Source organism: Lissotriton vulgaris, chromosome 1_1 (genome assembly GCF_964263255.1).
Source record: "Lissotriton vulgaris chromosome 1_1, aLisVul1.2, whole genome shotgun sequence".
In the NCBI taxonomy this organism is placed as follows: domain Eukaryota; kingdom Metazoa; phylum Chordata; class Amphibia; order Caudata; family Salamandridae; genus Lissotriton; species Lissotriton vulgaris.
The window spans coordinates 1,559,700,122-1,559,943,914 of record NC_141685.1 but is presented as its reverse complement, the minus strand read 5'-3'; the positions used below and the strand labels follow the sequence as shown (position 1 = coordinate 1,559,943,914).

The 243,793-nt window shown below is 45.2% G+C and overlaps 1 protein-coding gene across 1 annotated transcript; it reads right to left on the bottom strand.

Annotated features, from left to right (window-relative positions):
- Positions 1-1,041: 1,041 nt before the first annotated feature.
- On the bottom strand, positions 1,042-235,668 carry GAS2L3 (growth arrest specific 2 like 3). The gene is made up of 10 exons (XM_086918027.1): positions 235,530-235,668; positions 193,868-194,070; positions 186,868-186,917; positions 155,024-155,189; positions 112,458-112,573; positions 97,367-97,508; positions 50,286-50,349; positions 49,564-49,702; positions 17,655-17,762; positions 1,042-5,275 (listed from the first exon to the last, which is right to left on the bottom strand). Exons 3-10 carry the CDS (start codon positions 186,898-186,900, stop codon positions 3,932-3,934), a joined length of 2,112 nt encoding a protein of 703 aa, XP_086774153.1. The 5' UTR covers positions 186,901-186,917; positions 193,868-194,070; positions 235,530-235,668; the 3' UTR covers positions 1,042-3,931.
- Between the last annotated feature and the right edge of the window lie 8,125 nt (positions 235,669-243,793).

Genomic DNA, 243,793 nt, shown 5'->3' with positions numbered 1-243,793 from the left:
AAAATATAATATACGTAGTACTAAGACAGCGATGCAGCTGATGTTTAATTTAGGGAGCCCAGATATATGCTTCCATGTGGCTACATACATTTTAAAATGCATTTCTGCACGGAAATCAATCATTGTATGAACTCAAAACATGGTTTTAACTTATACATATTTTACCATTGCCAGTTTGCACATGTGTTTTAAGATGAATGTATGCATTGTTTTTAATCCATATGCACTTTGTTATTGCCATTTTGTACATGCGTCGGATAATGAGTATTTTACATTGTGATCGCCAATCTTGCACATTTGATTAATCCAGCTATCGTATATTATGAGTGTTGTCCTTCATTGAATAGTTAATACATGTTATTTTATGATTGATGTATATATCATGAAATTAGGGTATGATGTAAACTACTGATGTACACGTAACTTTTATTTTGTGTCTGTTGCTATATGGTTATATTTACATATACAGAATAAAGCATTTTGAACTACAAGAACACTGGAGAACAGTAGATGCAGGTAAGGAACCTGTTCATATTTTGTGCTACACGTCAGCTTTCTAGTATTGGGCACAAACCAGGGGAGAAACGGATAAATGTTGTTTACCCCTGTTTACATGCATGAATAAACTCTGCTCAGATACTGCGAAAAGCTACTGTTCATAGACTATAGAGACTGCCCACTAGCAACCCTGAACATAAAACCATGAGGTAAAAAAGGGCAAGAAATTAAGTCTAAATAAGATGACCTTTGCTAAAAAAAAATGGTTTCCTTAAAATGAGACACATATTTGGATATTCGTAATTGCTGTAGGTGGGTAAATCCATCAGTTGTAGTTATAGAAAAGAGACTTGGTGAGTTCACATTTCTTGTTATAACTAGGCACATCTGACAATCTAGTATCACCATGCAAAAAAATTCATGTTGTAAAACAAAATAATACCGACACTTGTAAAGCATTAAACATTCTTGTCTAATGATGTACCAAACATAAGAGTCCTGAAACATCTCACTTCCACATCTCGGAAAACACATCGTTTCATACCTTATAAAATATATTTTTATTTAATACCATTTATATTACACAGCTGATAAGTGAGATACAGAAGCTGAGAGATGTACAACTGAGGATCAAAAGAATCCCACAACAGTCTAAGCAGGTGCAGAAAACACAGATTCCTGAAGACCTCATAAGAAAGGCAATACAATTCAAAATGTCATTCGATACAGTAAAAAATGACAAATGTTTCTTCCTAAACTTAATACTGACCATTTTTTTTATACATTTTATTTATCCTAAGAGCCATCAGTAGTTAATACAAACAATATAATCTCTTTACAATTACACTCTATTGGTATCAAAGCTTCCTGGTCGGCCAGCTGAATGTCTACTTTTCAACATTCTTTTATTATAAACCATCTACTAAATAGGACGCCCAAACCTTTTGAATCCACTACCCACTCATTCATAAAACATCGCTGATGAAACATGGCCACCTAATGCGGCACGTTCCTAAACTTAAAATACAACTAAAACGGCCTTTTCAGGTTGGCAGCATACAGTAGTAGCAAAGCAATCATCAAGTCAATGGGTCTAAAATAAAATTGCTCCCACAGCATACATGTAGTGAAAACAGTTAATTAACGTAACAATAAGAAATACATTGATAAGGCATAAACGAACGTTTTTGTGTTACCACTTTCAACTTTCTGCAGAATCTCTGCCTGTTGCCTTTGAATAAGCCCCACAGTTCAGCCCTCACTGCCCCCTTTCTTCCCAAGATATCAGTCACTATCCCTCCTAGTTACAAAACTTCCACAAAGATGAGCCTAAGATGACGTAAGTGAAGTGATGTTAACAGCCTCTCAAGAATATATTAATATATATTGGGCCTTCCTGTTGCCCTCACCAACAGTAGCTAAATCAAAATTAATGAGACAAATAACATATGCAAAGTTCACCTTCTCATAATTTGTTAAATAAACCAGCTAACATTCAGAACCCTTGTGTGAAAAAGTAGGTGCACCTTTATTGCCTCCATATCAGTCAGGAAGGTGGTGTTCTTAAACAAATGTGCAGGATTACTTGAAAATCTGGAAAAGCTACCACCTGTACGTTCATTAGAAGCATGGTCAGTTTGGTCTGAAGCATTCAGAACTGTGGTAGCACATCATGCCAGGTCAAAACAGAACTGCCAGAAAGAAAGCATTACTACACATCAGTCTGAAAAGGGCTATGAAGCCTTTCCCAAACAATGCAAAATGCACCAACCCACAGTGACAACAATTATTTACAAATGCAGAAATCTCAAGATATGTTATCCATGAGTGGCTGTCCCAGCAAATTCACCCCAAGATTAGACAATATGATCCTTGTAGAGATCCCAGGGGCTCCAAAGGTACATCCAGGGATCTACATACCTTCGGCAATGCGGTCACTGCTATATTTCCTGATTCTACAATTAGGAAAAAACAAACAAGAATAGTTTTCATGGAAGAATAGCCACGAGAAAGCCCTAATCTCCTAATAAAACTGCTGCATGGCTCAGGTTTACAAAACAGCACCTGAATGAACCACAAGAATTGTGGACCAATTTTGTTAGGCCGTAACGCATGAGGACATGTTTGGGGGGGAAACCAAAACATTTCTATCACCACAAGAACATCAGAGCAACAGCCAAGCTTAGTGTTGGACAGGTGATTTGGGATTATTTTGAAGCCATAAGACCTGGATCCCTCACAGTCATTTAGTCCACCATGATTTCCTCTGTTTACCGGGTGATTCTAAAGGAAAAATGTGAACTCAGCTACCAAAGAGCTAAGTCTTAGCCAAAAATGTGTGGTGGAACAAAACACTGATCCAAACCACACCAGTTAGTCTGCATGTGAAGGGCTGAAAAAGAAAAGATCAACCAAGGCAGTCTAGAACTCAACTCTTAGATGCTGTGGAGGAACTTAGAGAGCTGTGCACAAGCATATGTTCTGAAACACCATTGAGCCCAAGCAGTTTTGTAAAGAAAGGGCCAGAATTCTTACCTCGTAATGGAAGAGAGCTGCTAAAGAGAAGTATGTTACTTATTCACCAGACCATATTTTCACACAATGCTACCAAATGTTTTTTAATTTATTATATAATGATAAAGTAAACTCTGTGTGTTATTTGTCGCATGAGATTAGATTTGTCTACCCTTAGGACTAGATAAAGGTCAAGTATGACTTGGTATGTAAATCCAAAGACTTTTCAGGGGATATACTCTTTTTTTCACATTAATGTACATTATAGCACAACAAAGTTTTTTTGTCAGCAATACCCCTTAATCCCAACCTTCACTTATGATTGTGTAAGACATGTTAGAGAGTAGAGTGGCATTGACATATAGAGTTGGATGAGCTAATCTTACATCAGATGGATCAGTGCTGAGGAGCAACAATTGGAGGAGGTGACTATGTTCCACTTTCATGAATGGCACAGGAGAACCACAGTGGTACCGATATGTACTATACTGTAGGGTTTCGTCATTGTGGGGCGTTTGTTGAATTACAAGGATTCCTATCACACACTGGGTAACCAAAGACATCAGCGTTTGGAACCAGGTTCCTAGAGTTATTTCTCAGTTCTGGGCTATTTTCCCCAACTTTACATTTTGTCTTGTTTTTGACAGAAATGCTGGGTGGGGGCGGAAACTGAGAATGTGATTTTTCAGTGTTACACTCAATTACTACTAGGGCAAAATAGGTGTTAGTAATACATCAAAATAAAGGCTGGTGCATAGTGGGGCCACTTTATGAAGGCAAATGCCAGAAATGGAAAACAAAAAAGACTGCCACGCAATTGTTGTTTTTTTTTTGTTGCTGCCACTCAATACAAATGATCTTTTCTTCTCTTCAAAACTTGATCTTTCCGAAAAGCAAATATTCTGCTTATTGCTGGTTTCTAGGCAAATCCTTTTTCTTGTTTAGATGTTGGATATGTACCATTGTTTTCTCCCTTCCTTAATGAAGATTGACTTGTCTTAAACTGTGCGGTTTTAGCTGATGTTTGAGATTTGGTCACAGATTGTGGTAATCGTACCACAGCCAGCGGGGTGCGTACTGAAGCTGGTTTGTATTTTCCCGTCTCAGCAGCTCCCTTTCTACCAAAGGAATGCCTACTTTTATTGCTTTTCGGTTCCAGGTGATGTTTTTTAATCACTGGCTGTGTTTTTGTTGCTGAAGTCTGAACACCTAAAACACGTCCTTTAATTTTCCCAGGTGCATTTAAGGGTTCCATGCCAAATTGCTTGATGGCTTGAGTTGACTTTGGAATATGATCAGCTTTTAAGGCAGGTTTTGTAGACTGGAGGGTTTTCGCTGAAGGCTTAAGCTTCCTATTGCTACTCAAGGTCTCTGGTTTTGGAGGAATACGACGATCGGTTTTGATCTGTTTTTGAGTAGAGGAAAGATCTGATGGAGCTGAAGTTTGGTCTTTAGAAGTAGGTTCAGTCTTTTTAAGCACAGCAGGACACAGTGGGATTGGATTTGATGGAGCGTCTTGGTATACACAGTTAGATCGTATTGACTTTCCTCCGGTGATATGTTTGGAAGGTGCAAGTTTATGTTTCAAATCCGCTGTTGGAGTAGTAGTCTGTGAACCACTTGTCTTTGAACTGCTGTAATGAACCGTGTGCAGCAATGCAGGAGTAGAACTCTGAGAAGATTGTTTGATGTTATTTTGTTTAGGTGTATGAGGTGATGGCGCATGTTTTGTGGTCGGTTCTGAACGAGTGTGAACCTTATCAAGTGAGAAATGGTTTTTCCCAGCCTTCATTTGCAAAGGAGAGTTTTGTGCAGGAGTTCCTAGTTTTTTTGATACCTTCCAGTGTGGTTCAAAATTCACAGGGGACTTTGCAGAAGAGAACCCCTCCAATTTATTTGGTACAAATCCTGGAGGTGTTTGATTGGATTTCGCAAGATTATCTCTTGCTCCTCTTCTTGATGCAACCGCAGGGGACTGATTCATACCTCGGGTACCATTCTGAACTGAAACAGGATTGGCCAGTTTTGAACCTTGCTTTTCTGAGAAATTAACAGCTGATAGAGGATCCATTACAGGGGTTTTTGGTGTTTTAACTGATGGAAGCAGGGTGTTATAACCTGAACCTCCTTTCTGGTACTGCATAATTTTCTGTTCCAAAGCTGTGAACTGCATTACTCGACAAGGATCATATTTAAAGAGGAAGCCTTGGAGGGTGTCCCAACCTCCACCGACACGCACCATCACATGTTTGCCATGTAACATCTGTAAAAGAAATATATATTTATTTGTGTTGAAATGTATACTTATGGAAGCATTTTTTTAGATAGCACATAATGGCCTCGGCTTCAAACATTGATCATTTTAGTAATATCTCAAATTTGGAGTTAATGACAATGAAATCCTTCTCAGAGACAGAACAGGAGGAAGATCCTGCTCCTATATCGCGGCCAAAACCTGCAACAAAATCCCCCTCCGCATCAGACAATCCCCCACACTGGAAGCATCCAGGAAAGGCCTCAAGCCCAGACTCTTCGGCTGATCCACCCCTCCCCCAGCACCTTTGGACTCTCATGGGTGAGTAGTGCGATTTAAAAATCTCTGATTAACTGATTGATTGATGAAACACTTACATCTAATGAAAAAAAGAAATATGCTAGGTACATAATGATAAAACCGCTTTGCCACTGTGGCAATGAGAAGCAGTAGGAAACAGCGACTCGTGTTCGCTTATTTTCCTCCATTTAAAAATGTACTTGACTAGTGTTTCTTAGAATGGCAGTGTTTTTAAATATACAGTACATCTTGGCTGTCTTATTCATGCAATATTTTTGATAAAGACTTCTAACCACAGATTTCTCACCTACAAATATTCAGCAGGTGTCAGACTGGATCAAGAGAATCTCAATCAGTACCTCTGTGTGCTGGTAGGTGGCACCAAACAGCTCCACTTCTGGAGTGATGTTGTGGTTCACTTATAAGCGATTACATCAGTTCCTTTCTTTCTGCGCCAACAGTTTGGATCCGGAGAGTTACCTCAGTCATTTTCGTTTACCACTTTTTGTCAACTCTACTTATTTATTTATTTAATTGAGCTTTGCTCGTAGGGTGCTAGGTACATGTCCCCCAACAAAGCTATGGGGTTTAAACCGTGCGAAAGAGGTCACAGACACGCACTTGGTTTGTCTATGGTACCTGGGGTCGGGCCATGGCCCAAGGCCTGTCCTGGCTGCAAGTCTATGAATCCAAAAGAGATTTGTGAGTGGGTGTTGAAGCTCCTTGAGCCGTGGTAGAAGGTGGCTTTGCGCCAATCCCAGACCCGCAGGAGATCTCAATGCTATTCCTGGAGCCTTTACCACAGACGATATTCTTCATGGTCCAAGTCTTACTCCTTCAACTTGGGTAAGTACAAGAAGCACAAGTAGAAGTCGAGGCATTCTTCAGCTTCCCTGTCCAAACACCATGCTTCAAGGCCCAGCTTTTGCACATCACTGGCGGAGCCAACTTCCGGGCTCGCTCCATGCTACCTTGAGATTCCTGGAGCCGGAGCAACACTCACCCCAACCTAAAGAATTTCATGACATCATGCACACCATCTTTGGGCCACTGACTCCCTCTGGTGCATCTTTGGGCCCCATAGAGCAGAGGGGTGAACCTGCTGGGTACACCACCAGTAGGTCCGCCCACAACGCAAGCTAGGCTCTTTGGACCGGTTGCTGGATCCAGACCGACCCGTTCACAGGTGCCTCCTTCCATTCCAGTACCTTCCATTCTGTCGCCATCCCGGACGACGCGCCCATCATTATCCCCGACTTTGAACTGCAACTGTCCGATGTCGTAACCAACGCAGTCCAGACACTACCTACCCCTGGACTTACTGCCCCTAGATCAACCCTACCTTCTTGAAGGGGGTGATGAGGAGAAAAGGTTTGGTGTTCTAGAATAGAACCCTGAACCAGCAGAAAAATAGCATGAGGAGCAGGGTGATACCAGTTACTGGACACCTCACTGGACTCTGGCATGCTTTCCTCTTCAGGCCCTGTGTCGGAGAAAGGTGCATTCTTTGTCACTGATGTGCAGGACAGTACAGGTTCTTGGCCTGCAATATTGATCAAGACCAACATCTTGAGGGAGGTGCTTCACCCAGGAGCAAAGATAAAAACACACCAGATATATCCTCTGTTGTTTCTATTTCTATGTAATGCTATTGGCTGGCGTTTGATTTTTACCAATATGCTGTTTTATTTAACCGCATCGCTGCGGCGGTTATTTTTCCCCTACGCTGCTTTTTTCTAAAAGCCGCGTAAGATGACGAGCTCAGCTCGTCATCCGCACACGCCCCCGTGGCTGATGACGAGCTGAGCTCGTCATCAGCATCGAAGGGGTTATACATTGTCACTTACTTTACTGTGTTCGTTTATAGTCCTTCTGACTTGGGGTTCTGTTGATAAACTCTCTCTCCCTATTCACTTGACAGTGTGTGACGTGTTTGTTGTATATATTTCTAATTGACTTTTGAAAATAAACTCAATTCGGATGAATTGAATAATATACTGGTTGACTCTTAGTAATTTCCTGCCAAGGTTCAGTCATGGCAGAATATTTTTGTCAAGCTAAGTGCTCTCCAATTTTTATTAACTTATACTGGATTACCCAGTTGTATTATATTGTTCTTCTAAACAAGTTCCACGTGAACGTCTGTTACAAGTCTAAACTTGATACCCATGGACATTTGGGTCGCTCTCGTTTCTCCAAACCATCCCAAACATGACTACGGAGGACAATCTCGCCTTGCTCCGTAAGGAAGTACAAACTCTTCTGGCTGAAGGAGCCATTGAGAGGGTGCCTGCACCAGTAGTAGTGCATGGTTGTTATTCCCTCTACTTTCTGGTGCCCTAAGAGGACGGAGGCCTCTGTCCTATATTAGATTAACGCCCTCTCAACTACTTTCTGAAAAAAGACAAATTTAAGATGCTCACATTGGCTCAGGTTATGTCTGTGTTGGACCCTGGAGACTGGATGGTAGCGCTGGACCTGCAGGCATCACTTGTGGTTCGCGATAGGCCACGAGTATTTTCAGTTTACTGTGCTCCCTTTCGACCTTACAAGTGCTACTTGGGTGTTCACGAAAGTGATAGCGGTGGCTGAAGCCCATCTGCAAAGGTCGGTGTTCCAGACCTCTCCTACCTCCACAACTGGCTGTGGAAGGTGCTTCGACCCAGGCAGTTGACAACCACTTCCAGACTACGGCTCAACTCCTGCATTCACTGGTGTTCACTATCAATGTGCCGGAGTCACACCTAACCTCGTCTCAAATGCTCGCTTTTATCTGAGCAATTCTGGGAACAGTGCGATTCCTTGCCTATCCTCCGGAGCAGCGACTCCGGGATATTCAGGCAATCATTCAGACTTTTAAGCCTTTATCTTGGGGAGACAAACTCTGAGGCTGCTGGGTCTTATGGCCTACTACATGCTACTAGTTACGCCTGCCTAATGGCTCATGTGGGCTCTGCTGTGGGACCTGAAATCCCCATAAATCTCTCCACCCTGGACTGGATATTGGCAGGGACTGCACAAGATCTGCAGTGGTGGCTGACGCACCATGACTTGCTCAGCAGAAGACACCTCTCCCTTTCATACCCGTTGCTGACAGTGGTGACTAAAGCATCACTTTTGGGTTGGAGCAGCCAACTGGGAAATGGTGAGATCAGAGATCTACGGTGGAGTCCCAGCTCCACATTAACCTTCCGGAGCTAATGGCGATTTGTTTGGCATTGAAAGCCTTCCTTACACCCATCCATCAAAGCATCAAAGGAGGGCTGGTTCAGGTGTTCACAGACACCACCACCACAATGTGGTATTGAAACAAACAGTGCAGGGTGGAATGGGGTCATGGACCTAGGACTCATTGAACACCAGGGTGGAAGAACTCTGCTATCGGTGCTATGCGGACCATGAGATCTCAAATGAGACTACATTCGGAGGTGGCACAAGGAGGAAGATCCTGCTCCTATATCGCGGCCAAAACCTGCAACAAAATCCCCCTCCGCATCAGACAATCCCCCACACTGGAAGCATCCAGGAAAGGCCTCAAGCCCAGACTCTTCGGCTGATCCACCCCTCCCCCAGCACCTTTGGACTCTCATGGGTGAGTAGTGCGATTTAAAAATCTCTGATTAACTGATTGATTGATGAAACGCTTACATTTAATGAAAAAAAGAAATATGCTAGGTACATAATGATAAAACCGCTTTGCCACTGTGGCAATGAGAAGCAGTAGGAAACAGCGACTCGTGTTCGCTTATTTTCCTCCATTTAAAAATGTACTTGACTAGTGTTTCTTAGAATGGCAGTGTTTTTAAATATACAGTACATCTTGGCTGTCTTATTCATGCAATATTTTTGATAAAGACTTCTAACCACAGATTTCTCACCTACAAATATTCAGCAGGTGTCAGACTGGATCAAGAGAATCTCAATCAGTACCTCTGTGTGCTGGTAGGTGGCACCAAACAGCTCCACTTCTGGAGTGATGTTGTGGTTCACTTATAAGCGATTACATCAGTTCCTTTCTTTCTGCGCCAACAGTTTGGATCCGGAGAGTTACCTCAGTCATTTTCGTTTACCACTTTTTGTCAACTCTACTTATTTATTTATTTAATTGAGCTTTGCTCGTAGGGTGCTAGGTACATGTCCCCCAACAAAGCTATGGGGTTTAAACCGTGCGAAAGAGGTCACAGACACGCACTTGGTTTGTCTATGGTACCTGGGGTCGGGCCATGGCCCAAGGCCTGTCCTGGCTGCAAGTCTATGAATCCAAAAGAGATTTGTGAGTGGGTGTTGAAGCTCCTTGAGCCGTGGTAGAAGGTGGCTTTGCGCCAATCCCAGACCCGCAGGAGATCTCAATGCTATTCCTGGAGCCTTTACCACAGACGATATTCTTCATGGTCCAAGTCTTACTCCTTCAACTTGGGTAAGTACAAGAAGCACAAGTAGAAGTCGAGGCATTCTTCAGCTTCCCTGTCCAAACACCATGCTTCAAGGCCCAGCTTTTGCACATCACTGGCGGAGCCAACTTCCGGGCTCGCTCCATGCTACCTTGAGATTCCTGGAGCCGGAGCAACACTCACCCCAACCTAAAGAATTTCATGACATCATGCACACCATCTTTGGGCCACTGACTCCCTCTGGTGCATCTTTGGGCCCCATAGAGCAGAGGGGTGAACCTGCTGGGTACACCACCAGTAGGTCCGCCCACAACGCAAGCTAGGCTCTTTGGACCGGTTGCTGGATCCAGACCGACCCGTTCACAGGTGCCTCCTTCCATTCCAGTACCTTCCATTCTGTCGCCATCCCGGACGACGCGCCCATCATTATCCCCGACTTTGAACTGCAACTGTCCGATGTCGTAACCAACGCAGTCCAGACACTACCTACCCCTGGACTTACTGCCCCTAGATCAACCCTACCTTCTTGAAGGGGGTGATGAGGAGAAAAGGTTTGGTGTTCTAGAATAGAACCCTGAACCAGCAGAAAAATAGCATGAGGAGCAGGGTGATACCAGTTACTGGACACCTCACTGGACTCTGGCATGCTTTCCTCTTCAGGCCCTGTGTCGGAGAAAGGTGCATTCTTTGTCACTGATGTGCAGGACAGTACAGGTTCTTGGCCTGCAATATTGATCAAGACCAACATCTTGAGGGAGGTGCTTCACCCAGGAGCAAAGATAAAAACACACCAGATATATCCTCTGTTGTTTCTATTTCTATGTAATGCTATTGGCTGGCGTTTGATTTTTACCAATATGCTGTTTTATTTAACCGCATCGCTGCGGCGGTTATTTTTCCCCTACGCTGCTTTTTTCTAAAAGCCGCGTAAGATGACGAGCTCAGCTCGTCATCCGCACACGCCCCCGTGGCTGATGACGAGCTGAGCTCGTCATCAGCATCGAAGGGGTTATACATTGTCACTTACTTTACTGTGTTCGTTTATAGTCCTTCTGACTTGGGGTTCTGTTGATAAACTCTCTCTCCCTATTCACTTGACAGTGTGTGACGTGTTTGTTGTATATATTTCTAATTGACTTTTGAAAATAAACTCAATTCGGATGAATTGAATAATATACTGGTTGACTCTTAGTAATTTCCTGCCAAGGTTCAGTCATGGCAGAATATTTTTGTCAAGCTAAGTGCTCTCCAATTTTTATTAACTTATACTGGATTACCCAGTTGTATTATATTGTTCTTCTAAACAAGTTCCACGTGAACGTCTGTTACAAGTCTAAACTTGATACCCATGGACATTTGGGTCGCTCTCGTTTCTCCAAACCATCCCAAACATGACTACGGAGGACAATCTCGCCTTGCTCCGTAAGGAAGTACAAACTCTTCTGGCTGAAGGAGCCATTGAGAGGGTGCCTGCACCAGTAGTAGTGCATGGTTGTTATTCCCTCTACTTTCTGGTGCCCTAAGAGGACGGAGGCCTCTGTCCTATATTAGATTAACGCCCTCTCAACTACTTTCTGAAAAAAGACAAATTTAAGATGCTCACATTGGCTCAGGTTATGTCTGTGTTGGACCCTGGAGACTGGATGGTAGCGCTGGACCTGCAGGCATCACTTGTGGTTCGCGATAGGCCACGAGTATTTTCAGTTTACTGTGCTCCCTTTCGACCTTACAAGTGCTACTTGGGTGTTCACGAAAGTGATAGCGGTGGCTGAAGCCCATCGGCAAAGGTCGGTGTTCCAGACCTCTCCTACCTCCACAACTGGCTGTGGAAGGTGCTTCGACCCAGGCAGTTGACAACCACTTCCAGACTACGGCTCAACTCCTGCATTCACTGGTGTTCACTATCAATGTGCCGGAGTCACACCTAACCTCGTCTCAAATGCTCGCTTTTATCTGAGCAATTCTGGGAACAGTGCGATTCCTTGCCTATCCTCCGGAGCAGCGACTCCGGGATATTCAGGCAATCATTCAGACTTTTAAGCCTTTATCTTGGGGAGACAAACTCTGAGGCTGCTGGGTCTTATGGCCTACTACATGCTACTAGTTACGCCTGCCTAATGGCTCATGTGGGCTCTGCTGTGGGACCTGAAATCCCCATAAATCTCTCCACCCTGGACTGGATATTGGCAGGGACTGCACAAGATCTGCAGTGGTGGCTGACGCACCATGACTTGCTCAGCAGAAGACACCTCTCCCTTTCATACCCGTTGCTGACAGTGGTGACTAAAGCATCACTTTTGGGTTGGAGCAGCCAACTGGGAAATGGTGAGATCAGAGATCTACGGTGGAGTCCCAGCTCCACATTAACCTTCCGGAGCTAATGGCGATTTGTTTGGCATTGAAAGCCTTCCTTACACCCATCCATCAAAGCATCAAAGGAGGGCTGGTTCAGGTGTTCACAGACACCACCACCACAATGTGGTATTGAAACAAACAGTGCAGGGTGGAATGGGGTCATGGACCTAGGACTCATTGAACACCAGGGTGGAAGAACTCTGCTATCGGTGCTATGCGGACCATGAGATCTCAAATGAGACTACATTCGGAGGTGGCACAAACTCTCTTCTAAACCTGGGGAAAACCTTGAATCAGTCTGTTCACCCAAGAATGTGCAATGTCAGCATTACTTTGCATAGGAGTTTCCAAAGTGGTTCTCGCTCAGAGACACATTTTGTCTCTAGTGCAATTCAGGACTCCTTTACGCCTTTCCACCAATACCGCTCCTGCCCTGAGTTCTCAAGAAGGTCAGGATAGACTGGGCCCAAATCACTCTTGTGGCTCCAGATTGAGCAAGGCTCGTTTAATATCCTGATCTCCTTAGGATAGGCATTGGTTCTCTGGTCAGGTTGCTCCTTCAGGAGGCTCTGCTGTTGAAGCAGAAGCAAAAACAACAGTTGATGGACAGAATGCAGAAAAATGTCATACATTCACCCCAGTACAGAGATCTGGGCCTAAATCCATCGTTTCTTTGCACCCCACACCACCCCAGTTCAGACATGGCCATATGCAAATCAGCCTTGACCTTGTGCCTCATGGGAACAGTCCAGCCCGAACTGCCAAGTCAGGTCTTTCCTGGACCGGATTCAAGCATTGTTCTCTATTCTGTCCATCAACTGTTGTTTTTGCATTTGTCACCCCGAGTGGGATGGGTATGCTCAGACGTGAGTCCCATGCTCTCCACACCACTGGAGTCAAGCTATCCTGGCTGAAGACGGCTGATAGCCAGAAACTGGTCCTAGGATGCTTGATTCCGGTCCAGGAAAGACATGGCTTGGCAGTTCGGGCTGGACTGTTCCCATGAGGCACAGGGTCAAGGCTGATTTGCATATGGCCATGTCTGAACTGGGGTGGTGTGGAGTGCAAAAAAACGACGGATTTAGGCCCAGATCTCTGTACTGGGGTGAATGTATGGACATTGTTCTGCATTCTGTCCATCAACTGTTGTTTTTGCAGTTGCAGCAGAAGGGCAGGGTCTAACACCCAAACCTGCGCACTCTCCACCTTCATGCATGGTGATTGCAAGGCAGCAGCTGAATGTTTTCAATCTTCCTCCCAAGGTCTGACTTCATCTTGGCAGCCAGGCATCTCTCCACTAAGACTGTATAAGTATGCCATTGGGATGGTCGTGACTTGGTGTTCTCACACCAGGTGGACTCCCTTTCTACACCTTTGTCAGAGCTGTTGTTGTCTGTTTTGTTTCTAGCCCAGTAAGGCCTTGCCCTTGGCACTGTTAAGGGTTACTTGTCGACCATTTCAGCTCTCCTGCTGCTGCCAGATTAACCCCCCCTGTACAAGTCACCTGTTGTGACTCGTTCTCTAAAAGGTTTGCAACATTTTTTTCCTCCTACCTCTGTTGTGAGGCCCCCATGGGACCTAAATCTGGTCCTCATTTACTCCTCCTTTCAGCCTCTACGCAGGTGTTCTTTGCAGCTCTTGACTATCAAACTGGTCTTTTTGGTGGCCATTCCTTCGGCCAGAAGAATGAGCGAGTTCCAAATTCTCTCAGTTCACCCTCAGTACAACTAGCATTTCTCCTGACAAACTGGTTTTTGGAGGTGTGCCTCTTTTCTGACAAAAGTTGTAATCTATTTCATGTCGGCCAGTGCTTTACCTACCTTTTTTGCTCCTCCTCCACCCTCCAAGGAGAAGGTGAGACTCCATTGCCTGGACCCAAAGAGAGTTCTTTTGTTCAACATTAATCATACTAAGGACCTTCAGATGGATGATCAGGTTTACTGGAGTGAAAAAGGGCAAAGCGCTGCAGAAGCAGACCATCTCTCAATTGCTTGTACTCTGCATTAGGATCTGCTGCCCATTAGCGGATAAGCAGCCTCCTGAAGGCTTGAGGGCCCATTTCACCAGGGCCTAGGCTGCCACTACTGATTTGGCACACAGGGTACCTGTTCTGGAAATCTGCCATGCAGCTATGCAGGTGTCGCTCCACAAATTCATGCTCCACACATTCAAGAGGACTGCTGCTTGGACACTCCTGTCCGTTGAGACGGGCATTTTGCAAGTTTCGTACCTCAGCATCGAAGATGTTGTTTCACTACAGAAGCATGACTGACTGGGTACCACTTGACATTGCCTCTTACACCCGATTATGTAGATCAGACTCAAATTACAATTCTGAGCAAAATATTGGCCACAAGATAGCTCTCAGGCCTGCTGAACAAGCGCATACACGCCAAATTTGGCTTTATTTTGGGCCGTAGCACCTCTCATATCTTAAGGGGGTTGTTCTTTGATCCTCAAGGAGGCCCCCCACTCGCTGGCTAAACCTCACCCTTTAGACTTGTGATCTGGAGAAATCTTTTGGCATGCTGTTTAAGACCCTAGAAAGAGTTGGAAGAAAGATGGGGAATCGTATCTCACTCTTTTTATGAAAAGTACACAACAAGAGTTAGACTGGCCAACTATAATTGGACACTTATAGAGTGGGCAAGGTCAAGAGACAAGTTTTGGCCTCTCCCTTTTTGGTATTGGCAATTTGCAATTAAATGACGTAGACCGGAACAAACACAGGTGATACCATTGAAAGATGGAACACACAGATTTCAAAATATGTCCATAAACTTGCCCAAAAGTTTTTTCCGCACACATCGTATCAGGTTTATTTGGGGAGGGAAGAGAGCCAGAGTTAGTTGGGACTTTTTGACACTCCCTTACGACAGTGGTGGACTCTGAGTACCACATTTTCAGATTTATTACTTGGTTGCACAATGCAACTATGCACACTCTTGGTATCATCCAGATGCACAAATTCCATATTTAAAGTTAGAGGTAGATCTGGTGCTCTCGGCTTCATTAACGACAATCCTGCCCAAGGGACACATAACGCAGATTTTGTCCACATGACCTGGAACTGTGAGAAAATAAAGGGATTCTGGAGATCAGTATACATAATCCTCTCTAAGATGACACCTTTAGACCTTCTCCCAAAACCTGAAGAAGCCCTAATGGGCCATGTCCGGAAATATTCCGGCTCTACGCTGTTATACCTTAATTGCTCTGCTACTGGCTAAGCAAGAGATTGCACTGCATTGGGGAGATAAATTTACACCCACCACCACAGCATGGTTAAGTAGTCTTGTTTACTGTAAAACTAATGGGGAATTGTTTGTATCTACGTTTCCAGCAACGTCAAGGCCCAAAGACATCTGGAACCCCTTGAAGGGTTACCTACAGGAACTTGGGTCTGCTGTTTCAACCCAGCCACCCCCAGGGGTTGTCCCGACCGGGGTGAGCTGATTATGTCCTCCTATACAGTGTCTCCCCGGAAGGAAGTTAGGTAATTGAACATTAGATTACTTGGCTATTACGCTTGTATATCCTTTGTCTTGTAAAATTATATTGGACCATAATGTCTCTTATTGCACAGTATGTCCTATTGATTACTTGTTCTGTTCATTGTTTGATGCCAATGTTGACACAATTGGCAATGTGGTAAACTGTAGATGAAAAATGTTAAAGTAAAAAAAGAAAAGATGGAACACACTGCATATTGAGGTATACACGCAAGATGGGATCCTTCGACTTTGTTTTTTCAGGCTTATCAAGGCCATGCATTGGTCGTATGCAGTGATACTCCACGAGCTGACCGTTATTGTGATTACCCCTTTTCATTTGTTCCAGGACCATGATGCATTATTCTTATGCCGGGTGAAACGAGCATGCAGTACTCACTATCTTTATATACGGAGGGACCCTCTGTTGAGCGTGCACAGACATACTAGGGCTATTACTGCGACCGCACGTGTAGGTTACAATTTCGATCAACCTTTGCGGTCTCACATGATCTTAGAGCACACTGTGCTGAAGTGCTCTTATATTAGTTCTGTTACATAGATGCACCAGCAGGGTATACGGTGAAAAGTCCTGCTTCCAGTAGGGGGTATACAGATTTATTGTAAGCTTTTCCCATACAGAGAAAAGTATCCGTTTAAACAGCTGGCTGCTTATATCCAGACCTGCTGGTTTTTCTTCTACACCTTTTCGGCTTTGAAAAAGTCCATAGGACGAAACCCATGTTGGCTGCCAGTTTTTTTGCACTACATTGAGGAGCAGGAAATCAGAAAATTACAATAACAGAAAATTTGGAATTACTTCTTGTGATTACTAATATGGTCATTGCCCTATAAACAGTATGGACTGATCTTTGTGTACCTCGGCATCTGTGTACCTATTTGTATCTCTAGAGAGAAGCCTCTCTCTAGAGTGTGTCTCCTCCTAGGTGGCAGGAGGATTATTCCCTGGAGAGCACCATACTACACTATTCAACTTACTATACTATTATCTGGATGACCTTGTAGGTAGATGTGCATTCGCAAGTAGGCATTGCCATCGTGTGCGCTTTTACATTTGTGGACCCACACTGAGAATTTGCCAACATGATTAATTCTGAGTGTTTGTGGAAGCTACTGAGATTTTCTCTATCAGCCACAATTACGGGTTTTGAGGACCTCTCATTTCGGTGCATGGGCTGCAGATATGTGAATTGCATGGTGGGGTGGAAGGCACATCCTAGAGAGGTAGGCATTACCCTTAATTTACCCAAAAATATCCTCCAGAAATGTACATAGCCCATTGATTTAATAAACCAGCACGATGATAACGAATGAAAAGACGGATGCAATTATTAACTGCCCATGATCCATCAATTCCCTTTTTCATGGACCTGTCCTACTCGGTGGTATTAATCAGTTGTGTTCTACAAACAGCAAATCCCCCAAAAACCATAATGCACCCACAGTCAAACTCGGACATTAACACGAGATCAATTCGCATTAGACTGGAGGTTGGGGCAAAACCTTAACCGGTCAATGTTTATTCAATGCCATTCCATGGCTAATGAGATTCTGGTATCTGGCCTGTATCACAGCCGTTGCTTGCAAACCCTTTTTCCTGCCACACTACCTCCCTCAGCCCGAAGCAGGCTTCTAAGCCAATAAACGACAGGCCTAAATCTTATGAGGGAGTGTTTACTTTGCAGGGGTAGAGAGACTACTCATCCTAACCACCAGCCTCCTCGGGGATTTACAGATCTCTTCCCCGAGTAGCCTAGTGATGGAGTAGACCACTTAAAAAAAACACAAGAAATGTAAATCTTTATATTTGTGCAAGTTGTTTATGCTTACCCTTATGAAAATAATTTTATCCCCCAAACGGTAGCGTCCTTCAGATAAATACTCTATAGAAAACTGACTGGAGCAACTGCAAGGCAAATCATCTGCTATATGTTTAACCTTAAGAAAAAAGAAAAAATATGGCCAGAGTTATTTATTTGAACATTGTGTAGGTGGTCTGCACTCCATTTCTCCTATTATTTACCTTTTATTTAATCTGAACAACATTTTTAACCAGTTGCGTGCTTCCCTGGGTTGTGCAAGCCCAAATGCACCAATACTAAGTAAAGACATATGGGGAGCGCGTGGTAACACGCTCCACTCCCAGGTGCACTGCTTATGAGGATGCCATATCCAACTCAATTTTAAACCATTCGACCTCTTCGCAATTTTATGCAAATTCTTCATTAATGTTCGTCATTCTGTTATCATCATATTCATCAAATCCACATATTTATCGTTCTGCATTTCGGAAACTTCTCATACTTCCATGTGTCCATCCAGACTTCTTTTGGAAATAAGATCCTAATACACTGATTGATTCAGAGCAGCATTCTTTTATTTCTTTTCAAACCCAATGCATTTCGGGCTAAAATCCAGCCCTTCGTCAGGGGTAACTGTAAACGGACAATTACACATAATAAGCATGAAATTAGTATAAGATTCGGCATATATATTGTGATGCACTGTGGGGAACGTAGTGTAGTTGCACAAAATGGCATGAGTGAGGCTTGGGGAGGAAGTGGGTGGAGTAGGAAGTGGTTAAATCCCAGGTCTGCACACGTGTGAGACGTAATTACTTGCAGCGCGTAACGAGGGTTGAAAGAGGTGAAAGAATGAGCAGGTATGTTAAGCACGAGAACGGTGTTCTATTTCGTTGTATAACCGTGTAAAGATGACATGAAAGTTTTTGTAAAAGGAAGGTAAGCATAGCATAGTTCTGTTTAGAGGGTGAAATGCACAACAAGGGAAATAGCACCTTTTGAGTAAAACCGCATTGGTTAGACTTGTTTTTTGATGTAATGCTGGTTAAACTTTTTCTCAATGCCTGGTAAAGTGAATTCACTAGGGGTGACAAAGCAGATTGTTTAGGCGGGTGAAGGGTCGACTAAATTAACAGTTTTAATCGAAGTTATGGACTGGGGCAATCGCACGCTTTGTGTATTTATTTGATATTGCTGAGTACTGAATGTTAGACAGCTTGCATTTGAAATGTTTTTTAAAATAAGACTATAAATCAAATATTGATATTATGTGTAATTGTCCGTTTACAGTTACCCCTGACGAAGGGCTGGATTTTAGCCCGAAATGCATTGGGTTTGAAAAGAAATAAAAGAATGCTGCTCTGAATCAATCAGTGTATTAGGATCTTATTTCCAAAAGAAGTCTGGGTGGACACATGGAAGTATGAGAAGTTTCCGAAATGCAGAACGATAAATATGTGGATTTGATGAATATGATGATAACAGAATGACGAACATTAATGAAGAATTTGCATAAAATTGCGAAGAGGTCGAATGGTTTAAAATTGAGTTGGATATGGCATCCTCATAAGCAGTGCACCTGGGAGTGGAGCGTGTTACCACGCGCTCCCCATATGTCTTTACAGAGTTATTTATTCACATTTTGTCAAACATTCCACTGAGTAGGAATTGTATGCATTCGTTAAAGTTAGGTTACATGGTTTCAGTACAGTAACCTTGCATTCACCTTTATACTCTTACAGCAAAATAGCTAGTATTCCTCACAGTCCTTTCACCGCCCCATATCATCACCATGCAGGCCATAATTGAAGAAGGCTGGTTCCATTTGTGTAGAGAGCTTGGAAACATCCCACACACTTCTACAAGTACAGATACTTGTGTAATATCACAATTATGAAAGCGCTCTAGTGGCTTCATGTTGACACCGCACAGATAGAAATGTAAATCTGCAAAATCTCAAACAAAAAAATGGCAGTTTGCACAGCAAGGATTATTTATGCTGTGAATTGAAAGCACCATAATTTTAAATAAAAAAAGCTGTGATCTCGTACACCGACAATACAAGTACATAGGAATAAATAAGTAAAGGTCATTTTGCATTAACTTCCTCCTCACAAAACCTTGCCTCCACCATTTAACTAAGACCAGGTACAATCTAATCTCTTTTCTCCCATTCTTTACTAGAGTCTTGAAAAACCGCTCAAATTTCCAGTACTGAATCTTTCATAGATTCACATGCTTGTATCTTACCTGTCGTTGAGGTGGGAGTCCCATGGTAATTAGAACTAGTAGTGTAAAACTATTTCATCTAGGTCTTTTATAATTGCATTTTCCTATAGGATTGAGTAGCAATCCACATCATTTTGTAAATGACCAAAGTCTGACCAATCAGAGCAGAGCGCTCACACTCCCATCCTGTGCAGTGGCTTCACACCTCAGATTTCTAACTGCACATTGTGGAAAAGGAGTCCCCCTGAGTTCTGCTCAGTTTGTTCCTCACAGACACTATCTTTGGTTAGTGAACTTCAGGAGAACTCTTTTCATTTTATTTTACATTTCTTCCTCTCATCTGACATATTCTGGCAACATGTCAGAGGGGTTAAAGAAGGGGTTATTTCGATCATGTAAGAAATGTGGGAAGATGAGGCTGTTCTCTGTTGAACCTCATAAAGGGTGCTTATATAGCATGCACCCTACCACAAGCCCAAAGTCTTCAAATATTGCAGAACATTTTCAGCCAAGACCATAAATGATCAGGAGGCAAGGCTTTTAATATGGCTCCAAAAGAAAAATGTAAAAAGAACAGTTGATGGACAGAAAGCAGAACAATGTCATACAATCACCCCAGTACAGAGATCTGGGACCAAATCCATAGTTTTTTTGCTCACCATGCCATTCCAGTTTGGACCCAGCCATATGCAAATCAGTCTTGACCCTGCGCCCAATAGCAACAGTCCAGCCCGAACTGTCAGGGCAGGTCCTCCCTGGACTGCAAATAAGTATCCTAGGACCGGCTTAAAAAACTCCAGACTATCGAGATGACAAACCCTGCCCAAAGGATGTCATAAAAGAGATGAATCAAAAAACATACCAATGAACCACCAAGAAATATCCAAAAAAAGGTGGAAAAGAGAAGCCAGTCACAGAAAAGGTTATTTCTCTAACACCTCAGGAGAAAAAGGGTCAAAAGGTGTCCGCTTCCGAGTACTCAACACTTTTTGAAAAAGCTTTAGCCTCTGCAAATGTCAGAGAAACTGCCTCACTAAAATGGGGCAAATCGTCCAAGCAATCAACGACTCTGATAAAGGCAAAGAAGTCTATCCGATGAAACCCACTATAACAGTGTCTTCCACCTCATCTACGATTTCATCGGTGAGACGATCGTCGACTAAGAGTCTGCCTCTACCTCCATCTACACACTGATGTCAACTCCGCCAACGCCGCTTTATCTGACAGCGAAGACGACGCCTATTCACCCCAAGTCTGTCTCGTTGTCCATCACATCGTCGACGGCCGTTGCTGAACCAGTACCAAGGCCAGAATTGACGTCACCTAGCAAGGTGCCACCATAACCACCAGTGCACCTGCTTGAAATGGGGAATGCAGGTAATGAAGAGGATGATGGTTTGTTTGGGGACGCCCTTAGTCCATCTCAACTTCATGTGAAATGCCAAGAATCAGATGACCATGATGAGCAAGAATCACAATATATGTATGGTAGTTTCTCATTTAGAGACAGACTACAGCAAACCAAAAAGGTTGACGATTACGAGGATACCTTTAAGGTTCAACAGTCACAGGAGCCAACAATGAAAATACATGAGGCACTAGTAAAGGACATTAGCATGATGCTGCAAGACTATCATAAAAGGTTTTCCTCTAAGGTGGACACACCTTCTAAACCAGAGGGGCCAGAGGTGACAAAAAACCCCTATCTCACCAGCCCACTTCAAGGGTGCTAATGGCCAAGATACTCCACACACGACAATTAGAACAAATCGTTATCCACGATGACTATGTGGATCAAGGGAAAATGAGAGTGAACCCTAAGAAGAGGAAATACCGCAGGACCAAACAACTACTGGGGATGATGAATTGGACGACTATGTTACCCCCATATCTGCTCCACCAACACCTTCAGGTGTTAGTTTGCCACCTGACGACTTTGGAAGGTTCCATGCTCTATTAGAAAGAGCTGCAAAGCATTTTGACCTCCCAATGATAGTGCAACAAATAGTGTGCTTCTTATATGACTTTAAAGAGTCCAACAAAAAGACAATACGCTTGATTCCAATTGTGAACTACATTTAGAATGGGGGGGCTCAGGGCCATGAAAAGTGACACCACAGATGGACAAAAAAATAAAGACCCAGAAAACTTGCCAGCCTGCCTAGTAAGTCACCCTAAACTTGTCTCCGCAGTAATACAGGCGGCACAGAGAAGATCAATAAATCCGGCTGCACCATGTTCAGCCCCCCTTGGCAAGGAGGACAGACGGCTAGACAATATTGGGAAAAGATTTTCAGCCATGGCAGCAATTACAATAAGAGTCTCCAATGCCCTAGCCATCCTGAACAGGTGTCATCAGCAACTGTAGTCAGATCTGGCCAATTACTTAAGTCTCTGGCAGAGGACAAAAAGCAGGAGGCAATAACAATTTTGCAAGAAGGCGAATGGATTTCATCGGAAACTATCGATACGTCAATGGATGTGGCCCTCACAGGTTTCAGACAGATGACAGGGGCAGCAGCCTTGAGGAGACAAGGGTGGAAAAAGGCAACCTCCTTCCGAGCAGAGGTGCAATCTAAAATATTGGACATGCCTTACAGTGGTTAAGCTTTATTTGGTACAAATGTTGATGAAGTGCCACAATCCATAAAAGCCGACACAGACACTGCCCGTACACTGGGAATACCTCAACAAAAGAGATCATCATAGCGAGGTTGTAGAGGACGAGGTCAATACTCCTTTCGTGGTAGACTCCAATCCTATAGATACCAATCATACCATTAGCAAGCGCAGGGTTATCACCAAACTTACTCAAAGCAGTACAGACCTTCCCAGGCTTCAGCTGATGCCAGGCAAACAGGAAAAAAATGGGCTGCAGCCGCTACAAAAAGCCAAGATTCCAATAGAAAACAGTGACAACAAAGTACCGCCAGTCACCTCAATGCCTCCACCTTCCTCGCATTTCAGAAACATTCTTCTCAACCGCTTCACAAATTGGACAGGTGGGTTCTGGATATCATAAAGTATGGTCAGATCCTGGAGTTTATCCAGAACCCATGTACCATCCACCTGCCAAAAGATCCAATCAACATCTTTGAATATTAAGAGAGGAAATTCGGTCCCTACTTACCAAGGGAGCAATATAAGTCCCACAACCCTGTATACACACAGGTTTCTACCCCCAACTTTTTCCTCCTATGGAAAAGGAATAGAAAATGGAGATAGGTGTTACATCTCAGAATGCTCAACAAATATCTCAAGAATCCATCCTTTCAAATGATCATGATGCAGGACATAACTCACTTCTTGAACCAGGGAGATCACATGATATCATTAGATCTCCTGGACACATTTCCATATCCCTATTCATGTGAGGCATAGAAGATATTTGAGGTGGACTTTTTTCCAGAATCCATCAAGTGCTGCGGAAAAAAAAAAATCACTCCACACCTTTCAAATCAGACCAACTTCTGTTTGCTTTTGCACCCCCAACAAAAGATCAACCAGTTTCAAAAGCAACTAATAGCGTGATTAGTATCCACAGCTATCACTGTCACGAAAGAGCGGAAAGACCGCTAGCATCCAAAGTGCACGCACACTCTACCAGAACTGTGGCAACAGCAGTTGCTTTGTTCACAGGAGTGCCGCTGTTGCGGCATATGCAGAGTGGCTACATGGTCTAACACACATCTGGTTCTCAAACATTATTGTCTAGATGATGTTAACAACAATGATGCTGCTGCAGTGGGCCAAGCAGTGTGTTGAAACTTTTTTAAATAAGGTGAGCACATTGGCATTATCGCTAATTTTTCTTAACACCATGTATTCACAAACACCTACGTATATTACCCGCCTCTGTACCAGCTTAATTGAGCCGGTGATGTTCCTTTTTTACTGGTATACTGCTTGTTATTCTGATTCAAGCATGTGAATCTATGAAAGATTCAATACTGGAGGAAATACAAGTTACTTACCTGTACACTGTGGTTCTCCTGTATTGATATCTTTCTTAGATTCGGATGCGACTTATCTGCCTTCACTTCAGTTGTTCACCTCATTGGCATTTCTTACCTTGTAGCATGTGTGACTTTTCCACTCGTGCTTAGAAATCTAAAGTGTGAAGCTACTGCACAGGAGGGAAGGGTGAAATCTCTGTTCTGATTAGTCAGATTTTGGTCATGTACAAAACGATATGGATTACTACTCAATCCTATAGGAAAATGCAAGTATAATTGACCTAGATGAAAGACTTTTACACTACTAGTTATAGTTACTGTGAGACTACCAGCTCGATGATGGGGAAGATGCAGGTTTGTAATTCTATGAAAGATAAAAATACTGGAGAACCACACTATACAAGTAAGTAACTTGTTTTTTCTCATTCTACATGCTATTGCTATTCGCACTCTTTATTCTTCCAATTTTAATCTGGATACCGTTCCTATCATTCAATGGAGAGAATTTCTCAAATTGCTTGTAGGTTTTATATGAATGACAAGTCTTAATATCTACCTGTCACTCCCAACCACCGCAGAAGCACATGGACAAAGTAGTCATACCAAACAGTCTAGGATTGTCTTTAGCAAGATTCAAGTGGAAAATATTCCTGAACAATGAACTCAAAATTTTGTTCAGCCTCATAAGTCTATATATGCTAGAGTTACCTCAAGCCAATGGGCTTTGGAAATGAGCATTGGCAAAGCCAATAGGTTCTGCCTACGCAAGATCTATTGGCTTTGTCAATGTTTTATGGAAATGTTGCACAGAAACATGTGCTGCTGTGCAACATGGCTTAACGTAAGGAAAAAATGGTGTTATGACATAGCAAGTAATTTTTCTATTTACTACAAGCCATGTTGCACAGCAGCACGCCCTACTGTTCAACATGTCTAAAACATATTGATAAAGGCAATAGATACCCAACTCCACCACTCTGTTTATCTCTTACATAGAGATGGTTCTGAAAATGGAAAGCCTCCCAGTTGAATCAGTTGACTTCTCAACAACCACCACTGAAAGCATGTTCACTTGCTTCACTTGTTTAGTATAATCCTGAGATGATTAACACACTTTCTGCTTTCACCGGTATATACTGAATAAAGGTAAAGAGAGAAAGAAGTGGCAGAAGAACACATTATAAACAAACAGAAGGGCGGGTACAGGACGATGTTAACCAAGAAAGGAAAGAAGAGTGACAAAAGTATTGTTAAGTTGGAGAGATTGAGGAGCCCGGAGAAAGAGGTTAGTAGAAAGAATAAGGAAATGATAAGGCAGAAACTGTGAAGAAATCAATTTCAGGCATCTTGCAGACCACAGGTTCAGTACAAGGTCGTGTAGCATAGTGGTTTAAAGTAAGTACTGCAGAGACTGCTGGCAGCAGAATATAATTGTGGCAACATTGTTTTGAGCGTGCATGTAAGATGCAGGTCACTAGATTGAAGTATGTGCCTGCTGTAGAGATCACTGTAATTTGCATTTCAGAAACATACTTTGTTAACGGGGTTTGCATATAACAGAAGTCAAAGTGTCTAATCCCGGTTAGTGTTAGCCAGGTTAGTGTGTTCATTTACCTTATACAGAGATAATTGTGCAAACTCCTTGCCACATGCTGTTTTTTTTGTAACGAAAGGGACGTTGTTTAATGGCTTTCGTCCCAGGCACAGCACAGAATCAGCCCTTTTTGGCGGTCACTGAGCAGCTGTGGGCCACGCCATGGTAGACGAGGGCAATACCTCTGCACTATTCTTACTTGATCTTAGTGCAGCCTTTGACACGGTCTCCCACAAGATTCTTCTTCAACACCTTGAGGAGATCGGGGTCAGAGGCGGGGCGTTGGCCTGTTTTTCTATCAGAACGCTCTTTTAAGGTTCATGCCCCCCCTACCAGTCTAGTAAGTACCCTCTTAGCTGTAGTGTCCCGCAGGGCTCTGCCGTGAGCCCCACGTTGTTCAAAGTGTATGTTTGCCCTCTGGCCCTCCTGGCAAAAGAGCGCAACATCAAAATGGTATCTTACGCGGACAATACCCAGCTGGTATTCACCTTCTCCAGCAACCCTGCTCTGGACTAACTGAAATTCTGTGCCGATGTTCTGGTCATTGCAGACTGGATGGCAAACAACTATCTACAACTTAATTCGGCAGAGACGGAGATGCTTGTGGTTGGCCGGGTCACTCACAAGTGAGACTACCAATGGTGACCCACGAACCTGGGCACTCCTCCCACACCAAAAAACGCAGTTAAAGATCTAGGGGTTCTGATTGACACCGCCCTCTCATTCGGGCCTCATTAAAAAAAGGAGCCGGTACCTGCTTCGGTCTTCTGTGCGACTGAAACCCCATTTTAGGATTCTTTGACACTGCCACCCGTCAACTGATAGTCCAATCAGTTGTCCAGTCGCGCCTGGATTACTGTAATGGTCTTCTGCTTGGCGTAAATAAAACAGTTATTGCAAGACTCCAACGGGTAGAGAATGCAGCAGCACGTACGCTGTTTGCCCTCCCTAGGAAATGTCATACCTCCAACCTTCTTCACCGGCTACACTGGCTGTCAATCAAACAGAGTCCAGTTTAGAACCCACTGCATCACACATAAGATTGTACATGGCCAGGGCCCCCAAATCCTGCAGGGACTTTGCACCCCTTATGCTCCTCTGCGTACATTGTGTTACACTGATCATCTCCTGTGCATCCCACGGGTCCGCCGGTGTAGAGCCGGGGATCGCTCCTTTAAATCTCAGGCCCCTGTACTATGGAATTCCATAACACTGGCTGCCCGCAGCACCCATGATCACTGGGCTTTCAGGAAACAGATCAAAACTTGGATTTTCACTCCCAGCTAGCCACTTTTCCCCTGGTCACCTGTCCGCTAGCACTTGGGACGCCCTGTTGCTGGGGCAGCCATGCCCTCTATCAATTTCCCTAACATAACATAGCATAATAATCCTACAGCTGAAATTACTGTGTTACACTCTGAGACACAATAGCATTTCAACATCCAGCGGCTGGTAAAATAAATACCAGTGAGGACATATTAATTTTAAATAAATTGCATATGTTGAGTGGTGGGGCTTTAACAATGGTTGCAATTAAAACGGCAGGCGCAAAAACAAATGGCGAAAACTCAGAAAATAAAGATAGACACGGATTATAAGATACAGACGTGCTTTAAGTAAACAGATCTCCTTAGCCGAGACCTGCAGCTGCAGAGCTTGTACATCAGAGTCAAGAAGCAGCAAATTAAGCGGACTGATAAATACCTACACTCCAAAGTTGTGAATCACAACTGGGCAATTCCATAAACAGAGCTGTGGTAGTTGCAGTTTGGTATCTTCCTCGGTCTTCTCTTATCAATGCAATGATAAACAAGCAGTGGCATAGCCAATATGTGTCGCCTTTAGGAACTTTTAAGAATTTAGCTAGAGGTATTTATTGTCTTTCTTTTGCATTGTCACTTGGATGTGCACAACAAATGCTTTAGGCTTTCAAGGTCTATGTCAAGTACTACTCATGATTAATGTCCTATTACAACCAGGGACACGTGCAAGGCAGCAGTCTTTCCGTTGTTATCTATATTTTTGTGAAAGATTAAATGTGGTGTGCTGTGAAGAAAACTAGAGGGCGGTGTGGAGAAGAGCAGAAAGGAGAAAGGAGAGTGGTAAGGAACAAAAAGTATGTATAAAATAAAAAGATTGAGATTGAGATAAATCTATGGAAGCCAAGCGAGAGACAGGCTGGGTGAGGAAAGAGGGTGGAGGAATACAAGAGGAGACATGGCAAGAGTACAGATAGAGGAGGGGAAGTGACCTGTTCAGCGCTTCCTGGGGCCCATCCTGGACACAGCAAAGTGTCCAGGCTCCGCCTCTGCCCGCCCTCGCAGGCGACAGCTGTGTCCACCTCCTCCTTGTGGTTGGAGGGTAGTAGGAGTGGGCGAAAGGGCTTTGATCACGCTCACCAGCTGACCAGGGGGGAAGGGAGGGCCTGTGGTGTTAATGTTCTCACACTGAGGGCCATATCAGAGAAGCCAGCACCAGGGGGGCCTGACGTTATCCCCATTCCCCAGCTGAACTTCAAACCACCCGAGAACGAAGAGTAGACAAACAAGCATTTGCAATGCAATAGTTCTGATTGCATTGCAAATGCTTACGTTTAAAACTGAGTGTGGCGCCGCTTCATGGACACCACGCTTAGTTTCTTTATATATTTCTTAACTTTAACACTGAGCACGGTGTCCATGAAGAAGGCGCTGCGCTCAGTGTTGAAGTAAAACAAATATAAATAAACTGAGCGTGCTGTCCGTGAAGCAGGGCCATGCTCAGTTTCAAAGTTAAACAAGATTTACAGCCATATTAGTGAGCTAACCTCCGCTGCTAACCTGTGTGCAATCTAAAAAAACCTACGGTTTTAGGAGTGGATATAAAGTAAATTTTACCTGCAATGTAATTTGCATTTATAAAAGCGCTATCCACCTTGCCAGAGCATACCCCCTAACAGCACACTTTTTTGTAATACAGGGAACGCTTGTCCAATGCGCTCAGGGAAACCAAGGAAGGAAGGGGGTTAAGTATGGTTGCATGGTGGGAGGGTGACCAGCACAACCCCTTTGAAAAAAGCCCAAGCATCGTCAGGGGCTACTAAAAGAAACCCAAGCCCGACAATCTGGAAAAAGGTTTAAAAGAAGTATGTGCGATTTATAGCATAAAAAATAAAAAAATATATACACATTTAGTTAGGCAGCGCATCGTCCTCTACTCTGGGGAATCAGGCAGGTTCATACAGGCGTGGAGGAGGGGCCGTGATGTCCATGAGTAGCCTCGCACTCAGAAAGAGGTGCTGTGTGCGATTAAATCAAAACATTTTAAAAAGAAGCCGCTTGCATGCCGAGACGTTGTTAGTGCATCTCACTCATGTGCAGAGTAAGCAGCGATGAGGGAGGGGGCTGGGGGGTGACGGGTCAAGCTGCGATCCAGTAGGGGGTTGGGAGACAGCATGTAACACCATAAAGCACAGAAATTTTATTATCTAACAATATTAGACATGCTGACCGCGGGTCAGATGAAGCGCGGCGCTCGCTGGAAGAAAAAGAAGGCTCGCATTGGCAGAGTGCTAATGAAAAGAAACACGGCTGTCATTTAAGTATGTAAATTATGAGACCAGATTTTTTTTAATTAAGACAGCGCCCGCCTTCCAGGCGTTCGTGCAGCGTGGGAGGGAAGGGGGAATGGAGCATATTTAAAATTTAAAGCGCAATGCTCCGGTAAAAAAGCACGTTGGGCCCGCAGTGAGAGTAGCTCAGTAAGAGAAGAAAAAAGTGCTTAGCAGCTAATTAAATACACCGTCTCCCGCTGCAAGTAAAAGATCCGATCCCGGTGGGCGGGGCCAAAGGCGGACAGGGTGGCAACCAGGAGGGACTAAAAACTCTCCGGTGCAATCAAAGAAGTACGCTTAGCATAAGTTATGACGAGAAACGACGCACGCCAATGGAACTTGCAGGCGGAGCGGACACAGCACTTCTGGAACCATATTGATTCCAAGAAGCCCTCGCATGGCGAGAGCAGCGCATGCGCGCTGCTAATGCCAGGCGAGACCCAAAAATGTGAGTAAATGTAGCAGCAAAGAACAGAAGAGTAAGTTTCTTTTTAGATAACTTATCCTGAGAAGTGGAATCAGTTTTTTTTATGTGAATGGTGCCAGACATCAATTCATGCTACTTCAGACGTGCTTATTCAGTGATGTAATGTGTATGAAAAGTCCCACAGTCATCGAGGAGCTGCTTTTCCTATCAACAGTGTCTTAAATACACACAGTGAGGGCACTGAACATACACCAACTGATGATGCACTATTGGGCAGTTGCAATTCGCACTAAAATAGGCTCACAATGTGCTGTCCTTCTATAGTATTGGTATTTAGATAGTGCCTTATGAAAACAAGCTAACAGAATTTTCTCCAGTCTTATCCTTTGAAAGGGAACCATGACCGACACAATTCCTAAAATATTAATTGCTCGGATATTGCATTTAGCACTGCATATAGAAAGAAATGTGAGAAGAGATGGCCGTGTTTGTTCACAAAGTTAACTTCAAGTAAGAACTATAACAAACACGCCGCACACAATACCAGCAAATTAGTGAACTTTTAAAACCCTTCCCACAAACTAAGAGACGGGAAGAAAAAATTGCTTGTCTAGGATCACACAACGTCTCTCAGTGGTGAAAGTGAACTACACTGCCAGGCTATTCCTGGTGCCATTTATTTCAATAGGAAACTAAATTAAATAAAAGGAATGCTTTACATCATTAGACGTAAACAATGGAGCCTGAGAATGGCCCAGATTGCCGGAAAGTTTACAGTTAGGAAATCGCAGCTGTAGGGCAACGTAACCAGCCATAAGTCTCCCCTAATCGTGCAGCGGAGCTGCTGTTAGTTCAGCTCTGGAATGGAAGTTGCACTGCAGCACCCTCCCCTTCCGTGTGCAACTGTGACCTCTTGGGGTTTGCACTCGCTCTGAGCACCGGGTGATCACTTACAAATGACCAGCACAAGATCTCGATGTGGGCACTCAGCCACCATAATCTTCTCTGACACAAGAAAAGTCAGTTTTCCTGCTGCAGTGAGAAATGTTATTAGTGGGGTCTATCACGTAAGACAATATTAATCAGAGATCCTGTGTTGAAATATATACCTTCTGAAAAGTGTATACTCTGGTTTTTGTGTAGTTTTCACAGAATGCATGTTTCTGAATGAGGGCCGGGCGAATGAAACGAGAGCAAGTAACAAGGGAGAGAGGGAAGGGGAACAGTATAGACCTCTGCAAATCAAACGTGTACTCTTATGGAGGGCTAGAGTATCATTAAAAAAGTACCTCTGCAAGCCAGAGGCCAGTGGAAGGACACTGACCGTGGACTGGAAACCCTACTTCATCCCATCTCCAAAGAAGACAGGAAGGTACCAAGCAAAGGCAGAAGCAGGTGGTAGCAGGAGTGGCTGAACAATGAGAGGCATGGAAAGCTTTTTTTTTTTAATTTACAAGAGATTTTGCAAGCGCTGTGCAGGCAAAACCTAAGAAGGGCAACCCCTAATCAGTTACCCCCGGGGCTTAAAAGCTACACAAATAGGTGACATCATATGACCATATCACAGAAACCTGAAAGGTCAGACCTTGTGTATTCTCACTCTTATTCTTCAATGAAGGGATTTGGCTGCAGGTGGCAGATTGTACATGTGTTTCAGAAAAGCTGCATGAGGCTCCAGATTGTCAGCACATATCTGTGAATGGCATTCCACATTAATGAAGCGTTACAGCTTAAGTGCCTCAAAATCTTACCACTCTCTTTATCTCTTGTGTAGAGATGGCACTGAAAATGGAAACCCTCCCAGTAGAATCAGGTTACTTCTCAGGAAGCACCATCTGTATAGTGAAATGGTAGGAGGGCATTGTGTATTATGTAGGCTTCTTCTGATGAGTACTTTGAACCATAGATTCCTCACCCGAATCCTTCAAAATGGCAGGCTGGATTCAGAAATTCTCTACAGTGGCTCCTGGGTGTCAAAGGCAGCACCACTGGCTTCCGTTGGAACTCTGCCCCACCGTCAGACATGACAACATGGAGCCACATATAGGTGACTTCTCTGCAGGGATGTCATGCTTCAAAATAACAGGTTTTCAGCTCACAGATGTCAGTCATGGATCAGCACAACTACTTTTTCTGGTGCCTTGGCACCTGGCTTGATTTCAAGTCCCGAGACATATGCTCCCTGAAACACCCAAAGCCCATCAATGAGCAAGATGCTAAATTCTACATAGCTGAGCACAATAAACTGGATCAGTCCCACTTCAAGCATAGGCCAATTCACATTCCCATTATCCATCTTTGGGTAAGTTCAAATTAAAGTCTAAAGACATATCAAAGAGAAAACATAAGAAGTTAAAGTGAGGCTCCTTACCTTCCTGATGTTCCTGCTGCAGGAATAGATCTCTTAGTCAACACATTAAGGGCCCGACTTCGGTTCAAGACTTGACTCTGATCCATTTTTAGGTCGAGCCTGGAATAAGCATCCGAAGGATGCGTCCAGGCTGAGAATTATAGCTGCCTGACTCGGGGGAATGAGGGACAAGAAAGTGTTACAAGCTTTTGCTGCCAGATTTGGGTGCGCGAACGCGCACGCCCAGCCCGGCGCCGTGCACGTTCCCTGCCACAGATTCCCTGAACACACATGCACACGCAGGCAGGAAGGCACACACACACGCGGCACCCCCCCCTACTTCCCCCCACTCACCGGCACCCCCGCCGCACACACACAGGAGCGCACCTACTTTATTTATTTATTATTTATTACGCACACACACATACAGAGACCCCCCCCCCCCCGCCACCGCCGCATACATACAAGCGCCCCCCCCCCCCCGGCCGCCGCCGCCGCATACATACATACAAGCGCCCCCCAAGCCCCACTTACCGCCATTACTTGCAGCCTCCGCGGGGCTCTCGCGCGCGCGCTCAGTCAGAGAGATAACCGTGAACCCTGCCCGGGGATGGCTGCACGTGACTGTTGGCTGACGGATCCAGGCACTGACCAACCACAGCGCCAGCAGAGACGTCCGTCACACCCTCTGTAGAACCCTGGGCTGTGATTGGACAATCGTATGAGTGCTCTTTGTTTTCCCCTGGCTGCGGGTGCCTGGAGTGGTGATCTGTCGGCTACCTCCAGCGGTGGGTGCCCCGGTCCAGCCTAGTCTGTGTGCTGGAGTTGTGAGGAGCCTGCGCCCGGGAGTCTAAAGCTGCGGAAGTCCTGTTCAAACAGACGAGGAAGAGCACGACAGTGCTGCGTTAGCCGTGCAGAGTAAAACCTGATAGGAGGCTGTGAAGTTCTGAGCAAGGCACTCGTTGATCTGAATCCAGACCAGGTAGTGATGCCAGAACCGAAGCTGTGGAAGTTTGAACCGAGGCAGTGAAGCCCTCCGCCTGGGCAGCGATCGTCTGCACCGGGCGCCGAGCTGTGGCTGAAGCTGAGCATTGGAGTCCTCAAACTACAGTGTGATCGCGATAATCTCCGAATTTGGGATTTAACCTGGGCTGTCCATCTCCAGTTCAAATTCACTCCACCTCCAGTTATGGGTAGAAAAGCTCGAAAACCCGGCGTATACACCTACAGCTAGCGACACGTACCGCTAAGCGCAAAGACAGATTAATACAAAAAAATCACTTAATTGAATAACTCAGTGGGGGCAGAGGTAGATAGAAATAACAAACGCCCATGGACGTGGCCACTTAAGAAGTAACTAGCAAACACGGGAAGGGCGTGCACTTAAATACGGACCAACAACAAAAAACATGTGCCTGTAAGTAGAGGAACATCAAGCATAGATATAGGGGAGAACAAGCACCTGGACATAGAGCAGGCGAGGGAACAACAGGCATCTGCCCAGAGTAAGTACAGGAACAACAGGGGTCTGAGATGACCGCCAGCACAGAAGCAACAAGCATAGACAAACCAATCACCTGAGATGGTAGCCACACGAGAACCGACAAATAGACACAGGCAGAGCAATCACTGAACAGCTATCGGACATAGAAAGCACTGAAACAGCTAACGGGCATAGAAAGCACAGAACGACAAACACCCTCAGGCACGACAACCACAAATTAAGCAGGCGTGGACATAACAAGCACCCACAGGCACAGCAAACGGGGAAAGAGCCCGAGGAGACACGTACTGAAAGAGGACACGCTGGCCGCCGGCGGCCACGGAAACAACTAGCCCCAGAGTCCACAACAAACACACAAAAACGAAAGACCCCTGCAGATAAAGCATGAGCACACAAGGACCCGAATCCACCAGAGCAAGCAGTTTATAAGTGTGTAGCAGGTGCATAAGAACAGGAGAGACAACAAGCACACCTGAAGGGTTAGCCCCTGATGCACAGCAAGCAGGGGACGGCGCCCCCCGCAGGCTCACACGCCCCCCTTCGGCAGTAGCAGGGTTTCACCAGGCATTCACGCGTCAGCAGTCATCGGCAGGCACAGGCGGCACACGCCGAGCTCGCCCCAGGCAGCAGCCGGGGGGCCGCGCCGACCCGACCCGCCGGAGCATGGCGAAGAGAAGCTCCCTCACCATCCGGATCGTGGAGGGGAAGAACCTGCCCGCCAAGGACATGTGAGTACGAGGCCGAGGGGGCCCAGGTCATGACATGTACCTGCGATGGGTGTGTGAGTGCAAGGTGGCAAGAATACACCCAGCGGGCATGTGAGTAAATCCAGTGGTGCCTGTGAGTACAAGGGGCGTGTCAGTGCAGCTAGACGGGCATAGGAATTCAGCCAGAAGGGCATATGGGTACAACCAAAGGGGTGTGTGAGTATAAGGGGCATGTGAGTACAGCCGGAGAGGTGTGTGAGTATCCCAGGTGCGTGTGAGTACAAGGTGCGTGTCAGGGCAACTAGACGGGATATGAATACAGCCAGAAGGGCGTGTGGGTACCACAAAAGGGGGCGTGTGGGTACCACCAAAGGGGCGTGTGAGTACCACCAAATGGGCGTGTGAGTATAAGGGACTTGTGAGTACAGCCAGAGGGGCATGTGAGTACAATGGGGATATGGGCGTGTGAGTATAAGGGGCATGTGTGTACAGCCGGAGAGGTGTGTGAGTATCCCAGGGGTGCATGTGAGTACAACCGGCATAGGTGTGTGTGAGTACATGGGCTGAAATGACTACAGCCGGAGGGGCGTGTGAGTAAAAGGGGCATGCCATGCCACTACAGCTAGGAAGCTTGTGAGTACGCCCAGAGCTGCATGTGAGTACAGCCAGAGGTACATGTGAGTGTACATGCAGGGTGCCTGTGAGTACAAGGGGGCATATGAGTACAGCCAGAGGGGTGTGTGAGTACAAAGGGGCATTTCAATACAGCTAGAGGGAGGGGCGTGTGAGTACGTAAGGGGGGGGGGGTACCCCTATTTTTCTTATTAAAGGGAAACTTGCGTCACTCACTGCTGTCTGTGCTGTAGTACTGCGCCCCGCGTGTGAGGAGGCTTGCATAGCAGCTGTGCTGTAGATGTTGTGTATGGAGGACACATACACCCTTGTGTATGACTTGCATTGTGATTCCATTCACATAGCGCTACTTGCCCCTGACGAGGAGTTATATGGGGCAGTCGTTTTGCTGCTGTTCTCGGCTGTGCAACCTTACTGTGGTGCGCGTGCGGGCACACTGTTCCTTGTGTTTTTGTGTAAATGAAGCTTGTACTCCTGCTCCACCCGCCGCACATGTTTTGTATACGAGTTAAGCAAATCCGCCATCCTTCGATGTTCAGTGTCATGGGCGCTGGGCAGCAGCCTGGCAGTGGAGCCATCGAATGGCAACAAGGAAATGGCACCCCTTTGTCCAGGTTGGGTAGCAAATGACAGCATCAAGGGCTATGCAATGGGTTCCTCACTACCGCTGGTCAGGTGCAACTGCACCTGCTGCCCTTGATATGCAGCCCGTCGCTGGCACTGCTCGCGCTGTCTGTGGTACAGACCACCCTGTCCCCGGCAGGGCCAGGGTCGGCTCTCCTAGGGGCTTAGTCGGAGCCGTACTTAAAAAAACGTAACCAGGGCGCGTACGTGCTAGGGGCCTGGCTATAGGAAGTGCAGCACGTACCGTGTCAACATGGCCCAGGGGTGCTAGAGGCCGTATGGACTAACTTTCATTAAGGCTAACTCTCATTACTAAATTGTGACCAGGTGATCCATTTCCCTTGATTGCATGACGGCCCGTGTCACTCTTTCTACGCCATGGCATGTGCACAGAATCTAATATAATGTTACCAATCTCTGCTAATCTTGTTTCCATTAATATCCCAGAAGTGACCACAATGCCACATGTTTTTGGGAATCTTGCTAGCGCTTCGCATGTGCTGGTACTTGTGTCTGTGTGAGGACGTTTGCAGTTCTGATGTCCTTTGCAGCACAAGATGCGTATGCGACGCCTCTTGCAGGACCAATTATGTCTCTGGGAAGACTCATGCAGCCCTGATGCTTGGTGCTACTTGTACCACATTGTGTGTTTGCATGCAGAAGTATGCACCCTGATACTTTGTGCAGTACCACATTGTGTGTTTGTATGTGGAAGCATGCATTGCGGATGCTTTGTGCAGTACCACATCTGTGTGTTTGTATGTGGATGCATGCAGTCCTGATGCTTTGTGCAGTAATACATCTGTGTGTTTGTATGCGGATGCATGCAGTCTTGATGATTTGTGCAGCACCACATTGTGTGTTTGTATGTGGAAGCATGCATTGCGGATGCTTTGTGCAGTGCCACATCTGTGTTTGTATGCGGATGCATGCCGTCCTGATGCTTTGTGTAGTGCCACATCTGTGTGTGTGTGTGTGTGTATGTGGAAGCATGCTCTCTGATGCTTTGTGCAGTACCATATCTGTGTGATTATATGTGAATGCATGCTGTCCTGATACTTTGTGCAGTACCACATCTGTGTGAATGTATGAGGACGCATGCAACCCTGATGCTTTGTGCAGTGCCACATCTGTGTGTATGTATTTGGATGCATGCATTCCTGATGCTTTGTGCAGTACCACATCTGTGTGTTTGTATGTGGATTCATGCATTGCGGATGCTTTGTGCAGTACCACATCTGTGTGTTTGTATGCTGATGCATGCAGTCCTGATGCTTTGTGCTGTGCCATATCTGTGTGTTTGTATGTGGATGCATGCATTGCTGATGCTTGGTGGAATACCACATTGTGTGCTTGTATGCGGATGCATGCATTGCTGATGCTTTGTGCAGTTCCACATCTGTGTGTTTGTATGTGGATGTATGCAGTCCTGATGCTTTGTGCAGTACCACATCTGTGTGTTTGTATGTGGAAGCATGCACTGTTGATGCTTTGTGCTGTACCACATCTGTGTCTTTGTATGTGGAAGCATGCATTTCTGATGCTTTGTAGAGTACCACATCTGTGTGTTTGTATGTGGAAGCATGCATTGCTGATGCTTTGTACCACATCTGTGTCTTTGAATGTGGAAGCATGCATTGCTGATGCTTTGTACAGTACCACCTCTGTGTGTTTGTATGTGGATGCATGCAGTCTTTACGCTTTGTGCAGCATCACCTCTATGTGTTGGTATGTATATGCATGCAGACCTAATGCTTTGTGCAGTGTTACATCTGTGTATTTCTAGGTGGAGGCATGCAGTCCTGATGCCACCCACAGTTCCAAATTTGTGTGTTTCCCTGTTCCGTCATGCTGTACCAGATTTGTGTGTTTTGTGGATCCGTGCTGCCACGATGCTCTGTGCAGTTGCAGGTTGTGTCTATGCGACATGCCACATGCAATGCCAGATGAGTGTTTTTCTGCGTCCTCATGCCCTGTGCAGTGCAACATGTGTGTGTTTCTGTGTCCTGATGCCCAATACAGTGATGTGTGTTTTTCTGTGTCTGATGACCCGTGGAGTACCCAGTGGCTGTGTGAATGTGTGCAGTCTTCCCGCGCGCTGCACCTGTGCTGTTCTGCGCTGTCTCTGAGGGAAGCGTCTACTGCTGCTGCCCGCGCTGTACCGGAAACAAACCCAAACACATAAACACACGCACACACACATACATATATATATGCACACGCACGCATGCACACAAAGTCACTAAAAAAAGGACAAATTAACACTAGGTATCAATTACATTAAACAATGTTCCATGTGTAGCGCTTAACACAAAAACGAATGAATAGCCCCTGACAACTATCCAACACTGCCAGCTCTTTCCTGTATACCCGAGCATATTGTATAATGCTATTAAAACAGAGACTTTTTAGGTCAATCCTGAGCAGCGCATGTGCTGCTCTTCGAAGCACGCTGTATTCAGGTATGGACTTGCTAAGATAAGCTAGCAGTTTTGTCCTATCGCTGAAGGTTGGTAGGTTGGAGAAGAAGTGTCTGGGGCGTCCTTTAAACAAGCATTTGCAATGCAATAGGTCTCACTTTTGCGAAAGTTTAAGCTATTAGCATAGAATGACAATGCCTTTTATTTATGTTTTAAAAGCAAAAACATAAATAAAAGGCATTGCCATTTACAATGCCAATAGCTCTAACTTTAATAATGCGAGACCTATTGCATCGCAAATGCTTGTTGGTTCTGGAGGAGATGTGCTTGAGTTCCCTAGGCTATTTTCGACTGACCTTCAGAGAGACCATGCTGTAGCTCTTCAGATTCCTCTAGTGTATCGTGACCCCATGTATCCGTCCGGCCTCCACCAGAGGGTCCCACAAGACAGACCCTGAACAAAGTAAAAAGCCCCCACATTTAGCACCAGGTCATGTTGTGACTTAATTTGCCGTAGGCTGTCAGTTGTTCCTTTGTTGTCACTCTTGTCCCTCCTCTTTATCCCCCTCAGCTGAAGTGGGGCCTGAACTAGATTCTACCTAGACAACCAGGGCACACCCCTTGTCGCTATACACAATCAACAAGGCCCAACTTTTGTTTGAGGTGGACTCCCTTTCCTCATAGCCAATACTTCAGGATGATGAAGACTCCTATTGGATCAGATTTTGTAGCTCTTTAAAGCCTTGAACATGTACCCCATAATGAAGACAATGATGATGAGGAGGAGGAGGATCGCTTACTCCACCTCAACTCCAAAGATGCAAATGCCAGTGGCCCGAACACTTTTTGGAGACAGAAGTTAACTTGCCCCTAGCACTCCCACTGACAAAACTGCTTCTTTTGTGCTGGTGATTTGCAGGGATACAGATATGCCGGATCTGGAAATCCTCCTGTGGGAAAACCAAAATGATTATCCCACCACAGAGATATTGCAGCCTGGACCTTCAACACTGGAACCCATGGGGTAACTTAAGAAGGCGCTGATATAATGTCCCATGACGGTCTTGTCCAACTCTTGCTGGGCCGCACCAGTGAGACACCCTGTTGCGGGAGAATGCAGGACTTCACCAGGGATCATGTTTTCCTAATACAACATTTGACTCCTGAGAACTTTATAGTTCAGACTTCCATGTGCCAGGTTAAATTCGAAATCTTTCCTTACTGCTCCACCTGGCCTGGAATCAAAAATGAGAGATGCTAAGCTCAAGAGGCAGTTTGCTGTTTTACTCTTTAAATGCTGTCTGTCTCCTGGGTTGCTATACCCACGACCTTTGGGACATGGCAAGTGAGATCCTAACTGCTTTGCCTGATGATCTTCGAGCACCCTTCACCCAGACACTGTAGGGTGACCAGAATGCAATGAAATATGTTTTGCACTATAGCTTGTATACCACAGATGCAATTGCCTGGGTTTTTGACACCAGTGTCGGCATCACATGCCATGCTTGGATACACTCCACTGTGTTTCCTGGGGTGTTTAAGCTTCTAAGACGAATATGCTCTTTGACGTGGCCAGGCTATCTGGAGAAAAAGTAGATTCTACACTTTAAGGATTACAGAGCTAAAGCTCATTCTCTTGGACTGCTTCCACCTGCTCACCAATACCACTAGCGCTGTTGCTAGATTTGTGGATACACAAAGGCTCTTGCCTATTGGCCGAGGCAACAGTGCAACCAGTCCACAAGCCAAGTCAGCCCTTTTATGGCTCGAGGAGCTGGGAGGAAGTTAGAGGATAGGATTAACAGCAGTACCGCACTCCTTATCAATGCCTGGCACGTCCACCATGAACCCTTTTCAATTTCCCATCCAACAGTCATTTAGGACCGGGAGCGGTCGGGGTTCAATATCGCTGAACTCCAGCTGGAGTTCAATTACTCCACCACAATGGGTCCTTCAGATTGTTCAGTTTGGTTGTGCCCTCCTTTTCCCCTCCCCATGATCCTACAATCTTTACTCAGCCGCTGGTGCATCATGCAACTGTGCCTTGTCAAGAAGTCCTGAAATTGCTAGTCATGGGCACAATCAAAGTGGTGCCTGATGGAAATAAACAAATAGGGTGCTTTTTCCAGGGCAGCAAAGGCCCCAAGGGGATTGAGACCAGTTTTAGAGCTCAGAATCTTGAAGTTCAAATGTTAACGCTTGTCCAAGTCCTGTTGGTCTTGGACACTGAGGACTTGATGGTGTCCTTGGACTTGAAGGACATTTATTCCCATGAGCCAGTCCTTCAGTCCCACAAGCGGCATCTTTACTTTGTCATCCTGTCAGAACATTTTCAATTCACCACCCTGCCCTTCGGCCTTACATTGACCCCTTCGATATTTACAAAGGTCATGTAGTGGTTGTGGCCCATTCCCACAGGTTGGGGTTACAGCTGTTCCTGTATTGTGATCACTGGCTGGTCTAGGAGGAGTTGTCTCGGTTAGACTCGGAGCACCTACAGATGATGATGTTGTCCTCCCTGGGATTCTCGATCGGTGAACCGAAATTCCCCCTTCAGCCTGTAGAAGCCATCCTGGTCATGATACCTTTGAAGACGTTTCTACCCCTGCATGGAGTTAGGGACGATGGTCCGGATGTTTCAGAGAAGAGCTTTTGCTCCAGTCCTAATGACTATGAGGCTTCTTCAGCTCCTGGCTTCATTCATCCTGCTGGTGCCTCAGGCCCACTGGCCTACGTAGGCCTTCCAATGGAACCTTTGACTGTAACGGGCCCAGCACTAGGGGTGCCTTTCAGACAACATCCGCATAGTGGAGGCTCAAGTCCATGATGAATGATGGATACTAATCTGTTATGGGGCAGACCCCATGTACTACCCCATCCAGAGATCATAGTGTTGAGAGGCGGATTATCTTTGGACAGGAAGGTCAACTAGACAATGAGGTGATCATGGGCCTCTGGTCAAGTTGCTCTATCAATCAACCTTCTGAAGCTGCAAGGCATTCAGCTGACCCTGGAAGCCGCCTTATCTTCCCTCAGGGGTGAGGTAATCCAGGTACTGAATGACATCATGATTGCCATGTGGTATTGTAACAAGCAGGCTGACATGGGGTCCTGACCTCTGTTTAGAGGCTCTGAGACTTTGGGAATGGCTTGAACTTTACTTTCTCTTAAGGCCAAGCCCCTAGCTGAGTCCCTCAACATAATGGCAGACAAACACAGCAGGTTCCATCTGGCAAACTACAAGATTCATGATTGGAGTTGGTTCAGAACATCTTCAACCTAGTAGAACATACCTAGTAGAACATAGAGCTATATTCAGCTACTTCTGAATATAATCAGGAGATCCTTTTCAGGGGTCTCTATGAGAGGCATTCCACCTTCATTGGGTCTTTGGCATCTTACACAAGTTTCTGTCTCTGGCATTGATCTCATGAGGCCTGAAAAACAGTCAAGAGTGACTGAGCACAGCTCTGAGGACTTGGAACTCCCAACGGGGAAGAAGGGGGTGGGCATCTTGATGGTATCCTACTTGTTGTCTACAGATGGAAAGTTTCTGCTCTCATTTGTCATGTTGAGCTTGGGAATGTGGTGGAGGGAGTCGCCTGACTGCAGTGGCTCAGGAAAGACATATCAAGCCAACACTTCCTGCCCAGTTCAAGACAACGTGATAAAGGCAAGCATGAGGAATTGTAACACCAAATACCCCTTCCATTCAAAGTACAATCATGTGACAATGATGAAAGACAACTATAGAGCAATTCAATATGTTTTAAATAGGGCAGTTGGGTTATAAGTTTGCTGCTTTGTTTGTTTATGCCTCCAGATAGCTGGCACAGCTTGTTTTCCAGGAACTACTCAATTGTTACAGTCTTGAAAAAGCTCCATGGCAGTATAATGTGTGTTGAATGTTTCAGACAAAAAAGAGCGGTCTTCAAAATCAAAATTATCAATAGCAGCAATTGAAAATTCTTTTGTAGTAAAGTGTCCTGGAAGTGGTGTGCTGTTGTATTCACAAGATTTTACAGCATGAGCTGCTGACAAGTTCCTGCTGCGTATTATGTCATCATATCTTGCTGATACAACAAACCTATTCATTGAAGTGATTGGCTCTCTACTTGTGCACCTGTCATAGATTGCATGTACAGTCGTCATGTCTAGCAGAGTTTTCTTTTTGCCGTGATGTAATTAACAAAACATGATTTGGGAAAGACAATACATTTACACAGCATAAGGCTGTCAGTTCATGGGATTGTCTTCCACTTCTTCATTTATATCTTCAAAGCCATCATCAATGTTGTCGTCTTCTGTTCCGAACTCAAGAACTTTAGTTTGTAAGAGTTTTGCTTTGCCGATATTAAACAATGTTGTAAAAAATGTTAAGACATCAGGCATGCTTGTTGACTACCATCAGGAGCTCTGGGCATCACAAATTTTGTCATTAAATCCAAAATTGTTATCTTTCAGGACATTTCCTAAAATGTTCCTGCGGATTGTACTGCATCCTTTGATCCTATTTTGGCAGCAAGAACTTCAGGAGTCAAAACAGCTGAGAACACTATAAGTGGCTCATTTTTTGTTGTTGAATGACACAAACAAATTCTGTCGTTGCTGCTGGGAGCTCGTTGTACATTCATATTTTCAAATGTATGCATCCATGCAATTCGGGTGGACATACAATGCTGCTGCAAATACATTCACCTTGCTGTTTAGATTAGCTACTCAGCTGAAAGAAAACTTAATCTTGGAAGAAATTAGCTGCAGATAAAAACATGTTTGCCTTTTGAGACTCACATAGACATTGAAGATACTCTGCTTTCTGATCAGTTGTTGGACGTTAACGAGGGGTAGCCAATGGTTTTCTAAGTGGATAGGTATTGGATTTAATTGTCGATGCTGTCTCAGAAGACTCAGATTCTTGTTGTTATTCACTGATTTCTGCTATTTATTTTTTTACTATTTTTTTCCGGGCTTTTTTTCATTGTTTACGTCCTACAGCTCTTGTTACAAAGATAAAATATTTGATCCTTTTCACCCATCAGTTCCAAGCTGTTGTAAACTTCGTCTTCAAGAAATCTGAAAGTGCTTCTATCACGACCACAGAACATCAAACAATTTAATTACAGAGGAACTCTCCCATGTAAAAATCACGGGCACTGCAATACCATTATCAAAGATACAAGCATTTCCCACCCCACTAAAGGAACACCTATTCAACTATACACCACTGCAACCTGTGACTCCAAAAATTTGGTATATCTACTAAAATGACCTTGTCGACTAACTTACGTTGGAAAAACTGAACGAAAACTTAAAGTGCTACTAACAGAACAGAAGAGTAATATCAGGACCAAATCTGATAAATCACCCTTTGCGGTACACTTTAATAATGAGAGACATAACATCAGTCAATTACAATTTCTGGTATTGGAAGTGGTGAACATCATGGAAGGAGCGGACAACAAAAAAAGACTGCTACAGAAAGAACTATTTTGGATAAAAAAAATCTGGACTTTTGCCAACCCAAAGGTCTTAATGACCGCTTAGAATAAAGTTGTTTTTTGTAATCTATGTATCTGGGTACTGTTACTGTTTTTGACCCATGCTTAACATTTGCTTAATATTTGCGGCTATGCATTGTATTTCTTATGTATGTTTTTTGTGGACACACGAACACACCACGTCATTAATCAGATACATTTCAGGGTATTCCCTGCCATCTATCATCTCAAGCACGACCTTGCACCCGACGGACACACCACCTCTTTTCCTTCAGGTTCCTTTATTGTTTAGCACTGAGTTCACCGTTATAATATGGCGGGTTATTTTTTACGTTAAAACATTCGGTTTCCTCTGAAACTATGGCGCTCTCCACAGCCCTCTCTCTATGTCTTCGTAAACAAACAGCGCTTTCTTTAGTCCGTTCGCGCTGTTCACAGACTCCCGACGTATTGATATTCCTGGTGTTCGGCACCGCAGTTCAACTTCGTTACCTGCTGGTCATTTCACTCTTGAGGTCACGCGACTAGAGTACAGGTAGGCGCTTGTTCAGTGCTCCATGTTAATTTCGGGTTTACGCGTTCTTTTAAATTGCAGCATCTGTTTACATGCGTACTCCATTTTTCTATTATAGAAATGCCACCGTGTTAAACTTCCCTGACCGTGTTTTCGCAATGTTGTTTACTTGAGGTAAGATTTACAGGAGTTCATTTATCCCAGGCACTTTTTCAATGCCCCAGTCTGTTGAACGCTCACATATCCACCTGAACTTAGCTGGCTTACTCGTTTCATCAGCCCATACCGCTTAACACCGAGGGCACCATTCACTAAATCCTTATTTTCACTTTTTAAAGTGGCACGCTCGGACCTTTATTTACACAGCCATTCTAAACACGCTGTATCAACTCGCACCGTTTGTATATCTTAACATGATTTACACTTTCAGTCACCACTGTCTTATGTGCATAAAAACTCTTATTTTTGTCATATTTCGTAAACATGTTAAATGTTCAAATACTTTTCTAGCCTGAAGGCTCCTTGCCTAGATCTTGATTATGCTCATTGCATTTGTAGGTAAATTATCCCCTGACGAAGAGTCTCACGACTCGAAATGCATTGGGACTATTGAAGGGATTAATTAACAGAATGCTGAAATTGGATATGCTTGGCTAATTTGAACATGTTCATTCATCAATGAGATGTATCATGAGGATGAATTATAATGACTAATAAATCCGGATGATCTTTGGAAAATTAAAGAGAAATGTATTTGTGGAATATGTTTAAGGCCCGCCTGGACCGTCTAAGGGAGTGCAACAGGGGGACACTAAGTACTTCTACTCAGTGCTATACACGTTGTAAGCTTCGTCTTGCCATATATCTGAAGCATTTCGAACTCTCCTCACTCCAGCCGCAGTTGATGTTAGCTTTTCTTTCGGATTAGATTTGCATATGACACATTTTTCTTTGTTGTAGGAGTCCTCAGATTTTGTAGTTAGTAACACTGTCAGGAAGTAAAGATCATCTGGTACCACCTGCTGTGCTCATGTTCACGAATTTGAATCAACGGAAAACTTGAAACAAAAACAATATCCAAACAAATTACCAATATGATGGCTAAAACACATAATTATAGGGCTGCCATTTCGGAAACTGGCAGAAGGGTTGCTCTGAGGAGTTCTTTTCCGTCTCTACAAGACTACTTGACCCACAAACTATGTTTTGACAACAAAATGAAGTATATGCGTCTCATGGTTTACGAAATATTACATCATCACTTCAACACATCCGCCATTTTTAAAAATTATGTCCAGAAAAATTTGTCCTCATCAGCAATGTCTAAACAAGCTAAATTACTTCTGTAATGATTCAAAAACACAAATCCAGCTTCATAGAGAACAACAACATCTTGCACGATTCCCAATCGGGTTTCCGTGCGAATTACAGCACGGAGACAGCTCTTTTAGAGATTACCGATGCCATCCGAGAGACTTTGGATGGAGGAGGGAAAGCCATCTTGGTCATGTTGGATTTGTCGGCGGCGTTCGACACCGTGCCCCACGACGGTCTCCTTTTAAGACTCTGGGAGCTCGGCTTTCGTGGGACGGTGTGGAAATGGTTTAAGTCATTTCTAACCAACCGCCGACAAGTGGTCTGGGCACCTCCGTTTTCTGCTGAAATGCCGCCGCTGGAGGTGGGGGTACCTCAGGGGTCCATCCTGAGCCCCACCCTTTTTAATATCTACATGGCCCCTCTGGCGGCGGTAGCGGAATCTTTTGGTGCCCAGATCATATCCTATGCTGATGACACCCAGCTACTCTTTACGTGTAACAAGGGTGAAGACTTTGACAGCGGACGGATCAGGGAATGTCTGGAAGCCGTGTTTGACTGGTTTCAGAGGCATAGTTTGAAGTGTAATTCAGACAAGTCTGAGCTGCTTTTCTTCGGAAGTCCTCCGGATCCCGATTGGAAGACTTGGTGGCCTCGTGACATGTCTCCGCCCGAGGATACCTCGCTAAAAGCTAAAAATCTGGGAGTCTTGTGCGATGTTGATCTTTCTTTTAGACCCCAGATTGTAGGGCTGACAGGAAAGTGCTTTGGCGTTCTGAAAATGCTGCGGAAGTTTCTTCCCCTAATATCCCTTCATCACAAAAAAATTATTGTTCAGGCCTTGATAGGCTCGCGTCTTGATTACGCGAATGCTCTCTATCTAGGCCTTCCTAAATATCTCCTAGCACGCCTGCAGGTCGTGCAGAATTCGGCTGCTAGAGCCATCTTTGAATTACCGCGAAGGGCTCGAGCATCGGAGTTGCTTGAGAGACTTCACTGGCTTCCGATCGCCAAGAGAGTCACTTTTAAGATCTTGACTCTGGCTTTTAAAGCTCTCCACTCAACTGGCCCTAATTATCTCAGGAAGCGGATGGCCTTCTATGCTACCAGGAGGTCGTTAAGGTCCGCTCTGCAGGCCAAAGCCGCTGTTCCCATCATCAGACGTGCTCGTACTGGAGGTCGCTCCTTCCGGTATCTGGCACCTCGTTGTTGGAACAAGCTTCCCTTTGCTTTGAGAACTACTTCCAACTTGCTTGCTTTTCAAAGAGAATTGAAGACTTGGCTCTTCTCCCAGTAATTCTGTGCCACCATGCGGAGGGCGTTGTGTTGTGTACTTTTCTTCTATCTCTCTTTGCCAAAGCGCCGGGACACTCCATGGAGTAGCCGTGCGCTATAGAAGAGCAAAAAAAAAAAAAAATGAAAATCTCTGGAGAACAATTTTTTTACGGAGGTATGTCATGGGAGAAGGACTACTATGGTAAAAAGCATAGCTGACAGTCTGAGGAGACCATATCTGGTATTACTTGTTTTCAGGCCAGGCCGTAATGACAAACAATTCTTGCAAAGAGTATTTGTTTCTTGAGAAAAGTCTGCTATGAGAGTAATTTTGGAACCTTTGTAATTAAATATCCCATGATTCTTAGTTGAACGGAGGATCATTATAGTGTGTTGAAGTCTGATCAGACGCGTTATAACCAATCTGGGGGTTGGTTGTAGGTTTCACTATGTTGATCTTATGTGATATGCTCTTTGAAACTCAAGAATCGGGTAAATCTATATTGTGGAGCTTCGGAATGAAATTCTCACAAAACTATTCCATGTTCGAGCACTCTTCTTCTACAGAGTGTCAGAGGATATATACGTCTCTACAGCTTCATGGTTGCACACCTGACCTTTCATGATGTGCAGCAATCCAATCCAAGATGGTGGCTACCAGACAATAATGCTACTACCCCAGTTCAAAAGCGGCAGGGCACAGGTAAGTTTCTTAAGGAAGGGTCCCTTTCTTACTGCCAATGGCGGGATGCTTCGGGCTGTTTTGTGCACAGGCAGCAGCTTGCTGAGATATAAGCAATCAGCAGCACAAGCACTTCCCGCAGTGTGTTCCTATAGGTGGTTTCTGTAACATCTCTGTGCTTTCCTACCTCGCCTATCTCTGTACTTACTGGGGGAGATTTCTTTAAGCCACAGGCCTCTCTCTTCACCCTACTGGTTGTCACATCAATCGAGGCCTGGAATCGCCACACTATTTCGAGCAATGCGTTTGACACATCGGACATGCGTCTCCGGCTTCTCTTTTTTTCAAATATCGGAAACTTTACAAGTTCAGGGGGAGCTATCCATTGGCAAGCTTACTTTGACACACCCAGAACTGCAGAGATTTGCGAAGGAGGTGTGGTGCACTTAAATCTCTCTCAGGCATCAGCCATGTGCATTGTGGTGTATCCCCGCCAGCTGCCCCACACCTCTCTTTTTTGTCTCTATACATCTCATTAACTCACTGTTATCAACTAGAACTACATTCTTATCAATCAATCAGTAGATCTGTAGAGCTATAGAGCGCTATGCCACCCATGAGGGTTTCCAGGCATCTGCCTACAGACGACTGACAAATTCTTTCCTTCCTCTTCTGATTACAGGACCTATTCTCTTCTCTCTGCTTAATGTTCTGCTCTTCAATCTTGGATGTACACCTGCTTTCTTCTGATAAGTTCCTGTAAGATTGCAGTTCTCCTGTTTTTACCCTAAATCCCTTATCTACATTCCCCTGATTAATTGCCGAACTTCAACTTTACTTTGCATTCACCTCATTCATTACATTACTGACAAACTATCACCACATTTCAAATCCTTCATTTTGTTAGCATGGTCAAAATCTGGAACAACCATAATGCATTCACAGACTGGCAGTTTTGTGAGGAATAAACAAAACATAAAACTCTTAATGAAAGAAGCTGCATCCACTTCTTTTCTCACTTCGTACAGAGACTTTTTGGGGGGAGATTACAGTAGAACAGGTCCCTAAACGAGGCTAATTCCGGTATAACCCGGCAAGAGACTGCTAGCCACTGTTATTTCAAATACTCTAGTTCTCTCACAGCTACTCTTCTGGATTTTTTTTAGATGACAATTTTTCAAAGATTTAAAATATGACTCAACTCTTTTCCCCGACAACGACTCAAGCAACAGGATAAAGTAGTAACCACAATCATTACAGAATGACTGGTAGCCAGGGACAGAAGGGCACATCGGCCAAAGCACTGGGAGTCCCGAAATGTTCAGAGTTCTTTTACATCATCTTTTAAGTACTCCGCATTCTTATAGTTAAATGAGGGCAGGCTTCCCCTGCGTTAACATCTGTAGGCATCACAATTGAGCTATTGTCCCTCGAAAAAGAACTCTGAAAACTCCTGTGAGTAGGCTGAAACCCCAGTTAGTTTTTCCCAACTTAAACTTCCTCCACTGTACTAAAAGAAAGCACCTTGGAAGGAAGGGAGAATTTCTGACTCTAGTGGCCCAGCAGGCACATACAAACGTAATCGTTTTTGGTTTCCCAACACAGAAAGAGGGGAGAAGCAGAAGGATGGAGGAGGGCAATGTCTACCTCACCTGTGCCCATTGCCTAAATAACACACTAAGGAACGTTATTAATGTAACTTAAAACTACATGTAGTGCCATTGAAGACATGGTTAAAAAGCTAATACATGGTTTGGCATTAAATGTTTGATAATGGACACCACATCAGATGGATAAATGTAACCCTGAGAACTCAGCACAAAAAGTCTAATTCAGGTCAAGAACTGTGTGGAAAAGAAAAGTAAAAATCAAGGAGAGTTACAATGAACACAAACTTCCTACAAGAATTCTAGATAAGTAAATGAGGTTAACCACACCTAAAAACACACCAATACATACAACAGGACAACTGCATGCAGATCCCTCAAACAATAGCTTCAAAGGACGAAGGATTTGTTTATGGGGTATTTGGACAGTAAACAATGCTGCACGGACACTGTAGAACATTACTCACTTCAGGGGTTTAGGATGAGGGGAAACAGCACTCGGAAGCTCACAACTTTGTGAGGTTACGAAATGGCAGAGGACAATGGCATTATGGACAAACACAAAGATTCTGAGCTCTGCCACTAGAATGACGCCCATTAGGATCAGCTCGTGTAACTTTTTAGGCCTACACAATGCTAAAGGAATATCAAATTTAGTATATGTCTGCAGTAATCCTTAGGGAAAGTACAAGGCAGCTTCAAATAGCAATACAATATGAACTATTCAGGAGCAAAGCGAAGGTCAAACAAGCAAAAAATGAAAAGTCGAGTTATGCACCAGGAATCTACATTTAACACCTTAACTAATATATTTTGTACAATGCTAAATACAGGAAGATGCTTTTAATGGGAACAGAAGTGTGCACTGGTTAAGAGACGCTGCTGGGGGAGATAAGTATAATTTTAAATTCTATATAATTAAACATGTTTGTACAAACGACGGCAAACTGAATTGCCAATAAATATGAATGAGTAAGCAGTTTATTTTAATCTGGTAAAACACAGACTTACCGCTTCATGCAATTCTCCATGATGACAAGGTGACTTGGAGGCGCTGGATGGAACTACAGATCCTGACGAAATTAGTATTGATTCTTCAAATTCAATTTCATTCTCCAGTTTGACTAGAACAGGAGGTTCAACTCCATATCTTGAAAACAATCAAAGAGACAGATGCATATTTATATAAATAATGTTTAATTTAAATAAAAGATGTGTAAGTGGTAGTCCGCTACCTACAACCTCTTATGTCAACTTTTATCCAGAACATTAAGCAAGACTTTGTTAGGCATGCACTTGGGAGCAGCTCAATTTCATCCCCATGTTTAAATCTAATAAAGAATTTACACATACAATCTAGTCCTCTAAGGTACCATAATTCTCCAATTAAATCATGTTCAATATTGTGTTGGATAACAGACTACCAAAGATACAGAGCATAAACAATCTTGCATAATTTACATTTAAAAGACTACTCTAAACTCAATACAGAAGTACAACTTTGCTCTCAGTAGAAACATCAGAGCTGTGTAAACGACTATTTGTAAAAATCAATGTATTTATTATAAGAAAACCTACCAAACCTTATAATTAAATACATTCTAAATATGGTTAACACGAGCAGAGGTAATATTCATGTTCATCGTTAAATTCTGGGGAGGCTTGCACATACTCTAAATAGCATCTCATTTTATATTTGAGATAGAAAGAGTTACTATACTAAAAATACACACCTTGACACAAGGCGACCAAGTTCCAGAAGACAAAGACAGACCTGCCTTGGGTCTTTGTGCAAAACTGAAAGCAAAAAATATACAAATCAGATCAAATACATTGTTGAAACAAAGTTACCTAGTCTTAACTGTTCCTTTTATAAATTGTAGGAAAATATACTGTTTCCGCTTAAAGCATCTGACAATAAATAAAAAGGAAGACAACTATAAACCTTCTTCCCAAATCTCAAAAAACACAACTCTGAATTTACTATTATACTATTACTGTTATACCAACTCAGACCATTAATGTGTCGTTTGCAACATAAAATGCATATTAATGCCAGAGAGTTGTGTTTGGGACTCTACATTACAAAGAAAGTCTATAGGTTAAGATGCACTTGATCTAGAATTCCCCTATTAAAAAAATATATAATATTTAGGAGAAAATATAGGAATTTTGACAATATAACGCATCACAATTGAGCAAAAAAAATCTTTATTAGAAAATAGTTTAATTCCAGAGATGGCTTTCTAAGATAATTGTGGGGATGGCATGTGGCAGAAAGATACTTCTCTCTACAAATTGCTGGATTCAATATCACACTTGACTAAGCAGATGAACAGCTGAGTACAAGTACAAGTTATGTTGCTCTAAAAGATGCTTCACATTTTTACTCCCTCTAGAGACCTCAAGACAACTCTGAATGAAGAGTGTCAACTCTAAAATTATTACTACATCTGGAAAAATGCATGGGAGAAAAACACAATTAAACAGTGGTGGTCTCTATTACTCACAAGCATCCTTCTCTAGTAATGTTTTTCAGGTTGAACGTCCCCCACTGACATTAGCCAGATTACAAATCATTCCCATTGAGTTATGCTGTATAACATTTACAAATCACAGTTTGGTATGACCTAGATTCAGCATTTTTAAAATCCCTGCTGGTGCCTTGATTCTAGCAAACCTTCTTTGCCGCACAGCAGTAGGCTGCGCAAAATAATGCACAGGCACAGCAAACATGAAGTGTGAACTGGACAACTCCTTGCAATGCAGCCCACTAGCATAGCACACCTTGACTAAGAAATGTTGCTCATTCTTTACATCACATGAATGCAACAATAAAAAAAATATATATATATGGGGCGGTGTCGACAAGAACCCAAGATGGCTTTGCTGTTTTGGAACTCTTGACGATGACTCAAGTTCCCCAGCTGGATGCAAATGCTGGGTGCTCCGATGCCGCCAAGGTCAAGAAGAGGATAGAGGAAACGGTGCATTTAGTTAAGGATGTGCCTCAGTGATGGAGAAGGTGGGTGTGCCTGTCATCACGCTAGCCAGCGATAGACTACTGCTGATGCAGCCGATTGCAGACCTGTGGTTGACAGGCCCGCAGGGCGCCGGGAGGAGATAGAGGCCGTTTGACTGGGTCTATTGAGGGCATGGGTGGAAGCGCCATACCTGCCTAGCACTGTGGTATAGCCAGGACCACAGTGGCTCTCTGGAGGGTGTCCAGGGACTGCTTCAACCAGTGAGGATAGCCAGGAGGATTGGCCTAACAATCGCTCAAACCAAGGCAGAATGGCGGGTGACCTCATTAGAGCCTGCTTTTCCGCCCGGGACGCTATACCTGGGAGATGTTATGCAGATCGTTTTTGCTGATGTTCTGGCCTTGAGCTATCTAGTACTAACTAGGGACTTGAAGAGAGCATGATGGAGAAGCAATGAAAGACATAGGACTTTTTTTATCCACAAGTTAAGGCAAAAAGTAAGGACAAGGGAGAGAACTTAGAGAAGGCAAGCAGGGAGAAAGAACTCATGCCTAAGTAACAAATTCTCCTGCACTCCATCAATGCAATGAAGGCTGGAATGATGAAAACATAAAATAATATTGAGAGAGCTGTGAGAATTTGGGAGGAGAAACTGTTGTGAATAAAAAGTAGAGTGATCGGAGTAGAAAAAGAGTAAGAAGTGATAAGGATCATCTTGAAAGAAACAGAAAATGAAAGAGGTAGCAGCTTCTATAGAGAGCTTTCGAGCATTCAAAACTACTGTGATTGACACCTTTGTATCAATGCACTCTAAAATTGAAAATCTGTAATACCTATGCGGGGACCCAGATTACGTTTTTAGGAGATCCTGCACAGAGACTGGTTGAACCCCTACAAGGAGTAATGTGTACAGTTATAGGAGACCTGCTAAATCTTGAGAATGACTTGAAAGGTGGCCATTACCATCAGACTACCATATGTAAAAGGGTAGAAACAATGTGAGAGCAGAGGGCACTGTGAAGAGGCTCTACATATTGCAGAGAGGCAGAGTAAAATTCGTAGACTGCTGTCAGGAGAGAGTAAAGCTTTTTCTCCCCAGACTTCAGCCTAAAAATGCTCTTTAGTTTGTGTTCTTACAAGGCGACTTCACAAAGGCGTTTGTGGACAACATAATAAATAAAACCCTAGAATATGAGACGGTGGCATATACCATGTAGTGTTTTGCACACTGTTTTGGATGGCAAACCTAGCCCTAACTAGACCAGTGTGTCCTCCTCTGGGAGGGACGAAGGAGGAGGACAGGTTTTTGTCTCTGGCCTACTTGACACTATTCATAATGCCACCTCCCTTTCCCCCAGGGCCGCTTGGACCTTTGTGACAGATGTGCAATTTTACTGAGAATGGTTTATACTATGTTCTCCCAAGCAGTACATTTTCTTTCTCTTGCAGTCGGGGGCATGTGGGACCGTGAATGATGCATGAATTGAGGATCTAATACTGTGATTTATATATGGTGTTTGTAGGAGAGGCTATTCTATTTGTGCAATTGTGATTTTAATAAAATGATTGAAATATAAAATAAAAAAATAGCCCATTCGTTCCCCTCTTCTGCTGTACTCTATATAATGACTGCAGTCCATGGAAGATTGAGCTGACCTTTCAAGAATTGAAAATTGTGACAGACTGACTAGCAGCAGCAGATGTTTATGTCCATGATCATCTTAATAGGACTGCCAATCATACATCTGCAACACCATTTAGAATGGTTGTACATTCTTCTGCCATCCAGTGGCTGGGCTTGTTCATTTATGCCTAAAATAAAAATCGCTGTGATGACTAGAGACCTACTGCATGACTCAATGACAATGACCTGAAACCGACCATGCACTACACAGGTGACACCATCTAGGCCAACACTACCAATAGGCCACAAATTACATTAAAAGAATTTTTGATTGTATCTCGGGGATTTCTGGCCAGCTTGTTGAAGGGCTTCAAGTTTTGGATCTTGTGAAAGAGACAAGACAAACCCTAGCTAGTCGGCAGTGCTTAAAGGAGGTAAGATCTCAAGACAGTGAAAAAGAACAGGAACTGCAAAATAGCCCTTCGCCGAAGGGGTTTCGCTAAGGCCAGGAATGGGCAGAAGAAACCTGTTCACACAAAAGGAAAACATGCCACTTTTGTTGTCTACATTTAAAGGGTAGGGCTCCCGCAAGGATCCACGCAAAGGTTAGACCCTTCGATAGGTAACACATTCGAGTCCTCTTCAGTATGCATAAAAAAATAGGGAGTGGGAAATGTAGAAACAAGCATTTGCAATGCAATATGTCTCGCATTTGCAAGAGTTTGAGCTATTGGCATTGTAAATGACAATGTATTTTATTCATGTCTTAATTTTTAAAACCAATAAATAAAAGACATTGTCATTTACAATGCCTATAGCTTAAACTCTCGCAAAGGCGAGAGCTATTGCATTGCAAATGCTTGTTGTGTAGTGCTACCAGTAGTGAGCCCTGCCATGACTCTGGGACAGCTGACCCCAGATATCCTATCCTGCTCAGCTGGGCAGACGCTTGCAGTAACTACTCCAGTGTGTCTCGGTCTCAGGGATAACCAAAACACTGGCACAACAACCTTCGCACTTGCCAAATTGCCTAGCTTTTGTATGCATGACACAGAAGCCAAGCAACAAGTTATTTCTTTTTCAAAGATCTACAACTACGGGTGTAGGATCCAAAGCTCATCCCATGGAGCGCATCAGCGCCCCCACCATGCCGCCTCAGGACTGGTCTCCATCCCACCAGGCCGGGCACCGAGGGTGGCGACCCTGCTGCTGCCCAGGTAGACAGAGATTCTGTGGTATTTGGTGAGTACACGCCCTCATTCTTTTATTTGAGGGCCCACTGCCCCAACAGCGCTGAACATTTGGGAAAGCAGCTTCTATGAGCTGGGCAAGTAAGGCATTGTGTTGCTAAACACTAGAGTGATGTGGGCGTTCTTGGATTGTGCAGAGGGTGGTTATCAGAAAGGCTCTTTGAGACAAAGGTTGACAAATATATGTTAGAAGGTGGGGGGGATTAGAGTAAATACAACGGCAATGTCAGCGCAAAAAACTGAAAAAATGCAAAGAAAATAGCAGAGTAAATACATAATCCATTATTTCACGAAACTGATTTGTGATTTAAGCCCTTGGCGTGTGTTATCTGCAAGGCGCTGCGTACTTAAACTTAAGGGAAAGTTTTTGAAACATTACATTAAAGGAAACTCAAAAGGATCAAATGTAGACAGTAGCAAAGAGTCTCAAAGAATGAAATGAAGCGCTAAACTGTTAGTCTGTGGGTAACCGCATTGCACCCTAAAAGTCGGGCAAAAAGTGCGTGTTAGAAGTGGGTTTTCTGGTTGGCCAAGGCTTGCGCCAGGCAGAAACCACCTCTAGTCAGGGCAAGGGAGTTACACACTGATGATAACCCCTGCTCACCCCCTTGGTAGCTTTGCACGAGCAGTTAGGCTTATCTCAGAGGCAACGTGTAAAGCATTTGCGCAGCGAGACACACAAACACAGACACACACACACACACACCTTTTTATTGTCATAAACACATTAGAAACATAAGAACCCATTTACACTGCGCCCACCGGAAATATTCACAGGGGATTATATACACATGTCCGGGCCAATCGAGCCATAGTCAGAACGATCACAAAGATAGTAAAGCACAAGTAATTAAACAACCAGTAACTACTGGTATAATAATGACCTCGGCATTATCACTAGCATAAACACATTATGCACTCTCATTGGGCCTAAATATCATAGCATGACATTTACATTAGGCATCACATTAGTATAACCACATTATGCATAAATCACATTAGGCCCAAACACATTGCGCCACCTCTGTAGGTATAAACATATTATACCTAAATCTCATTAGTATGGAACCTTATGAACTGCTAGCAGGGTGCACACTGTACAGTGGAATTACGAAACATAGCCAGCAATACACCATAGTACCACATTTCAACCAGGGCAAAAGCTGTAACCATCCTGTCTAGTTACAGCCCAGAAAGGCACTGTATTCACCATATGGCACTGAGGTATAACATGGCATTTTCATTAGGCATAAAACACAATTATGCGTCAACCAGGCATGCACCAAAGTACACTCACCAGGTATCCAACCCTGACTTCTGGCCCACTGCCCTTACTCGGGCTCCAATGCCTCTTGCCCCAAAAATGTCAGGGTCTCTGGGGAGAGGGGGTTGGGGGAGCACCTTTCACAGGGTCCCCTGGCTGTTTCAGCCACGACCACAAAGTGCGCAAATGCGCTGGGGCATGGAGGGTACTCACCCCTCTTTTACTTAAAAAGAACTTGGCCCCCACATTGCAGCTGCCCATCGCTCTTGCAGGACAGCTGTGAACCAGCACGCCCACTACGGGGCCCTCAGTAGGACCATAAGGGGTGGGCACCGACAATGTGCCCCGACACCACCCCCCACCAAGTTAGAACTGAGCCCCACTCACCGGGCTCTCTAAGGAGAGCTCCGCTCCTTTGGCTGGCAGTCACTGTTGTTCTCCCGGTGGAGCCGTCTCGTAGGCACCTCCGGTCTCAGTCTCTCGCAGGGCCGGTGCACAGGGCAGCCCCTCCTCCCCACGGGGAAGTCCCAGTTGTCCTCAGCACTCCGGGATCTGTCTGGTCACGGGAGCCCCGCCTCGAGTAGACAACCTTTCTCCTGCCGTCTGCTTCTCTACAAAATAAAGCCCCACTCACCTGGGCTGCTCAGGACTCCTCTCGCTGCTCACCAGGACATGCAGGCAGGGAAGGCTCCCGCCTCGGACTCCACCTGGTCGGCTCTCAGCTGCTGTCTCCTCTAGGGGCTTCTGACGGCATGCTGGGTCCCGCCTCATTCCCCCAGCACGCTCTGCGTCTTCTTTGCGGCTGGCTGGCCATGACGCCAACCAGGTACAGCTGCCTGGCTTACAGGCCACAGCAGTGATTTCTCTTCTTGGCAAAGTGCGGGGTGGGCACCCGCCGTGAATAAGGCTCAAAGTGCGGGGTGGGCACCCACTCTCCACTCGAAACGCGGCAAGGTTTGGTAAAAATGCGGGGTGGGCTCCTGCCTCATCGGCATAATAGGGGAATCCCTACGCTGGGGATTCCCTCAGCAGCAACGTGCAGCCTAGTGCTGCGACTCTCCAGCGCTCCTCCCTCAAGGGGAAATTAAGAAATAAAGCCCAGCGCCTATGATGCAGCCCAGCACTGCATATGCCAGCTCCTCCTCTCTGCTGGCATGTTAGGCATGAAGCGCTCCCCTGGCCTTGGGGAATCCAAATATAGCATTCCGGGGTGCGCAGAAAGTTCTTCAGGGTCCAGGGGCACAGCTGGGCCCAGGGAGACCAGCACACAGGGCCCTCCAGCAAGCTCCCATGGTGGTTCCTCCTGGGCCCCAGCAGCAGCAAGCCCCCTCCGTCAAGAACAGTACACCAGAAAAGGAACTCAAATTTCATGGGGTCACAGCCCCTACATTTATACACCATTTCCCTTTGTCTGCAGTACATATGGCTTGGGGGAACCAGTTCCAACTGGTTCTGGAGCACTCTGTTTACCAGGCTCCTCTTCCCTATTGTTAGGTGGGGGCTTGTCATCAAACACACCACAGGGTCGGAGCCAGCATTCACTAGGGCAGGTAAAATCCGATTCAGGGACCAGGGACTTCTCCTCCCACCTACTCCAAATGCAAATGTCCCATTCAGCCTAGCGCTGACTCACCCTGCCCCTCCTGGAGTCACAGCCCCTGTCACTCAAAAGCCAGACATGCAATTCACATCAGGCAGACACATATCACACAGAAATGCCAATGCGCAGCATTTATTCTCACCATTTCATACATACTAAACTCGACCACTCTGCTCCCCCCATACCATGAATTACCACTGACACCCACTGATCAGGAAATCACTTATGCATTCCTACGTGAGGGCAGGCCAATCTCACTACATGTACCCAGAGAGAGTGCACGCACTTTACACTGGACCACAGTGCTAAAGTGCCCAGAGAACTAAAACCACCAACACCAGGTTACAGACACGGCAAAAAGTTTAGAGGTAAACCTGCCAAAAAGGGCCAAGTCCAACAGTGCGCGAGGACCTCACCCTTCCTTCCCCAGTGCAGAGTGGTTTGCGCCTGCTCGGGGTCACGGCCGACGCACTGTGTGAGCTACGTTTGCGTTGCTCTTTTACCTACAATGACTCAAAGCACCCCGAAGCCATCAAAGCAGCAGGCTAGCACTACCTGAAAACACCCAAATGGACAAGCGCTGTACAGAAGCTGTACGGAAGCCGTTAGCTGCGGTGGTGGGACAGGACGGAAGCCTCTGAGAGAAGGGGGTCTCAAGTGTGAGGCAAGGACACAACGCACGACGAGCAATAGATGACGGGTGGGCGGGGCCTAAGGGAGACAGCCTCTCAGAGAAGGGGGCTCGAGTGTAAGCAAGGACACAACGCAAGCATGAGAGCAACAGACAATGGGTGGGAGGGGCCCAAGGGAGACAGGGTGTGCACCAACCACACTTCCATGGAGGTCCATGGAGGTCCAACAGAAAACCAACAACAATAGATCCCGCAAGTTTGACTTTGCCATTGGACAGCAACATTTTAAAGAGTATTAAACAGTTTCTCTGACTCATACCTAAGCCTAAAGTACAAGTTACTTACCTTCAGTAACGATGTATCTGGTAGAGACGTTGTCTAGCCGCAGATTCCTTAACTTAACTGAGTATCCCCAGGTGTCAGACTGGATCCGTTAACTTTTTTGCAGCAGCACCATTGTGCGCCGTGGGACGCCGCCACACAACCTCGCCCTGACATCGCCAACGGGCGTGACGTCAGCGCGCCAGGAGGGACTTATATGACCTCGCTGACGTCACGCCCATTCGCGATGTCAGGGCGAGGTTGTGTGGCGGCGTCCCACGGCGCACAATGTAAATGTAAATGTAAATGTAAATGTATTTGAGCTTATATAGCGCACAGCTACCCGCAGTGGGTTTCCCGGCGCTTGCTTAGGGAACCCGTCCTGGTATTCCCCTGTGAGATAACCCCGGCAGGGTATCCACAAGGTGAAAGCCAGGCATCCCGCCGCGAGGGGCCGTTGTGGAGATTAAGCAAGCTATTGCCCAGAGTCGCAGAGTGTGAACCCGTGAGTCGAGAAAGCACCGGAGCGAGAATTATCGAGTCCGTGGAATTTTTAGCCCAAGACCCGCCGAGGTGGGGAATTGAACCCTGGTCCAGGGCCGATCTCAGCTTCCGGGTCTGCCGCCTCTAACCCCTGAGCCACACTTCTCCACAATGGTGCTGCTGCAAAAAATTTAACAGTTTTCTTCGGAGAAACTTTTCAGCGGCACAACGCACAGCAACCAACAAAACTGTGAAAGCATGGGAACAGTGTACGAAGGATAAAAATCTGTAAAATGAAGAAGGCAAATGGTGCAAAACATCATAATAAAAGACAGTATCAGACACGGTCTACACATAAGTGAAGTAGTAAAGGCAGAACAAAGCTCTGAGAAAGAACCCCACAAAGCGACGCGTAGACCCTTCCTAAAGGCTGAGTGAAAGGGAAGAATATCTCAACAGACAAAGGTAGACTGTTATTACCACATACAACTGTGCCGAACAAGAAGGATGAAGCACAGTAAGAACAGCAATCTACAGCGAGAAGGTATGAAAAGAATGGCCCTTCCCCTACAGTAATGGAAGGCCGAAGCACACCCCAGCAGCTCCCCAAAGAAGACGACTATAGAGGAGACAAAAGCTCTGAGTCAATGGATACGGTGGGAGGCAGAGAAGGAAACAGGAGAAGATGTAGAATCTCCTGATGAAGGTCAATCAAAAAGCACCATTTTACAGGAAAGAAGCCACTTGGAGGGAGGCAGCCGCATAAGGTAATTCTTAAAGGGGGCGCAACAATGCGAGCACCCTGGAAGAAAACCAATGGCAACTGAATGGAGGCAAAGTGGAGAAGCCCACCTAGCAAGGTCCTCGAAGAACAGGGAGGATAGGTGGGCGTTAAGGAATTTGCGGCTAGACAACTTCTCTACCAGATACATCGTTACCGAAGGTAAGAAACTCGTACATCTGAGAGACATCTAGCCGCAGACTCCTTAACTTAGAATAGATACCACAGCCACACCCCAAGGGGGAGGTGGGTCTGCGATAAAATAACAGAAAGTGCCCGAAGCACTGCGCTGGCAGCAGAGTGACGGACTATGGGGAATGCTGTGGCGGAACAACCAGACAGCAACCTAAGTAGATCGGAAGAGAAAAAGACAGCGGTAGACAAGGTATCACAAAACTGCCAGAATCGCACAACACCATACCTGTGTGAGTATGAGATGTAGAAACTGCACTAGCCATATCCCATATCAGAAGAGAGAGCCACAATGAAGGGAGGAAGAAGGACTACTCCCAGAGCTCAATGGCGCACTAAGTTGACACTAACCAAAGCTAGAAGACAACATGCAAAGATGTAACTAGAGCCTACCAGGCTAGCCCACGCAAGGGAGGCCAGAGAGGCAGCATCCAGAAAGCGAAGGGCAAGAGGCAGGAACTGAGCAAGGTCTCAGAAGTACAGGCGGGAACAAAAGACACGCCAAGTGCACACCTAGTCATAATCACACTGAAGCACGCTAATGCGGACCACCACTAAAACATGCAGAGAGCCAATAGCCACGGAGACAACAAGGTGGCATAGCCAAAATGAGCACAGGCCGCCCAACAAGGCAGCACAAAGGCCTGGGTGAGAACTCACATACGAGAGACAGAGACGCAGGACGCAGCACCTGGGACGACCTGCCTCAGATGAGCTGTCCCGCAGGCATAGAGTAGGGCGACACCCAAAGAAAAGGACACATCCGAAGGGAGTGGCAGCAGAGGCACTGAAAGTGCCAATAGGAGCTGTGAAGAGGAGCTGTGAAGAGGAACCCACATAACTGTTGAGAAGAACCTCAGATCTCCAGCCCACCTCCTCCGACTGGGAGGGGAAATGCACCCCCACCCCCACGGAAGAGTGGGACTGAGTAGTACAGGAGCTTCAAGAAAAGAATATCCTGAAGCGGGGGACCACCCCAGGAAGTGGAACGCAAAGAACACTTATTGCAGAAGATGCAGGAAAAGACACCGAAGTGCACTATAAACGCCGCTGTGCAGAACGAAGGCAAACTCAAGCACAAGCACTGAATTGCCCCTTGAAACACAGATATATAGGAACAGACCTCGCACAGCGAAGAGAGGCGGAGGTGTACAAAAAGGGATATATATATATTATATATATATATATTATATATATATATATATTCATTAGAGTTGCCCCTGTGGAAAGAACACCAAGTGGATTAGATTTCGCCTTGATTTAAGGGAGGTGGTGCAAGTGGTGAAATGCGGCGAACGCAGTGCACCCCCAAAGAACTGTGTGACTTTCGCCCACTGGGGTTATTGATGACCCATGAGCAATAACAAGGCAAAACTCACTGGAGTAAGAGTGCGAACTACACGAACCAGAAGGCCGATGGTGCGGCCACACCCACAAAGGGAAGTTCGTAATGGATAAAATATGCACAAGCTATGCCTTGAACACTTGCTGTCCCAAGGCTGCTGACGAAGAGGAAACTTGAAACGCGTTTGGACGAGGGACAATATTCTTTAAAAAGCTGGTGTTTTTGGAGTTGTAACTGCAGCATTTCATTAAATCAAGGCGAAATCTAATCCACTTGGTGTTCTTTCCACAGGGGCAACTCTAATGAATATATATATATATATTTATTCACAGAAAAAAACATAGGTTTCACACCAGTTATAGTTCGGAATTAGCATCTGGAAGTTCGCTCCCTTTGTTGCCTTGCTGATATGTTGCTGCATGTTGAGATTGGTGTCAAGTGTTATGCCTAAAGATTTTGCTGAGTCCACGATGGTGGGTTGGACATTGAGTGCGGTTAGGAGTTTAAGCCAAATTTGAGTGGTGGATATCTTCGCTGGAGGTGAGATCAGAAGGAACTCTGTTTTCAGGGCATTGAGTTTGAGGTGATTATCAGCAAGCCAGGATTGGGTGCATCTGATCGTTGAGTTCAGGAGCAGGATGTCATTGGGGGATTGTAATTTGAGGTAAAGTTGGGTGTCATCGGCGTACATGTGAAAGTGTACATTGGATGCTGGCCCTGTCACTGTCCGCTCCTATTTTGAAAGTTTCGGGGTGAATCGTAAAGCGGGGCCGAGAAAAAAGGGGGGGTCCCAAAACGTGTTTTCCCCATGCAATTTCCCATAGGAAACTTTAGACATGGCTACAGCCCGAATTGCTGAACGGAATTACACCAAATTTGACAAAAAGGTAGCCCTTGGTTCAGAAAGATCCCTTTTAAATGGTGTAAATCTGTTCAGTAGTTGCTGAGAAAAACAAAATTAAAAAGTTTCGATATTTATGGCTGCGGAGGATCCGCGCACCCTCCAGATCACGAGCTGTATGCTAATTTACTGTCAACACTCCAAACCAGGAAGTGTTGGCAGCCATCTTGTGCTTCGATAGGACCGAGGCACAAGAAATCAGTCTAAGAACTGAGAAAAGGGGGAAGGGTAGAAACATCCTGATCCCCCTAAGCCTGCTTAGGAGGTCCCACAAGGACCCAAAATGTCTTTTTATTTTTTTGAAAATCAGCAAAATCTGCAGAGGATCCTACCAAGATTTTTTAAAAAACTAAGCGCGGGCTCCCACATTTCGTTACTATTTAGCCCCCGGGTGGGCCAAGTCCCAGGGGCAATATTTGTATTGTAATGGGGGCCCAACTAACTATAACGCCCCTGAAACCTATGTTTTTTTCAGTGAATATATATCTATCTCCAGTGAAGCAGAAGGAAGGGGCCACACAGGGTTTTCACAAGAGAAGGTCTTTCATTGGAAAAGCGGATTTGGGCATAATGCATTTCAACAGAATCCTCTTCCTCCGATGCCACCGCCACACTGAAAACAGCCCCACGCCTCCGTTTTTAAATCAGTCTGCAGTCCTCCCTTAATTAGAAGGTCACACCTCCCCTGTCATGTGCTCGTTCACCTGCCGTATTACGGTAAGACCTACAGCTCCCTGAATGAATCTTCTCTGGGCCGATGGTACGAGGGGAAGCTTGATAAAATAAAATACAAGTGGAAATAGTGTGCTGCAGATCAGGGCGCGCTGTCTAGTGTAAATAATTTCCTCCAGCCTCCTCAAGTCCCAGCAAAAGTTTCAACCTCAGTGGCACAGCTCAGCCGGGTCAAGGCCTGACTTCAATGAACCCAGCCACCTCGTGAAGTCACGAGCTGCCTACTGACAGTGTCCCTTGCTTGGCCAGTGCTTAAAGAGGTGGGCTGGAGCAATCCGATACCTCGGGCGAAAAAACAAACTGCTTGCGCGCCCGTAGGAAGTTATAGTTAGGACCTAGTTTCCATAGGAAGAACATTTTTTGTTTTGCTTATAACTTTGGCATGGTTTGATGAATCTTCATGAAATTTTCAAAACTAATTTTTTGTTGATATCAGCCCCTATGTTGAAAGTGGGGGTGATTCGTCAAGGGGGGGCAGAGAAAAAAGGGGGGTCCCAAAACGTGTTGTCTCCATGTTAATTTCCATAGGAAACTGTAGACAAGGCTACAGGTCGAACAGGTGAACGGAATTACCCCAAATCTGGCAGGGAGAAGGGTATTCATCTAGAAAGCACACTTTTGTTTATTTGGTGTAAATCCGTTCAGTAGTTTTTGAGAAATATCGAAATTTACAGATATCAATATTTGGGAATTCTGCCATCTGATTGGCTGCGAGCGGTTGCAACTAGGAAGTGTTGGCCGCCATTTTGTGATGCAGTTGAAGCGAGTAAAGGGAAGAAAGAGCAAAAAAAGTGGGAAACAGGAGGGGAGGAGCAGTGCAACCTCTGTTGCGTGTGTTGTATAGAGGGGGTGCAAAGCAAAGTATTCACCCCTACCAGTGTGAAAGTGCTGGGCTACGGAAATTTAGTGAGGTATTGCGTAGAGACTGATAGTGGTAAGGTGAGGTGGTGCAGGACACGGGAATTAACGCGTGAGCCCAAACTGCGTGTCTTATGCTGTGAAGTCATGTGCCGTGGCCGCTGCACTACAGCTGTGGAAGTAGTGTCAGCATGTATTTATACCTACTAGGATGAACTACTGACCTGTACTGTACTGGTCTGAAAGCCCTGGGGTATAGAAAATATGTGAGGTACTGTCTAGAGTCTCATGCTGCTAAGCTGAGCTGCTGCCAGACTCAGGGATGAAAGTGTGAGCCCAAACTGTGTGTCATATGCTGTGAAGTGATGTGCTCTGGCCGCTGTGCCACATCTGTCCAAGTAGTGTCAGCATGTAGTTATACCTACTCGAAGGAACTTTTGTTTCGAACAGTGTAACTTGTGTACGGTGCTTAGGGGGTGTTATATAGGGAGTGTGAAGGTAAATGTGCGGCTATCAAAGGAATTTGGTATTTGGAAAGTGGAAAGCACTGAGACCTACAGGTCTGATGGCGCCGGGGGCGTAAGTTGAGGTGCTGCTGGAGTTGGGGATACAGCTGATGAACTACTGACCCCTATTATGAACTTTTATATGCACGTGCCGTTAAATGTTCGATAAAATGTTTCAAAACTATATCTTTAGGTTAAAAAAAATGTATGAACTTTTAACCTGCAGGTGTCGTAGAATGTTCCAGAAAGTGAGGTGATAAAATAGGTTGAACTTGTGACCTGTATGTGGCGCGGAATATTAAGTAGCTTTTCGCATGGAAAATTTGAAATTAACCAATGGAGATAAGTTTTGGAATGTCGTTGATGGAATTAAGTATTCTGATTTGTTCTTCACATGTATTTATGTGTGGAGCGACAGAGAAATTGTGCCATTACTGGTTCCATTCTTGAAATCGGGGCTTTAGATGTACTATGTGACAAAGAAAGAATTGTATGCGACTGCGTGTGTGACATTTGAAATCTGCATACCAACTACAAAGGTGAGTTAGAAATGAAGGTGTGTTATGTGTTCTTTAGTAGTGATTTAGTTTTTGAGGTGATGTTTGAAAGTAATTTTTATTTCAAAATAATATAGTGTTAGTAAAGTGTGGTGTTTGATAATGGTTATAAAACATGAATAAAGTTTGACCTGTTAAATAAGTACTTTATATATGTTTAGGAATTTATCACAAAGAAGAAGTGTAGTTTGTCATCTTTAAAGGACTGTATGGTTTTGAAAATGAGGTAAAGCGTTAATTTGGGTCTGTAATGTATTCGAGCGTGAGAAACAAAATGTTCCACGTTTGCAAATTATACTTTTTGTGGAAATAGTGAGGTGGGGGTGTGGTGGTAGGAGATGTATGTGTTATTAAGTTAAAAGTGATAAAACGAAACCCAGAAATGTTATGTGGGCAGGTTGTGCTCTCATTTTGACACAGAGAGGTAGATTTGAATGTAAGTCGAGGTAGGTTGTTGTACTGTGAAGCCGTCTAGAGTGTTTGGAGATTAAATGGAGAGGAGATGGAGACAGTGAAAGTGATACGTTCTTTTTTTATGTACGCATAGTTTGAATCATTTGATGATAGGTTGAGATATAAAATGAACATGGCTTCTAGTTTGCATTTGGGTATAGTTAATAGTTTTCGTAGTTTCTGACTAGTGAATAATTAAAAGGTAGATATACTAAAATATATGGTAGTAAACGTATTCATAATTGTCTGTTATTATGGAATAGAAGTGGTTGGGGAGTGCTTCTTTAGAAGAGATATTTTATAAATGTGTGAGAGATAAAAAAAGAAATTAAAATGTGCGGTATATTTTCTGTATGACTTTGTTGACATTAGAGAACTACATGTGATTATAAGTGATACTATTTGTTAGGCTGTGTGCCTGTGGTGGATATACGTAGGTGTTGAAGTGGTCCGGGTTTAACTGTTGCTCAGCTTAACTATCCCTTTTGAGACACTCGTCAATTTTTTCATTCCATTTAATGTCTTTAATATAGATACAGTAAAGGAAGGGTATATCAAAAGTTTGAGAATTAGAACTTTGTTAACTCTCCCCATGCCCTGCTATACACTCTACAGAGTGTTTAAACGACTTTAGTAACATATAGATGTCTAGCTAGTAAAGGTGGTGTAGTTCGACTAGGCCAATTTATAAACCGTGCTATGGGATGGTTTATGTTTTACCCGCCAATTTACATGTTTTAATACTTTTTGCTGATAAGTGTTCCGGCAAACACCTGTTAAAATTAATCCTGTGTATGGGTATAGTGTTCGCTACTGGGAATGGTGGGGGTTTCTGTTTGATTTCGTACTGTTAAGCAAGGGCACCGGGGTGGGTGTGGGGGAGGTGGGTATGTAGGTCATTAAAACACAGAATTTAGTAACGTGCAGATGTCGAGTTACTAAAGGTGATGTAGTACCCGGAAGCTTGTTTCCTTCCCAGTATAAGAATTGGCTTGGTAGTTTGGTCTGCCCTGATCCCATGATGCACTGGGCCAGGGACAGACTAATTTGCATGTAGCCAGGTTCTGAGCTGGGATGGTGCAGTGAGCTAAAAAACGGTGATGGATCAAGCCCTGATCTTTGGACTGGGTAGGAGTGTTCTGCTTAATTCAGATAGTCTGTCCATCACCACCCCTTTTCTGAATCGTTTTGTCCACCATAAGCGTGGAAGGGTATACTCAGATGTGAGTCCCTTGCTCACTGCACCATCAGGATTCAAGCAAGCCGGGCCAAAGACGGCTGAAATGCCAGAAACCGGTCCCCGGAAGCTTGTTTCCTTCCCGGTATAAGAATTGGCTTGGTAGTTTGGTCTGCCCTGTTCCCATGATGCACTGGGCCAGGGACAGACTAATTTGCATGTAGCCAGGTTCTGAGCTGGGATGGTGCAGTGAGCTAAAAAACGGTGATGGATCAAGCCCTGATCTTTGGACTGGGTACGAGTGTTCTGCTTAATTCAGATACTCTGTCCATCACCACCCCCTTTTCTGAATCGTTTTGTCCACCATAAGCGTGGAAGGGTATACTCAGATGTGAGTTCCTTGCTCACTGCACCATCAGGATTCAAGCAAGCCGGGCCGAAGACGGCTGAAATGCCAGAAACCGGTCCCCGGAAGCTTGTTTCCTTCCCAGTATAAGAATTGGCTTGGTAGTTTGGTCTGCCCTGTTCCCATGATGCACTGGGCCAGGGACAGACTAATTTGCATGTAGCCAGGTTCTCAGCTGGGATGGTGCAGTGAGCTAAAAAACGGTGATGGATCAAGCCCTGATCTTTGGACTGGGTAGGAGTGTTCTGCTTAATTCAGATACTCTGTCCATCACCACCCCCTTTTCTGAATCGTAGTACCACTGAGAGCACTTATAAAGCGTACTATGGTATGGTATATGTTTTACCCGCAAATTTACAGGTTTTACTACGTTTTGCTGATGAGCGTTTCAGGAGATATCTGTTGGAATTAAGCCTCTGTCTGGCTATAGTGGCGCTTCTACGTTTGCTGGGGCTCTTTCTTTTATTGCGTAAAGTTAAGCAAGGGCCGGTGTGGAGGTTGTGTAGTGGTACTGCAACTATTTATAAACCGGTTTATGGTATGGTGTATGTTTTAGTTGCAAAATTGCAGGTTTTAATTGCTTTTGCTGATGAGCATACTGGCAGACACCTGTTGACATTAAGTTTATGTATGGCTATAGTGGCGCTAACGGGAGTGCTGGGTTCGTTGTTTGATTTCTTAAGGTTAAGCAAGGGCAGGGTGGGGGTGGTGGGTATGTTGCTTATTATAACACGGATATTTGTAACATGGACATGTGTAGGTAGTGGGCCCATTTATAAACCATGCTATGGGATGGTTTATGTTTTACCCGCCAATTTGCATGTTTGAATACTTTTTGTTGATAAGTGTTCTGGTACACACCTGTTACAATTAACCTTGTGTATGGGTATATGGCTCTGCTAGGAATCGTGGTGGTTTGTGTTTGATTTGATACGCAAGGGTGGGGGTGGGGCACGTGGGTTATGTTGGTCATTAAAACACAGAATTTTAGTAACGTGCAGATGTTGAGCTACTAAAGGTGATGTAGTACCACTGGGCGCACTTATAAAGCGCCCTATGGCATGGTATATGTTTTACCCTGCAAACGTGCTTGTATTAGTACGCTTTGCTGATGAGCGTCCCGGCAGATAGTTGTTGAAATTAAGTTCCTGTATTGCTATAGTGGCTCTAGTAGGTTTGCTGGGGCTCTGTATTTGATTTTGTAAAGTTAAGGAAGGATGGGGAAGAGGGTGGTGTAGTGGCAGTGTGCCCATTTATGAATCGCTTTATGGTATGGTATATGTTTTTCTAGCAAATTTCCATGTTTCAATACCTTTTGGTGATGAGTGTTCAAGCACACAGCGACACAAATTACACAACATTTCTGTGAATAACAAATCTTCGTGCTGATAAGACCACTTTTGCACTGTGGTAGAAGGCTGCCAGCGTTGATGGCAAATTATGATACTTGGTGCCATTGTAGATTTCAATAGAAGCTTAGACTATTTCTTTGTTACCATGGTGTAGTCAGGGTTTTAAGTGGGAAAAAAACTGGGGGGGGTCTCTAAAAGGGGGGGAGGGGTGCAAACGTCTTAAAGGGGTGTGGGCTATGCAAGTAGGGGCTTGGTCTAAATCAAGGTAATTAGCATTGTGTGCTTTCGAAAATCCCCTCCAATTATGCTACTTTTGGAAAAAGCATTCTTTAAAGGATGTCCCTTCCTTCAAAAACATAGCTCACCTAGCATGATGTCTCCAGTTCTCAGTAGTGCGCAAAGTGAGCATCCGTATATCGATGTGCCTGCTCTGACTGCAGTGCAATAAAAATTTTAAAAAATTGTTTGCGAGGGCGGAAAATAGAGCCCGATAGAGACCCGTTTGGAGGCTCCCTGAAAATAAGTGCCGGTTCTCAGACCCGGCCCAATTAACGCCCAGCATCCATCCATCCATCCTAAGCACTGCGCCATCCAAACATATTTTAATTGATGCATACATTCCTACTTATATACATACATACATCTGTTCCTGCACTTATCTTAAGCATCCATGTAGCTGTACACCTATATATCCATAGATACACCTTTACCAGACCAATCCTAAGCACCTATCAGACCACCCGTCTATCCTAAGTACTGGTCCATTCATTCATGTATCCTTCCATACATACATTGATACATCCACCCATTTACCTATGCATTCATCCATCTGGCCATGCATCCTCTCGTTCTTTATTCAACTATACGTTCTTATTTCCGTGCACCCTCCGCCCCCGATCCTAAATACGACATATTATACTTATCCACCCAGCCTCTTAAGGGGTCGAAAAGGCTAAAGATAAGCATTGACACGCAGATGTTTCTTATAAAGAACAACAAAGCTTTGAGTTGCTCTTTGTGGAGCATACTTCAGCACCCTTCTCTAGTGGTGTTTTAAACAAAGGTACATCTAGTGACAGAAATGTAAAGGAGCTTCTCAGTGTAATTGTTCATTTTGAAACATAACGTTTTGTCGAGTTGTATATAGGAACACTGCTTTAAAGTGGCAGTGGCTGACAGACACTGAATACCTGTACTTCTTACATTTGGGAAAGTATACCAGAGAGCTAATTTGGGGTGGTGAGAAACTGCAGTTCTATATTTCCATGTGAAGTACAGTATAGGAATATAAAAGTAATTGCAAAGCTTTTATCTTCATATTGAAGAAGGGGGGGTGAGAACTAAGTGAGCCAGGCAAAGGGTGTGTTTTTGTCGCACTAAAACAAGTCAGTGTGTAAGGTCAGAGCAGGGTCGTGCTGGAGTTGCCTGCTTGTGTTCGTTTCCAGAGGTCATTTCCAGAGGCGCAACCAGAGCGAAATTTCGGGAGCCCAATTCTTTCAACAATAGGCAGAGTGGGGATGTAGGGGCTGTAAAAAATGGGTGAAAAAGAACAGTCTCATTTGCAAAAAAATGGTCTTTTGAAGACCTGTGAAATACTCTGGTGCGGGTCTGTGTGTGCGCCCGGGAAGCTGTCTCAGAGAGTCCAGGGCAATGGGCATTGCGCGCCTGGTGGTCTGTCTGCTAATCACCCCACAAATATGTTGCTCCTGCGTTGTAAAGCGAGAAGGGAAATCCTGAGAGAAAATGGGTCTCTTTAAAGGATTTCTCTTGTCCTACACTGCGAGTTATCTGTCATGATGTCTGCACTTCTCAGTAGTGAGCAATGTGCATGCTCTCACAGTCTCACTGCAGTGCAATAAAAAAAAATGTAAAACGTATTCGCTTTGCGAGGCTCGAATATAGAGCCCCATAAAGTCCTGGTGCTCAGACCCCCACAGACCCCACCCCCCTTCCCACTAAAAGCCCTGGGTGCAGTGTTATGTTTGAGAAGTTGTAGATACAATTGTTAGGCTAATAATGGTTATTTTTGTGTGTGCCGTTTGGTTGATAATATCTTAAGTACATAGATTACAATTTCTTTTTAAAACTATAAAGTTGTCTGCGGTGGGTTGCAGGGGGAGTGCTGTAGGGTGGTGGGGTGCGGCGGAGAGGTGAAAAGTATGAGATAGTGCAGTTACATATAAATTGTAAAGGTGTATGTAAATAATTAAATACTTGCTGTATGTTCTATGGCACTACTTGTCATCCTAGTGCTCCTCTGTCGTGCTTCATCACGTTGCAGCACTGGCTCTGAAAGTCGTTAGTAGAAGTTTTGTAATTGTATATTATTTAATATAGTGAACAAATGTGAAAAATAATTGAATCTATTTTTCAGGAAATTATTTCGTTTGGATTAAAATTTGGAAATGGCTAGAAGAAGTAAAAAAAAAAGAAAAGAAGAAAAATATACATTTGACGAAAAGGAAAGATCTTGAATTTTAAAAAAATGCGAGTACTACAGAAACAGTTTGTTCTACTAAAAGCAGAAGACAATTTTTGAAAAAAATATTACGAACATTTAATGAGGAAAACCTCACACAAAGCAAAAAGAAGAATTTTTCTAGTAAGATGAAGCAGACTTCAATTCCAAATACCAGGAAAAAGAAACATGATAAAGAAATAGTATCTGTTACTCTGAGACAAAGGTAATTTCAAGAAATTCTTCCAAGACTTTTTCGATCTAGAGTGATTCAGAATTTAATGAAGGCATGCTGCAAATATAAAAGGAAAGTTTTGCAATTCAAAGAGAAGCAGCGTATTGAAAGTATAGTGGATGCTGCTTTCAATTTAAAACAGAAGTTATTCATTCTGATTTTGAATAGAATAAAACAATTGGATAAAATAGTCAAAGTGTTGAAAGACAAAAGTAGAAAAAAGACTTGTGAACAGAACCAACTTTTGCAAAACCTTTAGTGGACATTGGAGACATACTTCTACTAGTGAGCCTTTTTTTTAATGAGGAAAGTTACTTCCAGGAAAATAATTTACCATTTGCTGTGGATACTGGGGGTCGTTGCTACGAAGTTCAGGATGGTTGTCCTCATCAAAAGAGGAAATGGTTGATAAAAGTGGAGAAGAGTTAATAGCTGAAGTGCAAGGGAAACGTTCACAAGCTCCTAAGAATCAGTGGGGTTGTAGTAGAATTTATAGTCTTCAACATGAATCCTTTGAGATAATGCAAAATTTGCTACGAGAATATACACAGAAAAGTATTAAACAGAAGATTACATTGTTCAAGGACTAGATCCATGTAATGTAAGAAAATATACTGAGAAGTATGGGCATTCTCTGGCTTGTCTTTTAAGAAAAGTTTGCAAAAGTGTTTTTCATCACTTGAGGATGTTAGCAGTACACCATTCAGAAATAAGGGAGTTTGTAAAGAAAATGTACTCATTGGAAAGTTTAATGTAGTGTGCTCTGAAATACCAAACTATGTTTGTGCTTGTTGTCAACGTACTCATTATAAAAGTCAAAGTAGGAATGTTGATTTGTATTTGAAAAGTGAAAAGGAAAACAATGGCAATTGGGTAGAATTTGCAACTTTTTGAGTTAGGTAGTGATCAACGTATATGTAAATATTGTTACAACAAATTAGAAGAGAACAAAATGCCTGCTAGAGCAGCACATAATAAGTTAGACTTAGTAGCTATTCCGGAGGAACTGGCAGAATTGAATACATATGAGTCTGTTTTAATTCAATCTGTTCATCCGTTTCAAACTATAATTCAGATGGAGCCTAAAACAGGTAAACTGCCACCAACAGACTTGCAAAGAGGGCTGAAAGAAAGAGTAGTGCACTTACCTGTGGATTTTAAGAACAAAATTTAAACTATTGCAGGAGAGAAAAAGGAAAATGAGGCAGTAGTTATTATAGTAAATGGTGTACCAACAAAGAGTCTGAAAATATGGCAAGAATTTGTGGATGTTAATAAAGTTGAAAAGGCTACCTTATAGCTTATAGAGAACAACATTTATTACAAAAATGTAAATGTGGATGAACAGGTAATAAGTTTAGAAGATTAATCTGAAATTTCAAGTGGTCAAATAGAGAAAGTGGACAAGAGTAGGACTGAAGAGATTTATGAACATTACACAATATGTCCTTTGCATTCAAAATAAGTAGTAGGAAGTAGTATTGAGTTATTTCAAATGAAAAAAGCACAGGGAACTCCAATGAGTGTATGGGAGAAACGCTTGGAAGCTCGCTGTTTTCCACAGCTATTTCCTACTGGAGAAGGCGGACGATATGATGACCGACCTGTACGGATTCCAGCTTCAGAATATCGGTCAACAAGATTATATTCTGAAGACCCTATATTTCGACAGTGCATTCCATACATATTTCACCTTTTGTTTGTAAGTGATCTGTCTTCTCTGTCGTATGCAGTGAACCACATACTTAAAAATAGAGTTCATCAATCATTTCTTTCTGCGAAAGAATTTGTGGGGGAAGTTCAAGAAACAGATGAAAATTTAGAAGCACAGTGCATCAATTTGATGGCATGTCAACGTGAAACAAATGAGAATTGGTATCGTCGTCATGGAGAATTCAAGTGTATGTTACGGAACTTAGGTACACCAACATGGTTTGTCACACTTAGCTGTGCAGGGTATGCATGGTAAGATTTGCTTGAGTTTCTAAGAGAAACGAATTCCAATATAAAAAATGTTGAAATAAAGACTCCTGGTGAACGGTTTTAATTGGATCCTGTAAATGTGCGCAGATATTTTAATCATGGGTTTCAAGCTATGATGTCTTTTATCTGCAATAAAAAGAATCCACCTCTTGGAGAAGTTACCGATTTCTTTTGGAGAAAGGAGTATGATGCAAGAGGTGCACCTCATATACATATGCTACTATGGATCAAGGATGCACCTAAATTTGGAAATGATTCTGATGAAATAGTATTATCTTTCATCGAACAGTATGTGAGATGTGACATTCAAAGAGAAGGAAGAGATAGAAGCTTGAGACAGCAAGTTTTAAGTTTCCAAAGTCATTGTTGTGGAAAGTATTGCTAAAGGAAAATTTTACACCAAGTGTCGGTTTGGTTTTCCCCGTCCAGTCATTTCTAAAGGAAGAGCAAATTCTTTTTTTTCTTCTGTAAGACACACAATAACCCGGAAATCTCCAAAGAATACCTACAACTTAAAAATAACAGAAGTGTCAAAGTATATCAATGACTACAATCCAGTCATTTAAAAAATGTGGAAGGCGAACATGGACATCCAGTATGTTGCAGATAACTCTATTGCTGTTGCTAGTTATGTTACATCGTACATAACAAAATCAGAAAAAACAGAGATGAAACAAATGTGGGATGAACTTGCACAAGAGAAAAACCTTAGCAAAAAATTTTACAACTTTACTTTGAAAATGCTTTCCCACCGAGAAATTGGATCCTATAAATGTTCAGACCGCTTGTGCTCTTCAAGTTTATATTCAAAATCACGAGGAATCATTTGGGTAAGTTTAGGTCTTGCCTGCAAATGAAATCGAGTTTTGAAAACATTGGACGAAATTAAACAATTAGCAGCAAATGAGCCAGACAGTACAGACATTCTTAAAACTAATATGTTGGACACATACTATCCGAAAAGGAGTTGACATCTGGAACAGCTATGTCTGTATGAAGTACTTCAACATTACAGCTTCAAAAGATATGTTAAAAATAATTTAAAAGAAGGAAAGTTTGCAGTAGTTGGATGTCATGGTTGTTTAGTAAAACATGCAAAGGGTAATATTATAAACGGACAAGAAACTTAGTTGTGAAACTTCAGATAAGCGAGGATTTTACTATTTAGCATTTCTGCAACTGTTTAAACTATGGCATAGCGAAAGTGAATTACTTGGAGAGTTTGACTGCTACGAAGATTCTTTTAATGCATGTAAAGATAGCATTGGATGTAATATTTTCCCTACATATTTAAAAATGTTCAATGATTAAGTTGAACAGGAAAAGACTATTACAGCTGAAACAGCCCATGAAAGTTCTCAAGATAGTCAAAGTAGTGGTCTATGTAGTCAAGATCCTCTTGGACAACCAATGCTGGAAAATGAAGCAGCAATTGCAATGCAGGAAGTCGAAATTGCAATGCAACAAGCACACGAATATTACATTGGAAAAGTTAGAAGAACAAGTAAATGTTGAACAGAAAGAAATATAAGTGCAAGTGAGAGAACGGATAGAACATGGTTTGTTGCATGAAAAAAGGAATGTGTGTTTTCATCTTTTAAACCTCTTCTGATGTACATCAGTGGTCAATCTGGGAAAGGTAAAAAGATTTTAATTAAAGTTTTGACCAGTTGCCTTAAAAAAACTACTGGTTCACATTTATGTTGTGTGGTAACAGCTCCAACTGGATTAGTTGCACACAATGTTAAAGGTGTTACTTTGCATAGATTATTGATGTTACCAGTTGAGCATGATAATAAATTAGAACATCAGAAGTTGTCCGGTGAAGCTTCTTATGAAGTGTCAAGGGTGCTGAAGAAAATGAAACTTTTAATTATTGAAGAGGTGAGCATGGTCTCAAACTTAATGCTTGCTTTTGTACACTTAAGAATGCAACAGGTATTAAAAACAGATTACGACGTTCTCTTTGGGGGAAAAGATTTAATTGTATTTGGAGATCTGCAACAACTAACCTCTGTAAAAGGAGAATCAGTGTTTAAAACTCTTCGACATGAAGACACTAAGACATCTTTGGGAAGTATTGGAAATGTGAATCTGTGGTTACAGTTTAAATATAAAGAACTGACTCAGAATATGCGACAAGCAAGAGATGAAGATTATGCGAATATTCTAAAAGATGTAAGAATGGGTGTTCTAAGCAAACATGGTAAACAAACTTTTCAAAGTTGTCTACTAAAGAACTGGTTTACAAATGAAAACACACCAGCAGAAGTAATGTACAAGAAAATGAAGGGAAAAAAGTTATAGTTATCTTAATGCCTGCAGTGGAAGAGAGTTCTACATTTAATAGAGAGCTTATGAAATTGGAAAATCAAGAAATAGTTCATATTGAAGCTATTGATAAAATCGAGCATCAAAGAATAATAATTGTTCTTTCAGAAAAGCTACAGAATAAATTGGATTCTTCGGAAAAGTCTATCAAAAACTGCTGGCTTAGAATTTTTTTTAAAATGTATCTTTAAACTGTCGGGTAATTTTGAATCGCAATCTGAATGTAGAAAAAGGTTTAGTGAATGGAGCAATGGGAAAAGTTTTGATTTTGTGAAATATCAAAATAGAAATGGAGTTGAATTCTTGAAAGTTAAATTTGATCAGATTACAGCGGTAAAATAGATTGCACGTTCTGCTGCACGTTTTTTGCTTGTAAAAGACTTGTATGTTCGTAGAAAACAGTTTCCCTTCTGTTTAGCTTATGCAATAACTATTCATAAATCTTAAGGTTTAAGTGTAGATAATGCTTTGATAAATGTAGGAAGAAGTGTGTTTAGAGAGGGAATGGTATAAGTTGCATTATCTCGTGTTAGAACGTGTTCTGGTTTGTATTTAATTGATTTTGATGAGAACAAGGGTAATGCTGATTTTAATTGTGTAAGAGAATATAATCATTTGAGAAGGCTTTATGCTCCAATTTTAGGTGAATACTCTATTCATGAGAAACGTGTTGTGTGTTCAAAAAGCAAACATGTTGAAGAATCAACTATATTTAACAATACCTGACTGCAAATCTGTACCATTTCCAAATTAGGAAATTAAGTTGATCACGAGATGATGTGTTCTCGTTGTAAATCAACAATGCTATCTACATTATGCCTACAAAGATATGGAAAATATTTGATTATAATGCTGCAACACTGTACACCAAATGGAAGAAAAGTGGAAACCAAAATATAAAATGTTGTTGATCGTCAAGTTTCTATTTCAGGAAGAACTTTTGCAACAGTTGCTATTGTTTACCATGCTGGAAGTACTACTACAAGTGGACATTATACCGTTTATTTAAAGTTTAATAATGGATGGAGTCACTGCAACGATACACACTTGGAAATGAAACCGAGATTGCCTTATGAGTTACCCAACTCATACTTGCTATTTTGGAAACACTTTTGCAGTTCATTTTATGTAGTTGAAAAGTTACAAAAAACAGTACTAATAACCAATACACAGTAGTAGTTTGTTATTTAAAAAACTTTGAAATTCACAGAAAAAAACATAGGTTTCAGGGACGTTATAGTGAGTTGGACTTTCACTCATACAAAACGATAGAAATTTGCCTGTTATAGTTTGTTGAGCTAGCTATAACTCGCGCCTCCGCAATGCACCGATGATGAGGTTACATATTACATCATTCATGACATGATCAGAGACATCACTGATGACATCACTGATGACATCTATGTGAAAATCTGATGTACCTCATCAGACTAATATAACACTTGATACACCCACTCTAAAATACAGACTATAATTTTCGAAACCATGAACACACCAATACTAGTTATTACATATCCACTCACTAATTCCAAGGTCTACACACACATCCATTCAATCACCCATACAGTCACTCACACATAAAGTAAGCTATCAATACAGCATTATCATATCCAGTCACATATCTATACAGACACTTACACACCGCCTCTCATTCATAGTTATTCACACACCTAGTCAGTAATGGAAATAATCAATCACACTTTCATTTACTCACCTGTACAGTTATACACATACCAAAACACACAAGATGATGGACGGAATGTTGCACAATGACAAAGCATTCACCCCGAGTCACAGATCTGGGTTTAATCCATCGTTATTTTGCTCACCAAGCCACCCCAATTCAGACATGGCCATATGTAAACCAGTCTTGACCCTGTGCCTCATGGGAACAGTCCAGACCGAACTGCCAAGCCAAGTCTTCCCGGTTTCTGGCTATCAGCCGTCTTCAGCCAGGATAGCTTGACTCCAGTGGCTTAGTGAGCACAGGACCCACGTCTGGGCATACCCTTCCCACATAGGGTGAACAGCAAAACACACAAAAAGATGCCCAGACGTGGGTCTTGTGCTCACTAGGCCACTGGAGTCAAGCTATCCTGGCTGAAGACGGCTGATAGCCAGAAAACGGTCCTAGGATGCTTGATTCCGGTCCAGGGAAGACATGGATTGGCAGTTTGGGCTGGACTCTTCCCATGAGGCACAGGGTCAAGACTGATTTGCATATGGCCATGTCTGAACTGGGGTGGCTTGGTGAGCAAAATAACAATGAATTAGACCCAGATCTGTGACTGGGGGTGAATGTTTTGCCATTGTGCAACATTCCGTCCATCATCTAGTTTGTTTTGCTGTTCACCCTATGTGGGAAGGGTATGCCCAGACGTGGGTCCCGTGCTCACTAGGCCACTGGAGTCAAGCTATATTGGATGAAGACGGCTGATAGCCAGAAACCGGTCCTAGGATGCCTGATTCCGGTCCAGGGAAGACATGGCTTGGCAGTTCGGGCTGGACTGTTCCCATGAGGCACAGGGTCAAGACTGATTTGCATATGGCCATGTCTGAACTGGGGTGGCTTGGTGAGCAAAATAACGATGGATTAAACCCAGATTTGTGACTGGGGGTGAATGTTTTACAATTGTGCCACATTCCGTCCATCATCTTGTTTGTTTTGCAGTTATACACATGCCACCTCACTTACTTAAACATATACTAACACCTCACTTATTTAAGCATATACTAACACATACTTTCTCTCTAATACAAAAAGTAATACAAGCACACACTGATCCATACAGGCACTCTCACAATCACTCACTTTCACATAGTCATTTATACAGTACAACACTCACATATACTGCCTTTCACATATGCAGTTACTCACACATTTACCACTGAGGCATCCATTCACTCACCAACACACCCATACACACACTCACCCAGCCATACATCCCTTCACAGATACAGACTTGAACACATATACCCAGTGAATTATCCAGTCACACATCTATGCACAGTCACACCCCCACAGACACTCAGGCACCCATACAGATACTCAGACAACCAATCAATAGACCATACAGATCCTCATTTAGCTGCTAACCAACCCATGCAACCGCTTACACAGCAAATGACAACATAAACTGTGTGAATGTCTGCATCAGTCGCTAACACATGCATTAAGTAAGACACAATTAATCACTCAGTTATACAGTGCCACACACCTATTTAATTATCCATCCTGACTCTTATACACCCATGTATGCTTTAATACACCTTGGCAAATATATATATATATAAAACATTTATATTTTATAGAAACACAGTCACTGGATGATGTCATCAGTGATGTCATTTGAGATGTCAGTGATGTCATCAGTGATGTCACTGACTATGTCATGAATGATGTAATATGTGACGTCATCAGCAGTGCATTGCGGGGGCGCGAGGTATAGTTAGCTCAACTAACTATAACAGGTGAATTTCTATCGTTTTGTAGGAGTGAAATGTCCAACTAACTATAACCTCCCTGAAACCTATGGTTTTTTCAGTGAATATATATATAAATTTATATAGAGCAAAAGGGGCGAGCCAGGACCACGCAGCCAAGGGTGCCACCTAGTGCACCCGTGGCAGGAGGTAGCTGCATTTTAAAGCGTGTTGAAATACATTGAAAACCTCCAAAATAGGAAAATGAGGCATATATGCAAGGCTCAACTAAGGCGATACCCATGGCGTATAGGAGATAGCGCCAAAAGACAACACTAAACACCGTGCAACGGTAATTTAATGGCGTCAGTGGACGTAGAGAGCCCAAAGGGACCTCCTTGCCCGCCTGGCGCATAGCAGAGCTATACAATAGCATATAGGTACTCCACTTGGAGTATAGCACACCCCCAAGAAAAATGGGGGAAACCTCTTTGGGTAAACCACAGGCAGAGGACAGAACACAAACAACCTGAGGAACACCGCCATAGTAGGCTTACTGCCAGCCCAAAAACGCATAATGCAACTGGTGGATGCTAAATGAAAGGGTAACCTCCCCAGAACATGATAAACTGAGACCTGCGAAGTACAGACCTATGGAGGAGAGCAAAAACTCGCAAGGAGGCGCTGAACATCAAACAAAAGGACCAAATCAAGGGTAGGTCAACAAGCAGCTCCCGGATATTCTCCGGGAAGACACCATCCCGCAACCAAGCATGGCGCCGTAGGGCAACCAAACCAGCAATAGCTCGGCCTAAGGAATCTGCAGTATCCAGGGCCGAGCGGATTGTAAATTCCGCCAGATCACGGCCGTCACAGAGAAGATGGAGGAGGTCAACATGAGCGCCCTCAGAAGTGGAAGATAGAAGAGACTCGGCAGAGTCCCAAAGGGCAGAAGTAGCCCGAGCCAAGACACACACTGTATTGAGTGAGCGAAGAACTGCGCTAGTGGAGGCGAAAATTTTCAGACCCCACAACTCTAGCCATCTGGACTCCCGGGAGGGAGGAAGCAGCAGCTGAGGTAAGGAAGGGAAAGCAGCTCGCAGAACAAACCCCTGAACGTCTGGGTACACAAATAAGCAAACTGGACCATGTGGAGCAGGACGGTGGCAGTGCAAGATAGAACGAGCCACCGGATCACCGGAAGCTGGCCGAGCCCATGTGCCCAAAAGGGTATCTACATTCCCTGACCTGTGGCTGAGTACATCCAGCAGAGGGTCAATAGGCAGGGGGACTGAAGGTGGTTGCATACATAAAACACGGGCGGCCAAGGAGACTACTCGTATGAATGCCGCACCGGCCTCAGTAACCCTCCAAGGAGGGGACAGCAACTCATCCGTGGGTGAGGGCTGGAAACTAAGCCTCCCACCCCAATGGGGTTGTCCAATGCACTGAGGATGAGACCAATGTCCAAAAGAAGGAAGCCCCATTGACGAATAAGGGTCCTGATGGGGCCCCTGAGGAGGTGGGGAATCTGCCAGTGTCACAAATTCCATGGGGGGGGGGGGGGAGAGGCAAGGACAGATTCGGAGTCGCCGGAAGTTTAGACGACGCTGAACTCCCCCCGGAAGCCTCGGGAGAGGAGTCAATAATCCGTCATCGAGGCGGCGCCAGCGCGACCTCGGTTGGTGCCAACCCTGCCCCGTCCGGCACCGACTTGGCCTCGTCCGTGGTTGACTCGACCTCAACCACAACAGGCTCCAGTTCCGAAGAAGGGAAAGAAGGGAACGGTGCCGGAGCCAGGGAGGCAAGCCTAGAGCGTCGGTCCCGGGCAGACTCAGCCTCAACAACAACAGGCTCTGACTCCGAAGTAAGGAATGGAGTCGGAGCTGGGAAGGCAAGTCTATGACGCCGACCCTGCCTCCGAACAGGTAGCCGCCTGTCCGGAAGGCTGAGGTGGGCTCTAAGCAAAGCTGCAAGCACCAGCAACCACCTGCGACGTGTCAGTGAGCCCCACTTGAATATGCGGCACGTTAGGGGTGCTATGGGTCAAAGAGGGGGACCCAGCCGGGCCGCACCCCAACTCCGCCATATCTCCATCATCTCTAGAGGCAAGGGGCTCAGTCGGCGCAGAGGGCGATCCTGCTGGCGAATCTGCCGGAGATCCGCACGTAGCGCAGGCTCTGAGTACGCCCGAGGGAGAGGAGGGGACCCAAGGAAGGCCTGTAGGGCCGCCGCATAGGCCTCCATTTGGGTCGGAGTCGCCCCTGCAACAGGATAAGCCGGATAGGGGAGGGACGACTCCCAGGGGCGCACGTCCAGAGAATTCTGGGAACTAGTGCCCCCGACAACAGAAGAAAGGGAGGTCAAGGACCTCGGCAACATGCGCCATTACTTACCCGGAAGGGGCGAACGACGCACCCGGGAACCAGACGGCGACTGACGCCGCAAATGGAACCCACTGCCGCCGGGAACTGTCGCCGAGTTGGCCGGAGTCCGTGACGACTCCGACCGGGACAGGCAAGCCCAAAGCAGCTTCATCCGGCGCTCCCACCGGGATTTCACTAAGGACAGGGGAACCCTACTCACTTGGAACCAGGGTATTGGGTTTATATAGAAAAACAGAGGTTCTAGTGGCTAATACAAATACAGTTATGATAACAGGTAAGCACAATGGCGATCTATTTTGTAAAGACCCTAATAACATCAGAGGGCAGAAGGGACAATCTACACAGTTTGATTCTTGGATGATTATATATATATAGTTCCATTGTATAAAAACACTTTCTTTACATTCAAAAAGCGCTACACTATGTGCATTGTGCCCCCAAGTGAAACATGAAAACAAAGAACATTTGTGACGATTTACAATGTGCAATGTATGGTTTTCATGAAAACAGAAATCAACCATTCAATTATTTCTTTTGTTAGCCACAGTGTATGATTACACTGGCTGTGATTAGGTCTGATCTGTTAGGTTGCCGACGACGTTTCGACCCACTATGTGTGAGGGGTCTCTTCGGGACTATTAGTGTAGGGACATCTATGGAGAATAAATTTAGAATTAGCATTAGGCCCATATTAGTGGCACATATGCGAGAATCTCGATCCAGATATAATGAGAGGCATATACCTGTAGTTATGTAGCGCAGCTTAAGAGTGATGTGACCCCAGGGTGGTGACAAGGAATTAAGGTGACTCACGCGAGGAACCGGTCGGGTTCCTGGTGGAGTACAAAAAGGAGGAAGAAACTATTACTTAGGCTTTCATGCATGATATTTACACATGCATGCTGATATTTGTGGTATCTCTTACCTCACTGTGAGGTGAATTGCTGGCTCTTTTGTTTAAAAACGGGCTCTTGCGATGACCTTCATTCATCCGTGTTAATGAGCTGGCCTCGAGGATTCCGAGGGCTGCTGAGACGGGGGGAGGGATGCGCATTAGCCAACAGCTAATAATCTTACATGGCACGAGAAGTAAAAGAAAACATTTGGCCACGGAGCTTGTTTACTTACTTTGTCCTTCAATGCGGAACGGTCTCCGACTTGTTCAAAGGCCCGCGAGTTAATCGGCGGTCTTGGTGTGTGTGTATCTGCTCATGGTGCGATGACACAGAGCGTATGATGTGGGCCTGCTTATGTGGAACTGGCGTTTCCTCCGGCGTGCACGTGACGCACGCAGAGCTCCGTGAGTGCGACTGATCTATCGATCGGGTTCTCATTGTCATGACAACGAGCACAGGCCTGTTAGAATGCGGATGCAATCTTATCGACGAGCAGGGACGTGCTGCTCATCCCTTCACGTCACTGATCTAGTGTGTGTGCTATTGGTTAATATTATATGTGGCAAAGTATTACATATTGCATGTTATGCATTGTGACCATTATAACAAACAATAAACCGTGTCATTGCATTATGTTTTGTACAAATTGTGACGGTAAAGCTCCATTATATACGATCCATAAACAATCTCATTCTTGTATGGCCCATGAGGTGCGGATTACATGGCATAAAAGATAATACATGTGGACTTGCATTTGCACAGTTTAGCATATTTATGCAATACATACGATGCTCTGTCACGGGTACGAGGAGCAGCATGTAATACAATCTAATGTTTATGACATATACAGTGAAAGGTGCTACACTGTTGTCATTATACATAGCATGTTATTTATAAACAGAGTTATTCTGGTATAACTCATTCCGAACATTCTGTATTCGATTGAATTTGACTTGTTTGCATGTACGGTTATATTTGTACATTCTGGTATTTTAAGGCCTTACATTTGATGCACCGTCGCGAGCACGTAGTGCATACCGCGCTCCCATTCTATCAGAATTTGATAGCTAGCGGTGACTCACCCCTTGTTGGTCAGAGTGTGTCCTGATTATTGTGAGCTGTGTAGGTACTATCATAAACTGTGTTCCTTGAGTAACTAATCTATCTGTGCGTATCGGTGTAGAGTGCTGTGAGAAAGTAACAAGTTTATGTAATAGCGGTGTTAGTGTAATGTAGATACATAGCCTCTCCATTCTTCAGCTGTATTCAATCTTTCCTCAATTGAATTGACTTTGTCTATCCATCTGCCCTCTATGCATTTGAGTATGCTGGCTAAGTCTCCACCTCTCTGGTATGGTGGCAATTTCTATCACTTGCCACTTTATTTCGTCAGCGGTGTGGTTCTTTCATTGTAGTGAGATACCAGTGGTGCATTGGGGACAGACCTCTGGATTCTGCCGTGGTGTTGGCTGATTCTAGCCTTAATGGGTTGTTGCGTTTGACCTATGTAGGGAAGTTTGCACGGGCACCAGATACAGTATACCACGTTGCGCGTGTTGCAGTTGGAGAAACCATCCAACATGTGTTTTATGTTGGCATGTTCAAACACAGTGGTATTGAATGTAAATTCACAGGAAACACAATTCCCGCATTTATGGTGGCCCCTGATTTTGGGTAAGCCCCATGCGTTTGTGAGAGTATCGTGTATTGAGTATTTTCGGTCAGTGGCTGATCTTACCAAATGATCCTTTATGTTTTTTCCTCTTTTGTAAGCAAACAGAGGTGGTTCAAAAGTAGGGTCTATACTTTTTATAATGCCCCAGTTTTTTGTGATAAGATTGCGTATTTAATTTGTGTGGTTACTGAAGGTGGTGACACACACAACCTTATCTATACTTTTCTTTAGTTTTGAGTAGTTCATCTCTTGGGCAATGCCAGGCCCTCTTGAGTGATATCTTAACTAGTCTGTTGGGGTATCCTCTAGAAACTAGTTTGAGTCTTAGTATTTTTGCTTCTTGCATTTAATCTGCTTTGTATGTGCAGTTACGATGGAGTCTAAGAAACTGCCCGGATGGGAGTCCGTCTCTTAGAGCCCGTGGGTGATGACTACGAAAGGACAGTAGCGTGTTCCTTTCTGTTGTTTTTCTGTGGAGAGAGGTGTAGAGAGCGCTATTCTCATGGTTGATTTTAAGGTCTAGAAATGCTATTGCTGATTCATGTTTGGTTGATGTAAATGTAAGATTTTTTTGTATTGCATTCAAATGGGCAACACAATGTTGAAAATCACTGCCTGTACCTCGCCAAATGACGAAGATATCGTCTATATATCGTTTCCAACATTTAATGTTGGAGCGGTATCTATTGTTATCCGTGAGAATGAACTTGTGTTCAATGTGATCCATATATATATTGGCTAGGTTTGGAGCAAACATTGCTCCCATGCTCGAGCCCGAGCACTGTTCGTAGTAGTTACAACATGAGATGAAATAGTTGCATTGGAGGGCAATGCGAAGAAGGCTAATGATGAAGTTGGTAGGTACTTGTGTTGGCCTAGGTCTTTTTTCTAGGAGATTTTAAATTGCTTGAATGCTCTCTTCTTGTGGTATATTGGTATAAAGGGAGCTTATATCAAGGGTAGCTAGTAAGTCGCTTCCTTGATCAAAAGCCATACCATCTACTAAATTAATCATGTACATCGTGTCTTTTACATAGGTGTCCTGTATGGGTACAAAATCTCTTATGAAAAAATCTATGTAGGAGCCTAATGGTTCCTACACTGAACCGCATCCTGAGAGCATTGGACGGCCAGGTGGATTGGTTGTGCTCTTGTGTATTTTAGGTATTATATAGAGCACTGGGGTCCTTGGATTGCTAGTGTTCAGGAATACAAATTCTTATTGTGTGATGTAACCCTCATCTTTAGCTTTAGTAGTAATATGTAGAATGTCTTGGCGAATCTTTGGAAGTGGATTGCCATTGAGATTTTTTATAGTGTTTAGTCTAATTGATCTGGTTTTTGATTTCTTCCTCATAGACTGTAAGGTCTTGGACTACTATCCCGCCTCCTTTGTCTGCTGGCTTAAGAATAATGGACTCATCGTTTTTTAGAGCCATTAATCACTGGCGTTCTTGAAGTGTGATATTGTAGGGGACGTAAGATCTTGTAGATTTCATATTGTCTATGCCTTGTAGGATTAGTCTTTCAAAGGCTAGTAGCTCTGGTGGCATCATCCCATCCATGGGGTAGAATGTAGATGGAGGTCTTAGTCCTGTGCAGGAGTCTTTTTGGAGGGGTTCTTTGTCTCTAAAATAGAGTCTAAGCTTTATCTTCCTAAAGAATTGGAAGATCTCTGTTTTTAGTGTGAAGAAGTTTGTTCTTTCTGTTATTACAAATGAGAGTCCCTTACTGAGTAGAGAGATTTCTGCAGATGACATTATATGCTGTGATAAGTTAAAGATTGGTATGGTTTCTATCTGGTCATTGTTTTGTGCTAGTATGGTTGAGGGCCCCATTGATAGTGTTTCCGACGGGTTTGGCGTTCCCCTAGATGCTGATAACATGATTTACTCTTGGCGTTGCCTCCTCTTTTTAAAAAAGAAGAAGGTTGACCAGGGTGGGGGTCTATTCTGCTGGGGCCTGCTTGGGTTTCAGAGTCGTCTGAGCCTCCCGACGACTCAGAGAATGTGACTGGCTGATTTCTTCGGAATCTACCCCACGTGTTTTGTCTGTTTTGATTGCCTATGGTGATGTAATAATCTTCTCTCAGGTAGGGATAAGCCCTTTCCTTCGAGTAGTTCTTGATGTCTTTGCCCACTTTATCTACCTTTTTCTTGAATTCGAAGGTGTTAAACTCTTCAATTTATTTATTTATTTATTTATTGTAGAGTTTTATATAGCGCGAACAAGACCCGTGGGTATCAGAGCGCTTGACATCGGAATAGGTTAACTAACATAAGTGATGACATTATAATAAACAACAGATATGAGGTAGATAATAGAATGAATATGATTGTGTGAGACGATATAAATGCAGATAAAAACACAAGTGAAATTCGCATTAATAGGTTAACTAACATAAGTGTTGACATTACAAGAAATTAACAGATATGAGGTAGATAATAGAATGACTATGATTGTGTGAAACAAAGTATATGCAAACAGAAACACAAGTGCAATTCGCATTAAGAGGTGGGGTAAGGCTAAGCTTATATCATATGCCATGTGTACCGCCCAAGTGAGGTAGGCGATGGTAAGGTTTAGGCTTAGAAAAATGTTAACCTTTCTAAGACCAAAGCCGTTAAGAGGTAGATAGTAGTGTGGCTATGACTAGTGTGAGACAGTGTATATGAGAAACACAAGTCACCATGCAGTTCGCGTTAAATTGTCCATTCGTGTGGTAAGGCTAAGCTGATATCATAAGCCACATACCCCCACAAAACTGAGGTAGGAGAGGGTAAGGCTTAGGCTGTGAGATAAGATATATTATTAGGTTTAGGCTGTGAGATACAGATATGTTATCACATTGCCCATCTGGGCATTAGGTAAGGGTACATCTGCGTCTTATATAAAGCGCCAGTCTTGAGTCAAATTAGCTTTCATCTTATTCAAGTTGGCGCTTATCCTTCTGAGAGCAGCCCTAGATCCGGATAGTGTATCTATGCAAGGTATTTGCACATCATGTGGCTCTTCACTTCCCGCTTGAATGATGCAATGTTGCGAATCTTCCTAATGTTTGGAGGAAGAGAATTCCAGATTCTAGGGGCAGCTCCAGAGAACGCTCTGTTGTAAGTCTTTTTCTTTCGGAACCTGGCTGGCCGCAATAGCAATTCAGCGGCACTCCGACTTGGTCTGTCACCTCCCGATATCTTAATTTTCTTGGCTAGATATCTAGGAGTGTTGAAGTGTATCGCTTTATGGGTGATACATGCTAACTTCATTTGGATTCTGGCTTCATAAGGTAGCCAGTTTAAAGCTTTCAAGTGAGGGGATATATGATCAAATTTCCTTGATCCTGTGATAAGTCTTGCCGCTGCGTTGAGGCAGGCTTTTAGCGGAGCTGTTGACATTTTTGGTAATCCTGCTAAGGTGGAGCATCCGTATTCGATCCTGGAGATAACAAGAGATTGGATTGCTAATTTTAGGTCAGCTTCAGGGATGAAAGGTTTCATTTTCCTTAAGTAGTTAAGGTGGAAGCGGGCACTTTTAGCCATTGCATTAATGTGTGCTTTCATGTCGAGGTTCTCGTCTAGGGTGATTCCAAGCGATTTAGCCGATTCGACTAGTGTTGGGGTGCAGTTTAGAGCAGTCACTAGTTTGGTCCATTCCCTACTTTCCGAGTGGCACCTTGGTGGTGAAATTAGTAGGAACTCTGTTTTGTGAGCATTTAGCTTCAAGTGATTGGTGGATAACCATTGCAGTGCCTTTCCTAAGGACTCGTTCATCCGATCAATGTCTTCAACGGAGGCGACCTTTATGTAAATTTGCGTATCATCCGCATACATGTGGTAGGATATCTGTGTTTCTCAGAGAATTTCTGTGAGTGGTTCGACATACAAGTTAAACAGGTCTGGAGAAAGTGTCGTTGGGACATGGAGTTGAGGTAGAATGATTGACCAGGAATCTTTGTGTCCTGTTCCGAAGGAAAGAGCCAAACCATTTCAGCACATTTCCAGTTAGTCCCATCCTATCTCGAAGTCTGGCCAGTAAGGCTTCGTGATTTACCGTGTCAAATGCAGATGACAGGTCTAGGAGAATCAGTAGGCAGGCACGATTTTGGTCTAGGGCTTGTAGCGCGTCGCCCACAATATGTAGTATAGCCGTTTCCGTGCTATGTCCTGCTCTGAATCCTGATTGGCAGTCGTCTAGTAAGGAGAACTTGGTGATGTGTTGGCTTAGTTGACCCTGCACACATTTCTCGATTAGTTTGGCCAGTAGAGGGATGTTAGTCACTGGACGAAAGTTATTCGGATCTGTTGCATCCGCTGTCGGTTTTTTGATTATGGGAACCACTTGACCTGTTTTCAGGCAGTCAGGGAGGATCCCTTGCGATAGTGATGCATTGATTATTTTGGTCCATATTGGGACCAGAGTGTGGCCGATATCTCTTAAACATTTTCCGGGTAGAGGGTCTTGGTAGTGGTTGTTAGGTTTAATTTCCGACAGCGTTTTGGTGATCTTATACTGATCGTATAGTTTGAATGTGTCCCAGTTTGCTTCGTTTTTTGTCTTGGTACATTCTAATGGCTGAATGTCATCGTTCGGGGGCAAAGAATGTATAGTGAGGTTAGTCGCCGCATTTGTGAGCTCTTCTTCCAGCGCTTTTGCCTTCTCTGTAAAAAAATGTGGAGAATTCTTCACAGCCTAACGGAGTAATAGTGTTCTCTTGGGAGGATTTGGCTAGTCTATTTGATTGTTGTTTAAGAATTTCAAAGAGTTTTCGTGGTCTGTTTTTTGCATTGTCCAGCTCTGATCGGATAAATTCCTTTTTAGAATTCAATGGTTTTGTTGAGTTTGTATAGTAGTATCTTGGAGTCAGTTATGGCGTCGCTGCCTAGTAATTCTTTCTCAAGTTCTTCAATTTCCTTTAATTCAGCCTTTGCGTGTTCTAGGGCTGTTTTAACGCACAGCACCATCCAGTGGCGCAAGCAGGTGGTCGAGATGTTGCTAAATTTGCCTTTGAATTTGGGGTCTTCCCTGAAAATTCCAGGGACGTTTCTTATTTGTAGCCCTTGTGGGATGATGCCAGCTTTGAGGTATTCTGTTAACATTCGAGCGTGAAGCTCTGTTCTGGCATGCTTCTGTTTTGCCTTCTCAAGTTTCTGTTGCCTAGGGTTGCTATGAGGTAAAGGATGTGCTGAAAAAAGTGAGGGACCACTGGTTATTTTGGCGATATAATCTTCTGTGTAGAGAGGTTCTTCATCCTCTGACATTATAGCCTTTATCAGGACGTAAAACCCTATTGAGGATAGGGTACAGAGGAAAGAATACGGGTATTGGATAAGTCCCTCGCGGTGCATCCACCGCACGAAAAGTCACAACTAAGGACAGGGGAAACCCTACTCACTTGGAACCAGGGTATTGGGTTTATATAGAAAAACAGCGGTTCTAGTGGCTAATACAAAAATAGTTATGATAACAGGTAAGCACAATGGCGATATATTTTGTAAAGACCCTAGTAACATCAGAGGGCAGAAGGGAAAATCTACACAGTTTGATTCCTGGATGATTTAATATATACAGCTCAATAGTATAAACCACTTTTTTTACATTAAAAAAGCACTACACTATGTGCATTGTGCCCCGAAGTGAAATATGAAAACAAAGAACATTTGTGACTATTTACAATGTGCAATGTATGGTTTTCATGAAAACAGAAATCGACCATTCAATTATTTCTTTTGTTAGCAGCCACAGTGTATGATTACACTGGCTGTGATTAGGTCTGATCCGTTAGGTTGCCGACGACGTTTCGACCCACTATGTGTGAGGGGTCTCTTCAGGACTGTTAGTGTAGGGACATCTATAGCGAATAAAATTTGAATTAGCATTAGGCCCATATTATTGGCACATATGCGAGAAACTCGATCCAGATATAATGAGAGGCATATACCTGTAGTTATGTAGCGCAGCTTAAGAGTGATGTGACACCAGGGTGGTGAAAAGGAATTAAGGTGACTCACGTGAGGACCCTGGTTAAGTACAAAAAGGAGGAAGATACTGTTACTTTGGCTTTTATGCATGATATTTACACATGTAGGCGGATATTTGTGGAATCTCTTACCTCGTTGTGAGGTGAATTGCTGGCTCTTTTGTTTAAAAACGGGCTCTTGCGATGCCCTGCATTTGTCCGTGTTAATGAGCTGGCCTCTAGGATTCCGAGGGCTGCTGAGACGGGGGGAGGGATGCGCATTAGCCATCAGTAATTAATCTTATATGGCACGAGAAATAAAAGAAAACATTTGGCCACGGAGCTTCTTTACTCACTTTGTCCTTGGTGAGGAGGAGCCGGGAGCCGAGCGGACATGGATCGCCTCGGCTCCCGGGTCACGAGCTGCACGAACCCGGCTCTGGGCTGATCTGGCCCTTCTTCGGATCCCCCCTTGTTACTCACATGTGGAGGAGCAATTGGGGCATTGGGGCATTTGCGGCAGTCGCTCCTGGCTTGGCGGACGGGTCCGGTCTCCCGAGGAAAAGGAGGAGAGGTGCGGTGGCGCTCAAAATGGCGGGCGGCATCTCGCCGTGGACTCCGCCGTCTGCGGCCGCCGCTGGGAGGTAGGATTGTGACCTGCGCTCCCCCGGCTTGCCCAGTCTCGCACCAATTGTCGCAGCAGCCGACGGGTCCTGGCTCCGTCTAGCCCCAACTCGGCGGTGTCCCCCAGCGAGGGAATCCTCCCAGCGCCTGCCTGACTTCAAGATGGCGGCCGGCGGCGACCATCGGATGGCGATCGCCGCTTCTTCTGGCTCGCCCCAACTTCCCCCCAGCCTCTTGACTCTCCTGCGGCCCTCTTCCTGGCTGTCGGGCCTGCCACCCGTCCTGCTGTTGCTTTGGGGGCCTCTGCCACTTCAGTTTTGCCCCGTGGTCCTGCAGCAGGAGCTGGATCTCCTGGATCGCTCACCCCTCCCCCCCTGCAGCATGGCACCAATGGCTCCGGTGCTGAATGGGCTGCTCGTGTCTCCCGGAGGCCACACATCTTCCTAATAAGGAAGATAAGATAAGGATATCAGTGATGCGGAGCAGACCTGCGGACCAACAGCCTTCTTGCGGTGCTGGCGGGGACCGAGGATCGGGCATGGGGGCTAGCACGCAGCCTGCCAGTAACTCACCGCATCCTACTTCACCTCTTGAATAGACCCTGCAAAATGTGATATCGGCAATACTGCATTCTAAGCTCAAAGGCGCCACTGAGCTGAAAATTACCATAAGGTTCTTTATTTACTCCACTCATTTCACATTTTTAGACCGCCATTGTTCACAAGGGCATGGGTCACTAACTGAAACCATAAATCTCTGCCGGTACCTCCAGAGGCCCACGAGGCTCCTCGGCATATCTCCTCCACACAGGTCCAAAGCAATAACAACAAACAGAGGACTATGATTCCCCTTCTTGGCGGCCATTTTAGACTGATCTTTCGCAGTGGCGGCCATCATGGACTAGTTCAATCTCACTATTGGAGCAAGAGCTGAGACCAGACACATAGTCTAAGTTCTACTACCGCGCTCCTTACTTGCCTGTATCTTGTGATAGTGTCTGCCTTTTATTGCAGCTTTTCTACATCTATGTGTTTATGCAACTGTTCTTTACCTGTAATGCACCGACTGCTACAACATATATTCTTGGATGATTACAATGTACAACTATTTGTTTCTCTATGTACTGGCCCTATAACCTGTTATGAAATTGCTTCTTACCTGTAACGCACCGACTGCTTCCTCATATATTCCGGGGTGCCCACAGTTTACAATTATGTGGTCTTACGTATTGGTATTATATCCTGTTTTTACCTGTAATGCACCGATTGCTACCTCATATATTTTAGGTGCTCATAGTCTACAACTATCTGTTTCTGTGTATTGGGATTATAACGTATAAAGTACCGACTGCTACCTCATATTTACCTATGGGTGCACATTAGTGTCACCTGGTGCATTTAACTCCTGTACTGCAACACTTGCTACCGCATATATCTCCTGATTACGCTCTAATGTCACCTGAGATTCATGTAACCTACTGTCGTTTTTGTTTTTTTCTCCAGTATTCTGACCATACATCTACTTGTATTCGGTACATTTAGGCACACTGCACCCTCCTTTGTGTATTTAGTTGACGCTTATCACTAGTGTGTGCTGTGGACCTTTATACTCTCTACTACCCCTCTGTGACCCTTAGAGTATTCCCAATCATATCCCTCCTGTGTAGACTGAAGATAACTCTAATGACTAGGATCCTATGTGATTTATAGATTGTATCCAAGTGTATCCCCTCCCTGTGTTTAGAGATATAGCTTTAACGACTAGTTGCCTGTGTGACTGTCGGAGTATAGCCAGGTGTATACCTTCCCTTTGTGTGAAGAGATACCCTATTCACTAGATCTATCCAAGTGTATCCCCTCCCTGTGTTTAGAGATTTAGCTTTAACGACTAGCTGCCTGTGTGACTGTCGGAGTAAAGCCAGGTGTATACCTTCCCTCGTGTGAAGAGATACCCTATTCTTTAGAACAAAAAGTAATGTTGTTCTTTATGTATTTGTAACTGATTCTATGTAAAATACTTTGATAACATGTAACGGAACTGGTGCTATGTAAAGCGCTCTGATAACCTAATCGGTTCAAGTTCGCGCTATATAAAACTCTAAAAATAAATAAATAAATAAATGAGGGACGGTCTCCGACTTGTTCAACGGCCCGCGAGTTAATCAGCGGCCTTGGCGCGTGTGTGTATCTGCTCATGGTGCGATGACACCGAGCGTATGATGTGGGCTTGCTTATGTGGAACTGGCGTTTCCTTTCGCGTGCACGTGGCGCAGGGGGGCAGGCAGAGCTCCGTGAGAGCGACCGATCTATCGATCGGGTTCTCATTGTCATGACACCGGAACTTGACAGACGTCGCAATCAGTTGAGTCGTGGTGTTCACTCAGACACCACATGCAGATAAGGTGTGGGTCAGTCGCGGACATTTGCCGCGAATATGAGGTACACGTTTTAAAGCCCGAAGGCATTGCACACTGTTCCTGATGTGAAGCGTCAAAAGGGGACTGAAAACAGGCCAGAGGAACCGCGTTGCACGCGGAAAAGAAGGAGATTTACATCAGTGCACCTGGAGGGACTGATATGACCTCACTGACATCACGTCCGTGGACGACGTCAGAGAGGGGTCATGTGGCACCGTCCTCCGGAACGCAGAGGTGCTGCTGCAAAAACATTCCCGGATCCAGTCTGACCTCTGGGGATATTCTAAGTTAAGGAATCTGCTGCTAGATGTCTCTATCAGATATGTCCAAAACCGACACAATGGCAGTCGGGTAGTCCTGATGAATTCCCACAAACAATGGGAGCAATTGTGGCGTGACATTGTAAGGGTCCTCCGTAGCATGTCTCAAAGGGGATCTGCATATAAAGTCATGACACAATGGTATTACACCCCTCACAGGTTGCATAACATGTTCTAACAATAAGGAGCTATAGAGGGAAAGAAAGAAACAGGTTGCCCTCCTCTCAATGTACAACATAAACGCAAAGACCTGTTCATCCAAGGCTCCTCTTCTTGAGGGTATTCATATAAGTGGAGGCGGGGTTCCATCACTCTTTTTCCCTACCACTCCTCACTTTTATCAGAGGTAGTGTCCTTCCACTTTGCTGCCGGAATTGCCCACATACCCCCTATACTGTCTACAACCGATTTTAAAATGGGCCCTCCGAGGAATGCTTTTAAAAGATCAAGCAACCTGAAGGATAAACTGGTGCATTCCCGCTCTAAACCACTTCAGAAAGAAACCACCATCCCTCCCGGACATTACTCTTGTGGTACATGTTCAGTGTGTAATCTGACAAGACAGACTTTGGATGTGGTCTTGAATTCTGGGAAAATATGGCATTTGACCCACCTTAGCAACTGTAACACAATGAATGTTGTTTACAGACTGACGTGCGAGTGTGGACTGCAATATATAGGGCTCACTACACGTAAAATCAAAGTGAGAGTACAGGAACATTTGAGTACCATTAAAGCGGGCAAACATTCAACCAAACTGGTACAACACTGCAAAAAATATAAGCACTCCTTTACATGGTTGTTAGAAAAAGTGGTTGGGGACCCTTACATTATAGATAAGGTTTTGGCTACTAAAGAGGCACGTTGGATTTTCCAAGAAAAATTTGACCAAATTGGATTAAACAATTTTATTGAATGGAATAAAGTCAGAAGTGAACATGCCATGTATGATCCATTTTTGAAAGGTCCAGTTTTGTTGGTGTCCGTGAGGCTGAAACCTTTTTATCAGTACGTATTGAGTAGTCCTTGTTAGTTCTTTAGGCTGTGATGTGAAGGGAAGCCCTAGCACACTACAGGAGAACGCATGATGAACATATTGGAACAATAACGTTTGTTGAGAGAACATTCCTTATCTAAAATGGGCACTGCGAGAGTTAATGATGTAAAGGGAGTCCTCAGCATATTACAAGAGTTGGCTGTTGTGTGTTGAAGGTAGACCCCTATTTGAAAAGGGCAAACAGTAGGTGTACTCTATATAGGTGTTTTTATCCTTCAAGATATTTATGTGGGTTCTGTAAAAAAAAATATCAGATTTTTTACTAGAGTAGATTGCATAACTCGTGAATATCGGAAATGAGGGGTAAAAGAATTCGGACCATATTGGAAAAAGGGTTATAGCTGCCACAATGTTTTGGGTGCAAATAAGAGAGAAAACTCCCGGCTTAGTAACCATGGGACGTGTGTTTGAATGACACTCGGGTTTCGCTATGCGAATTCTAAGATGGCCACCACGGGTGAGATAACAGTCAAATGACATAATAATTGTGACGCGAGACAAAGCCGGTTGTGTGTTTTTAAACTGCAGCATTTCTCCACCGGGAGCAAAGGATGATGGAACGCGCTCCTTGTTAATGAAGGAGGTAAGGCTGCTAGTGGTGCGTTTGAGGTTCAGAGTGAGTTATCGACATGACAAGGTTGGTTGGAAACGTTGAGGATAGCCTATTTAAAGGCGATGCCAAGATGGGATACTTATTGTTAAGGCGGTTAAGTTAAGACGTGGGGGCAGTTACTACGATGATTAGGAAATGAAAAGAAAGGAGTGTGAATAATCAGCCTGTTTTCCTTTGTGTTTAGAATTTGTACTACAGTAGAGTACACCCCTAAAAGAGGAACTCACGTCTGGAGTTTACTTTAGTGCAATGGAGTGGAGAGCTGGTACGAGTGACTCGGACACCTACATGGTAAAGATAATTACTGTCATTACCAACAGTGATGTGTGTTGAATTCTGGGGAGTGAGAATTTTGTTTGAGTAACCAGGCCAGGTTTCTTTTTGCATCTGACAGTCATTTTATAGAACAACACCAGTGTTCAAGATTGGTGATTGATGACCCTGCCCTGTCGAAATTGCCTTGAAGGAATGTTGGCAATGAAACATGTTGGCGGAGTAATAAAGTGGTCTCCGCAAATGCAGCCGGTTTTAAATTTTGAATAAGTTCACAAGTGAAGAATAAAGTTGGTAATTGTGCTACTTACATCAGTTTCATTTTCACAGGGTCTCGTCCTTGTGGTAGTCGTGACGTACACATCACAATGGTATTATAATGTTTTGCACTAATTTTTGGGACACATCTTTATTTCAAGGCAAGGTGGGTACCAATGATGAGAAAAGTGAGCATAGCTGGTGAGTACCAATCAGAAAGCTCGACTGGTGGTGTGCACGTGAGGTGCCATCTTGTCCTTTCAAATTTTTTTGTAAAGGTAACACATAGATTGAGGTAACCTGTGTTAGATACACTATTAAAGCTACACCCCTATATATATATATTTATATATATAGGGGGTATGTGGGTACTGACTGTCATTTGCAAACATTTTTTTTATAAAATTCAGGCAGCAAAGTGGAAGGACACTACCTCTGATAAAAGTGAGGAGTAGTAGGGAAAAAGAGTGATGGAACCACTGTCTCCACTTATATGAATACCCTCAAGAAGAGGATCCTTGGATGAACAGGTCTTTGCGTTTGTGTTGCATAAAATGTTCCCCAATTCCTCCCCTATTAGCTGGCGTTGTACGAGCGCTACTGGGGAGTTCCTCCACATCTGGTGGCATTGCCCGTTACTGGCCACTTATTGGAACGAGGTTCTTAGCCACATTAAACAGGTGATTGGCTACCCCCTACCTGAAACTCCGAATTAACTTATCCTTGGACTTAAACCTGAAAACCTTCTCGCCATGACACAGAGACTGGCGCCTAATTTTACATATGCTTGGCGCAGTTAAACAAACAATAGTGTTATATTGGAAGAAGGCTGAAACACCCTCTGCGACTGTTTGGTTCACTCGTCTGTGGCATACTATGGCTATGAAGCTACTTACGGCGAGGCTCCAGTCCAGCAAGACTACATTTACAAACACTTGGCAACCACTGATCTATTATTTCTGCAAACTTGATCACGCACACCTTCAGCCCTCGAGGCTTTGGGCCTTATACCTTTCTGAGGACAATATACTCCCCTCTACGCGAATAGACTCTGGGGCCCCAACAGGGATACTACGTAATCACTCCTCTGCATGGTATTGGTCACATGCATCACCATGACCTCCCTCGTGTTCCTCTCCCTACTTGGTTCTTCCATCTGCAAGCGCTTTGTTACTTATTGTGAAACGTTGTACCCGCCCCGCTCTCTGTAATGTCTCTCTCCCCCCTTGGTTCGACAAATCTTGCCCCATCTCATGTGTTTAATGGCTCTTCATCCAGAACACTGTCCCTCACTATGTCAAAGATTAGTGATGTGCATCTGTTTTGTACCCTTGCATTAACCTGTCGATATTTTTGAGACTCCAATGCGGTGTTTTTTCTAACGTCTTCTCCCTTGCCATCTCCTCCATTCTCTTTCTCCCCCCTCTTCTTTTCCTTTTCTTCTTACTTTTCTTGTTTCTTTTTCCCTGCCCTCCCTCCATTTTGATGGTTGTATTTTATTGCTTCGTTCTACATTTTCAATAAAATAGATTTGAAAGACAATGTCCAATATCATGGGACTCCAAAGGGGTCCAGACACTCAGCGTAATGCTTCTCTATTCAGAAGGTCAAAGAAAAAACGAAGATGGAAACTTCTACAAGACCTGAGAGAAAAGCCATTGAGGACAGATTTGTTTTAGGAATGGATTAATTGTCATAAAAAATGCATGTGTCTCTATGGGGGGCGCAGCAAACACACTCAGAGTAGAGAACGAGCATCCCTAATGTAAACAACAGGAATAATTTGACTTTCTGATTCCCAACACATTGGGCATCTCAAGATAGTAGGTAAGAAGGTATACATATAATGTTCCAAGTTTCAGTTTTAACAACGTTTACCAGTATTAATCATTACCAGTTAACCAGTAACCCAAATGTCACTGAAAAGAAAGCTGAACTGCATGGGCGTCATCTCCTCTTTCAAGTATTCAAAGCAGGCAGTGAAGCAAACTAAAATAACTCTTAGATGTATGTGAAGCAGACAAATCTCCTTAATGAGCTGTCAATTAACCCAGACTCACAGCACAATGGGACAGCTGCCAGTCCCAAGGCTCAGGCTGAACATATGGATGCATTAACAACTCCGCCTCTCTTGCTTTTTAACAATCCCGTTGAGCAGGGCAAAGGACATCAAACAAAGATACACAAGATGTGCTTTTCCAAACAGCTAGTGACACCACCACAACATGAGTGAATGGACCTTCCCCCATGGTATTATCGCTATCTATCGGTGACCCCGAATGGTGTTCCTTGATAAACAAAACATCAAGTGTATGCCAAGCTGAAAATCTTAATTGCTAATTATATATATATATATATATATATATATATATATATATATATATATATATATATATATATATATATATATATATCGAGAGAGAGGAGACTATATCTGAAAATAAAAGAAAATTAGGACTACTTGACAACAAAAGATTAGATTATGAGAAAATACCTAAACCTTCAGATTCAAAAAGATAGGTTTCATCAACGCCGACGTATCTGCACCAGCGAAGAAAGTTGGCGGTGTTGTCACGAGCAAAGAATGATCCAGACGGGGCATTTTCCTTGCATCGAACTTTTCTTGAAGGGAACAGCTAGCAGAAAAAAATAAACAAAGAACTTCAAAACAAAGTTAGGATTTGGTTATTCTCTTTTATTACTGCTAAATTACTGTAAACAAAACTATTATGTGCATGCAGTACCTGTAGAAAATTGCATAGGGCCACTAGTTGGTGTGCTATACACATGCAAGGACAGATGAGCTCAATGGAGTTGAACGAGAGGCACTAAAATGCTCCTCTTCATCATGGCTGGTTAGCCATGGGTAGGACAACCCACCCATCAGGTGCATTTTACAAGAAATCTCTGAAGTGTTTACATATATGTGACCAAAAAATATTCAGAATTAAGACAAAGCGTAGGCCTATTGATGGCTGTCTTTGATTGGTCCCTCTGGAATACCAAACCCTAGTAACATGGAAGAAGCAAGTGACCTAATGTTCCACGTCAAACACCGCTCAATTGCACGGTCGGAGCGAGATTACAACTAATAATTCCCTTTTGCCCTGCTAGGTGGGAGAAATGGTAGATGGGACCGAATTTCTGCCTCACAGACCTTTCTGCTGGCTGATCGAATGGATAAAAATGTCTGGGCAGAAAGGGAGCAAAAGGACTCCTTCCACAGACATAGGTTGCACGGCCCCTTTGAAGCCCTGGGGGCAGTGACTTTTCTCTGGACTTCATCTGCATATTGTGAAGGCCAGTGGTCTTCAAACTTTTTAATGCCCCCTCTTCCCCCTGTGGAATAAATTCATCGGGCACCCCTCAGAACTTTTCATCTTTATTCTATTAAATTGTATGTATTAAAAGTATCCACAGTCCGTGGGTTTGGAAGAAAATGTGGAGTCCCTTCCTTTTTGACACATACTCCCAGCTAGGATATAAATGACAAAAGATGTGAGTGAAGGCCCATTGCAGAGCATAATGCTTCTTTTGGCCAGTGCCTGGAGCCCCTCCCTGGGATCACCTGAGGCCCCTCTCGGGGGGCCCGCACCCAGTTTGAAAAACCTTGCTGTAGGCTCTCCAGGAGAACCATAGAGGTGGCCCATTCACAGCCCAAGAGTAGCCCAGTAAGAGGCCATACACCCTCCCAGTATATTCTGTCAAAGCCCGTGAGTAAGGCTGAATTTTTATTCACTGTTGCAGTGCCGGAGCAAGGTCTGATTTTTAATGGAATGCTCCACACCGATTAGGCCTCATTCACTTGTTCACTCCCTAGCTGTGGATATAGGTGAACTCTCACCACCTGAGGGTTCCCATCAGAGGGAGGCACTACTCATCACAGATGGCCCTCTCCGGGGTGGAAGCTCAAAATCCCTTCTGCCCCTCTAGTGTTTAAGAGGCACAAGACCACCGTTTGCATAGGATCGACAGGTCTGCAATTCAGCGGCCATCTTTTTAAATGGATCAATCTCTAGTGAGCGTTAAAGTTCAAGTTCAAGAATTTATATAGCGCACTACTCACCCAGAGGGTCTCAAGGCGCTTGGGGAAGGGGTTTGTTATTTGTCGAATAGCCAGGTTTTAAGTTCTTTTCTGAAGGAGATGTGGTTCTGTGTAAGGCGGAGGTGAGTGGGGAGTGAGTTCCAGGTCTTGGCCGCCAAGTAGGAGCTTTCTGTTCAAATGTGCTTTGCAGAAAGGAGCGCTGGATACCTGGCTCCAAATGTAAAAGCAAAGGGGCGCTGGATGTGGGCACAGTGGTTCTCTTGGACAATGTACGCATATTTAATAGTATGTAAGCACAAAGGCAAAATAAAACTGAGGTAGGATGCTGAAGGAGAGACGTGTCCCCATTTATTCAGGATTATCCTGTGTTGAGCGTGCCACATCACAACACGCTGTTGCATTCAGCCACTTGCCAGATTGGGGCCCTCACTGGGTGCCAAGCTGGGTCCTACGTGAGTAACCCCTTCCTGATCACTAATTTGGTGTCCATGTCACCAAATCTGGAACAATACTGCTATGTGTCATCAGGTGTCCCCCATTCCAAGGTTCAGAGTAGACTCCCCCCATTGTTTAAGGGGTCGAAACGTCAGCGACTCATACTATAACAAACCTTTCCGGACTTTGAGCACGGTCTGCAAGTTTCTAATACAGACTTCATCATTTCTTTTTGCAAAAAACAGTATTTGGTGTCTTTACTGTGCTCTGTGAAAAGTCTCTCCTTCGGCACCCTACCTCAGTTGTATTTTGCCATTGTGCCTAAATATTAATAAGTGTTCTTACATCGAGCACGAAAATCAATGTTCTCATGAATATATTGTATGCTCTGTTTCCTTGTGAATAGGGTCACCTTTGGTTTTCTGATACAAAGTATGTGCACACAGGACATTTCAAAGCACAAGCGCGTGCACACTACAGGATTTCTAGGCATATTTCTGCAGCATCCAGCTCGGGTCAAATTAGCAAATTTCAGATCACAGGCCAACCTATTAAGTTGTCTGTATCTCAATCCCAAAGAGCAAATTAAGTTTCTGCACAAAAGGCAGGTTGTTTCGTTCACATATGTAAAGCAGACATAGAACATTTGTTCATTTTCAATTGTTTACCAGGTACATTTGCTTCCTCGAAAAAAAAAACAAGCATGGCCAAAGCCAATAGTGTTTTTTGGCTTTGCCATTGCAAGCATATTTTCTATGCAAAAAAAAAAGGTTATTGCAAATGCTGACCAGCATCAGTAATAAAAAAAATTTAATAAAAAAAAAAACACACAATTATTAGATTCTTGGCAATGCATGTGAATGATACATCGTGATGCCACTGGCTGATGTGGGATAATGTATATGTGTGCGTCACGTGTGTCACCACGATTGCGCACACACATACGTCATTAAGTGGCACCCATTTTCTTTTTACTTTAGCATTCCAAGCTGGTGGACATCAAACTTGGAACAGTAACTAAAACAAATGTGCGAAAGCGCTTGAAAAAGAAAGGAGTATATTTGTAGGAAATTGCAGCTGCCGGATCTTCCAAAAAGAATATTTCAAGGGGAAAAAAATAAGAATGCGACGGAGAGGGGCAGGAGTTCAACTGAGGAGCAGGATGAGTGCAGGCAGATGGAGAACATTGAGGCTGCTTAGCGGCCAGAGCAGCGGGGAGGCAGAGAAGAAAGGAGCATGGGGTTTAAAAAGTAGGCAAACAAGTTGGGAAAAGCAGCAACGCAATGGAATAGCTTTGAGGGGAGGGGAAAGACAATTTAAGAACGGGAAGAGCAAATGAGAAACATGTGGGAAAACAACAAGAAAACAAAAAGGAAAAAAGTAATTCCCTGAATGCAAGTAGTTGCAGGACAGAAGTCCTTCTGTAGAACATAATAATGAAGAGATGTTTCAGAAACAGGACAACTTGACCATCTGCTTTTCTACTGGTCCCTTTCTGATGTTCGTGAGAGATGGGTCTGTGATTGACACACTGGCTGGGCAGTATCATTTAAAATTATACAGGGATGCTGGTGCATTTTTTGGCACAGGACACGCACCTACCCTACTGCTCTGAATCATCTAAGGAGCAACAACCTGTTGCACTCTCGGATAGGGTAATGGAGAATTGATTGTAAAAGGTTCGAAAACATTTTCTTTATTCCATGAGAATGGTATCAGATGGTTACATTTTATAAGAATTCCAATAAAAAAGCTAGCTTACACAAGTTTTGCTCGGAGACAGGGTTTGTTACAGTACACCTCCTGGTATACATTAAACTTACATTAACTTAGCTTTGATATATTTGTAAATCCATGACAAGGGCAATAGAATGACCAGCTGAACATCAGGTAAAAAACAGCAACCAACTGTTTTCCACATGATGTCCAGCTGGTCGATCTACTCTAATGTTATATGATATGTCCTCAATGAGATCATCGACAAAATCATCTGACATATCATGAGAGATATCATATGTGAGGACATAAGCAGTGGGTGATGGGGTAAGAGTACAGTTACTTCACATAACCGTAACTGCCGACTTTCAGTAATTCTTAGGTTTTGTTTAGTATGCATACATTTATTTTAACTGTTTTTTTTAGTGAATTTGAGTTTTTTTTTATTTTAAACCCGTTGTTTAGGTGTTGTAATCAAAGTTAACCATCACTTCACATTAACCTTTAGCAGTTTCAGTAAAATGTTCGTTTCTTTTTGTTCAACTGCACATTCATACTTCGCTGCACCCAATTCAACACCCCTTGGGTATGTCCTATGGCTGTTTACAGTGGGAGTTGGCCTTCATCCTTGCACAGTGGGTTGACCTTTAGCAGTGCACATTTCCTACAGGCTTACCTTGCTAAGTCTTTGGATTCCACACTAGGGTGAATCTTATAGTAAAATGTGCTAATGCTTCTGACTGCTAAGCATTGTGCTCAGCAGATTTGCTGCATGGGATCCACAATAAAAAAGGCTCCCAGTAACTACAGAGAAATACGATGGCAGAAAAAGATGTACAAGCTCTACCCAATTAAGGGGTAGGGAATGAAACCTAATGCTGGTGCAAACTATGTGTCAGGAAATTTAATCGGGGACCCTCTGAACTGGAGCAGGTATGTGGGGCGTTGTAATAGACAACACTTAACACCACCAGAAAATGATGCTGCAAACCATAGAGTTCCACACTAATAAATTAGGTATGTGTGATAAACAATGTGTGTATTGTATTCATCTTGGAAATATTCTTAATCAATGAGAAAGGTTTTGGGTGTAATGATTTGGAGACAAGGGTGAGAGGAATCAAGTGAGGTCCTTTATCTATACCCTGCAGGAATAAGACGTAGGATTCTACACACCACCACATTTCTATAAACATAATTACTGGTTACCTAATTGTTTATTGGTATTTTATCTGTTCATGACTGCTATCCTATTATGCTACTGACTATTATATTGTACCCAATAGTTCTGTTTAGTCACCCTCCTGTTGCCACTACCTCCTGTTTCTGTGAAGCGCTCTGATATCTGCAAAGATCTTGTTCGCGCTATATAAAACTTTGAATAAATAAATAAATAAATAAGTAAGGGTATAGGAAAAAAAACAGGTCTGTTTTCTTTTTCTTTACAGAGGTAAGACCCATTTGTGAGAGCTGTGCAAATCTACGGTGTGTGACACCAAAAAAAGAGAGCGGGGTTTGTGAAGATTCCCCTAATGAGGGTTGGGCACCATTGCCCCTTCAATATTCCTTTCAATCTGAATTATAATTTCATAAACCAAGTCTTATTTAAATGCCCATCCGGAGTTTCTACTGGAATGTAGTTATTAGTCTCTTTTGTGTTCAAGTGGGGCTTGAAATTTGAGAGAGCAAATGATTGTCACTGCACTGCTTAAGCCTGCCAAGGCCAATTCTCTTGTCATAAAGAGAGAAAAAGAAATGTGTGTCATCCTTTTGAATTACGTCTTCTTTAGGTCGAGCCTAAGCAGCGCATGTGCGGTCTCTTATGACATCCTGTATCTTTTCAAAGGGCATTCAGCATGCCCATCGCTTTCATTGGCTCCTTCCTCTGCCTTTCGAAATTTCCTTTGGTTTCTTTGGGGAATAGTGTATACTATCCTGCCTTTTGGCTGTTTAGTTCCCGCCCTGGAGCCTGGCCCTGTTACATGGATCAGTTCACTTCTGGCCATTTATGTTAGTGTGGGCACACTACTGACTTGTGACAGCAGCTGGTCCAGTAAAGTAGATATTTGCTTTTTCAATAACATACACACTCATTTTATCGTTCTTATAAAAAACAGTATTACAAAACCTGCTGGCAGGCTTATTCAAGTAAACAGGAGATATAACTGCAGATGCCACCGGAGCAACTCTAGCCGGTACCTAGAAACCGCCTCTAGCTGGAGGGTGTAAACTTTCCTTGGGGCAGTGCTGCATGCCTTTCAGTGAATGTGCAGTGTATAGGGGAGAGCAGACGCTTTGAAAGAGTTTTCTGCAAAGCCCTGGATTTTCCCTTAAGGTCCCTCTTACCCCATCAGTGGTGTAACTGCTCACGGCTCTCAGTCTCTGCTTTTATGCACCGTGTGGGAGATGTTTGCTACCATGTGGAGCACTTTCCTCCCCTGCTTCCTCCCTTATGTTAACTTCAACTCCTTCGGTCCGGCCCGGGGGACTTTGTGCAAACTAAAACGAAAAACCCTTTGGGGGCAGGGTCGCAGACAACGGCATGAGTATTTGCGGTTTCTTAATCTCCCTGTGCCTACCAAGAAAAATAAATATGTCCTGGAGTAATGTAACTGGTGCTTGTGGGAAGCGCTCCAAACCTGCGGGCCTAACAGACACAGTTGCAGTATGCGTTTACTCTGGCTACTATACAAACTCTTTGTCTGCATAATCTGGGTGCAGTACTATGTTATGGTGTCCTGTAGTGCTATGCCTGCACACTACCTGCAGTATTCGTGCCATTATTGTATTTTTCTATGCCCATACACTCTGGCTGCATCACTATTACAGTGTACCTACTCTGGTTATAGTAGGAGCGTGGTAGCAGACATGTGTGGCCCCACGATTTCCTTTTTACTGCTTCCTGGCGTGGGGGGCACGAAGCGGCGGAGGGTGGCGTGTCATTTCTTGTGTATGAGCATTATGCTGTTCCGCGGTTCCTTGTTTCCTGTAAACGTAAACCACTAATTCCAATTAGGTTTAATCTAAAGGCTTTCATTCTATTAAAAATATATCGCTATGTGTGGCAAATTAATCTTTACAATATTTGTCATAGTAATGTCTGGTGCTTTTTCATGCTCTCACTTGAACGCACACGCCTAGTTTTATTTTGGACATATATCAAACAAGGAATCCACAATACTTGTCAGTGGGCGCTAATGCAGACCCCTTGGACTTTCTCTTCACTTAACCTTAACGTTGTCGTGTAGCATAGGAAGCTGTATGTGCAAGCACATGTTTGAGATGTTGTTCAAAACGTAAGACACAACAGCACGCTTTGTATACCTTTGGACCTCTGCTAACTACAAGGAATGTAATTGGTGCATTCAAGCTAAATGACTAAAAACCCCTGCTCAATGAAACCCCATTAGGATCGAAGGTAAATAATCGACTGGTTCCCCAAAATTATATTTTCAATACAGTGGGAGCCATAATTTAGGAAGACATTTAGAAAGGCAGTCTTTTTGCATTGCTTTAATTCAATGTATTAAAATCAGGCCGCATTTTCATTAATCACTTATACAGTTTAGTTTGGCAGTTTAGAAACTCAATAGATGGATTGCTTTTCAGCAGCTAAACACCCTACTCCCCAGGCAAATGATTTGTCCTAAGTGAATAAGTAGCACTTAGGATATATTGTTTGATGTAAACACTAGTTCAGATAAATTGCCGCCTAAGGACTTGTCCTCCAATTTGCAGCATCCTTTTTTTTTTTTTTTTTAAATACTTTATTATTTTCACCTGGTATAAAGTTGCAAAAACTTTCAGATATTATTTCAAATTAAACAAGTTCGTCATATACATACATAATCTGTTCTCGGCTTATAAAATATTAGTACATAACATAAATCATTACTAAATGTCAATTCAATTCAGTTCTAATTTCCCCCATATTTTCTCATATTTCCGTAACGATTTGACGCCTCTAAGTTCTGCTAGCGTACATTCCATAGTTTTGATTTCATTAACCACATACCACCATTCCAAAGCGTTGGGTGGGTTAGGACTGACCCAAGCTCTAGCTAGAGTTAGTTTAGCACAGGAAAGTAAGATAGATAACAATATGGTGTGTGGTTGATTTATAGTATATAAACCTAATATTACCATAGGGGCTGTTATTGGTGTACTGGTAACGTTTTTTATAGCTAAGATTTTCCCCACTTCTTCCCAGAACTTCCCAAGTTTTGGACATGTGAACAGCATGTGTATGGGATCAGCTGCATATTCGTCACATTTTGGACATTTGGTTTTTTCTCCCACATTATTATTTGAAGCCCATTTTGAAATCTTTTCTGGGGTATAGTATAACATATATATAGTTCTATATTGCTGTAGACGAAGGCTAGAGGATCTTACATAGTGATGAATATTAGTGTACGAATTGCTTATTTGTTTTCCTGTTATATTAGTTCCCAGTTTTACATTCCATTTATTAGCTATTATTTCGTTATCATTCGTTCTTAAATCTATAAAGATCTTATATGCCAAGCTGATTATTGATTTCTCCTTTTTTGAGTTTAGGATGTCCCAGATACCCCCGCTCGATAAGACTTTGATTCTATTCTTACGTACTAAAAAGTCGTATATTTGCCTATATTTAAACTCGTGTGTGTCGGACAATCCATATATTTGTTTTAAGATGCGGAACTCCATTATGCCTTGAGAGGTATACAAGTCCCCTAGTACCTCAATTCCTTTCGATTGCCACCTTCGAGATTCCCCGTCGCTAAATATGTTAGGTAGTCCAGGATTGTCCCATAAGGTTAGTTGGGTATGAAATATAGTACTTTTGCAGTAAGTTAGTATATCTTCCCATATCTTTACTAAATCCCGTGCGGTCTTAAATTTAACCCTCTTGTAGAAATTGGGGTCTGTAATGCGAAGAAAAAATTGTTTGGAATCTCCTTTTAGAAGTAAATGGTGGTAGAAAAGCAGATTCTCTGAATCTAATAAGGATCTAATACGCCTTATAAAAGAGGCCCAAAAGTAAAGTTTCAGATCAGGAAAATTAAGACCGCCTGATCCGATTTGATTTTTTAACATCTTTAACGATCTCCTAGCTCTCTTATAACCCCAGATAAAATTACAGAGAACGCTGTCCAGTTGTTTGAAAAAAAGCCTGTTTTGTGCCGAAGGAATTGATCTGAATAGATATAAGTATTTGGGTATAATTTTCATTTTTATTAGATGTATTCTGCCGATTAGATTTAGTGGGAGTCGATGCTATTTTTTTAGATTCGAGGTCGTAGATTTCATTAGTTTATTATAATTAATCTTGTTTAGCTCTTTAATATTTGAAGTGATTTGTACTCCTAGATATGTCGCAATCTTACAAATTTCAGGCATTGGTTGGGGGGGAACGAAGTTCGCTATTATTTGAGTTTTGTGAGTGTTTAATTTATAGCCCGATACTTTACCAAATTTAATTGCTTCTAAATTAATTGTTTTCAGAGAGTCGGTAACCTCGGTTGAATAAATGGCGATGTCGTCCGCGTATGCGGTTATTTTTAGGCTCTGCCTATTGGTTTTAAAGGGTATTATTCCTGATTGGTTATCCAGTGCCTTTAAAAACGGCTCTAAAGATAAGGCAAATAATAAAGGTGATAAGGGACACCCTTGACGTGTGCCTCTCCTGATTGCAAAATAATTTGATGTGAGGCCGCAGTAACTAATATAAGAGGTAGGATTATCATAAAGTGCCCGAATCCCATTTAAAAAGTTCCCGCCGAACCCCATGTGTCCCATTATATGCCATAAATAGTCCCACCCCACCCGATCAAATGCTTTTTCAGCATCAAGCATAATCATTGCTAAGGGAGTGGACTCTACCTCTGCTATGTCAAAAGCAGTTATTGCCGTGTTTACATGGGCTGATGTGTCCCTCCCCATCACAAACCCGTGTTGTTGTGTACTTACTATTTTAGGCAGTAACGGTGCGAGTCTTCTTGCTAAGCATTTTGCAAAAATCTTTGCGTCGGCGTTGATTAAGGAGATAGGTCTATATGAGCCCATCTCCTCTTTGGGTTTACCCTTTTTATGAAAAAAAATAATTTTCGCCTTATTCCAGGAGTGCGGGGCGGACCCTGTTCTACTTATATAATTAGCTACTTCTAGGAGAAGGGGCGTTAACTCTTCCATACATGATTTATACAATTCCAAAGGAATAGTATCTTCCCCTGCAGCTTTGCCTGATGGTAATGAATTAATAGCTTCTTTTAGTTCCTCTCCAGTTATTTCTAAGGCCACATTTTCTGCTTCATTGGTTGTTATTTTATTCGTAGGATTTTCTTTGAAGTAGTTATCAATTGTATCGCCATTAGAAGTGTTTTCCGGTGTATATAAAATTTCATAGTATTTGGCAAACTGTTGTATTATGTTGTCTGTCTGGTTATATCTCTTATTGTCAACACCTATGATTTGTGAAACCGTGGATTCAGCTCTATCCTCTGCTACCTTAAATGCTAAAATTTTGCCAATTTTGTCTCCCCCTTCATATTGCGTAAATTTATATTTGTAAATCTGTGCACTTCTTTTTTTGAACAAAGTTTCTTTAGTCTTACATTTTAACCGGCTAAGATTTGTGTTAATGGCCAAAGTTGGGAGATTTCCTCTTAGAGCCTTATATTTTCAATACAGTGGGAGCCATAATTTAGGAAGACATTTAGAAAGGCAGTCTTTTTGCATTGCTTTAATTCAATGTATTAAAATCAGGCCGCATTTTCATTAATCACTTATACAGTTTAGTTTGGCAGTTTAGAAACTCAATAGATGGATTGCTTTTCAGCAGCTAAACACCCTACTCCCCAGGCAAATGATTTGTCCTAAGTGAATAAGTAGCACTTAGGATATATTGTTTGATGTAAACACTAGTTCAGATAAATTGCCGCCTAAGGACTTGTCCTCCAATTTGCAGCATCCTATGATAAAGCACATCCTCTTTATGCAGACCCAAAAATAACACTAAACATTTACTGTAAAATACATTTAAGAGCCACTGAGTGCTGCGAGGCCAAAGGAATGGGCGCTATATAAATATCCACAGTATAAAATAAAGTTAATTGGTGGACATGTCTGAACACCTATAAGGTCCAAAACGCGAGACTCATTGGCTATGCCAATGCTTGCTTATAAATGGTTCTTTAGTCCTGATCCAATGCCATCCCTTTTCCCTTACTGATACACTTCTCACCTTTCTGGTGCCATGATTGGGCAATCCTATATATATTGGATGATCAGGGTCTAAACACTCCTATGCTACTGCAAACATATTTAAGAGGAGCAGTGAAGTATAATCAAGAAGAGGAGTTAAACAGAAGCAAGAATGAACTTTGGGGACTGAGGAAAGCCACTGGGTTTGACCCTCAAAAAGGAAGGTCAGATTCACAATAGACAAAGGCCAAGGCCATGTACAGTTAGATCTGGTTCCTTGATAATGATGGTTGTTGACCAGGCTGCCACATGATCAGAGTAATCTTTTCTCAAAAGTAGGTGGTCAAACTGCTGGTTTATTTGCAAACCATAACAAGCATTGGAAATGCAATAGGTCTCGCAGTAGGAAAGTTTGAGCTATAGGTGTTATTTATTTTTTTGTTTTTTATTTATGTGTTGTTTTTTCTAAATAGCTAAATTAATAGCTTTCTTATTTACAAAGCCAATAGTTATAATTTTTGTAAATGTGACACCTCTAGCATTTGTAAAGCAACATGTTTTGTATTAACGGGACTTATATGTGACTTATATGTATTGATATAAAAAAAATCAATGGCTTTAAAAAACAATTAATAATTAATACGTAAATAAAATGGATTTTATTTTATATTGCCAATAGCTTAACGTTTATTAAATATATTTAGTGAAGATGCTGTGGTTGCGCTGAGTGAGGGTGAGTGAGGGTGAGTGAGGGTGAGGGTGAGTGAGGGGTTGAGGGTGAGTGAGGGGTTGAGGGTGAGTGAGGGGTTGAGGGTGAGTGAGGGTGAGTGAGGGTGAGTGAGGGTGAGTGAGGGTGAGTGAGGGTGGGTGAGGGTGGGTGAGGGTGGGTGAGGGTGGGTGAGGGTGAGTGAGGGTGAGTGAGTGAGGGTGAGTGAGTGAGGGTGAGTGAGTGAGGGTGAGTGAGTGAGGGTGAGTGAGTGAGGGTGAGTGAGTGAGGGTGAGGGTGAGGGGGTGAGGGGTTGAGGGTGAGTGAGGGTGAGGGGGTGAGGGGTTGAGGGTGAGTGAGGGTGAGGGGTTGAGGGTGAGGTGTTGAGGGTGAGTGAGGGTGAGGGTGAGTGAGGGTGAGGGTGAGGTGTTGAGGGTGAGTGAGGGTGAGGGGTTGAGGGTGAGTGAGGGTGAGGGTGAGTGAGGGTGAGGGTGAGGGAGGGTGAGGGGTTGAGGGTGAGTGAGGGTGAGGGGTTGAGGGTGAGTGAGGGTGAGGGGTTGAGGGTGAGTGAGGGTGAGGGGTAGAGGGTGAGTGAGGGTGAGGGGTAGAGGGTGAGTGAGGGTGAGGGTGAGTGAGGGTGAGTGAGGGTGAGGCTGAGGGGTTGAGGGTGAGTGAGGGTTGAGGGTGAGTGAGGGTGAGTGAGAGTGAGGGTGAGGCTGAGGGGTTGAGGGTGAGTGAGGGTGAGTGAGAGTGAGAGTGAGGGAGGGGTTGAGGGTGAGTGAGGGTGAGTGAGGGGTTGAGGGTGAGGGGTTGAGGGTGAGTGAGGGTGAGTGAGGGTGAGTGAGGGTGAGTGAGGGTGAGTGAGGGTGAGTGAGGGTGGGTGAGGGTGGGTGAGGGGTTGAGGGTGAGTGAGGGTGAGTGAGGGTGAGGGGTTGAGGGTGAGTGAGGGTGAGTGAGGGTGAGTGAGGGTGAGTGAGGGTGAGTGAGGGTGAGTGAGGGTGAGTGAGGGTGAGTGAGGGTGAGTGAGGGTGAGTGAGGGTGAGTGAGGGTGAGTGAGGGTGAGTGAGGGTGGGTGAGTGAGGGTGAAGGGTTGAGGGTGAGGGTGAGTGAGGGTGAGTGAGGGTGAGGGTGAGGGGTTGAGGGTGAGTTAGGGTGAGGGGTTGAGGGTGAGTGAGGGTGAGGGGTTGAGGGTGAGTGAGGGTGTTGGCTATTGTGCGCCGGGGTTTACACTACTTCAGTTAGGGCCGCACACTGCATGTCAGAGAAGAGAGAGAAGGGGAAGGGGGAGGAGAAATGCGACACGGCGGGCAGGGGAGGGGGCGGAGCGGTGAGAGGGAACAGACGGAGGGAAGGCAGATAAGGGGAGGGGGGAGGAGAAATGCGACACGGCGGGCAGGGGAAGGGGCGGAGCGGGGGCCTACGTGTGTGATTAAAAAAAGATCAGAATAAACCATGTTTGTGGGCTGTTGAAAGCTTAATTTGCTGTGTTTAATTTGGGGTTGAAAGCAATGTGGGAAAGAGGAGAGGAAGTGAGCAGGCAGACACAGAAGCAAAACAGTCTGTGTAGCTGCCTTTAAAAGAGTGGCGGAAATGTCAGGGGGTCTCGAGGAGCCCCTGCAGGATGAGGTAAAGGTGTTTATCAAAGAGGCATTGAAAGGGTTAGCTCACCCCAGTAGGCAGTTGTCTGTCCTTGAGAGACATTTCAAAGGCATTTGCGGGCAGACCTGGACTCTGTGAGGGCTCATGGAAGGGCTGGATGTTTACACCAAGAGGCTCACTGAGGTCATCAAAGTGTTGCCGCCAAAGTGATTGCGGGCGCTTAATGAGATGTATACCTCTCGGGTGGCCTTTGGTGGAGGGGGCTGGTCTGTACTCCTGCAGTCTGACTGGCGAGCGGCAGAAAGAAAATACTGCTTTTGTATGCGTTCGTTTGGAACGGCTTGGCTTCCATGTTAATTTGTAGTGGGTAAGGCAGTGGCACTCGGAGCCCTGACTGGCTATATTGTGTGCATTTGGGTGGACCTGCGCCGGTTACCAGTCTTTGCACTGGTGGGGACGAGCTGCTACTTTGACTGGTTTTCGAAGCACTTGTTCACAAGTGGGACTGTCGAACCTAATGTTTAGTACGTTTCGCAGTTGGTGTGCTTATAGGACGATATTCCTCAAGAAGACCTGGACATATGGAGGCTAAGAAGTGACGCAAGAGACTGCATGTTTTGCAGTCCCGTCAGCAAGATAACGCAGTCACAGATCCTGGGTCAAAAATAATACTTATGTTTTCGCTTGTAATATTGTATGCAGCGTTTTTTGTTTTTTTACATACTAGCAAGTTGTTACTCTTCAAGAAACTGAGGATGCAAATGACTACATACAAATATAAACAAGGCAGGCGGCTGGGGGGAGGAGAAATGCGACGCGACCAGGCAGGGGAGGGGGCGGAGCGGGGGTGTGGGAGGAGTGCGGGAACAGACGGGAGGGGAGGAGAGTAGGAGGAGGAGTAGGGGAGGCACGGCCTAGCGGCCGTGCAATCAAGAAGTGAGGGGGCGGGAGAGTAGGCAAGGCAGGCGGCTGGGGCCATGTGCACGCGCTTTTAAGCTCAATGCGCATGCGCATTGAGCTTAAAAGTCACGGGCACTGCAAGGAATCGCCACGATTCCTTGCAAGTTGGGGAAAGAGTGGATAAGTCCCAATACTCTCGCTTGCTCGATGCGCATGCGCATCGACAGGCGAGACCTAAAAAGGCCAATGGATCTAAAATAATTAACTCCAAACAAACAACCAGATTACAATTTCAGTTTGATAAATTAAGAGTCTAATGGACAGATTTACACTAAAACAAAAACAAAAAAACTTTTAGGTGGACCAACTATATTTTTGTCCACATTTGGTGTGAAACCTTCCAGCATTTGTTGGCACACAAGTGTGCAAATTTTCCATGGAAATGTGAATGGGAGTCAGGTTTTTAGATGCCCTTTAGAAATGTTGCCCCTCCCACATTAATCTGCATGAATATTTCCAAGATCAGGTGTATGCACACAGTATTCCTTTGAGGAGTTTTACAAAGGTTTGTTTATCTGGTCAAAGATATTGCAAATATAAAAAAAATCTCCTATCTACTAATCATCTCTGATCTCCACACAACTTATTCTCAAGTACTCTAACATATTACGAACATACTCACACAGCATTATTGTGAGGATTTATCACACGCTCCAAGGTTGGACTTGTAAACAATGGCTTTTCAAGGAATTATGAACCAAAGTCTCAGGGGTAGGGTCGAAGGGGACCTCCAACCAACAGCCTGAAATAAGGACATTTTATAGCAGAAATAATAAAACCTGAACAACAAACAATTTGGTCAGAAAACATGAAGAACAAATCATTTACATAATTACTACAATGAATAGTTATATTTTAGACTTCAAAGAGTGATAAATTAGCCATTATAAAACACCACTTTCTTATACTAGATCAGAGGTTCAGAAAATAGCTTACCTTGAGATTCTCGAATTCACATCTTCCAATTAGATTTTCAATGGCATAGGTTAACTTGCAAAGAATTACGCCATTATCAAGTTCATGCATAAACTTCTCTGCTTTAATTCCTAGACCTACAGAAGCAAAAGTTTTTGATCAGTTAAATGGTTTAAAAAATGTTTTAAACAATTTGTATTAGCGTTTAACAACAAGTAGACACTGCACAGAACTGAAACAGTGCTTAGTGTTCTACAATATTTAGATGTAGTCTAACATAGGACATTTTACCTGCTAACTGGCCTACTGTTTAAAAATAAGTAGTTGCATGATCATGTACTGACTAGACAGTATGACAGGTAAACATGTCTCGCTCGAAAGTCCTATGAAGTTGATTTAGACTGCTGGTAAGGAGATTAACTAACTAAAACAACATTGATAGGTCGGGTGTATGATCAGGAGAAAGTAACAGTGTCTAATTTGAGCCATGTAGGATTTTATGGCAAGACAGGAGGCTAGCATTCAGCATTAATCTTTTATTGCCACTTCAAAGCAGCCTTTAAAGAGACTCAAATAGAACGTTAACAACTGCATAAAAGGATAGAACTCTGCAGTCCAATAAATGATCCCTATCAGCCACCTCCTTCCTCTTGTGTTTGCTGTTTCAGAGCAGATAAGTATAGGTGTTTAACATTATTTCTACTAATAGTGTGTGTTGTTTCAGTGTATGATACTACTGAGAGTTCTAAAAAGTTTTCTCTGGAGCAAAGTCCTGCATACAGTGTTGGCCTTTTTGCCCTATCAGGTTTCACGGAGAGTGCAAAAGCAGGCAGCCATCTTTAATACACACTCCACTTAGAGCTTCTATTTTTGGATGGAGATTGGGCATAAGTACGCTGCTATTGCAAGTGAAGTGAGACAAATGTCGGGAATTCATTCCCGTGCTCAGTGGAGTGTGTTTAAAACTTTAAGAAATGTTACAAGGAATGTATATTATTTTTAAGTGACAAGATAGGTTTTAAAAACTTAGAGTTGGGGGCGTGGCCAACCATCATGGCCAATCGGACGTGAACCTGTTTGGCTGCGCTCCAGGCCCCAGGAAATAAGCAGTTACAGTGCTTGTTATGCCATCAAATCAGGACCAAATAGAGCCCTAGATACAAGGTGCCAAGGGGGTTCCCGTGTTTCACGTTTGTAGCCAGGGGATAGCTGGCGGAGACCCGAGAGGCTCGCAACGCGGTGAGAAACTCAAAATGGCGACCCCCCCACCCCCGAGTGGCGTAACAGAGGCTGCTGGCGGCGCTCTCACCGGGACTAGAGGCAAATCAAGTGCGGCCCGCAACCTTTAATTTGTGGGCCCGCGTCTGTCTGGCCAAGGGAAGTTGGCAGTGGTGAAGCGGAACCGCGGCCCGGGTCTGCTGGGCCTGCAGGGGCATTCCGCCCCCTTGAGATGCTGCGAGGAGGAGTCCGGCTGCCTCACCGGCCTTCAAGTGAGGGGCTCGGGTTGGCTGGCTAGAAGTGAGGCACCGCAGGATTTCCTCAGAATAATGGTCGCCCAAAGGTTGGGAAGCCCAGGGACCAGCAGGATTGACGGGCAGATTCCAATCACTAATGCCTGACTCCAAGATGGCGCTGGTCAGGCACTATATTCATCGGTGGGCAAAGGGCTGAATCTGAGGCCATGTGTAAATGACTAGCAGTAGGGTGACAGATTGGGAGAACCAGCCCACATGCAACTTATATAGGCCTAGGAGGCGGATCCTGTGAGCAGATGAGCTTTGGTAATGTGTTGAGCCCCCTAAGCAGTCTGGTGAGAGCCCCCGACCGTAGCGCACTTAAACTGTGGGGCAGAACGTGGAGGCCCCCCAAAGAGTGCTACACCGGATTGGCGCCGGTTAAGCTGGTGGGCAGCCCCTGCACTGACCGGCGCCCTCTTCCCTATGCCACCGAAGAAGGCTGTTGGCAACAAGGTCTCTAGCTACTTCGCCCCCTCTGGTGCCGGGGTGGACAAGGAGGGAGAGGGGCAAGCCAGAAGCGGCATTGGCCCCCACACGTGAGGATCTATTGGCGTCACGAAGGGACTTCAAGAAAGAGCTGAGGGAGGACATCAAGGCAGATATAGGTGCCTCCTTGGACACGTTCAGGGCGGAAATGGGGGTGAAGCTGGTGGCACTACAGGCAAATGTGGACTCGGTTGGAGCCCATGTGCTAGACCTTGAAACGAAATGCCAAGAACTGGAAGACCGTCTGAGGCCCCTGGAGAATAGCTCTGCCGACATGCACAATCAACTACATGCCACAGCGCTCCAGTGCGTAGATCTTGAAAATCGCTCCCGTAGGGATAATATACGGGGGCAGGAGGAGGGCCGTGAGGACCCGGCTTGGAGTCGTTCATTGTGTATCTCTTCTCCACAGTCTTGGGACAGGAAAGCACGGAGGTTAAGCTGGAGCAGGTACACAGAGTCTTGGGCGACTACAGGGAGATAACAGACAACCCAGAGACGTTCTTGCTAAATTAAGCACATTTAAAGTAAAGGAAATGGTTCTTCAGAAGGCGAGAGACAGAGACAAGATCACATTCCAAGGCGCGTCTTGCTCCTTCTTTCAGGATGTGGCCCAAGCTACACTGACACATACGTAGCAGTTCCGTCTGATTTTTGAAGGCCTGAGAGAACGTCAAATAAAATACAGGTGGGCCTACCCCTTCGGTATAGCCTTCCTGCTGGACAACAAACAACTTCACTGCACAGAAATAGCAGGAGCTGCTGAATTGCCTGCTCTCAAGATCACTACCGAGTCAGGCGATAATCTCGAGGGACGAAAACATGGTTCAACCGATGGAGCGGCGGGCCTCGGGCCCTTGGCAGACACTTGGAAGAGGCGGCATAAAGACAAAGGGTTGCCCCCTGTGGAGACCTTGGACGTTTGCTTCATTCTAAACCTAATTCAGCCCAGGGGTCTAACATGACTGGTGCTATGGTACGACGGCGCAGAAACCGGCGGACGCAGAGGATACTCCCCCACCTTATTTGGCAAACGAGGGGCTGAGACTCTAAAAGGGAAATGTTCTGAATATACGCTGCGTTGTAATAGTTATGCTTGGCCTCAAGTTAGATGGTGAAGTTGCGATAGGTGACAAGCGCCTTATAAGGTATGTAAGCGGGGATCTGGGAGCGGCAGTGGGCTTACCTCCGGAACTATTCAAAGTGGAACTCTCATTTGGAATGGGGCTCCGCTCAGCTCACGGTTACTGTTTGTATTTGCTGTTACATGCTTTTTTGTTATGGTGTCCAATGAGTCACCGGTTACGCCGGAGTCACGGGGGAGTGGTGGGGATGGTGGAGGGGTTGTCCGCAACGAGGCATATATTGGCTGTCCCAATGGAAGATGCCTGCTGTTTGATGTTAAATGGAGGTTAATTGCATGACATGGAATATTAAAAGGGGCATAACTCCCCCCAACAAGAGTCAGCGCCTATGGAAATACCTAGCAGATCATCACTCTAAGACAGTAGCCCTACAGAAAACCCAACTGAAAAAAAGTGAAGAACAACGCCTGAAACAAAGCTTACACTCTAATTCTTCGATCCTCGTCCAACACAAAGCAGAATGGGGTTGCCTTACTTTTCCACTCCTCGGTCCACTTTCACCTGCATGCCACCAAAACTGACAAAACAGGGAGATTCCTGATGGTCAGGGGAGACTCGAGAGAAGACCATGTACTGGAACCACAGTTCATGCACTCAACACAGGGCAACTGGACTTCCTCCTTACATTTCTAACGAGATTGGAGGAGTTCGTCTGGGGAGACATCATTCTGCTGGGCGACTTTAATTTAATATGGGACCTGCTGCTCGATACAACACACCCGCACAGATCATCAGGAGGGATTTTCAGCAAATCGTTCAAGGCTTCCATGCAACCCCTGGGTCTGATACACGCTTGGAGGGGCTTTCACCCTATGACCCAAGACTACTAATTTTATTCCCACTCCTATAGTACTTACTCTGGGATAGATCGTATTTGTATCAGTCAATCGCTTTATTACAAGATTTCCGGAACCCACTTTCATCTGATTTGTCTATTGGACCATGCCTCACTCAAGATAGTAGTTAATTGGCCAGCCCCACGCTCAAAGCATATTAGGTGGTACTTTCCCTATTTCCTAAACAGAGACACTTCTTAGAGATAAGCTAAGGTGGGTGATTAAAGAATATTTCAACTTCAACGATCCCACAGTTACGTCACATGCAAACAACTGGGATGCCTTTAAGGCAATTATAAGAGGCAAATGCATCGCCTTAGCCACCATGCTTAAAAACCAGCAGAAGGGGGAGAGACTATTACTGGAGGGGGAACTAAAGGGGGCTGAAAAAGCACATAAGGAGGGCCCGTCGGCGCAGACCCCGCGGAAGGCTACATCACTGAAGGGGAAGCTGGAGGTCATCTATCCCAACAGGGCAGAAAAGACCATTTTACTTTTGAAGGCTCAGGGTTACGAAGGGGGCAATAAAATAGGCACGCTCTTGGCACGTTAGCTCATGGCAGAACACGAAAAAGCATATGTCAAGCAAATAATGGATGAAGCTGGTGTCTCTCATATCGGTTTAGATGGCAACTCCCATACCAGTGAAGAAGGTAAGGTGGATGCCTTCAGGGACTTTTACCGCACCCTTTATACTGCAGACACTCTTTTCCTGCCAGACCAAGTGGGATACCTCGAGGCCCTGAACCTCCGGCAGGTTTCCCCCACTATCAATGAGGAACTCAGCAGACCTATCTCAATAGAGGAGGTTCAAAAGGCGATAGACTCACTCAAACTGAGGAAAGCCCCGGGTCCCGAAGGGCTAAACGGCATTTTTTGCACATTTTCATACAATGTCACTCATCACTTAGCGAACCTCTTCAATCACATAGCTGCCATGCAACAGGTATCGGCCACTTTGAGGGAAGCTCTAGTCACTATAATTCCTAAAACAGGGAAGGACCCCAATTTGTGTGCCTCATATAGGCCTATAGCCCTTCTAAATTTAGGTGCCAAGCTTTACTCTAAGATACTGGCCAGCCGCCTAGAAAATGTAATAACCACCCTAATTCATTCCGATCAATCAGGGTTTATCAATCGGCGCCAAACCGATCATAACCTACGTAGCATCCTACACAATATAAAAAGTGTCGAAAAAGCATATCCCGGAAGCCCTCCTACGCCGAGAAGGCTTTTGACCTACCCAGACGGCTTCCGAGCTTCTCTGACAGTTACTGAAGAGCTAAAATCCACACTTGATGAGGGTCGGTCTCCCGCCATCCTATTGCTAGATCTCAGTGCCGCTTTTGACACTGTGGGTCATGCTATTTTAAAAGTGAGATAGGGGGAAGTGGGAATTCAGGGAAAAGCCTTGGAGTGGTTTGCCTCCTTCCTGGATAATAGATCTTTCCAGGTGATGGAAGGGGACTGCGCTTCAGATCACCACCCTACTAATTCTGGCGTCCCGCAGGGTCCGTCCCTTAGTCTGACTTTGTTCAATGTTTATGTCCGTCAGTTGGCTGAGCTGTTATAGGAATTTGGAATAGCAGTGGTGTCATATGCTGATGACACCCAATTAGTAGTGTCCTTTTCTAATGGCTCTGAATCTAGTAACAATCAACTACCTATCTTTCTGGAGAGAGTGGTGAGTTGGATGTCTAACAGCGGTCTTAAGCTGAACGGGGGGAAAACGGAGCTCATGTTGCTCGGAGATCCAGGTATCCACTCACCTCTGATACATTGGCCCAAATGTATGGGAAATCCTCCTGTCGCCAAATCCACAATAAAAAACCTTGGTATTTGGCTGAAGGACTCCCTAACGCTGGACTGTCAATCCATGAAACTTTCAGGGATATATTTTTCCCTGCTCAAAATGGTAAGGAAAATCATGAATGTAATCCCTGAGCAGCTGAGGAAAATGGTGATACAATCCCTCCTCATCTCACGTTTGGACTACTGAAACTCCCTCTATCTGGGTTCACCTAAATATGTCATTAGGAGGCTACAAGTGGTACAGAATGCGGCCGCTAGACTCTTGTTTAAGATCCCCAACCGCATCTCTGCTAGGGAAGCACTTAAACAGCTCCACTGGCTACCCATTGAGGCTAAAGTTAAGTTTAAAACTCTTTGCATCGCTCAAAGCTATTAACAATTCAGGGCCAGAAAAACTGAGGAACCTGATCTCCAGGTACATTTCTTCTAGACAGCTCAGATCCGGCCAGCAACAGCTCCTCAAAACTACTAGAGGTAAAAGAGCCAAATGGGGAGGTAGATCTATCACCCATTTGGTACCTAAGTTGTGGAATGCCCTCCCACTAGAAATTCGTGCTGCTCCAAACAAACTAGCTTTCAGGAAGAATTTGAAAACCTGGCTTTTCCCACAATAATTAGGCAATGGCTTAGCTTGTTCACTGTCAGAGTACTTTTTAGCGCTGGGAAGCTCTTGGGCAGCCATGCGCTCTATAAATCCAATGTTGGAACTGGGGTCACCAGTCCCCTAGGGTAGCATGGCACGAGCGGGTAGGCATCCGAAAGCATATGTGTTAAGCGACCATACAGCACACTCAACCACTGAATCAGAAACATGGGCACGCAATTAGTGACACCACTCCAGTGAGCTTGTGTAAAAACTCAAGTCAACTTTATTAAGATAGAGCAGGATCAGGGTATTAGGAATTCATCATAAAATTAGCTTCATAGCTCTCTTTTCAGATACCTGTGTGTCAACACTTGGCATTAAACTTCAGTTGAATAAATATTAGATATTCCATAAATATTAAATATTGGATAAATACATTTTTAGTAAAACACAGGCCTGACCTATGCCTTGCCCCTGGTCAGCACCTGCATCAAATACATTAAGGAGACAACCAAAATGATAGGTCATCTTATTAGCCCTGTGGGCTTTTTACCCACCTCTCACCAAGCAAGGGTGAGCGTTTCACAACAGCAACATGTAAATAAATCACTGTAGGCTTCTAATAAATATAGCACTACGTGGAAGTAAACATTTCATTAGGAATAAACAACCTCGTGGGTAGGTATAACCACTTTAACAGGCAAGCCTGCGCTTAAAAGACTTGGATTAGGCATATACAATCTTTCAGTAAATGTAACACATTCCCTTAGCCGTAGCCTAGATTGACATACCACCTTCTGTGAAGCAGGAGTAAAACATTTCATGAGGCTGGAGTAAACCCTTCAGCCATCCCCTTGTGCAGGGTCAACCTCTCCTCAATCAAGGAGAATATTTCATCATACCCCTGTAGGCACTTAGCCAACATCCTCCTATGCAAGTCTAAACATTTCCTTATGTAGAACAGTTAGTTAACCAAGGTAAACCTCTCCTTAATCAGGAGTAAACACTTCAGGGAAATAGAAGCAACCCTTCCCTAATCAGGAATCAACATTTTTTTTTTTTTTTTGGTAGACCTTTATTGCACATTATTCATATACACAGCGGTGTGCCTACAACCCACTGGCAGGGCCGGCCGCAATCAGTGTACCATACAATATAGACGAGCTTAGTAACTTATCTCATCGGCAAAAGTGCATGATTCGGATAACTTAGCTCATGAAGGCACCACAAATGATCTAAACGCAGTGTTCAAAGCACACCAGTAGATTTTGTCCGTATAGCCCTCATGTGATCTCGGTCTCATTTTCAAGTTTGCAGAAACAAAGTCAAGCAACAACCAACCCCAACTCCCCCCCAACCCTTCCGATCCTGGTCTTAGTGAGCATTCCAAGTCCGATAAGTACAGTGTCCAAAAGGCAGCCGGTCCAGTAGTCGGCAAGAAGTACATTAATAGGGTAGGCAATCATTAAACAGTGTCTCCTACTGTGCACAAACCATAGCGAGGCACCGGAAGGCAGCTAGGTCACGCCAACCTCCCATAGCTCACGTGAAGACCCCAATGAGTACCACAGCGCAGTCACACTACACAAGACATTCGTCTCTCCCACACTCTGGTAGCACTCAAGCAGATTCCCGGTCTCCCCCTGACAAGTCGGCGGTCGCACTCCCTTCGCTATCAGTATCTGCTAGGGACAGCATATAGAGCGTAAACGGAGCCCACACGTCCCGTGGGCGAGTCTTCTCTGGCATTCCCTCATAGTAACAGTGCAGTTGGTCCCTGCAGTAAGCCATGTCATTCAGCCACAGCTGCACATCAGGCGCCCTCCTCCCTCCCCAACCTATAGCAACTCTCCTCTTAGCCAATTGTAGCGCCAGCACCACAAGCCGACGCAATTGCGCTGACACACCAGAAGCGATGCCCAAAAGACAGAGGCGCACATCCAGCTTAACTTCAGTCGACGTCATGACAGTCAGCCTCTCGGTCACCGCCCTCCAGAAGTCATACACACGCGAGCATCCCCAAGCGAGGTGTACAAAGTCAGCGTCATCGGCACCGCACCTAACACACTGAGCAGTAGCCCGAAGACCATATCGTACCAGCTGAACCGGCGTGTAATACCACTGATGTAGAAACTTATAATGCAGAAGGCAGAAATTGCCATTTATCACATACCCCCGGTCATGGTACAACACTCATTCCATTCGTCATCACTCAGTGGTTCCGGAAGGCTCCTATCCCACCGTGCTCTAGTCAGGACTGCACCCCCTCCCTCATCCTCCTGCGCAGCCTTATATAGTTTAGAGAGCAATTTAGTACTATCTTTAGCCGTTTAAAGCAGTTGTAAAGCCCCGAGTGTTAACGGCTCCCCTGGGTACGTTGGAAACAGATCTCTTATTGCAGCCCCAAGCCTAACATAGATAAAGGTAGCCATTCCTGCGTTAGTTGAGCAAGCTGTCATGGCCTGCAAGGAGAGAAATGATGCCCCGGGAAAGAGGTCCCCCATAGTTTGTAGTCCGGCTTCCCTCAGAACCTGTAATCCTCCAATCTCGCTAGATACTGAAACACCTGAATGATAAAGTAGCGGCATAGCCGGTGCATATAACGGCAACCTGGCAGCCCGTTTACCCAGGCCCTCCCAGGCGGTCGCCGTGATTCGCACCGTATCAATCTCCCCCTTCTCAAATACCGAATGTTCGTTTACAATCATGGCCCTCAGTGGATATGGCAAAACCGCACTTGCCTCAAGTGCCACATGCGGGGTATATGGCGGGGCATTCGACCAGTAACTCGCGAAATGCGCTTGCGCGCAGAGATAATAAAGCCTCATGTCCGGTAGGGCGAACCCTCCCAGTGCATACGGCTTGACCAGTACCTCCTAAGTTACACGTGGCTTCTTGCCGGCCCAGGTGAGAGATATCAAAAGGGACCTCATCCTTGCAAAGAAATGCGATTTCAACGGGACAGGTATGTTCACAAAAAGATAAAGAAATTTCGGCAGCACTACCATTTTAATTAAGGACACCCGATCCGCCAGGGTCAGTGGGAGACGAGTCCACCGCGCCACCTGATCCTCCAACTTAGAGATGGCAACGCCATGGTTAGCCCGTATGACTTCCTGGCAATCCCTATGTACCCAGATGCCTAAATATCGAACCGACTCTGTCGCCCATTCCAGCGGGAATTCCAATGGAATTTGGTGAGTTGCGTCCGTGAGTGGTAACACTACAGATTTGTCCCAATTTATGGTTAGTCCGGAGTGGCGACCAAACTTAATGAATTCACGGAGTATATTTTCAAGATGGAGCACCGGGTCTCTAACATAGAGGACCATGTCGTCAGCATACATTGAGACAGCCAACGATCTAAGAGGGAACTTCAACGCCGCTTCCGCATATCTCTGCCTCAAGATACAGGCCAATGGCTCCATCATGATGGCAAACAGCAACGGCGAGAGAGGGCAACCCTGCCTCGTCCCCCTCTGAATCGGAAACGAGGAAGACACATGACCGTTGATCCTAACTCTTGCCGTGGGCGCAGCATACAAGAGAGCAATGAGCGACGTAAAAAAGAAAGGCACCCCTATCCGGTGTAGAACAACGAACATATACTTCCACGCCACTGAATCGAAGGCCTTGGCCGCGTCAAGCATGACTGCAGCTGCAGCCAGTTCTGGTTTAAGCAGGTGTAGTACAGCAAACAGCGCCCTCAAATTGTGTGTAGTGGATCTGAGGGGAACAAACCCCGATTGATCCGGCAGCACCATGACTGGCAGAATTAAACGCAATCTCGTGGCTAAAACTTTGGCAATTATCTTAACATCGGTGTTCATAAGTGAAAGGGGACGGTACGAATCGCACTTATTCGGTGGTTTCCCTGGTTTAGGCAGTGCTACCAACAGCGCCTCTCTCATAGTCGCCGGTAGCCCACCACACTCAAACGCTTCTTCCAAGACCAGTGCCAGTTGCGGGATCAGCAGATCTGCATACGTTTTATAAAATTCGGAGGGCAGACCATCCGTGCCAGCCGCCTTCCCATTCGGAAGAGCTGCTATTGCGTCCCTAAACTCCGCCTCGGTGACATGATGCATTAGGAATTCCTGCTGACCCCTGGATAGCCATACCAAGGCGATGTCCTCTAAATACCGATTCACTTCCTCCTCATCCGCCGTGTCCCTGTGCTCATAGAGCTGCGCATAATGTTTCGAGAAGCAGGCAAGAATACCATCCGTACTAGTCACGACGTTCCCTTGATCCTCAATCTCTTGTACCGTGCAGTGGCGTGCCCATGGGTCCCTGATTCGATCCGCAAGTCCCTTTCCTGGCCTACCCCCTTCGCCATAATACCTAGCTGTAGCATGTTTGGACAGGAATTTCACCTCCTGATCTGCCAAATCGTTATATTCAGTGACTTTTGATCTAATGTCAGCCAGTATCGTGCCCTCCGCACCCTCCTCCAGTCGCCGCTCCAGAATCAACAACTCTCTTTCTAGCCTGGTCATAGAGTCCCTGACGGACGTGAGCACCCCTGACCTTAGACCAATACACGCCCCTCTCACCGTCACTTTGAAAGCCTCCCATACAGTACTCATATTGTCAACGGACCCCACATTGTTCACAAAAAACTCCTCAATTATCTGTCTCAGTCGCTCACACAACACCTGATCAGTCAACACCCCAGGAGAGAGTCGCCAAGTGAAAGGAGCGGGAGCATGCGTTGGGAGCTGCAGCACCAGTGTAACAGGCGCATGGTCAGAGATAGTACGAGGCAGATGTGCAGCATCCACCACCCAACCACTAACATCTCGAGTCACTAGCCAGTAATCCAATCTCGACCATGTATCATGCGCCGACGTGTAACAAGTTCCTGCCCGCTTGGTCGGATTGCGCAATCTCCATACATCCAGCAGTTGTAGCCCATTCATACCCTCACATACCGCATCCACCGCTTTCTTGCGCACATAGGGCCTGTCATGTTTTTTGTCCAAATCGGAATCCAGCGTGACATTCCAGTCCCCCCCACAGAGGATAGCCGATGGTGTAAGCATATAAATTTTGTTCCAGAGTGTAACAAAGAAATCAGGATCATCGACATTTGGACCGTATACATTGAGAAGAGTGATCAGCATACCACACAATTTACCCTGTACAATGATATATCTACCATCCTGGTCAATCTCTTCATGAGTTACTTCAAAGGGAACATTTCTCTTTATCAGAATTATCACCCCTCGTGCGTAGGAAGAGTATGTCGTAGCCAGTCGCACCCCCGCCCACTGTTTTCCCACCATTTCAGCCGCCTTACCCTGAAGGTGTGTCTCTTGAATAAACACTACCTGTGCACCATGCCTATTCAAGAAAGCAAGCATTTGTCGAGTCTTTTGCGGTCTATTGAGACCCCGCACATTCCAAGTAACACACGTGAGTGTACCCCCCCTATCCATATCGCCAAACCTTCAAACATTCCAGAAGCAAAGAGAACTTCACCAGCTCCCGCCCTAGAGGCCAACCCACCGCACCCCTCGACCTGGAAGTGACATGAGTTCCTCTGCAACAATGACCGACCCCCCACCAGAAGCTCCGAACACAGTCCATCGACATCTCAGATCCCCCGCCCTTGACCAGGAAAAGGAACAGCCCCCCAACAAACCCCAAACACCCATCCCCCACCCCACCACCCACTTCAGCATTCCCAATTTGCCAAAGCCATCCCGTACCCCCCCCCTTGCAAACCCCAACAATGCAAACAACTGTGTGTGGGGATCTCCCATATCAGGGGGCGTAGCGGCACACTACTCCCGCCAGTGATTGACGAGAGTGTAGACCATACTCAATAATGATATCCCCAACCCTGCAGCCCCAGTCTCGTGAGCATGGCATCAAGTAATAAGCAGTAGAACATCAGTACATTGCCTAGAGCATCCCTTGATGTGTTCACAACCAATAGAGTAACAACTGTAGCTGATAGTGCTAGCAGCGATCAGCGCGGCACACTCGCAATTCTCCCCAGGTCTAAAGACCACCAGCCAGGCCCCCCACTGAGCCCACAGGAGAAATGGTCCAGCCAATAGCAATACCACATAATTCGTAGAGACACCACCGGCCAGTGTGTCCCTTCCCCCTCAGCATACATGTTAGCATTTCAAAGCAAGTCAGGCACTAGTGGGCCGTGTGAGCTGGCAACGTCCACTAAGTGTAGAACAGTGTAGGTAACCTAGCGCGGTACGCCGTAGTAGCGCCCCTGCCGCAGCCAACAGCGCATATCAGTTCAGGCGACCTCATCCTGCCTCTCATCGTCACCGTCCCGACGTCCATTCGGCTCTTTAGCCCGTTTTTTTAGTTTTTTGGCATAGTCCATGGCCGCCTTGGGGGAAGAAAAAATCTTATTATCCGAGGGAGGGCCAATCCGAAGTCGTGCGGGATACAACATGGCATAAGCAACGTCCTCAGCTCTCAGCATCTGTTTCACCGTGGCAAATTCTTTACGAGCTGTCTGCACCGCCATGGTGAAGTCAGGGTAGAACTCAAGTTTGTTACCCTGGTAGACTATGGAGCCCTTTTCCCTTGCAAGACGTAGAATATTATCCCGGTCCCTATAGTTCAGGATTCTGGCCACCATTGGCGGCGGAGGCCGTTTAGCCAGAGAGCGATGGGCACGTTCCACTATAAAGACACGAGACAGTTGGTCAGCCCCAAATATGTCGATGAGCATGCGTTCCATGTAGTCCTCCATGCGTCCAACATTCGTGGATTCCGGCAGGCCCGTGACGCGAACATTGTTCCTTCTGGACCTCCCTTCCAACTCCTCGTTCTTCGCTTGTATGACCGCCAATACCCTCTCCATACTGAATACTTTAGATGAGACCGTGGCTAGGCCATCCTCCGTGGCAGATACTCTCTGTTCCACCTCCCCCATCCGCTCGTTTTGGCGGTCAAATTGCGTTGCCATTTGGTCAAGGCGGTGATTAACTGATTCCATGGTGCCTTCTATGGATTGTAGAGTCTTCTGCATGGCTACCAGTGTTGATTCCAAATTCGGGGCTCCCCCCACAGCCCCCCCTGGTCAGATTCAGTGGGAGCCTGGGAAGACATAAGCGCAGTTTTTTTTGCCTCAAACGTGATTTTCGGTTGGTTCCTCTCCGGTCTGCCCATGGTGGCGAGCAGTACAGCCCAGGCAACGTCGCAGAAATGTAGGGTAGATATACCAGGCGAGGCGCCCCAAGCAGTCTCAAAGCATATACCAGCTGTCCCACACCAAGGGGCAGACCCAGCCCTCCGCAGTTATCCTTAATGCAATACAGGCAGAGCCACCGCACTCGGCGGGAAAAGCGCACCAAGCCGATCTCCAAGAAGCCTCTCAGCTCTCCCGCATAACAATGATCCAATAGTCCCCAAAGTAATCAAATGGCCACGTCGCCAGGACCACAACCACGGAACTCCCTTCCTGCCAGCACCCTCGTCTGAGTCTATGGCCGCTGGGTGTGGGTCACCAGCCTGAGCTCAATTTCCGATGTATCCGGGGATCAGTGCCACAAAATGGCGGGCGCGCTGCAGGCCCACAGAAATCCAGTGTAGTTAGGCACCTCAGCAGACTGTCTGCGTCTAGGGCAATGCACCAACACAGCCTAGGTTAATTTTTCACTCTGCTCAGAGCCGTAGCTCCGCCACTCCGCCTCGCCGTAGGCCTCCTCCCCCTGCCCCTGCCCCCACCCCCGCCCCCGCCCCCGCGCCAGCCTCAGCTCGCGCCAGCCTCAGCTCGCCCGGCGCCACCTCCGCAGCCCCGGGCTTGCGTAGCGCCCCGCCCCACTCACCAAAACCAGCAGGGCCGGGTCCAGGCCGTCCGATGTTCCGGCGCCACTCCGGGTACGTCCCACAGGCACCGCCGCCACTCCGCTATCGCAGGATCCAGGCGCCGCGCCCTCAAAGCAGCACCCGCAGGTAGCAGCGGAGTCCACAGCCAGGGCAGCAGCGGGACGGCTCCTCCCGGAGGAGCGAAGACTCCGTCAGCAGGATCCCGGCTCAGAGCAGCTCGGCTCCGGGAGCGCTCAGCACAGCCGCAGTCGTCGGGAAAAGCGTCGCAGCGAACCCCCGATGGCAGCGGCGCTCCCTCAGCTGAGTTACAGGGCGCAGATGTTAGGAATTACAGGATAAATGGGCGAATTTTAGATGATCTTGGCAGAGCCTCACGCAAGTGCGGCCATCTTGCCCGGCGCCCTCTAGCGCCCCAGGAATCAACATTACCCTAGAAATCAAGCATAGGCATTTTAAATAGCAAGAAGGGGCATCCTTTTAGGTAAACACCTCACTGGGTAAACATCCCATTAGAACTTGGACCCCAATTCACTAGGTAGGGCCCCCCCCCATTTCCTTTAGATATCAATAACCAGTTCCTCAATTAGGAATCAATTTCTCATTAGAGGATTACTCCCATTCCAGTACTCAGCAGGCAAGGAGACCCATACATTTGTAGAAAATCTGCATTACATTAAATGTATGCACTTGGCCTGTGCACTTCACACATCTCCTGGGGCTACTGAGTATATGATATCTCCCCCCATAGCCTTTCTAATATAAAGGGTCTTGATAGGCAATTCAGCAGGGCTAAAAATAGACTCCTGGCACAGTTCAAAGTATCTTTCTCCAGTTACAGGGGCCAACAGGGCCCAACAACAGTCCCGGCAGGGGAGGGGTGGTCCCGGGGCCTCCTTCAATCTCCCTGGGAGCCCCGCGTTCACTTCTGCGGCCGCCCTCCTCCCCCCGGGGTTTACCTTTTGGTCTTCGGCTCCTCAGGGAGCCCTTGCGGGGGATTCCGGTGGTGGGGAGGGCTCTGGCTCCTCTTGGAGCCCTGGCAGCGCTGTCCGGGAAAGCGGGGTAGGGGGGGGGCTCTCACTCCTCCGTGAGCCCCTCCGATATGCCCCGCACTTCAGTGGAACCGGTCCCGGCTCCTCAGGCCTCAGGACCTGTCAGGGACACCGCAAGCAACAACGGAAGCAGAATAGGCCCGGCCTCTCTCTCTGCCTTACTCGGGCCTCAGAACGCACCACTTGGAGGCGGAGGGAAGTTGTGCCCGCGGCCGCCAATAGCAGCGCGGCCCGCGGGGGAACTGGAGGAGGGGCGCGGCCTCTGTTGCGGCGCCCCCCCCCTCGTCACGTGAGTAGGGTGAGCGGTGGCTTCAGGGCCTACGCAGCCTCCTGACGGGATGCGGCGGCCCTCTCCTGGCTCCGAGGGCCGCCGAGGACACTCCTCACTCTTCGGCTGGGCTGCGGCGGTGAGAGCGGCTCCAGGGTGAGCCGAGGAACGGCATCTTCTCCGCCCACTCCTCCAGACGTGGCATGGCCCACATCACATGGCGGCGGCCCTCTTCTCACACCGGGGGCCGCCGAGGGGTCAGATGACAGCACAGAGGCTCCCGCGATGTAGCGGTAAGTCAAGCAGCGCTTTTGGTCCCAGCGCTGAGGGGAGCAAGTACAGCACTCGGGGGCACAGTGCGCAGAGGCTTCGGCGCTTGGCAATCACGGCGCTAGGAAGGCCACAGCAATTCTTGGCACCTGAGGGATGTAGCGCTCCTCAGGGCTCAGCCATTCCGGCAGTTTACAGCGCTGGGCAGTTTCAGCAATAGCGCTTAGGGCAGTGAGCTGGATACAGCGCTTCTCAGCAGGTTCCACAGATTACAGCGCTTTAGCAGGCAATAGGGTTTTTCGAGGCAGCAACCTCTTCTAGTACCTCAGCGCTCCTCACAGGGACAGCAGGAGAGCGCTGGGAAAGCAGGGCTGACAGCACAATCAGTGCCGGGTGCTAGCGCTTGGTAGTTTCAGCAAAAGCGCTTCACAGGTGGATTATTGGCATCAGTGCAGTTCAGACAGTGCAGGCAGTGCCCGCAGGACAGGTAGTTCAGGGTGCTAGCGCTAGGGAATGTAAGCGCTTAGCCAGCAGACAGTTTGTTTAGGTTGAAGCAGTTCAGCAGGACCAACAGGAAAGGCTACACAACCGTGTCAAACCAACAAAAGGGATCCCAGGTGGCGTCAGGGAGTGCGGGGAGCGACACAGCGCCAATACCTGGTTGATTTCTTAATAGTTCTGTGGTGATTTTGTTTCTTCTTGGCGCTTTATGTTCCTTGCGCCTGGTTTCTTCTTAGCGCTTTATGTTTCTTGCGCCCTTGTAAGTTTGTTGGTTTCTTGTTTCCTTGAAGGGTGTTAGATCTCCTCAGCCAGTTCCCTTCAAGCAGACCGGGGGTTCCTCTTCCGCCGGGCCAGGTCAGAGGGGCAAATTCAGGATACCTCAACACTTGATAGGCTGCACCTAGGCCCTGTCTCTACCAGTGTCATAGGCCCCTGTCTAGGCCCTACCACCTAAAGCTCCTGCGTAGGTTCTCCCCCAGGTCTGCGCTCCCTCAGTCTGACAGGAAAGTTTCCCTCCCTCTCCTTTTATAGTGCCAGTTGACAGTTGGTAGTGGCAGTTGGTGTCACCTCACCTCTTCCAGAAGGCTCCAGAGGCTTCCAGGAGGTTCCACCACTCTACCTATGGGCAGGCTGGCAGGCTAAGATGGATACATTGCCGGAGGGTTCCAGCCAGCCCCTGGCTACTAGAATGCGCCAACGTAGACCACGCTGCAGCAGCAGAGGTCAGTGGTGGCCATGTTAGGGGTAGGAAGTACCTGTACATTCACATTAGTTTTACACTACACAGGCCCTTCTCAACTACACAAGGCCTACACACTGTTGTTTCAATAGGGGCATTCTAAATTAAAAGGGGTAAAAAGCAAAACATTTCTGGGGAAAGGGCCAAGTCCCACATCCAATAAATAGAAATAAATAGAAATAGACTGGTCCTTCTTAAAATAGACGCTGAGTCGATTTGGGTTTGGTGATATCTTTATAGGAATAGTACAGACAAACTATAATTCGCCCAGATCTCGAGTCTTGGTAAATGGGGTGGCCTTGGATTCCTTCCAGCTTTCGGGGGAGGTGAGGCAGGGTTGTCCCGCCTCCCCCCTGCTTTTTGCCCTCTGTATTGAGCCACTAGCGGAGCGGGTAAGGGCTAACCCAAACATCCAAGGAGTAGCATTCGGCATGTAGGAGCATAACATTTCCCTATTTGTAGACGGTGCCCTGCTCCCCATTATCGATCCGCTGTTCTCACTACCGGCTATCCAGGCTGAACTCACCCTCTTTGAAAAGGCCCCGGGATTCAAAGTAAACCTATCTAAATCCTTTCTGCTCAATAGGATGCTGACCCGGAAAATTATGGTTGGGATTGAGGAGACTTCCCCTTTTTGTTGTGTACGTGAAGAAATCACCTACCTGGGCGTCAAAATTAGCCCAAAACTAACAGTCCTTTATAAAGCTAACTTCCCTCCCCTGTTGCGACAACTTACATTTGACTTTAACAGATGGGGTCAGCATTCTTCTCATGCATTGGCAAAATTAATGCTGTCAAGATGAATGTCCTTCCCCGGCTACTTTATCTTTTCCAGGGCCTTCCGATCTCAGTCGAGAGGGAACTCTTTATGGAACTAAAAAACAAAATTCATCTGGCAGGGACGAAAGGCTTGCTTATCCCAACAACTACTCACCAGACCGCGCATGGAAGGGCGGTCTGGCCCTCTCAGACTTCTTGGGGTATTACAGAGCGGCCCAACTACGGGTGCTGACTGAGTGGTCCCTTAAAGCCTCTGAGAAACATTGGCTCCATACATTCCGGCAAATAGCGGGCAGAACCATATGGGACCTGCCATGGAAATAGAAACAGGATAGGCCGCCTAATGTCTACCTTAGTACTCCTACAGCCACTACCCTTCAGGTGTAGGACAGCCTCCCTAGGAACCTGCCTCTGACAACATTTCCATCTCCCTACACCCCCATCCACTTTAACCCGGCCTTTCCCATGGCTCTCCAGGAAGGACCGTTTGATAGGTGGCGGATAGGAGGATGCCTCATGATATCCGATCTTTTTAAGAGGGGAGAACTACTTACCTTCACAGAATGTGTACGGCAGTTTAGGGTGCCGCCCACAGAAGACTATCACTACTTACAGCTCAAGTATTCGGTGCAACAGCCTCAGATGCGGTCGGCCGCAACTAGAGACCTGCTCCCAATTGAGAAGTTTGTATAGTCAAGTATTACTACTAGAGACTGTATTTCTTTTTATACTCCTGTTCAGGCGGTGGGCCCCTAGTCGACCCCATGGCATAAAAGATTTTGGGACCCTATCCTTACTGCCCCCCTAGAGGAGAAGCAATGGGGTTCCCTGTATAGAGGTATTACTAAATACAATCGTTCTATGTTCTTAAGAGAAGCCTACTATAAAATCATGTATGAATGGTACCTCCATCCCCAGAAACTACACAGACTATTACCTAACACTCAGACAAAGGTTGGAGGGGCTGTGGACTGTTGAGAGACTTCTGTCATACTTTGTGGGACTGCCCCTCTATACAGCCATCTTGGAAAGAAATACTTTCTCAAATAAAATGGATTCTAGGCTACCCAATCCCAGGCACCAATTAGCACACTTTCCGCAGGATACAGGACCCCAGTCTGAAATGCCAAACACAAGGGGATCGGTCCCTAATGTGGCTATGCCTGGGAGCAGCCAAAATGGCAATAGCTGCAGCCTGGAAGAGATCAGAAGTACCCTCCCTCACGCAATGGCACACTAGACTATGGCGGGCCCTGGCACTTGTACCAATGATGGACATAGTAGAGGACACAAGGAAGGGGTTTGACTATATCTGGACTCCTTTGGATAGGATACTCGTCGGAAGGTCTACCCCTGTTCACTTATGGCCCTAGATGGAGAGGCCTCTACCTCTTTCAGGTATGATAGACCAGATATTATCTCTGATTACACGTGTAGTCGAGTTCTCCCGAATTCCAGGATATCCCTGGCGGGGTCCCCACATAGCCATATAAGATGCATTATGTGAAGTTCGGGGACATGCCGGAGGCATGGGGTGGTGGCCACCCCTGGATACCCCCAGTCTTCGACTAAACTCTTCCTAATATAGGACACCATGATATAGTTTTAATGTTACTGTTCTGTTTTGTCTTGAAGTTACACGCCCTATAATAGGGCTCAAGTACTAGTCGCAGGCACATCCTGTAAATATGCAAACCCTGTATAGTTGGCCTTGCACTGTCTGGATTAACATAATAGGGATATGATTGATGGGAACCAAGTTATGCTGAGACCTTGTGAATATGCTGTGTATTTCTGGAGAGATCTGTAACTCTTGGCTTACGAAATGTGCACAATACAGTTATATTTACTGTGTTTTAAAATCAAAATGATTTTGAAATAAAATCTGAGTTGGTTACAGATTAAAGATTTAGAATGTTTATCTGGTAGACACTATGATAGGAATGAGGGCTTTTTTTCTAAAGGAAATATCTGTAATAACACTGTCGCTAGCTAATGGTTTTATCAGTGGAGCAGTGCTGACAGTTTCAGTCAGTTGATGAGGAGGAGTTTTAACAAGGAGTTTAAAGGGTTTGAAGTAGGATTTTTTTGTAATTTTCTACACGTTTTTGAAGTATAGATTAAAATTGTACTTGTTGGTAAGGGTTAGAATATGTAGGTTTCGGTGTAAATTTATTGGTTAGGTTAAAAATACATTTGTATATTAGGTTAAGCATGGCAGATCAGACGTTATCGGAGTCAAGCCAGGCAGGCAATGTAAAAGAAATTATTGCAAAGGAATTGTGGGAGTTAGTACAGGAGTCAGTGAGAGTGGCATTAAAAGAAAACAGAAAGGCAAATAGCAATGAGGAGGATGAATCGATCTCTATATCAGAAGGAGAAGATGGGATTATAAAAGGCCCAGGGGGTAAATGTTCATGGAAAGGGAAACACTTGAATGTGCCAAGTGAACAGAAGCTCACATAGAATGGGTGTCCCAAGTGACATACAGGTAACCCTGCGTATGATAATGATGAAGTAGATGAGTGCATCTTGGAATTGGATTACAAGGATGCATGTGATAAGTACCCAGAGTAAAGAAGTATCAAAAACACTGTGGCTGATCCTCTAGGTGAGAAAGTATTTGATTCGCGAGATATTCAACATCCTCATGGATTGGAATGGTGGCCGCTGCCTTGTGCAGCAAAATATATCAATCAATCAATCAATCAATCATATAATTTGTAAAGCGCACTACTCATCCGTGAGGGTCTCAAGGCGCTGGGGTGGGGAATGCTGCTACTGCTCAAAAAGCCATGTCTTGAAGAGTTTTCTGAAGGTCAGCAGGTCTTGGGTCCGCCGTAGGTGGATGGGGAGGGTGTTCCAGGTCTTTGCGGCGAGGTGGGAGAACGATCTGCCGTCTGAGGTCGCTCTTCTGAGGCGGGGGACTGTAGCGAGGGGGAGGTCGGCTGGGCGGAGCTGGCGGGTGGGGGTGTAGAAGCGGAGTCGTCTGTTGAGGTACGTTGGTCCGGAGTTGTGGAGTGCCTTGTGTTCGTGGGTGAGGAGCTTGAAGGTTATCCTCTTGTTGACCGGGAGCCAGTGCAGGTCTCTCAGGTGGGGTGTGATGTGGCTGCGGCGAGGGATGTCTGGGATCAGGTGTGCAGAGGCATTCTGGATGCGTTGGAGCAGTCTCATGAGTTTGGCCGAAGCTCCTGCATAGAGGGCATTTCCATAGTCCAACCTACTGCTGACAAGGGCCTGGGTGACTGTTCTTCTCGTTTCAGTGGGGATCCACTTGTAGATCCTACTGAGCCTGCGGAGGGTGTTGAAGCAGGAGAAGGAGACGGCGTTGGCCTGTTTAGTCATGGAGAGGGTGGAGTCGAGGATGACCCCTAGGTTGCGTGTGTGGTCGGTGGCTGTTGGAGCGGTTCCCAGTGCGGTCGGCCACCAGGAGTCGTCCCAGGCCGAATGGTTGGATCCGAGGATGAGGACCTCCGTCTTGTCCGAGTTCAGCTTCAGTCGGCTGTTCCTCATCCATTCAGCAACGGCCTTCATTCCTTGGTGAAGGTTGGTTTTGGCGGTGTGGGGGTCCTTGGTGAGGGAGAGTATCAGCTGGGTGTCATCCGCGTAGGCGAGGATGTTGAGGTCGTGCCGATGGGCGACGTGGGCGAGCGGTGCCATGTAGATGTTGAACAGAATTGGGCTGAGGGATGAGCCCTGGGGTGCGCCGCAGATGATCTTGGTGGCTTCGGAGCAGAAGGGGGGAAGGCGGACGCTCTGTTCTGCCGGAGAGGAAGGATGTGGTCCAGTCCAGGGCCTTCTCTTGGATCCCAGCGTTGTGGAGGCGTGTTCGTAGTGTGTGGTGACAGACCGTGTCGAAGGCGGCTGACAGGTCCAGGAGGATGAGGGCCGCCGTTTCTCCGTTGTCCAGCATGGACTTGATGTCATCGGTGGCGGCAATGAGGGCAGTCTCGGTGCTGTGGTTGCTGCGGAACCCGGACTGGGAAGGGTCCAGGATGTTGTTCTCCTCGAGGTAGCGGGTCAGTTGTTCGTTGACGGTCTTCTCGATGACCTTTGCCGGGAACGGGAGCAGGGAGATGGGCCGGAAGTTCCTGAGGTCCTTGGGGTCCGCCTTGGGTTTCTTGAGTAAGGTGTTGATCTCGGCATGCTTCCAGCTCTCCGTGAAGGTTGCTGTCTCGAAGGAGGTGTTGATGACTTTCCGGAGATGGGGTGCGATTTATGTGCTGGCTTTGTTGAAGATGCGGTGTGGGCATGGATCTGACTGAGATCCGGAGTGGATGGTGTTCATGATTTTGATGGTGTCATCGTCGTTGATGTTGGTCCAGTAGAGCAGGCGGTTTGTGATCGTGGGGGCGGAGGTCTCAGTGGTTGTCGGGGCAGTTGTGACATTGAAACTGTCGTGGATGTCTGTGATCTTGCGGTGGAAGAAGGTGGCCAGCGAGTCGCACAGGTCTTGCGAGGGTGGGACGTCGTCGGTGTTGGAGCTGGGGTTGGAGAGTTCCTTCACTATGTTAAAAAGCTCTTTGCTGTTGTGCGCATTGTTGTCTAGGCGGTCTTTGAAGTAGGCCCTTTTGGTGGATCTGATGAGGTGATGGTGTCTGCGGGTGGCATTCTTGTGGGCAGCGTAGCTGTCCAGTGTTCGTTCACGGAGCCAGATCTTCTCCAGCTTTCAGCAGGTTTGCTTCGAGGCCCGGAGGTCTTCAGTGAACCAGTTGGCTTTCTTGTTGGTATGATTGTTGGAGGGTTTCTTGATCAGGGCAAGGGTGTTGGCGCAGTCGTTGATCCACTGACTGAGGTTGTGGGCGGCGGTGTCTGGGTCGGTATGGTCGGCGGGTGGGCTTTGGGCGAGGGTGGTGGTTAGCTGGTCTTCAGTGACTTTGCTCCAGCAGCGGTGAGGCATCTGTTGGGTGCGGTGGTGCGTGGTGGGTTTCTTGAAGGTTAAGTGGATGTAGCAGTGGTCGGTCTAGTGGAGTTCGGTGGTATGGTTGAAGGAGACGTGGGGGCTTGCGGAGAAGATGGGGTCAAGCGTGTGACCGGGGGAGTGGGTGGGTGTTGTGACGAGTTGTCTGAGTCCGAGGTTGGCAAGGTTGTCGAGTTGGTGTCGTCATTGTTCTCGAGGTGGAAGTTCAGGTCCCCGAGGAGGATGTAGTCCGTGGAGGCGAGGGCGTGTGTGCTGACCAAGTCGGCGATTGAGTCGCTGAACTGTGGTCGGGGTCCGGGCGGTCTGTAGATGAGGGTTCCTCCGAGGGTGGTGTTGGGGTCAGTGTGGATCTGGAAGTGCAGGTGTTCGGCGGTGCTGAGGGTGTCGTCGGTGTTGGTTGAGACTCTGAGAATTTTCCTGTGGACGATGGCGAATCCTCCTCCCGCTCTGGTTGTGCGGTCCTTGCGGGTGATCTTGTAGCCTTCAGGACAGCTATGGCTATGTCGGGTGCCGAGGCGGGGTTCAGCCAGGTCTCTGTCAGGAAGGCAACATCTGGGGAGGTTGAGTCGAGTAGGTCACAGAGTTCAACAGCATGTTTTCGGGCGGAGCGGGTGTTGAGAAGGATGCATCTGAGGTGGTTGGGTTCTTTCCTGGTCGGCAGCATGGTGGGGCAGAAGCTTGTGAAGCTGCAGTTCCGGCAGGTGAAAGCTCCGTGGGTGCGCTTTGGGGCGGCCAGGAAGCAGGTGTGTGATCGTCCGGTGTTGAGTGCGTGGTGGGTTCTGGCATCGTAGTGGTGTCGGGTGTCGTGGGGTTTGTGGTGTCCAGGGGTCCTGGCGCTCATAAAATGGATACAGAAGCCTTTGGAAAGAGAGGAACTTAGGCTTATGAGGGCAGAATATTCACGCCCTAAGTTAGGTGAGAAAAAGAAGCGAACACCTAATTTGGACCCTGAACTGATCACGTACCTATTTAAATTAGATCGGGACCCTATAGAAGGGATAGAACACTCAATAAAAGAATGTGAGGACAAATTGTCAGATGTATTGGGTCCTCTAGCAAGGATATTTCATTTAGTTAAGGACTCTTTAGTTAAAGGTTCAAACCCGGATATTGACTTACTGAGGGGTGGTGCCAGTTCCCAATTTGCTTTCTAGGGAATGTAAATGCTGGGCTAATATCAGAAAAACAGAAAGGCGGGTATTTAGCTACGAAGTAATCTAGTGAGAAAGTGAAAGAATTCCTTTATGGGGAGGGAATGGTAAAAAGTTTGTGAAAGTATGTACAAACTTTCACCGCCCTGGATAAGGCACATTATTAGATGAGGAGAGTTTTTACTGTACAGAATCATTTATATGGTAAGTCTGGGAGGAGAGCGCAACTTCTCTGCTGTACCTGTTCTTAAGTCCCAGTATGCAGTAAGAGGTTCATATAGAGGAGCTCAAGGATCAAGTAGTGGAGGATTCTATATTCAACGAAGAAGAGCCAACAGAGCAATGGCATCATGAGAAAGAGTGCAATCAACTTATTTGACTATGGGCCAGATGTAGGAAGCTAAATAGCAATCGCAAACCCCGAAATTCGCAGAATTTCCACGTTTGCAATCGCAATTCAGCCTTGCAACATGTAGGGACAGAAATACTGAATCGCTAAATAAAGAATCGCTAAAAATAAAGGAAAACAGTTTGAGATTCTTTTTTTAGCGAATATGCCACACCGACTCACTGTTTTGCGAGTCGCTAAATAAGGAATTGCAAAATCAAGTCCCAAACCAATGTACATAATATCGCAAATACCGAATATTTGAAAAATTGCTAATTTGGAGTCGCAAATTAACACTGACTCAAACCAGGTGGTAACCAGGTGCACTGCATATAAACAGCCCCAGACTGCATCTGCGTGAACACAATGGTGGCCCTCTATGTCATTGCAAGGCGGATGCAAGCTGAATCACTGAGGATCCGGAGACAACAGGAACACTTATACAGATTGCACATCACACTATTCCAACTCACAGAGGCAGACATCCATGAGAGGTACAGGCTTCACCCCACCACCATCCTAGACCTGATACGGGACCTTCACCCAGTCCTGGAGCACCAGACACCAAGGGCGCATAAAATACCTCCAGATGTACAGGTCCTCTGTTGCCTGCACCTACTAGCATCCGGCAGTTACCAGGGGGCAATAGCTGTGGCTGGAGGTGTCTCACAGAGTTGCCGGTCACACTTTTTCAACACATTCCTGGATGCCATGATGCAAAGAATGTACCACTACATCTTGTTTCCCAGCACACAGGCGGAACAGAACAAGACAAAGATGGAGTTTATCAGAAAGCCCAGTTCCCACATGTAATAGTGTGCCTTGACGGGACACATATACCGATCTGCCCCCCCTCTGCTACGGAGTACATCTACTGTAACCGCAAATCAACACATTCAATGAACGTACAGGTCATATGTGATGCGTCTCACATCATTACCGACATCTTTGCAAAATTTCCTGGTAGCACGCATGATTCCTACATCTTCAGGAACAGTGGGATCTACACCCATCTTGCTGGGGGTGAATTTGGAGAAGGATACCTGCTAGGTAAATCTATGTGACACACCCTGATGTATACCTTTGATGTATCCATTGCTGACTGTGAATAATCGTTCTTCCTTTAACACTTAGGTGATCGTGCATATGCGGTGCGTGCATTTATCCTGACTCCATACCTCAACCCATCTACCCCAAGTAAAAGGAGATTTAATGTTGCCCATAAATGTAAGCAGAATGTGGTGGAGCGTACATTTCTACTCCTGGAAAGCAGGTTCCGCTGACTCCACAAAAGTAGAGATGCAAGGCAGTACCTGCCTCTGATCTGCTGCAAAATAATAGCTACATAGAAGGCAACACCAGTGGAACTCACCTAATCAGAGGATGAAGGTGAGAATTGTCCACAGCCACAGCACAGCGCAGCAGGTGTTGCAGCAGCACCAGATGGGAGACACAGACGGGCTGAGATCACATACAACTGTTTCTGAGTAAGTAATGAGACAAAACGAGTAACTGCAATTGTGGTACAGTGTTTTATTGACCTTCAGTCAGATAATAGGACAGCACACCGCCGCACCATGAAGGCCTCACAGTGCCACCACAACCCCAGCATGGCATGGATACTCTCCATGCAAATTTCCAAATCCCATCATTTGGTCAAATGGGTTACTGCACCCATCTCCCAATGTCAGGTGATGCCTGGTATTATTTTCTGCGCTCATGCCTAGCACTGCTGCGTTCACTAGGCACACTGTCCTCCCTAGAGGTCTGTCCTGCGGCTAGTCCGTGCCTTCCACTGCGCCTCCTGGACTCTTGTATTGGGGAAGGGATACTGCTGTGGCTTGTTGCCACCTCACTTTACCCCCATCCCCCGATCCTGTTGCATCGATTTGTGTGGTCTGGAGCACTTCCAAGGCACTGGTGACTGTGCACAACCCCCTTGAGACGTCACGGCTGCAGTTGGCCATCTCTAACTGCATAGCCACAAAGCGCCTGCTAAGGACAGAGTTGGCAGTGCATAGCCGGTTCACTGCCTTCATGTACCCATCCATTCTCTGTCTGTCCCTGCGCCTTGCCTCACGTTCGTTGTCCATTTTGCTGCACAACAGTCTTACAGCCTCTGCCGTGTCCCGCATGCCATCAGCCACGGTGTTGTTAAGGCAGTATATGCCCTCCTTCATGTCCCACATGTTTTTGTTAATGGCCACAATCTGGCGTTGCTCTGACCGCATTGTTTTTCCTTGCAGCCGCTGAACCTTCAACATCTTCCCCTCAAGACCTGCAAAAACACTGGACTCCTCTCCCTGTGCATCAGGACTGTGTGCCCTTGGTCGGCGCAGACGGACACCTGTGTGGCCAGGCTCCATGGGGGGCTGTGTTCCTGGTGTCTGTTCAGACTCTTCCTGCATTGACTGTTGGGCTCCCATGCTCTCCTCCTCTCCTCATCTCCTCATCTCATCTCATCTCCTGGAGTCTACCCACTGTACACCTCCTGACTCTCGGTTGTGGTGTGACCTCAGCAGGTGAAAGGGCCTCCTCATCCTGGGTGTTGGGCTCCCTGGGTGCCTCTTCTGTCTCCCCTTCTGCAGCGTGGCGCGCTGGGTCACCTGTGGATACAGAATGTCCATTTACTCACTTGTCTAGCAGCATTAGCGTTTCTATAAATTTCATGACTGCCAATCAAAAACTTACTGTCCCCCGCTTGCTTATTTACTGATGTGTGTGACATGCATTTGGGTTCAATGGACTATATGTTATGCTATGTGTTAATTGGGACTACATCTCCCATGATGCATTACTGGTTTTTGGCAAATCATGGACTGGAGTAGGATTCATAATGGGTAATTGGGGTTAAATGGGGGAGGGGGGACACAGCATGCTGTGCATGCATCTTACCTTGTCTGTTGGCTCCTCTGGCTGAGCTGTCCACGTCTCCGATGCCACTGACGCTCTCCGGCTGGAGGATGGACTCACCAACTGTTCCAAGGGAGTTTGTACAGGCACAGTAGATGTCCTGCCACCTGCCTGCTTGGCTTGTTTGAGCCGGTTAGCCACCCTCTCCTTGGCACGTTTGTGTAGGTCGTACCAGCGCTTCTTAAGTTAGTCTGTCAAGTGCTGGGTGACGCCGATGGAATTGAATTTTCCTGGTTCACAAGCCATATTTTTCTTTTTTGTGATTGTGGAACGTGCAAGGATTTTTTGCTGAAGAGCTGGTCGTGATCATTCACCACCTCCTCAATTAGTACCTCCAACTCCCTCTCACTAAATTTGTGTTTTCTCTTCCTCTCTCCGGCCTCCTTTCCCTTCTCCTGTGTGTCCATGATTGTTTTGGGGGTCTGCAAGGTGGTTGCTGTGCAGCTCCTGGGTTTTTGGTTCTGCTCCCTGCCTCTCCCACAGCTTCAGGCTCAGTGTAACTGCATGCATGAGCCCACTTCCTGGTTGTGAGGTCATCAGGATGCACCGGAGTGGCTGGCACTAATTATCGATTTTCTGAAATAGTGAATTCACTAATACCGATTCGGTAATGCGAAACAGCTAATACCGATTCGGAAATGCGAAATCAGTAATTTTTTAGCGATTATTACCGAATCGATATTTTTTAGCGATTTTTTATCTACATCGGACTTTGCAAGTTCTTAATAGCGATTCGGTAAAAATCGCTATTACGAACTCACAATTTGGGTTTTACCTACATCTGGCCCTATGTGCAGTAATACTGGTTTTATTCATATAAAGGTAGGTGCAAGGTTGAGACTGCATGTGAAAGAATGGAAATTGATCACAAGCAACGCATTGATTCTTTCACATTCACAGGCTACCAGATAAAGTTTGAATACACTCCTTGGCAGATTCAAGAACGAAGGGAACTCTGCTTCAGTGTAGAGCTACAGGAAGCGGAGTTGCAAAATAGTTAGAAAAAGGTGCAATAAAGAAGGTACACAACGAAGAAGTAGGTTTTGTAAGTACTTTGTCTGCAGTGGCGAAGGACAAAGGATGACGTCCAGTGATATACCTAAGGAATCAGAACTTTTTTGTGACGTACAGACATTTCAAGATGGAAGGAATCCATCTACTCAGGGATGTGTAGTTGGGAGGAAATTGGTTATTAAAAATGGATCTGAAAGATTCTTATATCACTGTTCCAGTGGCAGTGCACAGCCAAACGTTTTTACAGCTCAGATGGAAAGGACAGCTTTTTGAATTTTTAAGCCTTCTGTTTGGGTTAGCCTCGGCCCATGGTGTTTTCTACAAAGGTAATGAGGTCAGTTGTGGGTTAATTAAGAGAAAGACGTCTGATAAGTTATTAGACAATATTTTGACCATGAGTCAGTGTTCAGTGGTGTTAAGGTCATAGTTAAACATGGTAAAAGAATTTTTAGCATCTTTAGGTCTTGTAAAAAGTATGGGCAAGTCAATTTCAGTCTTGAAATTTGGGGATTTGAAATAGACGCAGTCAAGGCTCAACTTCTATTACAAGTAAATATAATTATGAAGATTATGAAGGATTTGAGAATGGTTTTGAGAAAGGAGACAGTCAAATTGAGAGACATAGCCAGTGATAGGACTTTTATCTTCTTCAATCCAGTGTTTCCAGGTCGGTTACATTACAGGGCCTTGCAGAGAATGAAGGAGTTGAATTTTTGTAAAGGGCTTTAGTATGAAAACATGGTGAAGATTTCAGTAGTGGCAAGGAAGGAGTTCGAATTGTAGCTAGAGAACTTACAGGCTTGGAACGGGTGAGCAATTTTTGGATTGAAACTAAATTTTGCATTGGAAACAGATGCGAGCAATCTAGGATGGGGAACTATGTGTTTGAATCAGGAAATAGGTGGTGTTTTGAATCTGAGAGAAAAAGAGGGTCATATCAATTGCTTTGAGATGAGAGGAGTTTTCCTATGCAGAATTTCAGATCACATATCCAGGGAGCTTCAGTTTTTATTAACGATGGACAACGTAAAGCAGTGGGAATAAAAAAAGGAATGGAGGACTCCTATCTCCCGACGCTATTACGGGAACAGGTACCGCAGGGCAACCCCTCTTTGATTGTAGGAGGGGATTTTAACTCAGTGTGGGACCCTGCGCTGGACCGTAGAGAAGCCTCCTCGAACGGATCGGGTGCCATGTCCTCTGCACTTCGGAAACAGATAACGGACCATGGCCTCATAGTTTTTTGGCGTTACCAATCCCCCGAGGTGCGTCACTACTCGTACACCCGCATGTCCACCGCTCGTACTCGCGTATTGACTATTTATTTATTTTGCACACCCTCAGGGGAGACGTTGGCGGCAGCCCTGTCTGACATCTGGATCTCTGTCCATGCTCATTTTGAGCTTCTCCTGCAGGAAGCGGCCACTTGCCCCACCCGCCAGCCACAGTGGCGCCTGCCGCCGCATATTCTGCAGGATTCGGCCAATGTGGAGGCTATACGGACAGCCATTGACTCTTACTTTGTGAGCAATGACCTCCCCGAGACCCCATTCCCTGTGGTGTGGGATGCCTTTAAGGCGATGATCCGAGGCCACATCATGTCCATTGCGATCACTTGGTCGCGGGAGGTTCGCAGACTGGATGATAGCCTCTCCGCAGATATTAAGAAGTTGGAGGCTCAGGATTGGGAGCGCCCTTCCCCTGCAACCCGGCGGAAACTTGCAAACCTTAGGGGTCAACCCCGATGTCTGCGAACTAATAAACCTGAACGTTCCCTGCTTGCCTTGAAACACGGTACTTCGAGGGGGGGGGGACAAAGTGGGTAGGTTGTTAGCGAGGCCCACATTGCCAACATCCAATTATCTGATGGAGGGCGGTTCACTGCGGAGCGAGCAAAATGCGAGGCCTTTAGGGCCTACTATACCGCCCTCTATGAGGCGGACATGCCCTCTCAAGCTCATATCGATGAGGTATTGAGCCAATGCCCCTGGACCCCAATTCATCCACACTATGCTAAACAACTGGAGGGTCCTCTTTTGGCAGAGGAACTGGCCGTGGCACTGAAAGACCTCCGCCTTGGAAAGACGCCAGGCCCGGATGGCTTGCCGGTGGCCTTTTATCATATGTTCATATCGCAGCTCCAGCCCTACCTGATGCAACTATATAATTCCTCTCGGACTCGGAGGGGCCGTCGCCTTCCATGGGTATGGCAGAAATAGCTCTTATCCCCAAACCGGGAAAGGATCCCACGCTATGTGCCTCTTACCGTCCCATAACATTACTAAACACGGACCTCAAACTTTACACTAAAATGTTAGCTAAACTTCTCGATCCTCACATGCCTGGCCTTGTGGAGCCAGATCAGGTTGGCTTCATCTGCAACAGACAGGGGGCAGATAACGTCGGAAGAATTGCGCATCCAGTAGGAAAAGCACACCATTGGAATATACCGGTGTGAGAAGGTGGCCTGATATGCAGTGCTCACTATTCTAGTGAACACTATGTATCAGTCCAGCAACCCTTATTGATGATTGGTTGTAAGTCAACCTTATAGACCAGCTATCCTAGTAGCGTGGATACGAGCAGTCTAAGGCTAAAGACTCGAGAGGGCGTGTTAAGCCAGCTGTTTACCACACATATACCCCTTGAACACCAAGTGAAAGGACACCACACAAGTGTTATGAAAATAAACAGTTATTTATTAAGAATCACAACAGCCCTGTACTCTTTATGAGGACAGGGTACTAAGCACAAACCAAAACTCTTATAAAAATACTTAAGTTAGCACAGTATACACAAATGCCCGAGGGGCACGGAAAACCATATACTCTGAAAGTGGAATGCGAAATTACTAGCAGGTAAGTACAGTACTAATAGGCTTTGGAATCGCTAGGACTTGACTATAGAATCGTTAGATTACTTCTAGGAGACCCAGGGGACTCGGGTGCAGTGTGTGCACTCTCACGCGAGATGCGGGACAAAGTCTATGGTAGCTAGTAATGACAAAGTTAGTGTTCTCGGGCGAACCCGACCTGGTAGGGAGAAAACGAAAGTGGATCCTGACCCTTGGATAGTGAGGCTATGCTGGGGCACCGAAATGCCGAAGTTACCTAGCCCAGGGGCTGCAGCTGCATATGTCTCAAAAGACGTCGGGAATCCTCGTTGACGGACCAGGAGCCTGGAAGAAAGAAGTTGCTGGCAGGCGACCAGTGAAGAAAGTTCGGTGGATCCAAGCCTGGATCGATGGAAGATGACACCTGAAAGCAGAGGGGACCAAGTTCGAGACTACTAGCCAGTAGTCAGTGGGCACCAGGAGGGCACCGGATGGTAGCCACCTCGACAAGGTGAGTGGGTGACGCTGTGCTCGAAGATCTCACGGACCAGGAGGCGTTGTCGGCGACCAGGAAGGAGGAGCGAGCTGTCCCACGAAGATTGAAGCTGTCGGCGTCGCTGGACCCAGGATTGGGCAACAAAGCCTTGGCAAATTCAAGCCCACGCGGTGGACCTAAAATGGCGTCTGGAGTGGACCAGGAGGGTCCGGGGTGCCTCTCTTGAAGAAGGAAGCAAGGGCCAGTCTGGAGCAACCAGACCAGCAGCAGTGATGTCGTCGGGCGTCGTGAAGAAGGCCACAAGCCAGCCGGCTAGTAGCCACACAGCGCGGTGAGCACGCAAAAGCAGAAGGGCCCCACGCAGATCGTGGAGATGCTGGAGGGCTGATCTTCGGTGCTGGAGCTGCTCAGGGTTGGGGCTTCTCGGACCCCAAAGCACTCACCAGTGGAAGACTCGGTGGGCTTGTTACAAAGAAGTCGTGCAGTCTTGGCGATCGTCGGTCCCTCGAGGTCTCGTCGCACTCACGATTCTCAGCTTTGCTGTAGAGGTGAGTAGAGGTCAGAGGTGCCAGGGAAGCCGGGTCTCGTCGAGCTGGGTCGTCGGATTCGTGAAGAAGGACTTGCAGCAGACCGCAGTGTTCTTAGGATGGTGCCCGCTTGATGCAGGGTGACTACTCCTTAGCCACAAGGGAGAATCTTGAAGAAGAAATCTTGATGTCCTTTCGTAGAAAGTCGTGTCTTGATTCCAAAGATGATCTAATTTGAACAGGGGGCCCGCTCCCATCTTTATACTAAAAAAGGGGCTGACCCAGTGACTAGGTCCTGCCTATGGGTGGGACTAGGAGGGGGGTGGTTACACCCCTCTGCCATGCCGGACTTCCCCAGGCCAGGGGCTGGTGTGCCCCTGGAACTGGTTCAGACTGGCCTATGCGTAGTGAGCACCGGGGTGCCACTCAGCAGTCACCTTCCTGTAAAGCCCTGCCTACCCAGGATACACAAAGCCATGTCTGGGACGGTGCTAGCACCGCCCCTGACAGGAAACCCTTTGTCCAGGCTCCCCTCGCTGGAAGGACTCCCAGCTGCAGGGGGTCAGACTCGTGTCTGTGGTGGCAGCATCCATTTTGTGGAGCTGAGGCTTCGTTTAACTTTAACCGGGGTTCACAGTTACATACATGTCGTGTCCCTCTAGAAGGGTGGAATGCTAACCCCGTCGCCAGAATTGGCGAGGGGTTAGTATTCCAATTCGTATGACACCTTACTCTACATGTTTTGATAAAGCAATACCAAAGTTAGCATTTAACCGCGAGGATTATAATGCACTTAAGAGTATATGGTATGCGATATCATGGAACAGCTATTAGGACTTGGTTCCGCAAGCTGCAGACAGGCTCAGCTCATGCCAGAGCACCATCTCACACGATTCCAAGCACTCTGCCTTCAGGATTGTCAAGGCCTGCCATAGGAGTGACTGATAGGAATCTGTGGGTCCATTTTAGGGTTAGGTATAGGTATACTATACCTACAGCAAAGGGTGATTACACGACTTTGCCCCAGCTGTCATGCAGCCAGTTGTGTCAAATTTAAGAGGCCAGCCAGGGGTGGCATAATACATGCTTCAGCCCCTGGCAGCCCTGGGTACACCCATGCCCTGAGTTACAGGGTCTGATAGGGTGGCCCAGTACCAATTGAAAATGCACCTAGGGTACATGGAATCCATTTTACAGAGAGAGCAGTAGGCCTGGGGTCCTGATTGGCAGGGCCCCAGGTCGACTATGTCAAAAACCAGCTAAAACACAGGGCAAAAAGTTGGGGGCAACCATAGTCAGGAGGTACCTTCCTACAACCGGCTTGCCTTCTATCGCTTGACGCAAAGAAAACCTTTGACCGGGTGGACTGGGGTTTTCTTCGCGCAGAACTGCACAAGGTCGGTCTTGGGCACAATATGTATTCTAGGATCATGGCACCTTATCTCTCCCCTCAAGCGCGGGTCCGTGTTAACAGGCAGCTCACAGATCCCTTCTACATACACAGGGGTACACGGCAGGGCTGCCCCCTGTCGCCTCTGCTATTTGCCTTGGTGGTGGAGCCCTTGGTGTAGATGATTAGGCAAAGCAAGGACATCCACGGCCTCACTTTCGGAGGTCGACAGAATAAAGTAGCGTTATTTGCGGATTATCTCATTCTCACATCGGCGCGCCCACGTACCTCTCTCCCGGCGCTCCATGCTCTCCTGCAGACCTTTGAAAGGGCATTCGGCCTTAAAATTAATCATGACATATCTTGGGCTTTAAACCTCACGATCCCAGTCTTGAAAACACTGGCTCCTTATCGATGGACTGCGGACCATATTCGTTATCTAGGCCTCCAGCTGACCCCTTTCCTGGACACATGATCGCAGGTAAATTGGCGTGAATGCAAGAAAGCCATCCAGGAGGACCTGCGGAGGTGGAAACCTCTGACTATCTCTTGGCTCGGTAGGCTTCACGCTATCCAAATGTCCAAACTCCCAAAAATGTTATACTTGTTTCAATGTCTTCCCACCCCCCATACCACAACAAAAGATACTGGACCTCCAAAAAGATCACCAAGTTTATTTGGGGTGTTCGCCGACCGTGGTTCTCACAAGACCCTCATGTTGCCAGGAAATAGAGGGGAACTGGAATGCCCTAATCTCTTGGACTATTACTGGGCCTCACACCTTCATATTGTCTCGGAATGGACAACCACTATAAGCAAAAAGGTATGGTACCATATGGACAGGATGGTAAAGGGGCATACTATCTGGGATCTTACATGGCTCCACCGGGCGGCACACTCCGCAGTGCTTACATGGCAGCGCATACCAAAACGGTCCTTCATTTCTGAGACAAAATAGCCGTACGTAAGGGGTTGACTACTTTCCCTTCCCCTCATACTCCCATAGCGGACAACCCGCTCTTCCCCCGGCCTGCCACATGCAAGCGTTTGCCAAATGGCTACAGGGAGGGTGCAGAGTGATTGGAGACATGTTTGAGGCAGAACTCTTGAAGACGTTTGCCCAGAGCAGAGAAGAATTTCATCTCCTGTCAGAAGCGGGCCTACTGTATGCCCAGTTGCGGCACATGGTATCGTCACCTGCACTGTTGCAAGCGGCTACTCGGCCATACCCCCCCATTTGAGCGGCTGGTCTGCTCCTTTGATGATTCGAAGAGCCTTATATCTCAGACATACCAGATCCTACAACACCCTCCTGCGCTGACTGTGCACCCATATCAACGTCAATGGCACCTGATGTCGGGAACGGAAATCACACCTGGACAGTAGAATCATTTATGGCGAGATATTCCTCGGGTCTATCGCAGCATCCCACAGAGGGAAAATGCATATATCATTATGACACAATGGTACTACACGCCCATCCGGCTACACAAAATGTTCCCCCTTGTGTTGGAGATGTTCGAATGCATCTGGCGACTTTATTCACATTTGGTGGGCCTGCCCGCTCCTGACCCTGCTCTGGAAGGAAGTCCTTAGTCATATTAAGGAGGTGTTGGGTTTCCCCGCCTGAATCTACAGCCACGATCCTCCTGGGCCTCAAACGTGATTCCTTGAAAGCACTCACTCGCAGCGTCTGGACTATAGCTTTACACATGCTTGGGGCGGCTAAGCAACTCATAGCGCTCTATTGGAAAAAAACAGAGGCACCCCCGATTGCCGCTTGGTTTGTGTGACTGTGGCACGTTATAACTATGGAACTTTTCACTGCGCAACTGCACTCGCTTTAACACTGTCTGGTGTCCCCTGGTTCAATATCTCTGTAAAATAGAATATGTGCGATATTTACCTGCCAAGCTTAGAACGCTGAGACTCTTTGAGGATGCCCTATTCCCGGTAAGCTTCTTGCATGCCTAGATCGGTCATAATCACCCACCCCTTTTCACAACCATTAAGGCCCCCATTGCTCCTCAGGCTAGCCATTGTCGCGCGTTACCTCTGGTCTGTTTACTCGTCTACCCAGGTAGCTGTTTCTTTTTCACTTCTCTCCTTTCCTCTTTTCTCTCTGCTCTGTTTCTGTCCGTCTACCATAATCCACTTTGTAGGGGCTTCTAAAGGAAATGGAAAAAATGAACAGAAGGGGATGGAAGAGATGGGAAGGAAAGGGCAAGAGTTGGGGAATGAAGAATAGAAGAGAGGTCTGGTGAGATAGGGGAGGAAAGGGAGGCATTGGATACCACAGTTTGGCTACCTAGATTGGAGCTCCTGTGTTTGTGAATGGAAGCAGAATTAACAATGGAGCCCACCTTGAACGTAACACTTAATTGGTGTGTGGAGTTTCTGCTAAAGGAGCAGTGGTCCTTTACCAAATATTTTGGGAGCTATGTACACTGCTTTAAAGGTGATATTTCTACTCGGAGGAAGACCGTGTAGGGTCAGGCCAGGCGTGTTACGAGTCCTCTTTGAAATTTTAAGAGCTTGTCTAGTGGCCACACTTATCCATCGATCAATTGCTTGTAGGCTTTTCCCAATGGTAAGAGTCAAGAGAAGACATACCTGCCTGCCTGTAATCAATTTCATTACGCTATTTAAAATCAAGAAATCTGTAGGAATGTGGAGAGTAAAAAACGGGTTGCAGTTCAACCTTAATATTTTAATCCCATCACAAAGCTAGACAGAGATAGCATAGAGTCCCTCCCTAACGTGGGCTTAAAGCAGGAACTAGACAGTTTCAGTATCTGAAGATGTGAGTGACACATACAGCCAAGAAGCAATTTGAGTATAACATGGTGAGAGAGCTTTCTGGCCTGAAGGCCTCGGTGGCCTTAATGGTAGCGTATTGTCACTTCTCAGCAGTAAACAAGTACTCTAGGCGACTGAGTTTCTGCACTTCTGCATTACCATTTCAAGCACTTTACAGCATGATTGATCTCTGACATCACAGTAGGAGTATGTGATAGGGATGTTTCAAGATACAGGTAGTGCTCTGGAGTAACAAGCGCTGATGTCACAAGACTAGTATGACGTGGAAATTGACATCACAAGATAGGGCGGTAGACAGATTTCAGAAAAGACCAGTATTATGTAGCTGCTATGTCACAAAATTCAGGTGGAGACAACGGGTTGCTCTCACAATAGCCATGTGGCACATAAACATTGATGTTACAAGTAACAAGCAAAAAATGCACTGCTATTTCAAAAGTGTGTGCAAAATTGAGAGAGTGGGAATAGAATCATTCATGTATTACATTGTTTGTGAAAAAGGGGCAGAATATTCAAGAAGAAACTTTTGTGTTTTTTGTATTTCTCAGTTTATGTACCTTCTTTAATTTTTCTTAAACATTTATCACTAAGCAGATGTCTTTCAAACATTTTAAAAAAAGGGAAACATACACCAAAGAACATTATTATTCAGAACATTCAGAATGTGTTTTAAATTTGAGTTATATAAGTAAGTACTGGAGCTTTGTAACCACTACTTGTAGTTTACGGCACTATCTCATTTAAATGTCTCATCAACTTAACAAGAAAATACTTTACGAAGGATGTATGACGTTACAACGCATGCTTTTACCACGCATGCCTTTCCAACGCGGTTTTTACAATGCATGCCTTTACAACGCATAGTGCTTTGGGGCGCTGGATAGTGAATAGTTTAATTTACTATTCCAACTCCAGTCCCCGTGGATAGTAGGGAAGGTGTTGGATAGTACATTAAACCTATTCCCTATCCTAGAGCGCCCCCAGCGCAATGCGTTGTAATGGTTTGCGTTGTAAAAGTTGCGTCGTAATGGTAGTGCGTTGTAAAAGTTTCGTTGTAAAGATTGTTTACCCTTTATGAAGACACCTATGTGATAAAGACAAAGAAACTCTATGGATTTCCCACACAGTTTGTGGGTACTGTGGTATCTGGTTTCCCTGATGTAGGGTGGTTGCCCTGGTAATTGTTGCCAAGGACCTGGAGGAAGTTCTGGAATGTATAACTGGCAGTTATCCAGATGGAGTTGAGCTGGACATAGAGAAGTCATGCCTGCCTACTCTTCTATATTAAATACTTCTGACTTACCGGAGCGTCCTGTCGTTGTTGGAAGGGACGCCTGTGGTGACATACTTCCTCATGCCTCAAGCACAAGGGCATGCGTGTAGAATGCGAGTAAAATGTGGGGACTGATTGCGTGGGAGGTCAAGACAGGTATGGGAGAAGCTGGTTGGAGATTCAAGCACCTGTTGTTCATACTGTGCCAGTTCTATGCAATAAAGTACTTCAAATACGTTCCTGGGTTGAGATTCAGTCTTACAGAAATGGTGACGAGTGGGAACTATGCTGGCACAGTGTGCCCATGCGTATGAATAATTTGTCAAAGAGGGGGGTTTTACCCAATGAAATCCACATGGGACCTGGGCGCTATATGGTGTATAAAGAAAGGGTCCCTGTAGAACAGTGTACCTTAACTTGAATTTATTACAGAAAGCAAAGTCAAAAAACATATACAGACGCTGTATCTATATAGCCCGTGAGGATTGACTTTATCCTGAAATTGTTTTCTTATTTCCAAATGGGCTACACGCCCACTTGTTTGCAGTCAGTAGACGTGGAGAGGCTGCACTTTGGGGCTCCGTGCTTTGAATAGCAGAAGCGGCGGATTGGTGCGATCACACTTGACGCACATCACCCTCCCACTGATTAGATACTCAATAAACAAGTTGCAAGTACTAATGGAATCAGGATAAAGTCAATCCTCACGGGCTATATAGATACAGCGGGACCAATTTGACACGGTCTCGTCCTTTGCTCACCGCGAGCAGATACTGTAGTGCACCCTGTTTATACCTTACACCCTGTCCTGATGAAGACCCCGATGTAAGGCAACAAATACGCCTACAAATGTAGCGTGGGGTCGAAACGTCAACGGCTACTTCACCCTCCTTTCAGTTGACACGCCCGCATTAATTTGGATACATTTGTGTCAACAGAAATTGCTCTAAGTACTACGGGATATGTTATGATCCCCCTTTTCGGCTCAGGGATCTGAAGCCTTTAAAATCTAACTGCATTTCGAATGTATTTCGATATTTATAAGTTGTCACTAACCTTATCCCTTCACTGTCCTTTTCCCTCACAGCATCACGCTATCCCGCTCCCAATTTCCTTTCTTGGGGCGCTGTTATTTACCAAGTAATTTGGTCCATTCATTGTGATTAATTTACAGTGTCTGTATATGTTTTTTGACTTTGCTTTCTGTAATAAATTCAAGTTAAGGTACACTGTTCTACAGGGACCCTTTCTTTATACATGCCTATGAATAAGGCAGAAACCGAAGTGGAGTCGACTGACCCGTGGTGCTGGTAGAAGACGAGGACCCTTCCTGAAGCGGAGTCGTCTAGAAGTAAGACCGGCAACTACACAAACAAGTCCTCATATAAGTTGAGGTAAATTGAAAGTTGTTCAGATTTACCACTTCATTGTTGTGGCAGTTGGTCCAGGCAACGCGTGGCAAGGAGTGCGCTGGAAAAGGAGTGTGCGAGGCAGGCAGCGCTCAAGGCGGAGCTAGGAATGCTCAAGCCAAGGTGTAGGCTGAAAGACGCTGTGCTGAAGGTGCGTGCGGCTGGTGTCCATTCCTGAGGCTAGTGCGGAGGAGATTATTCTCGTCATCGCGTCTATGCACACTGGAGCCACGCATAGCAGCCATATTTTGGGAATAAATACAGTAATGTTAGCGATAGGCACACTTTAACCATGCCGGTCAGACACAGTTTACGCAGCGCAGGCAAGCTTTCGAAAAGAAAAAGTTTATATTAAATTCTGCGCTGCCTAGTACAAGAATTATCAGCAACAGGCACGCTTCAACCAGAGCCTGTCAGCTATTGTTTACACAGCGACAGGTACGCTTCTGAAAAGTAAGAGAGAATTGACATCGAGCCTACGGCAGTAAAAAAACAAGCGCTGAAAGACAAGCGCAGCACGCGGCCGCGAAAGTTAAAGCGACGCACAGCGTTTACCTTACGGGAGCGAGCAGAGGCGGTCACGATAAATGCACACAGATGACACCGCTGCTCGCTCCAGCAAGGTAAATGCTCTACGTGCACGAGTACTCATTGGAAACAGTGCAGTACATGCACGAGTTTACAAGAAAGTACAGAGTGATTCCAAAAGGTCACTCCAAAGAAGCATAGGCAAGACCAAAAAATGGCAAAGCAATGAAAAACGATGCTAAATATTGGCTCTTTGATGCATGCTTTCGTCACTGATAATGACAAAGAAAATAATCAATGGTCTTCAAAAGAGCAGCTAAGTAAAGTCTCTAACACAGAAAGGAATTTTCTAAAGATGCTTCTGAAACAGAAGAGTGGAATAAGAAAAGACTACATTTAAAAAACGTAGGCTTTATTCAATAATATACCTATCACACCACCCAAAGCAGTCTTCAGGCAAATAACATCCCTAGTACTTAAGCTCGTGTAGGCGGGTAAGCGGGCACGCATTGACCTACACACGTTAACGCTACCATATGAAAAGGGAGGGTTTTGAGTGCCAGACTTCCGGCTCTACTATCTATGTGCGCAGGCCCAATACGTGGCGCACTGGTATCATCCCACCCCTTATCTCACACATACGGCGGTAGAGGAGGGCGATGCGGCACCGGTTCACTTGAACGCGATAGTGTCACACAAACGTCCGCCGTTACACTCAAAAGATATTAACACGATTGACACCACAGCTTGCGCATGGAGAACACTAGGGAGGATGGCACATAAACTGCCGCTCTACGCCCCGGCACTCCCACTGCATTTTCACCCGCGCATATCTGTGACTACCGAAAAAGTGGGAATGGACATACTTAAAAATATAGGCTTAGACACTTTTGGGGATCTATACCACGAAGGGGCTTTCTGCACAGCCGACGATCTGACATATGTCAGCAACCCGACCCTCCTTTTCCGGTTTACACACTTTAGACTGCAGAAGGCGATTCAGGAATTATATCCAAACTACCCAGAAGAGCCCCCCACTTTACAGTCGCTACAATTCATAATTACCACTTCGAATACTTCCCATATGGTTTCTAGACTGTACAAGGTGGCACAAAGTGAGCTCCCACACAATACTGACAAATCCCGGCAAAGGTGGACCGACTCGCTACAGGAAGCACTGACTGAGCGTGAGTGGTCTGTCGCGTGTACGCTCCTTAAATTGCTTACTTCAAATAGCAACCTGCGCATTACTCACCTGAAGTACTTACATCAAACCTACCACACACCACATCGATTGCATAGGTATGGGCTAAGGGAGGACGCCAGGTGCAGGCGATGTGGGTACGACGGGGCGGACTTTGTCCATTTAGCTTGGCACTGTCAGAGGATATATGCATTTTGGGGTGAAATCGTGACCACTCTGAGTGTTATGGTGGGGATCGAAGTGGAATGTACAATGAAAAACTGTTTGTTAGGACTGTTGCCCGGTGTCAAATCGGGGAAACGTAAGTTCTGCGCTGTGGCACTGTTAATTGCTAAGAGACAAGTATCCAAGTGCTGGGAAGGGAAGAAGGTCCCAGATTCTAAAACATGGCTAAAGGACCTGACTTACTGCAGGGACATGTTGCACACCTACGAAGAGGAATTGCCCAGACGCTCACGCTCTAAGAACTATTGGTGTTATTTGACTGACTATCTCTTGACCATTGAGGGGGATGAAGAGGAGGTTCACGAGGCTTGACTTTATGTGATCAACCCCCTGAAGCAACGGGTCTGATATGTTTCTCTTTACGCAGCTCAATGTCCTAGGCCTGTATTACACGCACTTACACCATGCTACACACGGTGGTTGTCGGAGTGTAGAATTGCCCAGGGGTTTTTAGGTTGATGGTTCTACATGTTCTGTTACAAACAAAAAGGGGACTCAACACACCCCCAAAAATGAAGTTGCATGTCCAGTAGCAGTCAGCTGGTTCCGCATGAATGCAATCTATTGTTGTTATGATACTAACAGATACGCCGCTGGACCCCCGGGTTGCCAGCTGTAAGGCTGTGTTGTTTACTGATGCTGAGAATCTACACCTCGCGGCCGGCCCCAGGGTTGTAGGCCAAAGGCTGTGTCAACAATGTCTAAGACTCAACAATAAAGATCTTGTTGAACTTCAAAAAAAAAAAAAAAACGTAGGCTTTTAAATAATTTGTTTAAGGTTTTATGTGTGATAAGTGATCCAGATTCACCACATGAAGGCTGGAATAGACTAGTTAGTATCATTGACAATACTAGGAGGTGGAAGCGATGCTATTCACTTGCTCTTAATAGTGCAGGCATTAAACATTGAGTAAACCGCTTGCAGCACAACAGATTGGGATCTAATGTCAGGTTGTCCTACCTACACAATACAGAGTACCAGGCAGGATGGAAGCATTAAGGCAGGGAAGCAAATGAAACCCTAACACCTTAACAGTGAATCCTGAATTTGAGCAAAAAATTCTAAGTGGACAGATTAGATAGCAACATTTTTATTGTAGATTTTATCGAAGGTATAAAAGTACAAACCTAGCCAAGATGCAAATGTGAACACCAACAGAATACAAAGCCAATATATTATGATTACCGTTTCCAGTAACAGCTCAGGACAATAAATGTGGATGGATAGAGAAAACGTGCAAAAAAGTATCACAGCTGAGAGAGGCAGAAGCTGAAGTGGATACAATCTATGTAGGTAGTCTATGATGGTTTAAATATCGGGAAGAGGTAGCTACTGAGAACGTTCCTGAATTCCACTGCATGCTTTCAAAACTACAATCCCATCAGTGAAGACTGACAAGTGTCCCTGATCTTCTGTTCTCAAAGATAGACTAGGGCTAAGTAGAAGCCTCTGCACTTTCCTATACTACGGGCTTGTAGGCCAAGCTTACACTGATATATCCACAAAAAGGTGCAGTTACTGTTGAGACGTACTCTAGAAAATTCCAATCACACAACCACTCATTTCTGCCAGATCAAAGCCATCTGTTGTGTTTTAAAACTACATTAATTTTAAAGACCAATCTAGTTAAAATACATTCTAATAAGAAACTAATTTGAGGTTACATTCAGATTTGTAAAGAATGGATAAAGCTCACCAAGTAGGCCAGATAGCCAAATGGCCAAATCTTCTTGCATCGGGATAAGTGTGGCTTCATGTCGTACAGACAACCATTGATCATACTGATAAACATCTGTCAGTCCAGGTCCGTGCCTTGGTGTCAGAGGACTGCGTCGACTTGCTAAATCATCTTCAAACAGCACCTAGACACGATGCAGAAAAACATAACACTTACAATATAGCTATATTTTCATAGCGGTGCTGAAGTCCTAGCTGTTTATGAAGCATCTTGTGACATAGAGCTGGATTTGACACAAGTATGTGGGTACCAAATCTTACAGGATATTTAGACATATTTTCCGATTGCTCTGTGGAAAAGTTAATTATCAGAATCAGGTTGGCCTTCAACGGTGACAACTGCACAGCATGAACCTCAAGACAAATATTTTAGCAGACAACATCAGAACATGGAGGAACCAACACTAAGCGCAGGTCCCTTTCTCAATACTAAGAAAAGTTTATATTGGTATTTTTGTAAGACATCGCAGTTGAAATGATCTAACAGCAGGAATTTAGTGCGCACAGTTAACACGTAAAATCAAATTGTGGATTTATTAATCATCAAATTCACAAAGCTCCAAGTCAAGGTTTCCATAAATATGATGTGGCTCAATCCATACTCTCATGAAGTAAACAATACCGTCTTTAATTCTACCATCTCCTCTGAGATATTTCATTCTACCATCTCCTCTGGGATATTCCTTGATGCAATTACTTTCTTGTTTGTAGAAGAACAAGTTACTTACCTTCTGTAATGCTCTTTCTGGTGGATCCACTATATAACTACAGATTTCTCACCCAAGGAATATCCTTATGTGCCAGACTAGATCTGGAAACTGTGACAGCAGATCTCCTGCACACCGGTGTGGAAGCACGTTGACTTTGTTCTGTACCGAAATGACTAACGAAGTCACATATAAACGCCATCCCTGTGCACAGACGTGGAGCCCAAAAACAAGTCAGAGTACCAGTGTACAGATCTCTAGCTTGAGACTTTATATGGAAAAGAGACCAATCCACACAACAAGGAGGCAGGAAGGCAGTGAGGCATCTTTAGTTAAACAAATTATCTACCAAAAGGTACTGAATGCAAGTAACCTGTTTTTTGATGGATGCTTTTAACCATAGATTCCTTACCTTGTGGCTCGATAACACAGAAGAAACTTCTAAGGAGGAAGGTCTGTGGAATGGGCTCATTCCAAAAAGACCTGCATGACCAAATGGGTGACATATCCTTGCGGTCACACTGGCTGTGAAGGCAGTAGTTCTTTGTATATATACACTGTTAGAACCGGCTGTCTCTAGTTGGCAGAGGTATACACTTCTGACAAATAGGGACACTCCTTTTCTAGTCAGGGCAAGGGGATCACACCCTTCGATAACCCCTGCTCACCCCCTTGGTAGCTTGGCAGAGCAGAACAGGCTTATCTCAGAGGCTGTGTGTTAAGCAATTATGACCACATACAGTAATACAGTGAATACACTACAAATGGACACGACACCGTAGTATTATAAAAATAAGTATTTTTATATAAGACTTAGCACAAGACCAAATAACGGCAAAACTGTACACAATCGGAATAAATACGTTTAGGAAGGAAAAAGGATAGTTCAAAGGTAGTTTCTTCTGTAGCACAAAAGTCTTTTAGTATCAAGCAAATCTTCTTCTTGGAAACACAGTTCTTAGCAACAGGGTAACTCACACGGGAGCTACACAACGTCGAGGCAAAGTTAATCCACAGGTTCGGCGTCGACCGCGAGGAGCGCTACGTCGGGCCTGGAGTCACACGGACCCCCAACAACACAGTACCTTAGGAAAATGAAGCACACGATGATCAGCGGCGTCGAGCAATCCGGCGTCGCGTCTCGGTGTCGATCCGGCCTCAGCAGGCGTTGTCGATGATGCAGTTGCACAGAGTGAGCAGCGCTCACGGCGTCGAAGGGCACACGGTTGATGCGATCAGCAGCGGGGCAGACACGAGGTCCTCTGGAGTTAGAGCCGTACTCCTACTCACTGGCGTTGCTGCTGGCGTCGGTTGGGCCCAGCGTCCGATCGTCGTGGTTGCTGGTTCTTTCAGAGGTGCTGGATTCACACTTCCAGCGGATAGCACTTTTTAGCAGGTGAAGTCCTTTAGCCCTGTGACTTCAGCAGGAGACTGGCACTCTTCCAGTCCTTGGAGATTTTCTTAGCAAGCGTGAGAGTACACACACAGTTCCTCTCTCCTGGTTCCTTGGTAAAAATAAAGAAGCACTGCAGGATTCCCCCAACAACAGCACACCGGCAGAAGGGGTAGGCAGTCCTTTAGATCAGCAGGCTTCTTGTCCTTGGTTACAGGGTTCCTTGTCAGAAGTGATCTGATTTCCTAGTTCAGGGGTCCTTCTCTTATACCCCTTTTCGTCTTTGATCCCTTTGTCTATGCCGGGGGTTTCCCAACACCCTGGGTCTGCGGTGGGTGGAGCTAGGTAGTCACACCTGGCCTATTCATTGAGCCGGGCCGGGTCCTCAGACGCCCCGCAGGAGGTGGAGCCAGCATTGATACTGGCAGGAGCAGAGCTATCGCCCTCCTGGCAGGAGGTGGGGCCAGGATCGTCCATGGCAGGCACAGAGCCATCAGTCGCTTGGCAGGAGGTGGAGCCAGCATTGTATCAGGCAAGGCAGGCTATCAACAACTACTCTCCCCCTACTCTCAACGTAAATGTCCCACTCATCCCAAACTGACTCATCCAGACCTCTTGGAGCCACCCAGCTCCTGTCACACACACGTAAGACCAGCAGAGACCAGATATGGTTAGGCAAGAAAATAGACACTTTCTAAAAGTGCTATTTTCGAACCCAGAGTCCAAAAACCATCCACACCAACGGATGCGTCATTAAACCCTGAGTTCAGGGATATCAAACTCGACATTGCACCATGCTCCCCGAGCCAGCTAGGATTATAGCGTTAACAACCCCGGCGGCCCATTCTATCCAACGGAGAGCAGGCTACCTCGCAATAGTGAAGCACGAAGATGGCGGCACTTCACTATCAGGACATGCCAACTTGGTCAGGCGTGTCCTACCTTACACTTACAATGCACCCTGCCCATGGGCCTACCATAGGGGTGACTAACATGAAGTTAAGGGAAGGTTGGAGGGGCTGGCAAGTAGGTATACCTGCGCAGCCGGCGTGACAGTGCAAGACTGCACGTGGGTCTCGCAATGACCGACCCGTAGACATTCTTTTACAAGGCTGCTCCTGTGGGTGGCACAACACGTGCTGCAGGCCCACGAGCGGCATTCGTATTTACAAGCCCCGGCACTCCTGGTGCACTAGACTAGGGACTGACAGTAAACCAAATAAGCCAAACATGGATACAATAGATACATAATTTTAACATAGGGAGCACTTGCGCTATGGCACTGATCAGCAGTGACACGGCGCCCAAAGCATATACCAGCAAAACATCGTAAAACAGTAGAGGCAAACAGAAAAAATGGAGGAGAGACTCAAGCCAATGATGTCAGGTCTAACACGTGTCCCCTCCAGCTGAAATGTGGGGAGAACTACCCTTGACCTAGGGAGTCCTCATCACTAAGGCGGAAAAATCTGGACAGACCATCAGCATTGGCGTGATCTGTACCAGGGCGGTGTTCTACCGTAAAGTCCATCCCCTGTAGAGCAATGGACCACCTCAACAGTTTTGGATTCTCACCCCTCATTTGCATCAACCATCTGAGGGGCCTGTGGTCTGTCTGAACCCGGAAGTGAGTCCCAAACAGGTAGGGTCTCAGCTTCTTCAGTGCCCAGACCACAGCAAATGCTTCTCTCTCTATCGCACTCCACCTCGTTTCCCTGGGAAGTAACCTCCTACTGATGAAGGCTACAGGCAAGTCTCGGCCCTCTTCATTCACCTGAGCTAGAACAGCCCCCACGCCATGCTCTGAAGCGTCCGTCTGAACAATGAAATCTTTCGAAAAGTCGGGTGCCTGGAGTATAGGTGCTGTGCACATTGCAGTTTTCAGGGTGTCAAAGGCCGTTTGACAGGCATCAGTCCAGATCACGTTTCGTGGCTGCTTCCTGGAAGTCAGCGAAGTCAAGGGGTGCACAATGTTACCGTAATCCTTGACCAACCTCCTGTAATAACCCGTGAGTCCTAAGAAGGCTCTCACCTGCGTTTGGGTTTTGGGCGGTGCCCAAGCCAGGATGGTATCAATCTTAGGTTGCAGGGGGGCCACCTTACCGCTCCCTACTTGGTGCCCCAAGTACACCACAGAACCCTGCCCAATCTGGCACTTACTGGCTTTGATTGTGAGGCCTGCTCCGCGCAGGGCCAACAACACTTCCTGGAGGTGGCGCAAGTGTTCCTCCCAGCTGGCGCTGAACACTGCGATGTCGTCCAGGTAGGCAGCACTGAATTCCTCCAGTCCAGCCAAGACCTGGTTGACCAACCTCTGGAAGGTGGCAGGGGCATTCTTCATCCCAAAGGGCATCACCCGGAACTGGTATAGCCCATCTGGTGTGGAGAATGCTGACCTCTCTTTTGCCCCATCAGTCAAGGCGATCTGCCAGTACCCAGACGTTAAATCGAACGTACTAAGGTACCGGGCAGCCCCCAACCGATCGATGAGCTCATCAGCTCTGGGGATGGGGTGCGCGTCAGTCTTCGTGACTGAATTGAGCCCTCGGTAGTCCACGCAGAACCGGAGTTCCGGTGAAGCACCAGGCGCTGCAGCCTTCGGGACCAAGACCACTGGGCTGGCCCAAGGACTGCTAGAGGACTCAATCACCCCCAACGCGAACATTTTGGAGACCTCCTCCTTAATGTACGCTCGGACCTTGTCAGTCACCCTGTAAGCCTTGTGCTTCACAGGAGGGCTGTCTCCGGTGTCAACGTCATGGACACACCAATGCGTGACACCCGGAACCAAGGAAAACAGATCCGGGAATTGCCCCAACAGTTGGTGACAATCCTGTCTCTGCTCAAGGGTCAGTGTGTCAGAGAGGACCACACCATCCACTGACCCGTCTTGCTCTTTAGCATACAGGAGGTCAGGAAGAGGCTCACTCTCCTCCTCCGTTCCATCATCTGTAGCTAGGAGCATGCCCACTTCGGACCTTTCTAAGTGGGGCTTCAAACGGTTGACATGCAGGACCCGCAAGGGGTTCCTGGGAGATTTCAAGTCCACCAAGTAGGTGACATCGCTCTTCTTCTCCACAACCTTAAACGGTCCAGTCCACCTGTCCTTGAGCGCACAAGGTTCCACAGGGGACATGACCCACACTTCCTGACCAGGCTGAAGCTCTACCAGAGTGGCATTCCGGTCGTACCATCGCTTCATCTCCTCCTGGCTGGCCTCCAGATTTGCCTGAGCAAGTTCTCTGAAGCGCCGAGTCTGGTTCCGAAAGGCCAGCATGTAGCTGTATACATCCTGGGGAGGTTTCCTGGGAGATTGCTCCCAGCCTTCCTTGACCAGACTCAAAGGTCCTCTTACCGGGTGACCGTATAAGAGCTCAAAGGGGCTGAACCCTAGAGCCTTCTGCGGCACCTCACGGTAAGCAAACAACAGGCATGGCAAGAGGACGTCCCATTTCCGCCTCATTGGTTCTTCAAGACCCATAATCATGCCTTTCAGGGTCCGGTTGAATCTTTCAACCAGCCCATTTCCTTGAGGGTGGTAAGGAGTGGTGAACTTGTAGGTTACCCCACACTCCTTCCACAGAGACTTCATATAGTTCGAAATGAAGTTGGTGCCTCGGTCGGACACCACCTCTCTGGGGAACCCCATCCGGGAGAAAACACCCATCAGTGCCCGTCCCACCACGGGGGCCGTCACTGTCCTGAGAGGGATGGCTTCCGGGTACCTTGTGGCATGGTCCACCAAGACCAGGATGAACCTGTTGCCCAGGGCTGTCTTGGGGTCCAGGGGCCCAACAATGTCAATACCCACCCGGTCAAAGGGGGTGCTGACCACCGGAAAAGGTTGGAGGGGAGCCTTCTGCTTCCTTCCTCTTTTCCCACTTGCCTGGCAAGTGCGACAAGTCTTGCAATGGATGTCTACATCCCTACGCATCTGAGGCCAATAAAAATGGGTGACAAGCCTGTCATAGGTCTTGTCCTGCCCCAGATGTCCAGCTAACGGTACGTCATGAGCCAAACCCAGTAGGAAGGCTCTGAAGCGCTGGGGTACCACCAGCACACGGGCTGACCCAGGCTCAGCAGCCTTAGGCTCGCTATACAGGAGGTCGTTCTCCCAGTACACAAAATGTGACCCTGACTGATCACCTGAGGATTGGGCTGAGGCCTGCTGCCTCATGCCCACAAGAGAAGGGCACACCTTCTGTTCCGCACAGAATTCCTCCCTGGAGGGACCACCATCCTGCTGCCAGTGGGTCAGCTCGGGCAGATCTCCCAGTTCGGCAATTTGTTCCCCTGTGGGCTCCAGGGCATCCCCTTCAGGGTCTACCTCCTTCTGGACCACGGGAACAACGGGGGCCGGTTTCCCGCGCCTCCTGCCTCTTCTCTTCACAGCTGGGTCCTGGGCCGTACTTTCAGGCTCCGGGACCCCATCAACACCCTTACTCGCTGTCACGGATCGAGTGGTTGCACACACCCACTCTGGCACACCCAACATTTTCAAGTGCGCCGCTCGCTCCACCTTAGCCCAAGGGGAGTCTTCCAAATCATTGCCCAGGAGACAATCTACAGGCATGGCGGGCCTCACAGCAACCTGAAGAGTACCTGAAACTCCCCCCCATTCAAAGGAAACCTGAGCCACCTCACACTCTTTCTGGGAGTTATCGGCAGCTATCACGGGGTAGAATGCGTGGGGAACCACCTGCTCTCTGGACACCAAGTGACACTTGACAGCTGTCACACTCGCTCCGGTGTCTCTGAGAGCTTCCACTCTATGGCCATTAATGGTCACCCACTGCCTATATTTACTAGTGTTACTAGGCAGAGGGGGTGGAGGGACCATTTGCATGTCTCCTAGCGAGACCAGGGACATTTCTGCGGGACCCCTCCCACCATGGACAACCATCTCCTCCCCTCCCAAGGCTACACTTGCCAACTGACAAGGGGGTGCACGCGGCGGTGCATTCGAATCCTTTTTGGGACACTGGGGGTCATAAAACCGGTGTCCCACCTGCCCACAACCGTAGCAGGTTAGGGGGCCCCTATGAACAGGTTTACCCGTGGGGGCCCCTGGCTTCTTCTCAGGGGGAGGCTGGGAACCTTTCCCTTGGTTCCCTTGGGGATTACTTTGGGGCCCTTTCTGAGACTCCTTCTGTTTACCCTTGTCCCCCCCACTCTTCTGCTGGGGACCCTGCCCACCTTTGGCTGAGTCTCCCACTGGACCCTTGTGGACCCTGGTACTGACCCAGCGGTCCGCCTCCTCAGCAAGTTTTCTAGGGTTAGATATCTTGCTATCAATCAGGTGCTGGCGCAGCTCTGGAAAACAGTTATTAGACAAGTGCTCCCACGCAAACAAATCATAAAGAGCTTCATAACTTTCCACTTTGCTGCCCTTTACCCAACCATCCATGGCTCTGCAAAAATAAGACACATATTCAACCCACGTTGTACCAGGCAACTTCTTACATTCTCTAAAAGCTTGTCTGTACTGCTCGGGGGTTAAACCATATCGCAACATTAAAGCATCTTTCATATGAGCATACGACATCCTATCCGCAACAGGCATGTCTAACAGGGTATCTCTTCCCTCATTCACAAAGCGACCCCACAACCCCGCTCCCCAATTCTTCTCAGGGACCTGGTGGGCCAACAATGCTAACTCATATGCTTTAAACCATTGACCAATATCTTCATTCTTATTGTAATCTTTGATCACATCTTTCGGGAAGTAAAACTTACTTTCTGCAGGCTCGGATGGAATGCTGCCACCAGAGGGATTCAACTCTAACTTTTTAGCTTGGATATCCAGTTCCCTCAACCTGGCTTCACGCTCCAAAGCTAACTTTTCTCGTTCAAACTCTAACTTTTTGATCTCTAAATCAGCTTCCCTTCTACCTCTTGCATTTTCTAACTCCAACTGCCCATTTATCTTTAGCCTTGCCATCTCCATGTTGTAAGCTCGCTCTTTCGCCCTTTCTTCTCTTTCTTCAGGGGAAAGACCTTTGGAGGAAACACTGCTTCCGGGAGAGGGCACAGGTCCATTCACTGGCACCTCCTCATCCCCTTCCTCTGTGGGTACCACCACCACATCAGAGGGATTTCTGGACTCCCACCAGGCCTGTAATGCTTTATAAAAATCATCTTTTCTCGAGAGGCCGGTGGTAGGAACTTCAAACTGGTTGCAAAAGTGTTTCAGCTCATCTTTCTTGTATCTCTTGAGCTTACTCCTTTCGAACTCTTCAACAACAACGATAGCAGGGGCAGTGACTCCGTTGTCACTCATGATGAAACTGGCAGTGTTCAGAAAATCAAGTTTCGGGAAAGCGGAGAACAAAAATAGGATCCTTCCGAATCAGATTGTGACTGCGTTATGGTCTGCTTTCACTACGTAGTGCACACTAATCACTGTACATGGGTCATAAATGCAAGGTCCAAATCCTCACCGCTGCATCCAATGTTAGAACCGGCTGTCTCTAGTTGGCAGAGGTATACACTTCTGACAAATAGGGACACTCCTTTTCTAGTCAGGGCAAGGGGATCACACCCTTCGATAACCCCTGCTCACCCCCTTGGTAGCTTGGCAGAGCAGAACAGGCTTATCTCAGAGGCTGTGTGTTAAGCAATTATGACCACATACAGTAATACAGTGAATACACTACAAATGGACACGACACCGTAGTATTATAAAAATAAGTATTTTTATATAAGACTTAGCACAAGACCAAATAACGGCAAAACTGTACACAATCGGAATAAATACGTTTAGGAAGGAAAAAGGATAGTTCAAAGGTAGTTTCTTCTGTAGCACAAAAGTCTTTTAGTATCAAGCAAATCTTCTTCTTGGAAACACAGTTCTTAGCAACAGGGTAACTCACACGGGAGCTACACAACGTCGAGGCAAAGTTAATCCACAGGTTCGGCGTCGACCGCGAGGAGCGCTACGTCGGGCCTGGAGTCACACGGACCCCCAACAACACAGTACCTTAGGAAAATGAAGCACACGATGATCAGCGGCGTCGAGCAATCCGGCGTCGCGTCTCGGTGTCGATCCGGCCTCAGCAGGCGTTGTCGATGATGCAGTTGCACAGAGTGAGCAGCGCTCACGGCGTCGAAGGGCACACGGTTGATGCGATCAGCAGCGGGGCAGACACGAGGTCCTCTGGAGTTAGAGCCGTACTCCTACTCACTGGCGTTGCTGCTGGCGTCGGTTGGGCCCAGCGTCCGATCGTCGTGGTTGCTGGTTCTTTCAGAGGTGCTGGATTCACACTTCCAGCGGATAGCACTTTTTAGCAGGTGAAGTCCTTTAGCCCTGTGACTTCAGCAGGAGACTGGCACTCTTCCAGTCCTTGGAGATTTTCTTAGCAAGCGTGAGAGTACACACACAGTTCCTCTCTCCTGGTTCCTTGGCAAAAATAAAGAAGCACTGCAGGATTCCCCCAACAACAGCACACCGGCAGAAGGGGTAGGCAGTCCTTTAGATCAGCAGGCTTCTTGTCCTTGGTTACAGGGTTCCTTGTCAGAAGTGATCTGATTTCCTAGTTCAGGGGTCCTTCTCTTATACCCCTTTTCGTCTTTGATCCCTTTGTCTATGCCGGGGGTTTCCCAACACCCTGGGTCTGCGGTGGGTGGAGCTAGGTAGTCACACCTGGCCTATTCATTGAGCCGGGCCGGGTCCTCAGACGCCCCGCAGGAGGTGGAGCCAGCATTGATACTGGCAGGAGCAGAGCTATCGCCCTCCTGGCAGGAGGGGGGGCCAGGATCGTCCATGGCAGGCACAGAGCCATCAGTCGCTTGGCAGGAGGTGGAGCCAGCATTGTATCAGACAAGGCAGGCTATCAACAACTACTCTCCCCCTACTCTCAACGTAAATGTCCCACTCATCCCACACTGACTCATCCAGACCTCTTGGAGCCACCCAGCTCCTGTCACACACACGTAAGACCAGCAGAGACCAGATATGGTTAGGCAAGAAAATAGACACTTTCTAAAAGTGCTATTTTCGAACCCAGAGTCCAAAAACCATCCACACCAACGGATGCGTCATTAAACCCTGAGTTCAGGGATATCAAACTCGACATTGCACCATGCTCCCCGAGCCAGCTAGGATTATAGCGTTAACAACCCCGGCGGCCCATTCTATCCAACGGAGAGCAGGCTACCTCGCAATAGTGAAGCACGAAGATGGCGGCACTTCACTATCAGGACATGCCAACTTGGTCAGGCGTGTCCTACCTTACACTTACAATGCACCCTGCCCATGGGCCTACCATAGGGGTGACTAACATGAAGTTAAGGGAAGGTTGGAGGGGCTGGCAAGTAGGTATACCTGCGCAGCCGGCGTGACAGTGCAAGACTGCACGTGAGTCTCGCAATGACCGACCCGTAGACATTCTTTTACAAGGCTGCTCCTGTGGGTGGCACAACACGTGCTGCAGGCCCACGAGCGGCATTCGTATTTCCAACCCCGGCACTCCTGGTGCACTAGATTAGGGACTGACAGTAAACCAAATAAGCCAAACATGGATACAATAGATACATCATTTTAACATAGGGAGCACTTGCGCTATGGCACTGATCAGCAGTGACACGGCGCCCAAAGCATATACCAGCAAAACATCGTAAAACAGTAGAGGCAAACAGAAAAAATGGAGGAGAGACTCAAGCCAATGATGTCAGGTCTAACATACACCCACATGGCGGTCTGACATATGTTGAGAATTGGCACTCTGTGTGGCAAAGCAGTATTAGCAGCTTTGGTCCTGGAGACACCGACATGGTAGCAGGCTTGGCCCTAGTGGGAATGAGCCCTCCATCCTCCTGGAGGCTGTTCTTGGCCAGAGACTATGCACCATTACACAGTCCTTTTCTGCACAGCTGTGCCTTTTTTTGCTCTAGAAAGCCCAACGAAGTGCTCATCTTCCACCTGAAGGTCTTTGATGTGATGGATATAAAAGCTCAAGGCTATCTAGGGGTCCAGTTGATGAAGTCTTTCCTTCTCTTTTGAGGAGTTACGCAGAGCAAAGAATGGCAGGAGGGTGATAGACTGTGCCCAAGTCTTCAACATCAGTTTGTCTGGGGAAAAGGTGGTGTGGATCTGCGCAGAGAGAGCCTGAATTTCACTCATGCAACAAACTGAAGTAATCGCAACAAGGAACACAGCCATCAGAGTCCGAAGATGCAATGAGCAGCTGTGCATTGGCTCGAAGGGAGTATACGTGATGAAAGTCAGGACCACAATGGGATCCCACTGTGGCATAACAAAAGGGTTTAGGAGGAAACATATGTGTTAAACCTTTTAGAAACCTCAGCACTAAAGGTAATTTAAACTTAGACAGGTGGTCCAGCAAATACAAAATGGCTGAGAAAGCTCACAAATTATCTTTAATAGTGCCCACTGCAAGTTCTTGCACAGCAAGAGACAAATTAAAAAATAATACGTCTAACAGTTTTGGCTTGTAATGGGTCTGTCCTGCTGACATCACAAAAAGCCACACATTTGTCCTATTGCACAGTGTAAATTGATTTTGTAGCAGGTTGCTGTGAAACAAGGAAAACATCCACAACCTCAGATGGAAGATTGAATGCAGTCTACTGCAGCCGCTCAGTCTCCACGCACAGAGGTGTACAATGTGCAGGCCTGGGTTCAGAACCCTGCTCTACTGCTGCGACAGAAGATTCTCTAGAAACAAAAGCTTGATCTGGGACAGATACTCATGCCCAAAGGTTCCACATACCACACTCTCTTGGCCCAAGGCGGAACCACTAGAATGACTTGTGCCCGGTTGTTTCGGATCTTTGTCAGAACTCTGGGCAGGAGAGGCAGAGGCGCAAAGCAGTCCTGTGTTCCAATCTATCATGAATGCATCTCATAGCTTGAGCGTTCTTGGGAAACCCAATGATGTTTTGATTCTGCACATTCTCGTTGGTGGTGAAAAGATCTAGGCAGGGTTCTCTAAACTGTCAGAGGATGCCAAGCGCCACCTCGGGGTGCAACCACCATTCCTGATGCGCAGACGCAATCCGCTGAGCTCATCCACCCTGGTGTTTAACGATCACACCACGTGGTTCGCGACCAGGGAAATGCCATGTTGTCCCAGACAACTACAGAGGTGAAAGGCCTCTTGGCACAGAAAATATGACCCCCACACCACTTTGCTTGTTTCAGGTGCACATATAGATGTAGTGTCTGTGAGGAGATGCATCAGCCTCCCTTTGATGGAAGATAAGAAGGCCATCAATGCCAGGCAAATGGCCCGTAACTCCAACAGGTTCAAGTGGAATTGGGTTTGCGCCAGAGTTCAGGGTCCTTTGACTGCCATCTCTCCCAGATGACCTCCTCAACCCAGCACGGACTCATCCATCACTACCGTCAGCTTTGTGTGGGAAAAGGAGAGGGATCTGACGCTGTTCCTATTGCCATTGAGCAGTCACCACTGCAGATTTTTTAAAGTCTATTCCAAACTCTGGATAAAATCTGACAGATTCCCTTGGTTCTGGGCCACTGAAACTTTTCTTCCACGAACAGAAGGCCAAGACGTCAAAAAGCATCTGAGCCACTCTCACTCAGGCGGAAACAGCGGGATCCTAGATCGAATGTCCTTGAATTATTGCACACTGCACTGTATTCTAGATGGCTACAGTGAAGGGGAACCTTTGTGAAAGAGTCAGGTGCGACATGTTGATTGTGAACCCCAACGATGTCAGGCGGTACGTCGTCATCGGGTGAGATTCTGCAATTTTCGACTCGTTTGTATCTAGCAGCCATTTTGTGTTATGCCGCCATTTTGCGTTGCCCTCACTCAGGCAACGATGCAAACGAGATGTTTTTGCTGTCTTTTTCATTCACGTGTTCGGTAACTTATCCTTGCCCCTGTTTGTTAGCCAAGTGTCAGGGTCTGGCCGAGTACACTAATCTAGGTCTGGTTTGACAAATCCCTGTCTTAACTATCTATTGGTTCACACCATTCTTTCCTGGCTTTATCTCACCTGCTGGCCTTCGCTATTCCTCTCGTGCATTCTCTTATTTCACGACTGTCCTTTTGGAGTACATAAACGTGTTTTGCCACCGGCATGTCGGATTGTATTGTGTACGTTGATTAACTCGACAGGAGGAGCGACAAATACAGCTAACAACCGGGTCTGTTTGAAGTCACTTGATACTTTGTTTTTAAACCTTTGCCTTGGTTAATCATGTCTGTATTTTGGATTGTCTATTGTGTATGACAAATGTATATAAACTCGTGCGCCATGGAGTAAAAGGGCAGACAACTGTACTAGCTGCAGCTAATAATTCTGTTCGACGTACCCAGACGGAGTGTCCTGTGTCTCTGTTTAGCAAGGCAGGAAGGACTCGAAGATTCAGGCGTACCCTACGACGCCGGGCCCCTAAGGCCGCGGTTCTTCACTGGCGGTGGCATATGACTGACTGGCTAGCCCACCTTCAACAGCCAGTCATGAAGGTAGGGAAAAACAGGTATCCCCCAACCTCAGAAAGTGATCCAGGACCACCGTCATCACTTCTGTGAACACCTGAGGGGCATTAATGAGACCAAAGGAGAGCAGGGCAAATTGAAAATCCGGTCAGTCTACCTTTAAAGGCAGATAACATCTGTAGGACTGCAGGATGGTATATGAAAATATTTGTCCTGTAAATCCAGGGCTACCATAGTGGAAGTTAGAATGCGACCTCATGTGCAAGGCCTGCACTCTCTCTCTGGCCCCTTTGGACAACAGCTCCCCAGTAATGCTCCCCTTTTAGAAATATGCACGATACTAAATATGTGCACCTACACAACTGTGTGTGCATCGCTATATGATTCTTGGAAAAACGCTACATGTTAATTCTCAATTTTTGTTTTTTTGATAATCAATCACAATTGCATTAGACATCTTGATTTTTGCAGTTCAAATCAAATAAATCATATTGCAAGATCACAGTAACAGTTGTCAGCATTTTGTCTTGTGCGTACCAATATCGCTTCGGGCACAAACAGTAGTTTGCGCGCGAATGGGATTAAAACTCCGACAGTAATTAGGATATAAGACTTCAGCAAACCCCTTCATTACTGTCCATGAAAAAAAAAGCTGAGCTCAGCAAACAGTACATAGGATACTACTGCAAAACAGCATAAACCGACAGGCGTCCTTTTGTTCGCTGCTGTGCCTGTGACTGAATTCTTTTCAAAGCTGTGAGAGATGCTATATTTTAAATTTGCAATCGTGTGTTGAACCTAAATTACTCGTTTTATCAAGCTTTTGTTTTGAGTATTATAATGATGTGCTTCCAAGAACATGATGTAGGAGGCTATTTCAGCACAAGACTGATATGAAAACAATCGTTTCTGTGTATAATATGTGTACTTTTATTTTAAGATTTTATTTTATAGATAATTTGCATTTCGGTTTTAACCTTGAATTAATAATTTCACTGTTGTTCATTTTACAACCTTAAATATTTTTCAGTATGTGTTGCTGGGTAAACTCTTTTTACGTCGTTGTTTTCAAGAATTACAAAAAACTACTGTAGCTCTTCGATTTCTGCATCTTTTTCTCGAGTTTTCATGCCCTGTCTGTTTGGAGTGGCAATAACAGAACACATTAATCTAAATATTGCCTTATTAGAGGTGGGCGAGCCGCTGAAAGCTCGCACTCGGCTCGAGCCAGATGCTAGGCTCTGGCTCGGCTCGAGGTCCTCTTGGAGAAGCTGTGGCTTAGTCACCACAAAAGCAGTATCTGTTGTGAAACACTAGTCTGTGGGCAAGGTTCGTGGTATGTGAAACTGCCAAAAACAACATGCGGATTCTGCCCGTCATCCAAATGCTAGCCTCCTCCTCCAATAATTAAGGAAAAAGCATGAACTATTGATGTCTGAAAGAGATACCCATCGAGTGGCTGAATTGCACAGAGTGAAACTGGACAATCTGGGATCAATCCAAGACACCCAGGTTGACAAAATTGTATGATCCTATACAAATACCTTTTTTTAAATTAATTTTTTTATTGCAATTTCAAAAACCAGAAAAGAAGCAAAAGCAATACAGAAAGTAAGGCAATCAAAAGTAGCAAGAGTACAATCAACAGAGTAAGTAGAGTGGCAGTGCATAAAATGACAGCATTGCAGTAGAGACATTAGTACAGCATCAATCATTGCAGTAAATACAGATCGTAGAGGGTGGAAAAGCCATCTGTCGTGTCCAACCCCCCCCCCACCAAGACCTTCTCACACTGGGTCACCACATCATAGGTTATGCTTTAATTCCCCACCCGGGCTATCATATCTGTCGTATCGGACTCAGCACTTGGAGCGTCATCTGCAGTCCCATTCACCCCCTCCTGCGCGTCATCATCAGTCTCAACAGCACCGTTCTGCATATCTGGTAAAAACGTACCGTCCCGTATCACAGACCAGAAGTTCTTAGGCCTGTTCTTAGGGGGCATCAGGCCATTGTATAATTCAGTTTGTGTGCAGCAATATACCAATTCTCCATTCCATACGTTAAGAGTGGGGGGCGGACACCTCATCCAGGCCCTTGCGATACAGCGCTTAGCAATAAGAAACGCCATAGAGACAAGCCTCCGCTGTGAATGTCGTAAGGGCTTCGAATAACCCAAAAGGTCCAGCAACAGGTCCGGAACTAGGGTCAGATTCGGAACTGTTAATTTCGTCATAGATTGATTGCCAAAAGGGGAAAACTGTGGGGCATGACCAAGCCACGTGGAGGAAGTCCGCCAAAGGGGCCCTGCAGCGCTCGCATTCCGGGGACTCGCGAAGTCAGTATCTATGGAGCTTCTCCGGCGTGTAATAAGTCCTGTTCAGGAACTTTAAGTGCGTGAGTCTGTGGCGACCATTGAGAGAAATGTTCCTAGTGCTAGCGCAGCAATACTGCCACAGCTCCTCACTCATATCAGTGTCCAGATCGTGTTGCCAGGCCAATCGCGGCTTCGTGTATTCAGCATATCGTTCAGATTGGGCTTTCCTATAGAGATTGGATATTAATTTCAGAGGCGATTTGGCAGCAATCACATAGTCAAAGGTAGCAATCGTCACCAGCTCCTCCATGTCAGTCCCTAGGAGTTCCCGTAGAGCGTGACGTACCCTGTGGAACTAGAAACGTGCCATCAAGGGGGGGTCTGTCACCACGGGTACCACGTCGTCCCACCTTCGCGCCGTGCCACCTACGAATAATTCGCCCATAGTTTGAATGCCGAGTTGGCTAAGAGCTAATATTACTCCTTTCCCCCTGCCGGGAGCCAACCAATGGCACCAGTCGATCGCCGCTCTCGGGGAATACAGTAACGAACACGCCTGTGTGTCTGTCATGAAGTGCCAGGCATGGACCTCCGAAAGTAAAGAGTCCACAAGCCCGTACAACAGTCTCGGAACTGCGTCAACAAGGCCGGTAGAGGAGTCGGGTCAGCGACTATCCATTCGATACGGACGTAAGGAGCATTCTGCGTGCCGCAAATCCACGAATAGGCGTGGGCACTTTGCGCCGCACGGTAGTAGAGTTCCAGGTCCGGAGCACCCAGGCCTCCCGCCGCATACGGTCGTATTAAAATATGCCAAGCAACCCTAGGCTGTTTACCCGCCCAAGCCAGACGTACCATCAGGGATTGTAATCTACGAAAAAAGTGGGTGGATAAGACCATAGGGATGTTACTGAATAGGAAGAGAAAGCGCGGAAGCACCACCATTTTCATTAATGAAATATGTCCCAATAGTGACAGCGGAAGGGAAATCCATTACTCGATGTCGTCTTCTAGTTTAGATATAGGGCAGCCATAGTTTTCACCAAGGACAACCTCTGAGTCCGTGTGAAGGCGGATTCCAAGATACCTTACCGCCTCAGTAGTCCACTGAAGTGGATACTCGGGCTCAAACTCCTCCGTAGAGGCCGTCAGCGGGAACATAATAGATTTAGTCCAGTTAACCTGAAAGCCAGAGAGGGATCCCGCAAGACCGGAGAGAGATGAGTAGTGGGGTCCCTAACGTAGAGGAGCATATCGTCCGCGTATGTGGAAACGATTAGGTTGTACGTAGGGAAACGGATACCGCGATATTCACGTAGAGCACATGCAAGGGGCTCGGCTACTAAGGCGTAGAGTATCGGGGATAGCGGGCATCCCTGTCTCGTACCTCTGCCTACCGCAATGGGGTCCGAAACCAGCGGACCTATACGTATGCGGGCCATTGGCATATAGTACAGTACCAACAAAAGTTGTAAGAATAGAAGACCCACTGCCATCCTGTTCAGGACCTGAGCAGGAACGCCCACTCCACCGAGTCGAATGCCTTCTCCATATCTAAGAAGATCGCGACAGCCGACACTTCCGGGCGCGTGTGCTGAAATGTAGCAAAGATAGTTCTGATCTTATAAGTGAGACTGCGCGTTGGGATGAAGCCAGACTGTTCCAGGGCTACCAGGGACATGACCAAAGGTTGCAAGTGATTAGAGCAAAGCTTAGCAAAGATTTTCGTATTGACGTTCATAAGAGAGAGTGGGCGGTACGAGGCACAATCAATCATTCAGGTCCTTGCCGGGCTTAAGAATTGCCACAATAATAGCCTCTCGCATGGAGGGCGGCATGGAACCCGAATTGGCCAGATCGTTGAATAAGGTAAGCAAATGTGGTATCAAGAGGTCGGAAAAAGCCTTCTAAAATGAAACCGTAAGGCCATCGCTGCCCGGCACGCTCCCACTCTTCATGGAGGATAACGCCAGAACCACCTCGTCCCTATCAAATGGGTGAGCAAGAAATTCTCGGTGCAGATCGGAGAGCCACGGGAGCTCTATATGTGACAAGTAGTCCACAATGCGTTCCTCTGGAGCAGGACCTCTCGACGCATATAAGGTTGCGTAATAGTCGCGAAAGCGTGCCGCAATCAAGTCATTCGAGAGTGGGAGCTCGGAGTCCCCCGACCTCATCGTCGGCATGGGGGCGCTCTTCCTACCTCGTTTAGCCAGACTGGGCAGAACAGAGTCCGGGCGCTCGCCCTCGCAGTAGGTCCGGCAGTGGCATATTTCCCCAGATGCTTTATTTCTGAATCCGCCTCATCATTATATTCCCGAAGGACCCTCGCGATCTCCTGGTCAACGGAGTAGTCACCAGACTGCGATCTCAATGTCTCTAAGTCTTTAAGCTTACGTTACAGCAATTCAAGGTGGCCCCTGATTGATTTCAGCACCCCTCCATGCATGGAGATAGTGACCCCTCTAGTATATAACTTAAACGCTTCCCAGACCGATTGGAACGAGTCCACCGAGCCCACATTAGTATCGAAAAAAGTCTCCAGTGCCGTTAGTAGTTTCTCCTTAAAAAGAGGGTCCAGCAACGAGTATGGGGGAAGCGCCAGGCAAAAGGTGGGAGCCGCCGGGCAGGCATGGAGCAGGAATCAAAATGAAGAAACACCCATTCCAAAGACCACTACTGGACCACTAATTCATTCCAAAATTGTGGCTCAGCCCCTCACTTGGTGCTTACTGTACCAGTGGTGGTAATTACTAGGTGCAGGCTTTATGACAAAATTACTACAATACCCGTATTAAGGGGCTCATTGCTATTAGTGTCTCAAGAGCTGTGAGTTAAGAACAAGCTCTAGCAACACACTGTAGAACAAAAATAAACTACTGAAGAGTATGGGGCACCCCACCACTGATTATTAATATCCACCCAAGATCTGAAGGAACACAAATGGATATATGCTACATTTTCATGTCCATAGAAATGTGTGGATGTGTGGGATGTGGGAAATGTTCTGTCCCCTTATTAATGCAAAAAGAACAATTGATGGACAGAATGCAGAACAATGTCATACATTCACCCCAGTACTGGGATCTGGGCCTAAATCCATCGTTTTCTTGCTCCCCATGCCATTACAGTTTGAACACAGCCATATGCAAATCAGTCTTGACCCTGCGCCCAATGGGAACAGTCCAGCCCAAACTGCCAGGCCAGGTCCTCCCTGGACTGGAAACAAGCATCCCCTTATTAAGCCATTGGAAAATGTCTGGCCTAGTTGTTTCACTGAACATTCGCCTGTGTTTTTTTTTTACTCGACTTAGACATTGGTCATTGTTATTGGTGTCTGAGAGAAAGATAGTGCGGCAACAGGCGTGATGAAATATTCTTCCATTGGCCTCTTCGGCGTAGCATAACAGATATTATCTATAAGCCTGTAGTCAAAGTTACTTAAACCATGTGTTTTGAATCAGTACATTCTAAAACAACCAAGAAAGATGTATGATTTCGAACTTCAAGGTGAATCACTGAAACAGCATCAATTAACCTAACATTTTCCACTACTTTAATATTCTATTCTACTTTCTATTCACATGAATTCAGTGATACCCAGAAATATATTACCGTTTGTTCACTGATTACTTTACCTACATTTGCTCTGCATTTAAGGTGTGTGTGTTATTTTAAATTCAGTTACACGAAGGAGCAACAAAAGTGTGCAGAATAGTTTTGTTTTTTTTCAGCCATATTTTTTACCCCACTTCCATTGCACTCAGGAGGATCCCAGTTCCAATGCATTGCAATGAAATTCCAACGCTGTGTGTACTGCTTACATTCCTGTTTGTTCTGTCACTTCTACAAGTCAGCCATTGGGTAGGGCAGGCCTTTAAGGTTTAGTACATTTTTTGAAGTCCATTGTTTCCCTAAACATGTGTCATTTGCCGTTCCGCCGCCACCCCACTGCACGTTACCTGATTTTATGATCGCCTGCAGGGCCCTGCTGCCAGACAGCTTCCCAGCATCACGTGCCTGCGGCAAAAAACGATTCGCTCGCCTCTGCTCTCTTTAATTCCATGTAGGAGAAGGAAGCCTTTGACGTATTAGGCAAACGTAATTGGCCCCTCCGTTTTAAGCCCTAGCTGTATACACGCATTCTCGCATTTGGATGCACGACTGAGTTTTTTTTATTTCAAATTTTGCTTTCAACCACTCGTTTTGCTGTTTTTTCATTGAGCTCACGGGATTGTTTTTATACAGTTCTCTTTTCATTCGGCTTTGCAATGCATTAGAAAGTCTTTATTTGCACGTTTATGTTTCCTCATTAAACGGGGCAAATTTTAAGAATATAAAAGAGATATATCACGGACCAGAGTAAATGCGGGCATCAGTTGAGAAGTGAAGAACTGCCCCATAGGTGGCGCTGTTGTATTTCCTGGCAGAGACGCCTTCTCTTCTTGGTGTGGATTTCAGAACGAGCGGCTGCGGTGGGGGGGGTTGGCTTTTGAAGCAACTGAGATGAAACAAAACCCCACAATAAATGGAACTCTTTAAGGGCAGTGTACGTGCAGAAACTTTACAGGAACCAGTTTCAAAACAATTTGAAACATGCAGATACTGCTATGTGATTGTCTAAACGCTCACAATCAAAAGCCAGCGTTTTCTATGGGACTTCGATAGAAGTGCATAAACAAGCACGGCCCGCTTTCACTCCCCTGCGTCGCAATATGATTTCTTGTCTTTATGGGGCCATGCTGAAACACATGGCCCCATAAAGATAAGAAACCTTTTGCGACGGGAGGTAGCCAAGTGAGCCCGTCCAAGTGGGCCGGCACAAAAAGAAAAAAGAACACATAAGAAAGAGCTCTTTTCCAATGGCTGGCCACCGTTTAGCATAAACGGTGATGCCGGCCAATAGAAAAGAGGGGTGGGGCTTAAAGCTGGTTACTGAAAGCTCCTCAATATCATTAAATCTCACCAGCAAGACTGCGCATGTGTGCAGCCGAGACCTAAAAATGAGCAAAAGGTGTGTGAACTAAAGGCCATCAAAGAAGTGTGCTATTACGGCATTTGGTACTATTGTAGATATTATCTAGTGGATTATGGGATTGGAGGCCAACAAGGATTCCATCATTGATTTGATTTAATAACTGCTATCAAATTTGTTGCAGTTTTTAAAAAAAATCAGGTATTGCATTTAGCATTTTCACCCTTATTTCTATATATGCAATAACACTCATTCTTAAGATCTAAACTAAAACTGGGCCTTGATACTTAATAAAGCCGTTTTAAATATATAGTGTGGATTTCTTGGGTATGGAGCATTATCTCCAGATAAGGTGTGGCACACGATTTGGGCGCAGATAGTTTGTCTTCCCAGCTCGAGTTGGCTCAAACCTGCTCTTGCCAAAGGACTTCTACTGGACTGCATTTATAGGTTGAACCTTTAAAAATGTATCAGGGCACTCAAGTCAAGAGCTGGTTTTTCAGAGTATCTTTAAGGGTCACACACACATGTTCGCCACATTCGATTGAATTTAAAACTTATTTGTATTCTGTGTTAAAAGATTGGCTGTACAGAAAAGGTCAAATTTTAGAGGTATGTGAACACAATATCTGATGTGGTGAGGGTTCACCGAATCATCGAGCGAAGTAACTTTAGTGGTTACAGCGAGTACCACTTATCCTCTTAAAATATTTTACTCATTCATGGAGTTTGAGCCTGTAGACCAAGGCACTAGGTTCTTTACCACATAAAAGTCTGCACCAATTACTGCAAATTACTTGAACTTAGTAACTGTATGTAGACGATTTCTACAGTATACAATACAAAGTATTAGGTTCTAGCATTGTAGCCCCTGCAGCTTGGCAAACACCACTGCAAATACTTCTCTATTTTCATACAACACACCAAGATAAACCTAAAATATTGACTGTGTATTCCCCTTCATAAGTTACTGCTTGTGCAAAGTAGCACCACCTATGGAACTATATTTGCTAGTATATATTCTACTATGTTTGACACGCACCCTTTAGCTGTATTACTGGATGTTTTAAAACAAATACAAAATGAATGTGTGCCTTTGGTGGTTGATTTGCACATGAAGTTGATGGGTAACTTTGAAACGGTCTCTTCGATAGTTCTTATTAAAGATGGAGAGAGGTGGTTTTGTTAGCCATCTATTAGCATCTGACAGCTGTTCCAGTACAAGATAATGTGTAATCTACCTAAAATTATTTCTGATGGAAATAAATCAATAGGTTGAGATATCTTCAGTTTCGGAGAACGGAAACAAAGAAAATGAATAAAGCTCAACAGGAAACCAGGCTTGAATCTCATCCACAGAAGAAGCCGAGAAGGGGTGGTTATAGTTTGAGCGGCTGTGGAAAAATTTCAAATCTGGATCGGTATACTGGTGGTAGTTTTTTGCAGGATTCTCGAGAATATAGATGTACCAAAAGAGAAGAAAGGAGCAGAAAAGTTAAGTACTGTAGAAAAGATAATTACCTAAGACAAAAGAGTGAAAAGGGACAATTGCTTGACATTGAACTCAGTGTAAAGTACAGAAAGATAAAGGTTTCGGAACGGATAGCTCATTAATGAAATAAAGTGACTGATTTAACTAAGAAAAATAAATATGCCTCAGAGACTGAGCACTTTTTTGGAACAGGGCATGGGCATTAGCGCTTGTGGATGATGAACTGTAAAGCAATGATCCCTAATCGATGAGCACTATACATGCACTTGGTGTAATGGGACTCAATACAAAATTCTAATGAAATAACATTTGAGTGTCATCCCACACTCACAACATAGAAACTTCTACAGTGTCAAATGCTATCCTACAAACTCCACATATATTACTCATATATGAGTAAAGGAGCATGTCTGATAAATACAACTCTGTACAACCTGTAGCTGGTACTAAATTAAAATATTTGGCAGTGTGTGCCAGAGAGAAGGGAGTCTTTCAATGCAACGTGAAGATGCTACGTACTCACACTAAAACTGTAGGAGATAACACTGCACTGCACTTGCTGAGATTCATGCCCTCTTGCTTGCCCTTGAGAAGGTTCACCTGAATTTAGTACCTACACCCATTGTGTTAGATTTAGCATTCTCTGCAAAGGGATTTCATGTAGATTTACTGCATTGTCACCTGTTAGAAATTGTGTTTCTGGTTGGCAGATGTACTCACCCTATGCAAACAGGAGCCACAATCCTAGTCAGAGACAGTAAGCCACACACTTAAATTAACTTGTCCTCACCCTCTGGTAGCTTGGCGCAGAGCAGTCCGGTTTAAAATAAGAGGCAATGGGTAAAATATTTGTCCACACTTAGATGCAGTAACACAGTGAAAACACCACAAAAAAGAATTCACAATGGTAGGGAAAAATAGTAGGCTCTTTACTGTCATCTCAACAAAAAAGAGGGAGATCAGAGGAAAAATCTTAGAAGGGCTTGTTCTCCTACTGATATGTACCAAAATCGAAGACACCCATCCGCTTTAGATGAACTAACCCTCGACGTTTTACCTATATACCTCTCGCCCACCAGTGTTACCCCATGGTGGCATGCTTCATCATAGGGTTCACCCGGTCTGCTGCGGAACGAGACGTGCTACAACATACAAATTACATGGGAGCATTGTAGTTAAAAATACCTGCCTAGTAGGTAAGTGCTATTTTAATCTGACCTCCAGGCAGTGTGGTTACAAAACGGTTGAAAAAGGTAGAAAGTATAGGTGATAATGTACCTGCCTTTCCAATGGTCTACATGTTTTCTTCAGGACCAAGGATGTAACTACCTGATACCACCCCTTTTATAGTGATAAATAGCTGCACACACTTTGCATGCTAATGATGTAAAAGTAGGCAACCTACTTGGCATAACTGCTTGGCAATCTGTAATACATAATGGGAGCGTTTGCCTGCTAAAATCTTGGCAGTATACAGAATCAAATCAAACACACTGCTTATACTTGTAATATTGAGCGTGTTGCATATGCTTATCAATCAAAACACCTCATTGTGAAAAGTCTGGTGAAGTACAATATATCGTTGGTTGAGGTGAGCACATCTAGTGAAACCAATGATCCTGTGACACACAACACAGAGGACAATACACATTTAAAAACTCAAAACACACATAAAGAAGGCTAAATGTGTGCATTATGGGTCCTCTTCTGTAGAGGGGAGCTTGTAGTCACACTCTACGTAGTAAAAAAGGGGAGAGAGATATATTGGCGAGTCAAGATTGTTCCATGTGAGAAAACATCACAGCAGTAGCTGTTGCGGCTATGCCGTACTTACTATGCCAAAGCGTCACCTCGGTGCAATGGCCTATGTATACCAATCCAGGGCCCAAATCTTACCATCCTCTTTCCTCTCCGGGGATCAAATACTGAATGCCAGTGAGAAGAGTGTGTTGGCACAGAGTACTTGCTGGTCTGGCGAAAAACTAGACAGCTATTCCAGATTCAAGATGGCGGCTATGAATGGTACGACTTCTGTGTTCCTTTAGTGTACAGGGGGCGTGGGAATGGCCTGGGTGTAGGGTGTGTGAAGGTTGAGTAAAAAAAAATGTAGGGACTTTTTTTAAGGCAATGAAAAATTATTAAAGAAGGAAGAAATATAACAGGAAAAAATAAACAGGAAAATTAGAAATTAGCAGGTGTAGTGGCATTATTATCTTTGCACTTTGGTAATCGGTGTTGCCACTAGATCCAACAGTTTCAACTCCAGCTTTAGTAACATTTGTGACTATCGAGGGAGGCAGGGCAACAGAATGGCACATGGTCAGGTTATGGAAAAGGGAGAGGATGGGGCCCATATAATGGCCCATCAATGTGCCCAATGACATACTATTATTGCCCACCACCACTCCAGATGCATCCGTCTGAATTTGAACAACCGGAACCCCTGAATGGCCCTTACCCCACATGTCCCCATAGTCAACACAGGCTTTTTTATGGGCAGTCAAAGGCTGCACAGGAGCAAAACAAAGAGGAGGAATCAAGTCCAGTGGGCCCCCATACAAGAACAGGTCAGGGTGACCACCAGGATTATGACTAAGGATGCACAACCAGGCCCGATCAACTGGCCAGCCTAGTGGTTAACCTTACTGAACAGAGACTCTCAACCCCACACATACAGGTGCTAGATAAAGGTCTAGGTTTTGTACAGACGGCTGCCTTGGACAAGTTCAAACTCAGTTGTGAGGTCAACAAATTCATTAGGAAGATCAAACGGAGGGCCTTTTTTTAATGTAAAGCTATAGAAAACTACACATATGGTGACATTGGATTCAAAGCGAAGTCCATGTTCACTTCGCCTGCCAGGGCAGTCTCAGTCGAGACACTCACGTTCAAGAAGGCATTTCTGAAGGAAATAAGGGAAATTGATGCCAGTAGGTTGAGAATTTTTCACATGACTAGGGAGAAAAAACAGCTATTAAAGAACTGGTCAATGACCAAAACATAGTGATCAAACTAGCAGACAAGGGGGGAGCCATCGTCATACAGTTGACAGAGACATATCAGAGGGAATGTCTCAGGTTCCTCAAGGACAAAAGGAATTACAAATGGCTGTCCACAGGCCCAACTAATTTCCTTAGATCAAAAATATGTAGTATGATTGAACAGGCCTTGGCCCACAATTGGATATCACAAAAAGAGGGGGATTTTCTAGCATAACCCTCACCACTCCTTATTTTTACACTATTCCAAAGGTCCATAAGAACTTGGAGAACCCGAACGGCCGACTTATATTGTCTGGGATAGGTTCCATTTTGGAAGCATTATCCAGATGTGTGGATGCCTTCCTCAGACCTCTAGTCCAGAACACAAGCACATACCTCAAAGACACCCAAGACTTACTACGCCTATTAAGGGACACCCTTTTCGATCCAGATACTCTTATGGGTCTGGACATTGACAATCTGTATACTAGCCTCCCACATACTGAAACCTTGAACATAATTGAAGAAGTTCTCTTTAAAGTGGATTGAGAGAACCAAACACCAAGAAATATAGTAATGGAGTGTTGTAAATGGACCTTAACTACCAATTTCTTTGAGTTTGAAGGGACACTCTACTTACAAAAGCTCGGGACCAGCATGGCCAGCACTTTTGCACCAAGCATTACCGGCCTGTATGTCCACCATTTGGAAGTACACAAGACCCTATGCCTTCAGAACTCCTACCAAAAACACATAAAACTGTAGAAGAGGCATATTGGCGATGTGTAGGTCGTATGGGAGGGTAAAGAAACACAACTAAAGGTTTTCTGGGATGGCTGAATACACAAAACGATTTTTTTGAATTTACCAACGCCACAAGCAATAAAGAACTGGTATTATTCTACCTCAATATAATATCTGACCAAGGCACGCTCAGGACAACGACTCATGAGAAACCAAGAAAACCTCCCTTTTGGCCAGTTTCTCAGACTGAGTAGGAACTGCATTGAATTGAGGGACTACAAACACAAGCAGAATGTTTGGCTAAATAATATCCTCCCAGAATAGTGACAGAAGCAATGAAACGGGCACCAAAGAACAACAGAGAGGACCATGTTGCCAAAAAAGAAAAAGTGGAGAGACCCATTTGCATTACGATGTTCAACATAGCCTCAGATTAAGTGAGCAAGATCATAAATAAACATGGGTGTGTTTTAAATAGTGGCCCTCTGAATTTCCCCAAACCCATGTTCTCTCATACACGAGGGCAAAGTGTCCAGGAAATCCTAGTACATACAATCCCCTGCAAACCTACAACAGAACACAGATTAAGGGAACAATATCCCCAGTTGTGGGCCACAATCCAGGTGGTGGATGCAGTGTATGTCACCTAACAAAAGGTACAAAAACTGTTTCCTTGAACAACAGGACACGGGAACTCAGGAAACAACACACAAAGAGAGGTATATTTAATAACTTGCCCTTGCCACCTACAATATCTAAGGATGACCACACAGAAGATAAAAGAATCTGCGAACATCACAGCAATCTCAGATGTGGACGAGCGACAACAAAAATGTTGACCCACACATAGAGAAGAAACACAAAGTGCAAGACTACGGATGGGTGGTCCTTGAACATCTAACCAATACTGGAAATCCAGATTGTTTGAGAAAGAACAACGCTAGGTGTTCTAGTTCAAAACAAACACTGAGTGCCTGAATGATAATATTTCATGGGGACAATATACAGCGCAACCCTTTTTCAATGAACACTAGGTTCACTTAGGACCACAAAAAAAGACTGAGTTGGCCAACTCTGTAGCTATGGTCCACCACTAATAATGATGACACAAACATAAAAAATCTTATGTGAAACTGATATACACTCAACACACAGGTCCCTTTCAGAGGGGTGGATCAACCCCTATTAACCAAAGAGCAGCAATAATAATGCACCTGTTAATTTCTCATTTTCCTATTAATTTTTCCTGTTAATTTTTTTTCCTTCTTTAATAATCTTTCTTGCCCCTAAAAAGCCACTATAACATATTTTTCTTTAAAAACTCCAAAAGTGCGTAGAAACACCTCCTAAAACTGGGCCAAACCAACGTCGTCTATACACTAATGGAACGTGGAAGTGGTTCCATTCATAGCTGCCACCTTGAATCTGGCAAAGTGCCCTACTTTTTCAGCATAGTAGTGAGGACGGTGTGCCCATGTGCGCCGCTCACCGACATTCAGTATTTGATTCCCGTAGGGGGAAAGAGGATGGTAAAATTCGAGCCCCAGGTTGGTATACATAGGTCACTGCACCGAGGTGATGCTTTGGCATTGTAAGTACAGCATAGCCTCAACAACTAGAGTTTAGATGTTTCTCACATTGTAGAACTTTAACACGCCCCTTTTTTTTTTACTAAATAGAGTGCGACTGCAAGCTCCTCTTTCCACCTGAGGTCCATGATGCAAGACAGCTGCATTATTTATGTAGGTTTTGTGTTTTTAAATGTGTACTGTGCTCTGTGTTGTGTGTTACAAGGATCATTGGTTTCACTAGCTATGCTAACCTCAACCAATGATATATTGTAATTCTGCATACTGCCAAGATTTTGGCAGGCTAACTCTCCCATTATATATTACAGATTACTAAGCAGTAACAACAAGTAGGTACAGTACATTATTATCATTAACATGCAGAGTGTGTGCAGCTATTAATCACCATAAAAGGAGTTGTATCAGGGAGTTACATCATTGGTCCTCAAGAAAAGCCATGGGGATTGACTTGAAACATGCAAACCATTAGAAAGGCAGGTAAATTATCACCTATCTGTTCAACCTTTTTTCCCACGTTTGTTAACCATACCGCCTAGAGGTCAGATTAAAATTAAAATAGCACTAACATACTAGGCAGGTATTTTTAAGACCCCCCCCCCACTCCTATTTTCATCATTTAGTATATATCTAGTACTCCTCTGAAATTTGTAGGTCGTAGAATGCCCCATTCCGCAGAGGAACGGGATGAATCGGATGATGAAGAATGCCACCAAGCTGCAACCCTGGTGAGTGAGGGTTATATAAGAAAAAAACGCTTTTTCTTTGTCGTGTGGAAGGTTAGTTCATCTTCACTGTTTTAAACAAGAGCAAAAAGATAAAAATCCAAATATAGATACTCAAGTTATGCAATTTAAAAGTATATAGGTAAACAGAGTGCTTTACCAGCACTCACGATCATCCAGTTACTGGCGGTCATATTAGCTGGGGAGAAGCGACCCAAATTCAAGTAGTGAATTTTTGTTATTACTTCCTTGCAATATCGTTACCAAAACAATGCTCAAGGCAGCACTTAGATGGAAAAAAGGTCCCATGGGTCCCAAGGGACCGGTGCAATCGGGTAATTTCAGCCACCCACAAGAGCGCAGGTCTACCCTCAACACCTTAACCCCTCCCTTACTAAATCACCATTATGGTGGGTGGTTATCAGATAAAAACACTAACTTATCAAATATATTTCATGGTCTTAAAAGCTATCAATAAAACCTCCTGCAAGTATCTCTTCAAAAATGTTACTCACTATTGCCATCACAACCTACACTCATGCAGTTAAATACTAATCATTATCAAATCTCACGGACACATCAGGTTTCCAATTTTTTAGGTTATTTAGATTCTCCAAAGGAACTTTTTTCCTGTTTACGTGTTCAATCTCCTCCCTCATTAATGCACTCAGATGTCACCACCTCACACTAGAATGCCATATTGGCTAACTACATCCTGAAAATTCACCATATGCGACCACCATCAATGCAGCAAAACTGAATAATGAAAATATGTGTGTGCGTATATCCTATTATATGTTTGTGGGCCTTGTTTGCCAAATGTTTATACTTTTTTGAAAGACACAGAAGGAGTGAGAAACTTAGACGGTGCACTTTCACCTGAAGGCCTCATGGTGCTAGTACTGCGAGAACAGGGAAAAAGACAGAAAAAAAATGAACAAAAGTCTTCAGGGCCAAAAACTAGAATGTTTTTCAATCATATGAAAAGAAAAGAGCAAATAATTCAAATTGTGTGGTGCCACCACAAAAAAAAATTAGCTCTTTCCCTATTGCAGGTTTTTTATTTTTTTAAATGTGAACCACTAGATGCAAAAGTACACCCAAAGGTAATCATCTGAAGGAGTATGCCACTGAAACCTGGAAGAGAAACATTGTGGTCTTCACTTGTAGAAAGTATGAGTAACTCAATGAATAGTAGGCACAACTTTGAAATGGATTTGTTGCATTAGTGTGAGCCAATGAAGAGTCTTAGGAACATCAGCCACATGGTTAGAGTTTGGCAGGCCTGCCACCAACCTCACTGCCATACTTAGCAGCATCTATAATTTGCTACTACTTGCCTTGGGCATGCCAACATGGTAAATAGTGACACCACCCGGACAAGGATAAGCTATAGGCCACCATCACGGTGTCTCTGAGATGTTAGGAGATGACAGGCAAGATCCTTTTTAGTTCCCTTATTTGAAAGAAACATGAACAGACCATTAAGTTTATCAGGGACTACAGTCATGTTTTTATTCAGACAAAATCTCAAAGTTTTTGACTTGATCAGGACAGGCACACAAAAAGCGGATTTCCACAGACCACCTTCAACAACAACTAACACCTCAGTTATCTAGGCATTACATCTTTAAAATGTTTCTAGTCATCCATGCTTGTAACACCGAGAGGCAGGACTGTATTTTCACTCAGAGCTCTCCAACTAGACTATTTAAACAAAACAAAAAACAAACATCAGTTGCGCCAGATTTGGATAGGATACAACTTCTATCCAATGAAATCGAATGAAACCATCAAGTGGATATAAGTATATAGAGAGAATCCCTGCAGTACTCTATGATTAACTAGAGTGGAGGCAGATGAAAGGATGTCATGGTCACATACTGGGAACTTCTGGACACAGGAGGAAAACTAATAAAGGGCAGCCCTCTGAAAGCTAACTGCTGTTAGACTAAACTAACCTCTTCCACAGTGTCAAAAGCAGTGGTCCAATCTAAAAGGATCAGACCTGAGGGTGCCTCCTTATCGAGACCTCTCATAAAATCATCCAGCATTGTGGCCAAGGAGGTCTATATTCCTATCCAAAGAAGGAACCCCATCTGGGGAAGGACTAACAGTTCGCTCACCTCCAGATGAGCAAACAACCAATGAGCTCTAAACACTTCAGCTATTTTAGCAATAGCGGGCCGGAGGGTATTAAGCTGATCAACGCCATTGCTCACACTCTACCACTCCCTACAATGTATCCCCTGTTCTCAAGAGTTTCTACTGGGTTACACCTCCTCTTCCGCCTTTTACAAAATGATTCTAACTCAGCTATTACCTCAAAAATACACTTGTAATGCACATTCATTTAAGTCGACTCTTAAAATATTCCAGCACAACTTCATCTGTAGTGTGACATGTGCACTATGTCCAGTTCTTATCCCAAAGGTAAAATCAGTCCAGTTGCTTTCAGTAAGTTCTCATACTAAATAGCTATAGTGGGAGGTATGTTCTTCTGCAGTATTATAGATACTGTAAGCTGAACGATTACCAATGATGAAAATAATTAATATTTTGCAGTCATTCTTTTGCCCAACAAAGCCAATTAGCCACATACTTCACACCGTTTTTTTAAAGACACTTTCCCAAAAACAATGCAAGGAACGACACTTCGCCAACATGTATGCTAAATTACCATTTATTCCCCACACTTCAGATACCTGGTCTTCTCAACAAAACTCTATCAATCTTCTTAGGGGTTAAGTTTGTTAAAAACAGCATACTGAAGTGCTGCAAGTGCAAGTCAGCAGGGAACAAGACTTGAGGCATATAGTTAAGAAACTGACGGCCTTATTTAAAGTTTGGCGGATAGAATACACAGTGACAAACGTTTCATTTGTCTCGTCTGCTGTATTACAAGTGGATTATAATCTATGGTGTTTTTAATAGGGTGGGAAGGATATCCACCCCGTTTTGACAGAGTACTCGTTTATCAACCTCTAAAACAGTCCCACCGGGTTTTTTTCTGTGTCAAAGTAGAATCAAGATCTGAAGAATACTTACTACACTTGCAAATCATATTACTCCAGCTATCTTCGGAAATACAAACAAAAAGGTCATAATGAACTTGACTACTCCCAGCCCCAAAAACATTTATATCTTGATGCTTCTGTATCTTTTAATTACACACTACTGATGATAAAAGAGTAAGTGATGAGCCGATCTGTATGTAGATAAAGAAATTGCTTTAGGTAAGACATACCTATATTGTAGTTCAGTGAAACTCGCAAACCCGCTGAACCTACCACTCAACCCAACACCAGAATGCCCATGTGTGCTCAGCAGTATGGTTTCATTAATGAATACATAAAAATATTTGTAGTTTTATTATGCAATTTGTTATTTGTTAGGAAATATTTGCACATTACACATTTTGTTACTCGCAAGCAAATGCTGGCATTAGACTTACCTTAACAACTTTGTTCATTGTAGTGAAACTCATTCAAAATAGCTTCTTTTCTGTAAACAAGCAAAATGTATATGTTAGTTCAATGTCATGCAATTAAATTGGATTCTGTAAACTAAAAAGCACACTGCTTAAATAATTATACATTCTGGCCCGACTCAAAAAGGCATTTTGGAGTACGTAAGGTAGTACTCCAGCAATACTACTTCACGCACATCTAAGAGCAATTCAGAAACCTACCGCAAGAGATCCCCACCTCTGCCTCTCCAATCTTTTCTTTGTCTAGATCTCTGCCCAAGTGATGGAGATTTCCATGCAAGTAGGTATACATTTTAGTAATAAATGTGGGACAAACAAGGGTGAGGAGTGGGAAAATAGAGAAGCATTACAACAAAATGAGAGGGGTCTAAGAAATGTAAAGGGCAGGTGTAGGGGGAGACAGTCTAATTAAAAACACCCACCCACATAAGAGTAAGACAATTGCAATTAATAAAATACACTTATAATACTATCATAGTGCATATAGTGACAAAGTAGGCTTAAAAGTATCTTCAGCCTTGTAGCAAGTCAAGCAACACGCATAATCAACCACAAGTATTGTATCTGACTCTCATAAAAAACAATGGAGGGAGGCTATAATGCTAACACCTGTAAGGAAATAATGTAAAATAAGGTACATTAATTTTAAATTTAAATATATATAATTTTTTCAAGTTAAAAAAAAGTAAGTATAATTGTGGCTAAGTTACATATTTTAATTTAATGTTACACCTAAATATAAAATAAATGTTTACTTTAAAAAGTCTAGAAATTATTAAAAATAATTAAAACATAACTTACAACAATGTTGCTAGAAATAAAATAAATACAATAATGCTAATGAGGGTGGGCGAGTACAATTTTTACCATTGGTCAAAATGTATTATTTTAAAAATGATGTATCTTGCTTTAAGTGGATATAGGTAAATATTGCGTGTTTAAAATTAACATTTTTATTTTACATTATACTAGTTTAAATTTTTTTTTATATAAAAAATAATGAACTGTATTAAATTTCCCTATATATTACTAACTGGAGATATCTTCCTAGATGGTGCAAAGCTCCACAAACAAGTCAAAAGTTAATGTCAGTAACTTTACATGTATAAATAAAGTAACAGGAGGCTCACCCCCACATTTTAGAGGGTTAAAATATTCTTAAGTCTACATCTAGGTATAAATCTCCACTCTGAAACAAATATTAAAAAGTGGAGATTTGCACCTAGGAGATCTATACAAACTTAACTTTGTGAGTTAGGTCCTTGAAGTCCATTTCCGTCTCAGTGGTTTCTCGTTTGACTCACATTTGTCAAGTAGTTCCTACAAATCTATATAGGAACTGTACGCGTAGACAACAAACTAAGGGATTGGTGTCCAGACTGATTCCAGATAACCCCCAAAGAATATGTTAGTCTGTAGACCAGCTAGCTCACAGTGCTACTAAAAGCCCCAAACCTTACCAAGGAGCGAATAGTCTCTGGCAACTTTGAACATGACAACCCAGACCCCTCGGGTATCGTGGAAACAGTACAGTACTTTTCACTCAGTTACTCGTGTTCACTTCTTCTCAGAGAGAGATATAGAATAAATGAAGGGGACGTTTTCAATAAGCATTAATTGAACCAGCGTCATTCTAGTATAAAATAGGTGTGCTACGACAACCATTACACGGAAACGTATATATATACATATATATATATCCACGCTCCTTGTTCCTGCAGGCTGCTCGCTCACTCTAATGCGGGTGCTTGGAATGAGATGACAGTATTGCATACAATCTCCACGCTTGTACAAATAAACACCAGCACTCCCGGGGGTAAATCCTCAGTTCGGATTTGATGGCACAAAATAAGTAAACAAACGTGTTTCAGCGGTACACCTTTGTCAGTGTTGAGAAAGAGCAAACCCCATTACCTGGGAGAAGAACCCTGTCTTGGTCTCTAAGTTGGACACCCCGCAAGTTTGCGTGCTGAAGTTTCTGCAAGTAAAGACTCCAGCGTCTCGTGTCAGCATGGAAGCTTCTCCTCTGGTTTGACCAGCGAAGATGTAGTGCTTATATACCCAAAAGGTACCCTCAGGGGTTCTATCTAGATGTGTGACAATACTGTGGGCCTGTCGTACAAGGATGATGATAGCGGTGACTTTTGTACAAAGTTATTATACAGAAAATGGTGCTCCTGGTGTGATACTTAGAATCCTCATGCATAATAAGGCTAGTTTTTGAAGAAAACCACAAGACATTTATTCGGCACATAACTAGGCAAAAGGTCAGGTACATTGGGGCTCATAACACATTCTACTGATTTCATGTTCCAATTTCATGCCCTCTTTGCTCTCTTGCATGCTTCTCTTCTGGAATTATTCATTCTGTGTCCTTACTACCACCCGTCATCCCCCTCTAGGCCTCTCTCTTTCTGTCTTGTTCAGTACTTGTTATATTTTTCTGTCTCATCCGCTCACTCTGGCTGTACTACGTTACAAGAATTTTACAACTTGTGGACAAAAAGTATTTTTGCTATGTGTGACTAGGATTGTGGCGACCACTGCATGTGTCTGAGTTTTTCAATATTTGTCATCATTGTGGCAAGAGTCTTGCTTAGACTTGTCAAAAGCTACAGAAAATGGTTTAACAAAATGGCCATGATAGAAACTTGGCGCCAGTGCAGGCGCAGTACTATAGTGCACGGAAATACATTACAGATTGTGGCAGTGGCTTCTGGTGAATTTAACATCGAGAGAATAAGGTGTGCAGTATCATAAGCATGTACACAGAACCGCAAACGCATGTGCAATAGCACAAATATGCTTGAAATTGCTCAACTATGTTGAGTAACAATTATGTGTTCAGAAGATAACCTTGACTGTAAAACGTCCAGACATGGTAAACAATACCTCAAGGTCAAACAAGAGCTCGTAACAAGGACTTAAGCAATACACGTTCACATCATGTTTCCTTTGTAGCCACAGAAAAGTGATACAGAGTACTAGCAGCAAGAACAGGGTCAAGCAGACAAGGCTGTAAGTCCAGAAAGCCTTTGGGGTAATACACAACTTGCTTTACGTCAAATGAAATCAACAGCATGTTCTGAATTAAAACACAATAAAGGTAAAGTGCAGTCTGCACAACAATCAATGTGACACGGACCAACAAAAACAAAACCGTATTTTCGAGACCTACCATTATAGAATTGTTTATTAAATGAGTTACATGGTTTTTGAAATATCTTCGGTCAGACGTCCACAGGTCAGGTCAACTGATTATACAAAGGACAGATTGAACAGCCAACTTTTTAGGCTCCGTTTAAGGCACTCTCTTCTTTGGTGGAGAGGGAGGGAGTTCCAGCTGGAGGTGGAGAGAACTGAGATCGAAGTGCCGCCCCATTTCTTCCTCCTGGTTCTTGGCACAGCAGCCAACATGGCATCAGAGGATCGCAGAGTTCTCGTTGGTAGAGAGGGCGTGAATCTGTTGGCCAGATAGCAGGGACTTGCTTTATAGAAGGCACTGTGAGCCAATACCAGCCCTTTGAAGTGCACTCTTTCACAGATTGGCAACCAGTGTAAATCTTGAAGTGCAAGCGAACATGGTCGTGTTTCCGGAGAAGTAGGGAAGCAACATTCTGCACCAACTGAAGTCTTTTGAGTAAGTATGCTGAGATGCCCCAGTACAGTGCACTGGCATACTCCAGCCATGAGGTTATTAGCGCATGGATATCTACTTTCTGGCAGGGTGAGGGAAGCAAGAATAAAAACTTTTTTTAGAGATCTATTAAATCTGAAACATGCACCTACCACACTGTATTCCTGCGGACGAAAGGATAGTGAATTATCAAATTTTACCCCATTTTACGTGGGACTGTAACCGGGGTGGGGGGAGAATGAGCGGAGCTGGGACAGAAAGCGCCACCCCAGGATGCAGGGGGGATGCCAAAGACGAATACTTCGTCTTACTGGAGTTGCATTGCAGATTGTTCTGGTCTATCCACAGAAATACCACTGAAAGACATGCCGCAAATGTTTCCTGTATGTTGGGAGTGTTATTATCTCACGTGAGAAGAATTTGCGTGTCGTCAGTGTAGGACACAACTTGTACCGCAAATGATTCTATCAGAGTTGCTAGAAGAGAAATACACATTAAATAACATAGGACCCAGGGCAGAGCCCTGAGGGACGCCAAATCTTAAAGATATGGGGTCAGATGTGAAAGGTGCCTCTCAAATTGACTGATTTCTGTCAGATAGAAAAGACCCTAACCAAACCAAGGCGGCACCTCCTATCCCAATGTTACTTAGTCGCTGCAGAAAAATGGGATCGGAGACCGTATTGAACGCCGCCGATAGATTGAAAAGCAGGAGGGCCTCCTGTTTCCCCTGGTGTAGTGCTAGCTTGATGGTATTGGACACTTCAACCAGAGTTGTTTCCATACTGTCCTTTAAACGGATAGTGGTACTGAGCTAGATGAAACAGCACCACTCAGGAAAATCGCACATATATTAGTTTCAATAAATCCTGAATTCTGGACGGTGCTGTAAGGTGAGGAGAACCAACAACCTCCCCCAGAATTGTCCTTCTCGCACTCGAGAGTCCCGGTTGTGGGCCATGCTGATGACAGAGCTGTCCTTACGAGCTCGTGGATTGGTTAGGCTGAGACCTTTCCTGAATGAAGAACCGATTATAACAAAGAAGATAGATATTTTACCCACTGTGGGTTGGAATTATCACCACATAAGAAAGGAATATACCAAAGATCGTAGAGCCTTGAGAAAGTCGCAGGACAATTTCCCAGTGTATGCGACGAAACGCATGTCGGCTAAAGAGAAACTATAAGAATAAAGAAAGAAAAACAAGAAGCTCAAAATACTGTGTTAATATTTATGCATACAATGTGCAGATACATGTTTTGATACACTACAGACGTGTGTTGAAGATTTCCTTTGTGGTTTCCATACTGTGTCCAGGGCAGAAGCCCGACAGAGGGGTGTAGCAGCCTATTTGTGTCCAATATTTGAACAGCTGGATGTCAATCAACTTCTCCAGAATTTTGGAGAAGGCTGGTAATAATGAAATAGGCCTATAGTTGGCCAGGATGGGTTTGTCTGCAGTAGACTTTTTCCAAAAGTGGAATAAGCTTACCTTTTTGCCTGCAGCTGGGAACAGTGGCTTAAAGTAGGGAGGAATTTAAGAGGGATTTAAGGGTGGGATCAGTTGCTACATGAATGGCCGTGAGAATATGAGGAGGGCATATAATATGATAGCACTTTTGGACACCTCGGAGGCTACCATTTATTATTGTGCTTATCGGAGGTTTGGACTACTGAACTGGTAATGTCTGGGAATGCCCCACTAAGCCTCTTGCACAGAATGCAAGAGCACAGAAACAGGAGCCAGTCTTCAGTTTAGTACAAGGAAAACTGACTTCCATCATTACAATTCTGTCTCCCGTGCTTTGGTTGCTTATCAATTCGTGAGTAAACACTAGAGATGTGTGCATTTTCCATAGAGGGTTTTAATTATTTCAGCCACCTTTCCTAAAATTCAACTGCCGTCACTCATCTGGACACTTGTGCTTTCAGTCTACAAGTTAAGAGCATTGCTCTTTGCAAAACCTTATTTGGGCAGGAACCCCAGGTGTGAAACCTCTTCTATTTAATGAGCTAGGCACTGCAAAAATATCCAGCCTTTAGAGCAAGACTTCAGGCATGGATGTTTCAAATAGAGGCATAAGAAGTATATATGCTGTGTATGCAAACGACACAACAAATTCTCAAACAAACAACATTTACTTCATATGCCACAGGTAAACCAGTTGTGCAACCCCAACTCCCACAATTTATACTTATGCAGTGTCAAAAGTGACAATGCGTACACTATCAAATATGCAAAGCAGGAAAACTGCTGTGCCCAACATACTCTACCCGTGTTACCTGCACATACCCCTAGCACCCATTAGATTATCTCTCTCTCTCTCTCTCACTGGTCCTTCACTATATACCCTTAGAACCCATTTGCCAAATCTATCATCCATATTAGGCCTTACAATACACTCCTCATACCCCTGCATCTACTACACATACTCTTTCTACCCATATGCTCTCAGAAGAAATTACTGCCTTCCGTGTACCCCTGGCAAATGATTCAGCTACAAATTCCCACGTCTCTGATATTTTGCGGCCTCACGTCCTCCATATGATGCCATTTGCTTCCCATATCTCTGCCTCTCCGTTCTCACAGTCCTGACTAGACAGTGCCTTGAAGTGGTGGGTGTGGAAGAAAAAAGAGACCAATACATACCATACATATCAAAACCAGAAGAAATAGAACACGTAGAACAGGACTCCCTGGTATTTGTCACTCATTAAGAACGTTGAAAATTAAATTAAGATACATATAAGTTGCCTCATACAAAGTGAGAATAGGGGATCAGTGAACCTGAGCGCCATCAAATAGGGTTTCCTGAACCTGGGACTTTGTATACAGAGGCACAGTCTTTGGACACTTCATGTAGGGCCATTTTCAAAAAGTGTGACACAATGACACAAACGATAGAACTAACTTGTTCGCTGGAAAAAACAAATAAAAACAACACAGTTTTAAAAAGCTGAGTGAACACTCCCAAATAAAGTTAAAAGAGCATGGAGTTATAATAAAACCTAATGCCAGACCTGAAAAAACAATGATATAAAAAAAACAGTACAATTTGAAAAAAAGATATCTGCAAGCAACAACAATACAGTGAAATATACCTCAACGTAAATGTTTGGTGGGGTGCAAGTCCATCATAAAAGACTAAACACACAGTCATTAACAACATTTTACAATAAAAAATTATTACATGACCCTTCAAACGTATTCATCGCCTATATTTTTCTAATCAAGACTTAAAAAATATACAGTGCTATTAACGAGTCCACGCACGAGAATTATTTTTTAGGGTATTCAACACTCGGATTAACCAAAACAGACCTACCAGCATGGCGGGAGTGTTGTCCGCATGCACCTCTTCACTGGGGTTCTTCAGGCCGAGTTGGGACCACCAGCTACCCCCAAAGCACGCTGCTACTGTACACTGACGAAATAATGCACAGCCTCTGCTAATACGGAGGGAAAGCTTCAAACGCGCTCTTTGTGCCCAATGAACAAAGTCATCTTGTGTGGAGAGGATTCCGTGACCTATTCCGAGAAGGAGAAAAAAATGCAGCGGACCAGCCAGTAAACAAGTTGCTCTCATTAAAATTACAATTCATACATGATCGCACCAGTTCTGATAGACTCAGCCTTCAGCACGATAACAAAAGAAAGATTTATTGGCAGGGGATTCACAAAACATGAATGCAACAAGTTCACAAGGCAGCTTTTGTGAGAATTTCGTGTATCTGTCATGATGAAGGATGCCTGAAATGTTTTGCTTCAATTAAGAGCCGAGTGGCTGCGTGGAGAAGCATATGTACAGTGTAAAAGCCCCATTACCCTTTGTCATTATCGAAAGCCTCAACAAGACGCCCTGGTGGCAGGCATATTAATTCATATTAAACCAGAACTAGCAGATGTCGTCAGGAATTCCCTGGAAATGCTGACTGAACTTGTGTTATGTAATGGGTGCCCTGGGAAGGGAATAGATCATCGCAAACACGGAAGAAAAAAAAGTTAGAAATACTATTCTGGTTATGTTCGGGGGAGGCCAGCATAGGCCCAGGAGCCAGAGGCACGAGAGATTTTCAGGATAAAACTGCTGACAGTGTATATGAGATCAACAGCGACAGATTGTATATAAATGTATCTCATGTGCATATCCTAACAATGTGGTTCTGGACATCCTGTACCTATTGTAGACACCTATGAAAGTGATATTTCTCAGTAGACATAACAAAATGTTCCAACTTTTATCCTGTCGTCTCGTCTCTAAAGACAGAACTATTTTGAATGTCCTCATAAAATTGGTGTCCAACGTTGGTTGCGAGACCCTTGCCCGATTTTCAAGATAACCATAACTATTTAAATTATATATACACATTTATATCGTATGGACATCTCGAATACCTAATACGCATGCAGCTCCCATGTTTTGTAAAGGGAAGCTTTGTATCTTGTGGTGTGGGAGTAGAGGAAACCACTTCAAACGCCCCCCCCCCTTTTTAAGTAATTTGCATTCATTTAAATAAGTTGATCGTAAACTATGATATTTTTTTAACAACCCCTTAACCTTCATTTAATTGCAGTAGTTTTCTCAGTCTTTAATGCCGTTGATGTAGTCATTTGATACAAAGAAGGCGGCAAGCCTTACAACAGTATTGTGCATCTCGATTGTTTCCTCTTACTGGATTCTGGATGTCAGAAAAGTAATAGGAATTAACAGGCTGCTTTGTTCAGTTACACCTGGCTTAACTAGCTCTGGACCATTGGTGGTTAAACCTGCTCTGAAGTAGGTGGAAAAGGATGATCTTTTGTTAATATTTAGGCGCTTTGCTCTTTATTAACACATGGACATCTTTGGAACCTTGTGGCACTTCAACATGTGGTAAATAAGGGTGTTGTGCACTGTTACTGCTCGATACCTTGAAAGCATAATGTCATCAGGAAGCTAGTGGGTTATCCCATGTAACTGATGGCGAGTCTCTCTGACAGGTACAAGGCTGGGGGATGGCAGTTGAATTGTTCTTGGACACCAGCTGATGGATGTACTCCATGCAGTTTAGTCACTGGTGATACAGAAAGCAAACTATGTGGCAAAGGTGGCAATAGCTGCAGGTCAGCACCCTTGCCTCTGAATATCATGAGAAATTGATGGGTAGATTCCTGCCTCTAGGAAGGTAAACCACAAAAGCACCTCATACTTCAAAGTTGAAGAAGATCTCCTCCAGTGAGAAGGCACGTGGATCTCCTTAGCCAAATGGAATTCTAAAATAACATTTGGGAAAAATCCTGGGAAGATACTGAGGACCACCTTGCCATTGTAGAATATAATGACTGGGTCTAAAGTGTGAAGGGCTTGAGGCAAAATTAAGCACCTGGCAATGTTATGCCTACCAATAAGGAAGTGTTCTAGGAGAATAGTTTCATGTTCAACAAGGTTAAAGGCTCAAACATTTTATGTGGCTCCCTGGCTAGGACAGTTTTCTGGTCCCAAGAGAGAGGGTAACATCTTATCATTGAAAACGATGCATCAAGCACTACTTGTCTCTTTTCACAACTTCATCGGCGGTGCAGAAACACCTCTAAGGCATCTACTAAGAGCTCTTTATAGTAACAATGTGCCCACCTGCACACTGATTTAGGCAGACCACCACAAAAGTCAACCAAGCAAGTGAGGAAACTGATCACTTTTGGTACGGCCCAACAGTACCCTTCCAGTGATTTATTTTCCATGCAGAGCTCGGATGGAAGTTTTCTGCGCACTCAGCAGCGTATCCAGGTCCACTGTGAAAATGACCAAGTAAGCAAATGCTAACTCCTCTGAACCATATGCTCAAATGAATCAATGATACGGGGTGATGTTTACTTCCCCACGGTCAGTAGGTCTAACCTCTGGGTCTTGCTGATTTTGTTCATCTAAAGTAGATGTAATAGGTCCAGTAGAAAAAAACTGCTGAAGTTATGCTGGTGTAAGTAGGGTCCTGAACATCTGCATGGCCTTGTTAAAAAGAGGGAAGGCATTTGTAATGCCACTGCTCGTTGAACACCAGACTGTACTCAAATGCATCCATGCGTGCTGCTCATTCAGGAGGCACCCATGCTGCATCTAACATTCAAATGGATGATAAAGGTGTCTACAAATGATCGAGATCATGCTTGAGGATAGAGTAAAGAACTTGGTCTGGTAGAATTCCCTCTCATGGGGAGTAGAGATACCTGCTGACTGTCTGCTCGGATATCATCAACTACTGCAAAGTAGATAAGAAAAAAGATATTGTGCTCGTTTGCCTATTTTCACAGCTCTGCCAGCTAGCAGAAATGTGGGGAGTGTGTGCTCCTTGCTCTCTCACCTATAAAAAACTGAGAAGTGTATAATATCTGTCTGAGATCACTACTTCCTGTTCTATAGTGTATGTAACGAATTTTGTACCCTTTTCTAACATTTCATTAGTCTATTTTGTAAATATATACACCCGTATCCTGGATATATTCGCTGTATCTGATTGTTTCATCATGAAATGATGTTTGATTAACACTGTATATTTTATCAATATTTAACAACTCCTGGGAAGAAATCAATCTGCAAGTAATATTAGAAGGCTTTCCCAAGTAATAGATAATAGTGAATATATATAACCAAGGGCCATATGTATCAAGCCAAATTGACTTCGCAAACGTCGGATTTCGCAGAATTTCGGCGTTTGCGAATGCAATTTGGACAAATGGTATGTATGAAGGAAATGTGCTTCAAAAATAAGGATTCGCAAAATGTGCGATTCCTTATTTTGCGATTGCATTTAAGGAATCGCAAATTTTGCGATTCCTTAAATGCAATGTAACAAGCCAAAAAAAAAAAATCGCAAATTGGCCTTAAGGAATCTCAAACCACCACCAACTTCTAGTTGGTGGTAAGTTGCGAATTCCTTTAAAAAAAGGATATTTTTGCATTTTTCAAAGTGCCATGTGACGCACATACATGCCCTTAGGGCATGTATTGTGCACCACATGTGCACCCATGCATATTTCAGGGGTGCAACAGGGTGTCCTTTGGACACCCCTGCACCCATGAAATTATTCTAAATTTGCGATTAGCAAATTGCGAATCACAAATTGAGAATTATTTCCCATTCATTCCTATGGGCCTCCTGGCCCATAAAAATTAATGGGAAAGTATTACTTACTTGCGATTCGCAATTTGCTAATCGCAATTAAGGAATTTTAAGAAATCGCTAAAAAAAAGCGAATTTCTACATACATACCATTTTGCGATTTCTAAATAGCTATTTCTTAAAAATCACTATTAAGAAATCGCAAAAGGGTATGTTGATACATATGGCCCCAAATCCCTTGTATGCACACTGACATGCCAACCTTTGCAAAGATAACAGACTAAGTCAGACAGTGAACATGTTTCACTGATGTGACAAAGTTTGGTGCACAATCATCAGGACTAAAAGAATAAAGGCTCGGAGTACCTGGACATCAATAAACTCACTGGCCTTGAGGAAGTCTTGGTGCCCCGGAGACAAAGATTTTCTCAGTTGATATACCAAACCACTGGATATTAAGATGATATTCAGAAAATGTATTACTATCATTCCAAGTAGGAGTAGTGCACTTGCAAACCAGAGGCAACAATACCATAGAGGACTCTATAGAATTTAAGATGTATTTTTCTCCAAACAACAAGTGCTGTTTTCACTGTGTTGGTCCGGTCATATATATTAGGTCCTCAGTATAAGGAACACTTCTTGGTAAAAGGTTTGCAGGTGGCCACTAAATCCACTGTTTCCCTGTGCATAAATATTGGGAACTTGCGTTTTTAGCTGTTGGTTGAAATTTGCATGGCCCTATGGATAAGAAAAAGTCATGACTATATGAAAGCTGCACATTACTGGATTCAAGTGGGTCTTCGGTTTTCAAAAAATGCCTGGATTTATTAGGGTTCCCTGGATGTCAGTATATCACCTGCCCTGCCATAAATCCCCCTTCTTGATATTGCTGAACCTCTAAAGGGACTTCGACACAGACTACCATCCCAATTTCAACTTCCATCCATGCACCCACAGCGCCCTTCACCTCCGAAACCTCCACTTGTTCCCCATACAGAAAATAGGTACAGTTAAAACTACTCTTCCACACATCTTCCAAGTGGAGAGGTGTGGTGCAGCGGCCAGGGCAGCTGACTTCAGAGCACAGGGTTCACGGTTTGAGGGCGATAGATAGATAGATAGAGTGAGGGAGATAGATAGATAGAGTGAGGGCGATAGATAGATAAGAGTGAGGGCGATAGATAGATAAGAGTGAGGGCGATAGATAGATAAGAGTGAGGGCGATAGATAGATAGAGTGAGGGCGATAGATAGATAAGAGTGAGGGCGATAGATAGATAAGAGTGAGGGCGATAGATAGATAGAGTGAGGGCGATAGATAGATAAGAGTGAGGGCGATAGATAGATAGAGTGAGGGCGATAGATAGATAAGAGTGAGGGCGATAGATAGATAAGAGTGAGGGCGATAGATAGATAGAGTGAGGGCGATAGATAGATAGAGTGAGGGCGATAGATAGATAGAGTGAGGGCGATAGATAGATAGAGTGAGGGCGATAGATAGATAGAGTGAGGGCGATAGATAGATAGAGTGAGGACGATAGATAGATAGAGTGAGGACGATAGATAGATAGAGTGAGGACGATAGATAGATAAAGTGAGGGCGATAGATACAGTAAGGGCGATAGAGTGAGGGCGATAGATAGATAAGAGTGAGGGCGATAGATAGATAGAGTGAGGGCGAGAGATAGATAGAGTGAGGGTGATAGATAGATAGAGTGAGGACGATAGATAGATAGAGTGAGGACGATAGATAGATAGATAGAGTGAGGACGATAGATAGATAGAGTGAGGACGATAGATAGATAGAGTGAGGACGATAGATAGATAAAGTGAGGGCGATAGATACAGTAAGGGCGATAGAGTGAGGGCGATAGATAGATAGAGTGAGGGCGATAGATAGATAAAGTGAGGGCGATAGATAGATAAAGTGAGGGCGATAGAGTGAGGGCGATAGATAGATAGAGTGAGGGCGATAGATAGATAGAGTGAGGGCGATAGATAGATAGAGTGAGGGCGATAGAGAGAGTGAGGGCGATAGAGAGAGTGAGGGCGATAGATAGATAGAGTGAGGGCGATAGATAGATAGAGTGAGGGCGATAGATAGATAGAGTGAGGGCGATAGATAGATAGATAGAGAGAGGGCGATAGATAAAGTGAGGGCGATAGATAGATAGAGTGAGGGCGATAGATAGAGAGAGGGCGATAGATAGAGTGAGGGCGATAGATAGATAGAGTGAGGGCGATAGATAGATAGAGTGAGGGCGATAGATAGATAGATAGAGAGAGGGCGATAGATAGATAGATAGAGAGAGGGCGATAGATAAAGTGAGGGCGATAGATAGAGTGAGGGCGATAGATAGAGAGAGGGCGATAGATAGAGAGAGGGCGATAGATAGAGTGAGGGCGATAGATAGATAGAGTGAGGGCGATAGATAGAGTGAGGGCGATAGAGTGAGGGAGATAGATAGAGTGAGGGCGATAGATAGATAGAGTGAGGGCGATAGATAGATAGAGTGAGGGCGATAGATAGATAGAGTGAGGGCGATAGATAGATAGAGTGAGGGCGATAGATAGATAGATAGAGTGAGGGCGATAGATAGATAGATAGAGAGAGGGCGATAGATAGATAAAGTGAGGGCGATAGATACAGTGAGGGCGATAGATAGAGTGAGGGCGATAGATAGATAGAGTGAGGGCGATAGATAGAGTGAGGGCGATAGATACAGTGAGGGCGATAGATAGATAGAGTGAGGGCGATAGATAGATAGAGTGAGGGCGATAGATAGAGTGAGGGCGATAGATAGATAGAGTGAGGGCGATAGATAGATAGAGTGAGGGCGATAGATAGATAGAGTGAGGGCGATAGATAGATAGAGTGAGGGCGATAGATAGATAAAGTGAGGGCGATAGATACAGTAAGGGCGATAGAGTGAGGGCGATAGATAGATAGAGTGAGGGCGATAGATAGAGTGAGGGCGATAGATAGAGTGAGGGCGATAGATAGAGTGAGGGCGATAGATAGAGTGAGGGCGATAGATAGATAGAGTGAGGGCGATAGATAGATAGAGTGAGGGCGATAGATAGATAGAGTGAGGGCGATAGATAGATAGAGTGAGGGCGATAGATAGATAAAGTGAGGGCGATAGATACAGTAAGGGCGATAGAGTGAGGGCGATAGATAGATAGAGTGAGGGCGATAGATAGATAGAGTGAGGGCGATAGATAGATAGAGTGAGGGCGATAGATAGATAGAGTGAGGGCGATAGATAGATAGAGTGAGGGCGATAGATAGATAGAGTGAGGGCGATAGATAGATAGAGTGAGGGCGATAGATAGATAGAGAGAGGGCGATAGATAGATAAAGTGAGGGCGATAGATACAGTGAGGGCGATAGATAGATAGAGTGAGGGCGATAGAAAGATAGAGTGAGGGCGATAGATAGATAGATAGAGTGAGGGCGATAGATAGATAGATAGAGTGAGGGCGATAGATAGATAGAGTGAGGGCGATAGATAGATAAAGTGAGGGCGTTAGAGAGAGGGCGATAGATAGATAAAGTGAGGGCGATAGATAGATAAAGTGAAGGCGATAGAGAGAGTGAGGGCGATAAAGAGAGGGCGATAGATAGATAGAGTGAGGGCGATAGATAGATAAAGTGAGGGCGATAGATAGATAAAGTGAGGGCGATAGATAGATAGAGTGAGGGCGATAGATAGATAGAGTGAGGGCGATAGATAGATAAAGTGAGGGCGATAGATAGATAAAGTGAGGGCGATAGATAGATAGAGTGAGGGCGATAGATAGAGTGAGGGCGATAGATAGAGGGAGGGCGATAGATAGAGTGAGGGAGATAGTTAGAGTGAGGGAGATAGATAGAGTGAGGGAGATAGATAGAGTGAGGGAGATAGATAGAGTGAGGGCGATAGATAGATAGATAGAGTGAGGGCGATAGATAGATAGAGTGAGGGCGATAGATAGATAGAGTGAGGGCGTTAGAGAGAGGGCGATAGATAGATAAAGTGAGGGCGATAGATAGATAAAGTGAAGGCGATAGAGAGAGTGAGGGCGATAAAGAGAGGGCGATAGATAGATAGAGTGAGGGCGATAGATAGATAAAGTGAGGGCGATAGATAGATAAAGTGAGGGCGATAGATAGATAAAGTGAGGGCGATAGATAGATAAAGTGAGGGCGATAGATAGATAGAGTGAGGGCGATAGATAGATAAAGTGAGGGCGATAGATAGATAGAGTGAGGGCGATAGATAGATAGAGTGAGGGCGATAGATAGATAGAGTGAGGGCGATAGATAGAGGGAGGGCGATAGATAGAGTGAGGGAGATAGTTAGAGTGAGGGAGATAGATAGAGTGAGGGAGATAGATAGAGTGAGGGAGATAGATAGAGTGAGGGCGATAGATAGAGTGAATGCGAGCGATAGAGTGAGGGCGATAGAGTGAGGGCGATAGAGAGAGGGCGATAGAGTGAGGGCGATAGAGTGAGGGCGATAGATAGATAGAGTGAGGGCGATAGATAGAGTGAGGGCGATAGAGTGAGGGCGATAGAGTGAGGGCGATAGAGTGAGGGCGATAGATAGATAGAGTGAGGGCGATAGATAGAGTGAGGGCGATAGATAGAGTGAGGGCGATAGAGAGAGTGAGGGCGATAGACAGATAGAGTGAGGGCGATAGAGTGAGGGAGATAGATAGAGTGAGGGAGATAGATAGATAAAGTGAGGGAGATAGATAGATAAAGTGAGGGAGATAGATAGATAAAGTGAGGGAGATAGATAGAGTGAGGGAGATAGATAGAGTGAGGGAGATAGATAGATAAAGTGAGGGAGATAGATAGATAAAGTGAGGGAGATAGATAGATAAAGTGAGGGAGATAGATAGATAAAGTGTGGGAGATAGATAGATAAAGTGTGGGAGATAGATAGATAAAGTGAGGGAGATAGATAGATAAAGTGAGGGCGATAGATAGATAAAGTGAGGGCGATAGATAGATAAAGTGAGGGCGATAGATAGATAAAGTGAGGGCGATAGAGAGAGTGAGGGCGATAGATAGATAGAGTGAGGGCGATAGATAGATAGAGTGAGGGCGATAGATAGAGTGAGGGCGATAGATAGATAGAGTGAGGGCGATAGATAGATAGAGTGAGGGCGATAGATAGATAGAGTGAGGGCGATAGATAGATAGAGTGAGGGTGATAGATAGATAGAGTGAGGGTGATAGATAGATAGAGTGAGGGCGATAGATAGATAGAGTGAGGGCGATAGATAGATAGAGTGAGGGCGATAGATAGAGTGAGGGCGATAGATAGAGTGAGGGCGATAGATAGAGTGAGGGCGATAGATAGAGTGAGGGCGATAGAGTGAGGGAGATAGATAGACAGAGTGAGGGAGATAGATAGACAGAGTGAGGGCGATAGATAGAGTGAGGGCGATAGATAGATAGAGTGAGGGCGATAGATAGATAAAGTGAGGGCGATAGATAGATAAAGTGAGGGCGATAGATAGATAAAGTGAGGGCGATAGATAGATACAGTGCGGGCGATAGATAGATACAGTGAGGGCGATAGATAGATACAGTGAGGGCGTTAGAGAGAGGGCGATAGATAGACAGAGTGAAGGCGATAGATAGATAGAGTGAGGGCGATAGATAGAGCGAGGGCGATAGACAGAGTGAGGGCGATAGATAGATAGACAGAGCGAGGGCGATAGATAGATAAAGTGAGGGCGATAGATAGATAAAGTGAGGGCGATAGATAGATAAAGTGAGGGCGATAGATAGATAAAGTGAGGGCGATAGATAGATAAAGTGAGGGCGATAGATAGATAAAGTGAGGGCGTTAGAGAGAGGGCGATAGATAGATAGACAGAGTGAAGGCGATAGATAGATAGAGTGAGGGCGATAGATAGAGCGAGGGCGATAGACAGAGTGAGGGCGATAGATAGATAGAGTGAGGGCGATAGATAGATAGATAGACAGAGTGAGGGCGATAGATAAAGTGAGGGCGATAGATAGATAAAGTGAGGGCGATAGATAGATAAAGTGAGGGCGATAGATAAAGTGAGGGCGATAGATAGATAAAGTGAGGGCGATAGATAGATAAAGTGAGGGCGATAGAGAGAGTGAGGGCGATAGATAGATAGAGTGAGGGCGATAGATAGATAGAGTGAGGGCGATAGATAGATAGAGTGAGGGCGATAGATAGATAGAGTGAGGGCGATAGATAGATAGAGTGAGGGCGATAGATAGATAGAGTGAGGGCGATAGATAGATAGAGTGAGGGTGATAGATAGATAGAGTGAGGGCGATAGATAGATAGAGTGAGGGCGATAGATAGATAAAGTGAAGGCGATAGAGAGAGTGAGGGCGATAAAGAGAGGGCGATAGATAGATAGAGTGAGGGCGATAGATAGATAAAGTGAGGGCGATAGATAGATAGAGTGAGGGCGATAGATAGAGTGAGGGCGATAGATAGAGTGAGGGCGATAGATAGATAGACAGAGTGAGGTCGATAGATAGATAGACAGAGTGAGGGCGATAGATAGATAGAGTGAGGGCGATAGAGAGAGGGCGATAGATAGATAGACAGAGTGAGGGCGATAGATAGAGTGAGGGCGATAGATAGAGTGAGGGCGATAGATAGAGTGAGGGCGATAGATAGATAGACAGAGTGAGGGCGATAGATAGAGTGAGGGCGATAGATAGATAGAGTGAGGGCGATAGATAGATAGAGTGAGGGCGATAGATAGATAGAGTGAGGGCGATAGATAGATAGAGTGAGGGCGATAGATAGATAGGGTGAGGGCGATAGATAGATAGACAGAGTGAGGGCGATAGATAGAGTGAGTGAGGGCGATAGATAGACAGAGTGAGGGCGATAGATAGATAAAGTGAGGGCGATAGATAGAGTGAGTGAGGTTCCGTGACGATTTGAACCCGTGTTTTCAACATTGTCGTAAACTCATAATTTTAGTACCAGTGAACCGCAAATGGTCCATTTAGTATATCCTGGTGTTTTCGCTATGCTACGAGCAAGAGCACTCCTGTTATAACCACATTTACAATACACCGATGGCACCCATTTTAGATTATGGCATCCATCTTGTATTCTTGCCCTCACATAGTCAATGGACACACAGTGACCTCTGATCAATTCATTTCACTTAAGGACACGTAGGCTTTAGCCGGCAATTCACCTCGCTAGTGACACGTGCACCTTAGGTCAGAAACGCTGTGGCCGCATGACTCGGCAAAAGCTGCCTCCTCTGCCTGAGGCCAGTCCTGCTATACTGGTTCTCGTGTTCGTTGGCCTGATCATGATTAGGCGGCCGAAGTTGGTAGCCTTGCCCATTTACGACCCACAAACATCTCTTATCCTGTTTTTCTATCTTCTGCACCTGGCTCTGCTCCTTTCCTTCTGGGCCTTTATTAGGGGGAGGTAACGAAATTTACGATGAGGCGGTCCGGCTCTTGAATGAAAAGATGACATGGGATTATGATCGAACAGTGGGAACCTCTCATTCGTAATGTTTTGACATCAGATATTGTTGACGATTCCTGTGTAACGCCAAATATTTATTGTTTAGGACATGAAGGTTAAGAAATGTACGAGTATGAGAAGAATGTTGCCTACAGCTAAAAATTGCGTACTTAAGGAGCAACCCACTTAGTGCAAATCGAACAGGCTCCTAGAATCTGCCAGTGTGTAGTTTCTGTGACTTCTGTGTCCCTGCAGTAATAAACCTTTGGTCTTTGACGCCACCATCGAGAAGCCTGTGTTTCTGTTTATTTGTGCACCGAGACAGGTAGAACTCAGGGGTCTTCGGGTGTTGTCCCTGACACCTCTGGACCTTAAAAAAAGTCTAGAACTCCAATTGGCGCCCACGTGGGGCGATGCCATTCGGTACCGGTCCAAAAGCCTGAAGAGTTCGAGAAGCTTCGTGTGAAGATTCCAGAGGGAGGCGCCCCACTTCATCGATCCCGGCATATCGCAAAAGTGGCCCGACGTTCTCTTCCACGAGGGTTCCCGTTCGGACGGCTGCAGTGGTCCGCTGCCTTGACTGTCGCCCTGTCTTGGACCCGAGGTGCAGACCTTAGTACGGTGAGACGAGACGGGTTTCTCTTTGGTGACGTCTTCAGTGCCTCAGTTAAGTATTAAGTGGTTGCTAGTTGTTTGGTTACTTCGTAAGGGTTTGCTCCTGTTTGGATAATCCTTAGTTCCTTGGTTTGGTTTGGTTTCGTAAGATTATCACTGGTTTGGTAGGCCTGAGTTCTTAGTTAGAGTACGCACCTTTGTTTGTGTCTGTTCTGTGTTCCGGTTTATAAAATGGTAAGTCGGAAAAACTGTATGTTTTCATGTTTTAGTTGCAACAGGGATTCCCGGTTGGAGGACTCGTGTCTGGTTCCTCCGATTGGAACTCCTCTTTATGATCTTTATTGAAAGCACGGTGTGGGTCCTATATCTTATAATGAGGTATGGATCCGCTACACGAAGAAAGATGGTGTCCTTAGTTGGCCACTACATGGTAGTTTTGAACCCGAAATTCTCGATAATTTAGAAATAAAGTTGTTTAAGAAGAAAGCCCGGCCGGCAATGTTTGATTCTTTCCGTTGTTGGCGAAAAGAATCCAAACAGAGAGAGACTAAAAAGTTAAAGAAAGAGCAAAAAGAGCAAGAGTTGACTTTAGAACAGTCTGCCAAGCAGCTGCAACTCAATGAATCTGAGAAAGCGATAGAGGTAGCCAATAGAGAGCGTAATTTAGCGATAGACAAGTGCTATCCTGCCTTGCCATCGAGTACTGCTAAGATAGTAGAGGACCCTGAAAAGGATCCCCTGTTGTCTTACTTGTTGATGTCACCTCCACCGTATGCACAGGGTGCTACAGCTCCACCTCTGCCTAATGTTTTGTTACCGGTTGCTGGACAGCCTGGTGTACCTGCTCCTGTTCCCTTGAATCAAGCACCCGCACTCCAAGCACCTGCACTCCCTGTGGTTAACAATATTCCTCCGGCACCCCCTCTTCCAGGGTTGCCAGCTCCTCTGCCTATGCCTGTACCGCTTATACCTGTTGTTTCACAAGCTACTTTGCCTGCTACCCCTGCTATTGCTGTTTCTTCTGTCCCGACTACAACTCTACTTCAAACTTCTGCAAGCTATGTGACTCCGCTTTCTGTTCGTCGGAGAATCACTGATTCTGTCTCTAATATTCTATCTCCCTTTTACAAAACTCTGATTAGGAGTCCTGCCTCTGAATCTGTTCAGAGACGTAGTCAGCTTCCTAGTGTTGAAGAACGGGGAATATTAGATTCCACAGCACTTAGGTGGATTTCGAAAGTTGGAAGGTATGATGTACGAGATGTATTAGATACATTTATGCAATGGAATGAACTGACACAGCGCTATGTGTTTGATGTCATGTGTTCCCTCTTACGTGAGGAGTGGGAGGAGAACGATTCTGAACAAGTTCCAGATGAATTAATTCATGTTCAGCAAAAATTTGCTGCAGGTATGATAGTTGGCCAGGAGATAAAAGAAGCAATGGAACTGATTTTAGGTTTTAGATTTGATCCTTCCCTCCGTTCACCAAGGGAATTAGAGAAACGTAGCACAAAACAAGGTCGTCAATATCCTATGAGAGAAGTTCCTCCAATATGGCGCGAAGCCGTTCAAGCTGATGCGGCCCATGGTATTGCAGCCGCTCCAGCCCAGTTCCAGAGAGTGTGGATACACATTCCGTGGAAACGAGCTGAAGTACTAGCAGTAAAACAGGCCTTGCCAGATCCGCGTAAAAATCCCGCTGGATATTACAAAGAGTTGGCCCAGACGGTTGAAGCTTGCGTAATGAATTTGGCGGACATCGACATGCTATTTGGCAATGTAGTACCGCAACCAATTTGGGCTAAAATTCGTAGAGAAAATCATCCAGTTGCCCTAGGTGGTGATTGGGCAGCTATAATAGCGGCAGATGGTCAACAAATTGGTGGTTCTAAACCCGAACCTCTAATTGCTAATTTACCTGGTAGAATAATTGATTTGATGAAAACTCTGATGCCAGCATTGCGCGTTAACTGGGACAAATTGTCCGCATGCAGGCAAAAGAAGGACGAAAGCGTCTCAAACTTTTTCACCAGATTTGAAGAAACTTTCGTAGACCATAGTGGTCAGGATATGAGCACGGAAGGAGGCCAGAGATTATTTGTTGATAAATTTGTGCACAATCTGTCACCAGAGCTCAGTAATAAATTAAAAGATTCTGAAAGTGCGTGGGCTGTCTCTACGACTGCGCAAATACTTGCAACTGCCCAGTACTATGAAAATAGGGATAAAGAAGAGAAAGAAAAGTCGGAAAAGAAAACAAAAGATTTAAAAACTAAAGTCCTTTTGCAGCAAGCATATCCGCCTCGCACGAATCAGACAAACACACAGCAAGGGCCATATCAGAGGATCGACTATGGTTCTCAGAGACCGCAATACCAATGGAATCAGTGTGCTTACTGCAAAAAGGAAGGTCATTATAAGAATGAGTGTCCAGTACTAGCACAAAATAATGCTGCTGCAGCTCAGAGAGGTCGTGGTGGTTCTACACAAAATTCTAGAGGTCGAGGACGAGGTGCTATGCCTCCACAAACGAATGATCGCCCTATAATTATTTTGATCAGCGAAACGGACAATCTGCACAGCCAAATAGATCTCAACAGTATCACGTTGAGGATTACTGTGAAGTTAGTGAGGAATTTCAGCAAAATGAATACTAGGACAGCCATGGACAAAGAGAGGGAGTAGTATCAGTTCCAGTAGATCAGAGTGGGCCTTATGTTGCAGTAGCCACATCAGGTGTAGTCGAACCGTTTCTGTTGGATACTGGTGCAGCAAAAAGTTCTATCATTCATGCGAAACTCCCTGGCGCACCTTTGTCTGGCTTAACAAATGTTTCAGTAGGTTTTTCAGGCGCCCCTGTTCACAACCCCGTTTCTGGTCCTTTGTCTATTTCTGTTGGGCCTCGTCAATTGAAAGCACCCCTGATTTTGACGACCGGTTGTAATGAAAATCTGCTTGGTTTAGACTTGTTAAAACGCCTATACGCGACTTTGTACTGTTCTCCGTCAGGAGTACAGCTTACATTGGGTAAAAGAATCATCTCCCCGATGTACTTGTCGATAGATGCGCTCCCGCTGGAGCTGCGTTCTCTCCCTGATACTCTTTGGGCGACTGGTCCTAATGATGTAGGTCTTTTGGAAATTCCACCATATGTGGTAACTTTGAAAGCAAATGTCAAATTTCCACGAATCCCACAATACAAGATTTCTACTGAAGGCGAACGTGCGCTCTTATTGATAGTGCAAGATTTGATCAAGAAAGATGTAATAGAGGAAACTAGAGGAAATGTCTGTAACAGCCCTGTACTGCCAATTCTAAAACGCACTGATCCTTCAAAGCCTCCAGTCTATAGATTTGTAATTGACCTTAGAGAGGTTAACAAAATTGTGATTCCACAGTTTCCTGTGGTCCCAGACATTACTGCATTGTTAACGTTGATTCCTGCTACAGCCACATGGTTCTCAGTTATCGACTTGAAGAATGCCTTTTTCAGCATTCCGATAGCCGAAGAAAGTAGAGATATTTTCGGCTTCTCTCTAGGAGGTCGAAGCTTCAGGTTTAAATGTGCTCCACAAGGATATTGTGAAAGTTCATCCATTTACAGTCAGGCATTAAAAAGTCAATTAGATTCTTTTGTACTTCCTCCTGGTTCTGCTTTGGTGCAATATGTCGATGATCTTCTAGTGGCTGCCGATGACAAGGAAACTTGCAAAGCAGCTACAATTTCCCTATTGCATCATTTGTCTGATTTAAATCACAAGGTGTCACCTTCCAAAATGCAATATTGTTGTCAAGAAGTGACCTACCTAGGTCATCTCTTGTCAAAGGAGGGAAGAAGGTTGACCCCAGAGAGAATAAAAGCAATTACGCAAATGATTGTTCATAGCACACAGAGAGAAGTGCGTGCGTTTTTAGGTATTACCTCATACTGCAGGCAATGGATCCCAAATTTTTCTCTTTTGGCAAAACCATTGGTGGCCTTGACTGGAAAAGGTGTTCCGTGTCCGGTGCCATGGTCTGCCGAATGTCAGCAAAGCTTTTCTGAGTTACGAAATGCACTGTGTTCAGCTCCAGTGTTGGGTACACCTGACTACAGTAAGCCATTCACACTCTATGTTCACAAGAGAGAAGGTTGCGCGTTGAGTGTCTTGACGCAACAATTTGGTGATAAACAACGCCCTTGTGCGTATTTTTCATCAACATTAGACCCGGTAGCCAGAGCGTTGCCTAGTTGCTTGAGAGCTACAGCAGCAGCTGCAGCGTCCATTCGACAATCTGCTGGTTTGGTCATGAACAACATGCTAGTGGTCATGGTTCCACATGCCGTGGATACACTCATGAACCGAACGAAGACTCAGCACCTCACCAGTGCTAGATTATCAGGCTATGAGCTGACACTGCTAGCGAGTCATATTCAGATTAAAAGATGCAATGTATTGAATCCAGCAACACTGTTGCCGACTAGTCAGGAGTCGAGTGATTCTGAACCCCATGACTGTTGTTTCAGAACTGAAGAGGAGACAAAAGGACGGATTGATCTTAAAGACACTTCATTATCAGATCCAGATGGCACGTTGTATGTTGACGGGTCTTGTTTTAAATTGGAGAATGGTGATGTAACAGCTGCCTATGCAGTAACGACTTTGAGTACGATTGTGGAGACTGCAAGAGTGAGTCAGAATTCTGCCCAAGCTGCAGAATTAATTGCATTGACTAGAGCGTGTGTTTTAGCTAAGGGAAAGAGAGTGAATGTGTTCACAGATAGTCAGTACGCGTTCGGTGTAGCGCATAGTTTTGGCCGATTGTGGAAGGAAAGAGGTTTTATTACGTCCCATGGGACTAAGATCCAGCATGGTCAGCTAGTCAATGACTTGTTGGAATCTCTAACCTTACCAATGGAAGTTGCGATTGTGAAGTTCAGTGCTCATCGAGCAATCACGGATGATGTTGGTCGTGGAAATGCCTTCGCTGATGAGACAGCTAAACAGACAGCTAGGAATACGATGAGTGGGATGTATGTTGCAACGTCTGCAAGATGGATTACTGAATCGGGAATGTGTGAGGACACAGTGGAAAGTGTGAAAGCGATTCAGGAAGAAGCGACTGATGAGGAAAAACTTGCATGGAAAGAGAATACGGGTAAATTGGACTCGAGTGGATGTTGGATTGATTTGTCGGAACAGCAGCGTTGGATGTTGCCTGATGCGTATGTGCTTGCGGTAGTAACGATGGCGCATGGAGCAGCGCACATCAGTTCTAAAGGGATTTGTAAGATGTTGGCTCCAGTCTGGAAGAATGATGGAATTAGTAAGTGTGCAGAGAGAGTGGTGAAAAATTGCATGATATGCCTGATGCATAATCCTGGCAAGGGAATCCCCACACCCGCTGGTCACTTCGCTCCTCCTTCTTGCCCCTTCGAAGTGATTCAGTTGGATTTCATTCATATGGATCGATGTAACAATCTTAAGTACGTCCTAGTGGTAGTCTGTGCTTTTTCAAGGTGGATCGAAGCATATCCACTGAAAGATAATACTGCCTTGTCCACTGCCAAAATCCTTTTGAAAGAATACTTCCCTAGGTATGGAATGCCACGGATTGTATGGTCAGATAACGGAAGTGAATTCGTAGGGAAAGTTATGCAGAATGTGTGTGCAGGCTTGAGTATCAAGCAGAAATTTCACAGTGCGAATCACCCCCAGTCAGCAGGTTTAGTTGAAGGGTACAATGGCACCCTCATGCTGAAACTGGCTAAGATACAAGCCTCCACGGGTTTGTCATGGCCAGACGCACTACCTTTGGCCCTGTTATCCACAAGAGCGACTGTGCATTCCCGAGTAGGGCTTAGTCCCTATGAGATTGTGTTCGGTCGGCCCGCTAATGTTTGGGGGGTACCTAGACCTAGGGAGTTCAAACAACTGGAATACCCAATGCTAATTGATTACCTTTTTGACTTGACTGCTAAATTGAGTCTCATTCACCAACAGGTTTTCGATGCATTGCCAAAGCCTCCGGAAAGTCCAGGCCATCAGCTGAAACCCGGCGATTACGTTGTCATCAGGAACTTTGGACGGACCAGGAACCTTCAACCCAAGTTCGTTGGCCCGTTCCAGGAGCTATTGGCAACAATGACTGCTGTACGTGTGGCTGGAAGGAAAAACTGGGTCCATGCGACTCATACTAAGAGTGTCCCCCTTCCACTCCCTTATGATAATTGGGTTAGACAAGGAATTGGTGCCTCTGATACCGAGCCGGTTCCTAGATATGTTCCTTTCAGTGATGCAGAACTGATAACTGATTCACCGAACTCTGACTCCCCTTCTGAAGCTGCTCCTTTGATCCCTGAGCAGAACACTGCATCAAACGAACACTTGTCCTCTGCGAACTCGAACATTGTTACTCCTGCTGAAAACAGACTATTTCCGGATCAAACTACTCCAGGAAAATTGAGATACAACCTACGTTCTCACTTTAAGGACAAATAAAGCAGGAAACTGCCTATTTTTCATATTTTGATCTAATACATTGACTCCAGCCAGGAAGCTTGCTGAATATACGTATTTCTCTGTGTATTTCTGTTGTTCTTATTACCTTGCCGTCTGGGTCGCCGTAGGGTCGTGGCTTTGTGCCTAGTTGAATTTGCGGGGGCCAGACACAAGGTCGGTCTTTCTGTTAGTTCTGGGAACTCCCAGGGCTGATAGAGGCATTTTCAACTACGTACATATCATCAGTGGTCGCGAGCGGTTGTAGAAGATGGAGCTTCCTGGGCTGCACCGAGAGAATGTAATTTATGTTCGCAGAAATAGGCTATACAGGATTCTTCATAGCAAATGTTTTCTGATGCAATGTGCAATTACGTTTTTGATTGTTTTAATAACGTTGGTGGGTGGAATCGTCTTTGGTATCCATTTAATTTTTGCACCGATAACAGCTACAGTACCTCCCCTTGATCTTGTTTCTCCTACTGATGCTTCTTTTCATTCCTTTCATCCGTTTCCCGAACATGAGCAAGCTCGACGCTCAGAATTCATAAATAACACTTTTGGAGAGCTCTTACATCAACACCAACTGGTAGTTAACACAACAGAATGCTGGGTATGTGGTTTGATACCGCACACTATGGATAAAGGCATTCCCTACCTGGTCTTGCCTTTTAGCTATAATGGATCATGTCGGGCCTTCCAAACTGTATTTGTCTATGCTCTCGAGACCTATCCCCCGCGTCCTCCACATTCCGCTAAGTATAACTCAGTTAATAAAGCCTTGATAAAGGGAATAACTGACATGATTAAAGACGTCAATAACTCCCCATCTGTCCCTAGAGATGAACTACGAGTTTATCTGAGTTGGAATTCTACGGAGTATAGCATTAGTTTGGGTGAAAGCAAGCGTAAGAGCTCCACTCCAGTCTGGGTCGTACCTCACCGAGGTCAAATCTGCTTGCAAGGTAATGGGAGAAATCCAAGAGCTCGGCTAGGGAAGAGTGACTGTGTTGAAACTTACGTGTATCCGTCAAACTCTTCCCCTGCCTTCCTAACTGCTAAGGGTACCTACTTCATCTGTCAGGATAGGGCATATACATGGTTGCCTGCTGACTTTTCAGGTTCATGCTATATTGCTCGACTGTTGCCTCCGACATACACTGCGTCCCCAGATTATCACAAGACCAGAGTAGCAAGAGGTGTTGTCAGCAAAGAAGATACCGCTGGTCAGGAAGCCGGAGACTTCTTCATAGGTTTCCTTCCGTTCTGGGGGCCTATGGCCAATAGTAGAAATCTACGTCAGCTAACACGGGTAGTTGCATCTACTATTACAGAAACTGCTGGTGCCCTTAGTAATTTAACAGCTGAGCTCCAGGCGGATCGTCTCATGACGTTACAGAACCGTATGGTTCTTGACGTAATACTTGCAGATCGAGGTGGGGTATGCAGAATGATCCAATCGAGCTGCTGTGTTTTTATCCCCAATAATGCTCCGACTGTATACGAAGCGATCTCTAAGCTACACAAGATTTCCGACTCTATTCATGTAGACAAGGGAAATTGGTCCTTAATGGAATGGCTCTGGACTCTACTATCAGCGTGGGGATGGAAGGTTCTGATGGTCATTGGTATTATCCTAGTATTCCTATTCTCGTGCTGCCTTATTATCCAATGTGGTCCCACTTTGTGTAGCCTCTGTGCTGCAACCTATCTTAGAAAACCGCCTGCGTTTGGAGACAAGGTGCGAGAAAGGATGATGCTGCAACAACATATCACTGACCTAATGAACATCGAGATAGACTCTGACATAGACTGAGTAATTGCCTGTGTAAGGGCAAAAGGAGGGTCTGAGGTTCCGTGACGATTTGAACCCGTGTTTTCAACATTGTCGTAAACTCATAATTTTAGTACCAGTGAACCGCAAATGGTCCATTTAGTATATCCTGGTGTTTTCGCTATGCTACGAGCAAGAGCACTCCTGTTATAACCACATTTACAATACACCGATGGCACCCATTTTAGATTATGGCATCCATCTTGTATTCTTGCCCTCACATAGTCAATGGACACACAGTGACCTCTGATCAATTCATTTCACTTAAGGACACGTAGGCTTTAGCCGGCAATTCACCTCGCTAGTGACACGTGCACCTTAGGTCAGAAACGCTGTGGCGGCATGACTCGGCAAAAGCTGCCTCCTCTGCCTGAGGCCAGTCCTGCTATACTGGTTCTCGTGTTCGTTGGCCTGATCATGATTAGGCGGCCGAAGTTGGTAGCCTTGCCCATTTACGACCCACAAACATCTCTTATCCGGTTTTTCTATCTTCTGCACCTGGCTCTGCTCCTTTCCTTCTGGGCCTTTATTAGGGGGAGGTAACGAAATTTACGATGAGGCGGTCCGGCTCTTGAATGAAAAGATGACATGGGATTATGATCGAACAGTGGGAACCTCTCATTCGTAATGTTTTGACATCAGATATTGTTGACGATTCCTGTGTAACGCCAAATATTTATTGTTTAGGACATGAAGGTTAAGAAATGTACGAGTATGAGAAGAATGTTGCCTACAGCTAAAAATTGCATATTTAAGGAGCAACCCACTTAGTGCAAATCGAACAGGCTCCTAGAATCTGCCCGTGTGTAGTTTCTGTGACTTCTGTGTCCCTGCAGTAATAAACCTTTGGTCTTTGACGCCACCATCGAGAAGCCCGTGTTTCTGTTTATTTGTGCACCGAGACAGGTAGAACTCAGGGGTCTTCGGGTGTTGTCCCTGACACCTCTGGACCTTAAAAAAAGTCCAGAACTCCATGAGGGCGATAGATGGATAGAGTGAGGGCGATAGATGGATAGAGTGAGGGCGATAGAGTGAGGGCGATAGAGTGATGGCGATAGAGTGAGGGCGATAGAGTGAGGGCGATAGAGTGAGGGCGATAGAGTGAGGGCGATAGAGTGAGGGCGATAGAGTGAGGGCGATAGAGTGAGGGCGATAGAGTGAGGGCGATAGATGGATAGAGTGAGGGCGAGCGATAGATAGAGTGAGGGCGAGCGATAGATAGAGTGAGGGCGAGCGATAGATAGAGTGAGGGCGAGCGATAGATAGAGTGAGGGCGAGCGATAGATAGAGTGAGGGCGAGCGATAGATAAAGTGAGGGCGATAGATAGATAAAGTGAGGGCGATAGATAGATAAAGTGAGGGCGATAGATAGATAAAGTGAGGGCGATAGATAGATAAAGTGAGGGCGATAGATAGATACAGTGAGGGCGATAGATAGATACAGTGAGGGCGATAGATAGATACAGTGAGGGCGATAGATAGATACAGTGAGGGCGATAGATAGATAAAGTGAGGGCGATAGATAGATAAAGTGAGGGCGATAGATAGATAAAGTGAGGGCGATAGATAGATAAAGTGAGGGCGATAGAGTGAGGGCGATCGATAGACAGATAGATAGAGTGAGGGCGATAGATAGATCTTTAGATAGATAGATAGATGGTTGTGTGTGTGTGGGGTTGTGTGTGTGGGGTTGTGTGTGTGTGGGGTTGTGTGTGTGTGGGGGGTTGTGTGTGTGTGGGGTTGTGTGTGTGTGGTTGTGTGTGTGGTTGTGTGTGTGTGTGGTTGTGTGTGTGTGTGGTTGTGTGTGTGTGTGGTTGTGTGTGTTTGTGTGTGTGTGTGGGGTTGTGTGTGTGTGGGGTTGTGTGTGTGTGGGGTTGTGTGTGTGTGGGGTTGTGTGTGTGTGGGGTTGTGTGTGTGTGGGGTTGTGTGTGTGTGGGGTTGTGTGTGTGTGGGGTTGATAGATAGAGTGAGGGCGATAGAGTGAGATAGATAGATAGATAGATAGATAGATAGATAGATAGATAGATAGATAGATAGATAGATAGATAGATAGATAGATAGATAGATAGATAGATAGATAGATAGATAGATAGATAGATAGATAGAGTGATGGCAATAGATAGAGTGAGTGCGATAGATAGATAGATTGTTAGCGTGAGGGGCAATAGATAGATAGAGTAAGGGCGATAGATAGACAGATAGATAGAGTGAGGGTGAATTTCCGTTGCAGGAATAGGCCTTTAAATACATGTTCTATTGGGTTAAAGAAAACAGGACTGTCTGCATGTGTCTCACCTGTCAGGGAGCACTTGACACCAATGCAGAAAGAGGCATGAACCAGCAGAAAGAAGGACTGCAAAAGAAGCTTGGAGAGTGGGGAAGAAAGCAATGCAAGAAAGTGAGAACAACAAAAGAAAGGAGACTGGGAGAAAGGGAAGAGAGAGAAAGAGGAATAGTGAGATATAGGCAAAAAGAGAACTGGAGAGTGAGAATAAGGATCTAGGGACAGGTGCAAAGGAGAGAAGTAAAGAGAGGTACACGAGAGAGTGAAGACAGTGCGGACACTAGCGAAAGAGAACGGAAAATAAAAACGGAACACAATGTGGAAGGTATGGGAAAACACCGAGCCAAAAAATAAATGGGGGCACGGAAAAGGAGAAAAAAGACTTATCAAGAACGCTCCATAGGGTGCCTCTATGTCACCTTGACAGCATGCTTCCTGTATGCAAATGCCATCTAACATATCAGCGCATTCTGGGAGATGTAGTCTTTCCTTGGTTGAAAGGAAACCATACGATTTAACGAACCTTGTAATGATGCCACCTAAAAAGGAAAGGCCAGGGCTGCAACAACGTTGGCCCCTTGGCGTGTTGCTATCCGGGCACCCTAAACATACCTGCACTGAGTCATGCGTGTAGAACTGGAGGCACGCGGTGCCCTTTGATGCATGGCATGAGGTAAAAAAAATAAGGCTGTGGTTTGGAATACCAATAACGTTTATTTCAGTGTGAATTTAAGAGGCCGGGAACGAAGTGTGTGTAAAGTGTTGTGATTTTGAGACAAATGGCGAGAGGAACGCCAGATAAGGAGAAGGCCCGGGCTGGGGCAGGGGTTCTCGAGTCAGCGATAGCAGGGCTATATTTAAAGGATGTTGGGAATGCGTCTCAGAGCCGATAACTCTAAGCCCAGCGCGCTACCAAAGGTGGCAGTGGTATGTCTGCAGGAGGCGGTGCGCCTTTTAATAGCTGGCAGAAGCACTTAGTAGGCGCTGTATCTATGGGGTCTTTAACAACAGCTATTCAGAGAGCTCACACCATGAGCTGAATGCGGCTAGGCGCTTGACTAACAATTGAATGATCTCACACTGACGGGGAAGTATTCATTCCACTGGGTACAGAAGGATGAAAGACTGACTCTCACTTCTGCAAAAACACGAGCTCCTCCAACTTGCAGTAAACACACGTATCATACGAGGGTTTTTAAACCGTGCAACAGAACGGGTACAAGACATTTGTTATAAAATAGTAAGCCAGATCCCGTCGGACGGGCGCTGAAAGTGGACATAAGCACAGTCTAGAGAGCGGCCAGTGATCATGTCCCCTAGACGCGAAGACACACAGTCAGATTTGAATATGGTTAAATAATGCAGTTTTTATATGGCAGAGCATTTGACCCATTGTTATAATTTCTCTGTGCTGTTTTGTGTGCGCTTTTGTTTTTTAAAGCTCGTGCGAACAGAGCACAACTATTAACAGACATAAGCCATTTGTGGTGGCCAATAAGTAGTCACCAGATGGGAAATACCTGGCACAACCGCCAAACCAGGCCAGATGTAAACGACGGTAAAAGGTGCTCTCAACCTGTGCCAACACACCTAGCCCTTCTGCAAGACCAACACAAGCAAATCAATAGGAAAAAAAGTATAAAATACAAAGCCGTATATTGCATGTACAAAGAAAGGCAAAATAAGGAGGAGAGTGCAGCGACTGGAAACAAGCAACAAAAAAAAAAAACGAGACACGGCCTGCCGCCAGTGAAAGTGAAAGTACGGCCGGCCGGCCGTGAATAAGTAGGGGAGGAGCAGCCAGGAGAGAGCAGGAGCGGAGGCGCCAAGCTGGGGAACAGATGGCTGGCGATTTGATGGTGTGCACGCGCATTTTAGCTCAATGCGCATTGACCTAAAAGCGCACGGGCACAGCATCAAATCGCCAGTCTAGTTAAACTCTGTTTAAGCCCCTATAGTCTCGCAAGCTCAATGCGCATGCGCATTGACAGGCGAGACCTAAAAAGGGGGAAGGGGTCCCTCAAAACGCATTTTCTTCATGCAGTTTTCCATAGGAAAATGAACAGCGATTTAGGAAAAACGGCTGAATGGAATTATACCAAATTTGGCAAGATCTATAACCAGAAAGTGTGCTTTTTTAATTTGGTGTGAATCCATTCAGTCGTTTTTGAGAAATGAAGGCTCAAAGTTTATGTAAATTTCCCGCTGCAGTGCAATCTGATTTGCTGCCCTCAACTTGAATGAAAAGTTGCAGCCACCATTTTAAGGACTAGGAGACTTGTCCTGGTGTCCTAGGAAATAACAAAACAAAAAAAAACAACTACAAAAGACATACAAGGGGAAAAGTAGTGGTACCTGGAACCCCCGGGGGGTTAAACAAAAAAATATTTGTGAGCCACCATGACCCTTAGACGTGACCCCCATACATGTAAATTCACAGGGGAATTGCAGATCCATTGTATCACATTAAAAAAATTAAAAGGAATGGAGGGTTTTGCCAGTGTGACTGTCCAACCCAACTTTGCACCTTTGTCCACAGGGAGGGGTTGAATGTATGGCACTGGGTTTGTATTGTAAGGCATGGTAATAATCTATTCGTATATGTTACAAAAGCCCTAGAAATTCATACAAAAAAACAAAGGTTAAAGTGATGTTATAATTAGGTATGATAATAATGCACTGCTTATGACCTCACATATTACATAACTCATGACGTTCAATGACATCTGAAATTACATCATTGATGGCAACGGTGCAAGTTATAATTACTTTAGTTAACTAACTGGTGAATTTCAGTGGTTTTTTTTTTTAGTTTAAAATGCTAAGTTAAAACGGACATTTTCACCTAACCATAATGTCATGTTAACCTTTGTGTTTTTTCAGTGAATTTCCAATGTTTATTAAGCTATCTTTACCATAACTAACTATAACGTCATGCTGGTCCATATATACAGAAATCAGATAATACAAGGCTGGGTAAAGTCATGTGCCTTAAAGTCTTGCAGGATACTACCACACCTAGTAAAATCAATGCATCGTAATGCTTGCAGAGTAAAGACCCTTGTTGTAATGTCTAATATTCCTTTTGTCTGTCTAGGACTACTGCTTCAAGAAGGCTGATTACAGCCATTTGCACAGATCTCACACTTCATCGTGTCCATGTTGTGAATCCTCCTACTTGAAGCCAGACCCATTTCTACCTGCTGCGAGAGCCATCACCCTGCACAAAAGTCTGAGAATTACACTTGAAAGATAATCAACCTAAATCGGTCTGATGCCTTAGGGATTGGATCCACACCTAGTCTGATAAATGTGTATAAAAGGTGGGACCCAAACCAACCCCTCTTTATTCTAGACCCAAGTTCTTCTTGACCAAGGAAGGGAGTACTCCACAGCGTTCTAGAAGAGTAGCTGTGTATCATGAACAAGGAGAAAATTTAGAGCATGAATCTGAATCAGGTGTATGTTCACCGTGGATGTTGATGAGTGATGTTGAATTTTCGAAGGAACAGTCTGGTTGTCATTTGTCTTTTAATGATGTTTCCGGATCTAATGAACAACTTGCGGTTGCAAGGGAGGGAGATGAGTTGATGGCCTCATCTCGGGTTTTGAGAAATGCTGGGGAAAGAAGAGCTCCAGTATTTTTGAGCGATTATGTTGCTTCTTAGTATTTATTTTTCTTTTATGTAATAGCCTGTTTTTGTCTTTATTTTTTTCCCATATGTTTTACTTACATTTTTAGGGTAAGATGGGGAGATGTGTTATATTGTAGTTAGCCTCTTTAAGATACCTTAGAATGTCTTACATCCATGATGTACCCTGTATTCTATAGTGATGTCATGGAGTTTTACATTTGGTCCAGCTGCGTCTGGCAGTGACATGGTGGGGCTTTCTCTGACTAAAAAAAACTCACAGAGAACTAATTCATACCTCTGACTTCTGTTGAATTACTACACACGGTTGATGTCTTACCGACAGTCATTCTCAACAAGGTATGGGATGGGCACAATATCTGAAGTCTGCACTTTTTCTGAAGGAGTGGATGGTCTGCATGAAATGCCTAGAAACCCAACTGCCTACTGGGAGAGGGAAGGCGCATGCCTGGCCCTGCAAGAGGAGAGGTTGTTCACGAGGAGAATCCAGCTTATTCCGTGCATGAGGAGCAACCAGGGAAAGTGGACTATCCCACAGAGTAAAGCAAGGAACCTGTGCTACAAAAGGGTCCCTCGTCTCTCTGAGCAATTCTTGAGTGAGATTCATTAAGAGTTTAAGATCAAGTACCACAGTGTCACTGCCCAGCCTGGCAATCTGATGTGGACTTGAGAGACTGATGCTGCTGCTGCTGCTGCTGCTGCCGCCGCCGTCGATATTGGGAAATGAAGTCAAGTCGCCGCCAAAAGGTGTAGCCCTGATTGGCATTTAGGCTGCAACGGCTGAATTCGAGCACCAGTGAAGAAAACTAGTGCTGTTACGCAGATCTCCTCACTGTCTTCACCAGTAATCAAGGACCCAGAGCGAGGCTGACACTGTAGCCCCCTCAGGAGAGGAGCCACAGCTAAGAGGTCAGGAGCACAAACCACATCTGCCAAAAACCTAGAACAGCAACGATAACCAGCAGGTAAATGTGGGGCTTAGTTACACACAAGAGTATCCTATAGCCCAACTCTCTTCAAGATAGCATGAATGGAGGATAAGCCTTGCTCAAGAATCCATATTCTGCTTTTCAGACACTCACCCCACTCTATTAGTGGCATACTTGATCTCCAGGTCTCATCTTGGTCTCTAAAAACCCAGATGGGCTCAAACGTGTTCCGGGGAGCACTTTGTATAATACATGACTGGGTCTATAATTAAATACCTTAGGTTTCCCTTTATTGTTGGTGCCCAAGGTATGGTTAAAAAGTGTGATAATGGGATGCACAAGGGTATTTTATCTTCCCTACACCCTCTTACATTCGGTTGAGATATTTCAGCCCCTATGTCCCAGGCCACTGGGCATTCAGGACTTTCGTTGAGACTGGTCCTTACCCTGTCTGGGGAATGTACACTGAAAAGACTATCTATCCCCTTAATGTCAGTCGACACATGTTAGCAGACAATACAACATACATAAATGTAGGCCTACTTGCTTCAGTACAGGAAACACATATTAGTGCCCCTGGAATCGTCTAGGGTCCTGCTCCATAGATAGTAAAGAGAAAGTGGCACGCCATTGTAATCTCACTTGTGCCAGTCATTGATTTAAATGTAAGCCCTGCTGCAAGGGCTTGGACTGCACCTGGGACAAGAGACTACAGAGCACAGATGAGTCTGCTAAGTATGCTTAAGACTTTTGCTGAAGTAAATGCAAGTAGTAAAAGACCTTGGACTGAGTGGCACATTTATCCAGTGAGAAATGTTGATGCCATCATCTGCACTTGTAGTTAATCGATGCCTAATCCGTAGAATGTTGGGGCTGTAGTTATGGGATCCTAACGATAACATGGAGAGAGGATGAGGGGGAAACAGTGGGGAGTACAGCCTTAGTTGACTGTTGAGTTTTGAGCTCTTGTCCACCTCACTACCACTCTGAGAAGGATTTGTCTGCTCACCCTCACTAGCCTGACAGTCGAGTTAAGAAAGTGTGTACTTTGCATGAAAGCGCCTTTTTTGGAAGTTTCTCCCCACTTTTTCCTCCAATGCTGATTGTTATGACTCTGCTGCCCAGGCCCCAGTGTCAGTACTCTCTCCTTAAAACTATTATGTGCCCTTATAATTCCCTAGTATATGGTACCAGGGGTTCCCAGGGCATGGGTGGTAAAGGGGTCTCCAGGACTTGCTGCACTTTATGTGCCACCCTGAGTGACCCAAATAAACTACTGACGGCAGTACTGCCACCGCAGACTGAATGAGCAGTGCAAACTGCTCAAACTCTTATTTGCCCTCACCATGTGTGGCAACGTCAATGCACTATCTTTAGTATAGATTAGTTATCCCTGATGGAAGGTCTCAAAGCCCAGGAGGCAGGGTACCTTATATCAGAGGTGTAAACATGTAAATGCAAGCTTATATGTCCCTACAGTGCCTTTCATCATTGAAGGACACCATAAATGAAAGACAGTCCATAGGATAACATGGGCGGGCACCTTGACAAACCCAAGGTAACCAGTTTCATTAAGATACCGCCTGAATATGTCATGTTTGGTATAAAAAAACATGCCTTCTCACCCCTGAACGAATCTCGTGCCAGGAGTGATGTGGCATACACCCAGGTGGCTACCTTAGAGGTCGCCTACCTAGGTGCCCCAGATTTCCTGTGCTTTGGCTGGCAGCACGTGCTTGCTGCCGCCAAGACAGGATTCTGACCTCCTGCCAGGCAGTGTGACCACTCCCAGGAGGCAGGAACAAAGGCTTGTGCAGGAAGGAGGCCACACCTCCTCCCTCCCAGGATGGCTAGTGAAGTGGCACATCAAGGCGATGAGCTTCAAAGGCTACACCCCCTCTGATATGCATCCAGGCTAACTCCCCACAGAGGAACAACCATCCCCCTGCCCCAGGCACATTTGCACACAGGCAGGCAGAAATATTAGTCAGGAGGCATACACCCCCAGAGGGTTAGCCACACCTCTAGAATGGGCTACCTGGTATGTATGCCAGTACTGCCAAGTGATTTCTATACACCTATTTGACACCGTGCATATGGACAAGACTGTATGCAAGGAGGAATTTATCTCTTCAGACTGAATCAATTCAAATCTGCATTTTATTTGCACATTTCATCATTTGATTATTTTTTCAAAATATTTTTTCTTTTTCAAAGATACTTTTTTAGAAACACATTACAAATCAACAATACAAAAGATAATCATATTACAGCTCACCTATATATACCATTCATATCAAAAAGACATTGCAATCATACTGTGAACTCATTCAAACTCTTAACACTCTAAAAGGCAAAGAACACTTTTTGTACAAATATATACAATATATGGGAGAGAAACCATAGATATACAATTTAATGTGAATCACTTTGATCTACAGATTTATTTGATTCTCTTATGGTTTCCACGAGAGAAACGTGATATCAAAAGGGTCTACGCGTTTCAAACTCCTGGTTTTAGGAGTTCTCGTCAGGACCAGTAGCTCTCTAAGTATAGCGAGAAGTGCCTCATATATTTCACATCAGTCACGGAGCGGGACCACTTAAAGTGAGGTGTTGTTAGTCCTTGATACAGGTAGTTCAATGGTGGCGCCGAGAAAGTTTGCTTTAAATCAATCAAATTGATGATCTCAGGGCGTCGGTAAGTGTAACGCTGGGCGCCGACATCTGTGTCTGTTCGTGCGCGGATTTCAGTCGCGTCTTCGAGTCGCTGAATACTCCGGTCGGGTCCCGTCCTCCGATCCGGTGGTAGAGACGCCCGAGGATCTATTTACTTCCTGGTTTCCGGCTACTGGTCCTGACGAGAACTCCTAAAACCAGGAGTTTGAAACGCGTAGACCCTTTTGATATCACGTTTCTCTCGTGGAAACCATAAGAGAATCAAATAAATCTGTAGATCAAAGTGATTCACATTAAATTGTATATCTATGGTTTCTCTCCCATATATTGTATATATTTGTACAAAAAGTGTTCTTTGCCTTTTAGAGTGTTAAGAGTTTGAATGAGTTCACAGTATGATTGCAATGTCTTTTTGGTATGAATGGTATATATAGGTGAGCTGTAATATGATTATCTTTTGTATTGTTGATTTGTAATGTGTTTCTAAAAATGTACCTTTGAAAAAGAAAAAATATTTTGAAAAAATAATCAAATGATGAAATGTGCAAATAAAATGCAGATTTGAATTGATTCAGTCTGAAGAGATAAATTCCTCCTTGCATACAGTCTTGTCCATATGCACGGTGTCAAATAGGTGTATAGAAATCACTTGGCAGTACTGGCATTTTGTTTTGGATTACTAGTTAAGGCAGGGTTTGGCCTTACTGTCTGGAAACCCATACCCAGTTTTGGTTTATCGAACCTGGTATGTATAGCTGAGAAATACTTCTGATATTCTTAAAAGAGGTAGAAATAGTGGGTTCTGAGTAGAAAAATTAACCGACACCCCTGGATGTGGTGACTTCAGGGGCAGATTAGCCGCTAGGGCTAGTAGCCCACTGCCCACTTGCACCCACACTCCTAAAGTCTCTAAATCTAGGATTTAAGGACTACCCCTGACACCAGAACCTCAGTTCTGAACGGTCTGCATCAAAGAGGACACAAGAAGAGGCCCGTGTCCACGACAACAGGACTTGCACAAAGCAAAAAAAGGATACTCAGTCCCTGCGGCAACTCCCCTGGACATGTCTGATAGAGACTCATCCTAGACTATCTATTGGTTTCCACAGACAGTCACCCCCATGGAAACCTAAACCACCCTCAGACTCCCCTGGACTAGCAGCACTAGTCTCCTGCAAACTGCAGGTAAAACAATGCTCCAGATCCAAAGAATCAATGGATATCGTGTCCTCTGAGGGACCGCCCAAGTCCACATGGTCTAGTACATTGTGGGAACTGTAGTCTTGCCTTCCATGAAGTTACAGGCAGCTATCATGTTCCCCGGGACCACCAAACATCGAAGTTACTTTCTGTTCCGCTTACCGCTGCCAAGGCTTGTTGGTCGCCAATCTGGCAACCGACCCCTGTATTCGACTCTGCACCTAGAGGGAACTCCATCCAATGTTCATTCAACATCAACAGCTGCCCTTTTTGTTAGGTCTTGCCTACTCCATTCCGCAGGAATGAGTATGCGACTCTAATGCAGCTAAACCACTACTTAAACCCAAGGCTCTCAAAAGGCTCCCAAAAAGCGGATTTCGAGAAGTGCACGTCCTTGTGCACGAGCTTGCCCGAGCCTTCTGCCTATCAGCCACCCTCCCACCTCCCCCCTAATTGCTTTAACTTTCACGGCCTCGAGGCCGTGAGCTACTTGAAAGAGATCCGCTCCGCAGCTAATCTGACATCAGCATCTCTCCCCCTCCCACGGCCGTCCTTTCTGCCCGCCTCGCACACCACATACGAGCTTGCACCACCACATAATGTGCACCGTGGGTATTTTTTGACAGTGTGCGATGCTTTGCACAATATTCCAGTGCATGTTACTGTTTGTTTTAGCTCGCCAAAGCGCACGTTTTCTTCATCTGCCTACCTAGTAATGCTTCTCTTCCTCCCTGCCTTGTCTCGCCCGTGTGGCTCTCCCCTGCGCCCTTCCATGATGCGCTCTCCCCAGTGTGCTCCCCCAACCCACGCTGCTTTCATGTCTGTGTCCTTCTCAAGCTCCACCTTGCTATTGCATGTTTGCTCTCCCTGCACCATCTATATTGTTCTCTAGCTTCTGATACCCATTTACTTCTGCCCTCCAATGTTGCTTCAGCCACTCTCAGGCTCACCTCCTGCTCCCCCCCCCCATTGCTCCCATTTGTTCTCTATTCTTGCATTTGTTCATGGCCGCCAGGCCGTGACACCACATCAAAGGGCTTCTCCCAGCGTGCGCTCTGCGGCTTCTCCTCCCAAAATTATTCATGGCCGGCCGGCCGTGCTTTCAGTTTCCCGGCCGCCCCCCACTTCCCATGCATGTCTTGTTTGACGAAATGTTACTCAATGACCTTGCTTTAAACAAGAATGCCCTTAAGACTTTCTAAACAGGCTTATTCTGCCACCCTTATTCTGCTGCTAAGTGCTGTTAGTTTAACTCGCACAAAGTCACATTACGTAAAGAGAAAGGCTATATCCAAGTGAGTGCTTTACCCAGCACCCACTGAAACTGCTGACCTGTTGCTCCAGCATGTACACAAGAGTGGCATACTACGATCGCTGCATTGTATGCGGCCATATTGCTTGTGCTGTTCACTTCTGCTAGCACTCCATACTGTCACCAAGCTAGCTCTCAGGGAGTCTCTCGTGTGCTTTAACCTGCAGTTTATCAATGTAAACATCCCACGCATTCCGCTGGGGCGCCATCCCCTGCTGCACAGACAGTGTTCTCTACGTTACCGTTTTGACAGCCGCCCACTCAGCCAGAGTCCTAATGTCGGGGCGGGAGTGGACTTCCGGGGTATATCTTCACAGCGCTTCAATGGTGCAAACCCTAGTTTCCCTTGTGCAGCAATGTGCCAGAAGCGCGTCCCTGCCTCGTCTTCCCAGCGCACACACCTACTCACGCCACTGAGCATCAGCGATGGGTGGTAATACGACCCAAAGGTGAGCCGAGGAAATTGCCAGTGCCCACCACACCCAACGATCGTAGTGCGTAGATCGTAATGGCTTCTGGTAACACAAAGGCACCCGAGTGACTTACGACACACTTAATATGGCCAACAGCAAATACATGCAAACAATACATTCTGCAGGACCGCTGCTGCACACCGCAACACATGCATTTATGTCAAGAAATGGAAAAAACACTGGTAAATGTAAGCATAATTGTATAATAGCTTTACTGTCTTTTTGGATTTTTAAATTACCTTACAATTGTGGCGTTGGCTAATCGATTTTGGTGCATCCTACCACTGCCTGCCACTGTTATCATAGCATACCGATCATTAAAAATGCTGACTCTCAAAGGCCCCGATCTTTAACATCGGGTGAAAGTAGCTTGTATATAGCCATCTTGTGCTCTCGTTATTCCTCATTACAGAAAACAAAAGAATGCTAGCTAATGGGACAGCAATTTACCATTTTTTACGGGTTTCCTATTCTAGTTTGCTTTTGTAGTTGAAGACTTAGATAGATATCTTGTACACTTTGATACGCAAGACCCACTGCACTCACAGTGATTACACCATTCTCGAGGTGCCTTCCACAGGTGAGTGCCATTTAAATAGATGATAACACACATCATTCCCTGTTTGTCTCCACATCCACTAGTTTGAACACATTTCCTCAGACCTTGCTATCGGACAGCCGTGTTGTGTTGACGTTAATATAGAACTCTGCGACTGCCTGTGCCTTGAATTAAATACATTAATTAATGCGATCAAAGGCATGCTTGTTGATATTAGATATGTGACACCCTGCGTTGTTCAATATCCGACATGTGATACAGTTGTTATACAGAAAGGCGTTCTGCCTTGGAGCTGCTTACTTCTGAAAGCTAAAACGTCTTTATAAAACACACACACAACCACACACACACACAACCACACACACCCAAGCACACACAACCACACACACACACAAACACACACAACCACACACACGCACACAGGCACAACACACAAAACCACAAGCACACACAACCACACACACAACCACACGCACAAACAACCACACACAACCACACACACAAGCACAACCACACACACAAGCACAACCACACATACAACCACAACCACACATACAACCACAACCACACATACAACCACAACCACACATACAACCACAACCACACCATCAGTGCACAGTTTCACCAGGCACAGACACCATCAGTCGTCAGTGCATGCTTTCACCGGGCACAAACACCACCAGCTGTCAGTGCACACTTTCACAAGGCACAAACAACACCAGCCGTCAGTGCACGCTTCCACCAGGCACACACCACTAGCCGTCAGTGCATGCTTTCACCAGGCACACACCACCACCAGTGCACGCTTTCACCAGCCACACACACACACCAGCAGCCGTCAGTGCACGCTTTCACCAGGCACACACACCACCAGGCGGCAGTGCACACTTCCACCACAGCACCACTCAGGGGCACCACAACATCACTATGCACTACAACAGCATCACTGAACGCCACAGCATCACTTGTCCCCAAAACAACATCACTCAGCGCCACCACAGCATCAATCTGTGCAACCATTCAACAAAAACTAGTTCAAATATTTTCTGTCAATGTTTCAAGCTTTATTACAAATGTCATAAAAAGATGTTAAATGTTTTCACTTCTGTTCTTGTTAAAACATTGTGATTTGTCAGATCAATACATGTAAGACAGGGGAAAACTAAACATGTACCTTAACTAATGCTATAGATGTAACATTTGCTAACTTTATAACTATTGGCATTTCTAATAACAAAATTATTACTTTTATATTTTGAAAAACAAACAAAACATTTTTAAAAAATGTACATTTTACACACCAAAAGCTCAAACTTTTCTATTGCGAGACCTATTGCATTGCAAATGCTTGTTGTGTTTTTGCATCATTTTCTCCCCGCTGCACCATTTCAGCAATAACATCAGCACTCCGGCAGCTCCTGCTCAGCACCAGGGACGTCTAGGAGAACATTGCACCAGGATTCCACAGGCCAGGTAAAATTTAACTGACTGTTGTGGCTTGGTCCTGGGACCCACATCACCTTTACCCAGAAAGGGTTCCACGAAACTCAGCCTGCAACTGGCCGATTGCCACTAGCGGCTTTTCCCTTTGACCGCAATGATAAAGTTTCACTGTATTATTTTGGATTGATTTTATAATACTTAAAACATCTATAACTATGGTTATATGTATGCTATTCCATTCCTTTTGGTGTCTATATTAAGATTAAAATCTGGTTTATCGTTATAAATTGGTGTCGGATTTCTTTAGAGTTGCGTCAATTATCATCCATGTTGGTATTCTGAAATGCTTAACACATGCTTCTCTAGTAAAGCCTGATGGCTCTTTGCCACAATTCGACTGAGCTAACGATATATTAGTTAGAGTCCGAGGACCATCTTTGGGGTTTGTGAGAGTATTACATAGTAAAGCCTAACAAGCATTACCACATAATACTCCCACCTTCCTACATACTTGTCACAGTTTGCAGAGCCACCGCAGGATAGGCCCCAAGATACCACATCTGGGGCCCAGTATACCCTTTCGACCCAGTAACCTCCTCAGAGTCTGGCATAACAACAAAAAATACCTAATAAATGCTAATAACCACTCTGCCTAAACAATTTGCTATAGGCACTCATAATGAAGTTTCCATTAAAGGCAAAAAGAACAATTGACGGACAGAACAATATCGTACATTCACCCCAGTACAGAGATCTGGGCCTAAAGCCGTGGTTTTTTGGCTCCTCATGCCATTCCAGTTTGAACCCAGCCAACTTGGGTGGCGTGGTGAGCAAAAGAATAATGGATTAAACCCAGATCCTTGTGACTCGGGGTGAATGTTGACATTATTCAGCATTCCGTCCATCAGTTGTTTTGTTTCCATTAAAGGCACACTTTTTAAAACATGCTCAAAACTATTCTCTACTTCAATTTTTTTTCGCAAGCATAAAAAGTATTACCATCCAAAATCAACCAACACTATGGCACTAATAGCCCACATATACATCTTTCAAACTGTAAGAACTCTTTTAGTAGACCTATACAGTTGCTCTACTAAAAATACCCACACTTTCATAACCCTTTCCCATCACTTTTCAAAAACGTCCCCATTCTTTTTAAAATGTTTTTCTACTCATTAAGCAATCCACACCAGTTTATATACCAAGTTACATAAAGATGTCAAAATAAAAACATGCTTTGTCTGCAACAACCGTACCTATAGCATTTAACAATTCCTAAAGCAAAATAAATTACTACCCAAACCAGTTAGCTTTTTCATTTTCTTTCATTTCTTTGCAATACATCATAAGCCACTCTTATGTGCCTACAAAACAACAGGAGCCTTGATCATATGCATGGGAGTCACAGTAGCACATTTGAGTGTCCTTGCTGAACTCCATAAACACATTAGTTTCAGATGCACTATTCTACATCTGCATTTTATGTCGAACTTGCAGAATTACCGACTTGCATTTCTCCTTTATGAACAGATGAAGTGAGAGGCAGTAGTACCTCCACCTCTTCTATCCATTATTCTGATTGTTTAGACCTAAACCTGATTGTTTTGTTTTTCGTACTTGCAACCTGTACCCAGCATACTTTTTCACTTTTTAGCTGCTACGCATTGTTCTGAAAGTTTATTTTCTATTCTAACATCCCTAAAAAAGAAAAAACTTGGTCCACACATTCTTGCACGTAAACTCAAAATGGCTTAGCTAGTGTTAGAGGAAGCTACTGGGAAACAGGGGGGACTCAACCCTTGACCAATGACCACCACCCAGCTCAAAAAATAGAATTACCACTCAATTTCATTCACTGTCAGAAAACACTGTTTTATCAACATCATTAGTTCGAACTGCATAGCAGTTTGAACAAATATATCTGCTATGCTGTAAGTACCTTTTAAATTCAAGTTAATTTCTTACAAAATCAACTTCATGTTCTGACTCCACTGCACAACACTCTTCTGTGAGGGTACAGGTTACCTCTGCTAATGCAGTCTTTTCAAAAAATAGACCATACTTCAAGCTTACATTATGTGGTAAATCGAGATCCTGATTCTTTGTTAGATTTTCTTTCTAGAACAGTGTAGGTTGGATGGATTCCCCATGCACTCAGAAGCCCAACTGTCACCAAACACTTCCCTAAGAAAAAGCAGAAAGTGTTGGATTTACCAATGCTTGCTGTTACTGTGTACATGGTTGTAGCTGAAGTGCCTTATAATTAAGAGTAAATAAACACCATCAACACCTACCCCATATACCAAACTAGACGTTGCCCCAATGTGGCCAATAGGGTCATTCTTTGTGGCTGGGAAGACACCACCAAGCTTGAAGCCACTACTTTAAAATAGTCTTCACTGAGCTGTCACCAAAAGAATGTGTTATTTACAGGGGTACTTATGCTCCACTCCCTGCAGATGTCTTTTTTCAGGGCATATTCTACCTGTTGCAGCTCTCTTTTAAAGTTCTCATTTTATATCAGGCAATTCTCTAGCTCCCTGTGTACATATGCTCTTCCTCACAGAGACCTGGTTCAACGATACCTCTCACTCTATGTTTGATCTCCAATTAACCACAGGCTATTCTATATTTAGGAATGACAGAATTGACAAAGTTGGGGGAGGTGTTGCAGTCATCTTTAGAAACTCCCTTCAACTTAAGGTGTTTCCTATCAGCTCCTTCCACACTTTTGAATGCCTATCTCTTGAGCTTCAATTACACCACCGCTCACCCCTCAGATTCCATGCCATCTACCGCCTGCCTCGTAGTGGTCATCGTTTATGGAGGAACTCACTGACTTCATCAGCGACCAATACTCGCAAAGTGACAATCAGACCTTCGTAGGTGACTTCAATCACCACTGGGGCTTACCGCAAGACTCTTCTGCGAATTTGCTGGCCACCTTCCTCTCTGCAAACGATCTTATCCAACACTGCACAGAATCAACACACTCGAAGGGCTCAATCCTGGACCTTGTTATTTCTAAAGCAGGCATGCTTTCTATCGCTACCTCTATTCATGTAGACTGGTTTGACCGCCTCCTCATCCCATTCTCTCTTCACCTATCACACTCTATAACTCTTGGCCAACCTAAGAGGGCTACCTCCTGGTTCCGTGACGCTAAAAATATTGACGTTGGTTCCCTCTGTGAATCAGCTTTGTTGTGCCTTCCAAGGCTAGAACCCAACCTAGATTTTGACGAACTCACCTCCCAATGCCTCACAGTCGAAATCAATAACGTTGCTCCTCTCCAAAGCAAAAAGGAAAGGCCCACTCCCTCAGCACCTTGGTTCAATAAATCCCTCTATGAAGAAAGGAAGCACCTAAGGTTCCCGGAGAAACAATGGAGGCAAGCACCCTCCACCGATAATTTGGCCACGCTTCGTTCAGCAAGATCCAAGTACCACAAGCACATCTTCCTTGGGAAAGCGTCGCACTTCAGAACCCTCCTTGACACAGCCAAAAAACTATTCGATCTCATCAGGAATCCAAACTGCCCTCCCCCAACCTTTAAGTTGGAGGATTCTACAAAGAAAGCAGTGGATTTCGCTATATTCTTTGACAAAAAAGTGAAATCCCTTGTGGATCAGTTCGCTCATCCTACCCCTCCAGAGGAGCGCAAATCCTTAGCGATTTGGCAGAACTTTGACACCATCTCTGAAGATGCCCCTCTCAATTGCATCCTCGAAACAAAGCCCTCCAACCATTCTCTTGACCTCATCCCTAGTGCCATTGCCATTGACTTCTATACCCATTCTCTTTCCTATTGGACCACTCTGGTCAACCTCTCCCTCTGTCAAGGCTTCCTTCCTGTCTCCTTCAAAACTGGGCAGGTCACCCCTCTGCTTAAAAAACCCACTGCTAGTGCGAATGACCTCAAGAACTTCCGCCCCATCACTAACCTACCCTTTCTTGCGTAGCGAAACAACTCTCACGTCATATCAAGGACAATGATCTTCTTGACAATTGTCAGTCCGGCTTCATCCAAAACTGCAGCACTGAAACAGCCCTGCTGCAAGTGATTGATTGTGCGCTGCAATACTCAATTTAGGGAGTCCTGTCTACTAATTCTCCTTGACCTTTCTGCAGCCTTTAACACTGTCAATAACAAAACTCTCCTCAACACTGTTCAAAAGAGAATGGGCATAGAGGGCACTGTGCTTAAATGGTTTGCTTCCTTCCTCTCTGCTATATCCCATATGATCAAAATAGCGAACAGTCTTTCATCTCCTTTGGCGGTAGGTCAAGGTGTCCCTCAAGGCTCTATACTTGCACCCACATTTTTCAATCTCTATTTAGAACCACTGGGAAATCTCCTAAGTAAATCCCTGATCCACTATCATCTCTATGCAGATGACACTCAAATCTACCTCAAGGTTGCCTCCATTCACAATCTCGCCTTACAATCTCGCCATCCTAAACTCTACTCTCGACTCCAATCAAAACTGGATGTCAACTCATCAACTGATTCTGAATCCCTCCAAAACTAAATTCCTCCTCTTCATTTTCTCCTCCCCGGTTCAATCATGGATGGATCAGATGAATCTACTTAACAATAAACCCATCATTGTCGACAGCGTAAAATCCCTTGGTGTCATACTCGACAAAAAACTCAATCTAATCTCCCGCATCAATTCCATTGCAAAGTCTGCTCGATGCCAACTGCGCCTTCTTTGGGGAATTCGTCACTTCTTCCCGGAGCAAGACCTTAAAAACCTGGTCAATCGCTGGTCCTCTCCAGACTGGACTACTGCAATTCTCTTCTTACTGGCCTCCCCAAATCCCACCTGTCCCACCTTAAATCTGTTCTGCATTCAGCAGCTCGTTTCATTTATGGGGCCAAAAGAAGCGACCACATCACACCCATGTTATCCACCTACGCTGGCTTCCCCTCGAGGCTAGAGCTATCTACAAGACTGCCTGTATCACCCACAAATCCTTGCACTCCTCCTCTCCTCGCTACCTGGCGAATAAACTGAAACTCTCTGGAGGCTCTAGACCATCACGTAATGCGGAAAATGTAATGCTTGAACCTCCCACTTTCAAGAAGGAAAGATCGATGGCCCAATCCTTTTTAGGCAACACAGTGAGAATCTGGAACTCACTTCCGCCTCAGCTTCGGACCACGACCTCCTCTCAGGCCTTCAAAACTGACCTCAAAGTTCTCCTCCTTCAAAGACACCTCCAAATTTAATTCACGCCATCTCTATTATCGGAAGGAAGACCTTCCATTATAGAAAATTCTATTCTCCATGACTATGGAAGTGCCTTCCCAGTGTGTTCTTGTGGTCGGAGTGTCTGCCATTTATTGCAGTATTATCCTTCTACCTGTGTTTGGTACTCTTTTGTAACCTGCACACGTCACTTTTCTCTTGTAACACACTGTTTGCTACCTCTTACATTTTGTTTGCTTTAGATACTTGCACAAGTGCCACCATTGCCTATGTAACGTTTGTTCTTGTGTTTGAGTGTCTGCCATTTATTGCAGCATTATACCTCTACTGGTTCTTTGTACGCTTTTGTAACTTGCACACGTCACTTTTTCCTCCTGTAATGTACCGTTTGCTACATCTTGTATTTTGTTTGCTCGCAATTGTCACTTTTGCCTCATTTAACTTGCTTGCTTTTGTAATTTGTTCACTTGTAATTTTCTCTTCATGTATCATTACTGTTCCTATTGTGAAGCGCTCTGACACCTTCGGGTAAAGTCTGCGCTATATAAAAACGCATAAATAAATAAACTCAGATCTAGCTCCCAGGATGCCTCACCCTTTTAGCTCTCACGCAAAGCACATCAACCTTGCAGAATGGTTTCTCATGGATGCGTTCACATCTCTTCTGACCTCTGTCTCCGTGGCACCTCACTTCCTCTGCAGCTGTTTCCCTTTTGGAACAAAACTCCCTGAAGCTTTCTCTCCCATTGCACTTCACCCACTGCACCTCTCTCCCCCAAAAGACATCATTGCTTGCAACAAACCCCGCCTCCGGGGACATTCTAGCCTGCGGCTTTCTCAACCAAGGCACCCCATACTTGCCGTTCTCTAGCTCTGCATGTATCACACTCCTCCACTGACAACATCGCCTACATCTTTCTCCCACACCAGCCCCTTCACCCTCCCCCAAGAGGCACATTACTGTCGCAGAACGACCCCCCCCCCCTTCCCCCTTCCCCCCTCCCTCCAATCCTATCAATGCTATTAGCGGTCTAGTGCCATATCCACCTTGCACAACCCTCCCCCAATATTTAGCACAACAGTGCATATTTATTTCCCAAGACGTCTTCTGTAAATTGCTCACAGGCCACATCGCAATTCTTAAGAATGTCATTCCTACTACATATGTGGACTTTTCTCCATTGGCACATATCAAGATCTAGCTCCCAATCTCTGCATCTACCGGCGATGACGTAACTTTGCTCTTCCCTGCCTCTATCCTATGTGCCACGACACTTCGCTTATGTCCCCAGGCCTCCATGCACACGTGATACTCCATTCATATGTTTAAATCCAGTGCCCCTCCCTTGCTTCAGTTTAGATCAGATGGACTACACCCACGGCCTCCTCCTTGAAAAAACGTCCTGCTTTTCTATAAGCAACCCTTCTCACCGCCCACTCTGATTTGTGGCAAAATACTGCCAATTCCAATTGTACCCTATATCGCCCACAAAACTCCTGACCTAGGACAGTGTCTGTGTGTGAAGAAACGAAAATCTAACAACACTCCAAAGCACTGCCTTCGTGGGACGTTGCTTGTTCCATTCTCTGCGAGTTTCATCCCCCAGCTGAGAGCGATAAGCATGCAGACTGCTGTTTCTTACTGATAGTGTCAGGGACGGCGCTGGTTTGTGAGTGCGAGGCAGTGATCCTGAGCATAGGCTTGCTGCAGACAGTACTTACTGTTTTGATATTGCGTGCTACTCCTCTGCTCTCTATAACACCAGGGTGGGTGATACTTCCAGATGTAGCCCGCCCCTCACCTGTTGCCATGCGAGCTCTGATCAGCTGTTTGCTTGTCCTAAGCAACTCTTCGGATGCCCCGCCGCTCATCCCCGGGATCCACTCATTTGCTCCACACTTCAGCGCAGTTCGAAAAAGCCAATCAGGAGGGCGCTGTGGGTGGAGCTGCCATGCATTGCCTGGAGGCTCTCCGCAGTGAAACGACAGTTGTCACCACTCAGCAGCTTCAGCGTGGATCTATCTGTCGGCCATTTTCGGAGGGTGTATAGAGGGTCCAAAGCGGCAGAAGCCCTACAATGGGGTATAACAGTTCACAGTTGAATTTAGTAAACTTGTTGAATAATCATATGCTTTGATATACAAAAAAAGCGCAGACATCTTGGACCAATTCTACAGAATGAATCATCTTATTTTCCAGTACACGCTCGTTTAATATTTCCCTTCAAAAATAAGAAAACATCAAAATAATATTTTGTTAAAACGATTTGCTATTTTGTATAGACACACGTATGCTCTGTTTCTTATAAGAGTTACATTTTATATCAAATATGGCCGCCACGATTTTTAAACACCTCTCATTCTAGTCCTCCAACTGTGTATATCACAACACGTGCTGACTGTCAATCGGTAGCGCAGGTCACTGAAAAGTGCCCTAGCAATGTTTTGGAATAATACTCTGCCAGTGTTGCCATATTCGGCTAAATTACGCACAATTGGGCTATATTTTTCCTGGTTGGGCAGTAACATTTTGGTTTGTGCTAGTTGCCAGATTATAAATATATTTACAGTGCTCCATCGAAGAAGTATTGTTAACCTCTTAAGCGCTGCGCCTATACCAATGGCCGATGGCACCACTACCTCGGGAGTGCTGCAGTCGGCCGTTGGACGTTCCAACTGCACCTGCGCAATGGAACGTTCAGCACTGGAGCTGGACGTTCCAAAGCAGCTAAGGTGCTAAAGTGCTTTATTAGACAAATATTTACTTGGCATCCTGCTGCACCCTGGCGTAGCTAGTGCCAGGGAGCACTATTTTGCGGGCATGCGTGCAGCACAGGTGGCCCGTTGCGGCTGCCTTTATAATTTATTTGGGAACATTCACTGACAGTAGTGTCAGTCAGACCCCCCAAGGATATAGCGGCATGGATTAGCAAATTTAGCGGCACAAATATGGAAATGTAGCTGCATTTTTGCTGCACATTATGCATTTTTGCTGCACTTTATTTTACTCAAAATCATTAATTTTCAGTCTGAAATCAATGGAAACTGTTTCAGCAGAATATTCCACTTTGCAATAGGCATGTTTAAAGTGTCTGCAACTCTACAGAAGCACAGCTCTGGTCCTCACCTCGCAGGAAGGAGCTGGATTTCTCCCTGGGATGTTCTAGTGCCCATGGATGTACCCCTGCCGGGTACCGCTCCCTCCTTGATCTGTGAGGCAGGAAACCTCTTCCTCAGGCACCCTACGGCACAGAATTGTAGTGGCTGATCCAAATAAGTGAGACAGACTGCGTAGGGAGGTCGACTCCTGCTTCCTAGTTATTTCACCAATTTGTGTAAATGTACATTATCAGGTGCAATCTTCACCTTTAAAAAAATGGTAGAGCCAATTTATAACCTCTTCAAAGGCTCCATCAAGTGCTTACCGTCCATGGAAAGCACCACCCCACTCATGGACTCACCTGCACTTTAATCTACAAGTCTCTTAAAACCTATCCCTAAATGGAACCCTTGTCTACTGACCACTCGGACCACGAGCTACTTTCACCAGCCTCATCGTGGACTTCATTGCTCATGCTTACAATCAACTCCAGAGCCTTCATACTCCTCAGCGACCTCAACTTTCACCTAGAAGATAGAACTGACTCCTGCTTCACAACACTCTTTGAAAGCCTCAACAACAGGCAAAGAAGAACCAAAAAGTACGCCAGCTTTTACACAGAGGACCTTTGAGACTCCAAAAGACCCTACAAACAGCTAGAAAGGAAATGGAGAGCCACGCACAAAACCACCGACACAACCACCTACAAAGCTGCACTAAGACACAACTACCAGCAAATGAGAGATACCAAAAAAACGAGTACACATCAAAGGGAGCCCCAACAGCTACAAGGAGATCTTCTCCATCATCAAGGACTGCCACACACCATCGGCCTGCGTCAACAGCATCACACCCTCCCAAGAACTCTGCAACAACCTATCAAACTTCTTGAACGGTTGGAGTATTAAAATGCAGCATTGTCAAGACTCAGTGGGCCCTCAGAGCTTTGCACCAATGCTAGCCAAGCCAATGTTGGCCTACATTAAAAAAAAACTTGGAACAAAAAACCAGGCTCTGAGCCCACAATACATGAATTTCTTTTCTCAAAAACTAACAGAAAAATGCAGAGAATTATTGAAATGTGCAGATATTGGTGCACCTCAGTTTGCTTTTCCCATGTGCTGGGTAAATTATGAACAGAGTGGCTGTCAAAATATATATTTTTTACTTGATCCTACCCTTTTTAGTGTTTTATTTTTCTCTGTTAATTGGAAGTGCATAGATTTATTAAAGCCATTCCAATAAACACATGGTTAGACATAAAAGGCTATTTTTTTTAATTATCTCTGCCTGTTTAAATTATTCCTGTTTATTTATTAGGAGATAAACAGAGCTGCTACCAACCTGCTGGCACCAGTTTCACATTTAGCAAGCCCTGTGTTTTTTGTTATTGATCTACACCCCTCTGTGCGCTGGAACACGTACACCCATACTTTATTTTATTTATTTATTTGAAAGGTTTAATATAGCGCTGGCTAGACCCGGGGGTATCAGAGCTCTTTACAAGTGCAAAGACAAGATTACAGGAGTTGTTCAAGGGCACAGTATAACAGTGGTAAAAAACAACACTCCAATCACATGTGCAAAGACAAGAATTACAGGAATAGTTCTAGAGTACAATACAACAATAAGTAAATGAAGAAGTCTAGGGACTGGAGACGCTAGACTTAGCTTGGACTAAAAAATAAAAACATTTTCAAAGGACCTTAATATAGGTATGCTGGAACAAGTTCACATTTTTTCGACTAATTTTTCCTAATGTCTGCACTCCAATGTTTATCACCAACCAGGGAGCCACATGTTAGTTTGAAGTTTTCTTTTTGCAGCGTTTGACTTTGGTTTTTTCTTTGCTAGCAAACAGGCCATTTTGTAAGTATAGGAATTTGAGAGAGCAATACACTCATGCTTTAACTAAAAGGTTCCCGACTCCCCTTTACGATCAAACAGAAGAAGAAGCAAGGCGCACACAAAGTGGAGGTGCACCATCTTCAAGCTTCTCAGCAAGCGAGATTACAGCTCCCTCTCTAAACCGGGAACCTTTTCACACTGTAAACCATGCCGTGCGCACTGAAAAAGTCAATCTGCAAAGGCCAACAGAATTCTCTTGTTACGTTACTGGAACAATTCCCAAATAGGGAACAAAACAGTCCCTTCTGTCCCTTGGTGAGCACGGTCAACCTGACCCAGAGGCAATAAACAGGTCCAATTGTGAATATGAACGAAACCCAAGGTACACTAAAAATTCCCTCCCACTTCGATTCCATGCCCTGCACCCCATAGTTGAGCCATAGGGTGATAAGTCATCCACTTGCCGGGAGGAAACTCTCTGATTTTGTTGTTCTCCGGGCCCCCCACTTGCAGGTTTTGTTTTGCTGAATAAAAAATAAGCTGTGTGTGACACGATAACAAGTCAGTCTAGCGAGCATTAGATTTATGACCCAAGTGCTTCCATCGAGTCAGCCGAAGCACTGCCGAAAGTTGGAGTGGAGGTGGGACCGTCACTGCCCTAGTTGAAGACAGAGAAGGTTTGTAAAAGTTAGCAATAGAATTCAGACCATTAGGAAGCAGCTATCTTACGGCTGCACAGCGACACCTAGTGACGTGTGCGCCACATTGCAACCAATAAGAATCCTTCATTATTTCCTTTATTCAGGGAGACCCTTTTTAGCGGCTAAATCAGCAAATATCGCGGCCATCGCGCTAATCTGCCGATTTCGCGTTTTTTCTTGAATCGCGAAATGCTGGAGGGTCTGGTCAGTGAGTGTCCCCAAATAAATTATAAAGGCTGCCACAGCGTGCCACCAGTGACACGCGCGCAGCCCAGTTTGAAAATGAAAGCGCGCACCTGACCTGCTTGCATATAACTGCTGCGCCAGTGTGCCTGCAGTGCTGCCAATTGCCGCCAGGACGTCCCGCGTTTGTGCTTGCTTGTCTCAGGGCCGTCAATCATTGTATGATGAAATAAGGTTTGCCAAAACAACGAATGCCTCTTTAATGCTGTCAATATCACGAATGGGTCATTAGCACGCTTACCTTCAGAATGGTTACTTTTACCCTGCACATGCCTTTCACACGTTTGCCTTTATAACGATCACACGGCCCTCCTCATTCTCTTCATCACTCCCTGGCCTCTCTCCCTCACACCGACCCTCCTCATTCTCTTCATCACTCCCTGGCCTCTCTCCCTCACACCGGCCCTCCTCATTCTCTTCATCACTCCATGGCCTCTCTCCCTCACACCCCCCTCATTCACTTCATCACCCCCTGGCTTCTCTCCCTCACACTGGCCCTCCTCATACTCTTCATCACTCCCTGGCCTCTCTCCCTCACACCGGCCCACCTCATTCTCTTCATCACTCCCTGGCCTCTCTGCCTCACACCCTCCTCATTCTCTTTATCACCCCCTGGCATATCTCCCTCACACCGACCCTCCTCATTCTTTTCATCACTCCCTGGCCTCTATCCCTCACACCAAGCCTCCTCATTTTTTTCATTACTCCCCCTATGAGCCTCAGAAGCGGTCGCTCCCCTCCCAGCTGCCTGCACCAGAGCGGTATCATTGAATTTGCATTGCCTGTCCGCACTAGACCTACCTGGGACGTCGCATTACAGCATAGCGCTCATTTGTGAAATCGCGCATTTGTGCCTGCCTGCTGCTCGTTTATTCTTAGTTTTGATTGCACAGTTCTTTAGTTATAATGCGCTCCCTTTAGCATTGGGTCTGATTTACATACTTTGCGCTGAATTTACTGTCCTCTGAATACTGCTTGCAGCGTTTATAATATCAGGATCTGGTGTTGCTTTCACTGTGACTCGCGTGCACGTTCGCTTCTGCCCCATTCCAATAGTGATTCTGGCCTGAAGCCAGCCATTTTGTTGTTGTTTTCCCTCCCTGACCGGACCTCCCCCCAGCCTACCGCCTCCCTGCTGCTCCTCCCTCGCCCCTCCCCTCCACTATCCGCATATGACAGATGAATACTCGTGCAGCGTTCACGCGCAGCGGTCGCGCCCCAGTCGCGCCGAAGGTGCGCCAAAGGTAAGCCGGTCTACGCCCGTCCGCGCCTGGACCGCGCCCAGCGCCAGACCCCCTGGCCCCCATACCACCCACCCCACCCGCATTACATACGACGCCTCCACCCTCTTAGCCCTAAACCCCGGCCGACACCTCACCTGCGCCCAAGCCGCACCTGGGCACACCCATGGACCCTTCACATGCAACTCTTGCAAGTATGACGGCACCAAGACCAACTCCTCATCCACTAACACCAAACAGAGATCTGACACCAACCACCTAAAATGCATCCTGCTCAACACCCGCTCGGTCTACAGACACGCCATCGACCTTTGGAATCTACTAGACACCATCTCTCCGGACGTCGCCTTCCTAACAGAAACATGGATGAACGCCTCCTCAGCCCCAGACATCACCATTGCCATCCCGGAAGGCTACAAGATCATCCGAAAAGACCGCACCTACCAAACAGGAGGAGGCATCGCTATCGTCCATAAGAATTCCATCCGCATCTCAACCAGCTCTGACGTCAACCTCGCTACCGCCGAACACCTTCACTTCCAGATCCACACCGACCCCAAGACCACACTCAGAGGCACCCTCCTCTACAGACCACCAGGACCCCGTGCACAATTCAGTGACAACATCACTGACTTTATCACCCCACACGCCCTCCCCTCCGAGGACTACATTCTACTGGGAGACCTCAATTTTTACCTGGAAAAGAGCAAGGACAGCAACACCACCACCCTTCTGGACAATCTCGCCAACCTCGGACTCAAACAACTTGTCAATACCCCCACTCACTACGCAGGCCACACACTCGACCCTATCTTCACCTCCAGCAAACATATCTCCTTCAGTCACACCACAGCTCTCCATTGGACGGACCACAGCTGCGTTCACTTTATCTACAAAAAGACCACAACCCACAACAATCCTCAACCTACTCTGCGAAGAAACTGGAACAAAATCACCATCGACCAGATCTCCTCATCGCTTCTTCAAAACCCCCCTGCCCACTCTTCGAACCCCAACCAAGCAGCCATTAACCTCACTCAATGGCTAACCAACAGCGCCGACAACCTAGCACCTTTGAAAAAACGTCAAATCAAACTAGGCAGCAAAAACGCCCCCTGGTTCAACGATGATCTTAAGAAATCCAAGAAACTCTGTCGCTCCCTTGAGAAGGCCTGGAAAAAAGCCCCAAACACCAGCACCAGGGACGCCTTCAAAAACGCCACCCGCATACACCACCAATGGATCCGGACTGCCAAGAAAGCCGCATTCAAAGACCGACTAGACAACAACGCCCACAACAGCAAGGAATTATTCAACATCGTTAAAGAGTTTACCAACCCCTCTGCCAACTCCAACGACATCACTCCCTCTCAAACTATTTGCGACTCCCTAGCTTCGTTCTTCCACGACAAAATCGCAGACATCCACAACAGCTTCGACAACCAACCCGGAGACCAACAGACCCAACCTTCTGCCGTACCTTCACCCCCATGAACATCCTTAATGACTGGAACCCAATCTCCACTGAGGACACCATCCGCCTGATGAACTCCATCCACTCAGGATCCCCCACAGACCCATGCCCTCACCACATCTTCAACAAAGCAGATTCAATCATAGCCCCACACCTCCGAGACGTCATCAACTGCTCCCTAAACTCCGCCACCTTCCCGGAAAGCTGGAAACACACCGAACTCAGCACCCTCCTGAAGAAACCCACAGCAGACCCCACCGAACTCAAAAACTACAGCCCCATCTCGCTCCTTCCATTCCCGGCCAAAGTCATCGAGAAAGCCGTCAACAGTCAGCTCGCCGCCTTCCTCGAAACCAACAAATCACTTGACTCCTCACAGTCCGGCTTCCGAGCCAAACACAGCACTGAGACCGCCCTCATCGCAGCAACAGACGACATTCGAACTCTACTGGACAATGGAGACACAGTCGCCCTCATCCTCCTCGACCTCTCCGCAGCCTTCGACAAAGTCTGTCATAGCACCCTGTTACAACGCCTCAGAAACATCGGAATCCAAGGAAAAGCACTGGAATGGATCACCTCGTTCCTTGCCGGAAGAACTCAGAGAGTCCCCCTTCCACCATTCAAGTCAGAGGCCACTGAAGTCATTTGCGGCGTGCCACAAGGATCTTCACTCAGCCTCACCCTCTTAAACGTATACATGAGCCCCCTCGCGGCCATCGCACGCCAACACAACCTCAACATCATCTCCTACGCTGATGACACTCAACTGATCCTCTCACTCACCAAAGACCCTAACACCGCCAAAACCAACCTACATGAAGGAATGAAAGAAGTTGCAGAGTGGATGAAGCACAGCCGTCTGAAACTGAATTCAGACAAAACAGAAGTCCTTACCTTAGGTACCTCCCCCTCCGCCTGGGACGACTCTTGGTGGCCAGAGGCCCTTGGAAAAGCACCCATCCCGACGGACCATGCACGGAACCTGGGCGTCATCCTGGACTCCTCATTCTCGATGACCAGACAAGTCAACGCCGTTTCATCATCTTGCTTCAACATTCTCCGCATGCTCAAAAAAACATTTAGCTGGATCCCCACCGAAACTAGAAAAACGGTCACCCACGCACTGGTTACAAGCCGCCTGGACTACGGAAACACCCTATACGCCGGTACCACCACAAAACTTCAGAAAAAACTCCAACGCATCCAGAACGCATCATCCAGACTCATACTAGACATCCCGCGTAAAGACCACATTTCTGATCACCTGAAAAACCTCCACTGGCTCCCCGTCAACAAGAGGATAACATTCCGCCTCCTAACCCACGCACACAAAGCACTTTACGAACTTGGACTCGAATGCCTCAACACACGACTTT

Coding starts and splice junctions, on each gene's coding strand:
- GAS2L3 (XM_086918027.1), bottom strand. CDS start 186,900: ATGAGTTTCACTACAATGAACAAAGTTGTTAAG. Junction 112,574..155,023: donor TTGGCTATCTGGCCTACTTG/GTGAGCTTTATC, acceptor TTGCTTCTGTAG/GTCTAGGAATTAAAGCAGAG. Junction 50,350..97,366: donor TTTTGAATCTGAAGGTTTAG/GTATTTTCTCAT, acceptor TTTTGCTTTCAG/TTTTGCACAAAGACCCAAGG.